The 288,358-nt window shown below is 34.6% G+C and overlaps 3 protein-coding genes and 1 long non-coding RNA gene across 5 annotated transcripts; all 4 read right to left on the reverse strand.

Moving 5' to 3' along the window:
• Positions 1 to 6,270: 6,270 nt before the first annotated feature.
• LOC149423290 (fatty-acid amide hydrolase 2-B-like) lies at positions 6,271 to 107,162 on the reverse strand. 2 transcript variants are annotated; one of them, XM_089632941.1, is made up of 12 exons: positions 107,036 to 107,162; positions 103,194 to 103,280; positions 20,571 to 20,742; positions 18,216 to 18,441; positions 16,415 to 16,632; positions 14,817 to 14,928; positions 14,368 to 14,549; positions 13,025 to 13,147; positions 11,816 to 11,917; positions 11,559 to 11,726; positions 10,733 to 10,915; positions 6,271 to 9,020 (listed from the first exon to the last, which is right to left on the reverse strand). In XM_089632941.1, exons 3-12 carry the CDS (start codon positions 20,739 to 20,741, stop codon positions 8,919 to 8,921), a joined length of 1,587 nt encoding a protein of 528 aa, XP_089489067.1. In that variant the 5' UTR covers position 20,742; positions 103,194 to 103,280; positions 107,036 to 107,162; the 3' UTR covers positions 6,271 to 8,918. The 2 variants fall into 2 exon arrangements, with proteins under 2 accessions (XP_089489067.1, XP_089489066.1); XM_089632940.1 differs by lacking the exons at positions 103,194 to 103,280; positions 107,036 to 107,162 and adding an exon at positions 79,366 to 79,621 and having other exon boundaries at positions 6,272 to 9,020.
• Positions 107,163 to 114,245: 7,083 nt separating this feature from the next.
• Positions 114,246 to 137,867, reverse strand: LOC149423291 (aminopeptidase N-like). The gene is made up of 15 exons (XM_089632708.1): positions 137,792 to 137,867; positions 135,282 to 135,774; positions 134,674 to 134,832; positions 133,345 to 133,665; positions 132,793 to 132,973; positions 131,918 to 132,074; positions 130,614 to 130,695; positions 129,458 to 129,641; positions 128,433 to 128,619; positions 126,561 to 126,703; positions 120,231 to 120,365; positions 117,613 to 117,790; positions 115,767 to 116,088; positions 114,808 to 114,886; positions 114,246 to 114,711 (listed from the first exon to the last, which is right to left on the reverse strand). The coding sequence occupies exons 2-15, from the start codon at positions 135,770 to 135,772 to the stop codon at positions 114,559 to 114,561; spliced, it is 2,772 nt and encodes a 923-aa protein (XP_089488834.1). The 5' UTR covers positions 135,773 to 135,774; positions 137,792 to 137,867; the 3' UTR covers positions 114,246 to 114,558.
• A 3,744-nt stretch (positions 137,868 to 141,611) lies between these two features.
• Positions 141,612 to 143,231, reverse strand: LOC149423292 (uncharacterized). The gene is made up of 3 exons (XR_016302312.1): positions 142,984 to 143,231; positions 141,890 to 141,968; positions 141,612 to 141,791 (listed from the first exon to the last, which is right to left on the reverse strand). It is a non-coding gene; the product is annotated as an uncharacterized LOC149423292 (long non-coding RNA).
• A 375-nt stretch (positions 143,232 to 143,606) lies between these two features.
• LOC149423293 (aminopeptidase N-like) lies at positions 143,607 to 161,166 on the reverse strand. The gene is made up of 10 exons (XM_089632709.1): positions 160,852 to 161,166; positions 156,619 to 156,799; positions 154,159 to 154,315; positions 153,811 to 153,892; positions 153,059 to 153,242; positions 152,053 to 152,239; positions 145,913 to 146,055; positions 144,650 to 144,784; positions 143,683 to 143,860; positions 143,607 to 143,635 (listed from the first exon to the last, which is right to left on the reverse strand). Exons 1-10 carry the CDS (start codon positions 161,121 to 161,123, stop codon positions 143,607 to 143,609), a joined length of 1,548 nt encoding a protein of 515 aa, XP_089488835.1. The 5' UTR covers positions 161,124 to 161,166.
• Positions 161,167 to 288,358: the final 127,192 nt, after the last annotated feature.

Consider the following 288,358-nt stretch of genomic DNA (forward strand, 5'->3'; position numbering starts at 1 on the left):
CAAATAAAAAATTCCCCAAATCTTTGAATTTTTCGAAATTTTCACAGAATGTAAATTTCCCAAGAATATTTTAAATTTGTCCTCATTTCTTCAACGTATCAAAATTTCCCTCGATTTTTTGCGGTTTTTCCCTTTTCTCTAAAAAATATTTTCTCCCCTACATCTAAGGAAATTTCCTTAGCATGACATCAGCTGGGAATTATGGTCTACATCAGGGGTCACCAATTACTTTCATTAGGGGTCCGTTTTTTTTAAATACATGGCCGTCGCGGTCCGGAAAGGAAAAAGCAACAACTCGCCCCCCGCCCCCCGCTTTTCAATTGAAATAATAAAGTGTACGATTTAAATATGTGTACATACAATATTAATGAAACAATAAAACGATTAGATTCCGGAACATTATTTTATTAAATAATAAATTCTGGCAAAAACTGTCTATTTTCGGTTATTTTTGTGTTTGCGTCCGTCACTCAATACATCAAAAAAAAAACACTGAAGCGGCAGCAAAGACAAAGCGCGGGAAAAATGATCAAATTATGTAAGCAAGTTACATCTGTAAAATATATTGTATTGTTAACACAAGGTCCGCACAAAATAGGTCGGTAGTCCAGATCCGAACCGAGGTCCGCCATTTGGTGACCCCTGGTCTACATTCTCTGACAAGATCTTTCATAACGTAAACAAAACCATTTGTTACATCTGTTTAGAGATGTCGCTAGATAAAGGTTAGGGAAAAAAATTGGGAGGTAGTTTTGGGTACCGCCGCCCCGGGAACCATTAATTGGATAACCAATACCTCTGCCATAGGCCACCCCAAGTAGTTCGCTACGTTTGGTGACTTAGCAGGCAGGGACCGCGGAAGTACACTATGACAGGGGGGGGCAAACTTGTTTAGTCACCCTCTTCCTTCAGTCTCCTCTTCAGTCAATCAACTAGTTATAAATAAGACAAAACGGAGATGACTAGGTCAAAAAAATAACAGGTTCAGTGAATAAAAAACTTTTTTTTTTAAATATTGCTTTATTGCATTCATTGAACTATACCAAAAACGTTGCGTCTCTCAGCCGTCTTTGAAGCAAATTCCCCAAGAATTTAATTTAAATCTAAACTAAATGTTTCCGCCTTATGCACGTGCAGTATTGCTAGATAAGTAAGTCTTCTCTGCTTCATTGGTAGTCGGAGGAATGTTCCGATGCGTCGGAGGGCACTCAGAGACATTTCACACAACGTAGACGTAGCTGGCACGGTAAGGAGCAAGACTACTAACTTTTCTACTTCATTAATCATTGCTCTTGAAACTTTAGGTAGATTAGCCACTTCTCTTGCGTACTCCCGGACAGTCTACACGTGAGGTATTGCTTTCTTAGCTATCTTCATTTGCAGTGCTAGTGAGGCAATATCAAAATCAGTTGCGTGAACGCCTAATTCGACACTTTTTCATTTATGAAAAAAAGCACTCTGAAGGATACAGATAATCTTTACCAGCATAGATAATCCTTCTTTACCCAGGTAGTAAAATTGGAGGGGGCGCGGCCCCCCCCATTTGATTTTAGGGGGGCATTTGGCCCCCTCTGCCCCCCACTTCCGCGGTCACTGTTAGCAGGGGTGCCCGGGTTTATCGGGTAAGGTGTGTACAGGATGGGTCTGCCGACCAGCTGCGTGTTGTGTTAGATTGGAAGAGTTAAGTTCGGAGAGACCCTTTGGCTTTCTCGACCCATCGCCTTCCGCCGCAGTGCGAGGGTTATATTCATAGGTCCTTCACTCCTGGACACAATGATCCCTAGTTTCCTACCCAACCCTCATACCTTTTAACTTCCCATAAGTTCCTCTCCTTCCTTTCTTTTAGGGCAATTATTTTCCTAAGGCCACCTCTGTTGGGTTAATGTGATTTTTCGGCAGCAATGGCTCGGAATCTTAAATCACTTATGCGCGGCAGCGATGGCTCGGAATCTTAAATCACTTGTGCGCGGCAGCGATGGCTCGGAACCTTAAATCACTTGTGCGCGGCAGCGATGGCCCGGAATTTTAAATCGCATGTGCCCATGGCAGCCAAGGGTTAGTAATATTTTCGATAGCAGATTATTATGTATTCTTCACTATTTATAAAATTAACTTTCCTCACAAAGATGTGCAGTTACTTTTATGACTTTTCAACACCACAACAGTTATTTACTTATCATCAATTGGAATTTTAAAAAAATATCATAAAATAATAAATAAATAAAAAAACATTATCCATAGCAGTTGTGATGTATGTCAGTAACATACTGTTATTTACGCTACAGATGTTCTGTATGCTGTAGTATAAGCTGTTGTTCTATATGCTCGATGGCGAGGTATTTACGCCTGTCAAGTTGCTCTCTGGTAGGAACCAAGTCTGGTGATATAATTAGTAAAACATACTGATATACCGAGCAAAACTATATCATTCATTTTTATTTCTGTTTTCTTTAAAATATCTTTTTATCATAATTTTATTTTTGGTTTTTATAAAAATAAGTATTTTGTTTTTCTTACATAAATCACGTACGGCTGCCATAATATGGACATGGATCTAGTACGGTGGTTGGGAAAATCACCAAAATTGTAATTTGCTAACAAACTTTAAAAATTTATAAATTTAAAAAATATATAAAATTTAAATTGTATATATTTAAGACGGCAACTAAGCTGAACATTACTTTTAGAATGTTACATACTCCTATCACAACGAAAATTATATTTGTTTATACTGACTGTGTTTATACTATTATTAATTACAGGATAGTCTGAATTTTCGACAAATCAGTTCCGATTTCGAAAATGGTGATTAAAATATTGTTCTGTTAAAAATGTTACACGTACATAGGTTGATTATCTTACTTTATCTGAATTCTTCATACAACAATCAGTTACGTGTGGCACTGTGCCCTCTGGTTGGAAAAAAGCGGTCATTCACCCTATTCCCAAGAAAGGTGACCGCTCCAACCCGGCCAACTACCGCCCCATAGCGATCACATCAGTTCTGTCCAAAGTGATGGAACGTGTGATCAACGACAAACTGCTCACATACCTCGAGAAGAACAAAATTATCAACGAACGTCAATACGGATTCCGGCGGAACCGCTCGTGCGGTGATCTTCTCGCTTATGTGTCGCATGTTTGGGGGAGGTGTTGTCAACAAATTGCCTTCTTACGGACTTCCCGCATCCCTGTGTACGCGGATTGCTGACTTTTTAAGGGATAGGTCGATTCAGGCAGTTGCTGACGGTTTCACCTCATCCTCACACTCTATAAATGCTGGCGTCCCACAGGGATCGGTTCTGTCTCCGACTTTGTTTTTGTTGCACATCAATGACCTTTTGACATGTGCACCGATTCATTGTTACGCAGATGACAGTACAGTTCATGATGGCTTTTTGTTTGACAAGCCCCCAAAGGGCACACAAACTCCAACGGCTCGGAGGGCTTTGAAGCAGAGAATGGACGGTTATCTCGAGAGTATTTCCTCCTGGGGTAAAAATAATCTCGTTGAATTTAATGTTTCAAAGACCCAATCCTGTCTGATTACGTCTAAAAGGGATCTAAATGATAATCTAGTCTCCTTCAACGGAAGCAATCTTCCGAACAGGCCTTCCATTGATATGCTTGGTGTAACTATAAGTGACCAGCTCAGGTACGGGGGCTCCATCGAAGCCAGAGTAAATTTGGCCTCTCAGAAGCTGGGCGTACTGTACAGGGCCCGCAGATACTTTAATAGTACACAACTGCTGACCCTGTACAAATCGCAAGTGCGCCCTACTGTCGAATTTGGCAGCCATCTCTGGTCCGGAGCCCCTAAATACCTGAAAAAAACCCTTGACTCTGTGCAAAAACGGGCGGTCCGTTTGATAGATTCCCCAATCTTAACAAACGGACTGCAATCTTTAGAGCACAGGCGTCAGGCTGTCCTTGTTCTATCGGTATTACAATGGAAGATGCTCTGAGGAACTAGCGTCATTGATCCCTTTGGCACCGGTGCGTAGTCGGGATACACGCCAAACGCGCACCCAACATTTGTACACGGTTGACATTTGTCACATGAGAACGGGTCGCTTCTACGATTGGTTCTTAAGTTCAACAGCTCGGCTGTGGAACGAACTGCCGGCCTCTGTGTTTCCTCCCTCCTACAACATGGGACTCTTCAAGACCCATGTTCACTCCTTCCTCTCCACAAAAAGACCCTCCACACAGCATCCCCAAAGATGACATAGACCCTGAGGGAAATTATTTTCTTCAGGGCCTCCTGTGTGGAGTTAATATAAAAAAAAAAGTTACAATTTTGAAATTGACACAGAATTTGAGTTCATTGAACCAGATTTCACGAGGACAAACAACCATGCATAGACAGCAGAAATCAGTATGTTTGATTAAAATTTATTGAACCAAAAGTGCATTTTGGATAATTTTGTTCAAAATGTTAAATTAATTTTGCCTTACATATACGTAAGATACACAAGTCTGTAATCAGTCGCATTGCAAGAGTAGATTTTGTAAATATGGATCTAAAAAATGTTTGTTTGTTAGTTCCTCCTTTGGCAGCCTGCAATGTTAAATATTTTTGGCTTCCTGTGGTTGTATTATAATCTATGTATATACTCGTAATATGTCGCATCCGATACTGCTAACGTATTACAGGTTGAGATGAACATTAAAGTGGACTCTAAATAATACATGGAAAGAAATGAAATGGTATCTGCTGGAATTCAGTGATAATATGTGTAGGAATGGACAAGGTATGGAAGAAAAGTAAACGGGATGACCAATCACAACGGGAGTCGGCAGGAGGGTTGGTGAACAAAAATGAAAGACATTTGTAACTTGCGCCAAATCTATAAATTATTTTTTTTTTATTTAGCTTCCCCCCTCTCTGGTGAACAAAAAAAATTACAGGAAAAAAAGAAATCTGTTTTTTTTTAAATAATAAATGTGACTAGCGTTGCCGCGAGGTCCAGGGGTGAGTGGCCCAGCCAAGGACCGCTTTTTGTTGTTGTTTGTTTTTAAATTAACTTTACACAGGAGGCCCAGATAAGAAATAAATTCCTTAAGGTATAATATATCATCTTTCGGGATGCTATGAAAATGTTACACGTTGAGGAAATATGACTCGGAAAATGATAAATCAAATTTTCCAGAGGGCCCCAACATTTTTAAACTAACTAACTAACTAACCATCACGCCGTTTCCCGCAGGGGTAGACAAAGAGGACAGACCACCAAACAACTCGGTCTTGGCACACACTCCTTGCCTCATTCACATTCATACATCGTCTCATACATACACTTCTATTGTTCTGACTCTTGACATGGCCCGACTCAAGTATCTGATTCACTTGGTCATGCCATGTCTTCCTCGGGCGTCCCCGACTTCTGCTACCATTCACATTTGCATTGTATATTCTCCTTACACTCCTTTCTTCGCTCATTCGCTCTACATGCCCAAACCATCTAAGCGTCCCTTTCTTGATCTTACTCATTACGCTTACATCAGCCTTGCACTCTTTGCGGATCTCCACATTCCTCACACGATCATACATGGTTTTACCACACATACGCCTCAGGGATCTCATTTCAACAGCATTCAATCTACTTTCATCCTATCTTTGCCAGATCCATGCCTCACTTCCATACATCAGGGTAGGTACCAGCACTCCATTGTGGACTGCTAACTTCACTTCTTTGGACAATTTTTTGTTAGCGCCAACTGCGTTCAGTCCTCCATTAATGGAGTTACCTGCATTTACTCTTCTTTCAATATCTCTGTCAGCCTTCCCATCTCTCGTAAACATGCTTCCTAAAAACCCAAACTCATCCACCTGCTCCAAGTATTCCTCATTCACAGCTATATTGCACACTGTTTTCGTACTCTCTCTTTCAAACACCATTTTAATGGAGCGGAAAATGTTGCTTGTGGACAAGATTGAGAACTATGGCAGTGCTTTGATCTCACGACGCCCTGGTGGGAATCTGAAGCATTTTTCCATTCGGCTACTAGCCGGTTAAACTGAAATGTTTTAAAGGTTTCCATTTTAAACAACACACAAATATTTCCGTTCAAGAAAATACTAAAGAATTTTCGTCTAAATATTGTTAACATACGGACTCGTATATATCTCGTTTATTCTGACTACTTACTTGTTCCTTCCCTGTAAGCTCTATTTCAAAATTTATACTGACTCTCCCCAGCTTGGAAGGTGGCTTTGCAGAAGCAAAAAAGTGTCAAATTTATGTGTGTAGGGTGGTATGTACTTTATTTTTAAAAAAATATCTATATCAATATATAAAAATAAAACAAAAGTTAACATTTATACTTAGGTTTTATTTAAGTAGAAATATAAATAACAAAAAAATAAAACTCATCAGAAAAACAATTATAATTTTCGTTCCAATCCAGAATAGAGCAGTTAATAGCCTAGTGGTCCGAGGCGTCGGGTTCACACCCAGGCGGGTTCAATCCTCTACATGCCCTCTATCATTGCACAAGCATCAGGTTATTCATAACCCGGCAATGTTTCTTTTTATTAAAAAATGCTGGAGATACAAAAACAGCATCAGAAGCAACTAGAAAATATACCAGGCTGGTAAAAATATTTTCTATTTAATCAGTCCGATTGAAACAAAGTGAGTTTTTTTTTAACCTATTCTATTATTCCCTAGTTAAAAACTGGTGGAAGAGACAACATATCTCTTATTTGAAACCAGGAAGTGGCAATTTATTAAAATTCAGTTTATCTATTAGAGTAAGTCTATTCGTCCACAGAGAAACTTACAAGAGACTCGAGCTTTGTGCGCGTAACATATGTGCCGCTCATGAATATCTGCCATACTATTTTGCTAGTGTTCGTACTACGAGTTGGACATCAGTTGCACACTACTGACAGTGCTGGTAGCACGCCACGCAAATTGCATTCGCATCTACTACTCGTTTGACAGAAATGGCATCGGAACATGATTTTAATGTTAGATTTGTTCTGTAGGTAGGAAAATATCCATGTTTATGTAACTATAATGTACCGGAATACGTAAGATAGGATTTAGCAAAGAAAGCATGGATTGATATTGGAAAAAAAGTCAATTTGACATCATTCTCGTCTAGCTCCTTGGCGGCGACGAATACCTAATTATTATTTATTTTGTTGTCTGGGTGAATCCAAAATCGTCTTGTAGATTGTTTTTTATGCTTATAAAGATAAGGAAGAACAATATTACGTCTTCGTCGCTAAAGTCACTTGACATCGTACTAACTCCACGGCTGCACGTGAAAAAAATGATCAAGTACAGTAGAATTCAGGTAGTGCCGTGTATGAGAACCAGCTATAAAGAGTAGCATGTCAGTAGGCGACTCGTGGTTGCATCACAGTCACTCTGTGTATGAAGGGCCTAAAGTGCAACTGATGTCAAACCCATTGTCGACACTTTGTACATGATTACGTACTAGCAAAATAGTATGGCGGATACTCCAGAGCGACCCGTTCGCTACGCGCACAAAACTCTAGTCGCTTTTAAATATCTCCGTTTACGAATGGTTAAATCCTTATTGAATACATAATATTATGTAACTATGTAATACAGATACCTATACATATTTGTGAGCCAATAAGACAGGCCCAACTCTCTTAAAATTTGAGCATGTAATTTCATTGTTTAAAAAGAATGCTTGACAAATAATAACATTTTTCTTACCCAATGTTTTCATTACATATTTTTTATTATTTGGTATGATTTGCTTAAGTAAGTATGATTTAATTATATAAAAAAATTACATATTACTTATTTGTGTCATTGAGAAATAATAAACCAATAAAATATTTATAGGATAGGGTAACAGCCATAATGTACTCCTTATGGCTTTGACAAATTCAATCAATCAATTCAATCCCTAGAATTGCGTTCCACACTGACCAATTTGATCAATTTTACCAGAAGTAAGGAAAAATTGAAGTCACTTCAGGCCTATGGACACGCTCACAACGCGATGGTCGTAATGAAGATAGTCATTAATAAATAATGGAGCAGTCCGCTCCGGGCGCCGAATTGATAAGGCGCCAGGGCACTACAGTCGTGACATATCGCCCTTGAGATTATTTTTCATAAAACGGTGCTACACAGAAATACAAATCATTTGAATATTATTGATTACAGTGATCACCTAACTGGGCGTCTCCTGGTTTTGACAAGGGGTACCAAAATTTTAGTCGCACCAGGCGCCGTTTGGCTCAGTGCCAGCCCTGATTGTCTTCAATGATTAAATATTACAATTTGAGTTTTTCCCATTAAGACAAATTAAATAAAACTAAATAAATTTTGTAATATGACATAAACAAACACAAGAAGACCGCTGCAAGGTCAATGATGCTTCCACAATGGCGGGGCACTTGTTCACAGATACAATAAATATTTTGGCAAGTCAAAACGACAGGATGTTAGGATATATTATTTCCTTGGCAAGCGAATAAAATATATTTTAGTACGCCAGAAGCATTTTTTTAAGGTACAAAATCCCACGAAAAGAAAGTATTTTTTGACATTGCCTATAGGCAAGGCTGGCGATCAACAGATACGAAAATTTTTACCTTGCTGGTAAAAATGTTTTAGAAACTAATACACATTATTAGTTTCTAAATATAATGTTGATTATCTAAGCCTTCACATTACACCCATCACAAACTAGGATACACTTTAAACATTTTCAAATTCGTAGGGCTATGAGACCAACATATTTAAAATAACCTAATCCTAATTTTAATCCTAACCAATTAAACTAAGTTGCATTACAATCTGAAAGAGTTGAGACAAAATTCTAATAAGGTATGTATCATTTAAAATATTCTTACTTTGTAAGTACCTACCTAGTTATATTACTAGTAAAAAAGTTATTTTAAAAGTAACAATAAATTAGTTTCATTTGAGAATTTGGAATGGTGGCACCCAACCTCCGAACCCTTTTTCCAACTCTCGGGCGACTGCTAAGCAAAGACGATCGCGGTTCGGAGCAGCGATAACCTGAAAATATAACCACAATTATTATAAAACACACTTGATGTGGGATCCAAGGCGTCAGTTTAATATTCTGCTATCTAAGTCTTTCATCACAGCATAAGCTTGAATGCTAAATTTTGAGAATAAGGAGAAGTCAAATAATGTCATGTTATTTGTAACCCTAGAGAGCTCGGCTTTATTTTTTAATTTGTTTAGAAATTTTCTTTAAAAACACGCTAAGGAGCGTTTGATCAACGCATTCCTTAAATGTTGGTCAATTTAAAAATAATTTTTATCAACCAATAAAAGTCAGAGCAAATAACAATAATAAAAGTATTAACACACTTTGGCCGGGAAAGGTAGTTCTACCCGTTCGGTAGATTGATGCTTAAGGCCGGGTACGGTAGTTCTACCTTTGGCGCCGGCCTCATTTCAATGGCAGAAAAGATGGAATTATTCAATGTTTTTACATGAATATTATATATCTATATGTCAATCTCTTTGTAAAGGTCCAAACTATATGTACATAATTATCGAATCGTAATGCAAGTCTTTTTTTAAATTTATTTTCGTGTCTTTTGTTTACATTTAATATTTCAACAAAAGGATAGTATATTATTTGTTAGTGAAATAATTCGATTCCTGGAATGAGGGTTTTTATGACCGTGAAACCTGATTCGAATCTCTCTCTCCGTTCCGCACCCATTCAACTCCTATGTGCAAGCGAGCGAGAGAAGTTGGGCGTTTTTAAAGAAAGCAGGTATGAGCAAATACCCATAGGCGGACGGTAATAAACATATTACAAGGTTAATTGAGTTGCATTTCAAATAATATTCGATTTTTGTATTGTACTTTTATAGCTTGGGTATGCTGAGTTACTATGTAGAAATTTTGATTAAAATATTTTAATTATTTTCGAAGATATAGCGATTTAAAACAAATTAAAGAAATTCGCACAGGACCTTTATTTTCACCCCGACCCCGCATAGTGCCAGTGCAAAAAATACCTGGCCGAAATGTGTCAAGTTAAATTCAACCAACTCGAATTTTCGTTATCTGTGTCATAAGTCACCTAGTGTGAGTGGATTCTATATCTCTTATGGATAAATGTCAACTGGGAACATCAATTTTCAATAAGTGCAGAGTGTGAACGTTGACATTGAATTGAAATTTCTCCGAAACATGAATGGCGATGCCTCGAAACTCTTCGGCGAGGTGGATATACCCAAAGTCACAATACATTTATTTACCGTAACGAGAGGCTGCCACTTTAGTTCACAGTTTGCATACGGATAATTCTAGCAGGTCGTATAAGCTTCAAAATTGCTAGTATTCTTTAGTGGATAGACTGACAATATTTTTGGCTTACCACCTACTTTTGTGAGTACAAGCTGCCACTATTTTTACGTCGGCAAAGTCCATGCAAACACGATTCCAAATAATGTAAATTTGAATTAGTTTTTACTTCAATTAATTTGAATTTGAATTTGTTTGAATTTGAATCTGTTTGAAATTGAATTCGAATCGAATTGAAATAGCATTCGCATGGAATTCGCCCATGTAAAACCCAGCGTTACAGTCAACCATTGAGAGCTCCGATTTAACTTAACTTTCTAGTATATGTATCATTTATGAGAAAGAGGGACACTACAACAGAGCTATCAGTGGATGTCAACATTGAGAGACGTGTCAAACCCGGTAACCTATGTGTTTTATGTCTTTAATGATTTTGTTACCTGCATTCCTATGGGAAGTCCATTATGATCTAGTCCGAGGGGGACGTGGGTAGCGGGCATGCCCAGGACATTAAAGATCATGGTATACAGCACCCCCGTAGCCTTGGTGAACACCTGGTTATGGTGGATGGCCGGCTCGGGGAAGGTTGGGTACAGGAACACGCCGTTTGTACCTAGAGTTTCCTGGAAATAAAAAAAGATAAGAGAAAACTGTTAAAGAATGATTTATGAAGAAAAAACCATTGAAAAGTAAGCAACATAACAAGGAACGCATTAAATACTGTGCCAATGTTGCGCTGTGTATACTCGCACATGGGTCACTACTGCGGCTTAGATATTATTTCAAGAGAGTTCATATTTTTTGGAAATCTTGCTCAATATTTAAGGGTTTTTTTGTTTTCATACTGATCCGGGCGGGTCGACAAAAATGAGGTAATTTTGCTTGAATCCTTCCAACAACTTAACGAACGAATGTGCAGCGCTGTGTCCCAGAGCAGTGGTCCGGGTAACTTATAGCCAACTTCAAATGCTTCGGGTGCACATGCACAGTTCAGTTTTTAACAACAAAAGAGCAATTTCAACAAATATTGACTAAGATAAAACCCTTTTTACCAATGAAAGATTACACCATTATCACTTTTTCATCTTTTCCAGAACGACTGATACAGTATTATCGCTGTGGACATATACCCGGCGAGTGCTCGAAATCAATCTGTGATAACTCAAAGTTACCAATTAGCCCTAAGTTGTTTCCCATTTGTCGAACGCTCATGCTTTCTTGTTTTTTCCATGTATTTATATTTATGGCTGAATGTGGTCATCTTACCAGTAGTTTCTGTTTTAACCGAGCTGCCCTAGTTTTGTAATAGGTCATGGAGGATTTTGGGATGAAGACATTCGTTTCTTGAATAATGTTAAATCCAAGACTCGGTAGAGAATACTGCCCTGCTCCAAGAAGGGACTTCAATAATTCAAAGTAGAGGTTTTTGGACAACTGAAAAAACACATAAAATAAATTATTTAAATAAAAACACTGTATAAGAATATATCCAAATTAATCTATTGAACATTATTATTATTTACCTTTGGGTCATTTTCGTCCTGTAGCAAATTTGGAATATCTGTCATTGCGAAAAAGATTGAAATTGACATTTCAACAGAGTCCATTAATTCTTCAAAATTTGACTGGAAAACCAAAATAATGCACATATTTTAATATTAATAAACCGCTAGAGGTGGGCTTGCCTAATTTTCTCTTACTTGTGGTGAAATTGATCACAAACTTTCAAATATCAATAATCGTTCTTGAATAGATGATATATTCCACAGGCTAGTCTTGATTAACTGGTCATAACTTTAATAACGTAATTAACAAACAGGTTATTAGCATCTAAATGACTAGTTATAAAATGGTTATTTTAGTTATTTCGTTATACAGTAACTGCGCGCCTGCTACGTGACTGTCGGCTGCAGTTGCTACTGGATAGTTGTCTAGTTATTAGTTATCATGGTAACCTGGTTCGCCATCAATAGGTTAAGGTGCTCCCATAGCCACTGTGCCCACATGATGGGGCCCAGATGGGGCTTTAAAGAGTCGGCAATGTGTGAATGTGGAGCGGTGCAGACCACCGAACATGTGGTCAACGAATGCCCGCTTCATTCATTCCCCGGCGGGATTGATGAGGTTCAAATGGCGACGCCTGAGGCCCTAGAATGACACGCAGACCTAGATGTCCCCCTCTGACCCCCCCACCAAACGAAAGAAGGAGAAGAACTTATCATGGTTATGCAGTTATTGCAGATTATGGTTTTGTCAGTGGGATTGGGTATCGAGTACCGGGTAGCGGATTGATTTTTGACCCACAAAAAGAGATAGCAATATACAAACTAAATAGGTCTATCTCATTTGGCCTCACTAAAGAAAAAATAAAGATATACATGCAGCCCGTACAGCGCTGCCCCTTTTTGTCTTGTTCCGAATGGTTTCGAAGGCTCACAGATGTGAGTTGTGAATGGTAGCAGTTATGTAGCTAGTTCGATTAGGTAGTCAAATATCCATAACCACCACAACCGTCATAACCTAATAACCGAATAACAGAGCTGTCGCTAGCGTAACTACAGGTATTTAAAAATTACCATTATATAGTTGACTTCACGTAAATTCGGGCTTCATGTAAATTGGTGACATTAGTTTTATTTCAAATCGTTATAGATCACACTTGTGGGTATATTTGTTCGGTGGAAAATATTAATTGAAAATATGTAAGGTACAAAATGAGAAAAACAATTTACCGGTTGAATATCAGCATCAAGTTCTCTCTTGAGATATCTGGTGGCGCTGAGCATGGCTGCTTTGATGCTATCCTGGGTGGACGGTAGTGCTAAGGAATTTCCTGCTTCCAGCATATAAGTCACCTAAAACAATCAGACGGATCTAATTAAAAAGCATTTGTTATTAATCCTCGCGCATCAGAGGGGGTAATTCTAAGAAGTTAATAATTAGGTAATTCTCCAAATGAGAATTTTGTGTGATATCTAAGTTGTTTTTATATCTCATACTCTAATTTGGGTAACGAGTTAGGTAATCCCTCAGTAACACGAGTTATTCTCAATTAGGGAGGTACTCTTATGTAGATCATTTGAAATAACATAAGGCTATGCCACACGTACACTTTGGAGCGGCGGTACAACGCGCCACTCCAGGACGCCGCGCAAAAAATTCTCACAATGGACTGCACTGTAAACCGTTACCTTACTTTCTGACTTTTTACTTTTCCACGCGGTGGCCTGGAGTGGCGCGTAGTACCGCCACTCCAAGTGTACGTGTGGCAGAGCCTATTCTGTTGTACACAGTCATTATATGGTTGGTGTATATACTTTGTAATTTTCTTAATGTTTATCCTCTGTCTGCTGTACAATTACTGATGATCTTAATTACTTCTGTCAATATGTATTATTTGTTATTAAAAAAATTAAAAAAAAAAAAAAAAGTATTCGATCCGCAAATTAATTTTACCGTTGCTATTTTTTAAGATATTAAATAATATTTATCAAATTCCGACTAATCCCCCTCGGGATCAATGTTAATTTTTTTTTAATTCCTCGCCACAAACAAGCCATGAGTGATTCAATTCATTAGTAAATGAAATAAAATAATATGTTTGAAGACAAACATATTTAAAGAATTTGATAATACTCTTTAAAGCACTTAACACACAGACCAGGTTCATCTGTGCAAACAATACAGTGGTGTCTTATTATTTTGCTTTTTATTTTACTTTAACTTGTTTGTCTTCGCCTTCTTCAATTTTCAATAGTCCCTTACAACAATAATGTTGAAAAATTTTGAAAACTAAAAAGCGCAAAACGTGAGTATAATGTTCAACAAAAATGCCGACTACAAACACAACTAATCAAGGTGACTGTCGACGAGAAAATGATGCCTATGCTGACACAGTACTCATGGCTCCGACCAGAGCAGATGGAAAACTGTTAAAAATATTGAATATTTTTGATGTTGTCAGAGAAGGAAAAGGGTTATTTTCAAGCCCTCTATACGCATTCCTGTTTACTTCAGTTGAAACCGAGCAATGAATGCATTCTATGTGTATGTTTATATCTTGCATTAAGGTTACCTTTAAATCTTTCAGATCTATGATTTCTTCTCGGTCGATACCGTGAGAGGTGTTCTGCCCCGCCAATGCAAACAGCATGGGCTCTAGGTCCTCTGCATACCTCGTCAAGGGGCCGATTGTGAGGAACTTGGCAAAGTTCTCATCCGTCGATGAGGGGAAGTGTCCGTCAACCGAAACAATACCTAAGAAATTGTTATTTATTACATATTATTCTTAAAAAAAAGTTATAAAGTTGTAATGTTGTACTCTTGAAGGACTGTTTTAAAATAACTGTTATAAAATAGCTGTTATAAAATAACTGTTTTAAAATAGTTGTTATAAAAAAGTATTATTAAATAAATGTTATTGAAAGTTAAGAGTTTAAATTAATTTCAACTTAATAAAGATGCATACATTGTGATTTATCTGTAAAACAAAAATTGTAAATATGTATGACGTATACAACTTACCAGGAGTCGGTTTATGTCCAAATATTCCACTGAACATAGCTGGAACCCTGATGGAGCCAGCAATGTCTGAAGAAATTCCAAAAACAGAAGCGCCTCCTGTTATAAGTGCTGCCTATTAAAATAAATAGAAACAAGTTTATAAGGTATTTTTTTATGGATAATCTCTGAACCTGGAAGTATTCTTTCAATATTTGTAAATTGGAAATAGTTTTAATACTCTTAACCAAACAATTCGATTCAAAATCTTGAAAAGCAACAACTATTGCTGGGAAAGTAAGTAGCGTAAGCACTCAGGCTGTAGGCCCATTGTGCTATCTCCCATATTTCCCTTTTATAAAGTTAACCAGGGTCGTCATCATGGATTCAGCCAGGTCTCCTGGTTCTGAGTGTTCTTCACATCAAGGCAGAACACTGACACCAGAGATGAATTGGAGTTTCTTCATTCCCTTCACATTTCCTAGAGCTATTGGCGTTTTCCACTCTGCACATGCCTCATGTGGTGGCAGTGATCTGCTAAAAGTCCCACAAGCTCCGCCAGGTGCAGTAATAATCCGATCTGGAAGAGTCGGGCATCCACAATGAGCTATCAACTGTCTTTCTTATGTCTTAAGATATTTTGGACTTGGTGCTTGCCAAACTGAGAACTCGAACCTGGAGAAACTAACTATCACTGGCAAAGTGTTTGGCAGGATACGCAGAGGAAGATCACTGATGCGTTTGAGCCATCAAATAACACAGGTGTCTGCGGCTCTCCACGCAGCGCAGGATCGAAGAGGAGTGTAAAAGCCTTGTTCACCAGAGAAGTAAAAAATAATAAAATACATGTTTTATTATCTTCCCTTTTTATGATAGACATAATGATATCTTCACTGGAATCTTCCGCATTGAGGATATCAATTATGTAGGTATAAAAAATGTATTATTTCAATAATATGAAGTTACCAAAAGAATTATAAGCATATCATGTGGTGTTTTTTTAGTCCAGTTGTGTAGTTTCTGTTTCAGTCTGTATTTATTGTGGGTATGTTTTATATTTCCGATCTGCCGATGATTTATATCCAGCTTTTTATTTGAGTTTTAAATGTTATAATGTTGTTGTGGTTTTTGAATGAGAGTGGGATTTTGTTGTAGAGTTTAGTATTATAGTGAAGCTTAAGCTGTCCAAATGTTGTATTTGTAGTTGCTTGTTGGATATGTTTTTGACCCTGAGATCTAGTGTTTCTAATATGCATGTTTATTGTATTTATGAGATAACAAAGAGCAAAAGAGATTTCCAGGTGTTCAGTTTTAGATTCTGTCGAGCTCAAAAAATTGTAAAATTTATAATTCATTAAAATTATCTACCCAAATTTAGGTAGCTAGCGCTCAAGTAGATGTACAAAAAGGAGTATTGTTTTAGAATAGAGTTGTTTAATTGTCGTTATTTTAAGATTGTTAAAAGATTATGTCAGTGCCAATTCTTATGGTGAATTTCAGAATAATTTTTATAATGGCTTTTTGGGTTCTAATGAATGGGGCTGAAGATCCCCACCAATGAGGCAACGAATAAAGAAGAAGCTTTGTCAGTGAATGAGTGAGTTGATTAGATTACTACATACCTCCCCCCCAGAAGAGCCACCAGGAGTGCGGTGCAAGTTGTAGGGATTCCTTGTGATGCCAGTCACGAGGTTATTTGTTTCCCAGCTGAGGCACAGCTCCGGGGTAGTGCTGATCAGCAGCGGGATAGCCCCCGACTCCTTGAAGGCCTCCACTGCGGCCCCGTCACGCGTAGCGCGCACATGGGCGCGGGGAAGGGAGCCCCCGCATAAGGACATACCTAGAATGTAACAATTATACATTATGCTTGGAAGGGAATTTATTGAAGATATGAAAGCATGATAAATAGAGTCAAGATATAGGTGTTCAAATTAAAATATTCTTTGATTGAAATCTTTTTTCGTCATCACCTTCGTCCAAACTCCGAGAGGCATGAGGTAAGTGCAAGTATCAAGCAATATTTAAACACTAATAACCGTTATAAAATAACTGTTATAAAATAACTGCTTTAAAATAATAGTCATTCAAAAGCTGTTGTAAAATAACCATTATAAAAAAATATTATAAAATAACCTTTATAAAATAACCATTACAAAATAATTGTTATAAAATAACTCTCATACAATAAGTTTTATTAAATGAACCTCATTGAAATATAGTTATAATTAATTGTAAATTAATAAAACTAGAAACATTATGATTATCTGTAAAAAAAAAACAGAATATACAATCACATGGTATCCGGAAACTAGTGGTACAATCGGGAAACTGGAGAATATCACATTTGGAGTCAATTTCTTTATAAATTTTAATAATAATAATAACTTTTTTGAAAAGTATGTAACAGTTACATAACATAAAATAGAAAATTAAGCAGCATGTACTATAAGATGAATACTAAAACTAAATAACCTATGTTACTATAATTTGTAGGATTCAGAAAATTGATGGTATAGAATACACTTAATTCCATAAATGAAGTCAGTAAATATATCAATAGTACCCCCAAACTTGTTACCCGGATCATGCATCCTATTGGTTAGTGAGTATTATAGTTGTGTAAGTGTTGCAGAAAAATGTTACATTTTGATTTGTGTTCCTCGTCGGTACACGGAATTTAATAGTGGAGATGATGGCAGGGCTGTCAATTAAATTGTTAATAAATCTATGTAATACAACTAGGTCTGGAGTAATTCTCTTGTCAGACCGTTGACTGAGACAATCGATTCATCAAACTAACAATAGTTTTAAATTGGAATTTTGAGGTTAAAATTTGTATAGGTATGTACCTAAGAAATTTGTGCTGAACTATTTCTCTATTGTTAAAGTATACAAAGAAGATCAAATATGTGAATAAATTATTCTCGACTTAACTTCTAACTAATGAAATATAGAGAACTTGATATTTACAATCTAAGGACATGAAATCAATTAAAGTTGATCAATTACTTAAACAAATGTGATGTCTTTGCCTTTTATATAATGTCCTTTTACATTTAAGATTTTACTGTGGCATTGGGACGGCGGAATAATAGTCAATATATTGTAATTAACTCGAATGGCAGGGGATAATGAATAGATTCTGGACAACCTTATACTACATTTATAAGAGTCGTCGACTTGCAAAACACTTCTGGAAATTTCTGCTGGCTCTGATTCATTCACAAAAAATGCTTAAAGAAAATTGAAAATAAATAAATGGTTAATATTTTTCGAGAAATATCTAAAAAATGATGTATAATCTTGATAGTTAGAATAAGAGTTGTAAGCCAGTTGTATGCCAGAGACGGTTTTACAAGTCGACGACTTATACCTCTGATGTTAGGTAAAAAAAACAAAATAGGTTTCACAAGAATATCACACCTTTTAAAGAACAACTCTCCTTAATAGTGACAGGAACACCCAAGAAGGGTTTTTCCTTCTGCAGTTTCTTGAGAGCCACCTCACTAGTGATGTTGCTCAGCAGTTTGTCCACCTTCTGGGCTTCTTCCACAGCCGTGCTGAACCTGTTTTCCACAACCGCATTGAGGAGTGGATTCACGGCTTTCACCCTTTCGATGAACACCTCCACTACATGCTGACTAGTTACCTGCAAAATGGTCAGTTATTATCATTAATTCATTTCATTTCGTCTTCCCTATTCCCTATTCAGGTCACTTCAGTAAAGAAAACACTCTCCGGTTAAAAATATTCATCTGCATTAATTTACAATAGAAACGATTTACATAATGAATTGCACTCTTTTAATCTCTACCCAGATAAAGGCCGGCTCGGTCCTACTCCCGTGTACGTAGAAGGGTGTTTTAAGGGAACTCATTGTAGTTATAAACAAAAGAGATCAAACCAATACAATTACAAAGAACTGACAGAAACTGTGTTTTTTTTTGTTGTTTTTTTACATTAACTGCACACAGAAGGCCCTGAGGAAAATGATTTCCCTTAGGGCCTGCGTCATCTCTGTGGATGGTTTTTTGAGGAGAGGAAGGAGTGAACATGGTCTTGAAGTATTGATGAAGCCTATGTTGTAGGAGGGAGGAAACACAGTGTCCGGCAAATCTTTCCACAGCCGAGCTGTTGAACTCAAGAACTAATCATAGAAGCCACCCGTTCTGTGTCAATCGTGCAAAATTGTTGGGCACGCGTTTACAGTTGAACCCTGAAGTAGCACCCTACTTTACTACATAAGCAATAGAAAAACTTCTTTATCATATAACCAGAGAGAAATAGACACGACAGCAGGGCTTAGTCAAGCTCCAAACCTAATACTTTAAGATTTACACCATAGAGGGCAATAGTACTCACCTTTTAGGCCTAATTTCTTTTTTTAAATTCCCACTATCCCATTCAGCTCGGGGACTCATCACCTCGATAAGGTCCTGTTCTACTAACCATGTGACTCTATCCTACAGACTATCACTTGGATATGCTCGAAATGAATCATCAGCTAGTCAAAAGAGAGATGTGCTTATTGCTGTACATTTCTATCATGAAGAGCATTATTTCTATGTTCCCAATGGTTATCTCCGTCACCAACAGCATAGAATTTTCTCCCAACTCATTGTCATCTCCCAACCTGCAGGACTAACTTGCAGGACTAACTTGCCAATTGGTCATGCTGGTGGGGAGGGCAATCTTGTTGAATAGAATTAATTCGGACATCAACATATTTAGCAAAATGAAACGGCATGCTACGTTCCTGATGGAACATTTTGTAGCTTTTTTATTTCATTATATTTTTATACTAGCGTAGACCCTTGAAATATCACAAAATCTGACTTTACTTATCAAGAATTACCCTAAGAAATTTTTACAAAAGAAATACACATTTCAAACATAAAATTTAAATAATTTTCTGGTAAAAAAGAATTATATTATAAGTAGGTTACATTATTCCTTGTCTGAATTCTCGACACAATTAGTAACAATTTTGAAAATGACAGTTAAATTCAAAACCCGGAGGTACTATCACTCACAGATAGACCGAGGGAAATTATTTTCCTCAGGGGCATGAAGGGCAGGTAGGAATCTGAGGGTCGGTGTGTCCAGGAGTGATGGATGCAAGAATCCATCCCTCTCATCGTGTTCGGGCGTAACGCTAATAAATTATAATTATTATATTACCTACATCCTATTGTTCCCACCTTGCCATCGGGAGATAAGGATTTCGTCTGACCGGCGCTATTACAATTTCTAACACATACCGATACACGTCTCGGGTCATACCTTTCATGGGCATTTCTTTCGTGGTCGATATTGAGTGACAGAACAAGATAAATACTGTGTGAGTTTGGTGCTACCACGGAGGCTGTAAGGAGATACATGTACAAGGTAGGACTTTTCCTTAATTCTGGTGGCATCCTCAAATACCTATCCTGTTACCGTATATTGTTCAATTGCACCCGACAAAGACGCTAAGTTTTCAAGAACTATCGAAACACATCGGTATAAGGCAATGCGTCGAAAGAGTCCGGCTGGAGAGGTCAAAAGATCATAAAACCAGTTTCCCCCAATCAGGCCCGCCACGCAGTAGGTGGCAGATGCATTCGTCACCGAGACTTGACAATTCTTACCCCATGAACCCCTGATAAGTCACCAAACGTAGCGAACCTCTTGGGGTAATCTATGGCAGAAGTGTTGTTTATCCAATAAATTCCCTAAAAGCCTCCAAAATGTAAATTTAATTTAATTTATTCTTATGATAATAAAGTGAAATATTACCTTCTTACTCCTGATGAGTTCAGCAAGCTTGGTAGCGCTGGTCAGTAGCAGGGGTTCCTTCACCGCAGGAAGCCTCTCGCTGGGCCTCCGAGACACCAGCCAGAAGATGGGCCGAGTCAGATAATCCAGCAGGATCAGTAAGACTCCCACAAACCAAACTGTCGGCTCCATACTGGAATTAACAATTTTTGATAATAAGTACTTGTTTGATGAAGCTTTTGCAAGTTTGGAGATACGGAAAGAATCTAAGGCTAAGGCGTGTAATTTTTTCAACAGAACGTCACTCACAACAAAACACATATTCCCATATTTGTACAACATCTATATATATTTACCAAAACCATAGACATATGAATATTAGTAGACCTGCCCTAAGTGATTAAAAGCGTATTATCCCCACTCCCCATACCGGTTCCATTGGAACCGGCTGGGCTGGCGTATGGCCTCAAGTGAAATTTGAAAACGTGACGTCATCATTCTTGTGCGAACTATGGTCGAGGCATCATCGGTTCATTTTACGAAATAACAAGGCAAAATGTTGACTTGTACTATGAAAACTTGTAAAAATAGATGTGAAAAAGAGAATAAACCCAATTGTCGTATTACATTCCATATATAAGCATTATTTTACTTTATTTTAAGCAAATTCACATCGTATAATATAGATCAGTTTTTTTTTTTTTTTTTTTTTTTTTTTTTTTTCGGTCGGAGGCGGTTTACTTAAGTTCCCCGCGAGCACTTAGGCCATAGGCCCATTGTACTATCTCCCATTTTACCTCATTCCCTTGCCAGTAACCCGGTCCCTTTAATGAAGTTCACCAGGGCTGTCATTGGATATGTGGCGATGTCTTCTGGTTCCACACTGTGTCTTCCCAGGTATCTGAGCCTTATTCCCAGCAGAGCGGGACATTGGCACCATAGGTGAATTGGAGTCTCTTCCTCCTCTTCACATTTCCTACAGATGTTGGTGTTTTCCACTCCCAACAGTTGCATGTGTCTCCTGAGATGGCAGTGTCCCGTTAATAGTCCTACCAGTTCCCTCAGTGAGTTTCTGTCCATATCGAGTAGTTGCCTGGTTCGGTTAGGGTCCGGTCCGTTTATGAGTACTTTAGATTGCCTCATTCCGGGTGCCTTCTTCCATTCCTTCCAGTGTTGGGATTTGACCCACCTCTTGATATGTAGTTTGGTGTGGCAAGCTGCTACTCCTACGGCCGGCTCGGATCCCGCAAGTGGTGCTTTCGCCCCTTTCCTTGCTAGTTCGTCAGCCCGCTCGTTGCCCTCAATACCTTTATGTCCTGGTACCCAGAGCAGGGTTACTTTATTGATGGTCGCCAGTTCTATAAGGATAGTCCTGCATTCCATCACCAGTCTGGAGTCGCATCGGTTACTTTCCAGTGCCATTAAGGCCGCCTGGCTATCTGAACATATATTTATGTTCTTATTTCTGTACCCGATACTCATATTCTCCTGTGCGCAGGCTAAGATGGCTTTCATCTCAGCTTGAAACACAGTGCAGTGCATTCCTAGAGGTATACTGAGTTCCCTCTTAGATCCCTGTAGACAGACCCCGGCCCCTGTTCCTTCCTCCATCTTGGACCCATCTGTGAACCAGATTAGTTCCTGTTTGGAGTTTGGACCTGGGACCGAGTCCCATTCCTCCCTTGTGGGGTACGTCACTTTAAACAGCTGTCCGAAGAAGTATTCGGCTTGCTTGCCGTCCTGCTTCATCCCAGCCGTCGGACTAATTGCCCTCAGTCTTATTCCTATCTCCGTGTGACTGTTTCTGGGCAACTCTCCTCTCCATTGGCCATTGCAATGTAACCTGTAGGCTGCCGCCATCGCCGCCCCCTCTATTTCTATGTTTAGTGGGGGTAGGTTCAGCAGCACTCCCATGGCTAGTATTGGAGTGGTTCTCATGGCTCCTGTGATGCTTCTGCATGCAAGTCCCTGTATGTGATTGAGTGTGACCATCACTGTTTTCAGTGTTGTTCTCCTCCACCAGACCAGGGCTGCGTGCATGATCCTTGGTTTTACAACGGCTGTGTAAAGCCATTGCATCATTTTAGGTTTGAGACCCCACGTTCTGCCGCAGATTCGCCTAGTTGCCCACATCAGAGCACAGGCCTTTCTGCCTACAGTTTCCACCTGGTTTTTCCAGCTCAGTTTGGCATCTATGATGACTCCGAGGTACTTAACCGTGTCAGAGGGTTCTAATTCCTTTCCATAGAAGGTTGGATTGCTCCATCCTTCTAGTTTCCTTTTACGCGTAAAGATTACTAGTTCTGTCTTGTCTGGGTTGACTGACAGTCCTGTTTCTTCACACCATTCTTCCACTGTTGCCAGTGTTGACTGTATAAGGCCTCGGGTTGTGTCTGCATCCCAACACCTTATTATGGTTGCAATGTCATCCGCATACCCTTGCGTATATAGGCCCCTGTTGTTGAGTTTCCGGATGAGGTTGTCCACCACCAGGCTCCACAGCAAGGGTGATAAGACCCCTCCCTGTGGACACCCTCGTGTCACCAGCACTTTGATGCTTACCTCACCCCTTGTCACCGTAAGTATCCGGCCTGAGAGCATGTTCCTCAGCCACCTTCTGGTGGTTTTGTCGAGTCCATGTCTTTCTGCCGCTTCATCAATGGATTTAATAGTGGTGCAGTTAAATGCTCCCTCTATATCCAGGAATAGCCCTACCGCCAGTTCCCCAGTCGCTTGTGCCTGCTCCAGTTTGTACACCAACCTGTGCAGTGCCGCGTCGACTGACTTACCTGCTTGGTAAGCAAATTGTAACTCGTGGAGGGGCTTCTCTTTCAGTGCCCCGTCCCTTATGTGCCTGTCCATTAGCCTCTCCATTGTCTTCAAAAGAAATGAGGTGAGGCTAATTGGGCGGAATGCACCTGGTTGGTCGTAGTCAGCTCTCCCCGGTTTGGGTATGAACACTACCCTTGTCTTCCGCCATGGTATGGGGATGTATCCGAGGGCACAGCATGCCCTCAGGATCTTCGTCACCGGAAGTAGGATTGTATCTAGGCCCCTCTGTAGAAGTGCCGGAAAGATTCCATCCTCTCCTGCGCTTTTAAAAGGGTCAAACCCTCTGATTGCCCATTTAACTCTGGAGGGAGTAACTATTTTAGCCGCAGTGTCCCAGTCCTTACCTTCCCGTGTAACTCGGGCTGGTGGTGAACCGGTGTCATCTGCTTCTAACTTTTTGTAGCCGGGAAAATGTTTCCCCAGCAGTACCTCCAACTCCTCCTCCCAACTGTTGGTAAATCCTCCATCTGATTTTTTGAATGGGCCTTTTGCTGCCCCTGGGTCTTTTGCAAGAATTTTTTGGATTCTTGCAGTCTGTGGGATGGTTTCCACCTCCCCACAGTATTTCTCCCAGGAGCATGTTTTGGCTTTCTGGATTGCCACCTTGTACTCTTTCTGGTATTGCTTGTGGGCATCCCAGTTTCCTGACTTTTTGGCCTTGTTGAAAGCTTGCCTTACTATTTTCCGTAGCTCCTGGAGTCTTCTGCTCCACCACGGTGTTTTGTCCCTGGTACTTGTCTTCAGAGGGCAGCTATTTTCGTATGCCCTTATCATTGAGTCCCTCAGTACTTCTACTGCGTCCTCAATTTCTTCGGGGCAGCCGTATTTAGCTGGGAATCTTGTCATTCCTATATTTAGTTCCTCCGAGTATCTAGTCCAGTCAGTTGCTTTTGGGTTCCTATATGTATCGGTCCCCGTTTTGCTTGTTTCTCCCTCTAGTTTAAATTCTATGTGTCGGTGGTCCGACAGGGATGGTTCGTCCGATACTCTCCATCCTGAGACTCTCAATGTTCCTAGGGTCAGGTCTATCACCTCCTGTCTGTTACTTATAACGAAGGTGGGTTCCCTACCTCTATTAAGAATCTCAAGGTTCACTGTCATCAGGTATTCCAGGAGGTCCTGTCCTCGTTTGTTGATGTCCGTACTCCCCCACACAGTGTGGTGCGAGTTAGCATCTGCTCCGAGTATCAGTTCCCTACCCTTCTCCCTGCAGTCCTGGACGAGTCTCGTTATTTCCCTTGAGGGTGGTGGTTCCACAGAGTCATAGGGCATGTATGCTGATGCCACAACTACTTCCCTGCTTCTTTGGTCCAGCGTGACCTGTAGCTTCACAGCCACTAAGTCCCTACTGCAGTGTTCGGGTAGCAGTGTGCCAGGTATCCCTCTGATGAGAATACAGGCCCTGGGTCTGTCCCCCGACTCGTTATAATAGAGTAGACCTTGGTTCATGTTTAGTCCTCTGACCTTCCCCCTATAAGTCCAGGGTTCTTGGATCAGCGCGACGTCCACACTGTCCCGGGTGACTCTACTGCTAAGCACTGCAGTCGCTGCCGGACTGCGGTGCAAGTTTATTTGAATGAACTGTAAGTTTTTAGCCATTACTGCCTAATCCTTGGGTCATTCCTCCTATTTACGCTCCTCGGTGTTAGGAGGGCGCACCGTGAAAGTGGCCTTCCTTATCCCGACATGCGCTATTTTCCAGGTCCCCTGATGGTCCCTGCATTTCCACGTCTGGATCCCCTGGGGGATCCCGCCGCGTTGCGTCCGTCGGAGGTCCTTCTTTACGGTTCCCAGAGGGCCCCTCAAGGGAAGAGTCCACCAGGGTGGTCCCATCTCTCCTCTCCACTTCCTCTTGGTTCCTCAAAGGCCCCAAGAGGGATGAGTCCACCGAGGCGGCCTCAACTCCTCCTTCCACTCCCCCTAGGTTCCTTAAAGGTCCCTCGTCAGTGTTGTCTTTGTTTTTGCAGTCCATATTTGGTCCCACGAGTATCTAGGGAAATAAAAGGTCCACCCCAGCAGAGCCCCGAATGCCGGGGTAAGGTCTGTATACTCCGAGATGCGACCTTGTGTCTCGGAGGAACCGTTCGTGACACTGTTCCCCAGTGTCATTCAGCCCTGAGCACGGTATCCCACACCTTAGCTTGGGATGGCTATTGCAGGTCGTGTTTCCACTCCCTGAGCGATGGGTTCGCCACACTCCCTACGCTAAATCAGTTTTAGAAACATATTATACTATCATATCGAGAAACGTCTGGACGCGAAACACAAAGCTGGTTGGTTGCTGGGAAGTAAATTATGAACATTTATAAAAGTGTCTTAACTAAATACTTAAACGAAATATTCGACTCTGAAAATACAACCGAATTTTTTTGCCGAATTTGGACTTCGCAAATTTGTTCATAACGTGGCGAGTAATTTGCGCTCCCATGTAAAAATGTCTATTCATTCCAAAGCAGATTTTACTTTTAAGAAGTAAATGGTGATATTATAATGCGAGATGCCTATTTACTGTCAGATTGATTTATTGACGAATCACAGTCAGCCTTACGCCCTTCGTTCTTCAACAGTTGATTTTACCCCTCGCCATTATCTTCTCGTCTATTAATTCCTATGTCTGTGACCAAAACTATATATCAGAATCCATGTCTAAGAAGTTACAAGTTGATTAAGTCTATACTGATTTCAGCAAAGCATTTGACAAGGTTAATCACGATCTGTTGTTAAAAAAGCTTCATAAATTAGGAATAGCAGGGTATCTATACATGTGGTTTAACAGTTATTTAAGTAACAGGCAATTGGCCGTTAAAATTGATGGCTTTATTTCTTATAAATTTAAAGCTACCAGCGGTGTCCCCCAAGGGTCACATTTGGGACCAATTTTATTTTTGATATTTGTGAACGATGTGCTCACTATATTCAACGATGTCGAAGTTTCAATGTTTGCGGACGATATGAAAATATACAAAGCTATAAGAAATATGAAAGACTGTCAAACATTGTCAAATAACTTGCGTAAACTATTTGTTTGGTGCCAAGAGAACTATCTAGAACTAAATATAAACAAATGTCTAATTATGAGATTTCGTAGAATAAAAAATCCAATTATTTATGATTATTCCATCAATGATGTAGTTCTAACCGCTGTAACCGAGGTGAATGATTTAGGTGTAAACTTTGACCAAAAACTGAATTTTATAAATCATATTGAAATTACTTCAAATAAAGCTTTGAAAATGTTGGGTTTTGTTATAAGAATTTGCAGCCAATTTAAAAATATTCAAACATATAAACATTTGTATGTGTCATTGGTTAGGAGTCAAATTGAGTACAACTCGACAGTGTGGGCACCTAGTTACGCTAGTCACGATAGAAAGAATTCAAAAAAAAAATATTAAGATTTATTAATATCAGAATGGGTATTACAAGGGAATGCGTCAACTATGATTATCTACTATGTCAGCTTAATTTATTAAAATTATCTGAACGTAGAATAGTTAATGACCTAAAATGTTTATATAAAATCATAAATTCAATAATTGACAGCCCTGAACTATTATACTTGATTTCCTTACATATACCTCGCAAACCAACATTGAGGCATTATCTACCGTTCTATTGTGATAACTCCAACACAGAATCTCAATTCTATACCCCCGTTCGCCGTATACAAAATTTGGGTAATGACTATAAAGATGTTGTTGATATATTCAACACATCATTCACCACATATAAACAAGTCATTACCCAATTTATTTTGGAAAAAAGAATATCAAATACAATATAATTTAACTACACAAACTAAGTAGCTTCATTTTATTTCGTTTTTGACATTATTTTTGTTTAAGAGGTTGTGTTTTATTATGTATTTTATTTCCTTTTTGATTTTGTTTTTTGATTTTACTTTGACTTTGTTTTATTTTTTATTTGTTGTGTTCTTTGTAAAAAACAAGAAAATAACATGTAAAAGCCCTGCCGGGCGTAAATTTATAAAAAATAAATAAACATCAATATACATATCTAGGGAAAAAATACTTCAACAGCCTACTGGAAAACATTGTAACAATTAAAGGCGATAAATGGTCAGTACATAAATACCAATTCAATGAAAAAAAAATTACTGAGTTAACTTGATTCAAAACCAATTACTTTCCTAACTAATGATTGTATTATTTACTAAATTTGTACACAAAATTAAAACATTCATAATTACTTGAAAACCTACCTAAATAAAATTATACTAATCACCATAATGCTCACTCCTCTTCTAAATACAAACTTTCATTAGTGTGAAGAAGAAAATGTTATCAAGTAATTAAGTATAATAACTGTATAACACAATGTAAATAATCTTGTATTTTGTAAACTAGCATTTTTATTCAATAATAAAATTACATTAAAAATTAAAAAGATTAAGAAACACATAGATACTTAGATGGTTTGAGAATGTAAATGGTTGAACAGAGAGGAGCGCCAGGAGAACATATTATGCGAAAGTCAATCAAATACTTAAGTCTGCTAATGTCAAGAGTGAAATAAAAGAAGAATGAGACAAAAGAATTCTTTATAGTTTAATGTTGGAACAGACAAATTCATTTTAAAAATAGAACCCATGCGTTTTTTGCTGTGAATGTTGTCAAATTATGAAATTGAAATCAAGTAACATCATATAATTAAAGAATTGTTTAGCATTTTTAGCATCAACGAAGCTGCCTTTAAAAGAAAAACTCTGTTATTGTTATTACTAGTGTAGTTGATATACCCACTGTCTATATTTATGTAAGAATTTTCATTAACAAATGTATGCAACCCTTAGGAGCCAGAACCCTGCAATTGTAGTGTAGAAGAATTATGCCCACGCATGTCTCAAAGCACTGCAATTACAGTGTCGAGGTTATACATTTATTTTGCCTTTGGACATTACTTTTGCAGGGTTTGTTAAACACAAAAATTAAAATGTCACTTATGTATGGTATTGTCTTCACGTTGGCCAAAAAATGTAGCAGGTTAAAAACGTTAATAAATTAAATACCTTTGTTTTTTATTTTTTATTTACATACATTTGTTAACATGTAATTGTTGGGTTATGTAATATAATGTGTATTTGTTGGGGTTAGCTGGAAGAAATAGGATGTAACCAATAAACTATACCCTTTGAACTCTGTATTTTTGTGCAGTAAATATTTTTTTGAATTTGAAATTGAACACATTAAAATGATAAATTTTGTAATATTTTTAAAATTAATAAATAAATTGAATTAGTCAAATTCAACATCAGCTCTTACTAATTCTTGTCTAACTTATCTAATTCTTGACTAAATTATCTAATTCTTGTCTAACTTATCTAATTCTTGACTAAATTATCTAATTCTTGTCTAACTTATCTAATTCTTGACTAAATTATCTAATTCTTGTCTAACTTATCTAATTCTTGACTAACTTATCTAATTCTTGACTAACTTATCTAATTCTTGACTAAATTATCTAATTCTTGTCTAACTTATCTAATTCTTGACTAACTTATCTAATTCTTGTCTAACTTATCTAATTCTTGACTAACTTATCTAATTTTTGTCTAACTTATCTAATTCTTGACTAACTTATCTAATTCTTGTCCAACTTATCTAATTCTTAATTGAATTATTGTAAATTGTACCGTCCTACAAGATAAAGTTTATATATACATATCATTAAAAATAATACATTTTCTACGATAAGTAGTTTCCTCAGAACAGTTCTGAGAAATGATTTTTTTAAATTTTAACGCGGTATTCATATCCAAATGGATATACGCTCAAGTTATCACGAGATAAAAATATGTACTTAAGGTTAAACGCAACGCTTGTTATATTCTACGTGTTCATAGATGGCGTTAATTAAATAATTTTATTAAAATACGCTTTTGCAAAGTATTTCTTTACAATATTAAGAAAAATCATTTGTTTGCGCCCGTATATACGCAATATGAATATGAATCAATAGTTTTGTTCGTTTAAAAACTCAATTATTTCGAGAAAGGCATACAAATACAATATTGTACCGATTATTCAATCCAATAAAGTATTTGCATGCCTTTCTCGATAGAATTGAGTTTTTATATAGACAAAACTATTTATTCATATTCATATTGCGTATATGCGGGCGCAAACATATAATTTGTCTTAATACTGTAAATCAATACCTTGCAAAAAGCGAATTTTGATCCAATTAATTAATTACGCCATCTATGAATATGTAGAATATAACTAGCGTCGCGTTTAACCTTAAGTTATTTTTTTTTTGAATTTCCACAATATCAACAGAAAAATTTATTTACTTGCATTAATTTTTCCAATCATAATAGGTATTGTAAAAACACATAATTATTTGTATGTCAGTAATCGTAAAATTATTTTAATTGAAAAGATGGAATTATTAAACATTTTGTAAAAAAATCATAGGAGCTGAACCGTCTCAGACAGGAATACCTAGTGAGGAGGACTATGTATGGAAAATATTATGAATTACCTTTTTAACTTATAATTGATATTATGTTAAAAAAAATATTATGTATCGAAAAAAAAATAAAAAAATCTGCAGTATGTTCAAAACATAATTAAAAAATTTAAGTACACAAAGTAGGTAACAAAAATTCAAGACTGAATCGAAATAAATAGTTATTTAAAAAAAAAACAACCTATTTAAAGATTTACCTTCAAGAAAACTGTTTTCCTTCTGCGGGCTGAATATCAACTGGTTTACTTTATGTCCAATGCCCCCAAAGATTCAAACCATAAAATCCCAAGAATACTAAGTCTGCTAAAATAGTGCTACCTTTTCAAAAAGCTAAATCTTACAGAGTATCGATACGAATATTTAGAACGAAATAAGAGACACTTTTACTTGGTGTCTACAAAAGTGGTAGTTTGTAGTTTTGTCAACAGGTGGTGCTAGTTCCCAAGGGATATTACATAATGCATAATATTTTCCCGTGGGTCGTTGTGTCAGGCCGTATTCAGATAGGGGAGTTAAAAACCCTACGCGTTTTTTCTATAAAAAGCTTAATATTTACATAATTCAGTCGCCTAAATTTAGCAAAGGCCTCGTGGTCGAGGGTATGTCTCTCCTAAGCAAGCCGAAAGTCGCGGGTTCAAATCAATTTTATTTAATTAATTTGTACTTATTTCATATTTTATTAATTAAAAATAATATATAGAATACTTGCGGTACGTTCGAGAGTGAAAAATACACTCAGTATCGCCTTGGTGTAAAACCACCATTCAGAATTGAAACGTTGCTTGAAATGGCTTTAGCCGTGTTTAGTGACCATATCTGAATAGCCAGGCACTCACCCACCTTCCTCTTCCCTATCTCCTTCCCTCCCCACTACCTTCAGCCTCACAACATACACCAATTGGGGATGCCATAGTCTCACTGATTAATTAAATAAATTAATCAGTGAAAATAATTTTTCATAATATATAAATGAAATCCTCAGCACGGGAGATCCCAATGAGGATATCATGAACTGCATTTTGCTACAAAAAAAATAAAGACAGTAAAACATTTATTATTATTATTATATAAAAAATAAAAATTAAAATATAGCCCTAAAGACTCTTGGCTTTGTTTTGAGAGCTGCAAAAGATTTCAATAATTTAGGAACATTTATTATGTTATATAAAACCCTTGTCAGATGCCAACTTGAGTATAACTCTACGTTATGGTCTCCATTTTTCAATATTCATTCAGATAACATTGAAAAGATTCAACGGAAGTTTCTAAGGTTTTTAAATTATAAATTGCATATTCCTATACAAAACAATGATTACAATTACCTCTTGGATAAAATGTCTCTATTGAAACTTTCAGAAAGAAGAATAAGCACAGATTTAGTACTGTTACAAAGAATACTACATTTAAAAATTGACTGTCCCGAATTACTTCAATGTATCAATATCCATGTTCCCAAAAAATCATGCCGACATTTCTTACCTTTTTACTTCAATAACACCAGGATACTAGCTTACGAAAATTTTCCGATTCCGAGACTTCACAGTCTAGGAAACAAATATTCTGATCTGGGTGATATATTTCATTTGAAAACTAATCAGTATAAATGTTGTATATTCTACCACTTTTATTCTTCTAGACACAAATAGACCTATGTACCCATATAACTTCTCCGCTTCTACTATTTTGTTTTGTTGAATCTTTTAAATTCAATTTATGCGTGAGGATTCATTTTTGCCATTATGTTTACATTCTTCTTTATTGTATCAATTTTTAAGTGTTTACTCTGATACAAAATGCTTGTATTTTTTTAAAGAAAAGCCCACTAGGGCGTGTAATAAATAATAAATATCGCCCTGTCTTCCGGCTACCGATATTACGACAATATTGTCGGGCCAGATCTATTTCCCTCTCGATCTGCTACATAGGGTGCGTATAAACACGCGAGCCGAACTGCCGAGTTGAACCACGATTTACGGGAAAGAAACGAAGCAATCGAAAATGGCGCGAAACGTTGCTTCGTTCCTTTTCCGTGATGCGTGGGTCGGCTCGCGCGTTTTTTATCGTGTCAATACGCAGATTATTATGAGCGTATATGTTTGCCACTGACCAAAACTGTCCATTTCGAACGCATATAATATAATAAGTAACTACTTTTATAGTACTTATTTTGTACTCTTGTTAGCCTATACAACTTGTACAACAGAAATTTCTATGATAACTGATAACTTGTATTGTATCTGCTTATATCGTCAGTACTCACTTATCATTGTACGTGGAGAAAAATGAGTATTAATGATATTTTTAATAAACGGGATTGTAGGCCGTTTCCCGATAAACTTAGATACGTGTTCATGATAATATAATATATAAAGATTAAATGCGAAAATATTAGGATTTTTACACGTCTTCCGATGTCGTGATAATAAATTCCTCTTTTACTAAAAGCCTATCAATTCATTCGTCAAGGGTCTGTAATCCCATTTTTACCCGGATTACCAATAATTTGAAGAGATTCTTAATAAATTAGTAATACTCATTTCTCTCCGTGTACTCCTGACCAACTTACCTACAACAACGTAGACATGTAAAAGCCTTCAAGACGTGAATAAATAAATATTGGCCGGCATTACCTTGCCCGGCAACACTATCGATGGCCAAGGCAATTTATTGTTCGGCAAAAGCCAATGTTTAGCAGCACCTTTAAATGATTGTGTTCATTAATAAGTACGAGTATTTAGCAAACATCACAGACATATGAATATTAATAGACGATAAAACAAGAGTTGCGGGACGCAGAGAGGAAAGCTGACTGTGATTCGTCAATAAATCAATCTGACAGTAAATAGGCATCTCGCATTATAATATCACCATTTAGTTCTTGAAAGTAAAATCTGCTTTTGAATGAATAGACATTTTTATATGGGAACGCAAATTACTCGCCACGTTATGAACAAATTCGGCAAAATAAATTTCTTCTATTTTCAGAGTCGAATATTTCGTTTACGTATTTAGTTGACACTTTTATAAATGTTCATAATTTACTTCCCATCAACCAACCAGCTTTGTGTTTCGCGTCCAGACGTATCTCGATGTGATAGTATATGTTTCTACAACTGATCCATATTATACAATGTGAATATGCTTAAAATAATGTAAAATAATGCTTATAATATATGGAATGTAATACGACAATTGGGTTTATTCTCTTTTTCACATCTATTTTTACAAGTTTTCATAGCACAAGTCACCATTTTGCCGTGTTATTTCGTAAAATGAACCGATGATGCCTCGACCATAGTGCGCACAAGAATGATGACGTCACGTTTTCTAAATTCACTTGAGGCCATATGCGAGCCCAGCCGGCTCCAATGGAACCGGTATGGGGAGTGGGGAATAATACGCTTTTAATCACTTAGGGCAGGTCTACTAATATTCATATGTCTATGGCAAACATATATTAGAAAATGGAAACAGAGTTTCATTTTTGATTAATGGCAATGGCCATTTGTAGCATAAATCCTTGATTGAATCATCGATTTGGCAACTCTTTTAAGCGAATTAAGTCGTTAGTACGGAAGCACTATTTTATATCACGAACAGAAACAAATTTGTTATTTTGAAAACACTTTAAACAGAATTTATGAAACAGAATATTTGTAGGTATCGAGAGAAATTTTTAAAATTGAAGTGAAATGAAGGGAGAGTAGGAAAATGGGTAAAAGATACCAAATTATTATAAGCAATAATTAGTCGCCTGAAATATCCATACAAATTTAAAATATCTCCTGAGTAAAAATAAATTCCGCTGACGGGAATTGAACCCGCACCTTCTGATGTCCGGTCAGGTGCTCTGGACGACTGAGATACGTCGGGTTATTCCCAACCCGCCAAATAAGTCATTATGTACTGGTACTTCAATCTACAATTACTGCTTATTATACTTTTTCAACTGTAAACAACCAACTTTATTTTTGTAGAAAAGGCTTGTTAGTGCTAAATTTCCCACTAGATGGCGTCGAGACATATTATATCTACATTTGTTGATGAAATATTGGGTAAAGCATGGCTGGCAAGCTTATATTAATGTTGAATATCATTAAAAAGGAAACATTATTTGAGGTAGATACCTTAAAAAATTTTGAATGACTAATTTTTTTTTCATTTTTTCAATGTGAATACCGCACAAGAGACCCAACTGCTCCCATCCACCTTGAGCCAATGAGTCTGTGGCATCCCCACTTTGGGGTATTTTCTGTGGCTGGAGATAGTGGGAGGGGAAGGAGATGAGAAAGAGGAAGGTAGAGAAATATCTGGCTATTCTATTATGATTTTTGTTTATATTTGCATTACGTATAATATGTAATTATGTTAGTTGAAAGTTTCTAACTTTAAGCCACAGTTGTAAATATGTAGGTATGTCATTTTAAGTCACTAGTTATATATTTTATTTGGAAGTCACTAGCTACAAGTAGTTATAATATTATGTTATTAGATGTAAGCCACTTATTTTATTATTATTAAGGCGATCCAATATCAAGTACCTAATGCAAAATCAGATGTTTTTGGTTTGAAAATTTGATTGCTTAGAAATACTACAGATGCTTTAATTAAATACTTATATAATACGTTTATTTATACAACGCCCTGAAGGTGATATAGGTGACACAAAAAGGCGCTATACAAATCGGCAAAATATTATTAGTATTATTAAAGCCATTTCAGGTAACGTTTCAATTCTGAATTGTGGTCTTAAACCAGGGCGATTCTGGGAGTTTTGTTCACTCTGGAACCTAACTAACCTAGAAATAACAAAAATCAATTAAATAAAATTTACTTGTGTACGATGGAGTTTGAACCCACGATCTCCGGATAGTTTGTCGAGAGAAATGCCCCTCATAACTCATATGTCTTAAATAATTTATCTTGAGATTATTATTTCATCTCCTGCATATTTTGATAAAATGTTTTTTCCATGTTATTACGATGCATATGGAAATAATTAAAATATATGTTATCGTGTACATATTCATATTATTATAGATAATCTTAATAATAAAATTACACTCGTGGTGTGTGTACAGTAATTGACAATAATGAACTAGGCTAGGGGCCAATATTTGATATTATAATGTTGTAATCTCTAAATGAAATTGTTTTATGAATATGCAGGTACAATATTATAAAAGTCGGCATATATTGATTAATGATATAGTATAATAATGCATACGTAATTAATAAAAATAATTCTTTACTTTCAAAACTGTATTTAAATAAAAATGTAAATTTTTGTTTGTTCAAAATCTTAAAGTTCCGTTAGTTCTTCACCGATTGCTTTGAAATTTTTACAAAATGTTGCATTCGAATACCTATATTATATAGATGTCACTTGTGACAGGTAAAAAACAGCGCCATCTGTTGGATGTAAAAGTAACACGCGATATTGTTTCTCTATTTGCACAGACAGACTGATCCACAGCAACGAGTGGCGGGTTATAGCTAGTGAATTAATAAATAAGTAAGCAGTACATAAAGTTATTGTACAACGCTTCTCATTTGTCATTCTTTTTAAAGAGAGACAAAACATTCCAGGGTTACGAATACGTTTTTTAAAAGAAATTTTAAATTTTATTTTAGCGACTTTATAAAATTACAAAGGGCCCGCAATCCCATTTTTAACAGGATTTCGAAAAAATTGAAGAGATTCTTAATAAATTAGCAATATTCAATATAAGTATTTTTTCTCCGTGTAGTCCGCTTAAATTTATTCGTAGCTCGGCGACAGTCGGCACGCTACCAAGCCATATTTACATTTGTTTCTATCATCTATTGGATAGCCCCAATGTCTGCAGTCGATCTATTTAAAACAGTCATCGGAATCTTCAAAAGGATTGAAGCATTTCTGCGAGCAGCAAACATGAGACCTTTTTGTGCGTGTTAGTTGATCCGGGGCAGAGTTACGTATTAATTGGTATTGCACACGTTTAGAAACCGCTATCTAATCACTAAAACAATATTGATCAGATGCATACTTTATTACTATTGATCAGATAGTTTAAACAGATATGCTTCAAAATTCGAACATTTAATTTCTATGATTACATAGATATGCTTCAAAATTCAAAGGTTTAATTTCTATGATTTCATAGATATGCTTTAAAATTCAAACGTTTAATTTCTATGATTTCCTAGATATGCTTCAAAATTCAAAGGTTTATTTCTATGATAATATATATATGCTTCAAAATTAAAAGGTTTAAATTCTATGATTAAATAGATATTCTTCAAAATTCAAAGGTTTAATTCCTAAGATTACATAGATGTGCTTCAAAATTCATAGGTTTAATTTCTATGATAACATAGGTAGGCTTCTAAAATCAAATGTTTAATTTCTATGATTACATAGATATGCTTCAAAATTCAAAGGTTTAATTTCTATGATTTCATAGATATGCTTTAAAATTCAAACTTTTAATTTATATGATTTCCTAGATATGCTTCAAAATTCAAAGGTTTAATTTCTATGATTACATAGATATGCTTCAAAACTCTAAGGTTTATTTCTATGATAATATATATATGCTTCAAAATTGAAAAGGTTTAAATTCTATGATTAAATAGATATTCTTCAAAATTCAAAGGTTTAATTCCTAAGATTACATAGATGTGCTTCAAAATTCATAGGTTTAATTTCTATGATAACATAGGTAGGCTTCTAAATTCAAATGTTTAATTTCTATGATTACATCGATGTGCTTTAAAATTCAAAGGTTTAATTTTCAAGATTACATAGATATGCTTCAAAATTCAAAGGTTTAATTTCTATAATTACATAGATGTGCTTCACAATACAAATGTTTAATTTATAAGATTACATAGATAGGCTTCAAAATGTACCTGAAAATAAAAATGAACTTTAAAATGAAAATTTAAAGGTAAGCTTTTTGAAAGTTGCTTCCTTTTAAATTTGATCCACATTAGTGTTACCATAAGTAAATTAAATAATTTTAGTGATATCCTTTTATCTACATATATTATATCTATATTAGATTAAATTTGGCAGAATTTTTTACAAATGTATGTGATGGTTTACGTTGTAGCAGTGCGTACTTCTGGGCGGCGCAGTCCCTACCCGATTAGAATAAACATTGGTCAATTTTCTCCGATTGGCAAGACTGTTGCGAGCTCTCTATCCGGAGCGCACTTCGCCGAGCTCAGTTGCTGGCTGGACTCAGGGGACTACGGTGTGTTCGTGCGACACTGGAACAATGAGGGACTACTTTGCAAGTCACGAAAGGTCTTTTTCACTTTTAACCTTTTAATCATGTAACTTATCATTCTAATAGGGATTACTTATTTAACTTGCGTTGTTATTTTATAACACGCTGGCGCCCGCTCAGACATTCCTTACAAGATTTTAAATGTTTTAATTTAATAATGTTACCTGCTCGTTAGTCATAATTTTATCAAGATGGCGTTAAACTTACGTACATTCTTGACACGCCCGGAGATAAGATGTTTGTTAGAGTCTCATGCTTATTTTTATTGATCAAGTATTTTAATAATTGTTATTTAATAAATAAGCGTCTGTTGATATTTAAAACATTCTATTATTTAACTTCCTTATCAGATCTCATCACTACCTACATACATTGCGTTCAGTGCGTGTGCGTAGATGACTAGATTATTGTATTTGGTAATTACCAATTAATGTCACAATCGTTAGATCCATCATTAATTTATACAATTAATCTTTTCATCACCCATCCATTGGCATAATATTACAACGTATACGTGTAATAAATAGTATATATAATAATCCTTTCACTCCGTTTCCCCGCAGGGGCATGAAGAGAGGACGGACCGCCAAACAAATCTGCTTTTTTATTGTATTGATCTTCTGTTTACAGAACATGATAGTACCTAATTAAATATAATATGTACTGTCTTTTTAAATACTTATTATGTTACTTTTTAGCAATTTTCATACTATTACTAGCATAAAAGAAGATTGAAGCAAATGTATTTTATTATATTCTATTAGTAAGTAATAGTTTATAGCAAATAATAAAAAAAATACTTATGAAATATTGGTATTATTTCAATTTAATACCCCTTAATAAAAAAATCCGCAAATCCAGGGGGGAACGCCGCGGGATTTATAAATTCTATCCTGCAATGCCGCGGAATTTGAAAAAGGTGGGGGATTTGCAAACAATAGTTGGGTTGACTGCATTAATTTAATTAATTTACAACGGCCTAAAATCACGGGAATATTTCCTAGAGAGAAACGTTAAACTCCCAATAATCAGAATCATTGGCGAAATAAGTCCGGGTATTGTTTTCACGATACCTCTTTGGCATCCCTAGAAAAATGTCCAGTAATTGTTTTCAAGACACCTCTTTGGCATCCCTAGAAGTAAGTCCGGGTATTATTTTCATGATACCTCTTTGGCAGCCCTAGAATAAGTCCGGGTATTGTTTTCATGATACCTCTTTGGATCCCTAGAAATAGGTCCGGGTATTGTTTTCATGATACCTCTTTGGCATCCCTAGACATAAGTCCGGGTATTGTTTTCACGATACCTCTTTGGCATCACTAGAAATAAGTTCGGGTATTATTTTCATGATACCTCTTTGGCAGCCCTAGAATAAGTCCGGGTATTGTTTTTATGATACCTCTTTGGCATCCCTAGAAATAAGTCCGGGTATTGTTTTCTTGATACCTCTTTGGATCCCTAGAAACTAATTTTTATGATTGTGACAAAAGATCCATGTGAGATGTGTTGGATGACATCAACAACTTCTTATCCTAAACAAAATACTCCCAGTTTCACATAAATTTGCATTAAGTAGGCAAACTCCATAACACTACAAGTTGTCACTTTGAATATCTCCCACAATATCTACAAAACAAAATAAAATTTGTGATTTATTAAAAATATATTTATATTATTACCGTCTTACTAATTAGATTGTTAAACGTCGATTCAACGTTGGTGTTGGTATGTAAAGCTAGCCATACTAACGCCGTGTTAGACATAATACACGGAGAAAAATGAGTGCGACTTTTAAAAAATCAAGATACTGATAAAAATGTGATCACACGATCATTTCCCAATAAAATATTAGTCATTCAGAATATATCTGAACAAAGGTTCACGCAGGTGCCTTTATCCGAATAAATATAATGAGATGCGAAACTATTATTATTTTGAAGAACACTTGTTCCGACTTCCTCATAACATACTCGTGCTTTACTGATAGTTTGTTAATGAATTAGTCAAATCTTTCGTTATAGGCCTCCAGTCCCATTTTGAACAGGAAAACGAATAATTTGACTGATTGATTGACGAATGATTTATTTTTAATAAATTAACAATATTTCATATCAGGAAGTTTTTTCCTTGTATACACGCCAAGAGATATAATCAGTCAATATTTTCAAAGTTCACCGCGTGTAAGGGGATACATATTTTATGCACATCCACAGCGTCGGCCTTGAGCCAAATGGCGCCTGGCGCTAGTGAAAACCTTAAGGGCGCTGTATTAGTCGTTAGGTATTATCAGCACCTTGGATCCTTGGCAAGTCAGCAACCCGGAGCGGACTGCTCCAATTGCGCTTGCACAGGGCCGGCCCTGCCTATCCACGTACCTATTATTTTTTATGCCACTAAATCTCCACTACACACAATTATTTTAATATTACATTAATAATTTCATCTTGACAAGAATAGGATTCTTTTGAAACCGGTCAATTATGTAGGTATATTAAAAAAATTGAAGATTAATCAAATACCTGTCAATTTATTTCAGAGGTTACCTAGTAAACAATACGAATTATTATACTGAAGGGGTTCTTCAGAATATTATTCTCTCAAGCAGGATATACTTATAAAAAGGATATACTTATATCAGGATATACTTATGGATTTGTTTTGGTAATCGTAATCGTTAACTAAGAACACAAGCCAAGAAATGTGTATATTCTTAATTTTGACTTATATCACCACCAATATAGGTAACAGGCAAAAAAAATCGCTTGGCAAACGGAGTCTAGAAATTTTCGATTTTAGCTCAAAATTATTTTTATTTATTTTGTGAATAAATTGATAAAAAGGTAACTTTCAAAGATAATCTTAACCATGATATTGTATTTTTCATTATTTTTTCTCATGTGTTCATGCATTTCTAACGGAAAAAATACAAATCTTAGTAGTTTTAATAAAAAAATTTAATTTTATTTTAATTATACTAGAGCGAGATTTAGAAAGAGGTTTAAGTTATCCAAAGCATATTTTTTGGAATTCACAATGTAAACCGATTCGTAGTAAAGATTAATCGAAATTAGTGATTTCACGTAAGTTTCGCCTTGCAGCATGAAGTTATATCATTAAACATACGCATGGAGAAAGATACAAAATGCTATTGTTATCTTTTGATAAAAGTTAATAATTTGTAGATATTAAAAAGCCGCTATGAAGGATGTTGTTCAATTAATGAATTCAATAATCTTTTTATTATTTTTTAATGTGAAAACCATACAAGTCTAGAGACATTGCATCTACAGGGTTTTCCAGTAAGAGGTGTTATTTTGATATTCAATCGTAAAAGATCAATGGTTTCGTTGCTTGTGTGGCACGTAGCGCCGTCTTGTTGAAAGTAAATGTTGTCCAGATCAATACCATCCAATTCCAGCCATAAAAAATCATTAATCATATCTCGATAGCGCAATCCATTCACCGTAACTGTTGCTCCAGCCTCATTTTCGAAAAAGTAAGGTCCAATGACTCCGCCGGACCATAAACCGCACCTAACGAGGATAGAAAGGCTTTCCAACAATAACTCTTGAGTTTTCCGAGCCCCAGATGCGACAATTTTGCTTGTTGATGAAGCCACCGAGGTGGAAATGGGCCTCATCTCTCAAGATGATTTGCATTTGATTCACTCAAGTGAATTTTAATAATTTCAATGCGTTGTTGAAGCGCGTATCGTTCCATTTTTATCAATGGCGTAGTTGCTACTTGTCAAATGTCAAAAAATGACAGCTTCAAAAGTAACATCTACCGAAATAGCGGGCTATTCAAAATAACACCTCTTATTGGAAATCCCTGTATATAGCTTTGATATTGGGAAATAAGAGTAATGAAATATCAGGATAACATATGATAAACATTTTATACAACAGTGAAATTTAATCATCACAGAATTGTATAAAAGAAACGCCTTATACCAAATTTATAAAGGTCAAGCAAACGCATCGATAAAATTCACCCCTTAGATAGCATAATCAATAGATTCAAAACAAAGGGCCTACAATGCTAAGAACGACCACGGCTCAGAAACACTAGTTGTATTTGGGTGTGAAATGGTACAATATATTATTGTCCAAAGGTAACAGAAACTTTAAAATATGAACAATTCAAAAATAAAATTACTCCCTGAAATTGGATAATGATATATTGTACCTAAATATACGTATACTTAATCTAAAATATAGTATAGTATTGGCTTTTGTTATAATACTAACTCTCTAAAATTGTGTATACTGAATTATAAATATTGAATTAAATATTGAATTTTGTTTGTAGTTAATTTGAAGATTGAATTTGTTTGTAGTTTCTTTTTGTATATACTTACTCCTCCCATAAACACGAGCTCCTGGAGCTCATCTTATGGACTAGTAGAATAATTAGGAAAAAAATTATTTATTTTGCTTACTGTTATAATTTGAAATCTTGTATTATATTGTAATAAATAAATAAAATTGGTTGGAACGAGCCAGGGAACGTAATGAAGATGGCTCGATAAACCGTTCACTTCGATTAATTTAGTCAGCGTGAACTTTTGTTTGTTCGTTGACGATCTACAGTTGAGCTCCGGTATTACCGACATTGCCGACAAAATCTTCATCGATGTGCCTTTAGCACGGGCACAGGACGTTTATGCCTCACCACTGAATATAGCCAAATCAATTTCACAAACCTGATCTAGGTAAATACCTATTCAAGTATCGACATTTTGACAGAAAAAAGCTTGCAGCTGGAGTAACCGACATTTAATTTCTGTCTCCGGAAAGCAAAACAGCTGTTATAAAACTGCTGTATATTGCATACTACAGGCAAGAGATTTTGGCATATTCAGTGGCAAATTATAAATGAAAAGTTTAAAATAACGTGACGATTGTATAAATTCTGATTTAACAAAACATTGCCAATACACCTGTGATTCATGTGTAGGTCACTAGGTAACGTTCATTGCAACTCCCAGCACCTGATGCCAGCAATATCTAATGCCTAATTATTATCAATTCTCTTCAATTTGCACCACGAGCACAGGTAAAATGCATTTAAAACGGGCACATTACTGAAGATAGCCACAAGAATTGTTACAAAATATTCTCAACACGTAGTAGAACAATTGCCATAGTAACTTCTCCCCGTAACACTTCAAACATTTCCTCAATACAAGTGCTAATTTATTTACTGCCTTGTGGACGTATCTGCGAGCATTTTGTGAAATGAAAACATTAGGTAGGTACCCGAAGAACCTTCGAAGTGTTTGTTTGATGTTTATATTATTAAGGTATTTTTCTAGCCTGAAATGAAAAAGTACCTAACTACCCAGTACCTACTAATGATATTCGGACTAGAACGATTCAGTCATTCAATACGTTTATCCTCGTAAAAATTTCAATCGAACTCAAGACAAATCTTTCACGAATGGTTTTGCTATTTTTGGACGAATCTTTGTAATGCTCAATGAACTCAAAAGCGATCCAAATAAACCGAACGCTGTCTTTTTAAATTACAAACTAGGCGTGAGACGTAGACCCGTGAAAAATCAGTTCCAATTTTAAAAACGACAAATAGAATAATTTTCTGCTAAAGAACTAATATGTTATAGACACCTGCCTAGAAAGTACTTTATAGCTTGTCTGAATTCTTCACACAAACAGTTCAAAATTTTTAAAATTACACACGAAGAAAACGGTTCCATGATAACTCCAGTGACAATTGACACGGTTGACATTAATTTGTCACATGAGAACGGGTCGCTTCTACGATTCGTTCTTAAGTTCAACAGCTCGGCTGTGGAACGAACTGCCGGCCTCTGTGTTTCCTCCCTCCTACAACATGGGAATCTTCAAGACCCATGTTCACTCCTTCCTCTCCACAAAAGGACCCTCCACACAGCATCCCCAAAGATGACATAGGCCCTGAGGGAAATTATTTTCTTCAGGGCCTCCTGTGTGGAGTTAATAAAAAAAAAATTAAAAAATTCAACACACCTTTAAAAAGTGATATAAAGTCATTAGAATGGATGAAAAAAAATTAAAACTAACCTAACCTACTTAACCCAGTTAATAAAGTTTTTGTTTCATCACTTCACTTTCCATGACTTTATATAACTTTTTAAAGATGTGATGAATTATCATTTTGATGATTTATCCGGTCACCGAAGAAAACATACTGATATTGCTATTTTATTAAATATCACTTCAAATTATTCGCATTTCTGTTAAAAACAGGACTGTAGGCCTTTGACGAATGAATTGACAGATTTCCTTATAAACTATCACTAAAGCAGGAATGCCTTACGGCGACGTCGGAACACATGTTCAATTTTTTTTTTAATTTTTCCCATTTCGTCATTATACACGGTGTCCGGAAACTCGTAATACAAGCGGGAAACTGGAGAATCTACACCACATGGGGAACCCAAAAAAACATAAAGTTTTTTGATTTGAGCATTTTCAAAAAAAAAAAAAAAAACCAAAAAAAAATATTTTTCGGCTATTTTAGGGTTAAAGTTTTTTCTGGTGTTTAGGGTTGAATAACAGATGTTTTAACCCTGCAGAGCAGAAATATTTTATGATTACACCGGGTTAAATGAAGGGTGATTTCAAAATAATGCTTCAAATCCGAGTTTCTTCATTTGTTTTACTTTCAAATAGTTTTAATTAGTTGGGTACTTTGATCTTCAGTAATAATTTATAAGAATTTGATTAAAAAAAAAAAAAAAAAAAAATCAACTTCAAACTCGATTTACTCGATAACGAAAGCTCAAATAATAAAAAAATATACTACAAAATCGACTCCAAATGTAATGTAGATTCACCAGTTTCCCGCTTGTACTACGAGTTTCCGGACACCCTGTATAACTCGTGAACATGACTTGAACACGTTTTCCGATATATTATGAAAGTACTAATAGTTTATTAGGAAACGGCCTGCTGTCACCTTTTTAACAGAATTTTAATAAATCAGCAATATTCATTTTTCTCATTGCGATGCACTGCGTCGTGTAATATTTTAAATTGAGCCGCTATCAATAATAACCCTTACGTAGATGGCGATAAGGTTTAAATTCCCGCTTAACACCATCCGCCTGTTTTGCTTTATGCCAGAAAAAAACATGGCCAAAAATTGCCTTTTATTTTATTTTGTGGATGTTCAGGCATAAATATTTATTTTTTTCGATCATTTTATAAATAACTTAATTTGCTACATTATACAATAAAATCATAACCGAAAATGGGTTCGTAAGTAGGAGATTTTGAACTTTAAAGCAGTTTTCATGGGCCTTATACATTATTTTTTCTGGGCTTATAAAAAGACTTACCTAAAAAATACTCGATTATTTCAAAGGCCAAGATGTATTCTACTCGTAGTATTTGATTAAAGCATCTGAAACATTTCTAGACGACCAAATTATCAAACCAAAAATACATGATTTTGCATTACTACATCGCCTTAAATAGCAAATCCGAGTTCCAGAGATCGTTGAACCAATATTACGCAGGACACGCACACAAACGAAATGAGTATTTACCTACCTTCATTATCAAAAATATTATTATTCCAGTCTTAAAACTGAAAATAACGTTCGAATTGTGTTTCCGCATATTTACAATCTTGAGAATTTTTCAAAAGAGGCTCTCATAATGTTGTGAATTATCACTTGACAATATGTCGAGTGTCCTCCAAAATAAGACAAAATAAAGTCAAGGAAACGAGAAATATTTTTATAATAAATAAATATCGTCAAATATAAAAGATGACGGCGTGCCACCCACCTTTACACTCCTTGATTTATTCGCATTCATATGTACCTACTATTTTATGTTTCCAACCTCGGCATGATCCGACTCCACAACATTATGTAAAACTGATTAACTCCAGGGCCTTCAACAATTAAAAAGTGTGTATTTTGTCGAAAAAATGTTTGCTCTTGGTTATGCCGATACCGTGTCATACAAGTCCCAAACATTGGGATATGGTGATCGGAAGTACGTTTAGTACAAAGAAAGAGATAGATCTATTGGAAGAAAAACATAGTTTAGGATGGAAAAAACACTGGTATCTTGTATCAGAGAGAGGAGAGAGAGGTATAGAGAGAGAGAGAGGGAGATTAAAGCCATGTAATGAACTAACTAACCAGATAACTTTCAAACCATCTCAAAATATTTCAAGGGTTCTTAATATTTTAATTAGAATGTATGTGAGTCTTTTCAAAAGCCTTACCAAAATCGGTGTACACTACGTCTCACAGTGGCTTAAATTTGAGCGCTGGCGCGACATTGACCCCAGATCGGCATGTTCCAGAAATGATTTTTTTTTAACAATGTGTTCTCAATTAATCACTGACATAAAAAAAACATCCGAAGCTTACTTACTCGGTAATTACGCACAGAACTGAGATGTTCGGGCGCGCAACTATGCTGCTGTATCTAGGCGAGTTTGAAGGCGTGCGAAATCAGGTTGTTTGTGTACTTATTTTACAAAAAAAGTATTTTTAAAAATCACTTGAGATATTCTTTAAGATACGTGCTTTATTTAAATAACTGAAAAAATATTTTTTTTCATAAATTATAACTGTTGCCTTGGTTCAAAGTTTACACTTTTTTTCAATTTTTTTGCCTTTAATGGAGTAGGAATAAAAATCTTCACGAGTCTTCACGCTAATTTTAATAGGATATTATTGCTGTGTCTTTTTTGTACACGGAAAAAAAAATCACCACCAACTTTAGCCAGCCACTCCAGTAATTGCATTTTTAAGAAATGATTGTACTTAATTTTCGTCAATTTTATTTCAGAATCCAATCTTTAACTCCTATATGTGAAAGAAAGATCAACTAAATGTAATATTTTGTTCTGCGTACCATCAAAAATAAAATTGAAAGTAATTAACCGCTATGTACAAAATTGTTCACTGTATTTTTATTATCTGTTTTCTTAAAGAATTATAATCAATAAAATACAAACTTAGAGCCCAAGTTACACGCTACTTTTTATAAAAGCATTAAAATCATTATCAACATTTCAACTAATAAGAATTAACAAGAAATAAGTGGTATTTCTTATTAATACTTAAAAAAAACATCAATGATGCCAAATGGTCGAAGTCCGAGAGCGATGTCGCGCCAAATCATCAAAATTGGCCACTGTGCGTCTGATTGAAGACGTTTGTTCATTGTATTAAATAAATATTAGAGTGGATTTATTTGCCATGATACCATGTTGACTGCATACATGTAGGACTATAGTTAAGATACATCCGATTTCTTAAAGATTGGAGACAAGAAGCTTGTTTTCCATTTTTTCGGAAAGGTGCCGATTTTTAGAGATAAGTTAAAAGTTTAGTAAGAGGATAAGTCAAGACTGATTAACATTTTGATCTGGAGGAATGATATCAGAACCAGTCGATTTGTTAAGATCGAGGGATTTTAACTCAGTTCTAATATCACTTTCTTCGAATATGCATTGATTAAAATCGATTTTTTTATTATGAATGGAGAATCGTTTGCAGTTTTCTAGTGGGGGTAGGCAGAGAGGACGGACCGCCAAACAACTCATAAATCATACACACATAAAAAGATTGATAACAATACTCTTGAAACCTTAACACAAATTAAAAACTTGGGCATTGCTTTTAAATGAAATGAAAATGCTGACGGAAGGATTTTCACTGACTTATTATTTCTATATAAAATTCTAAATAATTCATTTGACAGTCCAGAATTGCTTGCATTGATAAGTTTTCGGATTTTACGTAATACTAGAAGTCGGGATTTATTTCAGTGCTGAAATTCTAGTACTAACTACCATACGTATTCCTCATTGCCCAGAATACTTATGGAGGGAAATAATTATATCGAGTCAGTGGACATCGTTAATTTATCGAGATCTTTTAAACTATGCAACGGATTTTGATAGGGTTTTCACTTAGAGAATCATTTGGAGAATTTCCGGAAGGTTTATATGCATGTTTACAGAAAGTAGAGAAAAATCGATGTTTTGTAATCAAGTTGTAAAAAATATATTTTCGGACGATTACATTGCTAACGCTGGCTAAACCTTATGATATACAGCAACATAATGTACTACGGAAGTGTACACCTTGAAAGGCCTACAGAAAGGTCCGCGATGGTAAATGTCTATTTGTCTATTTACTAAGGATAACCACCAGCAATGCCAAATACACGTCAGCTCGTAGCTATGTAGTTGTTATTGTAGCTAGTAGTTATGTTGGCATGACCCCTCTCAAGTATTTGGTGGACTTGATCGTGCCCTGTCTTCCTCGGGCGTCACCGACTTCATGGTTTCACCACACACTCGCCTCAGAGATCTCATTATTAATAGAAATTATATGTTTATATGTAATAAACGCCTTTCGGCTTTTTTACATATGATACTTATAGTATAAGAAACACGAGTAAATAACCAAGCAAATTGAGATACAATATTGGAAGGAAAAAATATGTATAAACTCATCATAGATGTGCAAAATGGGTACCCAAAACCATTTGAAATGCAAAATAGAAATGGGTCAAAACTTTTCCATTTGAAAATGCAAAATGCAAAATGGTTTTTAGAAAACCATTTCAAATGCAAAATACCTATTTTCAAAATGCATTGAAAATGCAAAATGGTTTCTCAGGTCAAACAATTAAAATAATTATAGAATTTTTAAACTGTTTTGTCATTTAATAATGGACATCAATGTATAACAAACATATTACATGATGGTAAATCAAAAAATGCCACGACTACGGATTATGAACCACAAAAAATTTGCGCGGACAAATGTTGCCAACGTAAAAACATAGAAGCTGCTATCTAACATTTTATTACAGCGTCATGCCCCCATGTTCAGTATTTGAATCAGTATTTTTTTGTAATGGTATCACTCAATTGCCAGGGCTTCTACCAGTGAGCAACTTGACAAATGGAAATTATCTCTCATAGCGAGGTTGAGGACCGACTGATATTTGGGGCTTATGAAAAAAAGATGAGTGGAGATAGTAGGAAGAATGTTGCAAAAAAGCATTTAAAATGGAAAATGCATTGAGAAAAGCATTTAAAATGCAAAATGGTTTTTAGAAAAGCATTTAAAATGCAAAATGGAAAATACCCATTTTGCATTTTGCATTTCCATTTGAAATGGATTTATTTGAAATAAAGTACATCTCTGAAACTCATGTATAAAAAAATTGAATTTTAAAATGATTTGAGGTTAAGAAACATCAGTATAATGGTCATTGAAAGTGTGGAAGAAAATAATACGTTTTGTAATATGATTTAAAGGAAGATAAACACAGTTGAGAAGAGAAAACATTCTGTGATATTAGGTACCTACCTAAAGAAAGGTAGGTACTCGTATGAGAAAATTGAGAGATTAGAGTAATATCTGTGGAAGTTCTAATTATTTTATAGTAATTTGAGGATAATGATATGAAATATGGCCTTTATAAGTAATTAAGACAAGAAGATTATTTTATAACGTGTTCTATCAAAACCTCCTAGATTACAAGGCCGGGACACTTAATCAAATCAGCCTTCTAACTTGTATGAGAACCTTAAAAAAAATTTTTTTTTAATTTTTTAAAATTAACTTAAATATTTAAAAAATTTTAAATAAGTAAGAATAAAAAAAATATTTTTTTTGCAGAATCAGTTAGTAGGTTGCTTTGAATGAGTGTCCCGTCCTTGATCTAGGAGGTTTTGGTTCTATTGAAGGGTTAACATGGTTTATTATGGCAAAACGGTGATGTGGGAGAGGTTTGAGATTAGAGCAATGTGCTGGGAAAATTTTTACGTATTGAATGTAATTTAAGGATATGAAACAGGATAGAGAGATAAGAGCAGGGTTTTTTATTATTTTAATCTAGATAACCGCATATTGCAAAAACAGATACGTAATACACATTCTCTGATTGTGACGCAGAATGATCAACATATTACAATGTTTTATTAAATACACAGATACGTAGAATAATAAGAATGTAAATAGATTAAACATGAAAAATACCTCTCATCATTATATTACAGGTGTAAAGGTACCTATTTTGTTATTATATACATAGTTAACGTTTATCAATCAGAGCCAGCTTTGGCGTTCGGAGTATGGGTCACGCATATCGGATCATTGTCCGATGTGAGAAATCACATGTTGGTTACAAGCGCTCCCTGGGCACAGGTCTCCGGCGATAACTTCAAAATGCCGACAAGCACACTGAGATATTGTATGAGTCGCACTGGAAAATATAGGGAAAGCAATGGTATTATCTTTCTTAGGGTTTTAACATAATCAGTAGTCGTGTAATTTGACTTATTAATGTTAAAAACCCGTGGCTAATTCGTACGGCGTCTTACGGCCGCTAGTCTCCTTCAACTCGTTAGGAAAGATTCGGGCGACATCGACAGCCGCCACACCCCCATTCCTGCTTACCGCGCGGAAACTATATTTCACACTGATATTGCAAGGAATGTAGACTCTATTTATAAATAACTCAATGATCATTAATGACATTTTCTTTGTACTTTATAATCAAATCTATTATGAAATAGTTCTACCTATATAAGATAGGTAGGTACAACTATAGGTAGGTATTAGAATAAATGTGATAAAACATAATAATCAGTCTGTTTATCAGTAATTAATAGACAGTGATCTTTGAAACCGTTCGTGTCCTTGCTCTATCGTGATTCCTTTAGAATAAAGGTTATATCTACTATAATTAAAACAACCACGCATATAGAAATGAAAGGTAAATAATAATTAAAACTGTCCGCTGTTATGTAAAGATAAAAGGTTGGAATCTTAGACTCTATAAATATAGACAATAAGTAATTTATTATACCTTTTAAACATTGAAGATAAACTTTAAAGATTCTACTCGAATTTATGTTTAATTAATATAAATGCATCCATTTTTTTTAATACGCGACATCTATTGACTTTCTAACAAAGTATGAATATTAAATTTTTATGTAGTTTAATAACTTATTAAGTAAAATCTCAAATTTGAAATACGTAATTAAGGATTGAAGATATTTATTATTTTTAAATCTGTGACAAAATGCAAGTAATTACGCAACTATAAAGGTACCTGAAGAAAATTACTTTGTTTTCTTTTGCCTTCATTGAGCAGTTAATTGAGCCGTGTTGAAGTTATGAAGATGACGTTGACTGAAGATTTGCCGATTTTTAAAATAAATTGACACTTACACCATTTCAAGGCAACGACAAATCTTAATAATAAGTGATATTGAGACACTTTTTAGAGTTTTAATGATATTGAAAGACAACGACTTATTAATAAAACTTTGGTACAAAACATTCTTCTGCAATACATACACAAACAAATATCAATAATCTGGGCAACAAGTATGGGGGTACTATTGATATATTTATTGACTCCATTTATAGAACTAAGCATAATCTATCACAATTCATTTCAATCCTACAATAACATTTCCAAAAATAAGTAACCGATCAAGATCACGTGGCAACTTAGAAATCCTTAAATTTTAAATGAGTGCTTATCAAGGTATACATTTATTTAATGCACTCCCATATAAAATCAAATCTGAAAAAAATAAAGCCTTCAAATCACAAATAAAGCAACTACTTGATAAACCCAATAATAATTATAAATTTTAATTTCATAGAACGATTTTTTTCATATCTTTTGATTACATGTACAATGTACATATTAGTAGTAATTGATCAAATGCAAATTTTAATATTACATATTAAGTATATAATTAATTATTTAATGTTATCATTAATTAACAACAAAAAATGCTACTTAAATTTGTTTTTTTTTACCTTATAAATAATTATTTTTTTTTCTTTATCTTATGTATACTATAATGGCACTACTCCCCAACTCAAACACGAGAAACGTTTTTTTCTCTCTATTGAATTGGGTAGTTAAAAAGAAAACATTTTATTGTAATTAGGAAATTAGTTTTTAGAACTATTTGTTTTTCTTCTGTAAATCTGTCATATGAATGTATTTCAAATAAAAAATAAAATATCAGCAGTTTGTTGAACCCTACAAATTAGAGTAGCGTTGGTAACGTAGTTTTAGTGTATTGTCTTATATGTAGTATTGTTCTAATTTATATTTTATTTTATGTTACTGTTATATGTTAATAATATTGTTTCATATTATTTTTTAATATATTCTCATTACACTTGTAATCACAATTTTACATTTGTGTATTCATGGATTTGTTTTGTACCCACTTTATAATGGATTACATCTACACACTGTATTTCCTATATAATACAGATATTCTCCTATGTACTATTCTCCCGCATCCCTGTGTACGTGGATTGCTGACGGTTTCACCTCTTCCTCGCACTCCATAAATGCTGGCGTCCCACAGGGTTCGGTTCTGTCTCCGACTTTGTTTTTGTTGCACATCAATGACCTTTTGACATGTGCACCGATTCATTGTTACGCGGATGACAGTACAGTTCATGATAGTTTTTTGTTTGACAAGCCCCCAAAGGGCACACAAACTCCAACGGCTCGGAGGGCTTTGAAGCAGAGAATGGACGGTTATCTCGAGAGTATTTCCTCCTGGGGTAAAAATAATCTCGTCGAATTTAATGTTTCAAAGACCCAATCCTGTCTGATTACGTCTAAAAGGGATCCAAATGATAATCTAGTCTCCTTCAACGGAAGCAATCTTCCGAACAGGCCTTCCATTGATATGCTTGGTGTAACTATAAGTGACCAGCTCAGGTACGGGGGCTACATCGAAGCCAGAGTAAAGTTGGCCTCTCAGAAGCTGGGCGTACTGTACAGGGCCCGCAGATACTTTAATAATACACAACTGCTGACCCTGTACAAATCGCAAGTGCGCCCTACTGTCGAATTTGGCAGCCATCTCTGGTCTGGAGCCCCAAAATACCTGAAAAAAACCCTTGACTCTGTGCAGAAACGGGCGGTCCGTTTGATAGATTCCCCAATCTTAACAAACGGACTGCAATCTTTAGAGCACAGGCGTCAGGTAGGTATGCTGTCCTTGTTCTATCGGTATTACAATGGAAGATGCTCTGAGGAACTAGCGTCATTGATCCCTTCGGCACCGGTGCGTAGTCGGGATACACGCCAAACGCGCGCCCAACATTTGTACACAGTTGACACTTGTCACATGAGGACGGGTCGCTTCTACGATTCGTTCTTAAGTTCAACAGCTCGGCTGTGGAACGAACTGCCGGCCTCTGTGTTTCCTCCCTCCTACAACATGGGACTCTTCAAGACCCATGTTCACTCCTTCCTCTCTACAAAAAGACCCTCCACACAGCATCCCCAAAGATGACATAGGCCCTGAGGGAAATTATTTTCTTCAGGGCCTCCTGTGTGGAGTAAATATAAAAAAAAAAAAAAAAAGTACACTGCATCATGTATCACTTTTATGTAAAAGTATTTTTAGGCGTATAAATAATATAAAAATTCAGATTTTACAATGGGTTATTTGGTATTTTATGTTTATGAATACTGCTCTTACATCAGAAGAATTTGTGTGTGGATAGAAGTGGAAAAAAATAATGAAGATTAGAAAAATAATAATAAACAAACAAACAAAATAACGTGATCAAGAGGGAACAACTTTACCCTCAAGAACCATTGGAACTATTGTTTGTAGTGATGATGTATCTGGTGGCAGTATTGGTCCAAGTGATTATCCAGTGACTTCCAGATTACCTACTCTGAAGGAATCCTGGAAAGCGACGACGTTCTGTGTCACTTTTGAAACGTGCCACTTTATATTTATTTCGGACAATATTTGTGGTGAACCGTTAATTCAACGGGTAAGTTGAGAGTGTCTGTGAGAAAAAATGCATTTTTCTCTCAAATAATCGTGTCTGCCACAGGGTTCTCCCCAACATAATGTCGGCGGAAAGATATATTCTAATATTCGTAAAGGGGAACACATACATAAATTTTGACATCGGTTTCATTTAGTGGCCGGTGAGATATTTTACTACGTTACCTTCAAGGTCATCTGCTAGGTGCTTCTCCCCAAACAACCGTTGTCATAATGCGACTAATTAGCCATGAACTTTTGCCATTAGTTTTATTAAAGTGGCACGTCAGATATTTTCGTCAGAAAATCGGTAGAAAGCGTTTTTCACTAATCTAATTTGGGGTTGATGTCCAGCACTAATTTGGTCGAAAGGTCCTATCAGATATAATTTTTACTAATCTTACTTGGGGTTAATGCCCAACACTGATTTGGTTGAAGGATCCTATATAATTTTTACTAATCTTACTTGGGGTTAATGCCCAGCACTCATTTGGTTGAAGGGTCCTATTGGATATAACTTTTACTAATCTTATTTAGGGTTAATGCCCAGCACTCATTTGGTTGGAGGGTCTCCGATTGGATATAATGTTTACTAATTTTATTTGGGGTTAATGCCGACCACTCATTTGGTTGAAGGGTCCTATTGGATATAATGTTTACTAATCTTATTTGGGGTTAATGCCCAGCACTCATTTGATTAAACGGTCCCATATAATTTTTATTAATCTTATTTGAGGTTAATGCCCAGCACTCATTTGGTTGAAGGGTCCTATTGGATACAATTTTTTACTAATCTTATTTGGGGTTAATACTCGGCACTCATTTGGTCGAAGAGTCCCTTTGGATACAATTTTTACTAATTTTATTTGGGGTTAATGCCCAGCACTCATTTGGTTGAAGGGTCCTGTTGGATATAATTTTTACGGTCATCACTTGGATTATATTGACGAAGAGTTATTTATTTATAGAAATATATTGATCTCAGCATGGCCAATCCAGTGATGGTATATAACATAATAACCTAAACACTTAAAATTTATAAATAATGGCCCACTATCAAAACAATTATCAATCCGGCTGGTGGAGAATAATAAAATAACAATTAAACTAATAGGTATTAAAAACCTGTCATTAACGCAACATGTCACATGTCATGTGTGAAGTTAATGTAAAAATGACAGCTGGAGAAATTTTGAAGATATTTTATCAAATACGATTACGAAGGTAATTTTACAAGATAATAATTGATATTAGAGACAATAATAATATACTACACTAGTCTTAATGGCTAAAACACGAAAAAGAAGAACACAGAAGTTTTATACAGTTTGCTATTTTATTAATATGTATATTCATAATGCGTATAACCAATTAGATTATTATACGCCCGTTAAACGTCGGTGTAGTAAAACCGGCCTTGAGCCTGATTTAAGATCGTTTCAACCAAACAAACGCCGAATATGTATATTATAAAAAAATCTGGTAATTACAACCTGAAAATTTTTGATTGTATTGAATTTTTTTTTTTTTGCGACACCTCACAAAAGCGCCCCTCTCTGTACAGTGTAAAGGCAGGGGAGCTATGTCACCACCTGGTTGGGCAGCGTTGTAAGGCGGGTTAAGGTAGAGGCTGTAGAAAATGATTTATTAATTCGTGTCTTAAAAAGGCCCTGATTACACATAGGAGGAAAAACAGATGCCGGGAACTCGTTCCACATACAAGCCGTCTTACACAAAAACGAGTCGAAGAAGCGGCCCGTTCTCATAACGCCAACATCAACTGTGAACGGGGGTATACGTCGAGTTTCACGCACGTGCACTGGGTATCAATGCCGCTAGCACCTTAGAGCAGGCTCAATTAAAATACCTGTAGAATGGACACATCATGCCCACATTCCGTGTGTGCATTAGATATGGCAATCGGTCTGTTAAAAACGGATTGTCAATCAGACGGAGCGCCCTCCTTTGCACAGAATCAAGTAGGTTTATCAAGTATTGTGGGGCTCCAGCCCAGAGGTGGCTCCCAAATTCAATTGTTGGGCGTACTTGAGATTTGTATAGGGTTTGCAGCTGGTTATTATTAAAGAATCTGTTAGCCCTGTACAAGACGCCTAATATGCGCTTGAATGCGTGCAACAATACTAAGTATCAAGTGTAACAGTCGATTGTTTCAACTCTGCGTTATAAAACTAGTTAATCCGCAATAAATAATTTCTCGGTGGTATCTCAATAACTATTGCCATTCGAAACCGTTGGTGTTTTTAAACCGTACTCTGTGCAAACATTATTATAAATTTAAAACGAAAAGTGACATTTACTCACGACACTGAGTGAGCTGAATATACATTTATAATAGTAGTTCCCGCTTAGTGCTGCAGGGTTGTCAAAATTCTTGTCTAAAATTAAAAAATAATATTTATTTTATTGTCATTATGAATAATAACGATAGTGCCGTGTCATCATTAAATATGGCGACAGAATCAATTAGTGCCCTCCATAAAGCCATCACCGATCCTGCACTTAAAATCACCAGGGATCAAATGACAAAAATATTGTCACTACTATCAACCGTCTCTGGAAACATGACAGACGTAGGAGTGAAGGTGGGGATTCTCGTGGGTAAAATTGATACTTATGAAAGGACAATTGATAAGCAACAAATTCCAGTAAACTGCTCTCCAATAAATGATTTGCTCGCGGAGGCAGAAGAAAGAAAAATCCGATCGAAGAATATCATTCTCTTTAATGTTCCGGAGAGCATCTCGGAATCTACTGCAACGACTATCGCAATGGATAAAGAAAAAGTAGTTTCAGTAATAAGTGATATTAATAGCGAAATCATACCAAATGTCGTTAAGATGTATCGACTGGGTGTACAAAGAGCTAACAAAACAAGACCAATTAAGATCGAATTTAAGGAATCTGTATCGGCGCGTGAGGTTTTATCAAGAAGTGCAAGAATCAAAAATGGTATCAAGGCCAGTAATGATCAAACTAATTTGCAGAGGGCTCAACTTCAGGATTTACGAAACAAACTTGACACGAGGAAGAAAAACGGTGAAACAAATATCACAATCAAATACGTGAACTCAGTCCCAAAAATTATAAACTGTGTACCAAAAAACTACGACAGCAAATAATAAAGTGCTATTATCAAAATGTGAGAGGGATCCGCACCAAACTTCCCATTTTGGTAGCATCGGCAGCAACCATCAGCAGTGATATTTTCTTTTTATCCGAAACATGGCTTGACTTGGGAATTAAATCTGCTGAATTAGGCTTCCCTAATTTTAATATATACCGCACGGACAGAAATTCTAAAACAAGTGCCAAAACACGAGGGGGTGGTGTAGCCATTGCTATCTCAAAAAATCTCAGTTCCTCAAAAATATCCACGAAGAACCCAAGCATCGAGCAAATTTTTGTCAAAGTGAACACTTCTGGCGGAAAAATAATAGTGGGATGTGCGTACCTACCTCCAAATTCTGACGTTCAATGCTACAGCAATCACTGTGAAGAGGTTGAATCAATTTGCGCCCAATACCCTCATACAAAATAACTTCTAGTTGGTGATTACAACCTGCCACATTACGACTGGTGTAATATAAGTACTGACAATTATTGTTCCAATGTTAAAATTCGGGAAGTTAGAGATATGGCCCTGTTCTTGGGACTAACTCAGTGTAATTGTGTTTATAATATAGGTGGCCGTACATTGGACTTGGTTTTGTCTAATGTGTCTGATATATGTGTTGTGAGAAGTACAGAAATACTTTTGCCCGTCGATGTTTACCATCAGCCACTAGAAATATGTATGTCTAATCTTAAACCAATTCCCACTGTAAAAAAGATAGAAGAAACTCGCAATTTCAAAAAAGCAGACTATGTTCAAATTTCTAACTTTCTTAAACAGAGTGACTGGTCATTTTTAGACACTGATGCTGATATTAATGTACAGCTTGTAAAATTTTACTCCATTGTTAATTCTGCAATCAATAATTTTGTACCTTTGACAGTTTATAGGGAAACTGAATTTCCGAAATGGTTCTCAAAAGAACTGATTGACTTAATTTACGTCAAAAAAATATCACACAAGAGGTTCAAACAAAGTCGCCTGGCTATCGATTATATTGCCTTTCAAAAAATGAGGGCAGAATGTAATAAGCTCTCTACTAAATGTTATAACAGTTACATGTGTGTTGTCGAAGGCTCTCTCATAGAGGACTCAAATTTCTTTTGGAAATATGTTAAATCCCAAAAAGAAAATGGAACTCATATACCTAGTACTATGTCATTCGATTGTAAACAATCACAAAATCTACAGGAAACTGTTAATCTGTTTGCTGAGTTTTTTGGAGGTGTATATGTTAGTAATAGTGTAGACAGTAAGTACTCTTGTTCTAATTTGGTTGAAAACCTTGATATATCTGACTGTACAGTAACTATAGAGGACGTTATGTCTAAGCTGAAGAGTCTCGATTCCCGCAAATCCTCAGGACCCGATAAAGTTCCACCTAGATTCCTAGTTAATTGTATGCATTCATTGTCACATCCCATACATAAGTTATTTATGAAGTCACTCTCATCAGGTGTGTTTCCTGACCTTTGGAAGTTTAGTCATTTGACACCTATTTTCAAAAAAGGAAATAAGAGCGAAGTAACAAATTATAGGCCAATATGCATAATGTCTTCTTTACCCAAACTTTTCGAAAGCCTAGTACTAGACAAGTTGATATCTCAATTTAAACGAGTAATCTCACCAATTCAACATGGATTTATTAAAGGAAGATCAACGCTTTCCAATTTAATATTATACACTAATGATATCGTTAATGGCTTTATCACATCATATCAAACTGACTCCATATATACTGACTTCAGTAAAGCATTTGATAAAGTAAACCACAGAATCTTAATACGTAAATTAAAATTGTTGGGAGTGAGAGGGAGCATGTTTGAATGGTTTAAGAGTTATCTGTTGGGAAGGTACTTAGCGGTAAAGGTTGATTCATTCACTTCTTACAAATTTGCGGCATCAAGTGGAGTACCGCAGGGATCTCATCTGGGCCCAATATTATTTTGTTTGTTCATCAATGACATAGTAAATATTTTTAGCAAAGTCAAAGTTCTGTTATTTGCCGATGATTTGAAGATCTACAGAATAATTAAAGATGATAATGATCGCGCTATTTTGCAGTCGAATCTGAATAAACTATTTGCTTGGTGTTCAGAAAATGATTTGCAACTAAATATTAGTAAATGCCAGATTATTAGTTTTTACAAAGGTAAAAATCCTTTTCATTTTTCTTATTTCATTAATGGCGCTAATCTTCTTCGAGTTTCACAGATTCTAGATCTCGGTATCTTATTCCACGATAGTCTACAGTTTAACTTACACATCGATGAAACTACTAGCGATGCAATGAGAATGCTCGGTTTTATTTTGAGAATGGGGGCAAAGTTTAAAAATGTGTTAACTTTAAAACATTTATATTGCTCATTAGTACGAAGTAAAATAGAATATAATTCAACAGTATGGTCACCGTTCTACAAAGTCCATTCTCAAGCCTTAGAAAAGGTACAAAATAAATTTCTTCGGTACATCAATTTTAAAATGAATATTCCCATCGAATTTATAAATTATAATAACTTACGTACCGAAACCAGACTTCTCAAACTATCGGATAGAAGAGTTCTAACTGATATATTATTTTTATTCAAAATTATCAAATATCTCATTGACAGCCCTGAATTATTGGAATTAATTTATATGAATGTACCTGCCAGACAAACTCGAAGCATAGACACTTTTAAATGTAACAATAACCTCAATACTAACTACTCTTTGTACTCACCAATTCCAAGAATTCATCACCTTGCAAACAAATATTGTAAACTTATCGACATATTTGGTGTTAATAACTTTGAGAGTTTCAAAAGGCAACTAATTTTAGACCTTTTTGCTAGCTATTAACTTGTAATATTTATTAGCTTTAAAAAAGATCTTGTTTTCATACTTTGATTTACTAAACCATATTATTTTCTAAATACCTTATGAGTAAATTATATTTAGCTATTTTATCCATGTACATGTTACACTTATACATAAACTGTAAACTTACTATGTAAAAGCCCGATAGGGCGTTAATAAATAATAAATAAATAAATAAATAAATAAATTTTCATTTGCGCGTCGGGACTGTTTTACATTTGCAAATAAAAATATTAAATAAACTATGTCTTATAATCGAAATTAAATAGGTTAAAGCATAAAATAATGTACATATCTAATTATGCTAATTGGTTATTATTTATAGGGTTTTCCAATAAGAGGTGTTATTTTGAATAGCCCGCTATTTCGGTAGAAGTTACTTTTGAAGCTGTCATTTATTGACATTTGACAAGTAGAAACTACGCCATTAATAAAAATGGAACGATACACGCTTCAACAACGCATTGAAATTATTAAAATTCACTTGAGTGAATCAAATGCAAATCATCTTGAGTGATGAGGCCCATTCCCAAGAGTTATTGTTGAAAAGCCTCTCTATCCTCAACGTGTGACTGTTTGGTGCAGTTTATAGTCCGGCGGAGTCATTGGACCTTACTTTTTCGAAAATGAGGCTGGAGCAACAGTTACGGTGAATGGATTGCGCTATCAAGAGATGATTAATGATTTTTTATGGCCGAAATTGGATGGTATTGATCTGGACAACGTTTACTTTCAACAAGACGGCGCTACGTGCCACACAAGCAACGAAACCATTGATCGTTTACGGGAAAAGTTTCTTTGAATATCAAAATAACACCTCTTATTGGAAAACCCTGTATTATCTTTTCACTTATTGAATTCATAGATTACATTGTCCTTAGCAAGAACAGAGTCCAAAAGAGATGATAAAGACACGATAAACTCGATTTAGTGTCAAATATTTTTAATTGCTAATCATATTTTTGTTTACACAATAAAAACGTCACCACAAATAATGTAATTAGTTAAAATCACATTAGGATTCACTTTTTTATCATGTGACTTTGCCGATTTGAGAAAGATTACAGAAACGTGTCGAGAAGAATGAAAGGATTGGGTATGATAGTAAGTAACATGTCAGTTTCTATGGGTCAATGTCAATGGGTCATCACACACAGCAGATCCACAGTCTCTGAAAGACTATGCTTTGGAATTGTACAAAACAACGTCATCACTAGTCGTCAGGCTCCATTGTTTAGCTTTAATTATGCCATTTGTTCTCTACAGTTTTCTCCAATACTCTGTGTGGCTCAAACGCTATTTCAATGTCTGTTTGCAAAACTGTGAGGATACCACAGTGAAAAATAAATAAAAATAAAAGTTTCACTTACTCCACCTCGTGGTGGTGTGCAAATGACTTATAATAAATGAGTATTTTTTTATACATTAGCTCCAAATAGGAAGCTCCGAGGAAAATAATCCCACAGGGCCTATGTCATCTTCGGGGATTCTGTGTTTTTAGTTTTCACTAAAAGGAAGGAGAGAAACTTCTGCGAAGGTAAAAGGTATGAATGATGGGTAGGTCTTCCAGGTATGTCCAGGAGTAACGGACGTATGAATCCATCCCTCACACTGCGGTGCAAGACGATGGGTCGAGTGAGAGTCTGGCTGGAGAGGTCAAAAGGTCTACCTCAACCAGTCTCTCCCGAACAGACCCGCCATGCAGTAGGCGGGCAAACGCATCCGCTGCCAAGACTCAATCAAACGTCACACTATACCCGGGCGCATATTTTCTTTTTCCTTGTTCTATAGGAGGCAGGTTTGTTACGCTAATTCTCTTTATAAACTCGTGTTTAATTTAAGGCGTGCGTCCTCCAATCATGTACGGGTTTGCAACGCAAACTGCAACGTGCTCAATCAATGCGAATGATAATTATAAGACCGTGCATGATTAGAGGACGCGCGCCTCGAATTGAACACGAGTTTAGAAAGAGAATTAGCGTAACAAGCCCGTGCGTGTTCAAAAGCAGTAATGCTTCTTATTGAACACGAAAAAGGGAATACGCGACCCGGGCACCCCTACTAACACCCCTACTAACCACTTGGGGTGACCAATGGTAGGGGTTTTGGTTATCGGATAAATTGTTCCCTATAGCCACCTTCAACATTGTAAGAAATAATAAAATATAACAACAAAACATGTTATCTTTTTATCTTATTTTTGAATTAATTAACATAATTTTATCTTATTTTTGAATTAAACAATTTTGTAGCAGGAACAACCGTTGGGATATTATTTTTTTTCTACCTATTTAACCTTTCATTAAAAAAAAAACGGTTAACACCAAGGTCACCATGGTCGAAAACTTGATTTTTTTATCAGGGTCCCAAGTCCACAAGCTTTACAATACAAAATATCTTTTAATCGCGCAAGTAAATTTTGTTTAATTAATTAAATGTGGTATTTATATAATATATATTTGCGGTACGTTCCAGAGTGGAAGATACTCTCATAATCGCCCTGGTGTAAGACCATTTAGAATTGAAACGTTGCTTGAAATGGCTTTAGCCGTGTTTTGTGACCATATGGGAATAGCCAGGTACTTCCTCTGCCCCATCGTCTTCCACTCCCCACTACCTTAAGGCGAAGTTTAATGCTAAATCACTATTTTGATTAATCTTTATAACGAATTGGTGTAAATTTTGAATACCAAAAAATATGCTTTAGATAAATTGAAGGTTTTCCTATCATTTCATTTGAGTATAATAAAAATAAAATAATAAATTACTCAATAAAAAATATAAATGCAACCTACTAAAAAAATTTTTTTTTTACTAGTATTGTATGAATGCGTAGAGGAAACGACTTTTTAAAAATAGAGTATTATAGCTAAGGCTATCTATGACAGTTTCACTTGATTTATTTTTTTGCTTTCTTATAAAATTATTTACAAAATAAATATAAACCAGTTTTGTGCTTGAAATCGAACGTTTCTAGACTACGTTTGTCAAGCTATTTAAATGCCTATTACCTTCAATATTCGGCATATAAAGAATATACACATTTTTGGCTTGTAGCTTCCTCTTAAGCCTCACAAATACGCCATCACAGGGTCATCCCTAGCATTGAGGGTGAAATATCACAAAAAACCACATGTACTCTCTAAATCATGTATCAATAAAATAAAGATAAATAAATTGGGTATGCCTTAGTATCCCTGGCTCCAGACGGTTGGGAACAGTGCACTTTACCCCAGGACATCCCGTATAATACTATAAATCTAGTTCTAGACCCTGTTGCATTATTTCAAGGTCAGTTTGGCATGGTCAAGCCAGCTTTTCCAGGGCCGTCTTGTTCAACGGCCACATCAATACGAAACTTTGCTCGTACAATGCTGTGGTACTCGATAACCAGTTTAATGATGAAATAAAATTAAAGAGCTGATTCGCACATGGTACGAGTTACCAGAATCGAAAATGATCAGAGTTGAATTCGTCGGTTATTAACCTAGATACAGTTTGACAAAAAATGTAGAAATTTATTCGTTTAGAACTAAACACTTTCATTACTGTGGCAACACTACGCTAATCACTTTGCATTTGAAAATATGTACGTTCGACTTTGACGGAACGATTTTAACATAAATAGATTTTTCAAATTGACAACAAATTATATTTTGATTTAAAATGTAATAAATTTTCCATTTTAATACTTACATACTTTTTATAAAAACAAAAAATTGCCTTCCCATGAAATTATGATAAAGTTTAAACATAAACTTGTCTTAGGACGGGTTGTTTCTAAGAATTTCAACAATTCATCAAATTTCAAAGTTTATTTGCAAGTACTGTGAAGGTTCTATTTAAGTTCTGTTATTATATCGTTATTGGCCAGTTGTTTAAAAAAACTGTAATAAAAAATAGAAATTAAATAAAACATTCACAGAACTTGAAAATCAACTTTAAAATTTGATGAATCTTTCAAATTCTGTAACAACCAGTCCTTAGAATATTTGTATTAGAATACTTTTTTCGACAACAGGGATTAAAACAAAATTGTGCCGGTTCTATGCTTCTATAACGTAAATTTGGCGTACAGAAAAACAATTACTGCACATTTCCGGCATATCTAGACTAAAACATCCAGAACAAGGGCGATGCAAAATGATTTAAATACATGGAAAATTAATAAATATATTTTATTACAACCTACAACACCCCTATTGTTTATAAAATTTGTAGATTTCTTTTTTTTACTAAAGAAATACAAACCTTTCCAGGTTACGAAAAACCTAACAATATTTGAAAATCTCCTACTACCATCTCAGTAAGCGGAAAATGTTGCTTGTGCCGTGATGGAGGACTTAGCCAGCCGAGAAATTAAACAAACTACGCCTGGGTGGGATCCAGACGCGATGCGGTGGGATCAGCTTACATGATCATGAAAAGTGTTATAATGTCATGAAAAGTGATGAAACAAAAATATATATATTTTTTTTGGTAAACAATGTTTTTTAAGACAAGATTTTTTTATGCATAGCACAAAGGGTACAATTATTTTTGTAAGCAATAAGTATTAGCCTGAAACACTCATCCACATTGAAAAATCTCCTGATAAAAGATACACGATTTATTAGAATTCTACATTCTGTAGGTAGGTACCTAAGTATTTGGAATAAGTTGTTTTAAACATTTTTTAATAGTAAAACCATTGTTAAGATAAGCGCGGATAAGAGGTAAGCCGCGATAGCTCAGTGGTCAGAGCTGTCGACCGGAAATCGAAAAGGACACGGGTTCATGTCCCGTTGGCGTCATGTATCTTTTGTCAGGAGATTTTTCAATGTGGATGAGTGTTTCAGGCTAATAATTATTGCATATAAAAATAAACAAAAATATGTTACCTAGTTGAGGATGTTTTTCATAGCTTATGTATTTATATCACTTTTTAAAGGTGTGTAGAATTGTCATTGTGTTGAGTTATCGTGGAATCAGTTCCTGAAAGCCTTTTTAAGAATGGTGCAACAATACCTCGAGCCGGCTCTTCTGGTAACACTTCCTATTTTGATAAAAGAAAAATATTTAAAATAGCAATACACTAATAATATACATTTAGCTTAAGTAATAACTAGTGGTGTGTGAAGTCTACATCCTATGCATTGGATAACAGAGTTATTTCTAGCGTTGGCAAGTCATCGATTCATTGACCTTATCCTGGGTTTAAAGTACGATTGCTTTGGCTACAATTAAGTTATCTCTCGCATTGGCAAATCATGGATTAATTAACCTTATCATGGAGTTAAAATGCAAATGATATCGGTACAATTAAGTTATTTCTGGCATTGGCAATTCATCGATTCATTGACCTTATCATGGGGTGAAAATACGAACGCTATGGCTACGATTTAGTTATTTCTGGTATTGGCAAGTCACCGATTAATTATTCACCTTTTCATGGGGTTTAAATACGAATGCAATGCCTATGATTTGGTTATTTTTCGCATTGGCAAGTCATCGATTCATTGACCTTATCATGGGGTTCAAATACGAATGCAATGGCTTCGATTTGGTTATTACTCGCATTGGAAAGTCATCGATTCATTGACCTTATCATGGGGTTCAAATATGTATGCTATGGCTACAAATTAGAGGCCATAATCGAGCAGTTTTTAAAAGGATTGGGGTTTAATAATTACTACATATTAATAAACAATGAATGTGAATACCGCACAAGAGTCCCAATGCCTGTAGTCAGTGGGGTTTTGGCAGCTCAAATTAGTTATGTTGTAGCACTGAAGGAGGGGGGAGGTAAGAACGGTGGTCATATCTCATGACGACCCTGAGAGAGTATCTTAACAATGGTGTTACTATTAAAAAATGTTTAAAACAACTTATTCCAAATACTTAGGTAAGTACCTAAAGAATGTAGAATGCTAATAAACCGTTTTCCAATAAAATCATAGTTTAACATGAAAAAACTTTGATTAATAACTTTAGAATAATATTATGTAATTACTTCCTTTCTTCCCGTTCTTTCAAATCAGTTTAGATTACAATTCTATTCAATTTATGTTCAGTGAGTGTAATGTATCTAGAGTCCCAACTGCTCCCAACCGTATGGAGCCAGTGACTCTGAAGGTAGTGTGGAGGGAGATGGTGAAGAGGAAGTTGAGGAAGTACCTGGTTATTCTGATCTGGTCACCAAACACGGTTAAAACAATTTAACCGTGCAATTTAACCGATGCAATTTACTGCGATTTCAAAAAAGCTTTTGACAAGGTTGATCACCTTATTCTTATTAAAAAAAAATATGTGTAACGGAATTAGGGGAAACTTATTATGTTGGTTCATCTCATACTTAACAAAAAGACAGCAAACTGTATCGTTACGAGGACATAATTCCGTGTGGGAACCATTTACTTCTGGCGTAACACAAAGATCAATCCTAGGTCCGCTGTTATTTATACTTTTTTTAATACTGTTTCTGAATGTTTCATGCATTGTTTATTTCTCTAATACGCCGATGACATAAAAATATAAATATTATTATGAAAATGTATATATTATTATTATCGGGCCGCTAAAGTATGTCCACTGGACCTAGTTCAGTGAAACCACGCGCCGTTTCACTCTACTAATTATTCATATAAGCTTCGAACACGCTGACACGCCCATGACACACATTTATGGATTTAATTCTTCAATGGTCAAAGTCAATGAAAAAACGCTAGTTTTTTTCAATAGTAACATTAATTAAAATGTTGTTATTATAATTATATATATATAAGAAAAACAGACATGTTTATGTCGACAGTAGGTATATTTTTTAGTATGAAAATGAAGAGAAAACCTAACACTGAACATAATAATAACACTGAACATGTTCAGGGTTGATCAAAGCAAAACGAACTTTAAGCAGAATTCTTGCCTGAACAGACTATGCAATAATTAATTACAATAGCGTATTATCTAAGGTTGATATTTTAAGTTGCGAACTTACCACATACAAGAGGTCCATACAAGAATATTTCTCTGATGGTTTGTGAATAATGTTTATGTCTCTATTGTTTATATATCTATTATGATTTGATGTATATCTACAACCTCTCTCCATGGCTGTAAATGTATTGTTTTGTAAAATTTTCGTTTTATATAAATTTGTTTTGTATAAATTTTTTAATTCATATTCCTTTCTCACAAATTTAAATAACTTATTCCATATTATGCTGTCTCAGTTAAAGTCACAAGGAGGAAATTCATAATTGGATTTATTTTACTATATAATACTTAGGTATGTACAAACTGATTAAATGTAAACTGTCGATTTCCCGAAAATTAATAAATAAATAAATAAAATAAAATAATAATTTCGGATGTTAGTGCATGGGAGGTATGTAATGTGAAATATTCCTGCGTAATGCGTAGCAGTACCTATTCAAGATAAACACACTAATATCGGATGCTTCTGCATGAGAAGGTGAAATATTCCTACTCATTGCGTATATTAATCAAGTTCAATGAACTTTGAATTTTCTAAATTAGAACTACTTATCATATTATCAGACGAAGTAGGTACCAAATTTATTTTTTGAATTATTAATTCTTAATTTGAAATGCATATTTTTGTTTTGTTCAAATGCTAGACATGTGCTTAGATGAATTAATAGACTGAATGTGGTTTCACTGAACTAGGTCCAGTGGACTTACTTTAGCTGTCTGTACATACACATATTATTATTTAAATAACTAACCTTCTGGTAAGCGGTCCTACTTTTTTGTTCGATTAGCATGAACATAACGTCTTTTGTATTTTTATAATGGCATTGATGTGATTTCCAAGTTTACTAATATTTCATACGTAAATGTCTTCTTTCGAAAGGCAATGATATTTTTTTATATTCAATTATACTGTATCTTAGCACCAATAAGTTCAAATCTCTTCTTACCACGCATAAGTTAGTAAACTACTGTTTTTTAATCGAAAAATTACAAAAAAATGGAATCAATTTAGCCTAGCATCCCACGCACAGTTCCTAGGTCAAAGTGTAATAACCGAAATGAGATGATAGATGCTGCAAAAATATGTATATTCAGCGACGTTCAACGGTCCAACGCTTAGCGGAAAATAAGTTTGCCGCTAAGCGAACATTTCGCTCAGCGGTAACACCAATATCGAGCATTAAAAGGGAACATTAATATTCTACCGCTACAATAAATTAATCTAATGAAATTCTTAAACGATATCTTCGACCTTCAAAATTATGTAAGTTAAATTTAAAAAAAAAACATAGAACTTGATAACGTGTTCTATCAATAAACAATATTTATCATCCCAACATAAACAGGCGGCCATGACCTCGAAAAAATATGTTTATACATAAAACAAGGGTAAATATTCGGAATCGCTGGACAAGGATTATATGAAATATTTTTAAATAAAACCTTCTGATTTACCTTAATTACTATAAAAAGAATCTGACTGCATTTGGGATATTTTTAATTTTAGCATTTTAATTTTTAATTACGTAAATCGAAAATTCACTTTCGTTGTATGGGATGACAGCTGGAATGATTTCTGTTGATGACATTTTTCTCTGGTTGGTATTCCTGATACGAGTAGCTAGAATTTGAATCATTTCAGAATGCAAATTCTAGTTAGGTACTGTTTTGGCCAAACTCGAAAAATAAAATATTTTTATATTACTTAAAAAACTTAAATTATTTATATTTAGGTATTATTATAATTATTGTTTTATTTAACCTAAACTATAGTAACCTAACCTATAATAATCAAACCTAAACTAAACTAACCTATATCCTAACCTAACCCATAATAATCCAACCTAACCTAACCTATAATAATCCAACCTTACCTAACCTAACCTATATCCTAATAATAATCGAACCTAACCTATAATAATCGAACCTAACCTACAATTATCCAACCTAACCTAAATCCTAATAATAAACCAACCTAACCTATAATAATCCAACCTAACCTAAACTATAATAATCCAACCCAACCTAACCTATAATAATCCAACCTAACCTAACATATAATAATCCAACCTAAACTAACCTAACCTATGTCCCAATAATAATCCAACCTAACCTATAATAATCCAACCTAACCTAATCTATAATAATCCAACCTAACCTAACCTAACCTATAATAATCCAACCTAACCTATAATAATCCAACCTAACGTAACCTAACCTATAATAATCCAACCCTACCTAACCTATAATAATCCAACCTAACCTAACCTTTAATAATCCAACCTAACTTAACCTATAAATGTTGGGGAACCTTTAATAACGCCTGCTCGCGTCCCCTTTAGAATTATATCCCAGTTTTCAAGTAGTTTGTGGGCTACGCTAGGTTTGAATAGACTGGTTTGTGATTTAATTCTACCTAATCCAACCTAACCTAACCTAACCTATATCCTAATAATAATCCAACCTAACCTTTAATAATCGAACCTAACCTACAATAATCCAACATAACCTAACCTAACCTATAATAATCCAACCTAACCTATATCCTAATAATAATCATACCTAACCTATAATAATCCAACCTAACCTATAATATCCAATCTATCCTAACCTAAATCCTAATAATAAACCAACCTAACCTATAATAACATCACCTTTTTTAATTTGTCTATTTTATAAAACATACATAAATATGTTTATTTTATTTTTCGAGTTTGGCTAAAATAGTACCTACCTAGTATTTGCACATGGTAAAAAATATAGCCACTCGTATCAGGAATACAAACAAAAGAAAATTTTATCAACAGAAACCATTCCAGCTGTCATCCCATACAACGAGAGTGAATTTTCGATTTACGTAATTAAAAATTAAAATGCTAAAATTAAAAATATCCCAAATGCAGTCAGATTCCTTTTATAGTAATTAAGGTAAATCAGAAGGTTTTATTTAAAAATATTTCATATAATCCTTGTCCAGCGATTCCGAATAATTACCAAAACAAGTATTTAAAGGCCCTGCCATTGAATAGAGAGTAAACAATTTGGGAGTCGGGTTTTGGTACCGCCGCCCCGGGCACCATTTATTGGATAATCAACACCTCTGCCATAGGTCACCCAAAGTGGTTCGTTACGTTTGGTGATTTAGTAGGGGTGCCCGGGTTCAGGGTGCGCCTATCCACCAACTGCACGGCATGACAGATCGGGATGGTTTGGGTCGACCCTTAGACCTCTCCAACTGGTCTTTCGACCAATCGCCCTGCGCCGCAGCGGGAGGGATATATTCATACACACAATCCCTAGATTCCACAGGGTCTCCTGTGAGGGGTAAATGTAAATAAAAAAAAAACAGAGGAAGTGCGCTAAAAATACAGAGAGAGAAAACAAATAAATAACTTAGCATCGCATCATTGCACTCTTCTCGTGCCATCGCGCATCCCTTGTTATGCTACGTATACATACGCGAGCCGAACTGCCGAACTGAACCTCGACTTGAACAGCAAATGTCGAGAAACGCCGCTTGCAGTTGTTTCGTTCCTTTCCCGTAATTCGTGGCTCTGTTCGCGTTTCGGTTCAAAAATGTATACGTACCATTAAACAGAGACTAGAATTGTTTCATCACCTACGTTTTTTTTTTAAACAACATTGTCACATTTCAATTGTCTGTCCAGTATTACGTGTGTTGATAGTAATTTATTTCGAACTGTCAGTCGGCTAATTATAATATATTAGCTTATAAACAATATAAAGTTTATTCAATAAACATTCAACCCTGTGACAGACCACACTTTATTCCCGCGGTTTGGCCAATTCAGTATATCGCTCGCCATACAGTTGTAGTATACGGCGAGCGATATGCTGAAATATGCCAAGCCATGATGCGTTTGGCTTAATATGTCTCCACCCCTAAGATGCCTCGTTAGTGTTCAGCCAACGAGGGTAAAAGTGTTTCGAATAAAATAACGGCAGGAATCATTTCACAGGGAAGTGATAGTATGTCAAACATTAATACAATTTAATTTAATATTTTAGACACGTTATAGCGTATGGTATTTAAGTATGGTTTTGGTTAATATTGTATTCACCGAGGAGCTTATTCTTTACGGCAATAAAACCGGCCAAATTTTATATTTCATCAATTTAACGGGCAGCTGTCGAACAAATATTTGCATTGCACAATAAAAAAACAGAGGCACAGCGAAAATTCGGCGCGGCCCGGGGCTAATATTTTATACAGGGTATCCGGGGGCAAAGTGCACCAACTTTGGGAGGCAATTATACGTGATAGTACAAGTAAAAAACCTGTCTGAAATTTTCCGAAAATTAACTTTTAGGGGTACTTTTCAGGTAAAAATGTAAAATTGGTCCGCCGCACAGTGGCCAATTTTGATGATTTGGCGCGACATCGCTCTCGGCGTTCGACCATTTGGCATCATTGATGTTTTTTTAAGTATTAAAAAGAAATACTACTTATTTTTTGTTGATTATTATTAGTCGAAATGTTGATAATGATTTTAATGCTTTTATAAAAAGTAGTGTGTAACTTGGGCGCTAAGTTTGTATTTTATAGATTAAAATTCTTTAAGAAAACAGATAATAAAAATACAATTTTGTACATTATAATAATAATATCAGCCCCAATATCAGTGTACCCCTGTTCTGCGACTAATTACATAATAATTGAGTTTCAGATGTTTATTTAAATTGACAGTGAATAATTGTGAATAACTTAAATTTTATTCTAACGGTACGCAGAACTAAATATTACATACAGTTGATCTTTCTTTGACATATTGGAGTCAAATATTGGATTCTGAAAAAAAATTGACGAAAATTAAGTACAATCATTTCTTAAAAATGCAATTACTGGAGTGGCTGGATAAAGTTGGTGGTGATATTTTTTTTCCGTGTACAAAAAAGACTCAACAATAATATCCTATTAAAATTAGCGTGAAGACTCGTGAAGATTTTTATTCCTACTCCATTAAAGGCAAAAAATCGGAACAATAATTGGAAAAAAAGGTAAACTTTGAACCAAGGCAACAGTTATGATTTATGAAAAAAATATATATTTCAGTTATTTAAATGAACCACGTATCTTAAAGAATATCTTAAGTGATTTTTATAAATACTTTTTTGTACAAAAAGTTCACAAACAACCTGATTTCGCACGCCTTCAAACTCGCCTAGATACAGCAGTATAGTTGCGCGCCCGAATATCAGTGTACCCCTGTTCTGCGACTAATTACATAATAATTGAGTTTCAGATGTTTATTTAAATTGACAGTGAATAATTGTGAATAACTTAAATTTTATTCTAACGGTACGCAGAACTAAATATTACATACAGTTGATCTTTCTTTGACATATCGGAGTCAAATATTGGATTCTGAAAAAAAATGACGAAAATTAAGTACAATCATTTCGTAAAAATGCAATTACTGGAGTGGCTGGATAAAGTTGGTGGTGATATTTTTTTTCCATGTACAAAAAAGACACAGCAATAATATCATATTAAAATTAGCGTGAAGACTCGTGAAGATTTTTATTCCTACTCCTTTAAAGGCAAAACATTGTAAAAATAATTGGAAAAAAAAGGTAAATTTTGAACCAAGGCAACAGTAATAATTTATGAAATTTTTTTTTCATTTATTTAAATAAAGCACGTATCTTAAAAAATATCTAAAGTGATTTTAAAAAATACTTTTTTTGTAAAATAAGTACACAAACAACCTGATTTCGCACGCCTTCAAACTCGCCTAGATACAGCAGCATAGTTGCGCGCCCGAACTTCTTAGTTCTGTGCGTAATTACCGAGTAAGAAAGCTTCGGATGTTATTTTCAATGGTTTTTTTAATGTCAGTGATTAATTGAGAACACATTGGTAAAAAAAAAATCATTTCGGGAACATGCCGATCTGGGGTCAATGTCGCGCCAGCGCTCAAATTTAAGCCACTGTGCGCCGTATGGGTCTGGCATTATTACTGCGCTGTTACTAAATCTACCGTCCCGCGCCCAAAGGCTGCCGTTCCTCCAGTCTTTAACTGCCGCACTTCGGGTCAATTACTTTTATTTTATTCGCAAAGGATCTGATAATTTAATGTAATTTATTGCAGTGTTTAATTGTAAAAACCTGATGGTTTTAATCAAAACTTGTTAATGTAGGGTGTCTTTATTTTAGTGTGTATTTATTAAGTTTGAAAGAACATCTTTATTTAGTGCGTGTTTTCTCCAAAGCCTTACTAACAACATTGTGTTTATTTGTGAGTAATTTTAATTACTGTGACGACATATGGATTCACCCACGGAGAATGGGCAGGACATTCATTAGGTTTACGGGTTACATGATGTAAATATACAAATACATATATAAATACACACGAAACTGGACATTTTGAAAATTTGTTAAATTAGTGAAAAGCAGTGGTATTTGTAAGAGATTAATAGTTTAATAATTTTATCGTTCAAAGTGTGATTGCATTTTGTTTATTTTAGTACAGTTCTCTTTTGAATTTGGTTTAAAACATACGAATTGTAGCATCATTGTAAGCGTCAAAAACTCGGCCTAATGTTAATGTTTACTTGCGGTTTCAATGGATACGGGCCCATCACAACGTTGCCACCTCGTTCTCGGTAAGCTCATTTAACAAAATTTGAAAGTCTCCCAAGCAAATTTATCGGGAAATTTTATCCTCACACTAAGGATTTTAAGTAGGTGTGTCTTTTTGTATGAGAAAAATGTTGGAATGTCGGAAAAAGTTATTAATCTTTTTTACTCCTATCATCATGTAGAATTACCTCCCGAAGTTAGTGCACTTTACCCCCGGACACCCTGTATATTAATGATAATATTTATTACTATCACCTTGATATTTATACTCAAAGAAATATTTGTTAAGCACCATTCAATGATTTATCATACACTGGCAATTAATATTGAAGACCGTTATGATAAAGGTTAAGGACGGGTTGTTTCAGAGAATTTGAACAATTCTTCAAATTTAAAAGTTATTTTCAAGTTCTGTGGAAGTTCTATTCAAGTTCTGTTATTATTTCAGTTCTGTCAAGTAACTGACGTATAATAATATAATAACAGAACTTGAATATAACATTCACAAAACAAAACAAATGGACTTCGAAATTTGATGAATTTTTGTTAAATTGTTCTGTTGTTTTGTTGTTTTGTTTAATTGTTAATTTGATGAATTGTTCAAATTCTATGAAACAACCCATCCAAAGTTTGACAAAGGAAATTATTTTCTTTTCCTTTATTACGCTTTAAGAATGGAACATTAGGAAATGAATATTCCAACTGTTGCTGAAAGTTCCTACCCAAGTTACGTTACGATTTGTTTGTTTAGTACCTCCCTTGTTAATAGGTATATGTATAACATGTTTGCGATAAAAGTGCACTTTTCAGGTTTTCAAGCAGAGTCCGTAGTAACGAAAAAAAGGTGCTTCAAAGCTATGCGACTCTGTGGGTTGGAAGCCAACCAAGAACTCTTTTGTGTTCAAAACATTTTGAAGAACGTTTCGTCAACAGAACATCGAATTTAACTCGATAGATGAAGCAGGGCCCACAACATTATATGTCGGTATAATAATGTTTATTAGGTTATGAAGTAAAAAAATATATATTTAGAAAAAACATGTATCCACGTTATGAAAAACGATACCTATTTCCTTGATATTTACTACAGAGACCTAGGCTTGCCAGAAAAAATATTACACTTAAATAAAGTATTGTATAAAAAAATGTTTCATTTAAAAGGAATAGGTTATGATATATGAGAAATAATTTTTGTTGCCCCCAAATGCCAGCAAAATGTCAAGCCACTGAAAAATCACCATGGAAACGGTATGGCATTGGTGCTATCTTGGCAGTCATTTTTTGTGCTACTGTTTGGACAGATTTTTTTATTGGTATGCCAAGTCCTCTCTTAAGTATTTTATTTAGTCACTGGTCCTGCACACTACCGACCAAATTCAAGTAAAAACAATAGCAAAATCTATGACTTGAATCTAGCTATTAATCAAAAATACAGTAGGTACCTACCGACTTTCTTCCACACTAACATAAAATGAATTTTCTATGGATTCTTATGTTCTAATTTTATTCATATTTGCTAAATGCCATAGCTGAATATTTTATTCAGTCAACATTATAAGGTATTTAGCGAATATAAATTAAAAACTAGAACGTCGAAATCGGTAGGAAAATGCATTTTTTAGTGTAGCAGAGCTGACTTGCCGATGTGACATGGCGATATAATGCTTACATCTTTAACGGAATCAAAGATTTTTCAACACTACGTGAAATTGGTCGTTTATACGTCACGATATTTTATTTCCAAATTCAAAATATGCATACATGTAGCGTAGGTTAAGTTCATAGGCCACATACATAGACTAAAATACATCAATGGCCACATACTATTATTGTTGGAACAGTTTGTTTGTGCTAAATATTAATTTACAAACTACAACGAATGTGAACAGGAAGAAGAAAATACACAGAGAAAAATGAGTATTGCTAATTTATTAAAAATCTCTTTACACTAGTGGTAATCCGTTTAAAAACGGGGTTGCAGGACCTTAAAGAATAAATTAAGGGTTTACTGTAAAACTTTGAGTAAGACACGAATTTATTATCACGATGTCGGAATGTTTATGTTCACAAAAATCCTAATATTTTCGCATTTCGTCATTAATTTCGGCAAATACAGGTGCATAAACACGTATTCCGATTTTATATATAATTAAGTTTATTTTTTTTTTTTAATTAAGTTTTTCAGTAAACAGGTTATTTTTATTAACTCATTTTTATCCGTGTAGAAGAAAAGGTGCAGATTTATGTGGATACAAACTACAACGAATGTTAACAGGAAGAAGAAAATAAGAGAAAAGGTGCAGATTTCTGAGATACAAACTACAAAGAATGTGAACAGGAAGAAGAAAATAAGAAAAAAAAGGTGCAGATTACTATAGATACAACGAATGTCAACAGGAGGAAGAAAAAGAGTACAGATTTCTGTGGATTCAAACTACAACGAATGTGAACAGGAAGAAGAAAATAAGAGAAAAGGTGCAGATTTCTGAGATACAAACTACAACGAAAATGAACAGGAAGAAGAAAATAAGAGAAAAGGTGCAGATTTCTGAGATACAAACTACAACAAAAATGAACAGAAAGAAGAAAATAAGAGAAAAGGTGCAGATTTCTGTGTATAAAAACTACAACGAATGTGAACAGCAAGAAGAAAATAAGATAAAAGGTGCTGATTTCTGTGTATACAAACTACAACGAATGTGAACAGGAGGAAGAAAATAGGAGAAAAGGGGCAGATTTCTGTTGGCTCACGCAATGTTTTATGTCAATGGTCTGGTGCTTTTGTAGGTATGTCATGCCAATGATGATTGGCAGTTATTATGGTTGTGTTGTACTTGCGTTGCTACAGAATGCAAGTACATGGAAGTTGTGCAAATTTTCGCATAAAGTTTCATTTTGATGGCATGATACCCGAGTACAATATTAATACTTAGGCTGGGTCGTTTCAGCGCAATTTTAAAATGCCTGATCAAATTGTGATCAGTTGTCAAGCATAATGGTCGTCTTGTTACGCTTATCGACGTATAACGGGGACTGTTCGGGTGTAAAAAAATCAAAATGGCGCTGATAGTCGATTTAATGGTCATCAAATATGGTGGAGTTTGAAGCAACCCAACCTTACTGATATTCGAGTTAGTGGCCCTCCACAATAACGATACAATTTCTCAGATTCAATTTGACGGCCGGTATAGTCCAGTGGTAACGCATTGGACTGCCATTCCGGAGGTCGCGGGTTCGAACCCGGCGTGCGCAAATAAATTTTATTTGATTAATATGTGTTATTTCACAGTTAATTAATTAAAATAATATATAGTATATTTGCGGCACGTTCCAGAGTGGAAGATACTACCAGTATCGCCCTGGTGTGAGACCACCATTCAGAATTGAAACGTTGCTCCAAATGGCTTTAGCCGTGTTTAGTGACTAGATCTGAATAGCCAGGTACTTCCCCACCTTCCTCTTTCCCTTCCCCACTTACCTTCAGCCTCACAACATCCCCCAATTGGGGATGCCATAGTCTCACTGGCTCCAGACGGGAGCAGTTGAGACTCTTGTGAGGTATTCACTATAAAAAAAAAAAAAAAAAAAAGTCGACCACCAGACAATCTCAATAATAAATCGCAAACAACGATAACGTACATAGGATCAAGTTTGTATTCGTTATTTTTAACGTAACTTCACTTAATTAAAATTGAATCGAACATACCGAATCAAACGAATCAAAACTTTCATAATCGAGTTTAAATGATTTGTAAAGAAACTGATTGTTTCGTAAACTATTGAAGGCGAAGCTTAATGCTAAATCACTATTTTGATTAATCTTTGTAACGAATTGGTGTACATTATGAATACCAAAAAAAAAAAAAAAAATTTTTTTTTAAAGAAAGACAAACATTCCCGGGTTACGAATAACCTGACAATATTTGAAAATCTCCTACTACCACCACAGTAAGCTGAAAATGTTGCTTGTGTTGTGATGGAGGACTTAGCCGGCCGAGGAATTGAACACACTACGCCCGAGTGGGACCCAAGCGCGATGTCAACTCGGCCACCGACCGGTCTTTGCTTTAAATAAATTGAAGGTTTTCCTATCGTTTCGCTTGAGTAGAATACAAATACAAAAATAAATTACTCAATAAAAAATATGAATGTAAAGTACAGAAAAAATATTTTTTCAATAGAAATATATGAACGCGTAAAGGACTCCGGAGTCCGCATTGATGTTGTCGTGACATAATTTTTTTCTGTAAGATTTTTTCTATTTTTTAAAGTGTATCTAATAATCATTTTTATTCAGAGCATATGAATACATACTGCATTATTATTCAATAGGCAAATGCCCTTGACCCTGGTATCGAGATGTTTTCCTCGGCATTACGAAAGTACGTAGATAACATGAATGAGTTTTTTATTCATAGATGAGATTCCATTATATAAGTGACCGTTGATACAATTTTACACTTTGAAGAAATATCATAAAAATATACATTATACTCGTGGTGAAGTTTCATCACATTTGGTCCCAATTTTTTAGTATAACTTTTTTTGATTCGAGCTTTCGTTTTCAAGTAAATTGATCCCGAAGTTGGAATTTTTTATGTTATGTAAAATTGAAAAAAAAATCAGTCGCTGGTGGGTTAATGTCAGCTGTTTAATATCTTTTAATATGCGACGAAGAGAGTAATTTTAGATCTAGCTTCAATTTTTTTTAACCCTTTCCAAAAAATTGGGAAAGGTTATACGAAAGAAAAATTCGAAATTTTCATATCAAAATATATATTTTTTGGGTTCTCTGTGTAATGTAGTTGCACCAGTATCCCGCTTGTAGTTTGAACGAGTTCGAGTACGATTTTCCGGACACCATGTATATTAAAATAGGTCCGTAGGCGTACAAATAATATAGGGGTACTATAATTATACTTATAACTATGCATATAATTAGTTTTTTAAGAGGAAGCTACAAGCCAAAAATGTGTAAATTCTTGGTAAATATTTTAGGTTAAATAGGCATTAAAATCGCTTGACAAACGGAGTCTAGAAACGCTCGAGTTCAAGCACAAAACTGGTTTTTATTTATTTTGTAAATAATTTCATAAGAAAGCAAAAAAAGATAATCAAGTGGAACTGTCACAGATAATCTTAGCTATTATACTGTATTTTTAAAAATTGTTTCCTTAACGTGTTCATTCATTTCTATTGAAAATTATATTTTTACTAGTTTACATTTATATTTTTCATTGAATAATTTATTTATATATTTGTATTCTACTCAAACGAAACGATAGGAAAACCTTCAATTTATCTAAAGCATATTATTTGTTATACATAATCTACACCAATTCGTTATAAAGATTCATCAAAATAATGATTTCGCATTAAGCTTCGCTATAAGTTCGGCATTGCTATGAAATGCAAGACTTCGATTCTCGACGAAGTCATTCCACTCGAACGAGTGGTTCGACCCACTCGTTGTTCGAGTGGTATTACTTTTGAAGTTTGGCGTATATAAGTATGTACCTTCGACGAGACCGAAGAATAAGAAAATCGACCGATATATGTACTTTCGACGGCGATTGCGAGCGACCTGGATTGGAGAATCGATACCTCCTTGTCTCCACTCTATATTATAATTGAGTGTTTTGTCTCAAGCAGAAATTAGGTATATCCGGTTATTGCAGATAAGCATTACACAATCGAAGAGAGTTCAGGGGGTGATGTGATAGTTCCTTATCATTACAAATAAACCTGCTATGCAACAAAAATAACAAGTGATAACGCGATCCCAATATCAGAGTCCAAAATATTTAATAATGATAATGTATTAATTATAATTAAATACATTCATTTTGAGAATAATGCACAATTAAAAATGACACATACACAACGACTCGTTGCAAAGAGATAACCTAACATTATGAAGTGGAAAAGTCTCTAAGGTCTGGTAAATTCACAGAACTTGAACAATTCATTAAATTTCAAAGTTACAATTCAAGTTCTCTGAAAGTTCTATTCAAGTTATGTTATTAATTACGATAATTAGATAGTACGATGCCATATCTAAATAGATTTCACTGGCTCCAGAAGCTTGGGATTATTATTTACTATTTTTAACCATATTTAGATGAGACATGAAGCGAAAACATAGGTTCCGCTTTTTTACCTTCCTCCACTAGATAATAGTATACAGTAGCGCCTCTAATAATTGTAGCTCTATGTTTTTAAAGCGTATTTTCGGATATTAAAAACTCGGGTTAAAATCTAATATCTAAGACATAGTATAATTGTGTCTTAGATATTAAAAATAACAACAACATACTCGTGAACATTGTAAATTATGCAATAAAACTCGTTTCTTTAACTCGTTGAATATTAAAAAAAATCAATTGATAATATTCCGATGTATGATTAAGATAGGTAGGTAAGAGCGTAATCAGGTACTGATTTTTATTATTTTGCTATCTTTTGTATTTGTGATAGAAAAATAAAATTGTGGTGAAATGGCGCAATTAAGAACTGAAATAGTGCTTGACATGAATTAAGCGGTGTTTAGAAATCTATTAATAGCCTTAGATATTTCCTAACCTTTCTACTTCCCATCTCCCTCGCAATTTCTCACAACCTCACAACATTAGTACCCCAATTGGGGATCCCATAGTCCTACTAGATCAGTCCTGTTAGGACGACTCTTGCGCTGTTTCACATAAAAAAAAAACAAACCCTTTCACATGAACAATCAACCCTTAATTGATTAATATTAATAATTAGGAAAACAACATAAAAAAATACAAATATGTTTATAGTACGAACCTTTAAAGCTGTAAGTCCTTAATTAAAAACTACACTATAACTTATAATTTCAAACTGTCAAGCAAATATTTGCTTAGTAATCAATGAATACAAAGGCAAAGTGTGATATCAATAATGACTATGTGATGATGACTGGTGATATATCCGATATTTTAATTTACGTGTACGTTATACGCGTGACGAATCACGTTTAGACCCGACCGACCGGCTATGAAGTACGATAGGTACTGACGAACTGAACGAACTGACGAAATGAACTGACAGACTGGCAATTGAGTTCTGAGTTCTGACGAAGCCGAGTAGACTCGTCTACTCGGTCGCGGCAGACGTCCTGGAGATAAGTGGAGATGATAAGCACTAATGGTCAAAGGTGGTTATTGGAGATTTAGGGTGGTTTGTGAGGCCCATTTCATCAGGAGCAACCGGCAATCTCGTGACTCATCCAACGATGGAGGCCAAAATGACGGTAAGACTCTCAGCTAGCAAGCTGGAGGTTGCGGGTTCAAATCTCGTAAGTAAATTATATTTGATTAATTTATGTAATTTCAAAAATTACTATTTTAAAGTAATATAATACGTCCCGAAGAGAAAGATACTCCCATTATCGCCCTGGTGTAAGACCGCCATTCAGAATTGCTTTAAATGGCTTTGGCCATGTTTGGTGACCAGATCTGATTAGCCAGGTACTTTACCACTTTCCTCTTTCCCCTCTCCACTACCTTCAACCCCACAACATACCCCAATTAGTAATGCCATAGTCTCACTGGCTCCAGACGGTTCGGAAATGTTGGAACTCTGGTTTCACATAAAAAATAAAACAAAAAATATGACAAAGTCCTAAACCAATAAATAGACAGGTCAGATCCAAACTTATGCGTGTAAAAGGCCGCATAGCTGTTCCTCTTAAAATTGCAATGTCCAACCAACGTAGAATACATACTCGTACATACCTCGATTCAAAACATTATTAGTACCTTGAAACTGAGTGAAGCGCCAAGGTTAAGTGTAAAGGATTACACATTCCTAAATATTGCCATATTAAAACGAACCTGTTTAAAACACATTTGGTAAGTAACTATTTTTTTTTCTTTTTTTTTAAATTTAGATGGAATTAAATAAATACTTTATTAACAGCAGTCAAACTCCGTGGCAAAGCTGTCAGACCCTCGTTCAGGTCCCATAGGTCCCAGGTACGAAACACGGAAATTAATTTAATTAAGAAGAGTTAATTCTAAAAAAATATATGAACATATAATATACTTATGACATATTTGCACTGCTTTCAATATTATTAGATATCTACTCTCCGGATCACTCTAATTGGATCCCAGCATCAACAGATCAAAGAAAAAATTATCGGCAATATGGGTTATTTTATTTGTAAATACACCCAAATTTTATTTGATACCCTGACCACGACAGCGGATCTCCAACGAAGAAATAACAGTTCACGTCGACAAAATCTGCTTAAATTAATCGATGCGATTTTTTTTATGTTTCTTATTTTTATATGAATTTCGCACAAGGGTCCCAACTGCTCCCAATGGCGTCACCAATCGGAGTATGTTGTGAGGCTGAATATAGCGGGGAGGGGAAGAGGAAGGTGGGGAAGTATCTGGCTATTCGGATCGGGTCACCAAACACAGCTATTGCCATATCAAGCAAAATTTCAATTCTAAATATTGATTTTCCAATAGGCCGCTAATGAGAGTATCTTACACTATTGAACGTACCGAAAATATACTATAATATATTGTAAAAAAAACACAAATTAATGAATAAAATTACTTTACTGCTCACACCGGGATTCGAACCCGCTACTTCCGGATTCGTTATCGAGAGCCTTAACCCTGGAACCACGGAGACCGTCATCTGTTTTTTGTGCGTTGGCGATCTGCAGTTGTGCTCGGTAACGTTGACAAATAACTGACATTTTCGCTAGAGACCCTGTAAGGACGGGTTGTTTCGGAGAATTTGAACAATTCATCAAATTTCAATGATGATTTTCAAACTCTGTGAAGTTCAAGTTTTGTTTTTATTTCAGTTCTGTCAAACAACTAGTCTATAATGATATACTATCAGAACTTGAATAGGACTTTCACAGATCCCGAAAATGAACGTTGAAATGTGATGAATTGTTCAAATTCTCCGAAACAAATCGTCCTTAGAAATTCCACACTCAAAATATGATCCTTTTTTTCCTACGCTGCTCATCTCACTAGTGAATTCCTGTGTCGAGATGAGCAGCTTTAGAATTATATTCAATCAAATAAGTACATCACATAACACATACACAGATGGATCACATCGAATATGGGGCTCCTAATTATATTCACTACATGGGCAATTCAACATTACCACTCTCAGCCAGTATGGAATTTTTTTACCATTTTCTTGAATAGATTCAACGAACCTGTAGTTTTTATATTTTCACCGAGCACATTATAAAGCAACGGATCTTTATAATTATTGGTGGTAATTTGTTATAATTCTCATTAGTGGCTAGAAATTGATTTAGGCGTGTTTATGGACCAAATCGGAATAGCCAGGCACTTCTCAACCTTTTTCTTTACCATTTCATTCCCCTTTCCATAACCTTCATCCCCAAAGAGATGCCACAGCCTCGCTGGCAGCTAAAACTCATAAAAGCACTACTTCATATAGTTCAAACCTTATTCCGCAATATCATAATATGGTTATTATTATTATTTTTTTATAAATACAAGTACATATATATATTTAAACAATATATGAGACAGTAACAAAAAAATCCCACAAAGGCGAAGCCTGTGCGTGGGCATTATAAATTATGTATACAAAACAGTGGTGGTTAAATAAAGAAAAAAATTAATACCTATAGATATATGAATGTGATTTTACTGGAGATTCTGCGAATTTAAAATAAAAACAGTTGTTGAAGTTAAAGTATTTTTTTTGTTTATATCAGGCATGCTGAACCTGCGGCCCAATTGAAGATATGCGGCCTTTTATGCTTTCTGTGTTATGGATTTAGGAATTTATAAAAAAAATCGTTCTCGTAAATTTATCACAGTATTATTGTATTTTTTGAAATTTGAACTTTCTTGTTATCAGACCAACAGAGATGTCAAGCAATAAATCAAAACCCCCATCGAGAGTCCGAGCCTGAGTCTGAGCATTGATCAATCGAGAAATCGTACACTTTTTAGGCAACTGTTTGTATTGTTTACTCGTGTTAGTAGTGATGCCATTCCTACCGAAATTTCGGTAGATCTACCGAATTCGGCAAAAACCTACGATATTCATAGAAAATCTACCGAAATTTGTGAAAATAAACCTTTTTTTTAAACCTTATTAACAATCTGATCTTAATCACTGTGTGGCCTACAAACGCTAAGTAATTTATTTTTTTGGCCCACTAACCGATTTGGTTTGTGTACCCCTGGTTTATATACTCGTATTTATTTACGTCTTACCCTTTTAAAAAATATGTTTTTAAAAGTTACACCATTAATTAAATATATGATGGAGCCATTCATTACTAAATATTGGCAGACGCTTAAAAAAATAACAAAAGACGTGCTAAAAGATAAAATTAACAAGAGGAGACAAAACAACTATTAATTTTATTATTTGATGGCAATAATAAAGAAGAATGCACAACATCTGTGGAATATTTAGAATTTTCAAGGCATAGAAATATTTACAGGCAAATAAAATCTATCTACATGTACCTACATTATATCGACGGGCTAGAGTACAAACATTTTATGTAAATACTTGTACAATTTTGTAAAACGTATCTCTCAAGATGATCTGAAGATGATTTTATTAAATATAAATACATTAAGAATGGATGTTTCGGAGAATTTGAACAAATCATCAAATTTCGTAGTTGATTTTCAGGTTCTGTGAAGGTTATATTCAAATTCTGTGAAATTGAATCGGGAAATTAATTATTTTTAAATAAACGGAGACGGGGTGTTATAGTCCCACTGGCTCCGGAACGCTGGGACTTTTAGGTAGAAAGACAAAGAATTGTAGATGTAGTTATGAATGGATGATCGTAGGTTTTAATTTTACAATGTAGGTTGCGGAATCATTGAGACTTTAAGTGTAGTTACAATGTAGTTTGTTTAATTTGTATGTTTAAGGTTTTGAAATCATTGTCGCTATCTCTTAATTCATGTGTACACTTCGTGAGCAACTAATATAAAAAATAGGTAAACCTTTTCTCCATAGACACACCTCCAATAATAATATAATATTATATCTACTATTAGTTATTAGTTACTCAGGGCTAGCCACGAGACAAACGGCGCCTTGCGTTAGTAAAAACCTCAAGGGTGCTGTGTAAGGTTAACTTGGATCCTTGGCGCCTTGGCAAGTCGCCACCCGGAGCGGACTGCTCCAATTGCACGTGTGCAGGACCGGCCCTATAGATACTAACCGGTTTCGATCGAGGTTGAACAGCATTTAAAATCGTTGAAAAATTAAAGAAAAAACTCAATAATGTTTTCATAGCCCATTAGCTCACAGTGGATATAAATTACGTATAGGAGTTGAAAATTGTTGCGTTGATCTAGTAATTTTAGACTGGGGAAACAACTTCAAGAGTTTTTGTTCTTTTTATTATTTTTGTTTTTTATGTGAATACTAAACAAAAGTCCTAACTTCTCCCAACCGTCTGGAGCCAGTGAGACCATGGTATCCACAATTGGGGTATGTTGTAAGTCTGAAGGTAATGGGGAGGGAAAGGAGATGGGGAAGAGGGAGGTGTTTTAATACCGAATGGTGTTCTTACACCAGGGCGATACTGAGCAGGCGCGGTCCGTCCATACATGCTGTGGATGCTCCGCATCCCTTGCATTTTAGAATAAAAAGATTTGGACTTCTAGCCGTAAACAGCAATACTGCAATTTAAATATTTTTATATTGCTACAGCGACCTTAATGTGGTTTTTATTACAAAAACGGCGCTGTAAAAAATCATGCAAATATTATTATTATAAGACATCGTGCATATTATCGTCCCGTTTCTAAGTACGTATAACGAACGACACGATACAAAGAGTGCTGGCGAGTCTAACTACACATACATTCTCAAATACTGTGAACGCGTAAAATATACTGTGGTGTGGAAGCGATGTGTTAAACGAATCCAAAATGTTAGAACGGACGTTCTTTCCGCGCATGCGCACTGAGACCCGCAAGCCAATACCTTCGTCAACTTTATACAATATTAATGACAGCATCCTACGAACAAAAACCGTCATTAATGCTCATATGTATAATGCACAGAATCGTATTCTATTACTAATCCATTGGAATGTATGCGCGCGGTGCTTTGACAGTTTGCTTTGAGCTTGAATACTGAAGTTGAAATCTTATTCAATATTATTAACCTACGATTTACTTATCGTAATTTAAATAAATAAAAATGAATACCCAAAATAAGATGGATACTTCGCCAACGTGTTCTAAATGATAATAGTAAATTGTGTGGTTGTATAATTGAATCATTAATGCGAAAAAGGTTTGTGTCTCGGCCATTTGCGGAAAAAAACTTATTCTGGATACTGTAAATATTGAGTTATGGAGCCTAATAGATTTATGGAGATAATTTTAGACGGTACCTAACTGTATCTTGTTCGTGAGCTAGGGTGTAGATGTGCATATTTGATATCAAGTACGTAGTAAGTACGAGTATAAACATTTGATGTCCAGCATCCCTTCTACAAAAACTCAACGACCGCCACTGATCTGAGAGTATTGCCTACTTTGGAACGCGCTGCAAATATATTTATAAATGTTTTAATTGTGAAATAACATACATTAATCATACAAAATTTACTTGCGCACGCTTGGATTTGAACCCGGGACCTCCGGATAGCCGGTCGAGAGCTTTACCAAACGATAATGTGTGATGTCACAATACACTTATTTATCTTGTCAAAGTTTGTTACTTAAAAGAATGACTTGCATATTTTTTTAAAGTTTTAGTTTGTCTCTATTTGTTCTTTTTACTTCTAGCATTTCAATAATTTAGAATCACCTAACGTAAAATTTTTCTCATCAGCGGGTAGGTATTTACTTAGCTCCTAGCGTCATCATGTACGTCCACTGCAATCATCAACAAGTAGGTAGGTACACGCGCACTTCATCAAGTTGTCAAGAAAACCCAGAGACTTCTAATGTACAAGTGCCTACACTGAATACACCCGTCAAAAATCTATACAATCATTTTGTGCAATCAAATTTCTCAATAATGATGTTTAGTTCGGCAGTGAGAATATCCACTGAATTGATGATGAATGATGGAGAAATTTTAATTATGAATGACAAAAAGAGAGAAAAGAAATTTCCATTTTAAACTCATTCATTTAATCTGCAGGTACATGAAATATACCCGCACTTACGTGTTGATATTATATTCTAAACGTACTAATAAAATCAAACTACCTGCAGTAAGCAAATTACCTACAAAAAAACCCTAATCACAAATCAGAAAACTTTTTATCATGGCTCAACTCTAAATTAAATTATACATAACGCTAGTGAGAAGCATTTTGGAATATAACTCTACGATTTGGGCTCCATATTACAATATCCATATTCAAGCGATTGAAAAAGTCCAGAATAGATTCCTTAGGTATATTAATTTTAAATTAGGTATTCCAAGAATATCCGTGGACTATAATTTGTTATTAAACTGGACAATCTGGAAAATCTGTGATCTATTAATATTATATAAAAGAATTCACTCAGTCCTGGATACCCCTGATTTAATAGAACTAATACGATTTCATTGCCCTGGTCGCGCTAACAATAGACTGACTCTACCGTTCTACTATAATAACACACATGCATTATCACATTATTACTCGCCAATCAGTCGATTACACATTTTGGGAAATGAACATGTTAACATCGGCGACATTTATTTCTTAAAATTAGCGCAATATAAACATGCACTCAAAAATTATTTTTCCATAATGTAACTTTATATACGCAATATGGACACGTTGAAATGAAATGATGATATTTCTCATTGTTCTTTTTTGTTATTTTTGGTTGTGATACACAAAATAATTGTATGTTATTTTTAAGTTTAAAACTACTATTATGTAATGATATATTTTTCTTACTTTTGTACTCTATTATATGTTTATTTATAAAAGGAAGTATGGCCGTTTATGTATTTAAAAATAAAAAAAAAATAAAATCCCTTCATCCTAAAAGCTCGCGAACGTGAACTCTAGCTTCACGAAATTTACACAGTATTTTATTTCTGGAAATTCTAGGTCAACGGATTTATTTTTAGCTTGAAACCTTATTTCCATCATGAACTATGATGATTTGAAATACCTACACTTTTTTTTCATAATTTCCGCACAAGAGTCCCAACTGCTGAGACTATGGCATCCCCAAACGGGGTATTATGTGAGGCTAAAAGTAGTGGGGAGGGGAAGGAGATGGGGAAGATGATGGTGGAGGAATACCTGGCTATTCACATCTGGTCACCAAACACGGCTAAAGCCATTTCAAGCAAAGTTTCAATTCTGAATGGTGGCCTTACACTAGGACGATATTGAGAGTATCTTCCACTCTGAGACGTGCCGCAAATATATACTGTATTATATTACTTTAAGATAGTAATTTTTGAAATAACATAAATAAATCAAATAAAAATTACTTGCGTGATTTGAACCTGCGACCTCCAGCTTGCTAGTTGAGAGTTTTACTCCTCGACTAGCAAGCTAGACGATCCCCCTGGAACGTGACGCGAGTAAACTATTTATTTACTTGCGCACGCCGGGATTTGAACTCGAGATCCTTCGGCTTGCTAGTCGAGGGTCTTACCCTTCGACCACAGAGGCCGTCATGGTTTGTGGTTAGGTTAGTTATATTTTAACTGTCTATCAGTATTTAGTTATTATGTCTTGATGAAGCTTGGTTTTAAGCGAAACCGGTCGATGTACAGGGTGTCCAAAATGGGTAGCGGGTATTTGATAGTTGGCTAAAATATAAATATTAAAATACGTTGTTTATTCTTTATTTATAGACACTGAATTGAAAATTTATTGCGCAAAGATTTTGTTGTCCGCATACCGCTCTTCGAACTGCTGGCACTCTTCTAATATTGAACGAAGATTTGCAAACACGCGTTGACACATCGCTCTTCAGATGGTTGCCGTTTCTGATCGATATTTTGTTTCAATAGTGTCAATTTTTTTCTCTCATAACTTACTATTTAGGTATTCAAACGAACTGAGGTCAGGGATCCACGAGAAATCACTTTATTCGGGAACAGTTCGTTTACAGCTTCAATTGATTGGTCAGATGCATGGTTCCAACAAGATGAGGAACCTTATCATACAACCAGAGATATGCTTTATTTCAAATAAATCCATTTCAAATGGAAATGCAAAATGCAAAATGGATATTTTCCATTTTGCATTTTAAATGCTTTTCTAAAAACCATTTTGCATTTTAAATGCTTTTCTCAATGCATTTTCCATTTTAAATGCTTTTTTGCAACATTCTTCCTACTATCTCCACTCATATTTTTTTCATAAGCCCCAAATATCAGTCGGTCCTTAACCTCGCTATAAGATAGAGATAGAGATAATTTACATTTGTCAAGTTGCTCCCTGGTAGGAGCCCTGGCAATTGAGTGATACCATTACAAAAAATACTGATTCAAATACAGAACATGGGGCAATGACGCTGTAATAAAAATAATAATAATAACGCTGTAATGTTAGATAGCAGTTTCTATGTTTTTACGTTGGCAACATTAGTCCCGCGCAAATTTTTTGTGGTTTCATAATCTGTAGTCGTGGTGTTTTTGGATTTACCATCATGTAATATGTTTGTTCTACATTGATGTCCATTATTAAATGACAAAATTGTTTAAAAATTCCATAATTATTTTAATTGTTTGACCTGAGAAACCATTTTGCATTTTCAATGCATTTTGAAAATATGTATTTTGCATTTTGCATTTGAAATGCTTTTCTAAAAACCATTTTGCATTTTCAAAAGGAAAAGTTTTGACCCATTTCCATTTTGCATTTCAAATGGTTTTGGTGATCTATGGTGATCACTGTAATCAATGTTTAAAAATCGTTCAAATGGTTTTGGGTACCCATTTCGCACATCTCTGCATACAACTGGAGTCGACAACTCTACCAACATCTCCAAATGCCGATCGGGTAGGACCGACATTTATGTGACCGACCGTAGGTCCGTCCCAAAGATATTAGAAGAACGAGATGTGCTATGCGCAGTTCGTACTGAGTGGAATTGTTTTGCCGAGTGTCGCCGGTTTTGTTCACCAATACTACTGCACACCTTCGCTTACGCTAAGGCATCGCTGAGGTATCCGCACTAATACATAGAACAGATTTCTGTGCGTACACGTCCCGATACCGTTCAAAGTACCCTAATTAGTTAGTACTCCGGCTACGGTCCGGCGGCCAACATAGCATATCTCGTTCTTCTAATATCTTTGGTCCGTCCATTACGCCGGGCCACGCGCCGAATATTGTTTACAGGACTTCATCACTTTGTCGTTAAAATTCCGCCTTTATTTTAGAGATTTGATAGAGCAAATTAAATTTTAGGTCTGTCCAATACATTTTTGTGTACGGCTGCTTCACTTACGTCGTTAAGGTTCTGGCTTCATTTTAGGATATTGTCACGTCTTCTGTACAATACTCTGACAAATTACATAGTGGTCCCATATCAAATGGGCTTTAGAATGCTTCCATTAATTTAATAATTTAAAGTACCTACCTTTATTGTGTCAAGTTCAGAAATACCATTCAATGTAAAAAAGTGTTTCAAAATATCGATACTGTTATATTACGTGGCCTTACCTTATTGGTAATTTTGTAATTTGACACTCGAAGGTTGTTTTAGGTAATGTCTTAAAAAGATATAAAAGGGCACATTATGGGAGGAACAATATCGAGTTAAAATAATGTTATCTCCAATTTTGGTCATAAATAAGTTAAGCACTGAAATGCACTAAAGATATACTATATTTTTTTGGGTTCAAATATTGCACCTCCTGAACCTAACTTCACAAAGATATAAACATTCAAAAATATATTGTAAATCCTTTAAGCAATGTTTTTATGGGAACAGATATTGTATCTCAATAACAATTATATTTATCGTTGTGTTAAATGAAAGTTCATGCCAAAATGTTGTATCTAAAAAATATTTACAGATTTTACGTCACAAAATCAAATTTTAACATGTTTGCAAACCTTCTAATTCAGTTTTCGCAATATTATGTTTTATGGAGATACAATATTTTGACCTTAAGTCATCGATATAATTACTTCAGATTTTGATATAATAGTCGAGAGTGAGTGGCAGAACGCCGATTTTGTTATTTATAGTAAATAATATACCTAATATAAAATATGAATAATGTAAAGGTACCTATCTAATTTCTAATGCCTTAGCGCTTTTACATTGAAATAACGATTTTGGTAACACATTACGACATTAATAATTATTCTCTCAAAATCAATTGAACTAAGTTATTCAGTTCGTTCTAACCCACGTAGCACGAATGAAAATCGTATTATACAGGTGTCCGAGGGTAAGGTTCAGGAGGTAGTTCTACATGATGGTAGAAGTAAAAAATATAAATAAGTTTTTTCTAAATTCCAATGTTATTTTCCATATGAGCCTTTTTGCATGTGCCGTCCATAAAATATTATCTAGGAATTTTGGATCTTTCCTATTTTTCCAATAAAATAGTAATATTTTTTCTCTATAAATATCATTAACATAGCAAATGTTTTACTGTTTTAAAAACTACACTGAATGGGTACTTTATAAAAATAACTATTCAGGTTGGCCTGGTAATTTAGTGAAGTCAGCTAATAAACAAAGTTAATTCGTGAATCGGGATTTTTTTTACTATTTTCCAATGGTCTCCACTGTAAGTTTTATTTTGGACTGTGGTCAGTAGCAGGTCTGCTAAGGGATATGTAATAGAAAATATAATCTTAGAACATCGAGTTCTGTAGCTGTTATGTTACGATATTTTGGTTTGTTATAAGTTGTCCTATTTAGCCCACCAAAAGATCTCTCTCTCTCTGGTTTCAATCCTGGGATTGGTTTGCAGCAATTTTATCCAATCTCCTCTTCCATTCTTCCCTGTCTTGTGCGGCTCTTTTGACTTCTGCATATGATGAGCAGCGCACGTCCACCAGCAGGTCCTCCAGGTACTCTCGGCGTGGGCGTCCCCTAGAGTTGGTCCCCTCGGTCATACCCTCTATTATGACATGCAAGAGGCCTTCTTGTCGTATAACATGGCCGATCCATCTTGCACGCCTTTCGGACAAGGTCCTGAGCAGGTGCCTTCCTCCTTCGATTCTTTGGAGAACCTCCTCATTGGTAACATGGTCTCTCCAGGAAATTCCTAACAGTCTTCTATAGGACCACATCTCAAAAGCCTCTAGTCTCCGTTTATCTCTTTCGGATAGGCACCATGTTTCGCAGCCGTACATCAAGATACTCCATACATAGGTCTTGATGAGGAGTATTCTCAGTTTTAGGTCTATATTATTGGATTCTATTATTTTCGACCTTTTATTGAATGAAAGCCTAGCCTGATGTATACGGCTGTCGACCTCGCTCTTAGACCGACCGTCCCATGTTATTTTGCTCCCGAGGTAGACAAACTCCTTGGTGTTCTTTAGTGGGACTCCTGCCATCTCTACTCTTATCTGATGTTGCATTCGGCCTACAGTCAGCAGCTTTGTTTTGTCTTTATTTATCTTCATGTTGTAGTTGTTTTGAAGAATGCTTTGCATGGTTGTTAAGGCCTCTTGCAGTTCTTCTTCGCTTCACCAAAAGATAACGTTGAGTATAACGTATATGCAGGGTGTCCGGGGGTAAAGTGCGCTAACTTCGGGGGATGATTCTACATGATAGTACAAGTATTTACAATTTAAAAAGTGCCAATATCTCGAAAGCTTTGTAGACCTATTAGCTCTCCTAATAATAACCCTTACGTAGATGGCGATAAGGTTTAAATTCCCGATTAACACCATCCGCCTGTTTTGACTTATGCAAGAAAAAAACATGACCAAAAGTGCCTTTTATTTTATTTTGTGGATGTTCATGCATAAATATTTAATTTTTTTCCGATCATTTGATAAATAAATTTGCCACATTATGCAATAAAATCATAACCGAAAATGGGTTCGTAAGTAGGAGATTTTGAACTTTAAAGCAGTTTTCATAGGGCTTATTACATTATTTTTTTCTGGGCTTATAAAAAGACATATAAAAAATACTCGATCGTTTTAAAGGCACAGATGTATTCTACTCGCAGTATTTAATTAAAGCATCTGAAACATTTCTAGGCGACCAAATTTTCAAAACAAAAACACATGATTTTGAATTACTACGTATGGCATCGCCTTAACAAGTGATTTCATCCGAATTCCTAAATATTGAAATAATTTCACGTTGCATTAAAATAGCAAGATCTTTTTGTTTTCTAAAGTATATTTTAGAAAATTTTAAACCATTTCAAAAACTAAACCATTACAATTTGGAGGCGGGTTTGGGTACGCCCCGGGAACCATTTATTGGATAACCAACACCTCCTACATCCCAAGTGGTTCGCTACGTTTGGTAATGTAGCAGGGATTCCCGGGTTCATCGGGTAAGGTGTGTTTAGGATTAGGTGTGGTGGCGTACCAAATCTGGACCGCCTTGCGCCGCAGTGGGAGGGATGTATTCATGTGTCCGTCACTCCTGGACACACTGATCCCTAGATTCCTACCCACTCCTCATACAGTTTTCCTTCCCAGAACTTCCTCTCCTTTAAAAGAACCTCCACACATCATCCCCAAATATGACATAATTCCTTAGGGAAATTATTATCCTCAGGCCCTCCTGTGTGGGGTTAATGTAAAAAAACCAAACGAGCATTTAAAAAAATAATATAAGGATTAAGTCGATTTTCTCGAAATTCATAAAAGTGCCAATATATCGCAAACTAACGACTTTTTACTGAAATCATGTTATGATATTCTGGTTCCTCTTGAGTTGGTTGTCAGTCCTCCAAAGGATAACGTAGAGTTTTGGGATACTGTACTCATTCAGTCAGAAAACCTAGCATCATCAGACTCATCAACAGACTCCTAAAAACGTGTATTACATTATCTAGTTTTTCACCTATAGTCCACTAACATATTATTTTTATAACATTTGTTTATTTTTATTCTACGACGGATTGTTCATCTAATTACAACACAATCTTCTCATTCCGACACTCTTAACATATGGGAAGATAAATATACAAAAAATGCGCAAAAAATTCATAAAAAAAAAAATTTGATTTAAGGCCAAAATACTTGACCAACATAAATGATAATTTTTTACTCAAAAGAATTTCTATTACGAATATGTGCTGTTTTATTTATTTGTGTTGTAAATTAGAAAATAGACGCAATTAAAGAATTCATTTTTTTACGTTTTTAGAGGCAACTTTGACATTTTTTCGCAAGTTAATGGTAATTATTAAAAAAAAACAATCATTCCTAATCTACTATGTAAATATAATGAATTATAAATAGAAAAAATAAAACATGCAGTAAAAATGCGTTTTTTGTGTCGGAAATTAAAATATATGTGCGACAAATTTGTGTTCCAACGTAAATCAGTCGTTTGAAAGATCAAATTAAACCCATGAAAATAGTTTTTTTTAATATTTTTTTTTTTATTTATTTAGATGTATTTTATTTTATTTGCGTAGTAAAAAAGTAAGATTATTTTTTTAATAATTACCATTAAATCACAAAAAATTGCCAATCTCGCTTTTAAAATATTGAAAACTCGATTTTTTAATTGCCCATATTTTTAAATTTGGAACAAAAAATAGCACATATCCGTACTAGATTTAAGCGAAACCCTTCGATTAAAAAAATATTATTCAGTTTGATTGGGTATTTTGGACTCAAATCCAAATTTAAGTTTTATATGAAAAGCTTCAGAAACTGCTTCAGAAATTTCATAATAAAACATGTTATTATATTAGATAAACAAGTATTACAGTGCAAATAATCGTAAATTATAAGTAGAGATTGCAGAGTTCTCTATTGATAAATAGCCAAAATCAACATTGCAGGTCGTGCAGCAGTACCTATACATTTTTACACCTCGCTAATCGAATTAGTAATTCGAAAGTTTAGTCTTAGTCGATTTGTGAATTTGCGATGTTGTGGTACGAGGTAAATTAATTAGAAACATTACAAAGGATACTGTAAACATTATGAAGAATATGGAAAACAGCATAATATGATGTACAACCCGAAGAAGACGGAATTGATTGCGTTCCACCACGGAAAAAATCCATATACAAGTAAGATGCTCCCCGTATACCTTAAAGAAGCAAGAATAAATACATGTTCGGACGTAAAATACTTGGGGCACATTATTAATCAAGACATATCGGACGATGGCGATATCGAACGACAAAGGAGAAGCCTAAGCATAGTGTCTAATATGATTGCCTGCAGATTCTGCAAATGCAGCAATACCGTTAAAAAATACTGTTCAACGCATTCTGTACTGGCCTGTATACGTGTGAGACATGGTGTCACTACCGAACTTGCTCGATGAAACGACTCCTAATAAATTCAATATAATAACGCCTGTAGAATCATATTTGGATACCAAAGATACAGCAGCGCATCGACAATGTTAACGGAATTAGTACTAAATGGATTTGCCGGCCTGATGAGACACCGGGTCACTGGAGCCAGGATGCGGCTAAAAATGGCCTTCACCAACACGTTGGTGACCGCAGCCTACCAGCACCAAACGCCACTCCTGAGTGAGCGCTGGGCCCAAGCTCACTCAAGACCACGCTCTGTACTCTGTTGTTAATTTATTCTTCTTCATATATTTTTGCATTTTTCACATATCTATTGTACAAAAAATATGTATTTCTATATGGGACGTGTGGGATTGCACTAACCTCCCCACATCCTGGAATTTATATTTTTTATTATTATAATTAAGAATCATAATTACTCCTCAAAAAATAATATATTCAAACTCTTTCTAGTCCAACCTTTATCAAAAATATACAACATAGCATTATAACTACAAACACATACAGATCTCAGTAACAATATATTATTTTTTTATAGAGCTTACAGGGAAGAAACAAGGATGTAGTCAGAATAAATTATACATATTTTCATACAAGCGGACATGCATCCGGCGTTGCCCAAGGTTATAAGCAGGGCCTTCTTAAACCGAGAAGGGGCAATTGGGAATACTGAGTTTGGGGTCCCCTTTAAAAGCCGTAAACGTACAGGAAAATAGCAAACCACATTTAAAAAATATATATCATTATTTTTATTAAAGGTTAACTTATGTGTGCAAGACAAGGTTTTTATGCAAAGCACAAAGGATAACAAATTATTATAAGCAATAATTATTAGCCTTAACACAAAAATAAAACCATAAAAATCTTGTGTTGTGAACACAAGTTTAATAAAATCTAATTTTATGGGTTCGTGCAAGATAATATCAATAATATATAATCCCAATAGTGATTTAACAGCGCCCTTGAGATTTTTACTAGCACCGGGCGCTGTTTGGCTCAGGGCCGGCTCTGACCCCAATCGGGGTAGTTTGTGAGGCTGAAGGTAGTGGGGAATGGAAAGAGGGCAGAGGAAGGTGGGGAGGTATGGGAAGTACTTGGCTATTCAGATATGATCTCTAAACATTACTACAAACTCCAACGGCTCGGAGGGCTTTGAAGCAGAGAATGGACGGTTATCTCGAGAGTATTTCCTCCTGGGGTAAAAATAATCTCGTCGAATTTAATGTTTCAAAGACCCAATCCAAAAGGGATCCAAATGATAATCTAGTCTCCTTCAACGGAAGTAATCTTCCGAACAGGCCTTCCATTGATATGCTTGGTGTAACTATAAGTGACCAGCTCAGGTATGGGGGCTCCATCGAAGCCAGAGTAAAGCTGGCCTCTCAGAAGCTGGGCGTACTGTACAGGGCCCGCAGATACTTTAATTTATTTATTTATTTTATTTTAAATGCACATTTACAGTTATACATAACCAATAATAAACATACATTTTATTTTAATTTATTAAGTAATAATAGCGTTTTTGAACTGGTGAATATTAAGTTGGAAAATATCTATATCAGGGGACAGGTAATTTAGTAACATAATCATTTTTCCGAGCGGCATTACTAATGGTAAGTTGGTTCTGCATTTTGGAACGACAAAGGTTCTGTGCCTGCGCGCTCTTGTATAATTGTCGGTTGTAATTATTAATAGTACACAACTGCTGACCCTGTACAAATCGCAAGTGCGCCCTACTGTCGAATTTGGCAGCCATCTCTGGTCCGGAGCCCCTAAATACCTGAAAAAAACCCTTGACTCTGTGCAGAAACGGGCGGTCCGTTTGATAGATTCCCCAATCTTGAAAAATGGACTGCAATCTTTAGAGCACAGGCGTCAGGTAGGTATGCTGTCCTTGTTCTATCGGTATTACAATGGAAGATGCTCTGAGGAACTAGCGTCATTGATCCCTTCGGCACCGGTGCGCAGTCGGGATACACGCCAAACGCGCGCCCAACATTTGTACACGGTTGACATTTGTCACATGAGAACGGGTCGCTTCTACGATTCGTTCTTAAACTCAACAGCTCGGCTGTGGAACGAACTGCCGGCCTCTGTGTTTCCTCCCTCCTACAACATGGGACTCTTCAAGATCCATGTTCACTCCTTCCTCTCCACAAAAAGACCCTCCACACAGCATCCCCAAAGATGACATAGTGTGTGGAGTTAATATAAAAAAAATTTAAAAAAACTACAGCAATTTCAAGCAACGTTTCAGTTCTGAATCTTACACCAGGGTGATTTTGAGAGTATCTTCCGCAATTATATTTTTAATTAATAAATTGAAGTCGCGACCTCCGCGCATTGCTAGTCAAGAGCCTTACCCTTTGACCACGGAGGCCGTCAAAGACACTGGAAACACGTGTCACTATCTTTCACTTCAATTACACGGATATATCGAAATGTAAATGCCCGGGGCCCAATAAAAAACAGCAACTTGTCGTATTGGTTATATTTTGAAGGTCGAGAGATCACCTCTTCCAACATCGGCCGAGCTCGTTTTATTACAACTAGAATTGGCGCCTTGAGGTACAAAACATGGTGAGTGTTATTAAAGTGTCAACGAGAAATCATTTTATAACTTCGGCCGCAATTTGAACACACTTGTACTGATGGATGGTAAAAAATAATCTTGGAGGAAATAAAATAATATATTGTTACTAAAATTATTTGTTATTATTCTAATACATATAAACCAGGGGTTCTCAAACATTGTTATATCGCGACACGATTTTTTTAACAAATATATCTGATTCATGGAAGCGTGTGGTGATTTATTACTAAACGGCAATGTAAAAAAAACACTGAACGACTTTTATTATACAAAGTATTATTATACGAAGTATTTGGGATGAAGGTGGTATTTATTTATTTATTAACGGACATCGTCCAAATTACAAAATAATAACACGAAAACAATAAAATGAAAAATACAGGATTAGACAAAGGTACATGAAAGCAAAGACATAAGGCAGATATAATATTAGAAAATAAAGTGACAAGTCGAAGTCAAGACTACGCCGTGGGTCAGGACCACAGGACACTTAAAATATTCCGTCACTTGTTTAGCGACCGGCAAAAATCATTCAGACTTCTCCCAAAAAAGTTAAGGTTTTGAATTGAGTTGACCAGTCTATACATTCTGGACAATGGTGAATAATATCCAAAAGTTGTCGAATTATGGTTGAGGAAGAGCAGTTCATTATTTCTGAGTCTTTGCATGGGGATATTGAAGGGAATGAGTTGCAGTAGAGTAGGTGAATCAATAATACCATTTATAATTTTGAAGAAGCAAATGAGGTCATTTCTTTCCCGACGGACTTCCAAAGGAGAGAGGTTTAGAGTTAGTTCAATTTCATCATATGAGTATTTGCTTTTTTCTAATCCTAGCCTCCTAGCAATCCCTCTTAAGAACCGATGTTGAACAGATTCAATGCGTCGAATGTGGACAGCATAAAAAGGAGGCCAAATAACACAAGCATATTCAAGATGGGGGCGAACCAAGGGGCAGTAAAGAGTTCTAAGGGTATTTATGCTTTTGAAGTCCGAAGTGATTCTAGTGATGAAACCAAATAGTTTGAGGGATTTATTAACGATTGCAGTTATGTGATCCCGAAAAGAAAGAAATAAAATACGAAATTTTAATCACGAAATATACACAACTTTTTTGAATAGAAATCCAAATTTGCATGTCTATGGCTTTTCAGAATGGAATTTATAGTTTAACGTAACTATTAACTATTTAACAATATCTTTTCAACAAACATAAAGTTGGTTGTTTTCAGATGAAAAAAATAGCAATAGTATTTCATTCAACTAAATAATTAAATACTAAATAATAATTGCTAAATAAATGGTATTTATTGAATTATTTGGCGGTTAAAAATAAGTCGACGTAGCACAGTGGTTCCGTGCACCTGACCGGCAATCAGAAGGTGCGGGTTCAATTCTCGTCGGCAGCATTTATTTTTTTGATTTGTATTTTTCAATTTAAATTTCTGTTTGGGGCTAATAATTATTGCTTATGATAATTTGTTATCCTTTGTGCTTTACGTAAAACCTTGTCTTGTAAACATATGTTTACCTTTAATAAAAAAATAGTAACTATTTAAGTTCATAACATCATATTGTAGAATTTTTTACGCCATATTTTTCAAATTTCAATAAAATTAAAAAGAAACTTTAAAAAATCAACCAGCAAAAACAAAAGTTTTTTTGTTGTATAAATAATACACATATTTTGAAAAAAAGTTTTATTTTAAAACATTAAAATTAAATTAAACCCCGCATGGACTGGAGTCAACCGTGCTAACAACTGAGCCAAATCCCGATTGGATAGGACCGACATTTATTTCGTACGTTAAAAGCTGTAATGTCACCCAATTTCAGAGAAAGGCGCATCTCCGTGTGTGTATGACTGATTGACAGAATGCAATGTAAACGACAACAAGTCTATTTGCAGAGTTTCAGCTCCATCAGACGTCGGGAAGTGGATTAATAGTTTAATTTCCACTTCCAAGATTTGCATTCATTCGTTCACGAAAACGAAATTAAAATACAAGTATTTAAAAGCGGTTCAATGACAATTCAACACAGTGGAAAATACATTTGAAAAGTGAAAGAAAGTCGTTAAAAGCGATGGAAATAACCTTTAACCTAACAAAGTATCCTATTTAACCTATTTAGCGTAGTTGTCTTTTCAACACTTTTTATGACTCTATATCTCTTTTCAAAAGTGTGTTGAGGGTCGTGCCGTTTTCAGTCGTTACCATGGATTGGTCTGGATAACACCGGGGCTTCGCCATCCGCACGTTTCTTAAAAATGGACGTTTTTCGTCGCTTTCCGGATGCACTTCAATCTTGCGCGCTAATCTTATTTGAGCATTTGCGACATCTTCCTGCGAATGTTACATCGGAAGAACTCAAGGACCGAATTCAGGTGGAAATCGCCGCTATACGTGTCGAGACGTGCCACAATGCGGCCGAAATAGCCTTCATCAATGTATATCGCTGCTTGGGGCCATCATCCTTCTGATGTCATCTTCAGAACTTGATGCTTAAAAAGGTACGATGTACCGAATAAAATAAAATAAACCCTATTCAAGTTGCGCGGTTTTTTTTTAAAGCATTCAATACCGCACTGTGTGTTTTTAGGTATGCTGTATAGCCATTATCATATTGTTAGGAATAAATTAACGTATCTGAAGATAAAGCCTGAACACATACTTCGAAATTTCACAACTTTTGGATTTTTCATGAGTCAACAAAAATTGGCACGCGACCCACAGGACGCGAGCCTCTGAGATTAAAAATAATACCTAAATACTTATTAAATTAAATATATACAGCATTTTTGTCATTGGTCAGGATTATGGTAAACAGGGCGTTTGAATAGAATAATGTAGAATGTCGATGTCAATAAACTTTGACCGCAAAATACAGATATTAAGGCCGAAATATGATTAGTTTGCTAAGGAAAAAAAACTGTTTTTTTTACACTGTGTCCGGAAACTACAGGGTTTTCCAATAAGAGGTGTTATTTTGATATTCAATCGTAAAAGATCAATGGTTTCGTTGCTTGTGTGGCACGTAGTGCCGTCTTGTTGAAAGTAAACGTTGTCCAGATCAATACCATCCAATTCCGGCAATAAAAAAATCATTAATCATCTCTCGATAGCGCAATCCATTCACCGTAACTGTTGCTCCAGCCTCATTTTCGAAAAAGTAAAGTCCAATGACTCCGCCGGACCGTAAACCGCACCAAACAGTCACACGTTGAGGATAGAGAGGCTTTTCAGCAATAACTCTTGGGTTTTCCGAGCCCCAGATGCGACAATTTTGCTTGTTGACTAAGCCATCGAGGTGGAAATGGGCCTCATCACTCCAGATGATTTGCATTTGATTCACTCAAATGAATCTTAATAATTTCAATGTGTTGTTGAAGCGTGTATCGTTCCATTTTTATTAATTTTATAAATGACAGCTTCAAAAGTAACATCTATCGAAATAGCGGGCTATTCAAAATAACACCTCTTATTGGAAAACCCTGTAGTAGTAGTACAAGGTACAAGTAAGAGACTGGTGAATCTACATCCCCAATAATTGTGGTCGTTGTGAGGCTGTAGGTAGTGGGGAAGGGTAGGATGTGGGGAAGAGAAAGGTATAGAAGCACCTGGCTATTCAAATTTGGTCACCGAAGACGGCTAAAGCCATTTCGAGCAACATTTCATTTCACCAGTGCTATACTGAGAGTATCTACCATTCTGATGTGTTGTATGTATATTTCTAACGTAGGTAACCAATATGCATTGAAATTCTTTATCAATTACCAATGTTCTTTCTTCTAATAAGCCATATTATAGAATGTTTTTTTAATATTATTTTTTATTTACACTAAATTATAACATCCATAAAAAAAAGTTATAAAGTTTAAATTGCTCATAATAAAAAAAATTACAACCTAATCTATTTTGAGGTTAATTACCATTCATTTGCAAATTTGTTGTAAATGAAAGAATGTTTAAAGGTAGACAAGAGTATATAAAAAAAATATCAATAACACTGATTTCATTTGTGTGTCTATCTTGAGTAACTCCAGTTTAATGCAATGGGTGTCTGGGGGTAAAGAGCACAGATTTCGGGAGGTGATTTTACATAATGGTAGAGGTAAAAAAGAAAAATAACTTTTTTCGAAGTTCCATTGTTTTTTTACAACACAAAAATATTTTTCCATAGAAGAATAATATTTTCTCCATACAAACAATTCAACTTTTGTAGGTACCTGAAAACTACCTTTTAATACGTTGAAATTTCAAAAAAATATACATCTTTTTTTACTTGTACTTGTATCATGTAGAATCACCTCCCGAAGTTTGTGAACTTTACCCAATGGACACCCCGTATAATATTTTGAACAGAAAGTTATTTTAATTGCCATTTTCAAAATTCGAATTAATTTATACCATGATTTTTGATTTTCACGGTGAACGGGTATATCATCAAAATGACAATTCAACACACCTACAAAAAGTGGTATAAAGTAATGAAAAGTAATGAAAAAAAAAACTAGGTAAAATAGGTTACATAAGTAACTATTAAACCTATTTGTTTCCATCCCGATAAATATGACTCTGTATCACTTTTTAAAGGTGTGTTGAATTTTCATTTTGATGAAATATCATGGAACTGATTTTCACAGGTCGCCTAGTTCATATTATTATAAGATAAAATATTTACATAAAAGTGAGAAAACAAAAAAGTTAATTATTTGTAGTACATATTCGAAATAATGTTGGCTCCACAACACCAAGCTCACACCCGCTTTTCATCAAACCTGGGTTGCGTGGTTCCTCAAACTAAAACCTCTTTCGCTCAACGGCAATTCTGGTTCATCGCGCCTAAAATATACAATGCATTGAGTACCGACTTAAAGTCAAGTAATTCTGTATGCATATTTACTGCTCGTGTACATCAATGGATATTTGAAAGGGGACGACCTTTCTTTAAAGATTATATGAGTTCCTAACACAAAAAAAAAAATTATTAAAAACTTCTTTTCCAACTTGTCTCATATCACGAAAATTAAAATTAAGTGTTGAATATAAACATATTGTTGTCTTATAGATAATACCTAAGATAAATAAACTTGCACACAAACAATTATATGCATTAAACAATCTATATTAATTATGTTTATATTTTAATCCTAATGTTTAATATTTTTAATTTTTATTTGTATCTTTTTAAATATACATATAATTTTTCTTTATTTTTCAGTTTACTATTAATTTTAATATATTTGTTTTTAGTTTTATTTATCATTAAATTTGTTTTTTTTTTCTCTAATTCTTTCTTATGTTTCTATAAAATAGTATTTTTTAGTTCTTCTAAGTTATTTTTATTATTACTTCATTATGATTTATACTTACATACTTATGTTACTATAAGTATTTTTTAGTTCTTTTATGTCATTGTTATTATTATTTCATGTATAACTACCACAACACGGGCATTAGCCTAGTATGGTAGTTAAAAAAAAATGTCTAAAAAGGTAACTTGTAAAAATTTATTAAATAATAAAAAAAAAAAAAAAAATGACATTAATTCTAGAGCTAAGAGCGTGCAATGATTTCAAGCCTGCAACCATTCTAATTTGAATAGCACCTTCACAAAACTTGAATTTTAACTTTAAAATGTGATGAATTGTTCAAATTCTGAGAAACAACCCATCCTTAGAAATTATTGCAAACACATTTATATTTATATTGTTTATTTATTTAACGCCCAGAAGGTTTTTACATGTAGATGGTACAATTTTGATGACAGACAATTTTGAAACATGAAAAAGAAATAATAAAAATAAAATTACATTAAAAAATATATGCAAAAAATAAAAAGAACAATAACATAAATTAAAAAATACAGTGATTTGACTGGTTTACAAAAATACAACTTTCATTTAGGAATAGTATTGAAATAAATCTTTTACGTGATCCACAAAATTCGCAAAGTTAATATTAAATATATTGACATTACCTAAGTATTGGTTTCCCATAGTGTGAAACCGTTGTATTGGGGAGCTCGCAATATAATTTCGCTTATGTGTGTTGCAGTGGAATAGTGTATTTTGTCGTGTTGTTAAATTAAATTATTGTTGTTCTGTAATCTGTAAAATAAATGCTCAAAAGTTTGTGGGAACGAACATATCAGCGATCTAACAATGAAGTAGCATCTATTGGTGACGCAAACACCAATGGCAGACATAATAAACGACACGGTCTCGGAACCGAACCATTCAGTTCCTGACTGCCGAGGTTACCACACCGCGTGAGACCCTCCCATGTTCGCTCACCACTTTCTAGTTCAAATATCAATATTAAATTATGTGCGTTAATTGATTGCAAATATTTTCTTTTCTTCAATAATTGCAAAATCACTTTGTGGAGTCATTTTAATTACAAATGAAAATAGTCATTTATTTAAATAGTGTTGTATTCGAAGTATTTTATTGTCATGATTGTAAATATACTCGTAGGTAAGTTTGATGGTGTTCATATTTGATATATCATTCACATCACACTGTCCATAAGCTGTAAAAGTTGACCTAACTACAGAAGACCAAAAAATTTGAACAAATTGAATAAGTTACTTACATTTTACAGTTTTAGCACTGGCGAACTTATATTAAATAATTTATATATTTCCACTTGTGACGATAAACTTTGAAGGATTTAGGAAGACTGGAATAATGAAAACAAAATTTTATGAACTCTTATGTACATGTTGCAAGAAGAAACAATGGGAAGTCATAATGTCTATATACATATACAGTGCAGAACACTCAACTACTTTGATCACATATTGAGGACAGTTAAGAACTGAGTTATACAACTACTGTTAACTAAAATCAAAGTTCCGGTTAACTGGCTGTTCAGAAAGTAACTACCATTTGGCTATAAATAAAAGACCCGCATAGGTATAAATATGTGTTATTATGTGCCTCTTAAAACTACAGCTTTCCACTATTTTTCGACATAGTCACTATTTAAATTAAAGCACTTGTCGTAGCTTTTCACCAATTTGAAAATTCATTCTACATCACACTCGGCCATGTGAGAATGTAGCCAACCAATCACACCATTTTGAAGATATTCTTTGTTATTGAAGTGCTGAGCCCTAAGTAACTTCTTCATGTGAGTTAACCCTTCAGGCCTCGGAAGGACATTACTAGCCACAAACATCATATTCCATTATAGCCTCTGAAGGACAGATTTGACCGGGGCGTCAATACATTATAAAAGTTTTTTTTTTTTTTTGCATAATGCGTAGATATGTGATTTGTTCGTCATTAGAAAGATAAATAATTATTCTGCATATTTTTTATCAAATATTTATGCATTATTACATGGATAAAATTTAAAAAAATTGTCAAAATACATGATTACGAATTGGCGGAATTTTTTAATTGACAGTTGAAAGTTAAACGGCACAAAAAGTGGAGAGAAAGTTTAATTACTAATTACCTATACAAAAGGAATGTGTTTTATAAATATATTCTTTCAAAATTATTGACGTCCCGAGTCAAAATGTCCTGGTAAGTTTTTTGCTAACATTTTGATGTTTGATTTTAAAAATTTTACTTTTAGAAAGTTCAATATTTTTGTCATTGACAATTTTATCTAGTTTATAAAATAGTATTTCTTTTAACGATAACCTCAAAAATGAGTAATATGTAGCACATTTTAGATACCTAAACAGAATTCCGAAGATCCAAGAAAATTCGCCATGTCTTGTTGGTAAAAATATTTAAAAACCTGAAGGGTTAACAGATGGAGGTTAACGTCCAGGTTGTACGGGGGACAGGGCATGAGTTGATTTCCATACTCACTCACTCAATCACATGAAGAAGTGGCTTGGAGCCCATCACCTTGTTAAGGATGAATCCGGTGTGGATCTGATAATAAAATATTTGAATGCGGGTAGTAATTTATATGCTGGTTTTATTTATGGCCATACTTTCCGAAGAGCCTTCGTACATATCGAAAGTAGATAACGATATCCTCACTGGTGTCTCCCGTGCTGAGGTATTCAACATATCAGAATTATACTAAGTAGGAGTCTTGTCCAACGGGTCGGTAACCAAAAACTGAGCGTGGTTTACCAAGGGCCCAACGATCAATATATTTGTATTGGGATCTGTAAACAGTGCAAATGGGTCGGGGGCCGAGAGGAAGCAATGTGATGTACAGCTAACGGTACCAGGTTTCAGTGGACGCTTGATATTTGTCAGCGCCAACACCACGTAACAAACTTCTAATTACCATTTTTACCAATAACATTTATTTTAGTTAAAAATGATTTTAAACATTCTAAAGAATTTATTATTTAGGCGCATTAACAGTATCAAAAAATATTCCACAATCTCGTTGTCACTTGGTGACTGACTTGATTCACAATCGTTTGTTATTGTTTACATGTTTCAGCACCATTTGGCTACCTCCTCAATCTCTATCAAATTAAAATTTGTATTAATACATTAAATTACCTGTTACAATAGTACCCTTATGATAAATAGTACTTTGAGTCAATTTGATGATGATAAGATAATGACATTCAGACAGAAATCTGCAATACTGACAGTTTTCTAAGCTACAAGCGACATAACTTAGCTACCGTGTGCAGAGATCATACAACATACATCACGCAACATTTTTCGAGTCTTTACAGCACTAGTTTTTTGTCGATTCTTTACCGACCCGTGGGACAACTGCCTAACTGTCCATTGAAGCTAAAATTCCAAGGCATTCTATAAACTAGAAAGAATGGATAGATATTGTGCTTTACAAATGCTTCGGGAGGAATGCAGATTACGCCAAACTCTGGGAATTGAATAAAAATGCACTTTCTAGATGAGAAAAGTGTGTAGAAACTCATTAAAAAAAGAATTAAGGCGTGGAAGAATAAATTGAGGGAGATACAGCCGATTAAAGTTTAATAAAATTGCACTTCGCGATCTGATATTATCACCATATTCAGACAGTCCGCCGCCATATTTTGTCACGAAAATCAAATTAAAAACTTTTAATACTTTTGAAATTTCAGTAGTGCCATCCAAAAAATAAAAAGTGTTGCCATATAATAATATCAATGCATGGAAAATTCTGAAAATTAAATATCATTTGCCAGATTGGTAGTTTATTATTTAAAATCTTGTAAATACTTAATTTATGTATATATATAACCTAACCTAACTGTGATTTTCTATAACAAAAAAATGACCCTTTAATAACGCCCACTCGCGTCCCCTTTAGAGTTTTATCCCAGTTTTCAAGTAGTTTGTGGGCTACGCTAGGTTTGTATAGACGGTTTGTGATTTAATACTAATACCTTTTTTCCATGTTATTTCCTGTTACACAAAATTGCCCCTTTAATAACGCCTGCTCGCGTCCCCTTTAGAGTTATATCCCAGTTTTCAAGTAGTTTGTGGGCTACGCTAGGTTTGTATAGACTGGTTTGTGATTTAATTCTAATACCTTTTTCCTATGTTCTTCTGCCTACTCTAACCCAAACTAAAAACCTAACCTATTTTGTAAAAAAATATTATTACTATATATGGCAACACTTTTCTTTTTTTGGTTGGCACTACTGAAATTTCAAAAGTAAATAGTTGTTAATTTGATTTTCTTAAGTCATAATTGATAAATAAAACATGGTTTCTATGTATCGCGTACAAAGTTTCAAAACCCTATAACTCAGTTAATAGTGCCGACCCCCACCTAATTCTTTCAGATTCGGATTCCCCAGCCCTAAATTAGTCTAAATCAAGTTCAATTTCGGTTATACTCCCATAAACCGAATTTTACCCTCAGATCGCGAAGTGCAATTTTATTAAACTTTGATCGGCTGTATCTCCCTCAATTTATTCTTCCGCGCCTTAATTCTTTTTTTAATGAGTTTCTACACACTTTTCTCATCTAGAAAGTGCATTTTTATTCAATTCCCAGAGTTTGGCGTAATCTGCATTTCACCCAATGCTTCAACCTTTTATTAATAAGTTCATACAACTGCAGTTGATCATTAAAGTTAATGTTCTGGTAGGTAGCGTACAAGAACTAGTGTAACTTTTACATAAGTTGCAAACATTTCCTGACGATGAAGGGCATAGAAACGGATAGAACCCTCCATTTTATATGAATAAAACTCTTGCTTGAACCAAAGAGAATTAGATAGTTGAAGAATAAGATCATTGTTTTGAGCAGTGAAATATAGCAAAAATGGTGCACAAACTTCGATATCAGAGGTGCAAGAAGAATATAAAGATATAATCATCGAGTTTTACTTTAGAAAAACAATAAAGATATATAATATTCCAAACTTAAGTCACCATCTTACTTTTCAATATTTCATAAAGGAAAAAAAGTTTTTGAATACAATCTACTTGGGTTACAATATACCTTAGTTACAAATGAATGAACAGAAGGAAATGAATTATTACCCCATAATTTTGGTTCCATATTAATATCCATTTTGTTACTCAATACAAACATGATAGATTCATTTATAATACACGTCATTATTATTTTCAATTTGTGATGAAATTAAAAAATGACAGCTGTCAAAATATAATTGCCATAAGTTTAAAATGTGTTAGAAAAATATAGTTTTAAGGCTGTTCAATTTTCCGGTAGGTGTCACCATTATCTGAAACCGGGGTCAATAGTTAAGATTGTAGACTCATATAATCATAAGCATTTTATGGACAAAATAACTATGAAAGTGAAATCTTAAAATTGTAATACAAAAGTTCATGTTTGCCATCACAGGCACATATATAAATTTAGTAAAAGTTTTAATAACTACTCGTGAGTGAAATTTTCTAATAAACGAGACAAATTTTTTTTATAACTTTGTGTAGTCATCTGATAATATTATTACTCCAGCGTCTGGACGGTGTAGGCCCTGTGATTGGTCAAATTCAAATTGTGTTTAAATAAGACTTTAAAGATTAAGACACCATTTCATACTGAAATAGAATCGCCACATGTAATACAATATTTCTTAAAAAATATCGTTTCTGCTCATACAATTTTTGGATAATATCGAAGAAAATATGTCTTAGAAAGTTCATAATCCATTGGATTAATTACATTACAGTGAAAATTATCCACAATTACGTGATAACGTTTGACGTTTGACGAAAAAAGCAGGCGTTAATTCAATATGGCCGATTCCCGATACGCATCGCGGCTAGGTGGCCGACAGAGCGCCCCTCTGGCGGTGAAGAAACGAATCAAATGACTGGCGCGTATATTTAAATATGCAAAATTACTTGAACATCAAGCATTTAATAATAAGATTTCTTCTGGAAGTTTAGTTCTACTTTGCAATGGCATTTTTCATTATTATTTATAATTTTTTTTTTGCTTATTAATTACATCTGATTTTATATTGACATGTTTTCTAATTTCTAAATTATTTATTTGCGATGCTTTAATCCTGAGTGAAGTATTTTAAGACCTGAATTTTTATCGAAAGTGTGATTCAAAAGATGATTTGCAAACTCATATTCACTATTTCCATTTAGAACCCTGAGATATTTTTTAGTTCTGACTTCAAAGTTTCTATTGGTTCTACCTTTGTAAAATAAATTACAAATCCAGCCCAATTGAGTTTATAAACACCTGATTTTTTTGTTTGATTTTCGCAATCTATATTATTAAGAATATATTTATTCATTCTGTTATTAGTGTAAAACGCCGGTTGAATAGTACCAGGAATGTTTATATATATATCATTTTAGAAGTGTCGTTATCCACAAACAGAATTCTACGCCATTGTTTATTTATATCTTAAGAACTAGGGTAAAAATACCGTTTGAAGATAATATGTTTAATTATTTTATTTAGTATTTCAACTATCAATTTATTAGAATAACCGTTATTAAATGTTATTTGTCTTATGAATATATTGTTTTATGGTTATATGCAAAAAAAAATTTCAGGTCTTAAAATACTTCACACAGGATATAAAGCATCACAAATAAATAATTTCGAAATTTTAGAAATAAGAGAACATGTTTATAAAAGTAGATGTAATTAACAAGAATTTTTTTTTATAAACTCTCTTTTAAATATTTTCCCACTTAACTGGTCTTTCATATTGTAATTCATAATTCTTATAAACCCAGCCTACTCTTACCCCTCCCCCCTCCTTCCACTTCTTTTTTCCAATTGTAATCTATATTTAATTTTTGACTTCGGTGTATACTTCGTTCATGAAACATGTATTGGTTGTATATAATAAAGTGAAGTTAAAAAAGTTATTTGTTTTTTAATAAAATAAAGTTTAATCGGATAACATTATTTTATCTATTTCCATTGTATATCAATGCATACGTACATAATAAAATGTAAACATTATATTTATTTATTAATTGGACAACTTGCATGGCGCCGCTTTTGTGAGATATTACCTCAGGGGCGCTATATTGTAATAATCTACCTTTATATATAGATTTTTACTCTCCTGATGAAGGTGTATATATAATCTAACTTTAAACTTTATTAGATACAGTAACAGTTTTAGGAAAAGAATTACCACCAGTTGGAGTAAAATTCACACCTTTTAATTAAACCGACTGCTAATCACATTGCACCATTACCCTCCTTTTATCCATAAACACGGGTACAATTAATCAATATGTAATAATGTATTATTTCAGTCAACTTTGTTGTAACTATCTTTAATTGTTGTGACAAACTATACGATATTGATTCAACTTATAGACATTGACGGTTGTAACACATATTTAAGCACTGCAAGTCTCCTATGAGCAAATTATATTAGGTACCATAACAGTTAATATCAGTTGTAGACATGTAGTCAATAATAGTGTTTCATTTGAAATAATCCATCACAAATACGTAAAATTTCATTTATTCAAACAACTGTCATTCTTATTATGCCTAAATTGAGCATGTTATTATTCATTAACTCCTTCCTGTTCCGTGTTTTAACAATATATACTCACCCTCTCTCTGTGAATGACCTAATATCTATCTATTAAATGTAAATGTAACGTACTAGACGAAAAAAATAATATTGACGAAAAAACATATAACAGCTATCAAGAATATCGTACCCACCAAAACGACCTCAATCTCAGTCCTTTAATTCTACACATGAATATAAGAAGTTTGGAACGAAACATGGATGAATTTTTGACAACAGTAAATAATGATCTCAGGAAGCCCGCTTGCATTGTGTTAACGGAAACACATTCAAGTGGCGAAGTGGCGTACTATATACCGGGATATACCTGTGTATCTACTACAAACCGAATTAACAAAAACAGTGGAATCGTTATGTTCGTACAACATAATTGTGACATATTGTGCGAGGAAGAAATTAATGTGAATGGAACAAACTGCTTACATGTACAAATGAAGTGTTATAACAAAAAAATGATATTATCTCTCTATACAGAACACACTCGTCTACTGTCTGTTTGTTTATAGAAGAATTAAGACATGTGTTATTAAACTACAGAAACGCGAATACTATAGTTGTAGGTGACATTAATTTAAATATATCGCACGATTATACATCGAACGATAAAGATAATTACTTAAATATGATGGCGGAATTGAATTATGTGTCGTGTATAAACTCTTACACCAGAAACGTCAATGGGCAACGTCCATCATGCATTGATCACATTTTCACAAATATCAAAGATATAAATAATTTAAACTCGGGAATTATAAAAACCTCAATTACCGACCATTACATGACTTCGCTACATTACAATTCAATAATACCTCAGGCGATAAACCAACATTGCGGACAAACTGCTAATAATAAAAAAGAAATATCTGTTGTTAATATCGAATCTTTGAAAAATAAATTGTCATCTGAATTATGGTTAGATATTCTCCGAAGTGATAACGTCAACGAGTGCTGTAAAATATTTGAAAATAGATTAACGAACTTTATAAATGATTCAAAAAAAATTATTCCAAAAGGAAATACAGCAAAATTTCGTAAAATCAAACCGTGGATAACACATGGGCTTGTTGTGTCCATAAGACGCAAAGAATGGCTTTATAAAGAAACAAAAAAAAAACCACTAGACATTAAATTAAATGTTCATTTTAGAGAATACAAAAATAAATTAACCACGCTCATAAAAAACACGAAAGAAAATTACTATAAAAATAAACTTGATGATTCTGAAAATGACAGTAAGAAAGTTTGGAATATAATCAATGAAATCATGGAAAATAAACAAAATACCAAAAGTAATACTATTAAGAGTGTAATACAAAACAATAACATAATTAACTGTATTGAAGAACCTAAAAAAGGAGCAAACGCTTTTAACGAATTCTTTGCAAATATCGGAAAGAGTCTAGCAGAAAAAATTACCGTGAAAAAAATAAATAAGATGTATATTGAAAATATTCCAAATATAGAAACTAAACTCGAACTCTTCGAACCAACCAATCCGTCTGAAATTGTACAAATTATATCAAAAATGCGAGGTGGTTCTGCTCCGGGATTTGACGGTCTCGCTGTAAAAACACTAAAAATCATTAAAAATTATATTTCTACACCAATCTCTCATATTATAAACAATAGATTTAAGACAGGAGTTTTCCCGAGCACGTATAAAAAAACCATAATCTCTCCAATATTTAAGTCCGGTAGCCCGGAGGACATTTCTAATTATAGACCCATTTCACTCTTATCTAATATATCGAAAATTTTTGAAAAAATTGTTAAAAAAAGACTAACTGCATTCTTAAAAAAAAACTCGATTATAAATGAAAATCAATTCGGTTTCACAGAGGGAAAAAGTACCCAAGATGCCATTGCAAAAATTTCATCTAGTATTCAGAGTGCCCTGGACAAATCAAATAAATGTATAGGAATTTTTATTGACTTAAAGAAAGCATTTGACAGCATTTCCCATGAAAGACTTATATTAAAATTAAAAGAAAATGGCATTGACCACTTAGCTCTTAAATGGATAGAAAGCTACTTAACAGAGAGACCTCAAATTGTAAAATTAAACCAAACCTTTAGTACACCACTAACAAGTACATTTGGCATTCCTCAAGGCACGGTCCTCGGACCATTACTATTTCTAATGTATGTAAATGACATTTTCCAACAGAAAATCAAAGGTGAATTAATCTCTTATGCTGATGATACTGTTTTATTAATAAAAGGTCAAACATGGGAACTAGTTAACAAACTTGCAAATGAATGTATTAATATCTTAAAATCATGGTTTGATAATAACCTACTCACACTTAATGCCAAAAAAACAACATATGTATTATTTTCACTACAAAAAATACCTAAACACAAAGTAAATATCATAATCCATGATGAAAATTGTGACAATGTCAACTGTAAACTACTTAATCCTATTTGTACTGTAATCAACTCTTCTTCTGAAATTAAATATCTTGGTGTGATCATCGATGAAAATTTGAAATGGAAAAGCCATATTACGGAGTTAGTAAAGAGAATAAGGAAATGTATATATATATTTGTTAGGTTAAGAAATATTTTAAATGTGAAAATACTAAAAAATGTATATTATGCTCTTGTCCACTCCCTGCTTATTTACGGAATCATAGGTTGGGGAGGATCTTATAAAAACAACCTAAACTCAGTAAAAGTCTCGCAAAAAATTATTATAAAGGTAATACTTAAAAAAAACTCTACTTTCCCAACAAAATTGCTTTTTAAAATGTTTCCAGTACCAAATATTGATGATATATTTAAGCAAACTTCAATTATAAAAATGTGTAAAGAAAAAAATAACACAGAATATCAAGAATTTTACAAACTGATGAGAAATGGAAATCAATTTATTACGCCAATCTTTAAAACAACTCAAATGCAAAACCATTATATTTACCAAGCCATAAAAAACTACAATAATCTCCCTTCCGAATTGCGCTGTATTACGAACCAACAAGAACAAATCAATAAAATCAAACTTTTTTTCAAAAAAAACTTATATTAAAAAAATATATGGATATATTATATTTATATTTTACACATAACATTGAATCACTGAAGTAAGAATCGTGGCTCCCTTATCAGGCACAAGAGCTCCTCTTTTCTGATAAGGTATACATGACCAATTATGTACCTAAATATTATATTTGCAAAAAAATGTATGTATTAATGTTACTATGATCTATATTAAAATAATAAAAAAAAAAAAAAAAAAAACTGTTGTTAATATCACTTAAACTGGGCGCAGCCCAACCAAGTGCCGCCCGCAGGGCCTAGCAGCAAAAACCCGCGGAGCGGGTTTTTAACTGCTAGTTAACTTTATTCTATGTTTACAAACATCTTACAAAGAACATAATTGGAATAATTTTGAATTATGAGTAAGTACCTGCCTAATAATATTGTGATGTTAAGGCGATGCCATACGTAGTAATGCAAAATCATGTGTTTTTGGTTTGAAAATTTGGTCGCCTAGAAATGCTTCAGATGCTTTAAATAAATATTGTGAGCATAATACATCTTGGCCTTTGAAATAATCGTGAATTTTTTACATAAGTCTTTTTATAAGCCCAGAAAAAAATAATTTATAAGGCCTATGAAAACTGCTTTTAAGTTCAAAATTTCCTACTTACAAACCCATTTTTGGTTATGATTTTATTGTATAATGTGGCAAATTAAGTTATTTATAAAATGATCGAAAAACATATAAATATTTTTGCCTGAACATCCACAAAATAAAATAAAAGGCACTTTATGGCCATTGGCCATGTTTTTTTCTTGCCTACATCAAAACAGCTGGATGGTGTTAAGCGGGAATTTAAGCCTTATCGCCATCTACGTAAGGAGTGTTATTGATGGCGGCTCGATTCAAAATATTACACGACGTAGTGCATCGCCTTAAAAGGCAAAAACCAAACTTTGGAGAATAGGTAGGTACCTACTTAGAGAGTAACCAGTAGGTAAATTTTCAACCGATAAAATTAGATAAACCTGTAAATGTTACTAGAAATTTGAATGTACGAAACTCTCAGAAGGAAACCCTCAATTTCACTCAGTTTATACAATTGTTTGGAATCTGGCTATCGGGAAGGAGATTGTATGTGTGTCCCACAAGCCTATGCTTCTTTACCATGTTCAGTCTTTACTGTATGCACGAATAGTCGGTAGCCGCTATGAGAATCGAATCAGATTCAGCCGACTACCACAAAACACCTCAATTATTACAACATAGCCAATACTATGTGTCATAAACAAAACTCTTTTATTTAGGAATCAAACATAGTATTTTTAGTATGATATATTTATTACTATTGAGTAGTGGCATTACTGGTTTTGGTTAGTATTCATCTTCTTTCGACTGGTGGAGGTACAAGGAGGAGAGAGAACATCTAGTTCTGCAAGTCTAGGGTTTGGTGTCGCCCTGGGGACCTCATCAATTCTGTCCGGGAATGAATGGAGCTAGTACTAAGACTGTCCATTCGTAGTCTTACATAGAATGAACAGCAAAAGCATTTTTCTTGTTTATTTGTTATTTCTATTGATTAGGGAACATTTGTTAGAGTTGGCTAATAAAAAATATGATTTAAATTCTTACATGTGTTATGTTTGTAAAAAAAATAATAAATAAATAAACCATGTTTAACTTCGTTTGAGGTTGTTTTGTACAAAAAATTTATTGAAATATAATGTAGGTATACAGAGCAATTATTTTATTATTTAATGAAAAAATTTTTACTTCGGTTTTAAACCACTTTACTGAGTTATATAGATCGACCGGTTTATATAAAACGGTTTATATTTCCATCGTCCTGAAGAAGGTTGAGTGCACCGAAACTGGTCGACCTATATAACTCAATGAAGTAGTTTAGCAAAGTAAATTTTTGTTTAATTTATATAATGTCAAGCCACACAGTGTTTGCTTTCTTTGGTATGTAATATTTTATTTCATATGAGTTCCACAAAGTGATTGGTGTTAATCTTAGTTTATTGAATGTTGGCTTGCAACCATAGTTCAACATTTGGCAGAATGTTTTGCAGCCAGTTCAAATTGATAGCAATGTCTTCTTGGGCACGTTCAATTGCTTGAACCTCTCTTGGTGTGAAGATTGAATTCCATTTACTTGAGAAGGTTTCAAACTGCAAAAACAAAACATGCATTAGTTGATATGTAAGTATTAGAATAGTTTTGCATAAGTTATGACAAAATTCAAGTTATTCTAATAATGTGTTTACCAGATCAATATGGTTTTGGGTCACAACTCCGGTGCCAAGAGCGTTTATTATCCTCCTGGTTCCTGATGATGCGCTTGCCCTAGAAATAAACAGAAATTTATGTAATTAGCATAGAATTGAGTAATTTTAATTCTAGGCCCTCTTTTTTATGTGAATACCGCACAAGAACCCCAACCGTCTTGAACCAGTGGGACTGTCGCATTCCTAATCGGGAAATGTGCTGAAGTAAGTGGTGAAGGGTAGAAGATGGGCAAAAGGAAGGTTGGGAAGTAATTGGATAAATACATATATATTTATAAATTTTGTTTTACTTGATATGTTTTTTTGGGTGACCGGATAAATCATCACAATGATAATTCATCACACTTTTAAAAAGTTATGTAAAGTCATGGAAAGTGATGAAACAAAAACTTTATTAACTGGGTTAAGTAGGTTAGGTTAGGTTAGGTTAAAAAAAGATTTTTTTTCATCGTTTCTAATGACTTTATATCACTTTTTAAAAGTGTGTTGAATTGTCACTGTGTTGAGTTATCATGGAACCGTTTTTTTGTATTACAAGAGAATGCATAGTATCTTGTCCCCCGTGCTAAGGGTTTACCTGTGTTGTAAAACAAAATAAAATTTCTACATTATTCAAAAGTAAATTATTGATTATGTAGGTACCTGGCATTTGGCAAACATGGCTAAATCCATATATTTCAAGCAGCATTTTGATTATGATTGGTGATCAATGAACTGATTTTTATAAACTAAATAATGATATTCTAAATATAAAGACAACTTAAATTAAAATCTATAAATTGAGCTATTAACTAACTAACTTGTTTATAAATGAACTGATTTTTATAAACTAAATAATGATATTCTAAATATAAAGACAACTTAAATTAAAATCTATAAATTGAGCTTGAAAACAATGATAAAAAAGCTACAGATAAAATGTAATAATATTGATTTACTTTTGTTGTAGTTCATCGAAGGAAGCAATAAGGAACAGCAGCGCTCTCTCCACTCCCTCAGGACCAGAAGAAATAGCCGCTTCCACCACGGAGTGTCTGTCCTGGTCGCGGACCGCTCCTCCATTGATCACACTCTGCTGCAAGAAGGCATCGAGGGTCTCGGTAGAGCCAGTGCAGCCCAGGGCCTTAAGCAGCAAGGCTCTATCTGCTGCCTGACTTTCTTCAACGTACAGAGCCCACATGGAGTCCCAGAGACCGGGGGTGCCGAGGCGAAGGCCGGCGCAGTATACGATGGGACGTAGGTTGGTCACGATTTTCGGACCTTGAGTAAAGACAACAAAGATTACGGCAAACTGTAATAGTGGCTATTATAATGAAAGACGAAAGCATGGGTTAATACACAGGTATCTCACATTTTTCAAACATCCAAGAGGCTCACTATTCCATACTAAAACAGAATTTGGCGACAGAGTTTTGAATCTCGTACGAAGCTGATTAGTAACTACAATATTTGTTAAAAATCTAATAGTACTATTTTTTTAAATAAAGTATTGAGTGTGTACTCTTATATACTTAATAATAGAGACTCGGAGTACTCAGAAAGTCAGGAATGACATTATCATTGTAATGATAGATCTGCAAGATATCAGAAAAAGAGTAAAATTCAAAAGTTGAACACTAAGGACGGGTTGTTTCGGAGAATTTGAAAGATTCATCAAATTTCAACGTTCATTTTCGGGTTCCGTGAAAGTCCTATTCAAGTTCTGTTATTATATCATTGTAGGCTAGTTGCTTGAAAAAACTGAAATAAAAACAGAACTTGAAAAAATCTTTCACAGAACTTGAAAATGAACGTTGAAATTTGATGGATTGTTCAATTTCTCCAAAACAACCCGTCCTAAGTATAAAATACCTACAACTTTTTAAAAATCTTGATTCAAATCTAAAAATTACAGAAAATATACCTACATGAATTTCAGCAATTTGAAATATTATATATTATAACTGTAACAAATTTACACAGCTGCTTCATATTTTTCTCTGCTATATGCAAAAACTGAACATCATTTTATCATTTTGAGTGAAATTCCTTCACCAAATACAAAAACCTTGTTTCTGTATGGTGAAGAACAGAGCTATCATAATATGTTAACTTTATTTGTACTACACCATGCTAAAAATAAACATTTATTTTATACTAGCTGCATTGCCCGGGCTTTGCACAGAGTTTTTAGAAATGTTATGTACAGAGTATAAATACAATACAGCTTACTATACTAATCACATCCATGGCGCCCAGCCTGATGTCGGCCTGATATCGGTCTGGTGTCGGCCCGGTGTCTGCCACAGACACTCTTCTTTTTTTAAACAGATTTATAGAAGGTGTCCGGGGTAAAGTGTACTAACTTCCGGAGGTGATTCTACGCGATAGTACAAGCAAAAAAGATAAATAACTTTTTTCGAAATCCAGATGTTTAAAAGTAGGTTTTAGGTCATAAATTTGAATTGTTTGTTTGGAAAAACAAATATTCTTCAATGGAAAAATATTTTTGTGTGGGAAAATAAATAATGGAGTTTATTATAAGTGCACTTCACCCCCGGTGTCTGGATACCTTGCATGTAAAAAAAAAAATTGTAAAAAAAAAAAATTTCGTCTTGGTTGGGAAAGAGAAGCAAAGGTCACCAATGCAGATCAGGTTTTGCTGATCGTTTGAAGAGCAGTGTAGTATTCGGATGCGTGAAAGCTGCTAACAATCCGTAAACTTAGAAAAAATTCAAAGAGTCCAATAATGTCTAAAGTCGAACCCAAGAAGGCTGATGAAAAGAAGATTGATTAGATGCTCACCTCCAGCGGTGAAGTTGGCCAGCATGTCCGCGGAGCTCTGCAGACAGTTCAGGGAGCGGGCGTTGCAAGCCAGAGTCAGGGTCTGGACACGGTTTAACTTCCTCACCGCATCGTCAGAGGCGGACTCTTCGAATCCCAAGTCTGTGTATACTTTCTGGTTTAGGTTTTCAATAAACCTCTGAAAATTAGGCATACCAACTTATTAAGAAATTTCGAAAAATGGCTGTTAAAAATAAAAAAAATATTCATTTTTAATAAATGGTATATATGTAATTGGTTATGTGCAGTAGGTGCAGTATGTGCACAGACACAAAAATATAAATATATAAAGATACATATTTTTGGGCTTATTTGATAAGGAATTACCACTAAAAATACCATTCAATACGAACATGAGCTATAAATACTTCTTACGGGTCTTAGCTGCACTTATTATGGATAATACTTGACCTCCAGGAATCTAGGAGAATGAACTGAACACTTTCCTTGCCATAATGCAGTCATAATGTATATGAGCTCTAGTTGAAAAGAAGCCCGGTATCCTACTTTTTACGGAGTAGGAGCTGCACTTGCTATGGATAATACAGGGTTTTCCAATAAGAAGTGTTATTTTGATATTCAATCGTAAAAGATCAATGGTTTCGTTGCTTGTGTGGCACGTAGCGCCGTCTTGTTGAAAGTAAACGTTGTCTAGATCAAAACCATCCAATTCCGGCCATAAAAAATCATTAATCATCTCTCGATTCTAGGAGAATGAACTGAACACTGTACTTGCCATAATGCAGTGATTATGTATATGAGCTCTTTCTACCAAGCACTTTTAAATTACATCTTTTTGAATTTCACGTTTCTTTTCTGTAATGAATGAATGCAAATCTTGAAGGTGGAAATTAACCCACTTCACGAAATCCGATGGAGCTGAAACTCAAAAGATAGACTCGTTGTTGATGACAATGCGTTCTATCAATTTTTGGTGACAATATTACTTACACACATATGGACATACAAGCATTTCTTTGAAATCGGATAGCATTACAACAGATAATATACAAAATAAATGTTGGTCCTAACCGATCGGCATTTGGCAAGGTTTTTAGCGCGGTTGATTCCAGTCCCTGAGAAGAAAGGTTCAATCGTCAGTTGTTTTTAAGTTTTATAAAACATTTTGAAATAGATGTACATATTATAATAAAAGTACTCATCACGAAGCCTGAGCTATACTTGCCACCAAGCATTCTTTCCTACTATTTCTGACTTGTTATAATTGCCTGCTTAATCTAGTCTCCTTCAACGGAAGCAATCTTCCGAACAGGCCTTCCATTGATATGCTTGGTGTAACTATAAGTGACCAGCTCAGGTACGGGGGCTCCATCGAAGCCAGAGTAAAGTTGGCCTCTCAGAAGCTGGGCGTACTGTACAGGGCCCGCAGATACTTTAATAGTACACAACTGCTCACCCTGTACAAATCGCAAGTGCGCCCTACGGTCGAATTTGGCAGCCATCTCTGGTCTGGAGCCCCTAAATACCTGAAAAAAACCCTTGACTCTGTGCAGAAACGGGCGGTCCGTTTGATAGATTCCCCAATCTTAACAAACGGACTGCAATCTTTAGAGCACAGGCGTCAGGTAGGTATGCTGTCCTTGTTCTATCGGTATTACAATGGAAGATGCTCTGAGGAACTAGCGTCATTGATCCCTTCGGCACCGGTGCGTAGTCGGGATACACGCCAAACGCGCGCCCAACATTTGTACACAATTGACACTTGTCACATGAGAACGGGTCGCTTCTACGATTCGTTCTTAAGTTCAACAGCTCGGCTGTGGAACGAACTGCCGGCCTCTGTGTTTCCTCCCTCCTACAACATGGGACTCTTCAAGACCCATGTTCACTCCTTCCTCTCCACAAAAAGACCCTCCACACAGCATCCCCAAAGATGACGTAGGCCCTGAGGGAAATTATTTTCTTCAGGGCCTCCTGTGTGGAGTAAATATAAAAAAAAAAAAAAAAAAAAAATGAAGAATATATGAATCCTATAATTTCTATACCCGCTATATCCGATTTTTTGACAAAATGATCTGAGTATGACATCTTGTTCACATTTTTGCTAGCAACAAGAGGAGCCTAAAATCGAGTTTCAAAACCCTCTTTATCGCGACCTAAAACCATGTTAAAACTGCGAGTGAGAAACCAAATCCGCTATATCATACAGAAAGTTACTATCAAAACCCGCTATATCGGATTCAACGAATCACAAGCTGTTATTTTGCCAAAATACAATATGGTCGCCGCTCTGATGCCACGCTCGTGTGTCAAAATGATCTACGCGTGAGTTTCTAAACCCGCCATGTCGGCTCAGTTGACTTTCAAAATCACGAAGTGAGTATCAAAATCCGCTATATCCATTTTATTTATCGAAATTACTTAATTATTGCTAGACATATATAGAAAAATAAATGCTTTTCGAAATTTTATTACTCCAATTCATTATATAAAAAATTGTAATGCATTTATTTATGTACGCTAGAGATGTGACAGTTTTTTGCGGTTTTCTCCAAATCAATGAAAGTTGATATAGCGGGTATAGAAATTACACGACTCATATGTATGTAGATACTTACCACGAAAAGCGGATAGTTGCCTGTGCTGAGCATGCGCAGGTTAAGGTAGTTGAGAGAGCTGGTGGCGGCGGCCCACGGGATGTAGTCTATTTCCTTGGCCAGGTACTGAGCCAAGTCCAGTGATACGTTGTATGACTAAAAACAAGACAAATAAGTATTATTTTTCAAATGCTAGATTATTTAATTTTATTTGGTTTTACGCCCAGCCGGGCTTTTACATGGATTTTAACAATATTAGTGAAAAACATAACAGTAACATAAACTAATATATAAACTAGAAAAATACTAAATATAATACAAATCACTGAAACTACATAAACAACGCTACTATAATTTGTAGGATTCAACAAAGTGCTGGTGTAGATTACGCTTAATTTTATAAATGGAGTCAGTGAATACATATTATCTAAGTTTATCTAAGCTAAACATCGTTCCTAGTTGCTCTGGAAATTTATCCCAAAATTAACAGAAATAACTCGTTTTTCGACTCAATCTTAACTTTAAATAGTAAATCATAAGTGTAAAATCATCATCGAGTGTTATCTCGGGCCCCTCTCCAAAATCTCCCATTTTCAGACGTTCTGTTATTGTTACCTGACTACCCACTGACTGACAAAACCACAGAAAAAAACTTTTGGATCTGACCATAGAAAAAGCCACAGAAAAAACTTTTGGATCTGACCATAGAAAAAAACCACAGAAAAAACGTTTGTATCTGACCATAGAAAAAACTAAGAGAAAAAAAAAACAAACAAATCAAACAATCGCCCTATCTATTCCACAGACAAAAAAACACATAACATAACATTTAACAAAAAATACAATACAAGTGATATGTAAGACATTAAAAACAATAATTCCTGAATGGCAGATTCCCCATGTACCCCCCCAGGGGGTAAAGATCCCTTCGAAAAATCGGGAACTACGCCATGGTCACCGATAATCCGGAGCCGTATCAGTCCAGAGCTAGCTAAGTCTCCAAAACAAACCCGAGCCGAAAGTAGAAAGGTCATGGATAAACAACAAAAGAAGGGAATCAAGACCAATAAGATGGCATCAATTTCCACTTACACCAGCTCTGCTTTTTCTACCACCGCCGCTACTACAAAATCCTCACCAACAACAGTCATATCCAGTCTGGCGCTTCTTTCTACCCAAGAAGACAAAACTCCTCCCATCAAGACCAAACCGATCGTGACTCCTATTCAAACCCCCCAATTTACTTCTTCTCAGAATATGAACCAGTCCGAGTCAGCCCTAAAAATTGTACAAGTTGCTACTCTGGCACTGAAAGCAGCAGAACCTCTCAAGAGTACAATATCCAAAGAAGTCCGCGAAACCATAATTTCATCTTTACTGGAAATAATTGAAAAAGGAGCAAACTTGGGACAGCAACTTCATGCCCTGGAAGTCCAACTACTTGAAACAAAAGTAGAAAATGCAGAATTTCATCTTAAGGCAGAAGAAAGGCACTGCAGGGAAATAAAGGCCTGTGCCAACGCTCAAAAGACACCCCTTCTCAGTTATGCCTCAGCAACGGCAAATCGAGGAGATGACACTAGACATGCCATAATAGTTTCATCGTCAGAGCTAGGAGCGACGTCGGAATCTATTACATCAACAATAAAGGATATCATCAAGCCAGCAGTCCTCAGGGTGGGTGTCAGTGGACTGTCGAAGGCCAAAAATAACAAGGTAATTATTACTTGCCCTAAAAAGACAGACGCCGTAAAAATACTGACAGAAATTTCAAAAGCAAATAAAGGATCTCTAAAAGCTCAAGACGGCAAGCTGCTCCAACCTACAGTGATCCTCAAAGGAGTTGCAAATGAATATAAAGACAGTGAAATCCTCCATATGATCATTCAGCAAAATGATCTTATCTATGAAAAAATCCAAGACCGAAAACCAGAAGACTGTATGAAGATCCTTCGAACCACAAAAAATCGAAATGAACAATTAAGGAACATAGTACTAATAGTCGACAGTGAAATAAGAAAAGCACTACGCAGTCTCGGCCGTATCAACATCGGGTACATGAGGGTGCACGTGGAGGATTCCTCATCACTAGTTCAGTGTTTCAAGTGTATGGGATTCGGTCATTCCTCTTCCAACTGCAATGCTACAAAAGACAGATGTCTCCACTGCGCCGGCGAGCACAAATCGATGGTGTGCCCAAAAAAGGACGATGATTCAGCAACAAGGTGTTGGAATTACAGTAAAATTTCTACCAACAAAGATGTTTATTCGCATAAAGCAAATAGTAGACAGTGCCCTTATCGGCAAAAAATGGAAGAGAGAGCCCAGCAAAGAACTGACTATGGAAAATAAGGGACTTAAAGATCTGAATGAGGAAATTGAAGCCAAATTGAAATATGGAAATTCTATGTCATTTGAAAGTCCAGAACAGTGTGGTAAAGTATTCACAGAAAAAAAACTTTCTCTGAAATTGCTAACATTAAATATCCGAAGTCTAAACCGCAATTTCAATGACTTTATTGTATTACTTCAGAGGATTCAAGTTAGTTTTGATGTGATTATTCTAACAGAGTGCTAGCTAAAAGAAACATACCAACCAAAAGAAATTCCTAATTATAAAGTATATCACACTGAAAGTAATTATAATCAAAATGATGGAGTTATCGTTTACGTTTTGGAAAAACTAAAAATCGTTGTTAAAGAACCTAATTTCGCAGAAGGAAATTGCTTATTAATAAAAATAGAAAATGATATAAGTATTGTAGCCTTATACCGTTCACCATCTTTCAGAAAAGTGTCGACATTTTTAAGTTCTTTAAACTCAGTACTCTCAGAAGTAAATCACTTTCAAAATGTTATTGTAACGGGAGATATTAATATAGTTTTGCTGAACGAAAACCATCCAAATACTGTAGACTACAATATACTCATGGCGGAGAAAGGCCTTAAAAGTGCAATTCTCCTACTAACACGGGAAAATTCCTGCCTAGACCACATTATGGTAAGATCTCGTAAACGAATCAATGCTATTGTCTGCAACACAGCTATCACAGATCATTTCCCCGTAATACTGGCCTTAGAGACGAAAATTGTCAGAGAAAATAAAATAAAAAATATCGAAACTCTCCTAAATTTTGAAAAAATTAATGAAGACATGTTGAAACAAAACTGGACATCAATATTGACATCATCAGACGCAAATCTTGCAATGGAAATTTTTGTTCAAACTCTTCAAAATACAATAAAAAAATATGAAACCAAAAAACAAAAAAAAACAACAAACGAACAAACAAACGCATTACAACCATGGATTAACAGAGGCTTAATAAAATGTATTAAGACACGAGATAAGATGCACAGGCAATGTAAAACACATCCACAAGACGAGACCATGAAATTTAATTATCTTAGATATAGAAATATGTGTAAAAAAACTATTCACTCTGTAAAAGAGGAATATTACAAAAAGAAAATCGAAAATAACTCACAAAACCCAAAGAAAATTTGGAACGTAATTAAAGAAATTGCTAACATAGCCCCGAATAAAATCACAGACATCTCGCAAATCAAGACGGAGCAAATCTCGACAAATAACGCCGACCCTGATATAAATAGACTTAACACTCTTAACAAATACTTTGCAACAATAGGACAGACACTTGCCAATACGTCCCTAAATAAGATGAAAACAACAGAAAGACAGCTAACTTTGAACTACAGAGCAAGAAGAAGCCAACAAAATTCTCTTTTCCTTCTACCAACAAACAAAGAAGAAATTAATAGGATAATCTCTGAACTGAAACACAACTCAGCACCTGGAATAGATGGAATCACTGCAAATGTCATAAAGAAATGCAAAGAAGGTATAATAACACCGCTAACACACATTTGTAATCTCAGCATGCAAACTGGAGTATTCCCAAATTGCCTCAAAAAAGCAATTGTGTGTCCTATATTTAAAGGAGGAGATCCGTCTTCTCCTAGTAATTACAGGCCGATCTCTCTATTGAGCATTTTATCTAAAATCCTGGAAAAGCTTGTTAAAGTAAGATTAATGAATTACTTTAATAAGCACAAATTAATCTCGCCACAACAATTTGGGTTCCAACAGAAAAAATCAACTGAACATGCGATAACAGATATGACCGAATATTTGGCGAAGAATTTAGATGCTGGTAAAAAATGCGTGGGAATCTTTCTAGATTTACAGAAAGCGTTTGACTCAATTTCACAAAAAATTCTATTAAGGAAATTAGAAATGATGGGTGTGAGAGGCATCCCGCTCGCATGGTTTGATGACTACCTCTCGGAAAGAACTCAATTGGTAAAGAACGATGGAAAGTTAAGCAACACGGAAAAAAATTTATTCGGAGTACCCCAGGGCAGTACACTTGGACCAATACTTTTTCTTGCGTATATAAACGAACTATGCAAAATAGACCTAGAAAATGGGAAAATAATATCATTTGCCGATGATACAGTTTTACTTTTTAAAGGAGAGACATGGGAGGAGATAAAATCAAAATCTGAAACAGGTCTAGTAAAAGTATCAAAATGGCTAGAATGCAACCTCTTGACATTAAATGCCAAAAAAACAAATTCAATGTTTTTTTCTATGAACAAAAGAGGCAAACCTAACAGTGACATAAATATAAAATTACATTTAAATGACACCTGTACCCCAGGAACATAAATATCTCACCCATGCGCATGTCAAGACCTTGAAAAGGTGCAATTAGTCAAATATCTGGGTATTTTAATAGATGACTCTTTGACCTGGAGAGCGCATATTGAAAATACGGCCAAACGAATAAGCAAACTAATTTTCTTCTTGAAAGATATACGCAACATTGTTGATAAGAAAACCATTAAAATAGTGTACTATGCTTTGTGCCATTCAATTATCAGGTATGGCATACTAAGCTGGGGCGGTGCGGCCAAGACTATACTAGATCCGTTAGCCAAGGCACAAAAAGCAGTTATAAGAGTGATGGATAAAAAACCTTACATGTATCCATCAACACCCTTATTTAAGGAAACAAAATTATTAGATGTAAGACAGATTTATATACATGCACTCATAATGTACTATACAAACAATCCCAAGCTTCATAGTCTTGTTGATCACAGCTACACAACAAGACTAAGGACGGGTTGTTTCGGAGAATTTGAACAATTCATCAAATTTCAACGTTCATTTTCGGGTTCTGTGAAAGACTTATTCAAGTTCTGTTTTTATATCATTGTAGGCTAGTTGCTTGACAAAACTGAAATAAAAACAGAACTTGAAAAAATCTTTCACAGAACTTGAAAATGATCGTTGAAATTTGATGAATTGTTCAGATTCTCCGAAACAACCCGTCCTAAGATCAGAACAAAGGTTGATAGTACCAAAAATGAACACATCGTTTGGACAACGTTTCCATATATTTCTGGCTCCTAAAGTCTATAATGGGTTCAAGCAGCAATGCAGTAAGATTAAAACAGGCCCTCTTCAAAAGAAAATAACCGTATGGCTCATAGAATGTGGCAGAACCAAATCAGAAAGCTTCCTGAATGAAATTATTGTCTGACTGAAGAAAGACCATTAAGTGAATTCATTCCGACTTTATCCATATTTTCGCATATATATTTATTATTTTTGTATAGTTGTGTTTAACATTGTATAATTGTGTTTTTATTTTATTTTATATGTTTTTTATATTTTCTTATAATTTCTTTTTTATATTTTCTTATTTATTACCACCATAATACGGGCATTTGCCTAGTTTGGGGTATTAATAAAAAATAAAATAAAATAAAATAAATATCAATAGTACCCACAAACTTGTTGCCCAGATCAAGTATCCTATTGGCTAGTGAGTGTGTCTGAAAGTAGGTTGTGTATGTATTGTAGAAGAATGCAACATTTTGCCTTTTGTTTCTGACTAGGAATTTAACAGTGGCAATGATGACAGAACTGTCAATTAAGTTTTTAATAACTCTGTGTAACACAACCAGGTCTGACATAATTCTCCCGTCAGACAGTGTTATTAGATGCGATGGATTGATCAAACTGACATAATTTATGTATTCAATTGGAATTCTGAGCTTAAAATTTACCTACCTAAGATATTCGTGCTTAACTTTTTCTATATTGTTGGAGTGAACTTTATAGAAAGGGGAGTTTCATGTTACAGACATAGCATCCCCCTCCAAATTGTAACTCCAAATGTGACATATAATCACCACTTCCCCGCTTGTACAATGAGTTTCCGGATACCGTGTATATACCTTTATGGTTTCACCACTCATAAACGCCTGGCATCTCTTTTAATTTAAACTGGTTTAAATATATTTTCAAAAGCTTACCAGCCTATCAGTTTTAGCAAATTCAAACGCATCAGTGATCAACTGAGCTCTGTTGATGGGAGGGATGACTTCAAGATCTTCGTTCACAAGGGCCGTGGTCAAAGCTGCCCAGTTGTCAAGGTCATACATGACGCGGTAGAATCCTGAAAACATGAAATTTTTTTTATTATTTTACGCAAAAAATAATCTTTTCGGTAGACATACCAAGAACCATATGCCTTAATGAAGAATTTAATGTCCACAGCTTCGTTTATCTATCTATAAATTTAATTATAGATATGACAAACTATCACTCACTAGCAAATCTTAGTTGTGTTGCGTTGTTAAAATATTCTTTCAAACAAATCAACGACCATGTATCAAATAGGGAAATTTGACGTTTTCTTCAAAACGACGTATTATTTCCAAAGTTTTTATCACTGCGTTATACTCACTTTATCAAGGGTACTTTAACGATGAATTAGATAAGGATATCTGTAGAGATGTAATTATTATGCAGAAAATTAGAATAAACAAAATATGTATATTTATACTTATTGTCTTGTGTAATATCGCCTAATATAATGCTAGCTAGTCTAATAACTTTTGCATTTATAAGAAGACTTTGGTATAAGATAGTAAACCCTATTATTGATTTTGGTATAGCTACTTCTGGTTTAGAACCCCCGGATACCCAAATAAAACTTTTAATGCAAAATGTGCAATTTGTAAACGGATTGCAGTACAGACATATCTGTGGATGGATCTGTCCGGCAGACACGCAGACAGAAATCACGTCGCTCAGCCTGTGTCGTCACGCTCGTCCAGACTTGCTCGCCCTTGAACACTAGGCTGTAGATGGCAGATGGGAATGATATATGGGAATGAGCTCTGAGGAACTAGCATCATTAACCACTATGGTGCAGATTATACGCGAAATAAAAAATCTTTCCTTCTTCAAAAGGGGGTCTGCTCAGAACTAAGAATCTCTCTCTCCTCTCCTAAATTGACCCTCCGAAAATGTGACATAGGCCGTGAGGATGACCTCAGGGCCATTTCTGTAGTGTTTAAAAAATAATATTCAAGAACAGGAAGAACTGATTTTAATCAATAAAACTAATCGCCAAAAGATACTTGTTTATCAGTATTAGTTTAAATTAGCTGTTATCTTTTTAGTGACCTTTCAGCAGGTACGTTACATAATTAAAAATATAATTATCTGTTTGAGATAAGATAAGTAAAGGAATCTTTGATTTGTTAATTTTAAAATACATTAATCCCTGAATTTTTGTTTGATTGTCGAAGCTAACCTGTTTAAAACCAATTAGTTAATGTTATCACTAATTAATCCGATAAATATTTTTCAATTGCTTGAAAAGATTATCATTTTATCAAAATGGGCAAATAAATATATTTATTATATTAAAGCCACCTATAAGCTATTATATGATTTATTATTAGAAAAAAAGGTTACATAAAAAAACAAAAAAAAACATTGTTTATTATCAAGAATCAAACCCATGAACCGTTTATGTAATAAAAAGCTTGACAACCATTCGTACACGACGCATACATGGAGTTTTGTCCATGGAAATGCAGTCTATATCGATCTAGATGAAAACTATTATATCGATCTGAAAGAAAACTATTATATCGATCTGAAAGAAAACTATTATATTGATCTGAATGAAAAAGAGTTATATACTGCTTTAAGGCCTGCCCTGCTTATGTATATAACCAGTGAAGTTGTACAACGTGACACCGAATCCTCTTGAATGGATGAAAATCTCCACCCACCCTACGACCCTGTAGCCATCGTCGATTTTTGAACCATTTGAGGAACAAGAAGGATGTCAAAATTTATACAAAAACGTTGATCCAAAAAAAAGTCACCTGTGACGTGCTTGTTGAGCAGGAACCAGCCATGATTGGGATTCAGGTTGATCGTCAGTGGCACGCCCGGGGCGAGCCAGCCCGTGGGCAGTGTGTTATTGAAGTCGGGTTCGACGGCCGTGGCCCAGTTCACAGGGACCCAGTAGCGCTCTTCTCCCCACTGTGTTTTGTTGGTGAAGTAGCGATACTACAAGAGAAAAAACACATCCATATGATTTGTAAAAATCATTTCTTATAACCGCTTCCTACGCAGGAAACCCTTTTGGACTGAAGGCGAAAGACTGCTACAGTCACCGTACTGACCTGAGGGGTCGTGGTGAACTCATTAGCAGACCTCGGATGTGATATACTAGCAATTTTGTTGCGGACTAAAGTACCGTTTTTCTCCATCCCTGGGAAGACTTCTTCACTAAACAGCGTCCGGTGTAGTCGATGTGTGTATATATATAGTCGATGTGTGTGTTTATATATACTTAGAACCCATTTGTGCATCATACGATGGTTCCTAATGGGTCAAATGGGTCCTAAAGGAATTGAGTGAATGAATCAAACAATAAACAATATAGAAGATAGTCCCCTTTGTCAGTTTTCTAGAGGCTGAATGACTCGATGCCATTGACAAGCTGAATAATCTCAGCATCCAACTTTGATCCCCATCAAATCTCCTCCACCTTACAAAGAAGAAGAATCATCCCTTAACTATCATCCCTGATGGCCATTTTTTGGGGATGGCATTTAGTCGAAATTGTAAAAAAATACTAAGTTCAGATATCGCGCTCTTGGAGAATCAAAAATGCAGTGAGATATGACAAAGTGATTTTATTTGCAACCAATACAAATAAAAAGCTCTACATTTTTTGGTTTCAGGTAATTAGATTAGGGTAAATGTTCATCTGATGGCAGATAAATAGTGTACATAGTTACGAGAACAAGAGTTGGCATTAATGTATTCGTATAATAACATCTGTAACGTAGGTGTAGTGTAATAGTCTAAGTCCAAAACATGGGTAAGGGTAAGTATTTACCTGATGGCAGACGACATAGTCTTGTTCTCCAAATACCCTTGTGGCTATGACAATGGGGAAACCCTTTGCGTTGGCCCATGAGTTGAATATCTCTCCCAGATCAGTTGGCAGGGATACATTGAATTCCACCGCAGCGTTGTTCAAGGCTGCGTACAAGATCTCAGGTCTCGCACTTCCTTTGGGACTGCAATATTAAAAACAAAATAAAACAAACCACATCTTGCAAAACTGTTATATTTTCTTGGGAATCATTATTCAACAGCTAAAAGTCATTGGCAAAATCAACACAACCTTTTCTTATCTGTGGTGTGTATTTACTACTCATTGCTTCTAATAACTTTAATAACTCCATAAATATAGTAAATTTTGGGTTCCGATTTTAGGTATTCCTCCGTTATACATTTATGCACTGTCAAAAATGTCAAAAATCGGAAACAAATATACCAATACAATAAACCGTGTGATACTAATACGCAAAGAGTGTGCGAGGAAATGATACGCTATTGATGTCCTGCTTTAATTCGCTATGCGGGACATCCTCACGTCTGCAGTTGTATTTTGATTTAGACCATCGATACCTACGACCGCACCTCTGTGTTTGTGCCAGCAGGCAGCCGCTAGCCAGTTGGCCGCAAACCGTCGTTAGATGTGGACCCCTCACACGTTTCTTTAGCATCTACCGATGGTTTTTTCATGTTTTCAGCAATTAAATTACAATTATTATCACTTTTGATATAAAATATAATAAACATAATTGATTAGCTATGAATATTCATATTTTTCCGATATTAAATCGCTTATTTTGAGATGTGTACTGACTACACAGCACCGGAACGCGTGGATTGTTTTAGCACAGTAAGGGAAAGGTTAAAGAAAAAGGGTTATCGTTTTATCTTGTGTTTAAAGAAAGTTGAATATTGGAGGTTGCCCACCAATTTCCCATGGCGTTCTAAGGAAACAGATGGTTTCCTCCTTCACCGTACATATCAAGACTCTAATTTTTTATTTTTAAAGGAAGCTACTTTTTATAAAAATGAGTCTAGACCCCCAATGTCCAGGCATACAGTGTTAGTGGGCAGTATGCAAGTGCCTACATGTTGTTAGTTATATAACTAGCTAACATCTTATGCCTGCCAGAAAGTTTAATAATACATACATTGATCTAAGGTAATCGCCAAGTCCTTTCTGGAAAACGCTTTCGCCAAGGATATGCTGAATCATTCGTATAATAGAGCCAGCTGTGAAAGAAAAAGTAATTATATAATTTGGTGTAGACTAATGCTCTTATTTACAAAGCTTTCCTCCAAGTGTTCTTTTTCAATTTGGGAGGTGGGTTTTGGTACCGCCGCCCTAGAAACCATTAATTGGATAACCAACACCTCTGTCGTAGGTCACCCCAAGTGGTTCTCTACGTTTGGTTTAGCAGGTTTTGGTTTTTACGTGATTTAGCAGGGATGACCGGGTTCATCAGGTGAGGTGTGTTCAGAACGCCCCTACCCAACAGATACGTGGCGTGCTGGATCGGGATAGGTCAGTTTGGGGAGATCCTCTGACCTCTCCAACTGATCTCTCTTGATCCATCGCCTTGCGCTGCAGCGGGCAAGCATAGATCATACATCCGTCCCTCCTCAACACACTGATCCCTCCTACCCCTTTCCTTCCCAGATCTTCCTCCCCTTCCCTTCGTTAAAAAGACTCTCCACAGATGATCCCCAAAGATTACGTAGGCCCCGAGGGAAATTATTTTCCTCAGGGCCTACTGTGTGGGTTTAATGTTAAAAAAAGAAAAAAAAGTCTAGCGCTTTCGGTTAAACGGGAAACTCGATCTCGAAGAATTTTATGGTCACTTGTAAAGGACAAGTAAATGAAGATCACCGATGTATCAGGCTTACATCAAAAGTCGAAAGTGTCTAGAATACAGTTAATTAAAATAAAATCTAGAGCCCCCCATATTTCTTTAACTCACCTTTTTACATTGCCATCTGTTGCGTATCTTCAAAACAGTTATTGCAAATATAATTTACTATTAAGGTGGATACTGTTTTCTATACAAACTTTGAGGAACCAATGACGGTGATAGAAAAGATATAATTCCATTAATAACTAGCAAAGTGGCGAATACCTAATTTTTTTAAAAGGAAGTAAACAAACTATTATTATTTAATTTAGGTATATTTCATCATTTTTTAATAGATAGAAATTGTCTGCCATTGCCCTTCTAAATTTCCTTAACGCCCCCTATTTTTTTTGAGCCTTCTACTGCCCCCCTGAAAGTCTCTAGCGCCCACAAGGGGAGTTATCGTCCACTTTGAGATAGACTGGTCTAGAACGTCACTTTCAGTGGCTCTTCACAGGACCGGGAGGGATGCATCTGGCAAATATCATATCACGTTTTTCAGCAATGAGGGAACGACTAAAGAAACAGAGTTTCACATTCTTATGGAATTTTTAAGCACTTGCCTTTTTGGTAAGCAATCACATTAAAGTTGGCATCGATCTCTTCAGGAGAAAAAAGTACGTTGTTCATGGCGTTTGTGGTTTCCAGAGCATCCTGCTGCATGGAGCGACCGTGCTCCGTGATCACAAACTGCTCCATCATTCTCCATGATGGGTAAATCTGCAAACAATACATTTCCTCATTACCATTATTGAATGACATTAAATTCGCAAGCTTTTTTTATATGGCCTGCAGATCCTAACCTAATGTAATACTACTGAACTTCAGATGAATTACTCTTGTCAATGAAATAGCTGCAAGAATAATACGCTACGGTGCAAAGGGAAATTGCTGCCTGCTTCACCAACCACATTATTGGCCTATCTTTCGCCTCGCGAACAATTAATTAACTCTTGTGTGTAATAAAATAACAATAATTTGAGTATCTTTTGAGTGTATGTGGTGTATAATCTGGGCCTTCGTAGTATTAAGGTTTTAACTTGTTGAAAGAGGTAACAATATCGTCACCATTATTTTGGTGAATTTGTATAGGTAAAGCATTGGGTGACGAAGAAGCTACGGAAGAAATGTCAAGTTTGGGAATTTGTAGCAAAAAACTTTTTGAAAATAATCTGCGAAACATGTTGCAATGTCAAAATATCCATCATATTTATTGTCATAAAAATACATGTTACTAAGTTTGTCACAGCCGCGGCGTTTATCGTTCGTTTAAGACTAAAATCAAGTTGGTTAGTTATTATTCTGTTCTCTGTCTCACGTGTAAATATTGAGTATTATTATTGTGTGCGCATTGAACAATTACACGTGCAACAAGCACGTAATCTGTGTCGTACCTGTCCTTAGGTGGTTTAGGTGCAGTTTGATTGTTTAAGCTTACCTGATCTGTGTTGAAGAACTCGAAGAAGGTGGCAAACCCTTCGCTGAGCCAGAGGTAGTCCCACCAGGCCGGGGTGACCTCATCTCCAAACCACATGTGCACGTTTTCGTGTGCGATGGTTGCAGCTACGTCTTGACGGTTGAATGTGCTGGTCTCATTGTTCTCCAGCATGTATTCTTCCCTAATTTACATAATACATATATATTTTAATGTTTTAAAATTTTTGTTTTTGTTTCTGGTTTGAATGAGTATTTAATCTTCTTTCTCAGGAACTGGAGTCGACTACTCTACCAATTTTGCCAAATGCCAATTGGGTAGAATCGACATTTATTTCTATAAATCCCGAAGTGTTGCAATGTCAGGAGGAAAAGAAGGAAGAGGATTCTTGGATATATCTGGCTATATATATACCTACAGATTATGCTAATAAACCTTGATAATACCACTTCAAGCAACAATGACTCTCGATCGTGGTCCGCTATGAACACACAGATTTTAAATATTGATGACAACATTGTATGGCAGTAAAATAAAAAAAAATTACTGTCTTACCTGTAGGTGATCAATCCCCAGTTCTCCATAGCTCCTGCTGAGAAATCTGGAAGAGCAGCATTGTCCATTTTGCTGATGGCATACGGGACTCCGGTATACCTCTCCAAGAGCTGGAGACTTCTCTGTCCAAATTCCACTGAGAAGTCTAAATCGTCCTTGGCGTTCGGCCTGGCGAAGGACCTGAACTTCTTGGGGTAGATCATCGGGCCGTGCTCTAGGTTAGATTTGTAATCGAAGTCCGAGACGATGAAGGCGATCAGGTAGGTGGACATGATGGGCGTGGGCTGGAACTCGGTCAGAACGAAGCCTTCAAGTTCTGGCCTAAATTAACCAAAAATATGCATCAGTGAACCCATACAAAATGTTATAGCATGATCTTAATCAACGGTGTCTTTTCAAAGCCTGTCAAGGTAATATCTGGTGTTTCCCAAGGATCCCACCCTGGTCCGCTAATGTTCAAATGTCATTGGATCATGTTTTCCTTTTGTATTTGTACCCTAATGAAATACATATCACCCCCTTAAGTTTAATGGTATGCTTAATGAGAAATGTGACTTGTTTGTTTTAATTTTTTTAATTTTCTTCCATTTCTTCTTGAAAAAAAAAATTTTGATTTTACAATATATGAACATCGACCAAGATAATACCAACTAACAAAAATGATAACATACGGGTAATACACTGCTAGTTGAAACTAATGTCTACATTTTATTTTATCTTTTATTTTAGTTTCAGTGGCAAAGTTTGTACATGATGTAGGTATAAAGTTTAAGTATAAATACAAATTTTTTCACAGTCCTCACCACGGTTTCCTGTTCTGAGGCGGCCTGCAGCTTTTAAACTGTATTTAGCTTCAACTTGTCTTTACATCGTATTCATAATGTTTGTAAGTTGAATATCACTTTGTTCTCTAAGCCATATTTTTACTTTTGTTTTAATTATATTCATTTTCGTTATTTTTTTCTGTTTGATGTGGTAGAACATTTGGTAGAGCACAATATTTGGCTTAATTCTGTGTATGTATAATTTTCTTGTATCACAATGTATTCAAGATGGTGTGACTGATGTTTACAACACTATTTCAAGTTAATCAAAATTAAATTTAAAAAATTCTAATCATTGAGGAAGAATATAATACATATTAATAAATCAACAAACAAGACACAAAATATAAAAAATAAAATTACAGTCCCAGCTGGGAATCAAACCCAGGATTTCTGTCTCACCGTCTATCTTTATATGATTACTTTCAATCATTAAATATTACATTGATCGGTTTACAACCTTCAAAAGTTATTCCAATTAGTTTTAAAAGCATTTTGTACGTACAAGGTTCCTGTGGCATTAAGCACATCGGTGTTGGCAATGGTGTGGTAAGCAGGGGGGGCGTAGATGTTAATCTGGAAGACAGCCTTTAACCCGGGCTCATCATAACTAGGAAATACTTGGCGGGCGCTGGTCGACTCCATCTGGGTGGTGATGAGGAACCTGGTAAAGATGATAGCAAGGAATCTTATATACAGAAAAATATATTGGTAACCCTCGCCATTAAACATAAGTCACTGATAAATCTATTTCCAGAAAGGCCATTTTTGCATGTTACAATTTCCAGTGACAAAATACGTCACTTCAAAAGGAAGTATATTCTGAGTATGGTGGACCATTAATGGTGGTCATAATGGGACCCTGAGGTTATTCCGCCAGCTGACGGTATTGGGAGTTACTTGATATAGTACAGATGTGATTCTGGGAAACTGGTGGAGTGTACATTCTTCCACAGTTCTGTTTTTTGTAGTTTGTATGCATCAAGGCCCCCTTAATGCACGGATACTGTGTATGTCACTACGTGTACCCCATCACGAATCTTCACTTAAAAGATTAAAAAAGTCGAATGGGGCATATTTATCCGGGGGCTAAGTAAGAATGTTTTTTCATACCTTTTTTCACCGAGATCATTTACGTAAGACGACAGATATGCGCCATCATTGTTCTCTCCATAGAGAGAAGAGTAGGAAGCCAACACGCGATATGTCTCCCCCCTCTGCAGCTCCTGGCGAAGCTTCAGCGTCAAGAACTGCGTATCGTCTGTCTCCACACTCCAGGACTCCAACAGTTCTCTAGAGTCATTCTCCCCGGTGACTGATATCTCGGTAATGTTCATCCTGTAGGAATGCAGAACTATCTCAGCAGTGGGCTCTAGTGCGATGATAAGGATGTCCACCTCCCCCAGGAAGTATTCCTGTTGGTCTGGGTCCAGGGTGAGGATGAGCTTGTAGGAGATGGGGGCGGTGGTGTTGGGGAGGCGGTATTCCGCCCCCACTGCCCTGCTGCGAGGGGGTGCCTGCTTGTAGGATGTCAGCATGGGCTTGCTGGAGCCGAGAGCCACCAAGGCGAGCACGGCCACACATATCACCGAAACTGACCTCATTTCTGGGAAAACAAATAAAATAAATATTTTCGTCGAAAGCAATCACTTTGTGGTTTAACATTTTAATGAAATAAAAAGCAATATTTTTTTGTTTAAAACCACGAATTTTTATTAATTTTAAGACCGACCGGTTTCGCTTCACTCGAGCATCGTCAGGGTACAAAATTAAACTAATCAATAATACAAAATGTGTCATTATATATACATACAGAGGGAGAGAGAAAGTAAAACAAAAATGAAACAACAATATATTACAAGAAAACGATTAGTGTATATAAATATTATAATACTAGAGAATAGGCATTAATAATTGTAAGGTGATTAAGGGATACTGGGAATTTTACAGTTTACAGGGAATATTCCCAGTATTGAGCTTTTTGACAAATCTAATTGATTATTCAAAAAGTTAAAAAAAGTAAAATTGAAATGGTTATAGTCATGTTTGGTGACAAGATCTGAATATCCAGGAATTTGCCCATTTTCCTCTGTCCCCATCTCATTCCCCTCCCCACTATCTTCAGCCTCACACCATACCCCAACGGATCCCATAGTTTCACCTTCTCCAGACGGCTGTGAGCAGTTGGGATTCTTGTGAGGTATTCAAATTAAAAAGAGTCTCTTTAATAAATCAAATAAAGATATTTCTTCATTTATTCGAATGACGATTGGACATTGTTCCGTTCCTTCCCACCTTTTTAAAATTCACGTCCTTGACTCCCCAGATTGTACATTCTGTGGTCTAGAAGTGGGAACTTTAGATCACATATTTTTTGGATGTCCCTCTCTAAACAAATATCCTCTCTTCTATCAAGCCTTATCTAAAATTGCCGGCACTCCATTTTTCATGACTTCAATTTTCATTATAATTTTGTAATTTGTCTATTTAAATAAAATTAATATTTAAATTTACCTTAAATTTCTCCATAATTTTAAATGATGGCCAAGAACACCCTTGAAGGGTGAAAGCCAATAATAAAAAAAAATAATAAAAATACAATGGAAAATACTACAAATAAATAAATTAATATCTCTGCCACAATCATTACATAATGTTATGTTCATAAATTAATAAAAAAATAAATCATTGAAGAAGAAGATAATACTAATAAATTTATTCAAAACATGAAACAGAACAAGACACAGAAAAATAAATAGACGACCGTTACAACTAGGAATTGAACCCATTATCTCTTGTCTTATCGGAAAAGAAAAAAAAATGTTTTTCAATGTTTGCAAAATTATTTATGTTTGTACATTTATTACAACACACGGTGATTTAGCCTAATTCAAGAGTAGTAAATAAATAAATAAAAATGATTTATTATATATTAACTATAGCAGATATATAAACAGATATACAGTAATAATAAACATCACCCAGTTGCGGTTTCGGGATAAAAACGAATAAGACCGCAGCGGACCTGGGAGGTTGTCGCGATAACTTAACGGTTTAGAGAATGCATGGTGTAAGAGCCTGGCGTTTAAATGTATAAATAAATAATACATAATATATTTACAAAGATTAAGAAATAAAACGAAATAGTTGTGGCATATGGATGTGAGGCGCTGACACTGACAGTAAAGATGGCTGAAATGCTGGATACTTTTGAAAGAAAGGTGCTGAGAAGAATATGTGGACCGGTGAAAGAGGACGAACAGTGGCGTATCCGGCACAATAGAGAATTGTACGATATAAATAAGGCCCCTAGCATCTCTGCACACATGAGACTCCTCAGGCTGAGATGGGCTGGTCATGTACAGAGAATGCCGGATACACGCGTCCCAAAAAGAATTCTGACTGGTCACCCAGGTGGAAAGAGAAAAGTGGGAAGACCCAGACTGAGGTGGGAAGATGAGGTAAGAGGGGATGCAGCACAGCTTCTCCAGGTGACAAACTGGAAGTCAGCCGCTGAGGACAGGAGGAGTTGGAGGCGACTGTTGCAGGAGGCCAAAGCTCGATATGGGCTGTAGCGCCATCGAAGAAGAAGAAGAAGAAGAAATAAAACGAAATAGTTGTACCTGGTTCGAATATGACTGACAACTTGGCAAAGTCAACTTCTTTGGAGTCAGATGCAGATTTATACGTCAGACAACATTAGAGTAGCGAACTCTACTAATTTTATATTATTCTAATCATTTAGTTCTTTATTTTCTTAATCACAGAAAATAATTAAATTATCTATTGTCTAATCGATTAATCGCTCAGATAATGTTTGAAATAATCAATTATTTCAATACGATGGGCTAATTTTTAATCTTCCTTATTCAATAATTTCTTATCAAGTCTATCAATAAAATGATTTTGTTAGGGGATTGAACTCACAACGTCCCAAACCATAGTATAATGCATAAATTACGTAATGGTACTCCATTTTTTAAACTTTCGTTATGCTTTGATTGATTATCGAATAGTTCCAGCTGTACTTGGAGCATGTGGCCTAGGTAGGTGATCACTGTAATAAATAATATTTGGATGATTTGTATTTTTATGTAGCGCCATTTTTGTGAAATATAATTTTAAGGGCGATGTGTTAGGTCTATTAGGTGCAGAGATGTGCTTTATTTCAAATAAATACATTTTAAATGGAAATGCAAAATGCAAAATGGATATTTTCCATTTTGCATTTTAAATGCTTTTCTAAAAACCATTTTGCATTTTGCATTTTAAATGCCTTTCTCAATGCATTTTCCATTTTAAATGCTTTTTTGCAGCATTCTTCCTACTATCTCCATTTATCTTTTTTTCATAAGCCCAAAATATCAGTCGGTCCTCAACCTCGCTATGAGAGATAATTTACATTTGTCAAGTTGCTCCCTGGTAGGAGCCCTGGCAATTGAGTGATACCATTACAAAAAATACTGATTCAAATACTGAACAGGGGGCCATGACGCTGTAATATTAAATGTTAGATAGCAGTTTTTATGTTTTTACGTTGGCAACATTAGTCCCGCGCAAATTTTTTGTGTTTTCATAATCTGTAGTCGTGGTGTTTTTGGATTTACCATCATGTAATACGTTTGTTCTACATTGATTTCCATTATTAAATGACAAAATTATTTAAAGATTCTATTATTATTTTAATTGTTTGACCTGAGAAACCATTTTGCATGTTCAATGCATTTTGAAAATAGGTATTTTGCATTTTGCATTTGAAATGTTTTTCTAAAAACCATTTTGCATTTTGCATTTTCAAATGGTAAAGTTTTGACCCATTTCCATTTTGCATTTCAAATGGTTTTGGGTACCCATTTTGCACATCTCTAATTAGGTGTTAGGTATTATCAACGCCTTGGCACCCTGACAACTCGGCGCCCGGAGCGAACTGCTCCAATTGCGCCCGCATAAGGCCGGTCCTGACTGTACAACTGTACTACTGTACTAGTCGTATTATAAAATTTACACCCATTTTGAAACTGTCAATTCCAAAAAAATGTTTGCAACATAAACACATACATACTCACATACATCTGTTTTACTTCTTCAATAGTTGCAAAATCACTTTGTGGTGTCATTTTAATGATAAGAAAAGTATAGTCCAATGTTTTAACTGTACATTTGTTTCAAATCACTTTATTTTAACATATTGCTCTACCGGTTTCAGAAGTGCCCTTCCTTCATCAAGATAATAATATAAAAGCTGTTCTCCTGATGATCTCTCCTGAGGGTGGTCTTTCAACAAGATGTGTCGTTCACCCGTTAAAAATTACGGATAGTCTGAAATCTAGACAAATCAGTTCCAATTTTGATAATTAAAAAATATATAGGTATCATTAGTGGGTAGGTAGGTACCTACTCTATGGCTTATCAGAATTCTGAACTTAAATTAACGACACTTAAATTCAAAGAAAATTTGAGTTCATAACTAACGCACACCACAGACAACCAAAATAGATGTTTGATAATATATTAAATGAGTAAATTGTGAAATAATACAAATTAATCCAATAAAGTTTTCTTGCGCACGCCAGGATTTGATACTGCGACCTCCGTATTTATAGCCAAGGATAGTAAAAACACAACCACGGAGGTTCGTCTGAAGTCGTAGAGCATTTTTAATATTATACATTACCTATTTAATTAATGTACGATTTCCAAGTACATTAAATCTTGGAAAAACCGCATTTTAAAATCTGTGCCAGGTCATCCTAACATGTTAAAGCTCTTGATTAAGGATATGAGGAAAAAGTGAAACGTAAGTAATTAAATTAGATGGTAATCTTACGCTATCACGTCACAGACAAAAGATTTAACTCTGCCAGACTAAGATTACTAGACCATCTGTCTGTTATCTACGTCACCTAATTTAAAATGTAATTACTTAATTAATCATGTATTATGTATAACATAAAAATACAACTATTTTGTCTCATATACAGAGGTTTAGACCAGTACAGACAATTACATTTCACAAGTAAACAGTTTGCAACTTTGTCCTTGCTAAACGTACACTAATAATAAAAATTAGGTATTAATAATTTACTAGCGGATTCTGCAATGGTTCGCTATTGCTAATGTCTTTCTCAGGCGTCTCCGGTTTCTTCCACCATACTACTTTCTAGTTTTCCCAGCACAAACATAAGCAAGCTGAATTTTTATCTGTAAAAGATTATAATTAAAAAAGATCCACTTCATATTGTCTACTTTTTCAATAATAATTGCAAATTCATTTTGTGTTATCATTTTCGACTTGTTTCAAAACCACTAGTTTTTTCCTCATGATAAATGTATAACGAAAACTGATAAATGCAAGAATAGATAAACAAGTATAGACAAATACGTACGTTAAGACAAAAATATCAGAATGAGCGGTGGTTAATTAGTTATTACTGGACTTCGAGCTACTTCACAAGAAGTGCCAGTATAAGCAAATATTTTTAAGTAGGTATGTATTATTTTTTACGATCCTTGGGTACCTGCCTAATAATTTTGTAATGTTACTAAGAGCAACTAAGATTTTGTAAAATTGGTAGGTACCTTCTTAGAGAGTAACTAGTAGGTAACTTCTCAATTGATAAAATCCTTAAGCCATGTACATAATCAAAATTTTCTGATGGTAGATACATAAATAAGAGTTGCAATAACTCTCATTAGGAATAGATATTAGAAATTTTAATGTATGACACTCTCAAAAGTACACACTCAGTTTACATGATTATCTGGTTTCAGGTTATTGGGAAGGAGATTATATGTGTGTACCATAAGGCTATGCATATGCTATACCATGTTTAGTCTTTACAGTATTACAGTATAATCAACCGATTATTACAAAACACCACAAATACCATGTGTCATAAACAGAACTCTTGTATGTATTTAGGAAAATGGAAATCAAGCACAATAGTTTTGATTTCATTAGTAAAATAGCTTTTATTACTATTAGGTAGTGGTATTTTTGCTTTTGGTTAGAATTCTTTTTCTTTCAAATGGTGGGGGTCTGAGGGGAACATCTAGTTCCGCAACTCTAGGGCCTGGTGTCGCCCTTGTGACCTCATCGATTCTGTCTGGGAGTGAATGGTGCTAGTATTAAGACTGTCTACTTGTAATCTTCCGTAGATTGAACATAAAAAGCCTTTTTTCATATTTATTGATTATTGATATTAATTAGGGAACCTTTGCTACTGAAGGCTTACTAAAAATATGTTGGCTTATACAATTTACATTCTTACATTGTTTTATGTATTACATACTTACATCAATTTGTAAAAAAAATCACAAATAAATAAATTTGCACAGTAACTGTATTTAACCTAGTTTGAGGACTGTTTTGTGGAGCAAATTTATTTAAATATTTTATAATACAGAGCAATTATTTTACTACTATTTATTTCATGTAAGTACCACAAAAGGATTGGTGTTCATCTTAATTTAATGAACGTTGGCTTGCAACCATAGTTCAATACTTGGTAGAATGTTTTGCTGCCAGTCCAAAGTGATGGCAATGCTTCCTCGGGCACCTGCAATTGCTTGAACCTCTCTTGGTGTGAAGATTGAATTCCATTTACTTGAGAAGGTTTCAAACTGCAAAAACAAAACAAGCATTAGTTAATGTGTAAGTAGTATGGTTTTACATAAGTTTATGACAAGATTCCAGTTATTCTAATATGTAATGTATTTACCAGTGCAATATGGTTTTGGGTCACAACTCCGGTGCCAAGGGCATTTATTATCCTCGTTGTTCCTGTTGATGCGGTTGCCCTAGAAATGAATAGAAATTTATGTAATTAGTTGACACCAGATAATAATTTTAATGATAATTTGAATTCAGGCCCCCCATTTTATGTAAATACCTCACAAGAGCCCCAACTGCTCCTAACCATCTAGAGCCAGTGGGACTAAGGCATCCCTAATTGGGTAATTTTGTGAGGTTTAAGTGAGTGGGGAAGGGAAGGAGATGGGGAAAATGAAGGTTGGGAATTAAAATTAAAAATTTAAAAGCAATTTGAACCATTCAACACAATTAGATTTCTACATTTTCAATAGTAAATTATCGATTAAGTACCTGGCATTTGGCAAACATACCTAAAGCCATTTATTTCAAGCAGCATTTCGATTCTGAATGGCGGTTTTTTACTATCTTACTCGTTTATAAATCAAATACATAGTAAAACAAAAACATTAAAAATTATATATTTTGAAACATAAAAAAAAACTAAAAGTACAATGGAGTTGTACAAATTAAACTTTAAAACAATAATAAAAAATAAAAAAAAACTAGTAGCTATTGAAAACCTTAACCCCTCAGGCAAATTTGTTCGCTTTTGGGAACAGCCTTACTGTCATGGTGAGAAATATGATAAAAAACACCAAGCTTTATATTAAAATCTAGAAGTTAACCACAGAAGAATTAAAATTTACCAACACCTCTAAGAAAACAAAGTTCCAATCGCAATTTGAAAAAAAAAAATTTTTGTGAAAGGATACGAAAAAAAGGTGGCAATGAGCCATTTTTAAAACTTTTTATGTTTGCATTCAAAATTTTATAATTAAAAAATAGATGTTTATTTCTAATAATAAAATTTGAAAACATATTTCATCACCTTTCAAAAACAAATACAAAAACGTTTTTTGTTTTCGGATACATTCAGAAGTATTCCATTTATTTGGATTTAATTGCAAAATGGAAATACTCCGACCTTCTGACAGAATTGCCAGAAGCCTGAGGGGTTAAATAGCGAACAATTACCAATAAAATGTAATAATATTTATTTACTTTTGTTGCAGCTCATCGAAGGAAGCAATAAGGAACAGCAGCGCTCTCTCCACTCCCTCAGGACCAGAAGAAATAGCCGCTTCCACCACGGAGTGTCTGTCCTGGTCGCGGACCGCTCCTCCATCGATCACACTCTGCTGCAGGAAGGCATCGAGCGTTTCGTTGGAGCCGGCGCAGCCCAGGGCATTGAGCAGCTGGGTCCTATCTGCCGCCAGAGTGGCTCCAACATACAGGGCCCACACAGAGTCCCAGAGTCCGGGGGTGCTGAGGCGAAGGCCAGCGCAGTATACGATGGGACGTAAGTTTGTGACGATTTTTGGACCTTAGGTAAAGATAAAAAGATTATAGTGTTTTTTCTTTATTAATTATATAAGTTTAATTACTATAATAAGCACTAAAATAGTGTATGTAATGGTGACTATTGTGGTGCAAGACTGCAAGGAAGCACGAGCTAAAACACGGGTGTGTTTAATTTGTTACGTATACAAGAGGCTCATTGTTCGTTAAGAAAACAGAATTTATCGGCAGAGTTTTGAATTTCAGACGTAGCCCGGTAGTAACTACAATACAAGTAATATACTTAGTAAAGGAGACTCAGGAATACGTCAGGATTGACAGATGCCTCAAAGTGATACATTCACAGTCTCCAAAGCTGAACACAAGAAGGCTGATGAAAAAGAAGATTTATTAGGTACTCACCTCCAGCGGTGAAGTTGGCCAGCATCTCTGCTGAGCTCTGCAGGCAGTTCAGAGAGCGGACGTTGCAAGCAAGAGTCACAATCTGGATTCGGTTTAGCTTCCTCACCGCTTCGTCAGAGGCGGACTCTTCGAATCCCAAGTCTGCGTACACTTTTTGGTTTAGGTTTTCAATAAACCTCTGAAAAGTAGGTAAACCAATTTATTAATAAATTCTATTTCGATGCGTGAATGTCCAAAAAAAATATTTCAAAAGGGGAGATATGTGTCTAATTAATGATAATATTACAAATACAAAAACTAACATGTATAATTTTTTTATTGAAACAACTTCTTCTTTAACTTTTGAAGGGTATACTCATCAATGTAATATCATTGAAGAAAAAAATAATACTAACAAATCTTAACGAAACATGAAACTGTAAGTCATGGTTAGTGGGCGTTTATCAGTTGTGTAAAATTTAAAACACATTTATTAGTAAGGCCATTAAAGTATACTAAAATAAACTTTTTATAATCTCTAATCGCCACGAAGCCTCCTATCATACTTGTTACAAGCTTGAACAATACGGCATACAATGTCTGCTTCCCTAATTTTTATCTATATAATCTTGCCTAATTACTTGCCGCAAAGCGTACTTGTCTTCTTGCCACGAGCAAGAGTTATAAATACTCATTATGACACTAGATCTATACCCTCTTGCCAGCAAGCATTCTTTCCTACCTATTGCTACCAAGCCCGTCGTCCCGTTGGCTTGGTAATGTTAAGGTATCGACAAAAATCGAAGACCCTGCGCATAAAAGTAAAGTTAGTTACGGTTTGCAGTACAGTCATTGAATATTTATGTATATAAGAATAGGTCTCCGGTGCTTGTCGATTCCTTACCGTTACCGAGAAAATGCCAATGTGACGAAGGGTTATGAGTTATACTTGCCCACTTGTTAGGAGTATTAGCTTATAAATACTTACCACAAAGAGCGAGTAGTTGCCGGTGGCACGCACGCGCTGGTTGAGGTAGTTGAGTGAGCTGGTGCCGGCAGTCCAGGGGATGTAGTCTATTTCCTTGGACAGGTACTGAAGCAAGTCCATCAATACGTCGTATGACTAAAAACAAGAAAAATTACAACAATTATTATTCAAACGCTAATTTATGTAAATTTATATTTACGTTTTGTGTTTCAGATACATGCCGGCCCTGAGCCAAACGAAGCCTGGTGCTTGTAAAAACCTTAAAGGTGCTGTATTAGGCGTTCTGTCGGCTCCTTGGTGCCTTGCCAAGCCAGCGCCCGGAGCGGACCATGCTGATTGTGCCCGCACAGAGTCTTCCCTGTTCAGACATCCCAGAGCATTCCCCTTCCTTCCCTCCCTCCCTTATTAATTGTGTAATAATTCGAGCTACGAGACATAGATGGCTCTAGTGTAGATAGATCATGGCCTCCTGGCTGTCCTACTATAAACTCATTCTTGATTATTAGAGTTTTTAGTCTTAATAAAGACACATAGTATTTTGTTGTGAAGAAGTAGTTATTATTTCAAGAATTCATAACTGGTGCATCTACAACACATAGAATTTTTACAAAGAATATTTCAGCAACTACAGGGTTAAAAAACTTTTGGTGTCAGTTCTATGCGTCCCCTTGACATTAACCGTTTGGGTGCCAATCGTCGATTTTCGTCGATTCGTGTTTTAACGAAGATTGCCGATCGTCGATTTCCGTCGATTGCGTCAGTCGTGTTCTGATTCGCGCGTACGTCTGTACGTAAAATTCTCATTTTTTCGAAACGCCTGGACTTTGGGATCCTCCTCCGCGTGATTCTAAACCAATATTCTTTAATAAAACACCGAAAAAATCATCAAAATCCTTGAAAATTCAAAGAGTTTATGGGGTTTTAAAAAAATATATAGTTCCATAAAAAATAATGTTTTTTTGGTGGCATTTTACAAGCAACTGTATGAATTTTTTTGGCACTCAAACGGTTAACCCTCGAGCGACTGATTTTTTTCAAATATGTCCTAAACAATTCCAACTTCGGATTTGATTTATTCGCAAACGAAAAAAAAGTATAAATTATACTTACTTACCACAAAATCGACTCCATATGTGACATAGATTCACCAGTTCCCCAGCGAGTTTTCGTACCCCGTGTATATATCTTTATGGTTTTACCACTCATAAACGCATGGCATCTCTTTTATTTTAAACTTGTATAAATATTTATTTAGAAGCTTACCAGTCTATCAGTTTTAGCAAATTCAAACGCATCAGTGATCAACTGAGCTCTGTTGACGGGAGGGATGACTTCGAGATCTTCATTGACAAGAGCCGTGGACAAGGCTGCCCAGTTGTCAAGGTCGTACATTACGCGGTAGAATCCTGAGGAAATGAAAAAATATGTATTATTTCGAATAGGGAAACTCTGGCACAGATTGATTTGTGCCAGAATCTTACACTCGGTGACTTCGTCACAATATTATAATATTGCATTGTTAGTCCAGTCAAGATGTACATCCGTGCTTGCAAAAGGTCCAGTCATTCTGAATTTTTTAAATGTTGTTAGGACCTAAACCAGTATTAAAAAAAAAATTTTGCAACTTCGAAAGTGCTGTGCGAGCGGCGGTGGACCTAAAAAACCAGGAAATTTTCGGATTTTTTTCAGTTTTTGCTCAATATCTCAGTAAAGGAAGGGTCTGACCGGTCTAGTGGGTAAACACACTTTTAAAGTAGACTAAATTTGCTATAATTTGAGACCAAAACAAGCTATATAAAGCCATTGGTTTTCAAGATACAGTTCTTCAAAAATAGGCAATTTTTTCCAAAAAGTGAAATTTTTTCGAAATGGTCACTTATTTTGTAAAATAATTTCTAAAATACGCATCTCACGTCAAATATTGTATGAAATAAAGTTGTTGTAAATTTAATAAGCTTTTATTTGAGACTAGATTGATATCTGTAGACTAAACGGTTCTCTCAAAAATGGCAGATAACCAAAAACAGTCATAAGTGGGTTTTCGGTGAAATGCAAATAAACTGTTCTCGCGTCTTTTTATGGTTTTATTGTGATGTGAAGTAAATCCATTAATCTTCGTGAGTTTATCCTAGGGTTATAATATAATTACGACTATTTAAAATTTCAAGTACCCATTAGTACCTATACCCATGGTTACCCATATGAATGGGCACGCATATTCACGAGCTGTTCGAGCCCACATTTTGGCAAACCTCACACTGGCCAGCATTGTTTTTATGAGGTTGACATAACTCCTGAGGAGCGAGACGAGACTGAAAAATTGCTGCGAGACACTGAAAGGTCTCTCACTATATCAGCAGAAGAAATTGATACCTACCAAATACTAAAGGCAAAATTTAAAAGTGCCTTGGAGAAAATTAAAGCGAATGGTCTAACATCACAGTTGTGGGTCCTATACTTTCGTATGACCACTTTGATAAAACTGTTCATCCAGGCAGAGTGTGCTGGTAATTGGAACCTTCATTTGTACACTGTCCACAAGATGCTCCCTTTTTTCCACGCAACTTGACATTTTTTGTATGCTAAGAGCGCGCACCTCTATCTTCAGGATATTATGGCTCTATAAGATCGGATGGATAAAAGTGAATACGACATGTTCACAAAAGGATCCTTCACCATTTGCCGGTCTGACAAGTTTTGGTCTGGGTTGTGGTCAGACCTAACAATTGAGCAGAAGCTGATGCGATCCATGAAAACCTACGGTGGGTTGACCCAAGGAAGAGGAATCTCCGAAAGTATTCTGGCAAGGTGGACAACAGGAATGGTGTTTATGTTGAACATTTGTGAAGAACTGGAAAGTTTTTGCAGCTTATCATGTCATACTGAAGAGCAGCATGTAGACATGAGACCTTCTCGAATCATCCGAGATAATAGTGATGTGGAAAAACTAAAAAACTGGTTTGCTCTCCACCCTCCATTTCCCAAAACTGACAGTTTAATTTCTATCAGTAGTGGTTTACTGGCAGGTCCTAAAATTAATTGCCACACAGCCCAGAGAGTTGGATCGGAAGGAGTAATGAAAATTGTGGGGAAAATGTACGACAAGGTAGTAATATAACGGAAAAATAAAGTTACCACGCTGGCATCGATCACCTCAACCGTTAAACTGCCGGACAAAAACAGAAGAGTGGCTGTGGATCCGCTCACAATTTTTCAGCGAGTGTGTATTGCAAAGAAATCTGAACAGGATTTACAGGATGACTTCAAATATGAGTTGGCCCCGTTCCCGATGTCTCTGTTCAATGAACAAGGGATGCGCAAGGGCACAAAATCTACTCTGTACTCTGCCTTCACTCCTCTTTCCAGCCACACGCCGATAGATGCCAGCACTCACGTCACTTTGGATGTTGGCTACCTCTTGCACAAGGTCGTGTGGCAGCGGAAAAGCACGGTTCGAGCACTTTTGGCGCGTTATACCACCTACGTCCGAAACCACTTTGGGAAGAACGTATCCATCGTTTTTGACGGCTACCCCGAAGATGCTACAAAAAAAAACACCAAAACAGCGGAACGACTCCGGCGCTACGCAGCTCATTCCAGCTACGAATTGACTTTCAATGAATCCAAAGTAATTCAAATTGCTCAAGAGCATGTATTGGGCAATGAAAACAATAAGAGACGCCTTATAACTCTTTTCTGTGACGCCTTTCAGAAGGAGGGAGTAGAAGTGGCTGTTGCCGAAGAATATGCTGATCGAGAGATCGTCATGATGGCGTTATCAAAAAGAGCAGATGCCGATCGGGTCGTCATAGTGGGAGAAGATGTCAACCTGCTCGTTCTTCTCAATGGTTTAGGCGCTGAAGAGACAAACGTCTATCTTCAGAAGAGCACGAAGGGTGAAGCTGGTTGCTGTTACTACTCTACGACCTCCTACAACAACCAGGACTCCCGACAATTACCAGGAACGGTACTATTTACCCACGCGTTTGCCGGGTGCGATACCACCTCAGCACCGTTTGGCCAAGGAAAGACCAAAATCAGCACACTTCTGAGCAAGAGTGAACCACTTGCTGAGCAAGTGGAGGTCTTCCTTCGGCCAGACTCTACCCCACAAGCCGTGAGTGAAGCAGGCATCAAGTGCTTCGTGGCTCTATATGGGGGTGACATCGCGCGGGATACTTTGGATTTTCTGAGGTATAAGACGTTTGTCACTTCAACAAACATAAACCTCGCCCGTTTGCCACTGACGGAAGATGCTGCAGGCCACCATGCAGCAAGGTGCTACCTCCAAGTGCAGAAGTGGCGGGGAGTCAACTTGAACCCCACTGAATGGGGGTGGAAGCTGTCTTCTCAAGGATCACCCCCATCCCCACCACGATGGATCCCGCACCTCCTGCCCTTTTGCGAAAAATTTCGTGTAAATGCAATAAAGGATGCTCTGGGAGCTGCTCGTGTAGAAAGGCTGGGCTCCACTGCTCGGTCCTCTGTCAGTCATGCGGTGGCAAATTTTGCATTAACGTCCCGGATGTGGAGCTGAAATGCTCGGACGATGAAGATGACCCGACTACAGACTGGGCGCCTCTCCCAAGTAAAATAAAAAGAAAGACATGATTTGGCAACCAAGACACAATACCTACATGATTTATATTAGTTTTATTTTTTGTGTACATGTAATTTGTTCTTATAGTAGGTACCATGATGTTTGTACAAGCATTTTGGTATGTAGGTATATAAAACAATGTTTGAAGATGACGTAATTCCCGATAGATGTAATATCTTTTCTTTTTTTCATCAAAAATCTGTTAACTGTTTGATAAATAAAACCATAAAAAGACGTGAGAACAGTTTATTTGCATTTCACCCAATATCCACTTATGACTGTTTTTGGTTATCTGCCATTTTTGAGAGAACCGTTTAGTCTACAGATATCAATCTAGTCTCAAATAAAAGCTAATTAAATTTACAACATCTTTATTTACTACAATATTTGACGTAAGATGCGTATTTTAGAAGTTATTTTACAAAATAAGTGACCGTTTCGAAAAAATTTCACTTTTTGGAAAAAATTGCCTATTTTTGAAGAACTGTATCTTGAAAACCAATGGCTTTATATAGCTTGTTTTGGTTTCAAATTATAGCAAATTTAGTCTACTTTAAAAGTGTGTCTACCGACTAGACCGGTCAGACCCTTCCTTTACTGAGATATTGAGCAAAAACTGAAAAAAATACGAAAATTTCCTGGTTTTTTAGGTCCACCGCCGCTCGCACAGCACTTTCGAAGTTGCAAAATTTTTTTTTAATACTGGTTTAGGTCCTAACAACATATAAAAAATTCAGAATGACTGGACCTTTTGCAAGCACAACCCCCTTTTCATGATTAACTTGACTGGACTATGTCGAGTGAGTCACGAGTCGACGAATCAGGGGCTCGAATCTCGATGGAGTCATTCCTCTCGAACAACGAGTGGTTCGACCCACTCGTTGTTCGAGTGAAATGATTTTTAATGTTTGGAGTATGTAAGTGTGTACCTTCGACGAGATTGAAGAATAAGAATTTCGACCAATGTATGTACTTTCGACGGAAATTGCGAGAGGACTGAATTGGATAATCGATACCTTGTTCCGATTATTATACCCCGTTGTTATCTGAATACTGTGAACGAAATATTCGAGTTAATCTTCGAAACGATGTATTCTTCGTGAAGTTTTACATCATACTGAATATGTGTAATGTAAGGATATATGTAATTATTGAAGTGAAACTTCTTTAGGCGCGTAATGGATTTTCGGGGACGGAGTAAAACCGAGTTAGGATCGACACGAAAATGCGGGTACCCCCACCACCGCTCACCGTTCACTGTCCCTCTCTCACCATATGCGCTTGTTGAGGTGGGGGAGCCGCTCACGAACGTTCTCTCTCTTCTCTTCTTTCCTCTCTCTCAGACACCAGCGAACTGCGCCACGCCAAGCATCAGCTGCTTGGTTAGTATACTGCGTCGTGAGTGTAATACGAGTGAAATACGTAATTGATTGTGGTTCATACGGTTTGGTACAGAATTTCAGTGTTAAAAATGAGTAGTGACGAGATAGAGGTGATGAACACATCAGTGGCACAAGAGGAAATATCCCCTGAGAATCACCAAAGAAGAGGAGAGTCTGATTCACACAGTGATGACATTAACATAAGGTAAATATAACCTATAAGAGTTGATAAATATTTCACAATATAGTAGTATTGTTGGAATGTATATATCTCGCACTTTAGTTACCATAACCCAATTATCACGACATTAGGAAATGATATTCATGAAATTGACAATGAAAATGGCACATGATTGGTAAATTGTCATTGTAATTTCTTTGTAATTTTTAATTGTAATATTGTTATTTATGTAATATTGTATACTTGTGAATAAATTGAAAATTTTTGGAACTATACATTAATCGAACGTCATTCATCTATAAGAAAATATTAGAAAAAGCAAATCCATGCTTCGTCGTTGAATTATTTAACCTCTAATTTTCAAACTAACCTAAGAGAGAAAATAGAGATGATGAAATGAAAATAGAGAGAGAGGAATACTAGAAGTTTCACTTCTGTCTTGCGTAGGCTTGACACACCCACTTTTTTATATTTCAGACTGTGAGTATATTTGAAAATACAAAGATTCAAGATTTTGTTTCTCACTATCTAGACTAAATTCTAGAGCGAACAAAAATTGGCGATTTTTGAGTTCCAATTTCTGGTATAAATTGCTTTGCGCAATTGAATTTTAATTACTAGGTTTTACATTTTGAAAGATTTTGTATTCAATCTCGAATGATTTTTAGGTATTTTTAAATATTAAATTTTTATAAATATTTAACCATATTTTATATTTTTGGGATACAGTGTAAGATTTGTCATTTTCCGAGGCCATATGAGGCCTAATGTTCTTTTAAATGAAAGTGGAAGTAACTAAACTATTGAAAAAAACACCCGTCATCAAATATCAAATGTGTTCTACCACTGCCAGTTTTAATTCAGGTCTGAAAGGGTTAAAGTAAACAATTAAATTTGTATATTTTTTAAAGATAAACTTATGTTTACAAGACAAGGTTTTTTTTTATGTAAAGCTCAAAGGATAACAAATTATTATGAGCAATAACTATTACCGTTAATAGCACTAATTATCGCCTATCATAATGCTAGCTGGTCTAAAACGTTTCGCATTCATAAGAAGACTTTGGCATAAGATAGTAAACCCCACTGTTGAGTTCGGCAGAGCTACTTCGGGTTTAGAACCCCCGGATACCTGAACAAAACTCTTGACAGATTGCAGTATTTGGCACAAAAACCTAGTATTAACGTAAGGACATAAATATTCAAAATACATATATAAACGATTTAAAAAAAGAGTCACCTGTGACATGCTTGTTGAGCAGGAACCAACCATGGTTGGGATTCAGGTTGATCGTCAGTGGCACGCCCGGGGAGAGCCAGCCCGTGGGAAGTGTGTTATTGAAGTCGTATTCGGCGGCCGTGGCCCAGTTCACAGGGACCCAGTAGCGCTCCTCTCCCCACTGGGTTTTGTTAGTGAAGTAGCGATACTACAAGAGAGAAAAACACACACATGTGATTTATGATAACCATTAGCACTTATAGCTGCCTAACACCCAGGAAACCCCTTTGGACAGCAGGCAAAAGACTACTACAGTCACCATACTTTTTTGAGGGTTCGTGCAAACTCATTGGCAGACTCTTGTGTCATACTAGCAATTTTTTTCTGGATTCAACATTTAAACTGGGAAACTTCCTCAGTAAAATGCACCCTATGCAGTCGATGTGCATGTATGTATGATGCACAAATGGGTCCTGGGAATGATTCAAACAAGACAACAAAGTAGAAGATAGTCCCCTTTGTCAGTTTCCTGGAGGCCGAATGACTCTCGATGCCATTGACTAGCTGAATAACCTCGGCATCCGCTTTGACTCCCATCGAATCTCCTCCACCTTACGAAGAAGAATTTCTTTAGGATTAGCAGCATTATCACTGTCAACTATCATCAAGGCTGATTCAGGCCTAGGCAACCTACGCAGCGGCTTAGGGCAGCTATTTTTAGAGTACGGCATTTCTTCAAATAAAGAGATGCTGAGTTCGCGATCTCTGAACTGACTAAATTGTTGGAGAAACAAGAATGCAGTGTAAGCAACCAGTGAGACATGAACATGCATTTTTTTCAAATAATACAAGTAAAAGTTTGCTCGGTGGCACTTGACATTATATGGTTTCAGGTAATTAGTTAGAGTTAATGTTCATCATGGCAGACGAAATAGTACACCTTACAAGAACAGGGGTAAGCATTAATGCATTTGTCTCGTAGTCTAGTAGTCCAGGTTCAGAACCATGGGTAACAATAAGTATTTACCTGATGGCAGACGACGTAGTCTTGTTCTCCGAAAGCCCTGGTGGCTGTGATGATGGGGAAACCCTTAGCGCTGGCCCATGAGTCAAATATCTCTCCCAGATCAGTTGGCAGGGACACGTTGAATTCTACCGCAGCATTGTTCAAGGCTGTGTACAAGATCTCAGGTCTCGTACTTCCCTTGGGACTGAAATATTAACAACAAATGAAAACAAACCACATCTCGTAAAATAATTATATTTTATTGGGAAGCATTATTCAGCAGATAGGTTATTCGTCATTGGAAAATTAAACACAGGTCAACGAAACTAGAATACTAAACAGGGTTTAAGGACACACTGTGCCCACGTACCTACCCAACGTAAGCAACGCATTAAGACATCTAGACAACTTCCAATCCGTACATTTTCCATGAAAATAGATGCTTTAGAAACACACTTGTCACATGCAAAGTTGATCTGCGCTGTCCAGAACGGCGTGGGATGTGTGAAAGAAATATGCCGGTGGTGAAAGGAATTCTAAAGAATTTATTTGACTAATAATATTATGCTTGTTCTATAGTTTGGAGACTGCCATATAGATTAAACAACAAATAGATTTAGTTGGACGTTACAAAGTTATTTATAATAATTGAACATTGCAATAGAATAATTCAAATTTGCCTTGCGTGCAAAGGACTAGTGTGGATGTCGGCCTGGGAACGTAGTAATGCATACTTCGTTTTATTTCGAGTTTAAAGAAAATTGAATACGTACATTGATTTAAGATAATCGCCAAGGCCTTTCTGGAAAACACTTTCGCCAAGGATATGCTGAATCATTCGGATAATAGAGCCAGCTGTGAAAGAAAAACTAATTATATCATTTGGTTTGGATTAACGCTCTTATTAACAAAGCTTTGAACAAGCAAATGACAAACACCAATGTATTGGGATGATCAAGTGTCGCGATCAATGTCAGTGGCTCTTTACGTGCTACTAAATGCTTCGGAAGAGGATACGGATGCATCTGGTCAATTAATGCGGGGGTCACGTTTCTCAGCCCTGAGGGAACGGCTAAAGAAGTAGAATTATTTTCCCATGTTTGTGATCTTCAAGTACTTGCCTTTTTGGTAAGCAATCGTATTAAAGTTGGATTCAATCTCATTGGGTGAAAAGACTGCGTTGGTCATGGCGTTGGTGGTCACCAGAGCATCTTGCAGCATGGAGCGACCAATCTGCGTGATAACAAACTGTTCCATCATCCTCCACGATGGGTTAACCTGCAAACAATACACTTACTCTTTACCATCTGAGTAACTTTAAATCCGCGATCTTTACTGAGTGATCTGCCACCATCGACTTAATAACTACATGTGGTCGATGCTTGCCACACTTGGCGTGATTTATTCAAGCCTAGCCGAACCTAACCTAACGTAAAATTACTAAATTTTAGAAGAACGACTCGCTTCACCAACCACATTGTTGGCCCGACTTTTGACTTTTTAATACTCTTTTGCAACAAAAGTATTATATGTAGTGATTTATTTGTGGGGTATTATGCTGGGTTGCGCTACCCATTTCCTTAGCCAACGTTTCGGACAGCATTGCAGTGTTTATCACCAGGGCAGATGTGTACATTTAAAACTTTTTTCCATTTTTGTTGAAGACAAAATAAATACTTCGTATTTTTGTATTTACATACAATTTTTTTAATTTACCCATTAACATAATATGAACTATATGATTAAAATGAATATCTGAAGAATGATGATTTTTTTTAATGATTTTTCAAAATAGAGAGGGTCCAATGGAATAATGGCGAAGACAATTACGTAAGTTTTTAGTACGAATAAAATTAGACATATATAATATTAATGAGATTTTTATTTGTATAGTGGTGTACTGTATCATTGGACGACTACAACATGGGGTAAGAGGGGACTGAGGGCGTTATTCCAAACGAATTCGAATCAGTCTAAACCAATTTAAAATAAATTATAATCAATAAATCTAATTAAAATGAATTAATTTTTTTTTTCCTTTTATAAGTTTTAAAATGGATTTTCCTGCAATTTTGTTGAACTACAATACTCTTTTAAATGAAATGACAGAAGGATCTTCACTGGCATTTCTATAAAAAAAAATGTAAATTATTTTTAATTCGTTTTATTTTTTAAAGCCTGTGCCGTGGTTCAAACAAGTTAAAATTTAAAATATATATTATTGTACGAAAGAACCTGTATTTCTATATATACTTTTATTTACTACAGTGATTACAGTGATGAAAGAATTTACAGATATTAAATATTTTAAGGTGGGTACTTATGATATGTTTTCTTGAAATGTCTTATATAAGTGATCCGTATATTCAGTAATTACCAGGTGACGTGTGTATTGCATAGGTGCAGAGATGTGCTTTATTTCAAATAAATCCATTTAAAATGGAAATGCAAAATGGGTATTTTCCATTTTAAATGCTTTTCTAAAAACCATTTTGTATTTTGCATTTTAAATGCTTTTATCAATGCATTTTCCATTTAAAATGCTTTTTTGCAACATTCTTCCTACTATATCCACTCATCTTTTTTTAATAAAATAAAATACTTTTTTTGTTTTAAAACCACGATATTTATTAATTTAAGAACCGACCGGTTTCGCTTTACTTAAGCATTATCAGGGTACAAATTAATACTAATCAAATTAATACTTAATCTTTTTTTCATAAGCCCCAAATATCAGTCGATCCTCAACCTCGCTATGAGAGATAATTTACATTTGTCAAGTTGCTCCCTGGTAGGAGCCCTGGCAATTGAGTGATACCATTACAAAAATACTGATTCAAATACTGAACATGGGGCCATGACGCTGTAATATTAAATGTTAGATAGCAGTTTCTATGTTTTTACGTTGTCAACATTAGTCCCGCGCAAATTTTTTGTGGTTTCATAATCTGTAGTCGTGGTATTTTTGGATTTACCATCATGTAATATGTTTGTTCTTCATTGATTTCCATTATTAAATGACAAAATTGTTTAAAAATTCTATAATTATTTTAATTGTTTGACCTGAGAAACCATTTTGCATTTTCAATGCATTTTGAAAATAGGTATTTTGCATTTTGCATTTGAAATGCTTTTCTAAAAACCATTTTGCATTTTGCATTTTCAAATGGAAAAGTTTTGACCCATTTCCATTTTGCATTTCAAATGGTTTTGGGTACCCATTTTGCACATCTCTGCATAGGTGTATACTGTATGTTGTGTGAGTAGGTGCGTGTGTGTGTGTGTGAGTGTATGTAAGCGTATTGAACAATTTATATTATTGACATGACGCTACTTTTAAATTTGGGCAGTGAATCCGAAAAAAAGTCAATGTTAAAGTTTAGACAAAAATATTGTTGAATGTATTAAGAGCACGGTTAATTGCGGAACCAGATGCTGCATTTGTTTATGCAATGGTTTAGGTAGGTAGTTTTGTGCTATAGGTGTCTTCTATACTATAAATCCAATTTGTAAAATCTAATCAAGTCTGTTCAAATGTATCTGTGTTTAGGTGGTTTAGGCGCAATTTGATAATTGCTTACCTGGCCCGTGTTGAAGAACTCGAAGTAGGTGGCGAAACCCTCGCTGAGCCAGGTGTAGTCCCACCAGGCTGGGGAGACCTCATCTCCGAACCACATGTGCGCGTTCTCGTGCGCGATGACTCCAGCTATGCTTTGACGGCTGTTTGTGCTGGTCTCATTGTTCACCAGCATGGATGTCTCCCTAATTAAAGATAACCAATGAAATTTATTAATATGTATTCATCACTAATCTTAAGTATGCCTCACAATTGAATTTGGGAGCCACCTCTGGGCTGGAGCCCCACAATACTTGATTCTGTGCAAAGGAGGGCGGTCCTCCTGATCCAACAATCCATTGTTATCAGACCGATGGCCATCTCTGATGCACAGATGCAATGAGGCTCCATCTGAGGGCGAGAGGTAAGGCTCTCTACTAGCAAGCTGGAGGTCGCGTGTTCGAATCCCGGCATGCGCAAGTAAATTTTATTTGATTAATTTATGTTATTTTACAAATTACTTATTTAAAATAATATTTGAGGAACGTTCCAGAGTGGAAGGTATTCTCAGTATTGCTGGGGTAAAAATTGAAAATGCTTGACATGGATTTGGCCGTGTTTGGTGACCAGATATATTTTTACATTGACGAATAAATTTTCTACATCCTTTTAAAATGTGTTAAATAGTTTTTGGAAAATACGTCACTACGCGTGAAAGTATTTCGCCTTCAAAATGCATTGTCAAACTGTGGTGAAGATACTCACAGAAGATCTATTTGTAACCGGTGCTTGTTAATTTGTGAAAACAAAAAATAATAATAAAATAGTTTCAATTGCTTAAACCTGCAGAACTACAGCATTAAAGTATTATGAAGTTTTTATTTATTTGATTTTTACATTAATACCACACAGGAGGCTCAGAGGAAAATAATTTACCTCAGGGTTTGTGTGATCTTTGGGGATGCTAGGACAGGAAGAATAGGAAGTTTTGGAGAGGAAAAGGTATGAGGGGTGGGTAGGAATCTAGGGATCAGTGTATATATCTTGGCGATTGGTCTAGAGACCAGTTGCAGAGGTCAAAGGGTCTTCCTTAACCAGCTTCTCCCGATCCGACGCAGCTGGTGGGCAGGCGCATCTTGAATAGACCTCACCCGACGAACCCTGGCACCCCTGTTAAATCACCAAACGTAGTGAACAGCTTGGAGTGACCTATGGCAGAAGTGTTTGTTTTCCAATAAATGATTTCCGGGGCGACGGTACCCAAACCCGCTCCCCAAATTGCTGCGGGACTGGAGGAGGATATGGGGAAGAGGATTCATGGAAATATCTGGCTGTACATATACAGATCATGTTACTACAACATGATAAAACAACATGGCTAAAACCATTTCAAGCAATAACGACACTGAATCGTGGTCCTCTAACGCAGTGCTCCGCAACCTTTTCTCACCTACGACACACCAAATTTCTTCCTAGAATTCCGCGGCACACCAAAAGCTAAAATGTATAGATATTAAATTGATACACAAATTTTAAAATAATTTCTTGTTTTTTATTTGAAAAGTATACACACATACATATAACTATAACATATTTATTTTTACCCAATCTTAATAATTATTATAAAATAATAATAAATTGATGATAAATTAATTATAATTGTTAAATTAACCTGCGCTTGTTTCAATGAACAGAAAAGTTTTATATTCGGCTCGATTTTTGACAGCGCAACCCGAAGTTCTTGGTCAAGACCTTTTAAGCATGACCGCTTATCATTTTTAATTAATAGAAGCGTTGAAAAACTTTGCCCACATAAATATGTCGTTGAAAATGGAAGAAGTGTTAAGAATGCTTTGACGGAAATGTGAGGATATTCTTTTTTAACGTAAACCCAGAAAACTTATAATTGATCTTCGGAGAAGTGAAGTTTTAATATCATGTCATTATTTAAATCTGTAAATTCCACTCGAATTTGCAGAGGCGGTGCTTCCGTAGAATTTATTCCATTGGTTGCAAAAGGATTTCGAATCTAATCGTATTGTTCCGTATTAATGTAATAAAAATACCGACCAAATTTCTGCTGAAGCATACTTAAATGTTGTTGGGCCAGATCCACAGTTAATTGTTTGTTTTCAATTGTACTATGGTTGATCCTTTGGTACATTTCCAACATCCTTTTTGCAACTCTTTTTGCCAAAGTTTGTTATTAAGTTCATTCAAATGCTCGAATATATCAGCCATGTATGCAAGTTTGGCTATCCAGTAATTATCATCGAGGTGCTGATATAGTTTGGGCATATTTTGATTTAAAAGAAACTCGCACACCTCGTGACGAAGCTCAAACAATCTAGCCAAAACTTTGCCTCGGGATAGCCAACGAATTTCAGTATAAAACAATAAGGATTCATATTCGGCTCCCATTTCTGCACAGAGTATTCCGAAGATTCGCGAGTTTAGGGCTCTTGATTTAATTATGTTTACGATTTTAATGCATTCATTCATCGTGTTCAAATCCTTCGGTAAATTATTGACCATCAATACTTCTCGATGTATGCAGCAGTGTGTAAATTGTAACGTTAGATATTTTGTTTTACACAAGAGACAATACCTTTTTTACTACCCGTCATTGCCGCAGCGCCATCCGTGCAAACAGCAATGCAATTGCTCCATTTAATATTATATATTTTGAAGAAATCATCGGTTACTTGAAAAAATTCTTCACCGGTAGTTCGCTCTGGAACCTCCTTACAAAATAAATAATGTTCTTTATTTATTTATTTATTTATTGTTTATTTGCAAAAACAGTATGAACCAGAACATTGCAATATCGATAATTAACATTTACAAAAAAGTGAATAACAAATAGGTACATTTACAAGTGGGACAAAGAAAAAAGTTTCAAATTTAGATTTACAATTTTAAGTATTGAATAATAATATTTCACGTTTAAATACGTTGTAGGACATGTGGAAAATATCCACATTTCCTGCGAGGCAGTTAATTAACCTAGTGATTCTTCCCAAGGGCATCACCATTGGTAAGTTAGTTCTGCACCTAGGAAGAATCAAAAGCCTGTGTTGGCGGCCTCGCGCGAAATTATCCGGGACATAAAATCCTATTTTAGCCAGAATGTCTGGTATTGATACTAAACCGTTTAGTAGCTTATACGCCATCAGGAGTAATGCAACATCCCTTCTGGAACTAAGGCTGCATATACCCAGCATTCCCGAGATAAATGCTGTTGGAAACAGCCATGGGTAATAACCAAACTCTCTCATGTAGAGGTATCGTAAAAACTTTTTTTGTATCTTCTCGACCATTAGTACATAGACAGTGTCCTCTGGCCCCCATACCTGAGATCCATTCTCGAGAATGCTACGCACTAAGCTAAAGTAAAGCAGCCTTATTACTGCAAGGTTGGTCAAGTCTTTCGAATTGTGTATGACAAAACCCAACATCTTAGTGGCTGATTTACAGATCTTTTCAATATGAGCGTGAAATGTTAAGCGAATGTCGTACACAATTCCCAAGTCCTTGCAAGTCACCATGTGCTTCAGTGACGTATCTTTCATTTTGTAATTAAAATATATGGTCTTGTGTGCCCTTGTAAAGCACATCACTGAACATTTTTGGAAGTTGAACCCAAGTTTGTTATCAATACTCCAGTCAATAATTGCATCGATATCTTCCTGGAGCTTTCTACAGTCTTCTATCGATCTTATTCTCAGAAAGAGTTTGATGTCATCGGCAAAAAGTAGAAAACGGACGAATTTAATCTTTCCCTGAATATTGTTTATAGAAATAAAGTTTAACGGACGAATTTAATCTTTCCCTGAATATTGTTTATAGAAATATATTGTTTATAGAATAATTAATAAAGTCCTCGTCAACGAAAAGTACAATAGCTATCAACTGTGCTTTATTTTTAATATCGGTTGTTTCGTTGATCTGAAGTGCAAATTTTTCAGCCAATAACAATTTTCTAATATATTGTGAATACGTCTTTTAACAGTTTCTGCAGACAATGAAAAACAGACAATATTATGAAAAATATTTTGTCATTGTGTATTAAATGCATAATGAAATATTGTGAAATGTCAAATACATTGAATTTGACCGCGGCACACCTGTGTCCGGCTCACGGCACACCAGTGTGCCACGGCACACCGGTTGCGGAGCACTGCTCTAACGTACAGATTTTGAAATATTGATGACAACATTGTGTTGAACCCAAAGAAAAAATATATTGTACACCAACCTGTAGGTAATTAATCCCCAGTTCTCCATTGCTCCTGCTGCGAAATCTGGAAGAGCAGCATTGTCCATTTTGCTGATGGCGTACGGGACTCCGGTATACCTCTCCAAGAGCTGGAGACTGCTCTGTCCAAATGCCAGTGAGAAATCTAACTGGTCTTCGGCGGTCGGCCTGGCGAAGGACCTGAACTTCTTGGGGTAGATCAAAGGGCCGTGCTCGAGGTTGGATTTGTAAACGAAGTCCGAGACGATGAAGGCAATCAGGTAGCTGGACATGACGGGCGTGGGCTGGAACTCGGTCAGAACGAAGCCTTCAAGTTCTGGCCTAAATTAACCAAAAATATGAATGAGTGAACCCATACAAAATGTTACAGCATGTTCTTAATCAATGGTGTCTTCTCAAAGCCTGTCGAGGTAATATTTGGTGTTCCCCAAGGATCCCACCCAGGTCCGCTAATGTTCAAATGTCATTGGATCATGTTTTACTTTTGTATTTGTACCCTAATGAAATACATATCACCCCCTTAAGTTTAGTGATACGCGTAATAAGAAACGTGACTCGTTTGTTTTCATTTTTTCCTTTTTATTCTTTATGAAAAAATAATAATATTTTGATATTACCGTATATGAACATTGACCAAGATAATACCAACTAACAAAAATGATAACATAGGGTAATAAACTGCATTTATGCAAATGATTAGCTTATCCTTGATGCACAGAATATTATACTAATCCGTATAATTATGTAATGGATTGTGCATATAACCATGTCTACTTTATTTGGCTTATTTCTGTATACGTCTAATTGTGTTGTATCACAATGTATTCAAGATTGTGATTGATCATCATAACACTATTTTAAGTTAATTAAAAAAATAAGAAAATAATATTAATAACATGAAACAGAAATTAAAAAGGTAACTAGGGTAGAGACTACATCTTTAACTACTCGGTAATCGAGACCTGATTCATTCTTAGAATTACCGATATTATCCTCAACTAATTACCACACTTTTTGGCTGCAATCGATCTATGATAACAAAATTCTACCGGAATTTCTTTTTCAATGTTAAATATTACACCGATGGGTATAGATTTCAAAAGTGTTTCGGAAAAATTAAAAAATATTTTATACGTACAAGGTTCCTGTGGCGTTAAGGACGTCGGTGTTGGCAATGACTTGGTAAGCAGGTGGGGCATAGATGTTAATCTGGAAGACGGCCTTGAATCCGGGTTCATCGTAACTAGGGAGCACTTGGCGGGCGCTGGTCGACTCCATCTGGGTGGTGATGAGGAACCTAGTGAAAAGAATAGCAAGAACCTATTTATACAGAAAACTCATAATGTGAAAAAGGATATTGGTAACCCTCGTCATAAAAAAAAGTGTATGGCGACGAAAAATGTTTTCATTTTCCAAGTTCTTTCTACATGTTATAAGTTACTTCTTTTTCTTCTCAGTAAGACGGACGAAAGTTGATGAAGGTCATAATGAGATCCTGAAGCTATTCAGCCAGCTGGCGGTATTAGGAGTCACTTGATTTAGCACAAATGTACTACAGGGAAACTGGTGGAGCTTGGGCCAGCCTTGAGCGCAACAGCGCCTGGCGTATAATTTTGACGCCTCTTGTCAAAATTAGTAGACGCCTAGATAATAATATATAAATGACTGTAATCAATAATATTTGTGGGGCAGTTGTTAAGAAAAATAATCTCAAGGGCTATCAAGTTATCAACGCGTTGGCGCCTTGACAATTCAGCGCCCGGAATAGACTGCTCCAATTGCGCCCGTATAGGACCGTCCCTAGATGGAGTGTACGTTCTTCCACAATTCTGTTTTGTAGTTTGTATGCATCAAGGCCCCAGTATTGCCATATTATAGCATGGATACTGTGCATATATGGATGTCACTACATGTACCACGTCATAAATCTTCACTGAAAACATAAAAAAAGCTAAATGACCACCCTGGGGTAAAATAAGAATGTTTTGTTAATATGAAGGTTTTTTAATACCTTCTTTCACCGAGATCATTTACGTATGATGACAGATAGGCCCCATCATTGTACCCCCCATAGAGAGAAGAGTAGGAAGCCGACACGCGATATGTCTCCCCCCTCTGCAGCTGCTGGCGAAGCTTCAGCGTCAAGAACTGCGTATCGTCTGTCTCCACACTCCAGGAGTCCAACAGTTCTCTAGCGTCATTCTCCCCGGTGACCGATATCTCGGAAATGTTTGTCCTGTAGGAGTGAAGAACTATCTCAGCGGTGGGTTCCAGTGCGGTGATAAGGATATCCACCTCCCCCAAGAAGTATTCCTGTTGGTCTGGGTCCAGGGTGAGGATGAGCTTGTAGGAGATGGGGGCAGTGGTGTTGGGGAGGCGATATTCCGCCCCCACGGCCCTGCTGCGAGGGGGTGCCTGCTTATAGGATGTCAGCATGGGCTTGCTGGAGCCAAGAGCCACCAGGGCGAGCACGGCCGCACATATCACCAAAACTGATCTCATTTCTGTAAAAAAAAATTAATTGAATGAGTATTTCCTATCTCTCATCTCCAGAAAAATAAGAATGAAAAATAAATAAAATAATCGTTTTTAACACATGAAATATTATTTTGTGGATTCACTATGCATCACAAAGGAAGTTGAATAAATAATATTTCTGTAAAAATAAATAAAATAATTTTAGTGAAAAATATTGTATTTGTCCTATCTCTGATCTCCATAAATATTCGATCTTTTTGTTAATCATTGAAGACAGTATAAATATAAAAGGAAAATTTTGAAGTAGAAAAATCAGAAAAAGATCACAAATCACATCTAGATCTAGGGTCTATCTAGAGAATCGCTAATATTGTGTTCAGTGATTAAATATTACAATTCGAAGTTATTAAAAAAAAGACAATCAAAATTTTAAAAAAAACGTTCAATCGTTTTTACCGTAGGAAAACATTATTTTGTGAATTCACCATGCATCACAAAAGAAGTTGAGTATTGTTTGTACGAACGCAAAACTTATAAGATAGCCAGCAAAGAAAAAATCATTGAAATATAAATATGCAAGTTGCGTGGTAAGGCTTTCGATTAGCAATCCGGAGGCCGCTGGTTCTAATCCCGGCATGCATAAGTTAATTTTCTTACATTAATTTGCGTTATTTCACAATTTGTTTGTTTAAACTAATATATAGTATCTTTAAGGTTCGTTTCGTTTGGTGTGAGACCACCATTCCAAATTAAAAAGTTGATACATAAATATTAATTGTTAATATAAAAAAATACTAAGTGAATGGATGAAAGTAGCTGACTGTTATATATTTCCATTTCCGTGTTCAATAGGAGGTAGTACCTACTGCTTTGAAACACGCACGGATTTGTTACGCTAATTCTCTTTCTCTATACTCGTGTTTATTTAAAGGCACGCGTCCTCTAATCGCATCGCGCTCAATCAATGTGCTTGGTAATTATAAATCCGTGCACGATTGGAGGACGCTTGCCTTGAATTAAACACGAGAATCAGCGTAACAAACCCGTGCGTGTTTTGAAGCAGTATTGCCTCCTATGGAACACCGAAAAGGAAATACGCTAGCTGACCTGGAAGGTAGTCAGGATAGCTTAGCGGTTTAGATAATGGATGGTGTATAAATATTATATATTTACAATGATTAAGAAATAAAATTAAATAGTTGTACCTGGTTCGAAGATGGCTGACCACTTGGCAATGTCAACTTCTTTGGAGTCAGACGCAAATTTATACGTCAGACAACATTAGAGTAGCGAACTCTACTAATTTTATATTATATTAATTATTTAGTTATTTCCGAAGATAATTAAATTATCTATTGTGTAATCGATTAATCGCTTAGATAACGTATGAAATAATCCATTCTTTCAATAGGTGGGCCAATTTTTAATCTTTCGTAATCAGAAGGTCTAATAATAAAATGAAATCAAGGGTTTTGATTTGAGATTAAACAAATCATTGAAGCAAAGCATAATGCATGGAGCATTACGTAATGGAGTAGTGCTAGACATTATATAGAGTTTACACTCATTATGAAATAGTCAATTCCAAAAAAAATTGTTCTAAACACATTTTTAAACAATTTTAAAATTAAAGAAAAAAGTTGTTCCATAATGTTTAGTAAGGACGGGTTGTTTCGGAGAATTTGAACAATTCATCAAATTTCAACGTTCGTTTTCGGGTTCTGTGAAAGTCCTATTCAAGTTCTGTTATTATATCATTGTAGGCTAGTTGCTTGACAAAACTGAAATAAAAACAGAACTTGAAAAAATCTTTCACAGAACTTGAAAATGAACGTTGAAATTTGATGAATTGTTCAAATTCTCCGAAACAACCCGTCCTTAGACTTTAAAAAAAATTCAATAGTTTTACCATATAAATAAAAATCGGATGTGTTTATCCGAGACGCTATCTAGGTTACAAACCAATTTCATTAGAAACTTTGTGAACATCAAAGGCAGCTGCCAAAAGTATTGGAAAAATTGGTTGCGTGATGATATTGTTAATTCTGAATTTGAAATATGAGATCTACAAATATGAAGTTTAATATATAGGTCCCGATACTCGAGTGGTTAAAAGGTTTGTTCCGGAAATTCAATAGATCCTGGGTTCGATTCCTAGCTGTGACCGTTATATCATTTTTTATTTTCTGTGTTTTGTTCTGTTTCATGTTTCGTATTGATTTTTTAGTATATCTTCTTCTTCAATGATAGTTTTAAATCAGTTTATTTAGTAACTAACTTAACTAACTTACATCTTTAGTTGTCTAAGATACACCCTAAATAAAATTTACTAAGAATGACGTACTTTGCCTTCTGCTAATCAATAATACAATATGACATTATAGGATGGAGTGGAACTAATAAAAACACATAAATTCGCTTTATATGGCACAAAAATTAATATATCAAAAACAATTCTAATTAAACTGTTTACATTTTCATCAGAACTTATGTTTAAAGAATTTAAAGTTAGAAAACTAATGTGTTATACTTCTACAATGCAAAAATTACAATTTTACACTGTTACAATAGTATCGCATTCTAAACAAAACGGCACCGCTTAAACATAATCGAAAACTAAGACAAACATCAAACTGGAATGTTAAATTTTTTGAACATCCCTCTTTGTCAAACCTCTTATGGGCAAATAAGTTTTAAATACAATGCTATTAAGATTTTCAATTCTCAAACTACTGACATTAGAAACACGCAAAACCAAAAGTTTATTTAAATGTAAAATCATTGATTTCCTCAAATAAACATAATCCAGGAGTATTTCATAACATATTTATATTTGTGTATATATTTATGTTTACAATGTACTAACATACGTATGTACATTTGACTAAAGTTTCACCTGTTTTTTTCTTATTATTTATAACTATGACTTTTTGTCAAACGTAAATTCAATTACTTCAAAATTATTCTCGCTTCGTCCTAATCTTCTACATTCATTCTTGTATAGTAAAAAACTGATTTTATTTTATGTCATTTTCATTATATTGTGTAAACAAAAACCTACCTTACATCCACTGTGTAAATTGCCATCTCAACACAGGCGTTTCACACCTAGTGAGATGGGCAATAATTCATTACTATGATTAAATGTAATATTGAAATAATTAAAAAGTTCTAACAATTTCAAAAAATAAAGAAAAACATTGGGTAAAACAAATCAAATATACATACATCTTTGAGTAAATTTATGTTAATACATTACCAGAAAGAATCAGAAATATAATAGCAATAAATATTTTAAATTTCATCCTAAAAAACACAATGAAAATATAAACTGAATATTCTTATATATAAATAACGAACATAATAACACATCCCGCATACACATACGCCAAGCTTTATTACAATGGTAAATCTTATGTAAAACATTATTGTTGTAACTAAAATCACAGTGTCTTCCTTGATATTCTTAAGGAAGACACTGTGTTTTTAGTTACCAGGACAGTATTGCTCTACTGGTTTGAGGAGTGCCCTTCCTTCACCAGGAAAAAATGTTTCCCGTTTGTTTAGTGGAAAAAGGTTTCAAAAATATATTTTCATATATGTAAGTATTGCACAAGAGTCCCCTCTGCTCCCAACAGTCTGTAGCCAATGAGACTATGGCATCCCCATTTGGGGTATTTTGTGAGGCTGAAGGTAGTTACAGGAAGGATATGAGTAAGAGGAACGTGGGGAAGTGCCTGGCTATGCAGATCTAGTCACAAAACACGGCTAATACCATTTCAAGCAACTTTTCGATTCTGAAGAGTGGTCTTTCACCAATTCCAATTTTGAAAATGTATTTAAAAAATGATATTACAGGTAGGTAGATACCTACTATAACACTTAAAAGGACACTTAAATTCAGCCCAAATTGAGGTCATCAAACCAGACTTCATGCAGGACTAACCAACGCACAGTACAGATAATCAAAATTAGTATGTTTGTTATTATTTTAAATGAATAATTTGTAAAATATCACAAATTAATCGAATAAAATTTACTTCCGCACGATGGGATTTGAAGCCGCGACCTCCGAATTCATAGCCAAAGATCGTAACTACTCAACCGCGGAGGCCGTCTGATGTCTTCAAACAATTTTTAATATTTTGTATTGTCTAATTAATAAAATTAATCAATCTTTAAAAAATGACAACTAAAATCAGAATGTTTAATACAAATTTATCCAATAAAATTTACTTGCGCACGCCGGGATTTGATGCCGCGACCTCCGTATTTATAGCCAAGGATAGTAACCACGGAGGTCCCCTGAAGTTGTAGAACATATTTTAATATGTTGAATTACCTACCTCACTGGAGATTTCACAGTACATTAAATCTTGGAAAAACCATATATTAAAAATCTGTGCCAGGTCATCCTAGCACGTTAAAACTGTTGATTAAGGATATGAGAAAAAAGTGGAATATAAGTAATTAAATTAGATCGTAATCTTCCGTATCACGTCACAGACAAAAGATTTAAATCTGCCAGACTAAGATTACTAGACTATCTGTAATCTACGTCACGTAATTAATTATGTGTAGGTACAACACAAATACAATATCTCTTGTCTCATATAAAAATGTTTAGACCAATACAAACAATTGGATTTCTCAATTAAAAAGTCTAAGCTTTGTCTTGTAAACTAATTATCAAAATTAGATTCAAATTATTTATACTAATATAAAAATACATTTTTACTTCTTTAATAATCGCAAATTCACTTTGTGGCATAATTTTATTTAACAAAAATAAATTACTTTGTATAGACCACTATTTCAAATAAAATATTTCGAAGGCCATGGTTTTTTCGTCAGTATGGAAATGAATAAATATATGAATAGACAAACAAGTACCTACATGCAAAAATATGAAAACTAGTGGTGATTAATTAGTTATTATTATAAAAAAATAAAAGTATTATAAAATATGTAATTAATATATTTTTAATGTATGTATCAAAAACTTTTATAAATTAACAAAACTTCTTATTTATAATAAAACCATTTTTTTATAAATAAGAAATTTTATTTTATTTCATGTACATAAAACAGGCATTCGGAAATTTGTGGTAAATAGTTTGCATTGTGTTGTTTGTAAGCAGATTGAAAGTGTTTGTGTTATTATATTTCCCTTTTGAAAATTTCCGGAAATCTTTCGAATTTGCTTTTAAATTTTGTTTGATTAAGTTTAAATGTTTTTGATAACAAACTCTGAAAACATTAGACTAAAAATATTGAACAAATCAGAAACACAATATTATTTTTTACAGTAGAAGGCATTCAAATATATGGCTTAGTACTCAGTGCAATTAAAAATGTGCGTAGATTAAATATATTTCAAGAAAAGTGTTAAAATTAAGCATTTTAAATAAGCAAAGTATAAATTGCACACCATTTCTTAGTCAAAATAATCGTCATGTTTGGAAACCATTGCTTAGTTAATAATATAAATTAATAAAAAAATGAATTAGGCAATTAAGTATTATTAATTACCTTTTTTTTCACATTAATATCCGTATTGAAAATTATTTCTATTTTGTATGATTATTTACCAGATTATTTCTTCTCATGTTACCAATAAAACGAACAAAATACACTTTTTAAAGTGGAAATCACAAGATCCCATTTTGATAAAAGAAAAAAAAAACAATTTTCATAAAACATATGGCAACTAAATCATGTATCATTCAACTTGATCAGAATTAGAACAAAAAATGTTTAGGACGGGTTGTTTCGGAGAACTTGAACAATTCTTCAAATTTCAAAGTTAATTTTCAAGTTCTGTGAAAGATATTTTTAAGTTCTGTTTTTATTTCAGTTCTGTCAAGCAACTAGCCTATAATGATGTAATAACAGAATTTGAATAGGACTTTCACAGAACCCGTAAATGAAAACCCGTAAATAAAAAAATTGTTCAAATTTCAACGTAGGACGGGTTGTTTCGGAGAATTTGAACAATTCATCAAATTTCAACTTTTCGTTTAGGATTCGCTATTAATGTTTTCAATAAGAAAATTCTGTGTACATAATTCTTTGTGCATTTTCTGTATTGATTTATGTTTAATCTACTTAAATTTATTTCATTGCTCTGTTCTGAATTATTTGCAGTATGTTTAAGCTATCTATAATACTAAATCAGTCTAGGTAAGGTGCAATATTTTTTTATAAATTAGTAGGTACCTAATTACGATTTTTTTTAATCGCAATTTTCCCTAATTCTTCCAAGGTAAGACACCTTCTTAGCTCTTTTTGGCAATAAAATCTGCATTTCTTATTGAAACTTTTTTAATATTAATTATAAAAATGTAATATTAATTATTAAAATAGTATCCATAATTCTCGAAGAAAATATGAAACAAAAATACAAACAAAATTAAATGAATTCATTTAAGTCAAAAAATTTTCCGTATTTAAAAATGAATGGTAGAACTTTGCACTTTATTACAAAGATGGTAAAAATACAACTTTCAATTATTTCTGAGAAATAATTGAAAATAGTATTTTAACTAGGGCAGACATACACTAAAATCAATGAGGGCAGACCCGTGAAAAATCAAGGGATTGTCTGTATTCTTGACATATCTCTACCAATTTACAAAATGACAAATGATAAATCACTTAAAATATTATTTTATAGGTAGGTACTGTATCGCTTGTCTGAATTCTTCGCACAATCTGTTCCAAGATTTGAAAATGACACTTAAATTCAAAGCAAATCCGAGTTCCACAGATACGTAGGACACATGCACAACCGAAATGAATATTTTTGATGATTCTCAAGAAGTATGAGATTGATAAAAAATACGGAATTCAATAAGGTCTAGGTGGTTCAATTGGCATTGATGCCAGTCCCGAGAGACTAGTACTGAGTTGGAGTCTCAGACCAGAACGTATCTCTAAAAAAAATCTGTGTCTTTTTCCGTTTCAGTTTTCATTGAGATTTGATCGGTATTTATTTATGTATTTTTTTTTATTTAAAAATATATTTCTTTTATATAAAAACATAAATATGTTATACTTAAATAACTAATTACAATAAAAATGTTTTCTTTTTAACGTAACTACCCAATTCAATAGAGAAAAACGTTTCTCGTGTTTGAGTTGGGGAGTAGTGCCATTACAATTTACAAAGGGTAAAGAAAAGAAACAAAGTTTTTTATTTATAAAGTAAGAAATAAACAAAAATTTTATGACATGATAACAAAAGTACAGATAACGAAAATAGACCAAAATAGCAGTTACTAAATTAGATACAAAGTAAATGTAAATAAATTTAACAATATATTTATTTACATTTAAATTAATTTAAGAAAACTAATAATGCTGCCGTCACAAGCAAAAGGGCAGATGGAAATTTTCAATGGTCACAATCTGATGCGATGTTATTATAGTAGGTTGATAGACACGAACGGTTTCATATATCAGAATGTGACCATTGAAAATTTCCAGCTGACTTTTTGCTTATGACGGCATAATAATTTTCATTGGTTTGCAAGTTTCGTTTCTAAAATATAAGTTATTGATATAATAAAATGTCGATATGATAAATATAGATGAACTGATACTTACTGAAAATGCATATTATATTCCTCTTCATCTCCTGGTGCCTTAGTGAAGTTTGACTATCTTCTGTGAAAACTTCACCCTTGCAAGCGGCAACCCGGATAACTTACACTATACGGGCGGAATACCCGTAGCACCCGTACCAAATGGAGAAAAATGAGTATTGCAAATTTATTGAGAATCTCTTCAAATTATTCGTAATTCAGTTAAAAACGGGATTGCAGGCCTTAACCAATGAATTGATAGGTTTCCTTATAAACGTTTAGTAAATTACGAATAAAACACACGGAGAAAACTGTCTGGTAAAAATATTTCCAATTTATTAAGGATCTGTTCAAATTATTGGTTATCCGGTTAAAAACAGAATTGAAGTCCCTTAACGAATAAATTGATAGATTTCCTGAAATTTTTAAATAAAATACCAATTAGCTGTCTCGATGTCGGAGCACGTGTTCATAAAAATTCTAAAATTTTCGCAATTCGTCATTATATATTACGTCAACAAACGCAGGTGCATGAATACGCGTTGCGATATTATTATGAATTTACTAAAAGTTTATCAGGAAACGACCTGCAATCCAGTTTTTAACCGGATTACCAATAATTTTGTAAGATTCAGTCACGTAGATTTCGAAGCCATATAGTGCGGCATCATTCTCTGCTACGTTTTCCATCAATCTTCTCTTGGATTATCGATTGGATAGACATTTTGATTCAAAAGTGTTCCCTATCTGCTATATACATACATACGTATTTATATATATTTTTAAGTGTGTTATAGGATCTACTTGATCTATTTCAGATACTAATTTAATTTAGTCTTATCAATGAGTGATTGCATTTCTAAGACATGTAATGAAATAGATAGATATATTATATAAATTATTTAACAATACAATTAATTTTCTTGTTTCACCATGACAGTCAATATACTTTTACGAACTGATAGGTAATTGAATAATATATACCAACGTATTTATTATTATACTTTATCTATCTATCTTTACAAAGAAGAGTGCTGCAAAGTGGGGTTTTTTTAAAAACAAATCTACATTTTTATTCCGAGATAGATTATATTTTCCACATTTGACCTTCAAAACAAGAGGAAAGTCACTGTCTACATAGTATATGATAAAAATCATATCTAACCTACTTTTCCCACACCTTAAAGCAGAGTTTTAGTACTTTGTGATGGAATTTTGCACACTTTACCTACAAAAGAAGAGGAAAATTACTGTATTCATCTGATTTCAAAAAAACTCTGAGTAAATCCCGGGAAACGCCGGAGATTTCATCTAGTTGCATATAATACGCTGAATTGAATAAAGAAGGCTGGGGAGGATCCTATAAAAACAATCTAAACTCTGTAAAAGTTTCTCAAAGAATCATCATAAAAGTAATACTTAAAAAAAATTCTACCTTCTCAACAGAGTCACTATTTAAATTGTTTCCAGTACCAAATGTCAATGACATATTTAAGCAAGCTTCCATTGTAAAAATGTGCAAAGAAAAAAATAACAAAGAATACCAAGAATTTTACAAAGTAATGAGAAATATTAATCAATTTATTACACCAAATTTTAAAACAACACAAATGCAAAACCATTATATTTACCAAGCCATAAAAAACTACAATAATCTCCCCTTTGAACTGCGCTGTATTGTCAACCAATCAGAACAAATAAATTAAATAAAAAATTTAAAAAAACTTTAATTAAACATTACATTGAAAAATCTTTATTCTATACAAACATATTACTAAAAATAAAACCTACGTAAGAATCGTGGCTCCTTTATCAAACACAAGAACTCATCTTTTCCGATAAGGTATATATTTCCAATGATGATCAAAAATGTAATTTCGTTAAATATTTATGTATCTATATTCCTAATATTACAATAAAAAATAAATTATCAGTTAGGTTATCGTGTATCTGTCAATCCTCACATTTAAGTTTTCAAACATTGCAACATTTATGAAATTATTGAAGTAATGCAGCATTTTTTTAACTGTACCTATATATCCTTTATACATCCGAATATATATGTGTTACACGAACAATACACAAAAGAGTAAAATATTATAAATGTCTCCTGAGTGATGGAAATGTTGAAGTTGAACTGGAGTTCACACAGGTAGAGTTTTATTTCTTCAGTCACGTGGTGGTACTTCTAACAATTTTACAGAAGTATTAAGATAAAATGTTTCACCAAATGTACAAACGCATGGAAATAGAACGAAATACAAAAAGAATTTCCTTTTAGAGGCAGTTTGTAATAATTACTTGTTTTACTACTCGGCTTTGGATTGTTCAGCAAGCATTCATCTCAAATTCCTTTTCTCGATTTCATTTAAACATTCGAAATACGCATTTTGCCGTACATAGGTATAAGCTTGTATTTCAGTAGTAGTTTTACAAATATTTATTAATTATTGTCAATTGAAAATATGAAACTCGTAAAACGAAGTATTGTCTTTTTTAAGCTCCATCTGCAACTATCTGCAGTGATATCTTCATTTTAACCGAAACATGGCTCGACTCAGGAATCAATTCCGCCGAATTAGGCTTCCCTAATTTCAACATCTACCGTATGGATAGGAATTCTAAAACAAGTGCCAAAACGAGAGGAGGTGGTGTAGCCATTGCTATCTCAAAAAATCTCAGTTCTTCAAAAATATCCACAAAAAACACATCCATCGAGCAACTATTTGTCAATGTGAACACTTCTAGAGGTAAAATAATAGTGGGATGTGCATACTTACCTCCGAATTCTGATGTCCAAAGCTACAGCAATCACTGCGACGAGGTTGAATCAATTTGTGCTAAATATCCTAATACTAAACTACTTCTAGTTGGTGATTACAATCTGCCACATTATGATTGGTGTAATATGAATTCTGTCAATTCTTGTTCTAATGTTAATATTCGTGTTATTAGAGATATGGCACTGTTCTTAGGTCTAACACAGTGTAATAATGTTCTTAATATAGGAGGTCGTACGTTGGATTTGGCACTGTCAAATGTGTCTGACATCTGTGTTGTGAGAAGTACCGAAATTCTATTACCTGTCGATGTTTACCATCCACCACTAGAAATATGCATGTCCAATCTTAAACCAATTCCTATCGTAAAAAAGGTAGTAGAAACTCGAAATTTCAAAAAAGCTGACTATGTTAAAATTTCAAATTTCCTTAAACAGACTGACTGGTCATTCTTTGATAGCGACGATGATATTAATGTACACCTTAAAAAATTTTACTTCATCGTTAATTCTGCAATTGAACAATTTGTTCCTTTAACGACTTACAGAGAAACTCTATACCCAAAATGGTTCTCAAAAGACCTGATAGACTTAATTTACCTCAAAAAATTATCTCATAAGAGATTCAAACAAAGTCGCCTGGCCATCGATTATACTGCGTTTCAAAAATTGAGGGCAGAGTGCAATAAGCTCTCCGCAAAATGTTACAAAAATTACATTAGTGATGTCGAAGGCTCTATCATGGACGACTCAAATTTCTTTTGGAAATATGTTAAATCCCAAAAAGAAAATGGTACTTACATACCTAGTAGTGTGTCATTCGATTCTAAATTATCCCAAAATCTTCAGGAAACTGTTAATCTTTTTGCTGATTTTTTTAGCGGCGTTTACATTAATGCAAGTGAAGACAGCAATATTTCGTGCTTTGATTTGGTTGAAACTCTTGATATATCTGACTGTAATGTAACCATAGACGATATTATATCTAAGCTGAAGAGTCTTGATTCCCGAAAATCCGCAGGACCTGATAATGTTCCGCCCAGGTTTTTAGTAAATTGTATGCATACATTGTCATATCCTATTCATAAGTTATTTACAAAGTCACTCTCATCAGGTGTATTCCCGGACCTTTGGAAGTTTAGTCTTTTAACGCCCATTTTCAAAAAAGGTAATAAGAGCGAAGTAACAAATTATAGGCCAATATGTATAATGTCTACTTTACCCAAACTTTTTGAAAGCCTAGTACTAGATAAGTTGATATCCCGAATCAATCGAACCATCTCTCCCCTTCAACATGGATTCATTAAAGGTAGATCTACTCTTACCAATTTGATATTGTACACGAATGATATTGTTAATGCCCTTAATGCATCACATCAAACTGATTCCATATATACTGACTTCAGTAAGGCATTTGATAAAGTAAACCACAAAATATTATTACGTAAACTAAAATTGTTGGGAATAAGAGGGAGCATGTTGGAATGGTTTAAGAGTTATCTATTAGGAAGGTACTTAGCAGTCAAGATAGATTCGTTTACTTCTTATACATTTGCTGCCTCGAGCGGAGTACCACAGGGATCTCACTTGGGCCCAATATTATTTTGTTTGTTTATCAATGATATTGTTAATATTTTTACTAATGTTAAAGTCCTGTTATTTGCCGACGATCTGAAGATATACAGAATAATCAAAGACGATGACGATCGCGCAATTTTGCAGTTGAACCTTAATAAACTATGTGCGTGGTGTTCTGTCAATGATTTGCAACTAAATTTAGGTAAATGCCAGATTATCAGTTTTTACAAAGGCAAAAATCCACTTAATTTTTCCTATTTTATGAATGGTGCTAATCTTCTTCGTGTATCACAGATTCGTGATCTTGGTGTTATATTCCACGAGAGTCTACAGTTTAACGAACACATCGATGAAATAACAAGCGATGCGATGAGAATACTAGGTTTTATTTTGAGAATGGGAGCAAATTTTAAAAGTATGTCAACATTAAAACATCTGTATTGCTCGTTAGTACGAAGCAAATTAGAATACAATTCCACCGTATGGTCACCGTACTACAAGGTCCATTCTCAATCATTAGAAAAAGTACAAAATAAATTCCTTCGGTACATTAATTTTAAAATGAAAATTCCAATCGAATTTATAAATTACAATAACTTGCTTGCTGAAACTAAACTTCTTAAATTATCTGATAGAAGAGTGTTAATTGATTTGCTATTTTTATTCAAAATTATTAAATCTTTAATTGACAGCCCTAATTTGTTGGAACTTATTTGCATTAATGTTCCTGCTAGGCAAACTCGCAGTAAAGATACTTTTAAATTTAACAAGAACCTCAACACTAATTATTCTATTTTTTCACCAATTCCTAGAATTCACAACCTTGCGAATAAATACTGTGAACTTATAGATATGTTTGGTTTTGACAATTTTGTGAGCTTTAAAAGGCAACTTATTTCGATTCTATCGGCTAATAATTAACTTTTATAGCTTTAATAATTTTATTACATCTTCTCCCATTCGAAACCTTTCAAGTAAATTATATCCATATTTGTTTGTTTTTTATTTGCTCTACTATACACTTATAATTGTATGCATATACCTACTAACTACTTTTTATACATAACACTATGTTCCATCTCAGATCTTATTATTTCTTATTCATGTCGATATTGCTAAATTCTATTAGTTTTTGCTTTTTACAGGTGCAACTCTTATTTTGTTATTTTTTTTTTTTTTTTTTTTTTTAAATCTCTGTTATAATGTTCTTTACCTCACGAGTAAGTTACACTCTAATTTATATTGGTTTATCGATTTGTTAAACTCACAATTAATACTGGGTTTAAACACACCCACTTACTTACTTTTTATGTTGAACTTTCTTTTACTTACTATTTCATGCTTGGGTATATTTTATATTGAATCCATCTTATTAGTGTTTTGCTAATTTGCACAAAATTTTATTATATGTGTTGCTTTCTTACAATTAACTCCATTTATCTTCTTATGTTCAATTATTGTAATCAATGTAAATGTATATTTTCATGTAAAAGCCCATTAGGGCGTAAATAAAATAATAAATAAAATAAATAAATAATTTAAAAAAAAAAAACTATATTGGACAGTTTAATGGACAATTATATAGCGCCGCTTTTGTGAGTTATCACCTCAGGGGCGCTTTACAGTTAATGCAGGTATTACAAAAATTATAAATATTATTAAAATAAAGTGAAGTTAAGTAAAGTTTTAAAGTTTTTTTTTTTTTTTTTTTTTTTCATCATAATTTAAAAAATATCGAAAATATTCAGGAATTTCACCTTAAATTAAAAAAATACCTTAAACTATTATAAGTCCAAAATACGTTCACTACTTACATCTAGAAGTAATATTGTTTAAATCTTGTGTTGTTTCTTAATAATTTATTTACCTTAATACTAACATGTACATAATTGAACTAGAATTCCCTCACCAAACACAAGAGCATTGTCTCTTTATGGTGAGGAAAGGCTACTTTAATTTCTATTGTTTTATATCTTGTTTATATCCTGTATAATTATCTATGTAAAAATATTTTTTTTTCAAATATTAAATAAAAAAAAAATAATAAAAAAAATAAAAAAAAGTAAAATGAAGAACAGGAACAGGTGACATGAAGATAGAAGATGGAGACTCTGCAGCAAGAATCCTAGGTGGTGAAGAAACTGGACCAGCTGCTGCAGCGAGAGAGTCCACCAACAGTGCCAAGACGAGGTTCGTCATCCATCCAGGTATATGTTTGCTGCTAATAAAGCGCTGACACCATATCCTCACATAGATACCAGACCTTGGCAGCACCGCTGTGATGTTCAACAAAGAAAGAAGATGGAGACTCTACAGCAAGAATCCTAAGTGGTGAAGAAACTGGACCAGCTGCAGCAGCAAAAGAGACTACCGCGCCCATCAACAGTGCCAGCACGAGGTTCGTTATCCGTCCAGGTATGTGTATGCTGCTAATAAAGCGCTGACACAATATCCTCACATAGATAACAGACCTTGGCAGCACCGCTGTGACGTTCGACGAAGATAGAAAACGGAGACTCTGCAGCAAGAATCCTAGGTGGTGAAGAAACTGGACCAGTTGCTGCAGGGTGAGAGTACACCGCGTCCATCAACAGTGCCAGCTCGAGGTTCGTCATCCGTCCAGGTATGTGTCTGCTGCTAATTAAGCGCTGTCACAGTATCTTCACATAGATAACAGACCTTGGCAGCACCGCTGTGACGTTCTACGAGTCCATCATATCTAGTTTCTATTAATATGTATGTAGAAGTAGAAGTTAACGTTACGAGCTGAAAATAAATGCACTAATCTACCTTTTTTACATTAACCTCGCACATAGACATAGGCCATGAGGGAAAATAGTTTCCCCTCATGGCCTGTGTCATCTTTGGGGATGCTGTGTGGAGGGTCTTTTTAAGGAGAGGAAATTCCGGGAAGGAAACAGGTATGAGGGGTGGGTAAAAGTAGAGGGATCGGTGTGGCCAGGAGTAGTGACGTAATTCTAGACAAAATTATTAATCTAATTCAAATGTTTCATAAAATGGTTATGAACGAATAGATTATGGAGAAGTTTGCAAATTTGAGGTAAATGTAAGTACAAAAAGTCCTATTTTGTGACAAAAGTCAAAAGATAGTTGCTGAACTGTGTGCAAGAGACGTTAAAAATGTCGATGGTCAGTGCAGAATTATTAAACAGTTGAGTTGCTTTGTTGATTGGCGCGTTCTGTTAGGCAGATATCTTGGCAGATCCCATATACAAAAAGTGCATGGGATCTCCCACGAGTATACCTTTTAGGCAGATATAAGTTACCCTATTTTTATAATAATGTTTGCCTAAAAATATTTTTCGGCGGCTACTAATGTATTGAAATCGAGCATTGCTGTTGTGATGGACTCGCCCTGGGATAAATTTTTTTTATTGTTGATTTATTATGGTGGGAAAGAAATTTTCAGTTGATTTCACGAAGTAGGAGTTTACCAGATGTTGGCCTTAAAGCTGCTTTAGAAACAAGTGTTTAGATTTATTAGGGTAGAGAAAAAAAAATAGGAACATGCACTGTATCGGCAGAGACCTCCGTGATGGTGGTTGATAATAGTAAGCCGAGCTAAAATGCTGGTGGGCCAACACGCCACTGGACTGGGGGTAGTCAAGTTTCATCCTTTGAACAAAGAGTTAGACATTTTACTGGAGGAGTAACAATTTATTGGTTTTGAAACGATTTAAAATTAATGTGACAGGTTCTAGGGCCATAATTGATGTGTTCCTTTAGTGCATTTCTGTCTTTTGAAAACAAAAAGCATTCAGAATTCAAAAGAACATAAATTAGAAATCGCATATGGTGATTTGGGGGGTTGGTTTGGGGAGGGGGAGTCTGGATTTGAAAGCGCGGGGAGACGGTCGAGACAGTTAACGTGGAAGAACGGGAGAAGGGAGTCGTGATTAGGGAGCGCGGGCGGATAGGGAGTTAGCGTTGAAGATCGGAAGGAGGAAGTCGATAGTCGTGGTTAGAAAAAGCGGTTCAAGACAGTTAGCGTTGAAGATCGGAAGAAGGAAGTCGATAGTCGGTGGTTAGAAAAAGGGGTTCAAGACAGTCAGCGTTGAAGATCGGAAGGAGGAAGTCGATAGTCGTGGTTAGAAAAAGCGGTTCAAGACAGTCAGCGTTGAAGGTCGGAAGAAGCAAGTCGATAGTCGTGGTTAAGGAGCGCGGGCGGGTAGTCAGTTTTTGATAGTCTGGATTTGAAAGCGCGGGGAGACGGTCGGGACAGTTAGCGTTGAAGAACGGAAGAAGAAAGTCGATAGTCGAGGGTGAAAAAAGCGGTTCAAGAGAGTCAGGTTTTGAAGACGTTGGGAGGCGGGAAATAAAGTCAAGGGGGTCAGAGTTTCAAGGTCTGGGAGACGGTCAGGAATAATCAGGATCGGTCAGCGTTTTAAGATAGTCGAGTTAGTAAAAACTAAGAAGCGCGTCAACAAGAATTAATCGTCGGGACGCGAACACGGCTAAAATCATTTAGTGTAGAAGGTGCGGTTTTCTAACAGCATGAGTTTTTCTGCATGTGACTGTGTTTGTTTTTTTATAATTATTTGGATTGTTGACACTAAGATGTATCGGTAAGTCTATTATAATCTAATTATTAACACTTATTTCCTTAATGTAAACCAAATAATCCAATTGTATTTTGAAGTAAGGGTATTTAACTTGAGCACTATAGGTACCCGTTAGCGAAGGAGGCCATAAATTACGAGATCTGGCCATTAAAAAAGGGACGAAGAACGGTTACCCTGAAACCGCTTTAGATCATCCAACAATAGACATTGTTTATGAGCTAGACAATTTTTTTTCTGCAATTTAAGATGATTTAATAATTCTCCAGTAATAATATTTAACGATTAGGTTATACGGAATTCATAAAATATATTTAATTAAATATAACTTATTCAAACATCACTCTTTTCATTCATTTTGAATCGGGATAACGCAGCGGGTTACAGCTAGCCGCCGGGAGAATTCATCTGTCTGGCATTCCTATTCTATGAAGTGAGATTTTCATTTTTCATAAGTTTGACGGGGACGGAGTGTACGAATTTTCCGTAGGCTGTCCTATCTTACCAAAGCGACAAAAGCGAAGGGAACGAAATTTGTAATTTGGCTTGCCTAATAGGGACTTTTGTGTTAGCAAAGTCGATAACCCTGGATACCGAGATAACGTCTATTTTAGTATAGCAGCGCCGGCTTTTCCCCTGCTATTGGTGTGGTTGAGTTATTCCCGTAAAAGCACCGGTTTCTGTCGAAGGTGTTGGCGGACCAGCCTTAGATAGTCACCCGGAATAGACCCCTGTTTCGAGTATTTTCAGCTGGTGAGAGGACGCTTTCACTGAGTTCAGATCGAAGGGAACGAAAATTGCTAATGGGCTTTCCTACTTGAGTTAGCTGGTAGACGAAGGAACAAAGCGGATAAGGGCTATGCTATTCTTGGCTGGCGTGTGAGGAGGATTTTCTCGCTGACAGAACGAAGGGATCGTGACGAATATGAAGTTGTTTCGGCGCTTTCTGACGTCCTTCCTGTCAAATTCAATAAGTACTTACCCCACTATAGGAGGAGAAGTCATCCAGAATTAGGTTGGAAATTGACTCCGACTGAAACCGTTTGAGCTGACGGAGATCGGATGATTTCAGATTCACGACCTGATGATTCCAGTATCCCTGATCCTTAGCGCCGGAAGTCGAGGATATCAATTTCTACCATTCTTTGATATTTGAAGCGAACGGAGGGTAACAAACGATAGAGCGAGTGACCATGACTTTGAAGTGGGGTAAAATCTCCCGTCTAGGAAACATTCGTTATGTCGGATGGACGCCCTCATCCAAATTAAATATTGACATGACTATTTTGAGTGTGGACGAAAGACTTGAAGTATGTTCTGTATTGTACATATGATAAATATGTGTCATTACCTCTACTGGAACGAGAAGCTGTATAGACTGGAGCCAGGAGCTATTTGGAGTAGCGTGACTGCAGAGGCGAAGTCGAACAAACTGAAGCTGAATTCATCATTATCCTTACGAGCGTAAACCAGAGGGGTGTTCACGGGACTCCCGAACTCCTGACGTTGCTGATGCAAACCACTTCAGTATATGTTTATGTTTGAGGTTAGTAGAGTGGACTCCTAATTTTCGGCATGCTGGCGAAGCTCAACTCATCATCGATTTGGGGGAGGTTGACGCGACCTAAACCTTGCGCTACCCACGTGGCCCAAATGGTTCCTGACACCAGGCTATCATGCCACCGGACCAGAGCAGCTCCTTGTACCTAACGGTATAAGATGAATCTTCATCATTCATCATCAACATCAACATCAACAGTTACCACCAAGGACCCACATTCCACCTTCATCACCCTCCGGCAGGAGGCAAAACATGTCATTATTTCATCTGTCGCTGAGCGATATTCAATTCATTTCTGGAGGTGTTGGGATTGGACCATCAACTTGGCTGCTTTCGAGCTGGTCACGTTGATGGATGGGATTTGGACGGAGACCAATCGAAAGCAACACATGTTTTGTCTCTAGCTATTCCCGAAAATACCTACTCATAGAAATAACTCACAAAACTAACAATCCATAGTCAAATCATTAACTTAGAACCTTGTGCATCTTGAATTGAATTGTCTATAGTGAACTTCATGTACTTAATTTGTAATTAATTGTCTCATTATATTAGCACATTGTCGACTGCAGCATCCTGAAACGTTTGGGCGAGCAAACAAGGTAGGAAAAGGTAGTTAAAATCAGGGTAGTCGGTCATTGTCTTATTTTCAAACCATACAGAATGTAACACGCCTCATCTAAAAAGAACCAAAGTTACCACAACCAATTAAAAGGATCCTTCAATGAATTAATCCCTGTCGAAACAAAAAATTGACACAACGTGACATATTAATTCGTTAAGATTGAAGGGTTGATAAACCGCGAGAAGTTGCAAACCAAAACGTGACAAAATATTAATCCGTTAACGAGAATAAGGGGAGACGGGAAAACATTACACTGTTAAGAACAAGGATGGATTGTACGTATATTCTCTTATATACAGGTAACGTACAAACCTCTTTTGTACTTTTCTATTTCCAGGATATGCTTTAGTTCAGAAGTGGCCCAAATAATGGAGCTATATTCCAGGATACTTGCGAACAAGGGCATCATATACCTACTTATACACTTATGCTGCACAAAAACATCTACAGCTCAGCAATAAAATACTGAGAAACTTGAAAAACCTATTTAAATCTACGTATTTTCAGATAAAACCGTTGTTAAATTAACAATAAATTCAGTGAAGTATTTCTGTGTTGTTATCAAAATAATTGAAGTTATAGTTTGTAATGTTTTCGCCTTTTCACCATTTTCTTTTATTTTTATTTGTTTAAAACAATATAAAATTTTCTTCTCTCTTGGCTATGACCGATATTTAAATTTTTTTTTCTAAGGCTTTGCATATGTGTTCGCAGGGATGGAAAATTCCTCCCCTACAACACATAAGCCTCCATGAAAATTGGACCCTCTTCTTTGATATCTACAGAAAGCTACTTAAAGCTCTCTTGTACTATATATCTTTATAGACATATGTACTTAACTAATTAATACGTTATTTACGATCTTGAACGCAAATATACCCGTATTTATATTGTAATTAAATTCCATCAAACGTTGTGTAATTTTTTGGATTTATGATATAGGATTTTAATTACTTTCATTTTTGTGGTAACCCTCTTGGTTCTGATCGAGGTGTTGAGTTCAAAGTTGAATTAGTCTTTCTATTGCAAACCTAGACTTAAATGAATTTTCTGAATGAGCTAACTTTCCTATTGTAATTATTCTGATTCCCTGCACCCTAACAAAGTCGTAGTTAAACGCTGATAAAAGATATTATACATGTTTATTTGGACAGGTAATTTAATATAACTCAAATGGTTAATTGTTAGTAAATTTGATTTTGGTGAACTTTTGTGTCTGTGTGGCACCACTCCTTTATGATTCTGCTGCTATAAGGTACATGTAAAGATTGATTTAGTAGGTTAATGTAATTAGTTAATTGCATATTTGACGAACTCGGAATAGCCCATTTGCTGGCATAATTTGGCTCCAATCCTCCATCAAGTAAACGAGATGATCGGGAGTGGACTAGAAATTTGTACAATCCTTTGACACGGCTCCTTGATTGATACCTAAGTTATCGTGTCCCAAGAAGCCTTCCACGTCATCATGTACTGCATTCAAGTTTCCCCCCGGGTCCCGATACCCCCAAATTCCGACCCCTCCTTGGACTACAATTTACTTAGGGCGAACCGGTTTCGTCCTATATACAATCATATACTCACGGTTGGTGTGGACTTACGGGTCGTGAATCCTCATTCCACGTTTAAGAGAAGATGCGATAGTGGTCTATTAGACCTAAAATGCAAGCTGTATGCAGGTCCGCATCCTCCAGTAAACAGTACATACGAATAAATATATGTATACATACAGTTTGGGAAAGGCTTATAACTCGCAATACGAGGCTATCTACCTCGCATCCCGAGCTCGGATCTCGCGCCAAGAACTCTGCGAAGCTCTAGGTCTGGTAACCGAATATATACGTACTAATAAGGTGATACTAATAAATACTAGTAGAATAAGGTCATATTTGATAGTTTGTTTTGGAGAGCTATCGAACTCCAAGCTTTTGTTTGTTTGGTTTTGACGTTTTTATTTAAGAGAATCGTCATCTCTATTTGGTTTGGTTAATGGTCTTGTTGTAGGAGCGACCACTGCCTCCTATTGATGAACTGTATTTGTTTTAAATTTTACCTCCAGGGTTCAACATTAATTTTTGTTCATCCTATCCCGTGATTTTCCAATTGTTTCAAGTGGTTGATTGCCACATTAGAGAGTACTCGACCCTCAAATATCTCAGGCAACTGATGGGGTTTTGTATGAGCACCCAATCAATAAAATTCAAATGTTTCGTATAATTATTCGATATAAATCTGGCTAACCCGTGATTTTTCAATTGTCGATTGTGAATGATAAGTATTTGTAAGCACGCAGCTTCCAGCTGTTTCAGGTAACCAATAAAAACTGTGCGATTATCTAATCAATAGTATTCAAATGTTTCATGTAATTTTTTGATATAAATCTGGCTAACCCGTGATTTTTCAATTGTCGTTTGTGATTGATAAGTATTTGAGAACACGCATCTTCCAGCTGTTTCGGGTAATTAATAAAATCCTTTGTGACTAACTAATTATGGCCAAGGTCGTTTTCAAACTATGCGGTTGACCCAATTCTCCAGTGATCCTTTGTTTTGTAAACAAATAATATAAACATCTCCTGACACACTAACCTAAATGTGAGATTTGTTTATTTTAAAATTCCTTAGAAGTCATTTGTGCCTCTTTACTGATTCAGTTATGATACCGTTTATTGTGCATAGTTAATTTAAATATTTTTAATTCCTTTATTGAAGTTAAACTATTTATTTCATTTTCCGAATTTAGTAAATTTACTAGGTTAAATGAAGAATAAATATAAATATATATTTAAGTACACATATCTCTATTGTCAAAATATGTTAAAAAAGAGTACATATATTAATAAATAAATACAAAATATATGATTCTACATAGTCTGGAATATTAATAAATACATATTTTCCTTTTCAATAATATAGATATATCCTTGGGTAGGTATTAAAGATCGCTACCATTTCGATGCTTCGATTAATAAATAAAATACATATATATAATTACAATACTCATATATATATTCTTTATATACAATATTTTATTTTATATTTATAAATATATATACAAATATACAATATACATATATTAATGTGTAATTCTTTGTTTTGTTGTTTTAATTTAATATTCAATTGATATACTTCCACTTCACAGCCCTTCTGTGTCTCCTGGGACCTGAAAATTATTTATAAAAGGAAAACTCACCCACGTCAAGGTATTTCCGGTCGGGTAGTACACAACAACCTTGATGAAGAAATCCTACCTAATTAATTGTATTTTTCAACTAATTTCAAAAAATAAATCTTTTCGACTATTTATTCCTATTTAATATTTTATTCTCGCTTGAATCGTATAAATTAGCTGATATTTAATTTTTCTTCCGAACGAAATCCTAATTCAGAAAACCCGTTGATTTAATAACACTTTTCTAGTTTAGACTTTTGAATGATAGCTGTTAAAATACTTTTTTCGAAATGGTAGATTGATGTTTAGAATTCCGGTTAAAATGACAAACACTTTTAACACTGTCGCTATACGCACGATGGATTTTAATTGAACAATTTATTAATTCTAAATTTCTTTTTATATATTTTTAAAAGAAAATTTTTTCGAATTGCGCAGACTTTTAATTATCTCGATTCTTAAAATTAATTTCTTTTCCGAACTGTTAATTTTAGAACAAAGGTTTGAGCATTTGTTATTATTTCTTTTCGAACTGTCTAGATTGTGTTTATTTTAAACTAAGACGTAAATATTTATTACTATTATTATTTTTACACAAAATTATAATCTATTTTTAAATATCAATACGCGATCACGTTCACTTTAGATTAACGATAACAAACTCTTAAATTTAATTTGAATGTTTTCACTTTGAATGAAATAATTATTTTCAAATTTTTAATTAATTCACAATTCACTTTTTGCACTTCACTTAACACTTTTAAGCACTGAGTTTAAATTATATTTATTTCCACTGTTTAACCAAATTAAACTGATTTAACAAAACTTCACTGGTGGGGTTTTCAGAATTTAGAAACTGAATTTAAGACTTCTTACAAAACTTTCTAAGTCCAGGTACTTGTTCAGAATTTAACACTTAGATTATTTCACTAGAATTTTACCAATAGACGTAGTACTGCCACGTAACAACTTTTCAAACCCTCGGCGCGACTGTCCCAAAACTGGTGTGTACCGTCACTTTATACCCCTCTCAGGTTCCAAAAGACGTATCTGAATTTCTCTTGATGCTTAATTCTATCTCCTATCAACTCGTAAATCCAAACACCCCTTCCATCAATATCGATCGTTCCTACATACGATCTTCTGTTTTCCGGCTCAAGGCGGTGTTCAGTTTCCATCTCACAATTCTAAATCGATAGGGTCCGAATCGGGTAAGTCTGTGTTAATCGCCCAAGCTCCCTTTGTCCTCTGTTCATACAAAAATGTAGTTAAATCTCATGATTTTGCGTTCCTTTTTTTTCTCAATTCGCGATAGGTCCGTCCTCAATAACATATATATAGATCTCAATTTTATGCATCTCGTGCGAAATTGTTTAAATCCATGCTGAAATCTTTACTACGCATTTTTGAATTTCGATTCGTCTGAATTCTACTCAATTTTATTGTCCCTTATATGGGCTTTTCCATTTTCACCAGTACTTTCTCTCTTAATGCCGCAGATTTGAATTTTTCCTTATCTTCTTGGATTTTCTTTTATCCGCGACGTTTTCTTGCACAATTTCTTCTTGATTCTTATGTCATTTCTCATAACTCTTATAATTACTCATTTTCCAAGTCGTATTTATTAATTTCACGGATAAATTCGAATTGTATCGCTTTTCTCCACATGGATCATTTCCTATCTCCGTTCTTTACCCTTCCTTTTATCTTTTCTTCACTTTTCCCGATGTGTGTGGTCTCCTGGGAAATTTCATACTTCATTTATTATTAATTAATATATAGTTTTCCACACTTCTATGGGAGATATACCTAATTTGACTCTGGGATATCTGTCACTTTTATTGCCTGATCCAATCTCCGCCCCATCCTCCATCCCTCACTTACAAGATTTCACATAAATTATATGTCTGGACACCTGTTTACGTTTAAAATTTTGGTACCAGACTCGTAAATTTAGTTTAATTTCAAACCTATTAATTTTAATCTCTTTTGACTAATCTAAATACTTCCATAAGGTCCACGTTAAAGTTAATCGCTTTTCTAATCGTTTATTACCTTAACGTAAATAAAAATCATGTTCAAATTCCGATTGTTTATCCTTCAAAATATACATGAGACCGCCAACCTTTTATCTTGTTTCGACCCCTCCGTAATATTGGGTAACTCTAATATATATCTAACCTAATAATCATGAAAATGTCTACTTTTCCTGAATCTAATCTATCGATATATGTTTAATTTTACTGTCTTCTTCTAATACTCAATTTTCATTTTCCTAGAACCTTCGTAGCAGTCCAAAATATCTGTATTAACCTTCCATTCGATCGCCGCACTTTTCTAAAATGTGTATTTTTTTTGCGAGATTTTCATCCAAGATTGATTTACCAATATGTCCGTTTCATCTTAAATTGATAACGATTAATTTCCATTGTTTCCAAAACTCTCACCTCTCTTTAGTACGATTTTTATCGAACATGACACCCTCCTTCTATCATAAATAATTGTACTACAGTTGAAAATTCTGTCAGTGATTTTCCTTCGCTTTTCCCGTCCTTTTTTATACTATCACGTTTATAGTTTTTCCATTGCATTTTCGTGTGTGTGTTTTTCAACTTGTAAAATCTTCAAAGCACTCGATTTCAATGGTTCGCCATCACCTAAATGCCTCAGTTATTGTAAACATTTCCAGGAGTTTGTCACCTTGAAAGTCGACGTTGACCCTAAAGTGCGTTCACCTCTAATTTCTGTGGGAAAGAAGAAGCCATTAATTATCTTTTTTTATTGCCCGATCCAAAGTTTTTTCCTTTGTCCGTCGTAGACACGCCTCCCTCCGCTCACTGATTGGTTACTCAAAATTTTATAGCTCTTTGTTCAGATCTATTGGTTGACAAAATTCAATATTTATTTATAGGCCTAGGAAAAGGGGAAGTACCAGTCGTCCTAGACGATTTTACGACCTCTCTGCTTTCGTCTTAGAACCTCGATATAATTTCAACTATTACAGGAGTCTACTGCAAGCAAGCTGGATCAATTCTTTCTCCGCCAGATGTCGTTAGCATGTCCGTTTTCATAAATAATTTGCATATTTTCTTGCAGCTATGGTTTATCTGTTTTTTCTTTCACTGTGATTTAAAGCCTTTCATCACAAGTTTAAAAAACCTAAAACAATTTATTTGAAACTTGAGCTGTCACTTTTTAAAAGAATCTAATAAATTTCATTAAACAATTACACAATTTAGTGCATTAAATCACTCTCAGTGAAAGTAATAAAATAAACAATTAAGTGAATTCTTTGGTTTTCTCATGAAAATGTCTGAAACTTTTAAAATTTATCTGGTTTTATTGCCGAACTATTCAAAAAACCTAATTTAGCGTATTAAATCAGTTTAATGTATCAGTGAAATAATAAACAAACAAACATATGATTCATTTAACTAAATAGTGAATCAGCAATATATTAATAAATAATAAAAAAATAATAACAAGCTTTCGTCAAACAAATGGTTGAGTATTGGAGAGTTGAGCGCAGAAATAGAAGAATTTAGCTTGCCATTCAGGATAGAGTCATTAATACTAAAAATTATAGGAAGCAAAGATACAAATCGAATTGATGATTTATGTAGAAAATGTTTGGCTTTTTCGGAAACTGTAGAACATATTATATCAGGAAACTATGGAACATATTATATCAGGATGTTCTATGTTAGAGCCGTCCGAGTACACATTTAGGCACAATCAAGTTTTAAAAATAATTCACCAAAGTTTGGTAACTAAACATACTAATACTTGATTGATTGCCGTAATATAGTACCATATTAAGAAAATAAATTTTATAAAACTATACTAACAGACCGAACGATTAGTCATAATAGACCCGGTATAGTTTTACATGACAAAATTAAAAAAAAATTATATCATTGATGTCGCTATTCCAAATTCCTATAATTTTAAAAAATCTGTTTCTGAAAAAAAAAAAAAACGCAGATTTAGGAAATGAGATTAAAAGAATTTTGGCATTCTCAGACAAGAAATATTACCATTTGTTATTTCGGCTAAATTTATTTTATAATAATGCCAGTAGTGGCATTATACCTACATCTGGAGTCAGTGAATTATTTTCCCATTTGATCTCTGGTGAGTTGACGTGTTGTTCTTGTATTGTTTTGTATTTATTATGTTTATATAATGCACTTGAATAATGTAGATTGACTAGAAGATCATTTGTGGAAAAGTGTGTGGAAGGGTTTAGTTTTTCCTGTGGGGAAGATTTAACCCGGACATAAAGTCGGAAAAAAGTATTTAAGAAGTACATATCCATTAAGTAAATATGGATTGATCAGCTAGTAAAGAGATTTCGACCATTTTCTTCAATGAATTTAACGTACCCATAGTTACAATTATTTTACAAGCAATAATTATTCGCCTGAAACACTCATCCACATTGAAAAATCTCCTGATAAAAGATACATGACGCCAACTTGTATATTTTCACCAAGCATATTATATAGCGAGCTTAGCTTTATATGAAAAACTCCTTTGTCCAAAGGATGTTATAGTATATATAAATACGACAATATCATTCACAAACTGTCACAAATCATAAATACACCTACGCAAGTAAATTAACTCATGGAGAAACTGGAAGAAAAAGAAAAAAGACTGGCTACGGTAGAAGTTCACCTGGCATATATTGAACAATCAGCCCTAATAAACAGTAGGCTGAAATAAGCGGTCTAAAATCTCAGAACAACATACACCCAGCAGTATGACACTACTCAATATTCGAAATTTTACGTTGTCCATGACAAAAAACGGACATGTTTCTCATAGCGGGATTTGTAGAGTTTGCGGAAATACAATATACTCGTATAAAAACGTCAATGGAAAATATCCCATACCTTGAAGAATTGTAGGTGCATTGATTTGAAATAATCCGTAGTCTTTCTAGAAAAATGCGAAGCCTGTGATATTTTGCATCATTCAGACCAACGACCCAGCTATAATACAATGTACATAATAAAAGCTTTATATATTGTTAGGTATAAAGGTTGTCGCATCGTTGTTATCTCAAAATGCTACATAATTTGTCTTTCATTTTCAACCTTATATTTTACACAGTTGTGTGCTGGATTAATAATAGTCGGAATAGCAGATTTTCAACAATGGAATTATTTGATAAAATGTTCCTGCAGAATGAAAATGTCTAACTATCTCAGCATTGTTTGTAGTGATATTCAGTATACACTGTTTGCACCTACAGCAACATTTTATCAAATCAGTAAATAAGATTGCTGTACAAGTGTACAGGTACTCGGATTGAGAATAATTTAGTTTTACCTGCCGACTGTAAAATTATTCCGCATTGTTGGCTCAGAACAGCTATTGTGTTAAAAGTTTTTGTTTTATTTCAAGCAATCTTTTCCTGGAACACAATAAAAAATAACACATTTTATTTGTTTGTAAAATTTCTTGATTAAATTTACAAAGAATTTAATTAATTTACGGAGAAAAATGAGTATTGCTAATTTATTAAGAGTCTCTTCAAATTATTGGTAATACGGTTAAAAATGGGATTGCTGGTCGCTTCCTAATAAACATTTAGGAAATTCATAATTTTATCGAAACTCGTGTTCATGCACCTACCTGCGTTTTTTTTGATAATATATAATGTCGAAATGCGAAAATGTTAAGATTTTTATGAACACGTGTATCGAAATCGTGACAATATATTGGTATTTTAGTAAAAGTTTATCAGGAAACCTATCAATTCATTCGTTAAGTACCAAGTCTCATTGTAGTTCGTAAGTACCTATATCAATGGTTTGTTTTCACGATTTATTAAATAATTATTGTGATGGAGACAGCACAAGGCATCAATGTCAAAAGATTAACTTACATCTCCGAGAGATGAAAAAAGTAAATAAGTTGAATTCATTTTCTTATTTTATTTGGGATGTTAACAGTTGAAAGAAACGATAAGAATATTTAATAAATCTAACTTACTAGTAGTACGGCTGCGCTGTCTTTTTTACATAAAACTTAAATTTGGATTTGTGGCGGAAATACCCAACCAAACCGACTAATAACTAATTTAATCAAGAGTTAAAGAAATATATAGTAAGGATAGTAATGATAATAATTGGAAAATTTGTATAGATACGTTGACTTTGAAACATATAGATTATTAAAAAAATCAGAGTTTCCTTCACCGGGGTATCTTCACCGGGGGATGTGACCAAAAAATCTGATCACCTTATACATTTATTTATTTATACAATTTAAACGCCATAAAATGGCTTTTAAAACACAGTGATAATCGAATAACAAGCTTACAGTGGTAAACAAGATAATAATAGCAATAAATTAAAGAACAATTAATGTGTACACAAAAACACTATTGCAAGTGATGCAGTTTTTAATAATTAATAATATCAAGACAATGCATAATTCAAAAGAAATATATACCAGTGTAACAATAGTTGAACTAATTTATACTAGGCTTGTATTAAACCTATCATAAGTATGAGGTGTCTATGATAATAGTCAGTAGTGAGTTTATTGTTACCCACAAAATTAATTGTACTTGGAATAGCCGACTAGGCATTGCAACTTGGCATTAACGATTCAGGGCTGTCAGCGATTCGATGATACTTGTGGATAAGAAATAATATTTTTTAATAAAATAATACATATGTTAGCTAACACTATAAGATATCTGAAGTAAATAGTTTAGCTGTAGTAAAATATGATATAGGAGCCATGCAGAAGAAAACTATCGTTCCTGACATTGATTATTGTGTTTGAGGTAATATTCACATGTTGTGAAGGTGAAGGGTGTGGGGAAGGGAACAAAATGTAGAATAGTGTACTGGACACATACGCTAGTGACATGGACTGTAAAATGCCGGTTTCCCCTCATGGTTACCTTGGGCAAGGATTTACAAATTAAACAAGACTTCAGGAATGACGTCGGCCAACTGATTAGTTGGTCCAGTTGCTTTCATATTATTGATCTAAACATGTACAGTTTCTACACGTGTTAATGTGGAGCAATTATTGTTGTCTCTAAACAGGAAAGCATGGGAAACGCGTCATAGCGCCGAATTTTAATTACTACGGTCCCACCAAGCCTCAAATTCATTATTCCAAAGGCAATACAGCAAGTGATAAAAACCACTTCAAAGATGGGTCATCTGTTAAATATGTAGGAATAGATTAACAATTTTTTGTTCATAATATTTTAGGTAAAAATCTTCTGCTGTCCGGTACAGGATGTTTGGGTAGTATTTACTTCACTCAAAAAAACCTCATTGCTGACCCCTGGCACGAACAAAATTAATATTGGCAACAACACTATTCATTATACATTTCCTATCACAAACAACAAAATAAACGTGGTTTTACCCTGCTACCTGTGCCCATGGAAAAGATTTTAATACTCCGCCACGTAGATGATTTTTATCTTCCAACATTGTGTAATCAGTGTCCGGATGTTTAACTTATGTCAAAGTTTAGATCGGAACGATACTAACCGCGTGCAAGCCGAGTGTTGAGCCAAATGCAACAGTTATCAATAATGCCTCCCGGCGAGTGCAAACCCAACCCCCACCCCTTATACCTCCCCCCCGAGTTGGCTAAAGTATACCCTGTACCGATACCCCCTACGCCGCCCACCGCTACGGCGCACAGTGGTTCGAAAGGCAAAAACAATATTGTACTTTAGGAAGTAAATGTTGGTACAAAAATAGCGTGAATTATATGCTCACCTAAGTTGTATCATAGGTTGTATGAAATCGTCAACAAGCACCACGCTGGGGGAGATAGAAATTTATTTTGCTTTACTCCCCCATGTAACTGAGCTTGCACTATATTCTTAGTCGCTGTACAAAAATATGTCTATACGATCCAAGCGAATAACTTCTAAACAATTGTGGAAGTATTAAATTGGAGATTGGTTTTTACAAATTAAATATTATACGTATTCATTTGTTTAAACGCTAAATAATCATGCAAAAGGATCATTACAACTAAAAGACTGATATATTATATACTTTAAATCATGAAAAAACTTACATTCACTTGTGAAAATAGACGGAAAATAATAGAACAGAGTCAAAATCAATCATTATATATGTGGACAGAGAAATTTTATTTATAAAAAAAGTGGGTGTGTCAAGCCTACGCAAGACAGAAGTGAAACTTCTAGTTTCAGCTGATGCTTGGCGTGGCGCAGTTCGCTGGTGTCTGAGAGAGAGGAAAGAAGAGAAGAGAGAGAACGTTCGTGAGCGGCTCCCCCACCTCAACAAGGTTTCACTTCAAAAATGCCACAGCCGAGAATCGAACCTCGCTTAACTGATTGAAAGCCAACCACGCTGAGCACCAACTGTAAGCAAAGCCGCATAAATTGATTATATTATGTAGGTTCTGAAAATATGAGAGCTTGTTATGTTTTATAATGTTACCTACATCACACCCAAAATATAATATATTTTTAAAAATAATGTACAATGTACAGAAATAGAATCCCACACAAGATCGCGTAGTGCGCTCTAGCGAACGGATATTTTATCAGAGGGAGATAGTTTTAATTTTTTTTTCTGTAAATTATTACATATTATCAAAATAAATAAATTAATTAAATAAATGTAATACAATTATCATAATATACGGATTAGATAATAATTTTAATCCAACACAATAACGCAAAGCGCGCTCTAGCGGAGTAATGTTTTATCACAGTGAGATAAGTGTTTTTATTATTTTGCAATATTATTTTCTTTTAAAAAATGTTCTGACCTACTAAAAAATAAGATATTGAATGAAAAAGGCGTTAAAAACAAAAAAATAATGTGCGATGGCCGAGAATCGAACTCGGATCAACTGCTTGGAAGGCAACTATGCTGACCATTACACCACCAACGCCAGTTGTCGGGATGAGCTAAGAAGCATTTATATGTTACTTCAAAACTTTGACTAGATCAAATGAACTTTAATCGGTGGTGGGGGTACCCGCATTTTCGTTTCGGTCATGAGTCGGTTTTACTCCGGTCCTCGAAATTGCATGACGCGCGTAAAGAAGTTTCACTTCAATAATATAAAGCTTTACAATAGTTTCAGTTGTCCTACAAAAAAATAAAAACATCGACAAAATCAAAAAATAATTGTGAAAACTGGATCTGGCCAACAGGAAGACATGATAGCGAACCCAGAATAATAAAAGTATTACAAGGTCAAAAATAATATACATTGTAATCAAACACGACTTTCTTGTAAACATTTTTTTAAATTATACTAAATTGACATGTGTTTTGTAATGTAAAATGGTGTCCTTCGTTGGAAAAGAGAAACAGAAGGCCCTACATAGAAGATTGTCTGTCGATCTGAAATAAACTGCAGGCTTTGGATGGACGGTAGCCACCCAGGATCGGCAAATCTGGAAAAAAAGGATTATATAACAATGTTATATAATCCTTTATGATTCTTATATGACTCTTTGAGAAGGAGATAAAATGTTTAATACGTAGATATTGCATAATATTTTAAGTTACTAGAAGGCTATAGCAACATACCTCAATAATATTTATAATTAAGCTAAGCATAAAACTATTCGTGTACATTTTACAATTTCTATATGTATAACTAATTGCAAACATTTATTCCTTAATTACTGTTGCACTAAACTATTATGTATTTCAAATGTTTATAAAAGCCTCAGTACGAGAAATCCCAATTATAAAAATAGAATAAAATACTTTTACTTTAAATCACAAAATAAAATATATAATTTAAAATGGGCATTCGTGGCACTGTGCGACTTTGCTACGGCGGCGCTACGATGCTCGGCGCTACGGGTGTACGGGGCTACGGTGACACTGTGCGCTGTGCGCTCCGCTCCAGTCACCGTTCGCCCGCGTCCTCCCCCGGTGCTACGGCTCGTGCTACGGTGGTGCTACGCCACGCAAGTGCTACGCTAGTGCTGGCTGCTATCGGCGCGAGGGATGCACACTGCACGCTGAGTGACTCGATCTTATTTATTCATTTCACTCGGCGTTTTAACAAACATTACCGTTCTCTCCTTTCAAAAAGTTACCTTTTTTAACATTCCTTCGGAGACAAGTTGACAACTTTTCACCATGGTAAGCTTTTAAGCGTTTCATTCCAAAACTTATTTTAACTTTCTTGAGTTGTAAAATGTACCCATTACAAAGTTTCTTTGAGACTTTCATACATGTCTAGGATAATTGTAAGAAGTAAAAGTATGAATAATATAAACAGCATTTTCGCGTTTCGCAGCCGAATCCAAGTAGACAATTGAATTAATCACATTATCACTCAACTTTCCGCTTTAATTATAAGTCAAACACTAACTTTATTAGTGGTATATCTTTTCGTTAAGCTATAATTATTGTCTTTTATCAAATCATGTTTTAAATTTAACTTAGTATGCCAATAAAGACATCATTTCAATACATCTCATTTTAAAACCTTTGAATAGTCGATATTTTCTAAACTATTAATTCATATGCATTTGTAAGTAGAATCAATATGTTTCCAAATTAAAACATGAAAAAAACATCATTATATTGTAACAAGTATATTTACAGTGTCATAATAAAAAAAAATTATTAACTTTATAACTAAGTTCGCTTATGTATTTTGAACAAGTAATACAACTCTTTAATTAAAATATCCCCACGGATTTTCCAGACAAATGAACACTTTCAATATTTTAAACTTTGAAAAAAATCTATTTAACCATTAACGAAAACTTTGTTTAAGCAATTTATTATTTATATCAACGGGTTACTTCAACAGCGTTGTGCGTCATTTTTTCTGGTACATTATAGCTTTTTGAATTAATGTGTATTCACAAACCTTTAAAAACTTTAAAACCAGTCGTAAATCAACTACGTTATATAATTTCGTGTAAAAACTTATCAGTAGTTTAAAAAATGGGAAACTGGAAAGTGAGGGCGGATGTCGCGACCTTTTAAAGTTGATGTCATTGTAATATCAACTTTAAAACGTTAAGGTGATAAATTATTCTTCTTTTTATTATTACGACAAAAAAATTCACTTTTATAAGTTATTTAAGTAGGTATTGACTATAGTAACTTCTTTGTTTTACTTATGTGAATACCACACAAGGGATCCAACAGATCCAAACTATCTGGAGCCACTGATACTATGGTATCCCCAATTTGAGTTTGTTGTGAGGCCGAAAGTATTGGGGAGGGGAAGGAGATTGGGCAGACGAAGGTAGGGAAGTATCTGGCTATTCAGATATTGTCATCAAACACGGCAAAAGTTATTTAAAGCCACGTTTCAATTCTTAATACATTAATTCTTACACCAGGGCGATACTGAGAGTATATTCCACTCTGGAACGTGTCGCAAACATACTATATATTATTTTAAATTAATACATTGTGAAATAAAACAAATTGTTTTTATAAATTTTAGTTATTTTAGAAAGTGATCGCTTTTATAAGTGCTTAATTTAGTATGTTATACCTTTAGTATCCAATAACTAATTGTTTTTTGCAATCGGCTCACGTTCCTACCATTACGTTGGTCTTCGTGGGATATCGAAATAGGTCCAAATTTCATTGGTAGGCACAACATATCCGATACCTGAATTCATACCCTTCTGTCCTCTTCATACTAATTTTAATAAATTAATACCGTTAACAAAACAATATCACTACATTTGCTCTAAAATGTTTGTATTAAAATCGACCGTTCGAAGGTCGTTTTGTTTGCTTTACCAAATCAGCGCGTAAAATTGACTCTAGTATAAACTTTTCTAATGGCGAAAATAATTAAAAATATGATATAATAAGGCAGCATCTTTCTACTCCCGAGTAATCCATCTTACAAAACGGTTAACTTTCCAGATTTATACATTCATCGTTTTAAAAATCTAAGGAATTAATAAACTTTGAATATATTATGAATTTTAACTCTTACGTCTGGAATCTACGAAGTACGTACTTCAATACTTATTTTTAAGCCAAAGAGTCTCGTGATAATTTTTTTGTTAGAATTAAAATGTTTTAATAATTAAGTAAGGTTTGGATATGATTTGAGATTTTCACGACGAAAAGCATTAAACTGATTTATTTCATCTTAACAGTGTCATTCTATCATAACAGTGTCTATCAAGCTGCCAATACTAATCCACTAAGAGCTGGTATTACAGTATAAGTTAAAATGGTTTTCTGCGTTTAGTTTTGGTTTAAGAACGATTAAGCTGCCCCGTCGTCTCTATTATGTATATTGATAATAATTATTAAAAATTATTAATTATACACCATCATCATGGATCACTGGTCTGCCCTCATGATGGGCTGTACGAAACGTTGGCTCAAGAAGGAAGCAGCTCAACACGGCATAATACCCCAAAATAAATCACTATAATTAAGTAGAGTTGTTTAAAATCTGCAGTACTTTTCAATTGTTGACATTAGAAATAATAATAATAAGTAATAATAAGGTAGGTAATAACATAGGTGATTCCGATAGGCACAAAAAAGCGGAATTTAAATAAAAAAAGATAAAATATAAAAACAAAAATGATTTGAATACTTGATTGGCGTAGTCTGCGCCATAGAAGCTGGGCGTACTGTACAGGGCCCGCAGATACTTTAATAGTACACAACTGCTGACACTGTACAAATCGCAAGTGCGCCCTACTGTCGAATTTGGCAGCCATCTCTGGTCCGGAGCCCCTAAATACCTGAAAAAACCCTTGACTCTGTGCAAAAACGGGCGGTCCGTTTGATAGATTCCCCAATCTTAACAAACGGACTGCAATCTTTAGAGCACAGGCGTCAGGTAGGTATGCTGTCCTTGTTCTATCGGTATTACAATGGAAGATGCTCTGAGGAACTAGCGTCATTGATCCCTTCGGCACCGGTGCGTAGTCGGGATACACGCCAAACGCGCGCCCAACATTTGTACACGGTTGACATTTGTCACATGAGAACGGGTCGCTTCTACGACGTTCTTAAGTTCAACAGCTCGGCTGTGGAACGAACTGCCGGCCTCTGTGTTTCCTCCCTCCTACAACATGGGACTCTTCAAGACCCATGTTCACTCCTTCCTCTCCAAAAAAAGAACCTCCACTCAGCATCCCCAAAGATGACATAGGCCCTGAGGGAAATTATTTTATTTTAATATTAAAAAAAATACAATAAAAAATAAGCTTCCCATGTGATGGCGGAGAAGCGCTCTGACAGAGTGTACTCGTCCCTCCAGGAACATTTCCGTGGCGCTGCAGTATCTCGGTAGGCGGAATAGTTGGCGATAAGCATTATTGTAAGCGACTTTTAGCTTATGCCATTGGGATGCAGTTTAATCCACCCACAGTTCTGACGTGTACAGCGAAGTGCAAAATGCATTGAAAAGTATCTTTTTCACATTTGTACTGCAGAGATAAAAACGCCTTGACAGCATACCTGCTCTAACGGATATCGCTCTTCTTTGCCTTTCCATATCCTCGATGTCTTTCAGGTCGTCTGTGATAATATCCTAACATCCATTTTCCTCCCATCTAGCCATACTGAAGGTGTTAGCATGTTTTCGTTTTTGCATTTGAAAACCATAACTATTGATTTGGATCCATAATGTATTCCAAATACTCCTTGCAAGCAAGTGGGTACACCTTTTACGCACTGCGTATGAACGAAGACGTTACCATTTTTTTGCACCTTCACTATACGATATAAATAGATGATTGCTTTTCTTACCACACGGAGCAAAAGAAATATACTTTTTAGTGCATACTACAATTTTCAAAAGGTCAAACAGCTGCGGAAAGATATAAAATCAAATTTTTTATTTATAGTACGTAGTCCATTGAAGCTTACTTCTTTTGAAATTATTACATTCTCGATAATCCGGTTAAAAACGATATAGTAGTCCGTTTCCTGATAAACTTTTAGTAAATTCCTAACATATCGGAACATGTGCTCATGCACCTGCATTTTCCTTTATAATATATAATATAATCTTTTTGTGAAAACGTGTAATATAATATTTGTATTTTACTAAAAGTTTAACAGGAAACCTATTAATTCATTCGTAAAGGGCCTGCAATCCCTTTTTTAACCGGATTACCAATTATTAGAAGAGATTCTTAAAAAACGAGGAATAAATATTTTCCTGCAAACTTTACTCGCTCTATCCTGATTGGTTTATTTAACTTGTAATGTTCGTTTTACATTTTTTCATTAAACTTTTTATTTCTCATTCTATCGAGTCAATTAAATTTGACGTGCATGAGAAATAATTTAAAAAAAAATTAAAGTTTATTACATTTTTTTCTAAATTAAGAAGGTAACAGTTAAGTTATTTACAGATAATTTTTTATTTATTTTTCGGAATAACTTTATTGAGTAAAACCTCAAATTGTAATATTTAATTATTGAAGACAATATTAGCGATTTCTAAACGAAAATCTGAAACAGAAAAATCAGAAAAGGATACGGTCAAATCTAGTCACATCTAGTCTTGACCGTACCCTTTTGTGATTTTTCTGTTTCAGATTTTCGTTTAGAAATCGCTAATATTGTCTTCGATAATTTAATTTTTTATTGATTATTACAAAATACAAAACTTCATCCCGGATGGTGAAATTGATTAATTAAATAACCTTATAAAGTATCCGTTCGGTACATTATAAGCAAAAATAAATATATTCATTTTGTGTTTTTTCCCCAACACGTCTTTCTACGTTCTATTATTATTTCATGTCTTGCATTTAGTACCGAATTTCCGAATATTTAATATGAAAATAGTATTAGTGGAATCAAACATACATAAAATATTGATTCAATAAGGAACTCCAGTGAAAAATGAGACTGTGAAGCTTATGTTCAAGAAAAAAAAACGATCAAGTAACGCTGAAGTTTTATTATATATTTGTTTCGTTTTCGTTCGCAGCAAATTTCTAAAAAAGTCTATTTTGAAAGTCTGAAGAAAGAGATATAATATCTATCTGAAATAATATAATATCTGAAATATCCGAAAGTGACAAATAAATGCTAATTAAATTTTAATAAAGTATTTTAATTTTTGGAGAGAAGGGAACTTGTCAGGATTTTGTAAGGAATTTGAACATCTCTTGTGGATTTTTAGAACACATGCAACCCTGGTCCACATTCACATTAAAACTGAATAAAATTTTAATTGTTTATCAGGTGCGGTCATGGATCTGTTTTTGCACTTTAGTTCAATACAATAACATTAGTGACGAGATGCTAATATTTAACGTAGTGTTCTTCAATGTTAAAAGCGGGTAATCTTAAGAATATAAAAACTTCTCGACTTCCATACAAAATACAGTTTTATATGTATATTATGTTTGACGACTTCCGTGGTTGAGTCGATTGGAAGTCTCTCGGGTCGCGGGACATAAATTTTAAATAAATTTATTTGATTCATTTGTGTTATTTCACAAATTACTCATTTAAAATAATATATAGTATATTTGTTGCAAAATGAAGTTACGTAATTTAATGATAAAAAATGTAATGAAGTTCCTTTTTGACAAAATTATTTTTTATAAATTACCTCATTATAACAAATATCATAAAAGATACATATTTAATAACGAACTGAAATTGATTTAAATATTAGTTCCCGTCATTGAAAGCTGTCATTTGATTACGATGGGTCGCATGAGACAAGCGTCAAAGAATACCTAAAAGCTTCATGTAAACAAGTTAATATATAAGTTCCCTTAACCCAGAGGTTCCCAAAGTGGTCTATATGAAACCACAGGGGTCGATATCGGCTTGCTGGGGGTCTATATCAGCGAGAAAAAAAATTTGGAGGTCCAGGAGATTTAAATGGGGGTACATAAGAAATCCCCATTTACCTCAACTCAATATTTAGGAGTTCCGTAAATAACACAATACACCTAACACAAATAACACAGTTTACGTAATACTAATAATAGACTGATAAATTACTTATTTGATATTTGTATGTTTATGAGGTAAATAAATAGAGTCTACGTTCCTTTTCTCGTCAGAATTAATATATTGAACCAAAACATTGCACATTGGAAGCCACGAATTTTCCTAGTTCCCCAACTTGTTTTTGAAAACTTCCAGGGTAATAATGACATACATTTATATGTACTTCACACAGACTTCAAAACTAAGTTTGAGGACATTTTGACTGTGGAAATGGAATTTTGAAGAATCGGATATCACATGAAAAGAAGAACTGATCGGAATATTATTTATTTATTAACGGACATCGTCCAAATTACAAAATAATAACACTAATAAAGTAAAATGAAAAATACAAGAGTTGAAAAAGGTACTTGAAAGCAAAGACATAAGGCAGATATAATATAAGAAAATAAAGTGACAAGTCGAATCAAGTCAAGACTTCGCCGTGGGTCAGGACCACAGGACACTTATAATATTCAGTCACTTGTTTAGCGACTGGCAAAACTCATTCAAACTTATCCCAAAAAAGTTAAGGTTTTGACTTGAGTTGACCAGTCTACACATTCTGGACAATGATGAATAATATCCATAGTTTGTCGAATGACGGTTGAGGATATATAATCGATAACAAAGAACTTAAGGGGCAGTTCTGTAAGGCCAGCTACATAAAGAAATTCCCGTTGCTTATCCTGCTCCATTTTCATTTGGTGTAATACCTCACGAGGGCGCCCCTGTCTGCACAATGCAAAAACAGAGGAACTGTATCGCCATCCGGTTGCAGGGTAGGCAAAGGAAGGGAATATTTTTACGAAAAAAAATAAATGATTATCACAAGGGACGTTCATAGTTTTAGGAAAATTCAATATTCGGCAGGCAGGGGGTCTACGGAAAAAATATTTGGCAAGTGATCTACGGGGCAAAAAAGTTTGGGAACCTCTGCCTTAACCTATACATCAGTATTAGCAATTGGCGATGTTACCGGTTTATCCCATACGCGATATTTATGACAATCCATGGAATTTGACCAAGTAGAAATCAGAAAATTTCTTATAGTTTAAAGCTAAAAGTTTTGGTGCCCGCTGTGATTTTCGAACATTCAAAAGGAGTGCTTGCCACTCGGCCAATCTGGGTACGACGTCAATATTTGAAAGATAGTGATTTTTTTTCATATACCCTTTATAAGTACAGATAAAGCTATATTTTGAAAATTTTAGAATTTTTGATATAACGGAAGTACTTGTCATTTGAACAGATTTCTCAACAATCTGTAGAGATAAGGGTCGGAAGGAACTATTCAACAATGTTTAAGTTTTTATAATGGTAACATTATGCTTTTTATCTTCGATCTTTCGTACTACTTTGAATGCTTGTATAGCTGTCGTTTTCTAAACTCAATACGTTTTCTAAAATAAAATGGAACATCCTTCTGAGAAGTAAAGTAATTATGTTCTAGGAACCTGCCTAAATATGTTATGAGTTGATCCCTGTTCTTGACTCCTCACAAATACTAGTTTCCATACAGGACGGTCTTTGTAACTCGCAGATCAGGTTGATTTCCGTCTGGTAACTTGAAGCTGCTTGAATAAAAAGCCATCCTACTAACAGCGCCTCAGTTGACGCAAAATTATGCATTTTGCTCGTATCATGTTAAAAAAGGTGATAGCATGCCAATTTCATGATAAAATGTTAGTAATTCAAAATATATCGAAGACACGTGTTCTGTTCCTACTAAATATCATGACAGAATACGAATATATCAGTATGTCAATATCAACATCAATATTTGAATGAACACGTGTTCCCCCGTCCTCATAAAACATTTGCTTTGATACTCTGATACTTTGTCAATTCATTCGCGTTTTTTTGCTATAAATAACCTAGTTATATGTCTTGGATTGAGTAAAATTAACTTCCACCATGCAAAAATATTCAGCATGAGATTGAGAGCCATCTTGACTGAACTTTTTTTTATTTAATAACTTAGAAATAAGGAAAATGAAAACTTAGGAAAATGAACTTAGTCACTATGTCCAGGTTGACAACGAGGAATTTTGAATCCACAACTGAACCATTTTCCTGGAATGTTGTCTGTCCACAGTCCTTACATATTTGCAATGCAAAGGAAACTCACTGTCTGTAGAGACAGCGCAACACGTGATTCAACAATCATCTCATCCGTAAGATGAGTTCTAGTTCATAAACTAGGAAACTCACGATTCAGCATCGATCCATAACAAAACAATTCTTTTCCTTGTACATAACTTTGAAATACCAAGAGATACAACACGAGTAAAAATAATACAAAGAGTCGGGGAAAAAATCATTTCCTATCTCTCTGGCAGTGCTTTGTCATTTCGTGCCACCGGTAATAACTTTCATATTAACTGTACTTATACAGTCAGTTTTATCCGCGGATATCTGCCACTTTTCCGAACCATTTAAAATCTTGAATCAGTAATTTCGCTTATAAGAATTACGTCTTGACGTGAACATTTATAGAGTAATCAATAAGGTTATCTAACACGGTCGATCTATCGAACTGACTGCAGATCGCTTATCTACAGACAACAGTTCACATCGAATACAAAGAACACTTCGTCGTTGTGAAGTTACCGACATTGTCGATAAAGTCTTTATCGATCGACTGTGCTAGATAACCTTATTGATTCAATTTTTCTTAATTCAGTGCATTGTGTATTACAGTAATTTAGAAAGTTTAGACAACCGAGATAGTCACGTGCTCGTATTGTGGTGGTAAGGTTAGGTTAGGTTTAGATTAGATTCCTCTATCAATTTTCATAATTCTTTTAGGCGGAATCACTAATATTGTCAGAATTGCAGAACATAATTATTTGCACTGAGGTGTAAGTAACAAAGTGTGTTATAATAAAATGTACGAGCTTTATATCGAGCTTTCGGATACAGATATATATAAAAAAAACAGTAATCAATTTCATTAGTCCGTCTGTGACTTATATCAGAAATATTTACATTTTATATTAATGTTAATTGGTGACATCGGTTTTTTTTAAATTGGTACATGTATAGGATCTCATATCTGGGGAGTAATGTTCACATAGAGAAAAAATAATATTGCTAATTTATTAAAAATCTTTTTAAATTATTGGTAATCCGTTTAAAAACGGGATTGCAAGCCGTTTCCTGGTAAACTTTTTATAAATTTCTGTTATGCCTGAACACGTGTTCATGTACCTGCATTTTCCTTCGTAATATATAATGACGAAAGGCTTAACTATTAGGATTTTAATGACCACGTGTTCCGATATCGTGATAAAACGTTCGTATCTTACTAAAAGGTTTTTTAACTGGATAGCGAATAATTTGAAGAGATTCTTTTAAAATTTAGCAATATTTTTTATCAGTAAGTTTTCTCCGTGCAGAAAATATATTATTTAACCTACAAAAAAAGTTTCTCCCTCTGATCTCTGTTTATCTGTATTTAGACACGCAACGACAGAACACCCTCCGGTAGGGTGGACCATACTAAATACCCTCCCAGGTTAGGTTAGGCTCGACTAGGCCCGAGTTGGCTCCCGGCGTTGCCCGGGCCAGGTCGGAGGAGGGGATCCGCTTAAATCAGCGACGAGAAAATTGAATGATTCGCTCTCTCCTGATTGGTTATTTCCCGTCCCCACCGCCAGCACCCCTTCTTCCGCTTCCGCACAGCCGGAACAAGAACCGTGACTTGAGGAAATTAAAACAACAGCCATTTATTATTCCAAATAAAAATTAAAAGAATTACAGCTTCCGCTTGATTTAAGCCTCACGATGAAAAAATCATTAGTTCTCGTAATTTGTCAATTTCATTTCAAATTGCATTACGGAAAGCGTTTATTTCAGACGCTCCCGCTTGGTTTAACCATTCAGGCCTCTGGCATATTGACCGATATATTTCTTAAAGATTCTGTCTGAAAGTGGTAAAAATTGTGTGTATTTTCCGTTTCTCAATAAAAACTAAAACCTAAAATATGCGCTCTCAATTTTAATTATTAAAAATAATCATAAAATTTTTTGAAATCTTAAAATTTTGAAATAAAAACATTAAAAAAGTTTTTAAAATGGTTCAGTTTACGTTTTATCATCTAAACACAAATAATAAAAATTAAAAAAATAGTTTTTGTTGTGTTCCCAAAAACAGTTCTCCAACTCGTCGTGGAAGGAAATTATAAATAATTGTTACTTTGTGATAAATCAGGGATTTATTTATACTTCGCGTATTACAATGGTGACTCAATAGTCGACCTAACTAGAAGCTGGCTAATTGAGATCTGAAACAGTAAGTTTGTCTGGGAGCATTCCCACTGGCCCTGGCGACTACTGGCCACTGGCTGCCATCTTGCGGACTTCCACACAAGCTCTATGCACTGCCCTCTATGAGTGCATCTGTGAAGCTCTTACTTCCCAATATTTTTCATACATTAGTCATTCATTTTTTCTTAAATTGCGGTCGGAACCTTTGGTTTCATGGATATGTACATTTTAATTATTTTGTGAGTATCATCTATATTTAAATATAAAGCTTGGTGTTTTCTCTTTCTAATACCGTTTAGTTTATATTTTTAACAATAAAGGCAAGGGAGACACAACGATTTCTATGAGAACATATGAGCTGTTCCCTAAACCGAACAAATTAGCTAGAGAAGTTAAAATATTTATCTTTTTTGTAAGACTTGCCAGAAGATGTTGAATATTGTGTATTCATTATTGCCGAAAAGTGGGCAATATTTTATTTATCATCTTATGATCAGGGTCGGCTTATTACCTATTTAAATAACGATATACAGTACATATACCTAACAAATTACTAACCAAGCTATGAATACGGAGGTCGCGAGTCTGCAAGTAAATTTTATATGATTTATTTGTGATATTTTACAATTTAGTTAGAAATCACTGCTCAGCATCAAAACGTTACTTGAAATGACAGTTAAATACAGTCGTATTTTGGTTTACTCTTGAGGTGACTTTCCACAAAAACGGCGCTATACAAATCATCAAAATAAATTATTATTATTATTATTGTTGACCAGATCTGAATAGCTGGTTACTTCCTCACCTTCCTCCTCTCCATCTCTTTTCCCTTCTCACTACTTTCAGCCTCACAACATATTTTCGGTCTTCAGACGGTTGAGAGCAGTTGGTACTCTTGGTCAAATAAGACGTAATTCTAATTTTCGTATAAGCACAAAATTCATGTACTAATGTAGTTACATTTCTTGCATACAGCTTGTTTTAAATTAATTATTCGAGTTCAGAAAAGAAAAATCCAGCGAAAATGAAAAAAAGGTTGAAACAATAAAATTTTGAAGAATTTTAACTGGTATTTTTACTAGAATTTGGTTTGCAATATCTGTATGGTTAAAAAATAAGTTATTAGTGCTGTATTTGTCACGAGACATCGAATATCGTTGAGACACATCGTGGTTTATCTGTCACCAATTGACACGTCCTCAGGTACTCATAAAACGATAATCTACCATTTTCTGACTGAACACTACTGACAAAAGATATAAGAACAAACTTTGAAAATTTCAGCGTAATTTCGTCAAGTAGTTTCCGAGTCTATAGGGGGGAGGGACAAACAAATGAATATTATTTTTTATATTTACATAAATATGGATGTGAATATTATATTGTCTAAACCCGAGTGGGGTTGAAATAATTTAAATTATGTGCATTTGGTGCAGTTGTCGGATGGTTTAGCTTAGCGATTACAAAGAAACAGCAAAAAGTAAGACACACATCACGGCTAAACAGTTCGCTATATCAGTGGTATGGAATATCGTTGGCTTCTCGCATTGTGCGGACTGGGGACTCTAGACAGAAGACTCCGGATGAGGTATCGGTTCATAGACGGCAGCAAAACCCGTATACCTACTGTACACACTGCACAGTTACCACTGAACAGACAATTCCCAGAAACATAAGATCTTCCAACTTCTAAGCTCCAGAAAAGAAAATTAAATTCATTATGACTGGACAGTGGCTGAGTTGGCAACCCCCTAGATCACAAGGCCGGGACACGAATCAAAGCAGCCCTTTAACTTGGATGAAAACCTCAAAAAAGAATTTTTTTAAATTGACTAAAATATTTAAAGATGTTTTAATAAATAAGTATAAATTTGAAAAAAAAAATTGAAACGATTTTTTTTGTAAAATCCCATACAAGTTAAGAGGCTGATTTGAATGAATGTCCCGGCCTTGTAATCTATGGGGTTTTGGTTTGAGTCCCATCCAGATGCAATGCTAAGTCCTCCATCACAAAACAACATTGTCAGGTTATTCGTAACCAGGAAATATTTTGTCTTTCTTTTAAAAAATATATGTCATAAATTGACCAACTTCATCAGAAGTATACGGAGAAAAATGTGTATTGCTAATTTATTAAGAATCTCTTCAAATTATTCATAATCCGGTTAAAAACGGGATTGCAGGCCCTTGACGAATACATTGATATATTTTCTGATAAACATGGCGATGTCTGAACAGGTGTTCATAAAAATTCTAATATCAGCATATTTGCTGCACGTTCGTGGAAGATACACTCAGTATTGCGCTGGTTCAATTTTTAATATCACCATTCAGAATTGAAACGTTGCTTGAAATGGCTTTAGCCGTGTGTGATGACCACATCTAAATAACCAGGTACTTTCTCACCTTTCTCTTTCCCATCTCATTTCCCTCCCCACTTCCTTCACTCGCGCAACATATCCCACTTGGGGACGCCATATTCTCACTAGCTCCATATGGTTGGGAGTAGTTGAGACTCTTATGAGGTATCCATATAAAAAAATGCTGAAGCCAGTGGTTTTATGGCATACCTAATTTTGTACATTATTGGACTAAATAGATGAGGGGGTAGGAGATGGGAAAGGGATAGTTGAAAAGTACCTACAAGAAATAAAAATAAGGGATAGTCGCAGCTGTTGATGGAAGCTCTTGCTCGAGTGCTTAACAGTGCAGGAACATACGCGCCTTGTAAAACTGGGAATGTTCCAGCAGTCGCAAGCAGATAGGTGTGTCTTCGTCGCTAGTCTTGAAGGTTTCAGGTGTAGTGCGCGCTGCCCATACAGAGATTCTCGAACGTTGTAGATTGCACTGCGAATCATTTTTGTAGCTTGCCGCTGCAAATTCTTTATTGTTCAAGAAATAATATCAAAAGAACAAGAACTGAAGAAAAATTGAGTTTACTTCGGCCACACAGGCACGCTCACAATACATCTCTACCGGTGTATCTCTTTAGATACCGTTGCATTCGTAGTGGCATCAGAGTAGTAGTTTCATGATGTTCTTTTGAATAGCGGAGCGACGGACTGCAATCAGTGATTTGTGCCTGGGGAAATTTCTAGCTAAATTTTTACCATCAGAAAAAGTTTTTTTTTTCCCAAAACTAGGGAATTTTCTATTCGGTAACAATGTAGTGTTTTATCTAGATCGTATGACAATATTCTCTGAAACGACGCGAAAATAAAAATATTTTTTAAAAAATTTACATAAGCCCATAAACGAGTATTTTTTCTATTGCTTTTATTTTCTATTATTAATTATTTCTTCTTATGGTTACCAATAAATGACAACCGCGATTATTATTTAAGTGAAAAAATATGTTTTTCTGAATTATTTTTGTCGTGACTGATTTTTTGTCTTTGTTTTATACAAAATAATAATTTCAATATTTTTTTTATTTTTTGCATGTTATCTTGTAAGAGTTAAACTCACAAGAAATAAATCTATCATTGATTTTATTTTTACTAAATACTACACATGTACAAACTGATTAAATTTAAACTATCAGTTTCTCGAAAATTAATTAAAATTACACAAAAAATTGCACATTTAAGTATGTAGGATAGTAAATAATAAATAAATATTTATTTGTGGTATTTTAAATTAAATAAAAGGTACATAGTTATCTATGTCCTAATACAATCCACAAAAATGTTTATTTAAAAAAAATCATTTATTTTGTGGAATAACTTAGTGAGTAAAACCTCAAATTGTAATATTTAAATATATACTTATTTAATTATTGAAGACAATATAATGGATTCCTAAATGAAAATTAAATTATATAAAAGAAAAATCAGAAAAAGATACGGTCACGTCTAGGACATTAACATAGGACCCTTGCATTGCCTGGGCACCGCTCTACCAATTGAGCTAATGGAACCCTGTCACCTGCGGTCATTTTTAACCATATCATACTTCGAATAAGAACTACCAACATTGTCTTTATTTTCTCACCGCACATTTTTACTGGCTGCTATCTTTATGTATGATCGCAAGATTCAACTCGAACTAAATGCATTCTAGACAGTGTATTTGATAAATATATCTCTTTTTTATTTTTATTTGTGACACCTATTGACTTTTTCAGCAAGTCTAGGATGAATATTTTATTCAAAGGTTTGAAGGTTTCAATATTTCGTTTAGGAATCCCTAATGTTGTCTTCAATAATAATAATATATTTTTTTAATAAATCAATTACATTTAACTGGCATGTTGTTGATGTATTAGTAAGATTCTAATGTGTGATTGAAAAACTAATTTGATGTTTATGACAATTACTGGACACTATTTTTATTTAGAAATTCGTTATATTTGAAAGATAATATCAAAATCCTGATAAGATACCATCATCATCATTCAGGAAATAAGTATTACTAACTTGACATGGTTTTTGCCATGTTTTAGTCACCACATTATTATACGTGGTGAATGTTCTTTCTAAAATATTAAAACATGTTTTTGGTTGTCGAAATAATCCTAAAAATTCCTTACATATTACTTCTTTCTGCTCTCATGTAAAATTATGAAAAAGGGACAAGGTGTCATATACCTCCCAGTTCCACAATACAATGTATTATTGATTTAATTATGAAATATTTTTCTCTTTTTGAAGGTGTGTTGTATTGTCATTGAGTTAGTGTGGAATCCATTGTTCCATTTCTTACGTGAAAAAATTGTATGGCATCAAATTGTAAAATGAATCAAACAACCCTAAATTTGAGAATTTCTTTTGAACCTTATAGGAAGAAACAAAGTGACTACATCACTGGCTGCAATGCGTTGTGCATCTCGTTCTAGAGTTAGTATCATTGCGCCTGTGTGGGTCACATTAACACACACACAACAGATTATACTTAATGCCTCGTTCATTCAGGCCAGCTAAAGAATACATCATTTTCCTTTGCAGTTGCAATTGAATTGGTTCAAAATGAATGAAGTTTTCCAGTGCTTACGAACAAGTGGAAGCATCATCAATGATAATAGGTTCCCTCCGCGGGGGGTGGGTTGGAAGGGGTGGAGAGTGGTGCGCGGAGGACATGATGGGTCGGGGCGGATGAGCAGAGTGTGACCGTGTTTGGCGGTCTATCCACGCGGAAGAATCGATAGCTGGCAGTAGGCAGTAGCAGGTAGCACCATCCTCGGGTCGAGTATAAATAGCCTGCTACTCCACACCTGTGCGCCGTACTGTTGTAATGCTGTTTGCCGTCGGTGATTTGCTTCTACGCCGATCATATTTCAACTCACATCACGCGACACACGATACACATGCATACTTTGCTCATTACGCATTACGCTAACCTACGCATTCTCACTGCCTTCTTACGTTGAAAAATAAATACGTCAATTAAAAATGTTCCTTCGCTTCGGTTTTTATTTTTTTTTACTCTAGAAATAAATTTCTGTAATGAAAGCATTATTATTTTGCCTTTATGTTCACGAATAAATTGATTTGCTGCCAAAACGAGATTTTTGTTTATGTTCATAAATATGACGTTGTTGTCGTCACACCGGCTAACGTCGGTGATAGCCCTCTCAACAGCCAGGAGCGTTTTTTTATTGTAAACGTTGTTGCCAGTTAGAAACGTTTCGTAATGTGCGATTTTAAATCGTTTTCAAAATCAATTTATCACTGCGATGATTAGAATCATAAAAATACACTTTAAATCATCCACTCAATTTTAAAGCTGTTCATAGTTTGTAAAAATACCACATTTCCTCAAACCTGATGGGCTTTTCTCCCATCAAAAAAGCTGCAGTTATTGCTTGTGCAACGATTACTTAGCTAATAGTGGATTGAACCCGTAACAGCTGAGATTAAATTTTTAAGATTTTAAATCCTGTAAGACCACGTAATCCGAATTAAGAACATACTTCAACATTTTTTAAATATCACACATCTGATAAATAACTATTAATCTATGGTAGATGTTTGCATAAAATTTTAAACATGTCTATTATAAGGGGTTTATGTTTTGAATATTTTAAAAAGTAATTATGCAAAATTTCCTCGATAGAAAAAAAAGCAAAATATGCTTCAAAAGTATATTCTTTAAAATATATCAGTAGATATTTACTCAATTTTAAGTAAGTCGTGTTTTATTAAATTTTTTCACAATAATCGCTTACACCCTTCATAAGTCTAATAATTATAATAGATTTTTATTTTATATAAGGGCACTCCCTGTATCATTCGTTTTTTATCTCACTTTCAAACCATCTTTAGTAAGTAATCTTCTTCTTCGTTTTGAAAGCTTATAATGAAGCCCGTAGAGAGAACGTCAGGCGAGAGTGCTATTTTTGTTCAGCGTTATTGATCCCTTCGGCACCCGGGCACAACCGGGCACGCCCAAAGCGTGCAGAAAATTTGCACGCGGATTGCATTTTCCACATGAGAATGGATCGTTTTTTCGCCAACAGCTCGCATGTGAAATATTTTTTGTGATTCCTTCCTCATTCAATATGGGTATCGCCAAAACCCTTGTTCATTTCACCTTTCTAAAATCAAACACGTAATGTCTTCTGGGCCATGTAAATTCGTAGCGAAATTCCAGTAGAACTAGTTGAATATAGCTCGATAATATACTCTCATATCTAAGGAAAAACATCTGTCAGCAATTGCTGTTTAAATTAGCCGAATACTGCTTGATTAATAAGGCTTAGTAAGCAAATAAGGTTAATTTTTTTTTATTATTTATTTATTTAAGTACATAAAACAGGCATGGTAACCAAAAATTTACATACACGGATGTTTAAATACAAAATAATAACAAAAATAGTAACAAAATGAATATGCTAAATATGCAGAAGTAAATAACAAATAAGAATGGGTTAAAGTTAAATACAAATATGTTCATAAACGATTTGTTATTGTCACACCTGTAATGGTGAGACACTGATTAGGTAGGTACAATGATGATTTTCTTTAAATAAAGGGCTTCACCACAATATCAGCTTAATATGATTAAAGGTAATACGTTTTTATTGAAGTGTTCAAATTGGTCATTAAAAATGTCTATTTCATCATTAGAGTCATGTTTAATGTTATAATTTCTTAATGTTCGCGGTACGGGGAAAAATATCCTGTAATTGTGCGGTAGGCTTTAATATAGAAAATGTCTTTCATCCTCCTTTTTCATTTTCTTGATAGTATATTGATGTTAATTTGGGATAAAATGTTTGGTGTATCAATTGATGCATGTATAATTTTGTGTAGAAGCAGTACGTCAGAGAGTTTAAGTCTGAGCGTTAGTGAGTGTAGTTTATATTGCAAAATTCGCTGATTATATGTTCCAAATTGACTAGATAAACCTTCACGATAAGCAATTACACGGGTTAGTTTCCTTTGTATGGATTCAATCCAATAATTATGAATCTCATAATTGGGAGACCAAATTGTTGATGCGTATTCGAGAATACTTCGCATAAATAATTTATATAATGTTAAAGTTAATTCTGTACTTTTAAAACAATTTGTGATTCTTAGCGTTATTGTAATACTTTCTGAAGTTCCGGACGTTGCCCGGGCGTTATGGGCTCTTATTTTGATTGTCAAGTGGGCAAAATTTCACCAATCTTGGAATAAAACTGTAGATTTGTATGAAAAAAAGCCACCCCGCCATAGACACTCTTCATTTTACACATAAATATATTTTGAATAGGTAGATAGAAGATAGATAGCTGTCATTAAGACGAGACAATACCCTAAAAAAAAGCCAGAATCTTAACGACGTAAGTGAAGCAGCCGTGCACAAAAATATGCGACGCGCTGCCCTGGTGTATTGGACAGACCTGCGGTTCAATTTGCCATATCAAATCTCTAAAATTATGTGGGAATCTTAACGACATAAGTGATGAATCCTATTGTAGACTTTGCCCCGGCAGTCATAGAAAATCGATCGTTCCGCGGGGTTTATTTTAATTATTAATGAAGAACGAATTACTAAATTTTCAATTTTTTCTGGAGGGATTTCTCGGGAAGTTACTATTCCATAGTCTAGAAATATAAAATCTGGTGTTTATTGCTAATGTTATAGTTGAAAAATGTTTTATAAAACTTTCAAACCGATTTACATAGAATATTTTAATGGTAAGGTCATGTTTTCATTAATCTTAATGGCTATGGCCGTGTTTGATAACCAAATCCTTTTAATAACTAGGTACCTAATTACCAACCTTCCTCTACCCCATTTACTTCTCCTCTGTTTAACATACATAATATAATGATCGAATTTCGCACTATATTACACTCCAGCCAGACGTACAATTTAGGATTTATTGCTTCTACACAAAATTATGCATGCCCCAGTTGATACATCAAATATTTTACTCCAAATTAACATTAACGCACCATCAAGAAAATCAACAAGGAGGATGAAAGACATTTTCTGTTTTAAGGCTTTCCATACAAATATATAATATTTCTCTTCTTAACCTCGAACATTAAGACATTATAACACGATACACTGCTCTCATAATGAAGTAGACATTGATAATGACCCAATTAATCGTATAAAGTTAACAGTGTGATATAGCCCTTTATTTTAAATACTGTTATAAGTGACAATGATTTCGATGTTCAACTGCATTAAACAATCAAAACTAGAACACGCCTCTGCCGCTTGAGAAATACCCTTTACTTTACTTTAAAAAATTCAAGCAAAAACAAAAACAAAAACAAAAAAAACAAAAAAAAAACAAAAAAAAACAAAAACAAAAAACTAAAAAAATGAAACAAAAACAAACGCATTAAATAAAAAAAATAATAACACGGAAATTCCTCCTAGTTGGACAGTCAACATATTCAACCATATGTATTTCCTGTACTAAATAAATAAATAAAGAAAAAAATGAAATTAAAAATTTACGCGACCTTCGGATTGCTAGTCGGGTGCCTTACCCCTTGACCACGGAGGCCATACCTGCGATTTATGCATTACATGTAATTGCTCTCTGAAACGCGTTACGAAAGTCTCCAATCTAGGAGGAATGGAGACTTTCAATCCTTAAGAGCCCTTACAGTAAATAATTTAAAATAATAATCTTTATGCACAGCCCATACCTCCTTGAATGCTATAAGTTGTTCGCACCGACCAACTACCGCCAGGATCGACATCACGACTAATCCACATGGCAGAACGGATGTTCTGGCCCAGCATAGCATGTCAAGAGGAATGGTGATACTAAATGAAATCTGTAGGTTTTTTTTTTCTTTTTTATTGGTTTTTACAGTTTTTAGGTGTGTAACCAACAAGCTAGGCACATGCCCGTGTTATGGTGGTTGATTAAATATACAGTACAAAAAATAATAAATCAAGTGTGAAATTTAGAAGAAATTAAAATAATATAAAAAGTATACAATTTAATAGAAAATAAAGAGTATATGGTTCAAGACAGTATGTGAAATACATTAAAGTAATTTGAAAGAATATATCAAAAGATTGAAATATATTAGAATATTTAAAAATTTATAGAATATAAGACATACAGTAAAAAGTTAAGAATTTAAAGGAGAAAAAAAATATATATGTAAAATAAGTTATTAAAATTATATACCTATAGCATCAAAATGAGTATGTATTACTAGGTAAGCAAATGTAAAAATATGGTAAACAGTTGATAAGTATGTGCCAGATACAGTGACATAAATATTGATACATTATTCTTCAGCATTATAGATTCTTGTTTGAACTCCGGCTAATAATACTAGAGTGAAAAAATTAAAATGTATAAAAAATCACAATATTGTTCTAAATAATTACTGAAGGAATCCTAAAGTACATGAAACCTTTCAGTGGTGTCAAACCAATTTAAATAATTAATCCAAAAAATAATTAATCTTTCTGTTAATATTATGGTAATTTCAAAATGAAAAGTTTTTATGATGGTTCAGATTAATTTTTCCCTTAAAGTAAACTTTTAATGGTGGTATGGATTCATATTTTCCTAAAAAAAATTTCGCCCCTTTTCAGAAATCCATTTATGGACACCGGTTTTAAATTGAGTGATCTTGATGTTTTGATTTAATTATTTAGTGCGTTGAATATTTTAGGTGCGATATATGAGTATTGTCTCTGTGAGAAGGTAGTTTTTGCTGTAGGAATTTTGCAGTTTATATGCGTTGAGTAGTGTGTATGTATATCTTTTTGTGTAGAGTTTATCAAAACATTTTTCCAGATGTAGATGAGAATTATTTTGATGTATATTTGGCGAATGTCTAGGACTGTGAGTTTCCTAAAAAGTGGTGCAGATGGATGAGAAGAGAAACAGTTGAAGATTATCCTTGGCACAAGGTTTTGAACGGTCACTAGGTGGTAGAGAATGGATGCTGTACAACCTCCCCATCCTATGATGCCATAAGTTGCTATCGTTTCAAATAGATCGAAATAAACAATTCTTAAAGTCTTTGTGTCAAGGATTGATCGAAGAGAGTAGAAAATATAGCAAAACTTCCGGAGTCTCTTTGTTATGGAGCTAATGAGGGCCTCCCTACGAAATTGGTTATCTATAATGACACCTTTAACTTTAACTTTATTTCAATAGACGGTTTGAGAAATGGGAATGCACAACTATTGTTAAGAGATAGTGGAGATGTGACTTGGTTTTAAGAGCAAGTGTGAATGATTAGTTTAAGAAAAATGCATGAATTGAGTTTTTTGAACATTTAGGGTGAGGAGGTTAGAGTCTAACCATTTTTTTATTTTGTTCAGTCCACAATTAGCTTTCTCTATTGATGTTTTCCATGTTTTACTTGTAAATATTATAAACATATCGTCAGCAAAAGATTGCTCAAAATGTCAGGTGTTCCGATATGTATACCCGTGAGCTGGGTCCTGCAACTCCAATGGCGGTGGTGTTGAGTTTGTCCTCTCTGGTGGTGGCTTGATGTTTTTTTTTAATTTTTTTTTATTTTTTATTATTGAATAAATAGTTAATACATATCAACACACAAGTCCTGCTAAGCCAATTGAATTGGCTTGTCAACAGGTGCTTAAAGTTTAGTTTCATATAATTTTTATAAGTTATAATTTACATCTTATATCTACATACATAATAAAGTAAATATTTTTTTTCCGATAGCCAATTTTTCACCATATATTTAACCTTATTCATAGATTTACATTGCTTTATAGTGTCAGGTAATAAATTAAATATCTTTGGTATGTTGTATTCAAACGTTCTCTGTCCGTATTTATTATTAAATTTCGGAAATTTCTGTGGTGTGCCAGGATATTCCAAGCTCAATTTAATTCCAAAATCAAACGTCAAGTGTCCACTTAAATTTTTTTTGTGTCGCATTAAATAAGTATATGATAACAATTCTTCCAGATTTCGGTAGTTTATACAACTGTTGTTACTAATAATATTATTTTGTACAAGAAACCTGTAAATAAATAATGCTAAAAATAAAATTATTCATTATGACATAAAAATTTTGACATTTCTTACGAAGTTAATTTTCATCACTTTTCTTGGGTGAAATATTATAAAAATTTCATCAAAATAATGTAGATAAAACTATCTTTCTGATGATACCTCAAATCTATTATTTCCACAATCAATTTATATCAAAAATAATGAAAGAAGACGCTTTGACACTAAAAACGCGGCACATATTTCGTTGGCATTCCACAGAAAAATTCTTTGTAAAAAATCTGAAAAGCTAGAAGTCATTCCGGTATTTGCTGCGTAAAGAACGAGAATAGCCCAAGCGATTGTGACCTTGTTCTTTATACAAATTCCTTATACATAAGGGTCAAAATCGCACATAATTTTTTTTTTTTAAATTTGTAGATAATGTGCAGCACTCACATATGCGGTCCCGGCATATGACGAGTTTTAACCCGTCATTGCGCGTGAATCTAGTACTGTATTTATGTTCTAATTTATCTTTATGCTGCGGGGTAAATATATACTGAATTATGATTTTTTGCCATAGAATAGCCTTAACAGGTAAAATTTTGGCACTCTGAAACAGCAACGGTGTATTATGTCTCTGTTTAAAAATATTAGGGATGACTAGTAATTTTACAATTGCGTTTTGTACAACTTGGACTTGTTTCAGATTGGTTATACTAGTATTTCCCCATATGGTTAATCCATATCTTATTATAGATTCTGCCATTGACATATAAATTATTTTAAGTGTTTCAATTGATAGGAAAAAATTTAATGTGTACATTCTGCCAGCAATTGATCTGAGTCTTTTACAAGTTTTTTAATATGTTTGTCCCATTTGAAAAAGCAATCTACTGTAACACCAAGATAGACATATTCTGTAACTAATTCTAAGCTTTCACATTTACAATTAGTCGGGATATTTTTATGGATGCAATTAAAATTATGAGAAATAATATAAGGATTAAATTGAAATCTGGCATTAAGTGATCTTATATGCATAACTTTGGTTTTTTTAGCATTTATTAAAAGTCCTGCATCATGTAACCATTTACAAAGTTGATTAAAGTCAATTTGCATGAGTTCAATTGCAATTTTTAGATCTTTATGTGATATGACCAATGCCGTATCATCTGCAAATACAAAATGTTTAACAAAAGAGAAAAGTTGTACTTTTTTACATCATTCAGGAAGTCATCACGGTCATTGTTTGTTTTGAACCTTATTTTAATAGGCCTCCTTTGTTCTTTGGTGACTTTTTGTGTTGTATACTAGGGTTAGTAGTTTTTTGAATATTAAAATGAGATTTTGTGGGTTTTCCCCATTTGTTTCAGGGATCCCCCTAATTTCTAGATTTTTTGATCTGTTTTGCCAGTCAATTTGTTCTAATTGACTTTCAATTACGTCAATTTTGGCGATCAGTTGTGGCGATCAATGATCAGTTTGTTATCCAAGGGTGTGAGTACCGCCGGCTTTGACAAGGCGCGACACATAAGCATGGCTTGCATTTAATCTGGGCGCACCGCTCCTTGCTTAGGCGATGGTAGGTGCTCTCAGCTACTCCACTGCACTGCAGATGATAAGTCCCTTTACACAGCGTGCACACAAACACAGACTCGGCGGAAATAGTAGGTTCAGAACATGCTTGGCAGACGTTATTCATGTTGACGATATAAGTGAGTTGAGGTGATTGGTAAGTAGTGACATTCTGTTTTTTTACACTGTGATGACAGTTGCGATTTTTGGTTAAATATTAAAGAAATTACCGTAATTTTGGCTTGGCAACTGCAACTTATTATATGAAAATTACTTTAGATGTTGGTTGAATAAAAAAAAATCACTGCTAAGAGTTTGAAAATCGGTGTTTACTTTTATATTTTGTGGAACAAAAAATTTACGTGATCACTGGAACACTTGTTATTGAAGTTTCAAGGGTTATTTAATGCAAAAACTCTAAAATAAATTATTTTTAAATATTTAATGGTATGTAAATTATTTAGTGCGTATTTTAACAGGATTAAATATATCTGTAATACACATTATTAAAAAAAAAGAAAAAGGAAGGTACCAATAATACATTATTGTGTATGTACTTATGCATTCTACACTTGACTCATCTTGTTTGTTATTTACTTAATTGTTTACTAATATATAATTATCAAGGCATTCATTTTATGTAATTTCTTTGATAAATTACCAGATGAAATCAGAAGCAATATTGATAAAATATACGCTTTGAACTCAATCAACAAATATTTTATAGACATCATTAACAAAAAAAAACGGCTTTCCTTATTTCCACCGGAAAATCATTCAAATAATTCTAAAATATTCTATTTAACTTCCACAATATATTATTTTCTTTGCAAAGAGACTGGTACAGGTGCAATTCCCTGGAGTTTTACCCTTTTATCGAAAGCAATTCGAAGATATCTTTAATAAGAGCCATATTCCAGTAAAAGACGGAAGCCTTAAGTGTAGCTATTAAGGGCATTTGCTTAGTGCTGTAATATAAAGCACTCAACCGAACAGTTTAAATTGTCAAGTAAAAAAGCTAAATCCACTAAGACCACGGCCCGCATCAGTTCTTGACGTAATGTCAGAACAAAAATTAAGTTTTGTTAAAAATTTTCACGTTCGCTACCCCTTTATCTTAGGTAATAAATAAAAATTATTTTCTTAACTTGAAACTTGTAGTGTAAACTTGTGAATCTACATCACATAGGAACCCAAAAAAAAATTCCATTCGATCAGTTCAATTTGATTTTTCTTTTTTTACATTTTTTTCGTCAACTACAGGGGTAAAACAAACTAGAGCCATACTTCAACAAAAATTAGTTTGCTAATTTATTACGAATCTCTTAAAATTATTTTTTACTTTTAGTAAATTCCTAATATATCGGAACATTTTTCATCAATATGCAGAAGTAGCAGATATTTTTAACAGCACCTAAAGAACTTACAAAAAAGCATTTCACGTATTTTTGAGAACAGTTTTTAGTTGTGTATCCTTTAGCATGATTGCAAATTTCGGTTTTAAAAATTTGTTATAGTATTAGTATATTACACTGTATAATAAATTGTTTATTAATGCTTTTTGTTAAAATTGTTTTATTCTGTATTTAACGATAACCCAGCCTATATATCGGAACTACGTGTCCGACAAAAGTTAAGCAATAGACAGCTTACTCTAAGGTCAGCAGATCTAGATGTTAGTAATCGTCTAATCGAACTTTCTAGGTCAAATCGAGCCGTTTACTATGATCGTTCTTTTAGTGTAACAGGCCCGCTCATCTGGAATAGACTTCCCTCAGCTCTAACTAATCTCCAGAATTTGGCTGAATTTAAACGGGCCTCACAAACAAAATTATTTAAAAAATCTTTCCATTCATAAATCTTAACTTCTTTTCTATATTTTATAATAAGCCATATTCTAAAACTTCCGCTAATTGTTTGGTTTCGGTTGCCTCCTTATTGTACCTTTTAAAATTTCTGCTCAAAATATTCTCATTTTTGAGCACAAACTGCCTCCTGTTTTATATTATGTTTTGTTATTGTTTTTCTAAGCTTTGTCATCACTTTGTATAAACAGTAAATTTAGTGTTATAATATTAGATCTGTATTGGGTAAGGCACACTGTAGGAATAATTTTACGAATATGACTACTAATACTAAATTACCGTTAAGTTGGTTATAGTTAAGCGCACAAAAAGTGAAATGATGCTAAACTGCGCTATATAAATGCCATGTTATTATTTTTGTACCGTAAATAAATAAATATTAAAACAACAGTTTTTTGGCAACGGTTTCTGTAATATTTTACTGCTAGTAAAAAGTTCACTGGGGTTTGTGACAAAAGAGATTTAACGAGTCTATCGATTTATATAGCAAAAATATTGAGCGAATATATTATAAGACAAGTGTAAGTATACTCATATGTATTTAAATTAATATTTATTTTTCGGAATAACTTTATTGAGTAAAACCTCAAATTTTTATATTTAAATATTGAAGACAATATTAGTGATTTCTAAACGAAAATCTGAAACAGAAAAATCAGAAAAGGAAACGGTCACATCTGGGACACGAACCCAGGACCCTTGTCTTTCCGGGACATTGCTCTACCAACTGAGCTAATGGGACCCTATTCCCCTCGGTCACTTTTAACTGTATCATACTTCGAATAAGGACTACTAACATTGTCTTCATTTTTTCACCGCACATTTTTATTGGCAACTATCTTAATGTATGATCGCAAGATTCAACCCGAACTAAATGCAATCCAGACAGCGTCTTTTTAGATAAACCTATCTTATTTTTTTATTTTTAATGTGCGACATCTGTTGACTTTTCTGCAAGTTATTTTTTTATTTAAATTAAGTTTTAAAACGACTGCCTGAAAACAGGCTAGCCGCTAGCCTAGTGAGGCAAGTTATGAGAAACCTCAATTTTTTTCTTATTTGTTACATACTACCTATTGTTTTATATTATTAATTTATTTTGTTAATTCTATTTACAAACAAATGTACACTATGGACATTTTACATATTTTATTAGTTATAGTTGCAAATTTCTTAAATAAAGATGTATTACTATTCAAAACTATAAACGTATTTCTGAATAGTAGGCGGATTTACGGAAAAAACAACCTCGTAATATATAGGTTATTTACTAATTTATTAACTCCCTTTTTGAGGTTTTTATATATGAATAGTAACAATTATATATAAACACAGTACTTATTTATTATACTGCCTCAGTAACAATCTTTTGTAATTGCTAAGTTATAGTTATAAAATTAAAGATGTCCATGACTCGGTGTAATTATTTCCCTTCCTAAGTATTCTGGGCAATGAAGAATACATATGGAAGTTAGTCCTTGAATTTCTGCACTGAAATAAATCCCTACTTCTAGTATTACGTAGTGGAATCCGAAAGCTTATCAATGAATGCAATTCTGGAGTATCAAATGTATTATTAAGTATTTTATATAGAAATAATAAGTCAGTGAAAATATTTCTGTCGGATAATTATAGAATATTCAATTCATTTAAAATAGTGTTGTAGTCAAAGATATTAGCTTTGGCTGTAGTTCAACAAAAAATGATGGAATACCCATTTTAGAACTTATCAAATGTAATAATTTATTTTGCTTTCTTTCAATAGCTTTTTTTTTTTATAAATTATTTTTTTTTATTTTTAATAATATGTTTACATGGTACATAATTCATTTTACATCTTGGGTCTTTTTACTACTCTTCCATTGAAAGCATTTGCTTGTGTATGGAAGGGGAGTGTACATAAATGTTGTTGTTAGTTAGTACTTAAAATAATTCATTGTACATAAATGTATGTTTGCTGTAGTATTTTTTTTGATAGTAGTGAAGGATAATATAATAAATTTTAAAAAAGAAAGGAAGTTATGGAAAACTAAGGATATTTGTGAGATTAATTAAGTGACAGTAGTTTTTTATTTTTTTCAGAGTATGTTTAAAGTGTCTCTTGACAGAAAGCAGTATTCGGGTTTTATCATTAATGCTTCTGATTTCTTCTGGTAGACGAATGAAAAAAGTTCTTCCCTGGCTTGTTTATGAATATTGTATTGTGGGTTCCAGACGGGAGAATTGTATTCAAGTTGACTTCTAACATTCGGTTCGATTTAAATATATAATAATTATATACCTAATACCTATCAAATTAAATATTAATTTAACCCTATCAGTCTACGGAAACGACTTAATGAATTTTCCCAACCAGTTTACAATAACAGCTCGTGGATATTAAACGAGACAGCTGTGCATTAGAGGCATTTTCGATCTAGATTTTGCTATCTGAAGTAGGTACTCTTGAGTTCCCGTGGGCTGATAAAATATTTACGACGGTAGAGTTTTTCAATTAAAAAATAAGGATTTATAAAAATCAGCTCCATGCTTCTGTGTTTGGAAAGCAATATAATATTTAGCTATATACGTCCAAAGCCATTTCAAGCGACGTTTCAATTCTGAATGGTGGTCTTAAACCAGGGCGATACTGAAGGTATCTTCCATCGGAACGTGCCGCAAATATACTATATAATTATTTTGTATGAGTAAATTGTGAAATAACACAAATATCAAATAAAATTTACTTGCGCACCCGTTACCTCCGGCCTGCGAGTCGAGAACCTTAGGTACTGCAGAGGCCTTCAATAACCACACAATATATAGCTATAATCATGCAATAAAGATTTGGCCATCCATTTGGCACAAGATCATACAAAAATGAAATTTGGATTTAAGACCAAAATACACAACCAAACTAAAACATATTTTTTAAAACTAAAAGTAAAGCAAATGTCTTTATTTATTTGCCTTTTAAATTATGAAAAATGAGTCTTTAAGGTTTTAAATTTTACATGATTTTAGAGGCAAATTTGGAAATTATTTGTGAGACATGATAATTATTTAAAAATATATTTTTGCCCAATTAACTATACGAATATAATGAAATATAAAATAAAAAAATTAGGTTCTTTAAAAAAACATTTTTCTGGCTGAATTTCAAATAACAAACCACAGATTTACGTTGGAACACAAATTTGTCGTACACAAATTAAAATTTCTACCCATAAACGCATTTTAAAGATATTTTACACTTTAATTTTACTTTGTTTATATTTTTCATTGAATTCGAACAGTAAGTTGGGGAAGATTGTTCTTGTTATAATTACAAATAACTAACAAAAAATGCCAAAGTTGCCATTTAAATTAAATTATTTAATGACCTATAAATCATAATTTAAAACACAAATAAATAAAATAGGACACACACTTACTAGATATTTGCTTTACCCTTTGAATAAAAAAATAATTATTCAGTTTGGTTAGGTATTTGGACTCAAATCAAAATTTAAGTTTTGTATGAAGAAGAGCGTAGCCGTTCCTTTTAACGCTTAAACTGGAAATATGTTCATGTTGTTTTTTTCATTAGTCGTAGGGAATAATTATATTGAATAGCGGATGTTGACTACTGTAATGCTGTCCGAATCGTTGGATAAAGGAGGAAGCGCAAAACGGCCTAACAACCCAAAAATTAATTACGGTAATACTTTTGACAGTGAAAATCACAAAGTATATCAATTATATGGAATGGTTTACAATATTCCTAAATTATCGCGATCTGGCTATAGGTTTATTGTGACTTTAATTTGGAAGATGTTAATGATTTATTTTAATGATGCTATTATTTAAGCTTAATTTAATGTTTTTTTTTGGTATTAGAAAGGCATTGCCCGGAGGCAGACAAACATCCCCAATTTGTAGTGAGGCGGAAGGCAAAGGGGGAGTGAAGGTATAAGGGGGAAGTATGAAATGATTGTGAAAGATCTTTTCCTTCGCAAGGATTTTATTGAGATGATATTTTTCTGATACGGCAAGTTATGCAGTTTTCTCTTTGTAATTATAAGGACGTTTTCTCCTTTTCTAAGTTAATTTTATCAATGTCATGAAATGCAGCATGTCAAAGCTTTCAAATAACGTGATCTATTTATCTGGAAATAGTCGACGCATGCCCGTACTCTATTCCTGCCACACTTTGATTTCTGTGACACAATTTTCTTGGAGATATCTTGTGCCACCGTTTGTCTCGCCGAAACATTCCAGGCACCGCCCCCCACATACGTCACATACGCGAGATATACGGGAGCGGTTCCGGAACCCACATCCGAACCGCCGGAATACCGCAGGCACCTACTGTCGGTCTTTGATAATATTTTAATCATCTCGAATGTGAACATTTTGTCACTGATGAAGCGTTCAATCACATTTGACAGCGCTGACGTGATCACTATGGGGTGGTGTCGGTCGGATTGGAGTTGTTTCCCCTTTGGGATATAGTGAATATTTTATTCAAATCCTTCCTTCACATTTCATAACACAAGAGTATGTGTACCGTCACCCCAATTTATTTATCAACTTGTCCACCCGTAAGAAGTGAAGTTTGTGTTTTGTTTTTTACTGTTTTTATTTTTATGTGAAACCGCACAAGAGCTTCCAACCGTCATAAGCCAGTGAGACTATGGCATCCCTAATTGGTATATGTTATGAGGCTGGAGTTAAGGGAGGGGAAGGAGATGAGGAAGAGGAAAGTGGGAAACTACTTAAAGATACTTCACCAACTAACTGATGCAACTTCGATTATGTAAGGCCCATTTTTTTTTAATTTTTAGAGACTCATAGCGACTAGAATGTTTTCTTAACACTCGGCCATGGACCTTTTGCTAATCTGAACATGTTTGTGATTGTATTTTAACATGTTAACTCCTTATTCTTATAGTTATTGCCCATATTATGGAGGCTCTACAATTAAACGTTGTCAATTCCCTTGGTATATCAACGTATATCGATTGTCGACTGCATAAAACATATACACATATAAACGTAACAACGCAACATAATATTGATAGAGGTATTGAGAGAAAAAATATAAACGTAAAAAGGACAACGTAATATTGATAGAGGTATTGAGAGAAAAAATCATAAAACACAGATTAAAAATAAATACACAGAAAAAGTAAAATAAAATGTATTTTGGGATTATGAATTCTTCATAATAATGCAAATCAAATGATAAAAGATAAACAAAAGAAAGAAGAACAAAATAACGAAAATGAAACATGATAGAGGTAGGAGAAGCTCGTAATATTTCATTTTATTTAATTAGTGTATTTTTACAGTAAATAAACCAACCATTTTCACAGGTTACACATTGCACTATAAAGAAAAAATAAGAATAGTCTTTTGTTCGTATAAATTTGCCTTGTATTTTATTTTTTCTATTAATCAATTTTTTCTGTTAATAAATTGACCTTGAGGGTAAATGAAAACATATATCAGCGCCTGAAAACTTGTTATTGTATTTTGTGCATGTTCTTCACAAAAATAAGTGTTGTTTGTAGTTAAGTTTTTAGATTCTCACGGCCAAAAGCATTTTTGTTGTTTGTTTTTGGGGTGTTATGCCGTGTTGCGCTAACTCCTTCTTTAGCCGACGTTTCAGACAGCGTTGCAGTGTCCATCATCAGGGCAGATCCGGTAGATCCGAAGATGTGTAAATTTTGGTTGTCGAGTTTGTGCTTATTTATTTGTGGCCTGGGCCCGTCCAAGTGCGAAATGCCAACGGAAGTGGCGACATCTTGTGGCGAATTCTGAAAGCACAGTATTTATGTTAGCCTGGGGCCCGTCCAAGTGCAACTTGTGCAAGTTGTGCACTCGACAACCAAAATTTACACATCTTCGGATCTACCGGATCTGCCCTGATGATGGACACTGCAACGCTGTCCGAAACGTCGGCTAAAGAAGGAGTTAGCGCAACACGGCATAACACCCCAAAAACAAACAACAAAAATTGTTTGTAGTTGATTTTAGAGTGCGGGATGTGGAAAAATAATTGTTTGAAAATTAATGTTTTTTAGAAGGTAGTCATTGTCAACAGCGCTATTAATGATTTTGAATAGGAATTTTATTTGATTTTAATATGGAGACATATAAACTGATTAAAGTTATATGTAGCCAAAGAATTTACCTATATTTTACCGTTCATCCTATGTTTTTTGGAATTATAAAAAAATATTATTAAAAAATCAAACTCAAAAATTCAAAAAAAGTCAAAATTGGCATATTATGGCGTGCGGTCACTCAAGACGTTTTGCAAACTCGGCATAATATACCGAAAATCACTCGAGTGGTTATGAGTCTTTTTGTTGTTCGGGTGATCAGAAAATATCAAAATCTAAGTGCTTCTGAACCTTTTTTGAATTTTTATAATTTTTTAATGTGGATTCAAAATCTAATATTGAGCGAACAAATGACACACTTAATTTAAAGAAGGAATTCCTAACAAAACCGGCGATATTTCTACACAACAAAAGCGGAAATCTCCATCTAATAATTGAAAATAACTCAATAATTTAACAATTCACTGCAATAAAATATAAATGGAATGGAACCTATGGAAACACAAAATTATATTTTATAACTAGTGTGAGAAAAGAACTAAAAAAAGTTTATTGCGTATTAGTAAAAAAGAAAAGAAGTTGATAATTAGTTAGCCCCTTAATTGCTAAGTTATTTCACATGTGGTGATCCAAATGGTTTAGTCACTCACGGGTCTGTAAATGGGGTTTATAGATTAGAATAGCAGATGATTCTTTAGAACATACGTCTTTTTAATCAGATTTTCATTTTTTTATATTTATTTAACTTCAGTAGTAGTACACATATATATGTAAATGTACAGTATCTACACATATGCTAAAATAAAAATCACACAACCTAACTAACTAACCATCACGCCGTTTCCTCTTCCAGGCGTTTTTTTCGTTCTTTAACTCCAACTCTTACTCTTTTCTTGCATCTCTTATACACTTCTGTCGCTCGACTCCTCTCTTTGCTAGAATCACCGCCGGCCGCTATCAGATATTACTAATCACACATAATATATTATAAAGTTAAAACATAAGTTCAGTAGGTTTGTATTTATATACATAAAAATAACATCTCAAACCAGTATGACACGGTGGTTAAAATTGGTTTAATTATTGTGGTTCTAAGACTAGACGTCAAGAATCTGCACAGGGTAATGGACTCTATTTGTGCGCGTTGTTTTCCAACCCAGTCTCTTGAATCTGAGAACTTCAACCACGGTTTGTAGTGAACATTGATTGAAGTCCCCTAAAACAACAAACTCGGCCGAAGGGTGGCGGGGGAAGAGATTCTCAATAGTTTCGCACAAGTGCCCGATTTACTGACGTTTGTTGAGAGCTATACACCTACAAATAGGCATAAAACCTTATCGTAAGTACTGTGCTTATTAGATTGATGAAGTTACATAAAGGATATAAGGTGTGTGGATCCTTTTACATATTTTATGCCTATGGTTTCGGTTTGTGGCATCTCGAGTATTTACTCATTTACCATTGTACATTGGAAACATCGATTGCCAAATTTGCGAACCAATCACAAAATCTGAGAGTTGAAATCGAAGCAGGAAATCATTCCTTATTTAACAGTCCAGAGCAGCGGGCGTTCTTTTTGCTGGGAACCGACGAATCCGTTTGTTAATTTCGTCATTAAATTTTATTTTTAAATCTGGAGCATTCACCATGGAGAATCCAAATACGTCTTCCGATCCTGGACTCTTACCGACTCTAGTCTTGGGGACAACTTTCAGAAGGTTATTCTAAAACCATCTGTGGAAATCAAGCTGAAATGTTGTGTTATTTAACTATCTACGATTCTATAATTAAGCAAGCCCCCTTTTGCAAGGCAGTTTAAATTTAAAATGCAATATTATTCAATACAAATCTTAGATACGTTTGCATTGAAGTATTAATTGTTTATTTTAACTAACATTGACAAAATACTAACTAATTAATTTGTGGTTAGCATATTAATTTATTTTAAAATTGTTGCCACCTAATCCCCCTATGTATGTTTTATTTTTATCAACACTGTGTATCCACAGTTTTTCAGATTCATGTCGAGTGACGTCTTACATTTATTAAGAAACTTGTATTTACTTTCAAAATACGCGACGCCGCATATATCTGCTTATGTATGCAATGTTTACATGTTTTTAATTAAATTTTATTCCACAATTCAACTACACATATTCGACTTTTATAAAGCAATGTTTTCTACCCATCTGATTCGCTCTATTTTGAATGTAGATACTTTGCACAGCAAGCGTTAAACAATAGAATACATTTTAATTAAATACCATACTATTTATCACGATGAGAAAATGCATTCGAGTCATGGAGCATTAAATTTATACATGTATTCAGTTTGAAAATGAATTATCTGCCCTAGAGTTCATGAAATAACTACAATTCTTAATATTGATTACTGATTCTATCTTTGTATTTATTTACTTGTTCATTTTGATCATACTGTACACATGTGTAGTATACCAATATCAAGCATTTATTGATTATTGTCATACCATAAGCATTTATCATACCAAAAGCATTTATTGATTATTGTCATACCATAAGCATTTATCATACCAAAAGCATTTATCATACAATAAGCATTTATCATAGTATAAGCATTTTAATACCTGCAGAATTTAGTATTCCAAAAGCATTTATCATATCAGAAGCATTTAGCATACCATATTATGCATTTATCATGCCATAAACATTTATCATAGTATAAGCATTTTAATACCAGAAGATTTTAGCATACCATAAGCATTTATCATATCAGAAGCATTTAGCATACCATATGCATTTATCATACCATAAGCATTTATCATAGTATAAGCATTTTAATACCAGAAGATTTAAGCATACCAAAAGCATTTATCATATCAGAAGCATTTAGCATACCATATGCATTTATCATACCATAAGCATTTATCATAGTATAAGCATTTTAATACCAGAAGATTTAAGCATACCAAAAGCATTTATCATATCAGAAGCATTTAGCATACCATATGCATTTATCATACCATAAGCATTTATCATAGTATAAGCATTTTAATACCAGAAGATTTTAGCATACCATTAGCATTTATCATATCAGATGCATTTAGCATACCATATGCATTTATCATACCATAAGCATTTATCATAGTATAAGCATTTTAATAAAAGAAGATTTTAGCATACCAAAAGCATTTATCATATCAGAAGCATTTAGCATACCATATGCATTTATCACACCATAAGCATTTATCATATCAGAAGCATTTAGCATACCATATGCATTTATCATACCGTAAGCATTTATCATAGTATAAGCATTTTAATACCAGAAAATTTTAGCATACCAAAAGCATTTATCATATCAGAAGCATTTAGCATACCATATGCATTTATCATACCATAAGCATTTATCATAGTATAAGCATTATACCAGAAGATTTTAGCATACCATAAGCATTTATCATACCATAAGCATTTATGGATTTCCCCTTTGTAACTTTACCTTTTTTAACATTAGTTCCCACAGGAGGCCTTCGAGAAAATAATTTCCCTCAGGGCCTGTGTAATGTCTATGGGAAGTTGTGTGGAGAATTTTTTTGAGTTCTGGGACGAAAATAGGTAAATGGAGTGGGAAGGAATCTGGGGGTAAGTGTATCCAGGAGTGACGGACGCATAAATCCATCCCTCCCACTGCAGTGCAAGGTGATGGGTCGAGAATGGGTCAAAATGTCTCCCTCAACCAGTCTCTCCCGATCCGACCCGCCACGCAGTGAGTGGGCAGACGCATCCACCGCCAAGAGCTAGACAAACCTCACACCATGAACCCGGGTGCCCTTGCTAAGTCATCAAACGTAACGAACCACTTGGGGTGACCTATGTGTTGGTTATCAAACTTGCCTTCAAATTTGGAATTACCTCTAATAAGACGAGATATAAAAACAACTGAAATTTGTATAATTACATAAAACAAAAACTCATTCTTTCCTCTCCTTCTCCTGAATTCTTATTCTGGCGGTAATTGAGTTGTCCACATAAAATTCAAAAATTCAAAATTCAAAAAAATATTTATTGCACAAAAAGAGTACAAAGGGTATAACTTATAGGTTACATCCTATTTCTTCCAGCTAACCCAACAAATACACATTATATCACATAACCCAACAATTACATGTTAACAAATAAATAAAAATAAATAACAGTAAATAAAAAATAAAAATAAAACAGAGGTATTTAATTCATGTAAGGTATTCATTCAAGGTGTAGTGACATTTGTTTAAAAGAAATGTTTTTAGTGTTGATTTAAATTTAAGTGTGTCGGTTATTTGTTTGATGCTACGTGGAAGGTTGTTATATATTTTAATGGCCATGTAGTGTGGTCCCTTTTGAAAAATAGTTTTGGTTGCTTTTGGGATTAATAGGTTTTCTGTGAACCTTGTAGCGTGTTTATGTGTTGAGTTTTTTTGTGGGAACTTTTCTGGAGATGATCGTACTAACAGGCATAATTCCATTATATATATGTCCGTCACTGTCAGAAGTTTATCTCTAATTTATATATATATATCATATATCTCTAATTTCTAAATAGTATAACATAAAGTCGATATGCATGTCTGTCTGTTTGTGCGCTTAGTTCTTCTAAACTACGCAACTGATTGTGATAAGATTTGCACTATCATATAGAGATTTTTTTCCGAAAGGTTTACATATATGATACATGCATATTATATTTATAGAAAGTAGAGAAAAGTCGATGTTTTATGATCAAGTCGTAAAAATATATTTTCGGGCACTACATTAGTAACGCCTGCCAAACCTCACGAGATACATCAAAATAATGTACTACGAAATAGTATATATTAAAAAGGCCTACAGAAAATACACTATGATATATGTCTATCTCCCTATAAGGATAGCCCCTAGCATCGCTGGGTACACATCAGCTAGTTATAATAATAAGACAGAATATAATAAATGTATATTCATAAAATAATATTTATTTTTTTGCTATAAAAGAAAAGAAACAATAAATGAAAAGAGATAATATTTGAAAATATCCAACTACCATCACACTGAGCGTAAAGATTTGTTTTTGTCGTGATAGTGGCTAGCCGAGGAATTGAATGACGCCTGAGTGGAACCCATACACGATGCCATCTCAGGTACTGACCGGTCATTAAATTCGGTGACCGGATAAATCATCAAAATGATAATTCATCACATCTTTAAAAAGTTGTATAAAGTCATGGAAAGTGATGAAACAAAAACTTTATTAACTGGGTTAAGTAGGTTAGGTTAGGTTAGGTTTAAAATTATTTTTTTCCTCGTTTTTAATGACTTGATATCACTTTTTAAAGGTGTGTTGAATAGTTGAGTTTTCATGGAACCATTAAATTCATATCAGAATTATATTAAACAACATGAAAATCACAAATTGTTAGAAAAACTTTGTTTAATGGAGTTCTTATATTTATTCAGATCGCAATTGAAGGTTTCCACATCATATTATTATTGTAATTATTACGTAGTATATTCAAGCAAGAGATATTGTTTTATTTATTGTATTCATTGATATTGTTTTATTTGTTGTATTCATTAATCCACTTTGTTGATTTGTTTTAATATTGTATTCATTGATATAGTTTTATTTGTTGTGTTCATTAATCCACTTTGTTGATTTTGTTTTATATATTGTATTCATTGATATAGTTTTATTTGTTGTATTCATTGACCCACTTTGTTGATATTGTTTTATTTGTTGTATTCATTGATCCTCTTTGAATGGAACAGAAGAGCATGTGCAGCTCTCAGGTATATTACACTGAATCTTATGTAGTTACTCCGTCAATTGAATATACGGCCGGCATAGTCCAGTGGTAACGCATTGGACTGCCATTCCGAAGGTCGCGGGTTCGAACCCGGCGTGCGCAAATAAATTTTATTTGATTAATTTGTGTTATTTCACAATTAATTAATTAAAATAATATATAGTATATTTGCGGCACGTTCCAGAGTGGAAGATACTACCAGTATCGCCCTGGTGTAAGACCACCATTCAGAATTGAAACGTTGCTCCAAATGGCTTTAGCCGTGTTTAGTGACTAGATCTGAATAGCCAGGTACTTCCCCACCTTCCTCTTTCCCTTCCCCACTTTCATTCAGCCTCACAACATCCCCTAATTGGGGATGCCATAGTCTCACTGGCTCCAGACGGGAGAAGTTGGGACTCTTGTGAGGTATTCACTATAAAAAAATAATAAAAAATACGAGAATAACGCATCTAAAGTACACAAGAAGCTGTTTCTGCATAGTTATTAAGTCGTAAATGACCTGTTATAAAGATTTTGTTTTGAGTTCGGTTGTTTTTTTATAATCGAAAAAATTACGATGACTGTGGATTTTTTAAGTTGACATGAAATTTTCAATAACGATTGAACATGTGCCATTTTTGATTTACCGCCAAAACAACATGTTCATTTTTGTTCGTAAATTTGGCGCTGTTGAGACCGAAAAAGACCCTCCACAAAGATGACATAGGCCCTGAGGGAAAATATTTTCCTTAGGACCTCGTGTGTATAGTGAAAAAAAACATATTGACATCGATGATTGATTAGAAAAATTAAATTTTAATCTTATATACATTTTTAACGAAATCTATAGCTTATGAAAATATCCCACTGCATTGCTTCGAAAATCAAGTTTGGTAATAATAAAGTTGTTTGTTTTTGTTTCAGATAAACATCTCCCACATCTCTCTGTAGTAGTTTTCAAAGTACAAAAATAGTCGATATTCAGTTACGTAGAACAACTTACGAAATAATGTTTGAAGAAATAGTAAAATGGGATTTAATAGTTAAATTAATTCGCCGGTAGTTTCATGGGGGGAGATTGAGAGGTACGGGATCTGGTCGAGGACCCTCGAGGAAGATGGATGGAGCCAACAGGAGCAGTCCCATCTTCTCGATCCGAAGCGACTACGTGCTGCAATGGTGAGTATTGAGTTACCCTTCAAATTCGTTTTATCGACACGAAGCTGAAATTACTTCAAAAACCATCTTGATTCGGAACCTTTGATGCAATAGTGTGACTACAGCTAGCTAAGTAACTCTTCATTTCTATCTTCTCGATCAGAAGCAGTCATTCTACAGAGTAGTAGCTTAAGCTGGCTGTAGCTAATGCAGTATCATCTTGATCCAGAGAGACTTCACGTGTATTAAGTTTCTCTCCATTCTCAACTTCTTCATCCGGGGCGATTTTATACTCAGCTGGCTGAGTAACTCTTCAGTTCCATCTTCTCTATTCGGAGCATATTCATGCCACAATCAGGTATTTTTAGCCAGCTGAGTAGCCCTTCAATCCCATATTGATCCAAGGAGACCTCGAACTGTAATGAAATTGCTTTAACATCTTCTCGATGTGGAGTGACTTCATCCTGCTATTCTGAGTAACTCTTCATTCTACTAATCGATTCTTAGTGACTTCACACCGTAGTTAGCTATCTCAGTAGGACTTCAGTCCTACCGTATCGATCCATAGCGACTTTACACCATATTCGTACTGCTGACTCATTAGCTATCTCAGTAGTTCTTTATTCTCGTCTTGCCAATCCGGAGCGACCTATACGCCGTAGTTTTGGTACGTCTTTAGCTATCTGAAAAGCTTTTCAATCCCATAGTATCGATCCGTAGCGAGTTCACACCGTAGTATCTTCATACTGCCTCATCTTTAGCTTCCTTAGTATTTTTCTTTCTTGTCTTATCAATCCGTAGCGACTTCACACCGTAGTTTTGCTATATATTTAGCCATCTGAGTAGCTCTTCAGTCTCATCTGGTAGTGATTTTAAGCTGTAGTATCTTCACACTGCAGTATCTTTAGCTGCCAGAGTATGTAGATCTTCGATCTCATCTTCTCGATCCTGAGCGACTTCACGCTGCAATGGTGATCACTTAGAATCTATCCAGTCTAATTAGCGGAAAATGGGTGCGTAGAGCAATCCGGCTGATTGGATCAGCGACTGCCGCAGAATGCAGCGACCAGACCAATTAATCCGCCAACAATAGCCGTGTTGGCTGGTAGGACCGGCTCAGCGCGCGCAGAGGCAGCAATTACCGGTGTTTTGTCTGGCCTGATGGGATTGGAACTGGCGGAAGGTGCTTTTTATTTCAATTTCTATGAAAGCATCATTAAACTCTCGCTGTCGTTAGGCGAACGAGGGAGAATTATTGCACAGCGCTCCGTTGCCACTGCCTACTGTCAATTCGGGATCTACATCCTTAATACGTCAACGTTTGGCAGATATTCAACCTCGTTGTTATCATGATACCGATTTTTTTTTTATAAATTTGAAAATAAAATACTGCGAATACTGCACAAGTGTGCCAACTATTTACAAATATCTGGAGCCAATGATACTATGGCATCCCTTATTGGAGAATGTTGTAAGGCTGAGCGTAGTAGGGAGGTGAATGAAGTGAATAAAGAAGGTGGAGAAGTACCTGGCTATTCAGATGTGGTCACAAAACACTGCTTAAGCCATTTCAAACAAAGTTTAAATACTGAATGGTGGTCTAAGATGTATACTGAGATATATACTTTATATTATTTTTAATGATTTAATCGGGAATTAACTCAAATTAAAGTAAAAAAATATACATGCGCACGCCAGGATTTGATCCCGCGACCCTCAGATCGACCTACCTTACCCCTCGGCCACCTCGACCGAAAAGGTGTATTAATTAATTGGCACCATGATAAAACAGATCATTGAAGAAAAGTTGAGAAAAAAACAAACGCACAGAAAACCTAACCTAAACTATTGACAATATAATATAAACAACTAAAAGTCCCAGTAAGACTAGAGGACCCGGGTTCGAGTCCAAATTGGGACGTACCGTTTATTTTTTGTCTATTTTATACTTTCATTGACAGTTGATGATATATATTTCATCAATGATTGTATAAAAAAATACAATGTAAAGTCGATATCCGCGTCTGTCTATTTGTGCGTTTAGTTTTTTTAAACTACCTAACGGATTTTTATAGGATTTTCACTATCATTTGTCGGAAGGCGTGCGAATACGTGCGTATTATATTTATAGAAAGTAGAGAAATGTCGATGTTTTCGTTGTAAACAAATATTTTCTGGCGCTTACATTGCTAAAGCTGGCTAAACTTTATGAGTTACATCAACATAATGTGCTACGGAATTGTAAATCTTAATAACGTCCTGCAGAAAAGTCCGCGATCGTATATGTGCAATGATGATAACTCCCAGCAAAGCCGGGTGCACGTCAGCCAGTTTACCTAGTAAATATTCTAGTAAAGTGCACACGCAAGCGAAAGTAAGAAGCCAACTTCTCTTGCCCTATCACAATCTCCGGAATTCAAGTTAATATTAATAAAATTCGCATTATAATATCATTCAAGCCGAGGAACGAAGGTTTCAAAAAGGAAAAGATAACCAACGCAACTGCATCATGTTTGTTTTTATCAAAAGCAGTAACGGTTTGCTACTAACTAACAGTAAGTGTTTTGTGCAGTGAACCCCCATTAAAAAGACGAGAAAATAAGATAAACTTGCAATATCATAATATTGGCAAATTGTAAACAGCGCGCCATTCAAATTCTGCCTTTAAAATAAACGCGACTGAAAAATACGGTCAACTCGATGTACCCATGCTGTGCGTTTTATAATCAGCACAAAATACTTCGTACAGCAAAAAAAAAACAATCCCCCTGACGCGACGGTGACATTTTTTAACGTACGCCAAAACAAGACTATCTATGTGCGCCGCGATACAAAATGTTTGATGCCACGTGCTGGAATTTGACGAATGTCACCGAAATTGAGCCATGATCGCCCGCGCTGGCAGTTGAACTTTGCAAGTTAAATGTTGTTTTATTTTATAGTTACTGTATTTCTCCAACCGTTTGTTTTAATGGCATTTGTAAATAAATTAGTAAAATAGATTTTGTCTTAATTGCCTCCATTCGCTAGTATTGCAATATTGTGTTTGGAATTCTCTGGTTTGGTTTCGGCTTTCGACTAGAAAGCAGTTGCATTTATTGACTTTTTTCGTCGTTATTCTTGTTAGTTACCTAATATTGTAGGTACAATAGTGTAATATAGTGTTGTTTACATGAATAAAATAATGCAAGTTGGTGTGAAAAGGGTTGAAAATTAAAACGAAATGAAATGGGGATATTAATATATTATGCCTTTTATTGATATTCTGAGCCTCCAGTGAAAAAGACCGTTAACCGCCACTGATCAAAAAGACAATATATTATTTCTTTCACAATTGCTATATTACTTTGATTAATTTAAATAAAATAAATAACTTTGTATTTACCAATATTAAATCAAAAAAGATCGACATGTTTCAAAACCAATGGCTTCGTCAGGACAAACGTACAATGAAAATTAATTTTATAATTTTAATATCGGTTAAATTTTTATTATATGACGAAGAAAATATTGGTTTTGAAACATGTCGTTCGTTTTTTAATTGAATAGTGGTGAATACAAATTAATTTATTTTATTTAATAATAAAAAATTATTATTATTCAAAATTCCTGTAATATTCAAAAATCTTTTTCGGAAAAAATAAGAAAATACACAGATTTCGGAAATGAGATTAAAAGAATTTGGCATTCTCAGACTATAAAAATATTACCATTTGTCATTTCGGCTACTGGCATCTAGCTCTCTCATTCAAAATTTAGGCGTATTAAATCTGTCAAAGAAGTTATATATGTATATAGAAATGCAAAAATCAGTAATTTTAAATGAATGTAGGATTACGAAAGATTTTTTAAATATATATATTGAGGGATCAGTAGGATTTATAGGTCCAGTTAGGAATTCTACCGAGCTGAACCCTCTGATATGAAAATATCTGGAGTCGGTCAATTATTTTCCCATTTGATCTCTGGTGGGTTGACGTGTTGTACTTGTATTGTGTTGTATTAACTTTGCTTTTATAATACACTTGCATAATGTGGATTGACTAAATGATCATTTGTGGAAAAGTGTGTGGAAGGGTTTAGTTTTTCCCATGGGGAAGATTTAACCCGGACATAAAGTCAGAAAATAATTATGTTCATATTTAAATTGTAAACAATTTTGTATTTATTTTCCGAAGCGTGGGTACTAGATATTGGCTTACTTACCTTTTGATTTAAAAAATGATCATTCAGTTTTCAGGTAATTTACTTGAAACAGGCACGATTATTTTTTACTTCTAAATGTGTATTTTAAATAGACTTGCTAGTGGATGGAAAAAATATCGGCAACACCCAAAGAAAACATGGCACGACCGACTGAATCTAACACTAGTCCGGTCATATTAAAAGCCGTTATAACAGAGAAGTACGTTTAAGACGGTGAATGAATGTGAATGAGGCGAGGAGTGTGCACCACGACCGATATGTTTGGCGATCCATCCCATCTGCTAACCCCTTCGGAGAAACGCCGTATTGGCTAGTAGTAAAATCAGTCTATTAAATATTTTCAAATTTTTCAATTTATATGTGATTTTCTCAACACGGGAGATAAGATCCCAGTTTGGATAACATCATCATAAAAAATGTTTTTTTTTGAAACTGCTATTAATATAAATATTCAATGGATTTAAAATTATTTACGGAATTAGGGAAATTTGCGCGTGATAGTTGTTTGGGTTTTTATGAATTTGTCACTGGGCCACAATATTTTATGATGATTCACCAAACTTTCTAATTTAGCAAAATGGTGGTCTGAAGACATTAATAGTTTGAAATTAGTCGAAAACACGACAAACTTTGAAATTGATGGATGGAAAGAAACACAATACAGTAACGGGCATAATATCAGTCTGAAAATAGATAGGCACAGTATTAAACTTATCTGATGACCTCCGTGGCAGAGAGGTAAGTAACTTGGCTCTGGAACCGGACGCGGGTTCGATACCCGGCTTGGACAAATTATTATTTTTTTTTGTAGGTAAAAATTTCATACACTATTACAAAATTTATCCTGATTAAATTTTGGATTATTATTCGCTTTCTCCTTCTTTAGCCAACATTTCGGATAGCGTTACAGTGCCCATCCTCAGGGACGTTTGTGTAGGTTGGGGTAAAATGTCCGTTTATGTATGTGGAGGTGATACCGAATTGCGCGCGTTAATCTTCTTAGGGCCGGTATGTACCCATTTGACTTGACTCCGTTGCACCAGGTGATGGTAGCATTTTTAACTCAATTCTCTTTTGTTCATACATTTCTCACTGGAGACCGTCACACCAGTTGAGAGTAAGATCTTTATTTAACTTCTCTGTTCATATAATTACCACTTGAGATTATTATTCCGGGTAATGGTAGCATCTTTTCATCTTTTCATTTTTCCAAATAAAATAAAATAAAATAAATAAAAAATCTTTGACTCAATTCTATTCTGTTCATAAATTTCCCACTTGAGACCGTCACGCCTGTTGATGGTACCATCTTTATCAGTTTTTTTTCTTTTCATACAATTACCACTTGTAACCGTCACGCCGGGTGTATGGTAGCATCCGTGTCTCATTATTTTCTGTTCATTCAATTACCACTTGAGGTTTTTATACCAGGTGATGGTAGCATTTTAAAATCTATTCTCTCCTGTTCATAAAATGAATACTTGAGACCTCACACTGGGTAATGGTAGCATTTTTAACTGAATTTTCTGTGGTTCAAACAATTGTCACTCGAGACCTTCACGCTGTTGAAGATAGCATCTTTATCTATATTTTCTTCTGCACATACAATAACTACATGTAACCATCAAGCCGAGCGATGGAAGCATCATTATAGCAATTCTTTTCAGTTCATACAATAAACACTTGAGACCGTTACACCGGGTGATTGTAGCATCTTTAACTTAATTGTATTATGTTCATACAATTACCATTTGAGACCGTTACACCGGGTGATGCTAGCACATTTAACTCAATTCTCATCTGTTCATACATTTGTCACTTGAGACTGTCATCCATTTGATGGAAGGATTTTTATATAAATTCTCTTCTGTTCATACAATTACCACTTGAGACCGTTTCATCTTGTGATGGTAATATCTTTAACTCAATTATCTTCTGTTCAAACAATTAACACTTGAGACCGTCACGCTGAGCGATGGTAGCATATTTAACTAAATTCTCTTCATTTCATACAATTGTCACTTGAGACTATCACGCTACTTGGTGAAAGCATCTTTATCTATATTTCTTCTGTTAATACAATGACCCATTGTAATCGCTACCCCAGGTGATGGTAGAATCTTTATTCAATTATTTTCTGTTCATACTAGTACCACTTAAGATTTTTATACGATGTGATATTGGCATCTTTAACTTAATTTTTTGCTGTTCATACCACGTGTAACCGTCACGCCATGGGATGGAAGCATCTTTATCACAATTCTTTTCTGTTAATACAATTACCAACTGAGACCGGGTATTTCACTGGGTTATGGTGGCATTTTGAACTCGATTATTTTTTGTTCATACAATTAACACTTGTAGCAATTAGAAAAGTTGACAGTGGCATCTTTATCTAAAATGTCTTCTGTTCATACAATTACCACTTGAAACCATTACACCGGGTGATGGTAGCATATTTAACTCAATTCTATTAAGTTCATACAATTACCATTTGAGACCGTTTACCGTGTGATTGTAGCTTTTTTAACTCAATTCTCTTCTGTTCATACAATTGTCACTTAAGACCGTCACGCCAGGGGATGGAAGCATGTTTATGTCATTTATTTTCAGTTTATACAATTACCACTTGAGACCGTTTTTTCTAGGACTTTTTATCTTTTGTTATCCTTTGAATTTATTGTACAGGGTTTTCAATAAGAGGTATTATTTTGAATAGCCTGCTATTTCGGTAGATGTTACTTTTAAAGCTGTCATTTTTTGACATTTGACAAGTAGAAACTACGCAATTAATAAAAATGGAACGATACATGCTTCAACGACTCATTGAAATTATTAAAATTCACCTGAGTGAATCAAATGCAAATCATCTTGAGTGATGAGGCCCATTTCCACCTCGGTGGCTTCGTCAACAAGCAAAATTGTCGCATCTGAGGCTCGGAAAACCCAAGAATTATTGTTGAAAAGCCTCTCTATCTTCAATGTGTGACCGTTTGGTGCGGTTTATGGTCCGGCGGAGTCATTGGCCCTTACTTTTTTGAAAATGAAACTGAAGCAAGAGTTACGGTGAATGGATCGCTATCGAGAGATGATTAATGATTTTTTATGGCTGGAATTGGATGGTATTGATCTGGACAACGTTTATTTAAAAAAAAACGGCGCTACGTGCCACACAAGCAACGAAACCATTGATCTTTTACGATTGAATATCAAAATAACACCTCTTATTGGAAAACCCTGTAGATTGTTGCTTTTGTATCATATTATATTTTTCCAAATATTCATGTGATTTCGTCCAAAGTTATCGTTCGTTTTCTGCATGAGACTAATTATTCCTGCTGTACAAGTACACTTGATGGTCTAGAGTAGTTTTACACATGTGTAGCATCGTTTAACTATTTGTTACTTATAACACGGCGAGTAAGCGTTGGATCTGCTCAACTGTTCTACTCAACCCGTGGTGAAATTATTTTCATGTTTCGCATTCTAAGCCGTGGCCTAAATATTATATTGATATCAGGCGAGTCCATGATGGTGAAAACAGTCGGCAGTCATCCCGGCAACAGCGGGCCTGCGGGCGTAATATCCCGCGCGGATCAACTCTCAAATTAATTTCAAAGTCCCCCTGAGCGATAGGGGAAGAGGAGAGAAGGAAGATAGCAACAGTTTGTATCGCCCCTTCCCGCTATCATCTTGCAGCCCTCGTCACATATTATAAGCTTTTCATAAAATGGAACCACACGAACGTTAATTAAGTCATGTTAAGCATTATTTCTATAATGCATTAACAATAATTCATTTCTAACTTTCTCCTATCTCCCTCTTACCTTCTTTAAACTTTTTTTTCTAACCAACAATAGCCTAAGAACTTTTAGCTTAACCTTGTTTAACCTCGTATATATTTATTTTCGTATTATACACGGTGACCCGAAACTCATAGTATAAGTGAAAACTGTTTTTATCATGTGACCATGTGATCGAAAATCGGTATATTTCTAGATAAGTACGTACCTGCGTTAAGGAAAAATTAATTCAAAATTGAGTCCGAAATGTGATGTAGATTTTTATTATAATTTTTTTTAATTAAAATTTTGGTGAATTTATCAATTACCTAATCAGCTCATAACCGTATTATGGTAGTCGTATATGATTTATGTAAGAATATATAAAATAATATTTTCTAGAACAAATAATACAGGGTTTTCCAATGAGAGGTGTTATTTTGATATTCAATCGTCAAAGATCAATGGTTTCGTTGCTTGTGTGGCACGTTTTTTTCAGATTTTCAGATTCTTCAACAGTGACCAGCTTCTGACCCTGTACAAGTCTCAAGTCCGCCCAACTATTGAATTTGGGAGCCACCTTTGGGCTGGTGCCCCAAAATACTTAATAAACCTGCTTGAATCTGTGCAAAGGAGAGCGATCCGTCTGATTGACAATCCGTTGTTAACAGACCGATTGCCTTCTTTAATGCATAGACGCAATGTAGGCATGCTGTGCCTGTTCTACAGGTATTTCAATGGAGCCTGCTCCAATGAGCTAGCAGCATTGATTCCTGATGCACCGGTGCACGTGCGCGAAACTCGACGGACACGAACTGAACACCCGTTCACGGTTGACGTTGGCTTCATGAGAACGGGCCGTTTTTACGACTCGTTTTTGTGTAAGTCGGCTCGTATGTGGAACGAGCTACCGGCATCTGTTTTTCCTCCCTCCTATAATCCGAGCCTCTTCAAGGCCCGCATTAACAAATCCCTTCCTACAGCCCCTACCTTATTCCGCCTCACAACGCCGCCCAACCGGGTGGTGACATAGTTCCCCTGTCTGTACACTGCACAGGCAGGGACACTCTTGTGAGGTGTCACATAAAAATAAAAATAAAAACGTGGTGCAGTTTTGTTGAAAGTAAACGTTGCCCAGATCAATACCATCCAATTCCGGCCATAAAAAATCATTAATCATCTCTCGATAGCGCAATCCATTCACCGTAACTGTTGTTCCAGCCTCATTTTAGAAAAAGTAACGTCCAATGGCTCCGCCGGACCATAAACCGCACCGAACGGTCACACGTTGAGGAAAGAGAGGCTTTTCAACAATAATTCTTGGGTTTTCCGAGCCCCAGATGTGACAATTTTGCTTGCTGACGAAGCCACCGAGGTGGAAATGGGCCTCATCACTCAAGATGATTTGCATTTGATTCACTCAAGTGAATTTTAATAATTTCAATGCGTTGTTGAAGCGTGTATCGTTCTATTATTATTAATGGCGTAGTTTCTACTTGTCAAATGTCAAAAAAACAGCTTAGTAATATCTACCGAAATAGCGGGCTATTCAAAATAACACCTCTTATTGGAAAACCCTGTATAAACAAATTAATATAAAGTAATTGGTATAATTTTATATTTTAATCTTAACTTTGATATTTTGATTTTTATTTCTATTTTATTAAAAATATCTCTTCTTTATACGGCTTAATCTTTATTTTTGTTTCTAACATGGTTTCTTTAAAAATTTATATTTTTTTAAATTTTTGTTTATTTTATGTTTTATTATTTTTCTACAAAATATTATTTTGCTATTCTTACATAAATATAAATATACGACTATAATAATACGGGCATGAGCCTAGTATGGCAGTTGAGAGAATCACCAAAATTTTAATTCTTAAACATTTTTAATAAAAATATTGGAATTTTTAGGTAAAAAAATGATTTTTATGTGAATATCGCACAAGAGTCCCAACTGCTCCCAATCGCCTAGAGTGACTAAGACATCCCCTTGGAGTATGTCGTGAGACTGAAGCTCTCACCTATCTCCTCCCCCTCCTCACAAACTTCGCAATCAAAGCCTCACAATTTATTTTATTGTATTTATACATGATTTAGAGAGTAAATTAATGTGATTTTTTATGATATTTCACCCTCCATGCCAGGGATGACCATGTGTTATGGCGGGTGAATTTTACAGTTTGCAGACATAGAATCTATACATTACTATAATATAATAAAGAAATATGTTGTATAGCTAGTTTGGGTTGCAAAAAGAGGATGGAGAAGTTAGAGAATTATAAGAAGATGAAAAATTTGAGAAATTATTAGTATATAGATCACACTTATTAATTATATATGTACTATACCGCTAAGTGAGGGGATTAAGGAAATATTATGTTTTTTCTGAAAGGTGATTAAATTGACAGAGAGTAGAATTAATAGGTATTGTAGTTGTAATGTATTCCGTGTGTAAGGATCCATTTCGTAATTTGTTTTTAAAGGAATGGGGTTGAGTCACGGTTTTTATTGATATTGTTTTCAGTGATAAGGTTAAAGATTTTAGGAGCTAGGAAGAAAAATTGTTGTGAAAACCGTTGAAGGGTGAAAGCCACATACACAACCTAATCCAACTTGCAAATCCAAACCTTATCTACGCAAACCTGATCTTAACGTAACCTACCCACATAAAACCGTAAAAGAGGGGGATTTGAAATTAATTCTGCATTAAACATTCGTCTATTCCACTTGAAAAAGTCGATCGATATTGATATCATTCAATCCAGTTCAGCGTGTTTCCTCGCAGCCCGACTGGCGATGAGTATTGACTAGTGACCCGCAGGTAAAGCAGTCGACCTACGTAGTACCCCCGGCGTTCAGGCATCTGTGTGCCAAGGGGGGCATATATTATTTCACGTGTCCGATGGAGTCGGTCAGTAATACCCGAGGGAGATGAGCCGAGCTTTGGGAATTAATTCTTCGTTAGTCATGGTCATAAGATATGCAGAGACGGGATCTGATTTTACCAACTTAAGGAGCAAATATATCTTAAATTAAGAAGTAAGTCCGTCCAATGAGTCCGTCCGGGCCGCGCGCTGAATATTTTTTTGGTTCACGGTACAAACACGGTTCTTCGCTTCTGTCGTTAAGATTCCAACTTTATTTTAGCGTACTTGCTAGGGTAAATTCGACCGTAGGCCGGGGTCGTGCGTCCCATATTTTTATTCAAGCCTTCTTCACTTACGTCGTTAACATTCGAACTTTGTTATCTGTCAGGGCAAAATCGACCGTAGGTCCGTCCCATACGCCGGGTCGTGCGTCGCATATTTTTATACACGACTTCTTCACTTACGTCATTAAGATTCCGACTTTATTTGAGGGTATTTTGTCTTCGTGTAGGTGTTATTTTCATCGCGGTTGATTAACGTCTTGATCACCTTTGCGAGTTGCAATTCGTGCCTCAATTGCAGGCGAGTACTCGTATTTAACTTCCCACAGATAGGTCGCGAAGAGTGGGTGGTGGTGGGTGGTAAAAGCGTATGAAGAGGTGGTCGAAAAAGGACGGCTTGGAGAGCAGAGGAATAAGGTATTCATGGGCCGAGCCGCACCGCCCGGCCTGAATGGGGCCCGCTGTAATATGCATGGCCGCCCTTTCTTCCCGCCGAGCTGCACTTCCCTCTGAAGTAGTTGGTTGGCGTTCATCACAGTTCGCTCCTCGCCTGCGCTTTCGAGCCAGTACTAACCTACTTAATAAAAACTGATGTGGGAATATTAAAATGAGTATTTTTTCTACTCTCTCTCTCTCAACCAACGTAATTGAGGTTGCATTCAAACAATCCAAAATTCTATAACTAAGCTTTTGGCAAGCACGAAGATTAATGCACAAAGAAGAGTTATTAAATTATTACATTAGTCTGTTAATATATTACCTGTTCGAGGGGTATTACGGTTTAAAATTGTATGCTATCTACTACAGGGTTTTCCAATAATAGGTGTTATTTTGAATAGCCCGCTATTTCGGTAGATGTTACTTTGAAGCTGTCATTTTATGACATTTGACAAGTAAAAACTACGCCATTGATAAAAATGGAAAGATACAAGCTTCAACAATGCATTGAAATTATTAAAATTCACTTGAGTGAATCAAATGCAAATCATCTTGAGTGATGAGGCCCATTTCCACCACAGTGGCTTCGTCAACAAGCAAAATTATCGCATCTGGGGCTCGGAAAACCCAAGAATTATTGTTGAAAAACCTCTCTATCGTCAACCTGTGACTTTTTGGTGCGGTTTATGGTCCGGTGGAGGCATTGGACCTTACTTTTTCGAAAATGAGGCTGGAGCAACAGTTACGGTGAATGGATCGCTATCGAGAGATGATTAATGATTTTTTATGGTTAGAATTGGATGTTATTGATCTGGACAACGTTTACTTTCAACAAGACGGCGCTACGTGCCACACAAGCAACGAAACCATTGATTTTTTACGATTGAATATCAAAATAACACCTCTTATTGGAAAACCCTGTATATTTAATAAGATGCCAATGCGTATAAAAAGTTAATCAAATTACACTAGTGAACCCAGAAAAATGCTGTAAAATGGTTAATACCTTAACGGTTCGATCAAGATTTTTTATAATGAAATTGTCTCAAAGCACCAACCTTCCATTGATTTTATGCATGTAATCGTATGTGTAAACATACCTGTGAGTTGGTTAAAACATGTTGTTTGCCTTTGAGTCTGTGTATGCCTATGAGTGTGTCGACTGTGTTACATCTGTCTATGTATTTTATGGTCTTGTATTGTAGTCACTTGAAATGTTACTATATTGTGGCTTCTCGTTAAATTTGTACTTTAGTGTTGTAATTAATATTGGTGAATTAACCTGCTAACATACTGCTTTGGCATTTTAACGGATAGAAGAAGAAGAAAGAAGAATGTTTTTAAAAATGGGTTACGAAACCATTATGGATTTGATGCGTATGTTTCTAGTGTTATCTATTTCTAAAGGACTGTTAGATACATGCCTAAAGCCTCTAGCAAAAATTCAGAACGCAATTTTGAAAGTTATTCTTAAGGTTTTAAGAATAAAATTTTTAACTGACAATTCAGATTTTTTTAGGCAAAATTTGAATAAATACGGTTACTATGGGGTTAAAAGCACACGTTTAATGTATTTTAAATTGCGTCGAAGCGTAGACCCATGGAGAAATAATCGTAGACCCGAATCAAAGTTTTTTTTTAACCCTTTAGTTGCCCAAAAATCAGAACGCTCAGATAGAAAAAAAGGTTTTCTTGGACTCTCTATGGGATGTAGATTCACCTGTTTGTAGGTACTACGATTTTCCGGATTTTGTATTTCGTACAACTCAGTGTGTCAATTTAACACATTCTTGAAAAAAGACGTGAAGACTTGAAAAGTGATGACTAGCTTATTTATTTAAGTTATCATATATTTAAAAATACTAACAATAGTATTTGTAATACATGGTGTGAATAAAATGATTAATTATTATAATTATAATTAATTAATTAATTATATTATTGAACATTCAGAAATATCAAGTAATACGATTTACCAAAACGCGTTATAATATCTTACATGAATATACATTATTAATATTCAATTAATACCGGTGTCACAAATTCGTGACTTGGCTGTAATATTCGATGAAAACTTGACATTAATCATATAACTAACAAGGTTTTGAAGATGATCAGCTTCCTTTGCAGAACTTTAACTGATTTTAAGTCCGTAGACTGTATGAGAACAATATTTAATTAGTCAGAGTCAAATGGAATATAATTACCCCATTTGTTCCCCTTTGTATAAAGTTCACTCTAACAATACAGAAAGAGTTCAGCAAAAAAATTCTTAGGTACGTACATTTTAAGCTTAAAAATTCCAATTGAACACATTAATTATGTCTGTTTGATGAATCAATTGCATCTTATAACACTGGATGACAGGATAATTATGTCAGACCTGGTTGTGTTATACAGAGTCATTAACAACTCAATTGACAGTCCTGCCATCGTTGCCACTGTTAAATTCCATGTGCCGACTAGGAACACAGGACCAAATGTAATATTCTTCTGCAATACATACACAACCGACTATCAGATACACCCACTAATCAATGGGATGCATGATCTGGGCAACAAGTTTGTGGGTACTATTGATATGATTGACTCCATTTCTAAAATTAGGCGTAATCGATACTAGAACTTTGTTGAATCCTGCAAATTATAGTAGCGTCAGTAATGTAATTTTAATGATGTCTTATATGTAGAATTGTTCTAGTTTCTACATTATTTTATGTTACCATTACATGTTTTACTAATATTGTTTCATATTCAGTTTATCAGTTCACTGTTATATCATGCTTTAAAAATCTTTTGTATATTTTTCGATAGCTCATTAGGTATATGCAGTTCTTAAAATCAACGGTTGAGCGTTGAACCAAATAAAATTATTCGCAGTGAGTTTAGTACAAATCAGTAGATCACGAAAGACAACATTATGCTACGTATACATCCGCGAACCGAACTGTCGAACTGAACCTCAACTTATGGGAAAGAAACGAAGCAACCGCAAATGGCGCGAAACGCCGCTCGTTCCTTTCCCGTAATTCGAGGTACGGTTCTCGTTTCGGTTCGCAAATGTATACGTACCCTTAAACAATTAAAAGGTAATTATTTTTGGAGAAGAATACGAAGAGTAATAATGAAGAGTATACATATATTTTAAAGCAGACTAGAAGGACTTAAAGTTAAGTTAATTGAAAAATATTTCATAAAGAAAGAGAAACATAATTTTGAGAGGTTTAAAGAAAGATTGGTTACACACGTTGGGTTTATAGCCACTTTGTAATTCACACAACAAAGTGTGTTGAATTGCCATTGTTCTGAGTTTGAACCGTCAATTTAACGAAAATTCAACTGGTTATCAATTCTATGTTTTTTAATTGGTCATTTTTAAAAATTGTTAAGTTGTAATCTGCTTGTTTTTCATATAATAAATAAACCTTGCTGAACAACCACACTTGTAAACTACCATCGCAATACAGGCGTTTTACACCTTGTGAGGTGGGCAATACGTCAGTAAATATTTATATACCTATGTATGTTTGTGATGTTATATAGCAAATAAAAACACGATCAAAGTTATTTACAGGTATATTTACAATCAATTACATGTAATCTAATACTGATATTTAAACTAGAAGGGGGTGAGCTAACACGGAAGCACCTAGCGTAGTGTGGTAATCTAGGCAGTTTGGAAATGAATGGTTCTGTTCGGGCTCGCTCGGCCCGTCGCGGTGTTGGAGACCGTGTCAGTAATCACGTTCTCTATTTCATTCGGTGGATGAACCGCCAATAGAAGGTACTTCAATACGATATCGCTGCTGTGTTCGCTTCCCATTTAATATTTATTATATGAAAATGAATTTTTTAAAATTGATAAATTATTTTGGACGCTATTTTAATGCTGTAGAATTATTGTTTTCTTCAACACATTTTGTGCATTTGACTGTTGTTATATCTGCCTTAATTTGCAGATTTGAGTGTTGAGAACTCTTTGTTAAAAAGTAAAAGGTTCTACTTATAATTGTGTTTATTTACATTACAAATAATAGGTCTGGATTTAGCTACGCTGTTCATTACTCGAGGGTTAATAATTCTCTGGTTCGAGAAGCTTGTTTCCTGTCAATCTCATCTCACAAGTAATTGTTACACTCTAGCGACATCTGTCGGACTCTGGAGTAAGCTTTATGACTAGCGCCATCTATCGCTTAAATACTCAACTTTATTACCATACGTCACACCTGTGTTATAAAATAATAACTACGTAAATAAAACTTTAATTTCCAACGTATTATCAATTTATTTGCCTTCAGCTGAAGATTTAAGGTTCTATTTATTTCATAACTCAACAGGAGAACGTTGAAGGAATGCCATCATTATAATACTTGCTATTCAAGAGTTCTGTTGGAAGTTTAGGAAGTCATTCCACATCCGTCTTACTCTCTTCAAAAATCTCTGAAGATTCTCTTTCAAAAACGATGCTGCTCGCCAAAATTGCCTTAAGGACATCATTACATTTAAACCTACAAATTTCTTCATGTGTGGAATCGTAAACTGCCAGAGTGTTAGTATTCAAATATAAGCAATGCAACGGTATATTAATGATTGGATGGATTTGTTTGCTTACAAACATCCCTCCAATCTAACTTCATTACACTCATCCTTTGGCAAGAAAACACGTCAGTAGTGTGCGACCAAATATTGCAGTGGATAATTTAGCACGGAAGAAAATCCTTTTGATTTCACTTGATTTGCATACGGCCCGGGATGAAAGCGGACAAATTTTTTTACAGGCTAATAATGTTTACTGAAATATGGAAAAGAACATAAATTCAATTTATTTATTGTCATCATGATTCATTCGTAGAACATGTTTTTAATATAATATTCAATAATCATCATCATCATCACTTTTGGCTCTACAACCCCTGGTGGGTCTTGGCCTCCTCAAGAGTCTTCCTCCACTCATCTCGGTCCCGCGCCAGCTCTCTCCAGTTTTGAAGCTCTAAGGTAGATAAATCTTTGAGGACGTTGTCGCTCCATCTTAACCTTGGCCTTCCCAGGCTCCTTCTCCCTATCGGTCTTGAGCTCAGCAGGGACTTTGGTTCTTGATGCTCGGCCATTCTCTCCACATGACCTAGCCACCGAAGTCTTCCCAGTTTTATGAATTTTGTGACGTTTAGCTCCTTAAACAGAGTATAGAGCTCATCGTTATAACGTCTGCGCCAAAATCCATTTTCTAGAACCGGTCCGAAGATGCGCCTCAAAATTTTCCTTTCAAAAACATCCAGTGCTCGCTCATTCTTCTTAGTTAGAACCCACGTCTCGGCTGCGTACGTAAGCACTGGTCTAATTAGTGTTTTGTACACTAATACCTTGGTGGTTCTGGAAAGCAGTCTTGATTTTATTTGTTTTTGTAGGCGGGAATAGCAGCGGTTTGCATTCACGATGCGCTTCTGGATCTCCTCTGTAGTGTTGTTATTGTTTGTTATCAGGGAGCCCAGGTATGTGAATCTTGGTACCGTTTCAAAATTTTGGCTTCCACATACGAGAGATGGGGTTTGTTGGGTACATCCTACGGCCATGTATTTGGTCTTCTGCTGGTTTACTACAAGACCCATATTTTTGGCAGAACTTTCAAGATTTATGAAGGCGTCTTGTAAATCATCGGGATTTTTCGCAATTATGTCGATATCATCAGCGTAAGCCAATAGTTGCACAGAGTTGTCAAATATCGTTCCTCTTTTCTCAATGCCTGAGTCACGAATAACTTTTTCAATAATAATAATAATTCAATCTATGAAAATAGATTATGTACAAAATATGTGAAAACCCCATAGCTGCTCCCAAACGTCTGGTGCCAGTAAGACTATGGTATCCCCAAATTGAGTGTATTGTTAGGTTAAAGGTAGTGGGGAGGGGTACAAGATAGGGAAGAGGAAGGTGGGGAAGTAATTGGCTATTCAGATCTGGGCACTAAGTCACTAAACACGGCCAAAGCCATTTCAAGCAACGTTTCAATTCTGAGTGGTGGTCTTCTACCAGGGCGATACTAAGAGTATCTTTCACTATGGTACATACCGAAAATATACAATATATTATTTTAAATATGTAATTTCTGAAATAACATAAATAAATCAAATTAAATTTATTTGCGCCCGCTGGGATTTGAATACGCGACCTCCCAATTGGCTAGTTTATAGCCTTACCACTCGAACACGGAGGTCTTCATAATAGTAACATCGAGCAATACTGAGAAAAAAATTATAATATCCAAAATAATATTTACTTACATAGTAAAAATATATGTATAATTTTTTCCGACTTTATGTCCGGGTTAAATCTTCTCCACAGGAAAAATTAAACCCTTCCACACACTTTTCCATAAATGATCATCTAGTCAATCCACATTATGCAAGTGCATTATATGAGGCATAATAAATTCAAAATACAAGAACAACACGTCAACTCACCAGAGATCAAATGGAAAAATAATTTACCGACTCCAGATATTTTCATAACATAGGGTTTGGCTCGGTAAAACTTCTAACTGGACCTATAAATACTACTGATCCCTCAATATAAATATTTAAAAAATCTTTCGTTATCCTACATGTATTTAAAATGACTGATTTTTGCATTTTTATATATAAATTCTTTGATAGATCTAATACGCCTAAATTTTGAATGAGAGAGCTAGGTATAATGCCAGTATCCGAATAACAAATGGTAATATTTTTATCGTCTTAGAATGCCAAATTCTTTTTATTTCATTTCCTAAATCTGTCTATTTTCTTATTTTTTCACTAACAGGTTTTTGAATATTACTGGAATTTGGAATAGCGACATCAATGATATAAGATATTTTTGTCCTGTAAAACTATATCGGGTCTATTATGACTAATCGTTCGGTATGTTAGTACCTATAGTTTTATTATAATATATTTTATAAAATTCATTTTCCAAAAATGAATTTGGTTCGTATTCATAATATGGTACTATATTACGGCATTCAATCAAGTTATGTTTAGTTACCAAACTTTGGTGAATTATTTTTAAAACTTGATTGTGCCTAAATGTATACTCGGACGGTGCTAATACAGAACATCCCGATATAATATGTTTTATAGTTTCCGGAAAAGCCAAAAATTTTCTACATAAATATATCTGTAGACTGTGTAATTAAGCAGAAATTATAATTAATAATAATTTTACAAATACATTGATTTATCTTTCATTATCCACCTTTGTACGTTTTACGGTCAAATGTCTTTTAAAACTAAAAAAAATCTGGTTTGACTGACGATTGGTTCCTAAGGTACAATACCTTCCTACTCTGGAATTGGAGTCGGCAAATTTACCAACCTCGCCATATTCCGATCGGGTAAGACCGACATTTATTTCGTATATTAACTGCTGTAATATCATCAGATTTTGGAGAAATGCTTAAATGTCCGCGAGTGTGTACGTGATTGCCACCAAAATATTATTGGATGCATTGTCATTGAAAATGATGTCGGGAAGTGGGTTCATTTTAGCTTCCAAGAATTGCATTAATTCATTAACAAAGGTGATATTCAAATATACGTATTAAAAAAAATATATATATATATTTTAATCAAGTTCGTACTGCGCATGCTCGTTTAATTGAGAAAATAATATTAAAATAACATCGGTCAAAATTATTAAAACACGTGTCAAATATTACCAGTCCAGTATGAAAAACTGTGAATCAAATTAATTTTAATCGCTTGATTCTGCGCCGGGCAAACGGACTTAACAGAAGCTTATGGTTGAATTGGGCTTGGTCGATAAACGAACAACAATATGCCATACACCCACACGTTTTTTTTTACTGTCTTAAAAATATTCACGAGCACATTGAACATTTAAAAATATTTTTAATTTTCAATTTTTTTTTAGAAATAAACTAATGCGCGTTTTATGACTCACCTATGTCATCTTTGGGGATGCTGTGTGGAGGGTCTTTTTGTGGAGAGGAAGGAGTGAACATGGGTCTTGAAGAGTCCCATGTTGTAGGAGGGAGGAAACACAGAGGCCGGCAGTTCGTTCCACAGCCGAGCTGTTGAACTTAAGAACGATTCGTAGAAGCGACCCGTTCTCATGTGACAAATGTCAACCGTGTACAAATGTTGGGCGCGCGTTTGGCGTGTATCCCGACTACGGGATAGATGTTTAAAGTTTGACTTCGCGTCCAAAATAAGATGTTTCTAATTTTTTCTTATTTAATAAATCAAATCCAAAATTTCCTTATATTCTTAAATGCTTATCTACTTAATTATAAGCCATATATATTTCACGAAATATTTTTTTTTTCATTTTAAATAAAGAACTATACAACTTGTCACCATCACGATGACAATTCTTTTTTATAAGACAGTAGGTAAGTTATATTGATCATTCCAATTTTACAGCTATTAGGAGTCACAATCATGCGAGCTCCGGAACCGGAATAAACGAATTCACGGGCAGAGTTAAAACATGTTTTCGCTAGGCTCAGTCAACAAATGATTCAGACAGAAATAACGTCATGACTTGAAAATATTTGTGTTGGCCTGAAATTCCGGCGAGAATGTGCAAATTTCAGAGCACCAAAGCTCGCCGTTTGAGTTTTAAAAATTTTTTATTTCGGAAATTGATTTTATACTAATTTTCAATTGTTTATAATGAGACTCTTGCAAAATTTCCATAGTTCGTTAGTTAGTTAGGTTGACTAGGAATTTTACAGAAAAGTCTGTAAAATTTTCACGATTAAAGACTCAATCACAAGTGATGGGCAAGCATCCAATTTGCAATCGTTTTAACGTTTATTTTCCATTTGTTTTAGTCCGTTCTCAAACTACAAATATTTTCAGTAGTATTTCAATAGTGTAGATACAATAAATTATAATAACGTGAGTTCAATAATCTAAATCCTTATTGAATGAATACTATTATTTATTTACAATTAATACACCCTCGGAATACTGGACACCTACGCCAATGACAAGCAGGTTTCCTCTTGGGGGTACCTTGGGGAAGGATTTGCAATTTAAACACAATTGATTGCTTGGGCAAGCATTAAGGAACCAAGAAAAAAAACGAAATTTAATAAATACGCTTAAATCCCATTTGACACATGATACATGTCCGGTCATAAACCTCATACAAGATTCGGCATCGTAAAATGTGTGTTTACAAATAAATATTAATTTTCTTAATTTTTCCAATAATTATTTTGGTACATCCATCTGCTGTCCTGTACACTAAGGACGAGTTGTATCTGAGAATTCAAACAATTCTTCAAATTTCAAAGTTAATTTTCAAGTCCTATGAAAGAATTTTTCAAGTTCTGTTATTATTTCAGTTCTGTCTAGCAACTAACCTTTAATGATTTTAAAACAGAACTTGGATAGGATTATCACAGAACCCGAAAATGAACGTTGAAATTTGATGAATTGTTGTCAAGTCGCCCGAAGATTTTATCGTTTTATTAGCTTCATTTTAATTAAGCTATTAAATGAAACCACGATCAGACAGCTCGAGAGTTTTTTTCATGGAGGAAACTTCCTGATACAAAATCTCTTCAAATTAATCATATTCCTGTTAAAAACGGGATTGTAGGCCATCAACGAATGTACTGATAGGTATCCTAAAAAACTTTTAGAGAAAAACCAATGTTTTGTCACGATGTCCAAAAACGAGTTCATACAAGTCCTAACGTGTTTGCATTTCATCCTGATATATTATGAAGACCAACGCAGCCGAATGAACACGTGTTCCGATATTATTAATAATTTACTAATACTTTATCAGGAAGCGGCTTACAGTCCCGTTTTTAACAGGATGACTAATAATTTGGATAGATTTTCAATATACTCATTTTTCTCAGTGCATTAATTTTCACTTTTAAAATGAATTCCCAAATAATATCATTCAGATTATTTCTTACTTTGAAAGCTGCGAAGCTTATTTCAGTAATGTGAAATCCAATGAAACGACCTTTTCTGAAGGGGAAAAAATATATTATTTCATCTTCGTGATTTTAAATATTTTCTAGTGAAGATTTCGGTTTCAATGCTTAAAAGAATCGGCATCAGGTTGCTTTTGTATTAACAATTTGATATTATACTACTATGAAAACAAATTAATATGACAGTTCATATAGCAAAAGTTGTTTTAACGAAATTACGCAGTCGATTTTACATCCTTTATTTTTCGTTTTACAATAAAACGTAACTACTTCATTGAATAAAATGTCAGAATTCCATACACGTATCGCTTCAATTGTTGTTTTAGTTCTTGTTTTGACACATGTCGCTACTCCCTCTCTAGTTTTGTTTTTTTTTCTTTTCTTTTCGCTGTTTAACTATGATATGGTAGGTAATCACACACATTATATTGTAACTTTTATTATTTATTTCTTATTTTATTATAAATTACCGGTCAGTGTTAAAAAAATATTGATTGCTTCACTGAACATCTTATGAAGAAAAATTGTTATACAACAAGCACATTTAAAGAATATTCTTCTGTTGTCCTCTCCTACTCAATATTCTTCTGTTGTCCTCTCCTACTCAATATTCTTCTGTTGTCCTATCCTACTCAATATGCTTCTGTTGTCCTGTCCTACTGAATATTCTTCTGTAGTCCTCTCCTACTCAATATTCTTACATTGTCCTCTCCTACTCAATATTCTTCTGTTGTCCTCTCCTACTCAACATTCTTCTGTTGTCCTCTCCTACTCAATATTCTTATGTTGTCCTCTCCTACTCAATATGCTTCTGTTGTCCTGTCCTACTCAATATTCTTCTGTAGTCCTCTCCTACTCAATATTCTTATATTGTCCTCTCCTAGTCAATATTCTTCTGTTGTCCTCTCCTCCTCAATATTCTTCTGTTGTCCTCTCCTACTCAATATTCTTATATTGTCCTCTCCTAGTCAATATTCTTCTGTTGTCCTCTCCTACTCAACATTCTTCTGTTGTCCTCTCCTACTCAATATTCTTATGTTGTCCTCTCCTACTCAATATGCTTCTGTTGTCCTGTCCTACTCAATATTCTTCTGTAGTCCTCTCCTACTCAATATTCTTATATTGTCCTCTCCTAGTCAATATTCTTCTGTTGTCCTCTCCTCCTCAATATTCTTCTGTTGTCCTCTCCTACTCAATATTCTTATATTGTGCTTTCCATACTAATATTAATTTATCGTCCCCTCCTTTTTAATCAATGTTTTGATTTGTACTCTTCTACCTAATCAATATTGTTATATTTTCCTCTCCTACTGAGTCAATATAAATCAATTGTCCCCTCCTTTTTAATCAATGTTATGTTCTTGTACTCTTCTACTAAATCGATATTCTTCTATTGTCCTCCGCTACTTAATCAATGTTATTCTGTTGTCCTATCCTGAATCAATATTCCTACATTGTCCTGTCATCTTAGTCAAGTTTTTTTTTTGTTTTTCCTCTCCTTTTTAATCAAATGTATTTTTTTTATGGACAGCTCGTTAAAATGTATACATATTCAGATGGTAAAACTATGTGTTTCTAATACGTATCAACGTTGGTGGAACATTTTAAAAGTGTATCTTATCAATATGCTAAAACAGCCCTTAAGAAAACATCGTTGTTTCCGGCACAAATAAAAAGTGATGAAGATATGCACATGCATGTTTTTAATTCAGGTATAGCTGGCGGCACTTCTTTCCTTGCTACTGTAAAAAATCCTCTTTGTAGAAAAAACGCAGTAATGATGTAACCCTTTTTCAGTGGCTCTACGATTTGTATGATTATAAATATTTATATCTCCTTTTGTATGATTAGGGTGGGATCTAGGTCGGGGTCTTGCAATTTCTAGCAACGCCACTGCCTTCAAGTACAAAGAACATGTCCTTATTTGTCCATCCTACCTACGTAAAGAATGTTTCATTATTTTGCTAAAATAATGCACGACAGAACAGAAAAAAAGCATCGCGCAAAACGCCCACAGGTTCACAATAACTTGCTATGGTATTCTGTAAAAATGTCTGTAATGAGATATTTTCACAAATTATAAATTCCGTTAAAAATGCGTGGAAGAATTGAAGTTTATTTTTCTTATCATGATTATCGTACTGAAAAAATTTGCAATTTTAGTATTTTCTTTCATAATTATTGACTTAAAAAACAATCTGAAACCGCACATTCCAAAACGGTTCCAACTGGCTACAACGTCATTATTACACTGAATACGCCAATGTCTGGTAAGAACGAACATGTCGAAAATGGCACATTTAATACGTTGTAGAAAATTTATCGGTGGAATTTTTTTTCTTCTTTTTATGTGAATACCTCACACGAGTCCCAACTGCTTCCAATCGTCTAGAGCCAGTGAGACTATGGCATCCCCAATGTGGTATGTTGTGAGGCTGAATGTAATGGGAAAGGGAATGAGATGGGAAGAGAAAAGTGGGGGAGTACCTGGATATTCAGATCTGATCACCAAACACGGATATAGCCATAAAACAAGCAACGTTTTAATTCCTAATGGTGGTCTTACACCAGGGCGATACTGATAGTATCTTCCACTTTGGAACGTGCCTCAAGTATTATATATTATTTAACTTGCACACGCCAGGATTTGAACCTGCGACCTTCGTATCGCTAGTCGAGAGCCTTACCCTTAGACCATTGAGGCCGTCAAAAAAAAATTAATTATACATTACCTGTTTTTATGGAACTATATATCTATGTAACTATATATGGAATGCTCCATGTAAATATATTGATATATAAATGTATGTGTATTTGTATTCTAGTGAGGCGGGTTACTTTCATGTTTGTAATTTTGATTATGTTATTGCAATAAACGCCCGGGTTGTCGGCAATTAAAATAAAATAAATAAAAATAAAAGCATTGAAAATACACTATTTATGGGACTGCTTTATGATAGATATTTGTAAAGGTCACATCCTGATGTACTTTTTATAATAATAGGTGAAAGGTCTCATATCAGAATGTGACTTTTGCAATTTTCTAGCTGCCTTTCTGCTTATGACGGCTGTATAACCGCAATGGTCTCTACGTTGGCTGAGTTAAGTGGAGTAACAATAATACAATATGCTGGCAATATAATAGCACGTGTAACTTTAGTCGCAGGCGATGCATGTGACGGATATCGATTGCACTCTAATTGTGGAGAAGGCAAGCTATTGAGTGGCAAGAATCAGCAGTCGTCGACCTGTGAACGTTTATTATTATGTAGATATCTCCTGATCCGATTTCACGATGTTTGTCAAAATTCAATGCAAAATTATAAAAATAATCGGTATTCGATTATTTCAACAATTTTTGCGAAATGTCAACTAGAGGGCGCAAATTTATTTGTTATTCATGTAAAACAAGAAACAATCATTTTTTGGTCAAGTATTAATAATAATAATTCTGGGACTAACTACCATATATGTATTCCTCATTTCCCAGAATAGTTTATGAGGGAAATAAATATACTGAATCAGTGGATATCACAGTTTAGTTATTTAGCCAATTATACATTAAAACACTACTAAACTACATTTTTGACAAAAAAATGTCAACATACACAAAATAACACTAACATACCAGTTAGACAAGCGTAAAAAGAATACATAAAAACTCCGACAGTAAATTCAAGCTTTGGACAAAGACACTACCAATACCATGCTATAAAAGCTTTCAACAGTGTAAAACTTGAAATTAAAATTGAGGAAGATAAAAATAAATTCACACACAAAATTACAAAATGGATTAAAGAAGAAAAAAGACAATATTACCAAAATGTCATAGCATAAAATAAAAATAAAACCTACACGTAACACACAAAACCAATATAAACTCACATCACTCACAAACACACAAGATCATATTTTAAATGTATTATTTTTTCTTTAAATGTATTATGTAGATTATATTTTCATATTATAAAATGAAGGCTTCAGCACGGGTAAGCCACCCAGTGAGGCCAACATTACTGGAAAACTTTGAAATGTAAAAAATATTGTATCAAATAAATAAATACTGCATAGTTTTTACTATTCATATGTAAAAGCACATAAAATGGGCGTAAATAAATAAATATATAAATAACTGACACGGTAAATCGATAAAGGTTTTATCGATTATGTCGATAACTTGTCATCGCTCAACAAAGTTAAGTGATAACTTTTCAGATTACTATGATTTGTGTGTTTTAATTATTTAACTAGCGTAAACCCAGAAATGTAGGATTTGTGAAGTCAGAGGATGACATGGACAAAACTTACAGATTTAAAATATTTATTATTTTACCTATTAAAAGTCTTGTCAAATTAATCGTATTCGTGTTTAAAACGGGACTGCATGCCTTTAATGAATTCAAAGATTTCTTAACAATCTATCTGTAAAACACGAATGTGTTATGAGGATGTCGGAACACGTGATCATAAAAATTATAATATTGTCGCATTTCGTCATTATATTTATCAGGAAAAGCTAGCCGCGTGAACGCGTGTTCCAATATATTCTGAATGGACTAATATTTTATTAGGAAATGGTTTAAAATCACATTTTAACAAGATTATAATAAATCAGCAATACTCATTTTTCTCCGAGCATTTGCCTTTCGAAAGCAAATACAATGATATGTTGCCAATTTTTTGCGCTGATGCACTACTCGTAGTAATGCAAAATCATTTGTTTTTTGTTTGAAAATTTGGTCGCCTAGAAATGTTTCAGATGCTTTAATTAAATAATGCGAGTAGAAAACATCTCGACCTTTGAAATAATCGAGTATTTTTTTAGATAAGTCTTTTTATAGGCCTATGAAAACTGCTTTAAAGTTCAATATCTCCTACTTTTTTTTTTAAGAAAGAAAGACAACATTCCCGGGTTACGAATAAACTGACAATATTTGAAAATCTCCTACTACCACCACAGTAAGCTGAAAATGTTGCTTGTGTTGTGATGGAGGACTTAGCCAGCCGAGGAATTGAACACACTACGCCTGGGTGGGACCCAAACGCGATGTCAACTCGGCCACCGACCGGTCAAAACTTACTTACTTACGAACCCATTTTCGGTTATGATTTTATTGTATAATGTGGCAAATTAAGTTATTTATAAAATGATTGGAAAAAAATAGATATTTATGCCTGAACATCCACAGAAAAAAATAAAAGGTACTTTATTGACATGTTTTTTTTCTATAAATCAAAACGGTCGGATGGTGTTAAGCGGGAATTTAAACCTTATCGCCATCTACATAAGGGGTGTTATTGATAACGGCTCGATTTAAAATATTACCCGACGTAGTGCATCACCTTAATGCAATTATTTTTTTGTTCTCAAATTAGTAATCTACATCTTAGTAAAAGAATATGGAAAGTTTCGGGTTTTCTTAGTAGACGGTAATTGATATTGATTTTGTTTGTGGCCAAAAGGAAAGATTCTAAGTGGTTGTTTGTAAATTTGAAATGAAATTTGATATGATTTTTGTCACGACTTTCATTTAATGTTTCTAATTGGAATCTCTGATAAATTGATTATGATACAATAACGGAGGTGTGTGTGAATGTATGAGAGTGAGTGAGTGAGTGAGTTTGTGTATATGGTGTATATAAGTGAACTTCCCGCAGGAGATGTGAAGGAGATAAACTCATCAGACGGCGGACGGATGTCAGCGGGACGGATCCAACATCTTGATACTAATTTTAACCGTTAATATTGATTAACTCAACGGATAAGTAATGGGGCTTTTGCAACGAGATGGTAAACACTAAATTTTTTAAAGTTTTTTTTGAAGTCATTTGTGACATTAAAATATACAGGATGTCCGTGGGTAAAGGGGTTCAACTTCGGGGGATGATTCTACATGATTTCAAAAGTAGAAAATATTAACAAATTTATTCGAAATTCCAACGTTTTAAGGTAGTTTTCAGATAAAAAAACGTTGAATTAAATGTATGGGTAAATAAATATTCTTTATGGAAAAATTTTGGAATTACTATTTGGAGTTACTATTCTTTTTTACTTCTACCATCATGTAGAATCCCCTCCTGAAGTTACTGCACTTTACCCCCGGACACCCTGTATGTAGGGGCATCTTATTTAGCCTGTATGATCATGTGAGAAATGTGAAGATTCGAAAAGAATGCAAGGCTGATGTAAGCGTAATGATTCAGATTATGAAAGGGACACATAGATGGCTTCGGCATTTAGAGCAAATGAACGAAAAAAAGAGTGTTAGGTAATATGACGCGAATGTGAATGGTAGAATAAGTCATGGACGCCCCAGGAAGACATGACACGAACAAGTGAACTACATACTTGAGTCGGGCCATGTCAAGAATCGGAATAATAGAAGAGTATGAATGCATATGAATGAGGCAAGGAGTTTGTGCCGAGACCGAGATTTTTTGGGAGTCCGTCCTCTCTGCCTACTCCTGCAGGGAAAAGGCGTGAAGGTTAGTTAGTTTATTATTTAGCCTAATCCGAAGCCTAGCCGAAATATGGGGAAACACACAGAGACAAGCATTCGCTCATGAAAAAAACCACAAGTGCGAAAATCGCGATTTTTAGTTAAATCTGCACAAACATCCGTGAATTCACCCACTCACCAGCTGTTGTGTAAAAATACCACACATGCTATTTATCTAATTTCACCGTTATTGTTAAAATTTGTTACGAAAAAATATTAAAGAAGTTTCCTGTTTAATATTTATTAAGCTGTGCACTATTCCAACAGCAGAAACGAATGAATGAATCTATGTACACTGTTGATCAGAGATGTGCTTTATTTCAAATAAATCCATTTCAAATGGAAATGCAAAATGCAAAATGGGTATTTTCCATTTTGCATTTTAAATGCTTTTCTAAAAACCATTTTGCATTTTGCATTTTAAATGCTTTTCTCAATGCATTTTCCATTTTAAATGCTTTTTTGCAACATTCTTCCTACTATCTCCACTCATCTTTTTTTCATAAGCCCCAAATATCAGTCAGTCCTCAACTTCGCTATGAGAGATAATTTACATTTGTCAAGTTGCTTCCTGGTAGGAGCCCTGGCAATTGAGTGATACCATTACAAAAAATACTGATTTAAATACTGAACATGGGGCCATGACGCTGTAATATTAAATGTTAGATAGCAGTTTCTATGTTTTTACGTTGGCAAAATTAGTCCCGCGCAAAATTTTTGTGGTTTCATAATCTGTAGTCGTGGTGAGAGTGGTATATTTATGGTCGTGGTGTTTTTGGATTTACCATCATATAATATGTTTGTTCTACATTGATGTCCATTATTAAATGACAAAATTGTTTAAAAATTCTATAATTATTTTAATTGTTTGACCTGAGAAACCATTTTGCATTTTCAATGCATTTTGAAAATAGGTATTTTGCATTTTGCATTTGAAATGCTTTTCTAAAAACCATTTTGCATTTTGCATTTTCAAATGGAAAAGTTTTGACCCATTTCCATTTTGCATTTCAAATGGTTTTGGGTACCCATTTTGCACATCTCTGCTGTTGATGAACAAATATTGTATGCATAGTGATTTGACGAAGAATTAGTGTTATTTGAAATAGAGGATACTTAGGCATCTTGTAATATGGTTATTAACAGTGAACCTTTGAAGCAAGACGAGTTTGTGTACTTTGAAGTATGTTTACGAGATACGGGAAGGCTGACGTAAACATTGACAGATGGGAGAATGAACAAATGTAATATGTAGAAACATGCATGCATACAATGCTCTCACTACTACCCTACTATGAATAGATTTTGAATACATAAAAATAAAAGTCTTCTCCCTGTGATAAGGGATGTTCAGTCAGGTGCAGAAAAAGACTACCCCGAACAAATCATTGACCGATTCCAATGACTAGGTATCTATCTCCTGCAGAATATGATACATCCGATGCCCCCCTGACTTCCAACCCAACACACTCTACCTACCACCCCGTCTACACTCCCCTGTCAACACATCAGGCAGTAAAGTACTAAACACGAGATAAATAATAATGATCCCGTATATGGGTGTTTGTCAGAGGCACGCCGTGCCTTTTTTGGTTTTACAACAAAAGTTTTTGCTTTGTTTTTTCCATTTTTTAATGTAGAAAGTGTAAAATTTATCAGAGTACCGAAACGTGCATAAAAAGAGTTTTGAGTACAACACGTTTTGGATATGAAAATATTCGTATTATCAAAATGAATGTTTAGTTAGGTATGTACTTCGTATCTGAAAATGAATATCGGTGTTGAAAAAACTTAAGTATTAGTTTCATCTCAACTCATCTTCTTCCCCCTGTCATATTCGAATTTGGTACCCATCGCTTTGGTAAGGCGCTCTCAGGTGTATCCTGAGCTTCTCTAGCGGCCGTTCATTGCTTGTTCTACCAATATTTCAATGAAAGATGCTCCGAGGAACTAGCGTCATTGATCCCTTCGGCACCGCGCATAGTCGGGAAACTCGCCAAAACGGGCGCCAAATATTTGTACAGGGTTGTCATTAATTAGTTAGATGACAAATGGTCATTATTACGATTCGTTCTTAAGTTTAGCATTTAGGCTATGGAATGATCTAACAGCCGCTCTGTCTCCTCCCTCTTATCACATGGGTCTCTTCAAAACTCATGTGCACTACTTACTCTCCTCAAAAAACATTCCACACAGCATCCCCAAAGACGACATATGCATCCCTTGGGAAAGTATTTTCCTTATGGCCTGCTGCGTTGAAGGTAAAAAAATGTTTGAGATATATCTGGTCCCCTCACTTTAAAATCCACTCCGATTCCATTGAAAAAAACTCAGCATAAATTTCTAAAATATTTTAACATTAAAGTCAGTCTCGAAACTATAAATTACAACCACATGATGAGAGAATTAAAATTATTAAAACTCTCTGATTCAAGACTCGTTTCCGACTTGACTTTTATTTTTAAAATAGGCGGATGTGAATGGAATTATAGACAGCCCTGATTTATTGAGCCTAAACACCTTCAACATACCAACTAAAACTACTCAATCTAAAATTATTTTTAATGACAACAACAATATCAGGACGTCATTTAGATACTTGTATCTAGATTACATGAAGTTGGCAATAATTTCGAAGAAATTGTACATGTGTTCGACTGCACGGAATATAGTTACAAGAAGGCTATAGTAACATACCTCGATAATTACAATAACTAAGCTAAGAATAATACTATTCTTTCACTGAATTCTTTCATTGAATTTCTGTATCTATAACTTCTAATGGCAAACTTTCTTGATTAATGTTGCACTACACTATTACCTATGTATTTCAAATGATCTATTATTTATATAAAAGTCCATATGGGCGTAGAATATATAAATAAATTTCTCTGATATCTTGTTTTCGCACGACTTCACATGATCCAAACTTTATTGTCTCTTGTTTATCGTAGTTGTTTAACATATTTATTGTTTTATTCTTACATATTGTTATTGAATTTCTATATCTATAACTACTAATGGCAAACTTTCTGGATTACTGTTGCACTAAACTATTATTATTATTTTTTTTTTTAAAAAAGAAAGACAAACATTCCCGGGTTACGAATAACCTGACAATATTTGAAAATCTCCTACTACCACCACAGTAAGCTGAAAATGTTGCTTGAGTTGTGACGGAGGACTTAGCCAGCCGAGGAATTGAACACACTACGCCTGAGTGGGACCCAAGCGCGATGTCAACTCGGCCACCGACAGGTTATTATGTATTTCAAATGTTCTATTATTTATATAAAAGTCCATATGGGCGTAGAATATATAAATAAATTTCTCTGATACCTTATTTTCGCACGACTTCACAAGAACCAAACTTTATTGTCTCTTGTTAATTGTAGTTGTTTAACATACTTATTGTTTGGTTCTTACATATTGTTACTGGACGGTTAGTATTTATTCTTTGTAATTTTTAAAGTTAACGCAGTTAGCATGTGACGGCACACCACTGATATTGTTAATGTTTTATTTTTATTTTCCTAGCAATGGTAATTTGAAACAAATCAATGCGGGGATAAGAAGAATGAAAGCGATGTAAATCCTCTTAGGGTGGTGGGACTGGTAGGGGGGCTCTAGCACGCACCTTGCAGCGAGAAAATCAGAGATTTAGGGAAAGATCTACAAGTAGCTTTATGTGGATTTCACATACAACATTTTATATGAATACGGATTCAGGGTATATCAGCAAGAACCTTAAAGACTTCAACCAGCGATTCCTGAGTATATTTTTAGTGAAAAATGCAAATTTCATCCGCTTCCGAATGATATTTTTTTTCAATTAAAACAACAGCAAAAAAATTGTTACAATACGTCATCACAGATAATCGTCGCAACAGATACGCATTCTTTCTCATACCTACGGTGCTACTGGATTGATGGTAATTCTTTAGTTAGTTCTCAGTTGCGTTGTGTGAAGCTACTCTCAGAATCGCAGTGGTGTAAGACACCATTCAGAATTGAAACGTTGCTCAAAATTATTTGTTGACCAGATAGCCAGGTATTTCACACTCTCTTCACCCATCATCTTCCCCACCGCACTTTACTCAGCCTCACAACATAAACTTATTGGGGATGAAATAGTCGTACTAGCCCCAGACGGTTGGGAGCAATTTCGACATTTACATTTTTTCTCCAAATAAGCTCAGGGATCACAATCTGTACGTCCTGAAACACCCCGAATACACTTCACACGTGATGATCTCCAGGTAGCACGTATACCGTATATCCACAACGCAGCTCGGATAGAGAAGTACCTACTCTGCAGCAAGAATTCAATATTGTAAATCCGATTTGAAAATTCCAAATGTCTGCCTCGCTACCCCCCTCCCGACTCACTCACACGTCCGTACCGCTCCATCTCTCGTCTCTCGTCTCTCATCTGCTCGAGATGACATCGGTGCATGTTCACTGTGCGGGGTATACTCGAATGGTATTGTACGTCGGTGTTGGTTCGCTCTTTCATCAAACTTCTTCCTTGGAGTCTACTGATTTCTGTACGGACCGGGCCACAATAGAACCTGCGGCTGTGAGCGGGGGTATCATCAGAATATTCTTATTTTCACTATGTGAAGTACCCGCGGGATGCTTGGTAAATGATAACATAACGAAATCAGTTTTTATTAGAACAATATCTGAAAATACCTCAAACTAAGCGAATATTTTTCTTTTGTCGTGATGAAGGACTTAGCCAGCCTAGAAATTGAATTCACAGCGCCTGTGCTATTTTATTTATTTGTGTTTTAAATTATATAGTCCATCGAACTTTCTCTTTATAACGATTTTTTAGGCAACTTTTCAATTCTCAATAGTAACACTATGTTAATGTAATGTCATAGAAAATTAACCTCGTATAAAGGGTTTTTTTTGTCGAAATTTTGATTTATATACGAAAATTTTGTGTTTCAACTCCGTAAATGTTCAACACCAAAAAATCTTTCTTGTACCCTGTTTATTTTTTTAATCTGATATATCATTAAATCACAAATAATTGTAAAAGTCGGATAGAAAAGTAATAGCTATTCTTTGATACATATTTGCTTATCTTTTGATTTTTTTTTAAATTATTCAGTTTGGTTGAGTTCAAATCATCTCACCTCAAATTCAGAATAAAGTTCTGAATAAAAAAGACCAAGCAAATAGGGCATTTTCACCAGCTATGAATACCATTAAAATGTGTGGAAGGAACATGTGCGAACTAACAAAGGTTTAGTACGTTCATATAATTATTTAATATTTTTGGCCTCTAGACCAAAATTTTTTACAACACTTCACAAGTCGAATCATATACACTGGAATATGCATCGCGTATTTGGAATCCACAATATAAACTTTACATAGATAATATAAAACGTATCCAAAACAAATTTATAAAATATATTACCAACAGATTCAACAATAATTTTGAGTATACATTTGAAACTTTGCAGCGAAGACGAGCAGTAGCTGACTCAATATTTATACACAGAATTTTAAACAATGACATTGATTGTACTGAACTTCTGTCTCTTATTAACTTTAACATACCTTTGAGACGTACACGACATACAGTGCTATTCCACACGCTAAATTATAAAACAAATGCAGCATCTAATTCGACAATTAACCCAGCTCTTCATACTCTAAATAATATTTATCTTAACTCTAACATTGACTTTTTTTCGGATTCACTGCCCAAATTCAAACGTGGCATCATGTAAATAATTTAAACTATTCAATGCGCATACATACAGACACACACACATACATACACTCACTTGACGGCCGGCATAGTCCAGTGGTAACGCATTGGACTGCCATTCCGAAGGTCGCGGGTTCGAACCCGGCGTGCGCAAATAAATTTTATTTGATTAATTTGTGTTATTTCACAATTAATTAATTAAAATAATATATAGTATATTTGCGGCACGTTCCAGAGTGGAAGATACTACCAGTATCGCCCTGGTGTAAGACCACCATTCAGAATTGAAACGTTGCTCCAAATGGCTTTAGCCGTGTTTAGTGACTAGATCTGAATAGCCAGGTACTTCCCCACCTTCCTCTTTCCCTTCCCCACTTACCTTCAGCCTCACAACATCCCCCAATTGGGGATGCCATAGTCTCACTGGCTCCAGACGGGAGCAGTTGGGACTCTTGTGAGGTATTCACTATACAAAAAAAACATACATTACACACGTCACACACACACCTATAAACTACACAAGTCACCTGTTAATTAAGGAATAAACATACCAATTAGCAGACATTACAAGGAAACATATCATAGGTACACAACATGAAGTATCTTATTCCTGTATATTGTTTCATCTCTGTAAATCATGTACTATTTGTTTCTATAATATAAAATAAAAGAAAAATTAAAATTAAATATGTACTATCAACACGTCTAAAATCAGTTAAAATAATAATTCTTACACATATATTATTACACATCACAGTAACAAAAGATGTTTACCTAACTAGCTCTTATATTGTAAACATGAAAGTATTTTACACAATGTTATGTAAAAAGTAATATCTCCAATGTTATGGATTTATTTGTGTATTTATTGTATTTGTGTTACTTTACCTACTTCATATGAACTAAACCTATCAATTTGAATATTCTGAAACAGGAAACTTCCCAGTTGGACAGTCAAAGATTCACTAATCTTTAATTGTATTTTTTAGTATCTAATAAATGAATAAATAGAAATAAAACAAAATTTTAATTTTTTTTTTCTAATTATTGTACTGAAAATCAAAGAACTATACAATTAAAGGCACTATGGCGTACTGATTGTCAAAACACGTTCCTATATTAGAACGCAAGAAGCGGTGTGCGTAGACCGGTTTTGGTAGTCTTAGTTATTACGGTGGGAGATTTGGAGGTCGATTGGAGGTAAAAAAGTGAAAGCGATTTTTTTGCTTCAAGTCTCATCTAAATATAATATATCAATGATTAATATGTGATTTTAATATTTTCTTTCATAATTATTAATTTCAAAAACGATCTAAAACCGCATATTCCAAAATGGTTCCAACTGACAACAACGTCATTTTGACATAGAAACCGCCAATTTCTAGTTGGACCGCTGTCACACACATGGCCAGCGTGACGTCAACCGAATTCACAAATGAAAACGAACATTAAATTTTGGCGGCAAATCGAAAATAAAAAAAATTATATCGATAGGAAATTATTTCGTCAACATAAAATATAATAAAAGTACCATCATAATTGTAATTTTTTTCGTGGACAAAATAAAAACAGTGAAAATACCCTATTATTTTATAAACAATTGTTGATCCTAAGTTTGGTGTATTTCATGACTCGACGTTTCCCCTTAAACGAAGATTCTCGGTTCTTTTCGGTTTATTTATTTATTAGAAAGAAACAGAACATTGGTAACATTGATTTTTTATTTTTATTTTATTTGTGTTCAAAAATTTTACAACATTACAGATACTTTATCTAACTAATTGTAAAAGTACCATTTTCACAGTGAGAATGTAGTGCCAAAAACCTTACAAACTCATTGAATTTTCCGAAGAATGTGTCAAAATTTTTATCTAATAAATTTAAATAGCGTATCACTCTTCCCACGGGCGAATTCGGGTACAGATTTGTACGACTCAATCGGCAATATAATATGTTATGGTGACGTGCCCGAGAGTGAGACTAGAGTTTCTAGAGAATGATAGTTAGTCATACCTAGAATAAATATCGATGGATATAAATATGAATATGTTCCATAGAGGCGTAAAAATAAAAAAACGTAGGAATTTTTTATGAACTCTTTCAATGTTTAAAATATAGGATGCTTCAAATGGGGCCCAGATAATACAATTCGACTCCAGTACACTTAGCACCAGTGAGTTGTAAAGTAGCCTAATTGTTAGTGGGTTTTGAAATGAGCGTGAATTGCGAATGACAAAGCCCAGCAGTTTATATGCTCTGTTGCATAAGTCATTTGTGTGCTGGTGGAATGTCATTTTGCTGTCAAAAGTAACCCCTAAATCTTTTATTTGACTACTTTTTTTAACCTATTATACGTTTCCTCGTAATATCTCATATGTGGTATGTATATTCAGTAATTTCCGGATGACGTATGTCGTAGGCGTATGTATATGTGTGAGTATATGTATACGTATTGAATGGTTTATAATATTATTGACATGATCCCACTTTTAAATTTTGGCAGTGAATCCGAAAAAAATAATCAGCTATCAAGCATGATGGTCATGTAGATAAGCATGTAAGCATTTATTCACGTGATTTGTCACAGCTATGAGCTAGTGCATAAGCGTCAAAACACAATATTCATCACGAGCTTTATTTTTTCAAAGCCTAATCTAAGTTTAATGGTGAAAACTCTAAGTCTCGTATACGGTACACCTTCTAGTCTTTACTAGGTAATAAATCGTTATCGGCTCACTTCCACTTGCGTTAGGGAACGCTATCTGTCGCTTATGTCCCAGTTTAATGTTTAACATCCCAGACCTCCAGATAGCGCATTGTCTATCAGTATAGTGATGAGTCGTTCATGAACGAGTAGCACAATTGAGCTAGCTCTTTTTGATGAGCCGTATTTGTAAGACTCCCGGTAAACCTAAAAGTAGTAAAAACTAAAATATTCTGTCTCCGTAAACTATTTATTTTGCTAACTATGAAATACATCTTTAAAAACAAAAACAAATTCGAAATAAATGAAAACAGAACCAACATTAGAAATAATAATGTATTTTATACCCCCCAAACGAACACGAAACAAATGCAAACACACTGCAGTTTCATTGGACCTCGTACTTTCAATCTTTTACCGAAAAATATTCAAGTGATTACTAAACTTCCTCAATATTTAAAAGAACTAAAATTATGGCTTTTCGATACAGCAGTTGAAACTTTTTTTATTTAATTTGTATCAATTTATGTTTCTCATAAAATATTCACCATATATTACACTAAACACTTATAACTTCACTATACACTATTATAAACACTTTTTATACAAACCGCTTAGACAAAATGTAATCTTGTTTTTATTATAATTATTGTTTATTTCTAGGTACAACAAAATAATAATTTAAATATATTACCCACGCACAGGCTGCGCCTTAGTGAGTTCCCATTATTCGTGTTGATTTATATAATATTGTATGTAATTAATGTAAAAATTGGGAAAAATAAAGGAATTAAAAAAAATAAAAAAAAATAAAAAACCGTACCACGTACCTACCAATTGAACGGTTAATCTTTTTATCAGGAGATATTTTAGAAAAATAATGGCATTATAGTTAAACCTAGTATTAATTGTTATTACATACTTAGAGACGTGAAAGGCATCTGACTGTCTGACATCTGGACTTGAACATATATATGGACGTACCGAACTACAAAGCATCTTATTTTACTCGTGGCACTAGTGGCGTATTTGTGCCAATAGTTGCGTGATCATTCATACGCTTACCGTGCAGTAGAAGAGCCGTACTGGGGGAGCAGTACTGGGGGAGCAGTACTGGGGGAGCAGTACTGGGGGAGCAGTACTGGGGGAGCAGTACTGGGGGAGCCGTACTAAGGAAGCCGTACTGGCGAGCCGAATCGGTCGAGCACAGTAATTCTCATTGCTCATAACGCTCTGAGCTCACGGCTCCCGTTCAATTGAGTCGATTCTTTATGCAGTGCAAAAATAATGAGCTGGTACCGTGGATCCCGCTCTTAATAAAATGAGTCATGACCCATCACTATACCATTAGGATGGTGTAGTTGTTATTACGGGATATTTAATGATCCTGAGAATAGAAATCATAAATAAGAAGAATGTTTTACAACCATTTACATTAGGTGTTAGACATTTAAAAAAAATATATATTTTTAGACTTTTAAAAAATTTAAGTGTAGGTTATCTTATTACACTAACAACGAACACAGCTTTTTATAAAATAATATACAGGGTTTTCCAATAAGAGGTGTTATTTTGATAATCAATTGTAAAAGATCAATGGTTTCGTTGCTTGTGAGGCGCCATCTCGTTGAAATTAAACGTTGTTCAGATCAATACCATCCAATTCCAGCCATGAAAAATCATTAATCATCTCTCGATAGCGCAATCCATTCACCGTAACTGTTGCTCCAGCCTCATTTTCGAAAAAGTAAGGTCCAATGACTCCGCCGGACCATAAAACGCACCGAACAGTCACACGTTGAGGATAGAGAATATTTCGAATCAATATTTTTATTTAATTATTGAAGACAATATTAGCAATTTTTAAACGAAAATGTGAAACAGAAAAATCTTTTATTATTTAACATATTTTTATGGACATAGTGGGATATTCCGTCCAATAAATCAAAGTTTCACCCGCGATTTATTTGAAATCAGCAAAATGTGTATTCCAAATTCAAAATCAACACATGTGTGTTTTTATAGTACGAAATTGATTCCGCATTTGAAATGTTCAGTTTGATAAATATTGACAGTTTAAAAACAAAAATTGAATATACTTGTAATTAATAATGCGTATAAATACAAATCTACGCTTTAAAATTGTTTGCATACCTATATTCAGCTGCAATTTGCTATCGAATGGTGCAATCGTTTCCACTGAAAAATATTTCAGAAATCCACTAGAAACGTTGAACGAACATTTGGGAAGTATGTTCACGACAGATGGAAAGGTTGATGGAGATATTGAAAGAAAGACTGAAAGCGGTTGGCGCTAGCAAAAAACTGTCAAAAGAGGCGAAGCTAGCAGTCCACAATGGAATGTTGATACCTACTCTGATGTTTGGCAGTGAGGGATGTAATTGGCAGATAAAGGATGAAAGTAGACTGAATGTTGTAAAAATGAGGTCCCCGAGGAGTATGTATGGTAAATCTATGTAAGATCATGTAAAAAATGTGGAGATTCTCAAAGAACTCAAGGCTAATTTATTGATATTTATTAAAAATCTGGTCAAATATTCTTATTCCTGTTAAAAACGGTCATTTTAACGAATGGATGGACAGGTTCCTAACAAACTAACGTTAAAACACGAATTAGTTATTAGGGTGTTGGGACACGTGTTCATAAAAATTATAATATCATCGCATTTCGTCATTATATTAATCAGGAAAAGTACAGCTGCAGAACACGTGTTCCGGGATGTTCTTAATGGACCAATATTATCACGATTTTAACAGGATTTCAATAGATCAGCCATACTCGTTTTTCTCAGTGAAATGAGCAAAATCCAGAAAGGGACGCTTAAATGGTGGTGAAAATGGAAAGGAGTGTAAAGAGAATGTATGACGCCAATGTGAATCCTAGAAGAAGTCGTGGACGCCCGAGGAAGACATGGCACGATCGAGATAACTTTCCTCGAGAATCGAATCCTTGAGTCGGGCCATATAAAGAGTCAGAATAACGTGTACATACCAATAAAATAATAAGGAGTAAGGATTAGACGATGTATGGTTGTTAATGAGGCAAAGAGTGTGTGCCAAAACCAAGTTGTTCGGCGGTCTGTCCTCTCTGCTTACCCCTGCCGAAACGGCGTGATGGTTAGTTAGTTGATGATTTGCAAAAATGCAAATGAAGGGTATACTGATTCAACACTAGGGTTGGCCGTACCTACCAGGTAAGAATGGTACTGTATATTATCTCCAGTTAGTAATAACATAGATCATTATAGAAATGTATTATATATTTGTACAGCGCCTTTGAGGTGATTTGGCACAAAAACGGCGCCATAGAAATCATTCAAATATTATTATTATTATTAGGATGTTTCAAAATCCACCAGATCGAAGACCGTCGCGATTTTGAAACCATTTTGAAAGTCTTTGATCAAATTGTGATCAGATGTCAAACATCTGATGTTGTTATGTTTTTAGCTGTTCACAATTTGATCAAAAACTAAAACAGGCCGTTGTAGAGGACCGCTTAAATTTCAAGAATTTACAATTTATTTTCCGATCGTACTTTTGAAGTCTTGAAATGTGATGGAATTTGAAACATCTCAACCTAAGTAATAATTACGTAATAATGTAAGGCATGTATTTGTGCATACCGGTGACGGTGGTAGTGGTTTAAACTGATTTGAAATATTTCGGAACACTCATCCGCAGTGCCCTCTTACCCCGCAATAGTCATATGATACAGTACACCACTGCGCTAGTAAGAATCTCTTTAATACGGTTCTACCGTACGCATAAGTGCCGGGTTATTAAAAGTTTAGAAATTACCTTTGAGGCGTTGACAAAAAAATATCTTACTTCTAAGAATCTGTAAAAGCTCGCTTGCTGACTGTATCTATATGCTGGGTGTTTCGGTCTCCATAGTAAAAAAAGTGCCTTATTTTGGCGTATAGGAGGTCTCAAAAGTTGAGTGTAATCTGTAGCTATTCGAAAACATAAAAATATATGAAATGAGTGTTCATTATTAACTTCCTAAAACGGCAAGAAGTTTTGAAAAAAAAAACTGATTTCGTGATTCGGGAAAAAATAAAACAATGGTGTATTTTTTTTTATTTTATAGCAAAGTAATTGTTTTATTGCATAACTGCAGTAGGAACAACACAACATTTTTTGCTGTTTGTTAAAAAAGTATAAAAGTGATAAATAACCATTAACAAAACAAAAATAAAAAATAATGGTTGCACAAAATTGAATGTTAACGTAGTAGTAAAATCTTCCATGGATTTCAAATTTGGTATTATATTTATAGAATGTACCTTGGCGCAAATAAAACCTTTTCGAGCATTATACCCAGCAACGGAAGACGATGCCTCTGTAGTCAATATTGCATATCTTTCCACTGACTGTGTGTAGAAAGGAAATTTAGGGAAACGGATCTTTTTTACATTTCCTTCATTACATAAATTTAACAATAGATTGTTTTGTTGTTCAGGGGTGGAGGATGTTTTAGAATTAAGAATATGGCCTGCAAGTCAATGATTTAAGTGTAGTTGAATTTTTTGAACTCTTCTGAAGTTTGAAGGTCCCAATCCTTAATGATCCTTCTGCATACGAGCTACCTTATACATTTTTCTTATCCGTTAGCATTGACAGAATGATGTTCTCCGGGTGCGCAAAACACGCGTTTTTCAGTATCAAGGGGTCCACAACAGATTTTAATTTGGTTGAAAGATATTTGGAAAGTTTGACCATTTTCCAGAGATTACGGACACCATCTACACAATAACTATTATCTACGAGTATCTACAATTTTTGTGTTGGGTTTTCGTTATAACATTCAATCTAGCGATACATTTCGTGAACATATACGAGCGCAACATCCGTTCACAGTAGACGTTGGCTTTATGAGAACGGGCCGCTTTTTCGACACGTTTTTGTGTAATGTCTTAGCTCGTGTTTGGAATGAGCTTCCGGCATCTGTTTTTCCTCCTTCATATAATCTGGGCTTCTTTATAAAGCCATTTCTACAGTTCGTACCTTAACCCGCCTCCTAATACTGCCCAACTGGGTGGCGCCATAACCCCTCTGCCTTTACACTGCACAGCGCTCTTGTGAAGCGTCGCATTAAAAAAAAATCGTTAGATCCTGTTTGCGTTTTTAGCCACCTGGCATGAGACATTCCTTGGTTGTTTCCTTTTGTCACAGCCTTGAATAAATTTTACTATCTTGGTGTGTGTTTAATTTTCCGCTTAAATTTTCTTGTATGGATTTTCGAATTGGAATAAAACGTATAACTTCCATGTCCTCACAATGCTTAAAGTTTCTTCTACAGTTGGAACATGAAGCTTTCTCGGGATGTCAATCAATGTTCCGAGAAAGCTACATGTCTGCTGCTCGGTCCATCTAAAAAGTACAGTCGGATGTAGCAGTGGTAGTTCATTGGCTGCAGTTGACAGTTAAACCATTTCAGCGCCTCTCTGATCCATTCTTGAAATAATTTCATTTTTCCGGCCAGTGGTAGCATTTTGCGTCACAACCAATTGCAACAATTGTATTCACCTGATGATCGATTGATGAAAGAGAAAATGTAGGATTTTCATTGTCTTTTTCAAACGATGGAGTAACGTATCCAAGTACGCTAATCCTGAATGCTGCACGAGCGTTTTGTTTTTCCAAAATGACTAATGTTTTAATCAACATTATAGCAATAAGAGGTGGAAGGGTACATTAGCAAGAGAGGGTGGAGCACACGAAAAGTCAATACAAGCCCAATAAGTTGAAGTGAAATCAAACTAGGAGTGGCGATGTATAACATTGTTTATGGACTGTTACATATTTTTGTTAATTTCATATTTCATAAAGAATGTATTCATAATTTTTTTTTTTCAATTGACAAATTGACACAGAGAGACAAGAAATAAAAGACAATGATTGTTGATTTGTCATTTCCCTGAGTTACCACGAAACCCCTTGTAAGTTTTGAGTAATCTCATTTCTCATTTCGAAAGTTTAAAAAAATTGACACACCCTGCTATCTGTGTTATATTTTACTGCACTAAAGTAAGTGCAGTAAAAGAGAGGGTTAATTTAATACGACTAGCGTACTTCAAAGCTTAATTTTGTTATTTAAAACCGGTTCATCTGTCACATTTTAAGGATAAATGGTATCCTCTTTAGACCGCTGGATATTTTTTGCAGTGTTGTTTCTGGTTTTAATGACGTGGTTCTTCAAAGGATTGAATTTGCTTAAAAGTATCCGGTTGAAAATCGGCAGAAATGCCACCACAAAATCCGCTTTAAAACATTCATAATTAAATTTGAGCCGGTAAGTAAAAATGAATTTCAAATGAACAGAAATGTCACCATTAACTGAGCTCAAAACTTTCTAGAATTCAAATTGGATACATTGCTGTAGTACATTGAGGTACTTAATTACAGAGCCATCGGGGACTGCATGTAAAAATGTCTATTTTAATTGGTGTAGGCAACATGGTTACATTTGTAGTCATCACTAAAAGCGCTCAAATACAGCTCATAAAGGGAGAAATTATACTTGGTGATAGAGATATCGCTATGTCAAAATTGCTACGATTAAAATTGATTAGAAATAAGCACTTCATAAAAGTAAATTTAGAAAAAAAAAAAAAAAAAATTTATGCCAAAAAAAAACTTTGCATAAAAGTGTTCATAATCATAAGAGTATAGTGTCCATATGAGGATATCCATATTATAAAGGAAATAAAAATAATAAATTTACAAGGTTATTTTTTATATGAAACCGAAAGAGTCCCAACTGCTCTTAACCGTCTGGAGCCAAAGAGTTCAAATAAACTTTATATTATTTTAAATGAGTAATTTGTGGAATAACACGAATTAATTAAATAAAATGTACTTGCGCGTACCGGGACTTAAACCCGCTACCTCCAGCTTGCTAGTCGAGAGCCTTACCTCTTGACCTCGGAGGCCGTCGAAAATGTAGATGAAATTATATTTTAATTATAAAGTAGGAACAAAATATGTATAAGAATATACAAAAAATAAAATAGCTACTGTGATGCAATTGATATTACAAGTACAATGAGAAAAGGTATAATAAAAATAATAATCAAAAAGGTACAAATACTTATGTATATGTAAAATGACTACGTTAATAAGAGTTTAGTAATTTCAACTTCGTATTTCAGTAATCCCGATTTTAAAATATCCTTTGTAGAATATTTATTAGTTAATTTATTACTAACGTTATGAAGACTCTCTACGAACGAGTCAGAGGTTAAGTGAAACGAAATAGCAAGAGATCAGATATCAGCGGTTCCTCGGTATGTGCATTTGTGTATTGCATTGCTTGTCTTCTACGAAAGTATGTTCCAGTTATAATTATCGGCAGGTTGAGCTATCGTCTTCAAACAAGTCGTCGTGCATATTCCTATATGCACAAAACTTTGTTTTACTACACTATGGGGGCAGCATCGATCAATTGACACAGCTCGGCCCACCGAAACGGAAGACAGATTTCGCTCCTAATGGCAAATCGTATGTTGGAGCAGTGCAGATAACTCACCCCATGCACTATCGACTTATGCGTGAAGCGTGTTGAAGGCAAGTGAGTTTTACACAAGTTTTTTCATGGAAAATCCATTGCTTTTGGAATAGATTCATTTAGGAATTCTAATTTACAATGTTAGCGCTACAACGTCCACAAATAAGCGCTCGTGTGCAGTGAATTTAAACATTTTCGCGAGATTTTCAGCGATGAATTTCGTGTCCGTTACTCCAGAGGTGATTTGCGAACGCCAACGGAGCAGTATTATTTGTTCAATTATTTTACAAATTCAACATTGTGAAGTGAATAAATTATTGCAGTACCTTTATCATTAATTAATTTGTTAGATATAGGTACATTATTTATTTTTTAGAGTATCTCTATTACCTCTAGTATAAAATAAAGCCGCTATCTGCGTCTATCTATTTGTGCGCTTAGTTAAACTACGCAACTCATATTGATAGGATTTTCACAATAATGTAGAGAATTTCTCCCGGAAGGTTTATGTATAATACATGCAAATTATATTTATGGAAACTAGAGAATTTCAATGTTTTGTAATCAAATCGTAAAAAAAAAAATATTTTCGGCCGCTTACATTGCTAACGCTAGCTAAACCTTATGAGATACATCAAAATAATATACTACGGAATTGTTCATCTTTAAAAGTCCTACAGAAAAGTTTTTTATCGTATATGTCTATCTCCTATTACCCCTAACAACGCTGGGTACACTTCAGCTAGTACTAAAATAAGTCTGTGCGATTAGTTCTTCTAAACTGTGTAACGGATTTTGATAGGGTTTTCACTGTCATTTAGAGATTTTCTTCCTAAAGGTTTATTTATATATAATACATGCTTATTATATTTATAGAAAGTAGAGAAAAGTCGAGCAACGCCATTTACACTTCAGCTAGTTATCTTAAAAGTCTTACATTACTAATAGTAATAACTACTTTAATAATAAAAGCTATTTTTCCTCCTTCATGTGATCCGGGCCTCTTCAAGACTCGCATTAATAAATCCCTTCCTACAGCCCCTACCTTTACGGGTGGCGACATAGCTCCCCTGCCTTTACAATGTACAGACAGAGTCTCTCTTGTGAGGTGTTACATAAAAAATATTACCTACGTACAAAAATTTTGACTTCACAACATCTAGACATAATCCATGAAAAACTGCAAGACTTTTAACTTCCTTTTAACATTTATAGAGAGCATTTTAAAACCTTTGTAATCAACATTAATTTGTTTTACGAAGCCTAATATCGTTGCAGTTTCTAGTAGGATAACCATGAACTGTATTTTTCAAAATACAATCTGGTAATATATATTTTAAAACTAATAAGTATATTGAGTTTATTTCTATAGATTATTCTAATTTATTGATCTCAATAAATTAATCAACGTGCTCTTAAATTGTGTGATAAATGGAGATTAGTCATTATCGTTCATGAATATATTTTGAATTTCTAGGCCCCATTGAAATGCAAATGATTGGATATTGAAAGTACATATTCATATCACTTTCAATTAAATATACAATATGATTATTATGATAACGTCAAATCGAGGTATTGTACAACCATAGGCTTTAAGGCATTCCGCCTGATAAGGTATATGCTAATACCATATTATCCCATTACCAGTCCGCAATGTTTTCACCAAGGTAAATAGACTAATGCTTAGAGCAGGGATTGCCAAACTTTTTTTCAAAACCAAAAACAAACGGTACGAACAACTTTTCGATATCTAAATTGCTCCTACCACAATCACAATAAGCGGAAAACTGATTAATGCTGATTTATTGAAAATCTCCTCAAATTATAAGTCTTCCTGTTAAAAACGGGACTGTAAGCCGCTTCCTGATAAAGTTTTGATAAATACGTAATTATATAGGAACACGTATTTATCCAACTGCGTTGGTCTTAATAATATATCAGGAAAAATGCAAAAACGTTAGGACTTGTAACACGTGTTCGGACATCGTGTCAAAACATTGGTATTTTACTTAAAGTGTTTTAGGATACCTATCATTTCATTCTTTGATATCTCACAATCCCGTTTTTAACAAATTAGCCATTATGTTTTATCACATTTTTTTATGCGTATTCAGAATATATCGGAACACGTGTTCATTCTGGTGTTCTTTTCCTGATAAATATAATAACGAAATGCGAAAAAAACACGAACAAAAATTTCTGGCAGGGCATTTGATAAATATTAATATATTCAGCTTCTATTTACGTCGATTAAGTTATTTATGTCGATTAAGAATGCGTAAAGCTTCAAGCAGTATGTGTGCGTGGCATATTATTTAATCTTTCGAATATTTTTAGAGACTTATATTAATTTAATATAGACTTATAAGTCTCTAAAAATTGCTTTGTTTTTAAATAATAACTATTTATCAACGTTTTGATTACGCGACGGACAGATTTTGTTTGAATACTTTTACAGAGCTATGTCTTGGCACAAACTCCTTGCCTCATTTACATTCATAATTTTCTATTATTCTGACTCCTGACATGGCCTAACTCAAGTATCTGATTCACTTGATCATGCCATGTCTTCCTCTGGCGTCGCCTACTTCTTTTACCTTCTTAGCTAATTAAATAATGAATAAATAAAACACTGTACAAGCTAAACTTTGTCGTTGTCTAAAATTAATACAAATTTAAAACGTGGTTAAAATAAAATTTCTGTATGCCATATGATAACGTTAAGCCACATATAAATTGCTTTCAGATATTATAGGTTTTTACATGGTTTGTTTTCCACTGCAATAATAATAATAATAATTGGATGACTTGTATAGCGCCGTTTATGTGCAAAATCACTTCAAGGGCGCTGTACAAACTTATAATACATCTCTACAGTGATCTATGTTATTACTTAACTATTTATGGAGATAATAAACAGTACAATACTTACCTGGTAGGTCACTTGAGATTAACACTTAATTAACATTATATAATTGTTTATTAGCGAAATTTAGATACAGGATTTAGGATATAATTGGAAAATTGAATATAACTGGACTCTCTCTTAGGAATGGTATATTTAATTTAAGAGTACGAAGGCTTAAAAAGGTAAGTTTTTAGTTTAGACCTGAATTCTGTTGGACTTGTTATGGATCTTAGTTCCGGAGGAAGTTTATTCCAAGCCTGCAAATACAAATTGTATAAACCGTATATTTATAACGAACGAGATCCACATCTGTAATTTTTTAAAGAAATTGTAAAAATTGAATTAAATAAATTATACATAAACTTGGATATTTTCGTAGAAGAAATGAAGTAAGTCTGAAGTTTGAGGAATCCCGTTAAAAAGCTATAATAGACAAAATGTTGAACGATACAGTGCCAATACAAACGTAGCCTATAGCTTCATATAAACATGACGTATGGCTTCCTATAAACATTGTATAAACATCGCATCATACAGAGGAGCGACTACGGAATAATAATAACTCCGGAAGGTCCTGGGGGTGAGGACGTGTTTAAGGGATGGGAAGAGACCCGAGCGTCGGTCCTAAAGTCGCGGCACGTTTTTCAAAATGAGATTCGGAAAGTAATTGTTCGCTGCAGAGTCATCACAACAGCATTAGCCAGATTTCTACCCTGGTACGGTTCCTACGTACAGCGAGTGTAACCCGCTACTGCTAATTTCAATAACTCGCACGTGTACTTGTGCCGGTAAATCGATGGGCAAAGCGTTTTCCAATACAAACTAAACGGGAATATGCTTTGCATGTGTAAAGTATGCTCTTTGCAATGTTCAATCAGTGAGATGGCAGTAACGGGGTACCAGAACACGTGTACTTGTTGTTGGGTTCTGGGTGGTGATGGTAAGTATGTAGGCTTGCGGAGTTTTCTACGGCCCCTGTTTCATTCGTTTAATGAAACAAGGGTACTTTCAAGGTTGCTTGAATCGATTCATTTAATTTTATTTTTATCAGGAACAAAAACCTTACATATTTAAAAACATTATTTTATAATGTTGGCCTCACTGGGTGCTTTCTTTACCCGTGCTGATGCACCCATTTTACAAGTTAATAATTTTCAATAAAAAGATAAAGACCGGAAATTGGTCAAATACGCAGTAACAATAATTCCGATTTCTTAAGATGTGTATCGCTCCATTGCGTGTTGTCAAACAATTCTCCATCTGTCTACATTTCTACAACATATATGCCAAAGCACAATGACATTTGACGCCGTTTGCAAAAATTATGGCACATTCACATTATGACATAAATTTTGCCCTACCTCGTATACACATAAATAATATATACACTAAAATATATATATATATATATTTTAGGTAGAAAAAAGATAGATAGTTAAAGATAGACGCTTGGGTTTGGACAAAATCTCGGACGCGATTCCAGAATAAAGAATTTTGATCGTGTATGAGAGTAAACAGATATTTCTTATTCATATCTAGGGGGATTGCAAGGCGGTATTCAGAATGTTAGATTTTACTCACCCAACAGTCTGTGAGTATTACGTAGGTAAGTATTCTGTACTTCAAGAAAATTATACTACTCACTTTCTGATACGCTGCAGGCTCCCGAGTGATTCGGCTTTTTGAAATCCTCACGAGGTGGGATACCTACCCCCTCCTGCCGAAAAGGGTACTAAAAAGTTTTTGAGATTTATCTACATTTGGGACTTAACTTTTTCCACTAACTTCCTACAGGGTATGCTCGGAATTCACTCCTTGCAGGTTGGAAGGAAGATATATGCCACCACCCACTTCTTTAGACTGCATAGCCTCTGTAATAGCTGTTCAAAATGACATTTAACTTGATTCCAATAACATTTCTACAAAAGTGCTATAAATTGGGGTGACTTTGATAAATATTCAACTTCAACCAAGAAAATTTAATAAAAAAATTATGACCTGAAATTTTATGTCATTTTATTGCACACGTTTAAAATCTCGACGTAAATATTTTTTTAAATTATATATGTATTTTATAAATCAAAAAAAAATAAGTTTTGCAAAGTCACTTTTCAGCATGTGGCAACTTTGATATACCCTTTATTACAATATACTTGATATTAGGTAATTGTTTAAATACATTTTACGTATAGCTTTTTAATAGTGATCGACGAACCAGTGGATGCAATTTGTTGTCAGCCATAGTTTTCCTAATCTACAGGCAGTAACATCAGATCATTGTAGAGATATATATTATATATTTCTACTGCGCACTTGAGGCAATTTTTCATAAAAAAACGGCGCCATACAAATCATCCAAATATTATTGTTATTATTAATGATATGATATACACAAAAAATAAATGCGGGGTTGTATATTCAAGCACTTACAAATATATCGATAGAAATTGATGTACTATAGCTTGAAACCAACTAATTTGACACTTATTTCCGAAGTATCGTCGTTGTATCTACATTGCCTGAAAAAAATCATTGAAAAGAAGCGAGTAATAACTATGCAGATACCCACAAAGATTCAAAGTCCTCTCCGATTCAAAAGTCCTGCCATACATACTTTTGAAATAGTTTGTCTGATACGTTTTAATACGTCTGTCTCGACACAGATTTATCCTAGTGAGATAGACATCGAAAAAAAACCTGTAAAAAAACTTTATATTATAAATTTTTTATTTATTTATTTATATAAAAAAATAAAAATAAAAGTGTGACAAATAATCGACGACCTCCATGGTCGAAGAATAAGGAGGTCGCGGGTTCAATTCCCGGCGCACGCAAGTATAATTTTATTTGATACGTTAGTATTATTTCACAAATTACTAATTTAAAATAATATATGGTATATTTGTGGCACGTTCCGGAGTGAAAAATACTCTCAGTATCGCCCTGGTGAAAGAACACCATTCAGAATTGAAACGTTGCTTGAAATGACTTTGACCGTGTTTGGTACCCAGATCTGAATAGCCAGGTACTTCCGCACCTTCCTCACCCATATTTTTCCCCACCCGCTACCATTAGACTCGCAACATACCCCAATTGGGGATGCCATAGTCTCACTGGCTCTCCACCGACTGTGAGCAGTTAAGACTCTTGCGCGGCTTATTATTTAAAAAAAGGTATCTACGCTAATTTTCTTATATTTATAACCACCTTTAAATTGGTTTAATTTTACTGTTTCAGAACATTTCCTTTCCCATGAAAATATCGAAGCTTCAATAATTAATTATGTAAAATGTTATTGAAACTAAGCAAATATAAGTTACTGTAACAAGACCACACGACGATGGTATCATAATGAATGGATATTGCTTTACTAATAATATAGGCTACGAGGCAATATGCAATAAGGCTTGGGATTCTCAAATTATTCAACCTTTTCGCTGACTTTATCGCATGTGATAAATTATTTGTAAATATTAACCCAACTTTAAAACCGATCAAAATCTTATTTATTTAGTATAATAAATTGTGTTTAGATTCATTTACATCTATAATTTAGCACTGTGGCGACATTTATCCCTAACCACGTGTCTTTAGGTTAAATGCGTGATCCACTAAGTTACGGAGGCTGTCTAAATTTCATTTTACGAGTAAATGATTTTGTTTTTAAATATTTTCAGCCTGCCAAGTTAAAATCAATTTTTCGTGTATCCACAACACTTTCTCGATTATTAACAATCATTTTTTCACATGATTATTTTCATAATATATTTAAAAAAAAATTAAAAAAAATTGTTGGAGACAAATTGAAAATAATATATAAAACCTTTTGTATTATCGAGCTTATGAAAAACGTGGAACAAAGAATTATGAGGTGTTGTTTCATTTTTAGAAAGTCAAATGGAAATTTCAAAGCTCCCTTATTGCTCATTGCAAATAACTACGACAGCAAAGAACATGCACAAATTACACGTGTAAGCGCTCACCGTTCGAGAGCTTTTGCTGCTTCAGACAAACAGAATTTCGTACAAAACTTTTTTTAAATTTAATAAAAAAAAAATATTATTTTTATTTCTTGCTAGAGAAATCCCGATGAGTTACAAAACCCATTGTAGGACGAAAGAAACTTACAACACATATGTGGGAGTTAATATGTGTAATTTTAGATTGGTATTTTGATATCATAATTATAAGTTTTACATACAAAACAGTACCCAAGTAGAAAAAGGAAGGTTAAGAAGAACAAACAAGACGAAACAAAAAATAAACAGACAGGGATGTACACATAAGCACAGAGCCAAGGTAGGAATTTAGAAGAAGGTACTTACTTACCCACCAATACATTGGTAAAAACAAATTTGTATTTTTTTATAATTACCATTAATTCAAAAATAATTGCCAAACTTGCCTCTAAATTCGTGAAATATAGATTTCTTTATCGGCCCATATTTTAAAATTTAAAAGGTAAATAAAATTGATTTTTGCTACTCCTTTTGATAAAAAAAAAATAATTCAGTTTTGTGGGGTATTTTGGCATCAAATCCAATTTTAAGTTTTGTATGAAAAAACCCCCTGCGCAACCTTTAACCTAAGTTTTGTATGAAAAAGTTTGCGCAACTTTTCCCCTTAAGTTTTGTATGAAAAAGTTTGCGCAACCTTTCCCCATAACAACATTTTCTGTTAAAGAAAGCTTTTCTTTATTTTTTTATGTTTCACCTTTCGATAAGAAATAAAAACACTGGATAGCTACGAAGCAATAAAATTCGTGATGAGCGCAATGTTTGCACCTTATATTTGCATTATACTTACATGTGACAGTAATAAATATTGGAATTCGGAAAATACCGTATTAGGCAGGCATTCACCCGCTGGCGTACTGGCTTGAACATAATGTATGCATCGATTTAAAGTCGCTTGCATCTTATGCAGGTGATCACAGTACGTAGTCTCACATGTGAACTCAATCAGCAAACATTTACTGCATACTAAATATAAATTTATCTGTAAACGTGCCTCGCCTGAAAATATAAAAGTAAAGTGTCATTTTTTTAAGCCAAGGGTGTTTGAATATGGGTTTTCTTTAACAGCCTTGTTCTTACGTATTCCATTACACAGTATTGTTTATGTTCCGTTGTGAGTGTAGTGATGCTTTTTTACAAAGCTGGCTTTTCATGTTTTTCCCAATCGAATTCAGTGAACACAATCGTAAATTCCTTCCTCGTAAGGCCGCATAACTTGATGCTCGTAAATTATCAAGCGCAGGAGGTGCAGACATGTGGCACGAGGCAAGTAGAGTTGGAGAGAAGTACATTACATGTCGTCATGTCTTGTTGTATCTCCCGCTATCAAACTTCCTGTGTCCAGGCAGTCCAGTGTCAATAAATTTTCAATGACAAAGTAGTAAAAGAAGTAACAAAGAGTGATACATGAGACGGTTAGTGTTTAATTAGTTAGTGCCCAGTAACTTAATTTCCAGTGTCCAGTATCGATGACAAATATTAGCAAATAGTTACAAAAGATCGAAAAAGTGGTAGTGAGAGGAAAAAGTGTCAAAGAGTAGCAAATAGTAACAGAGGGTGACAAAAAGTGGCAAATAGTGAAAAACAATGATAGAGTGACGAAGAGTGAATTAAGTTCCGAAATTCGCAACAATAGTTTCTGTAGTTGTCTAGGTGTTATAAGAGTAACAAAAAGTGACAAATACTAACAAGGAGTGGCAAATAGTGACAAATAGCGACAAATAGTGGGAAAGAGTAACAAATAGTGACACAGAGTGACAAAGAGTGACAGAGACTGACAAAGATTGACAGAGAGTGACAGAGAGTGACAAAGAGTGACAAAGAGAGGCAAAGAGTGGCAAAAGTAGCAAAACTTGCCAACAAATACTGTTAAAGAGTAGCAATAAGTGTCAGAGTGGCAAAGCATGACAGAGTGACAAAGTGTGACTGGCTGAGAATGGGAAGAGTGGTAAAGAGTTTCAAATATTTTTAAAGAGTGGCAAATAGTGTCAACGAGTGGCAAAGAATTATATTTTGTGGAAAAACTTGAAAAAGAATTATTAAGAATTACAAAGATTGGAAATAATGTAAATGAGTGACAAAGGAATATTTGGTCAACTATTTTAATGTCCAGTACATTGCCCAGAATCCGCAATGTCACTTGAAATATAAAAAAAAATGTATAACACCTGTCCGGGGATACTGGACGCTATGTTCTGACAACACTATGCCTCGCGATATCGTGTGTTATTCATGGTGTTAGTTTATCACGTAAACATAACCTCCCTAAAATAAAGTGTTGTGATATTTTGGCCGTTTCGGGGAACATTGATGCCTGCGAGTTCCGCCGTCGGCATCCCTTATCAGTGTCGGATGTCCCCTCCACCCCCCTAAACCTCAACCCCGTTACCCCCCACCGCACCAAGCACAACCCCAACCCCCAACCGCTACACACTCCCTTACCACCCGTAGCCCGCTGGCATCTTGTATCTCGGAGATTGAGATGCAATTGATCGTGAAAGCATCCCCAGTAAGTATGACCTACCTGGGAACCCAATATTCAGGCAGATTTATTTTATAAAAATGTACAAATTTATACCGAAATACTATTTTATATTTTAGGTTTGAATGTTTTAATTCTACCACGAATTTGTCATATGACGACCATCAAATTGACGATTAACGCTATTTTGATTTTTCGGGTCTCTGGGCTTTGATCTCACTTAAGATCACTTGTCAAGCGCAAAGGTCATATTACAATACTTGTGAACTCTTTACAATTGGATCAAATGCCAAAACGGGCCAATAATCAGCGTTTAATTAGGCCAGTTAAATGAGAAAAAAAAATCATCAAATAAAATGGAATTTCAAACACCCACTGCCTAAAAGATTATTATCAGCTCCTATCACAAATCTTATCCTGTTGTGCTTGTTAACTGATTGAAAATTTATTCAAAAGCTGAAATATACCGAAAGAAATAAGTATAACCTAACAGTAACAGCGGGAGCAATTGGTGGTTGAAAAATATCCATCTTGCTTCGTGGGCCCCAGGTGGGGACAACGAAGGTATGACTGCAGGGGGAGGACCTTCGCCTACAAGGGAGCTCCACTAGGGGGCTCCACAATGGGGCCCCACAGCGGAGGTGTAACCTGATCTGCCTGTAATGGCGCGGTGTCTCGTCAAATGTTTGCGGGGAATAAATGTAAAGTTTTAGAAAGCCACTGGCACCGATTTTGGCTGTTTACATTCAATAGTACCCCTCACTTTGGGATACGTTTGTATTTCTTCACTATTTACTAGTAGATATACTTGTCTTCTATACTGTACAAAAACGTTGAAAGTTTTGTCTTAATGCGGTAAGACAATAAACTGATGTTCAAATATAATAAGTTTGTCAACAGATATATAGATTTTTTTTTAAAGTTTTTGTACAACAAGCTGTAAGAAAACCTTTTTGTCAATCAGGGGTTATTAAACCCTCAGACTAAATTGTTCGCTTTCGGGAAAAGCTCATATAGTCTCTTTGTATTCAAATCTAGAAGTTAACTAAAGAAGAATTAGAATGTATACCTCTCTGAAACCAAAGGTACCGACCGCAATTAGAGAAAAAAATATTATGAAACTTTTAATAATTATTATGAAACTAGTTGTCGTGTACCCGACGTTGCCCGGGGACTATTGTTTTTGTTTTAGGAAAAGTTTTGACATTGTGAGGCCTTTTTAAGATATACGATTCCGTAGTACATTATTTTGTTGTATCTAATAAGTTTTAGCCAGCGTTAGCAATTTAAGTGCCCGAATTTTTTTTACAACAGAATATCGACTTTTTCCAGTTTTTAAAAATATTATATGCATGTATTAAACATATACTCCTTCCGGAAGAAATTCTATCAAACCCTATCAAAATCCGTTTCATAGTTTAGAAGAACTAAGCCCACAGACATACGCGGATAGCGACATTCTTTTATACTATTTAGAGATTAGAGACAAAAAAGTGAGGTAATAAAATATGTTTGAATTTTTTTTCGTTATCATTAATTTTAGAGAGGAAAAACGTAAGATGGCAACTTTTGAAAGTTTTATCTTTGCATTAAAAATTTTAATATTTAAAACATTATATGTTTATTTC

Source organism: Hesperophylax consimilis, chromosome 6 (genome assembly GCF_061612785.1).
Source record: "Hesperophylax consimilis isolate HC1 chromosome 6, BYU_Hcon_1.0, whole genome shotgun sequence".
Lineage (NCBI taxonomy): Eukaryota > Metazoa > Arthropoda > Insecta > Trichoptera > Limnephilidae > Hesperophylax > Hesperophylax consimilis.

Coding starts and splice junctions, on each gene's coding strand:
- LOC149423290 (XM_089632941.1), bottom strand. CDS start 20,741: ATGGAGCCGACAGTTTGGTTTGTGGGAGTCTTACTGATCCTGCTGGAT. Junction 13,148..14,367: donor TAGATCTGAAAGATTTAAAG/GTAACCTTAATG, acceptor TGATTGTTTTAG/GTGACTTATATGCTGGAAGC. Junction 9,021..10,732: donor GACTTCCCATAGGAATGCAG/GTAACAAAATCA, acceptor TTATATTTTCAG/GTTATCGCTGCTCCGAACCG.
- LOC149423291 (XM_089632708.1), bottom strand. CDS start 135,772: ATGAGGTCAGTTTCGGTGATATGTGTGGCCGTGCTCGCCTTGGTGGCT. Junction 117,791..120,230: donor GCAACTATCCGCTTTTCGTG/GTAAGTATCTAC, acceptor CCTAATTTTCAG/AGGTTTATTGAAAACCTAAA. Junction 116,089..117,612: donor GGCCAACTTCACCGCTGGAG/GTGAGCATCTAA, acceptor TCTTTACTCAAG/GTCCGAAAATCGTGACCAAC.
- LOC149423293 (XM_089632709.1), bottom strand. CDS start 161,123: ATGTCCAGCTACCTGATTGCCTTCATCGTCTCGGACTTCGTTTACAAA. Junction 154,316..156,618: donor AGTTCTTCAACACGGGCCAG/GTAAGCAATTAT, acceptor TATTGTTTGCAG/GTTAACCCATCGTGGAGGAT. Junction 144,785..145,912: donor TTGCTAAAACTGATAGACTG/GTAAGCTTCTAA, acceptor TCTTGTTTTTAG/TCATACGACGTATTGATGGA.